This window comes from Natator depressus, chromosome 14, assembly GCF_965152275.1.
Source record: "Natator depressus isolate rNatDep1 chromosome 14, rNatDep2.hap1, whole genome shotgun sequence".
Classification (NCBI taxonomy): domain Eukaryota; kingdom Metazoa; phylum Chordata; order Testudines; family Cheloniidae; genus Natator; species Natator depressus.
Genome location: NC_134247.1, coordinates 35027300 through 35283914, shown reverse-complemented (window position 1 = coordinate 35283914; position 256615 = coordinate 35027300). Strand labels below are relative to the sequence as shown.

General features: G+C 49.3%; 2 protein-coding genes across 2 annotated transcripts; one reads left to right on the top strand and one right to left on the bottom strand.

Annotated features, from left to right (window-relative positions):
• Positions 1 to 113864: 113864 nt before the first annotated feature.
• LOC141998760 (butyrophilin subfamily 1 member A1-like) lies at positions 113865 to 204432 on the bottom strand. The gene is made up of 12 exons (XM_074971760.1): positions 204408 to 204432; positions 173440 to 173523; positions 172063 to 172305; positions 166466 to 166580; positions 161991 to 162107; positions 158965 to 159312; positions 139949 to 140230; positions 137282 to 137398; positions 135250 to 135282; positions 134329 to 134361; positions 134204 to 134240; positions 113865 to 115996 (listed from the first exon to the last, which is right to left on the bottom strand). The coding sequence occupies exons 3-12, from the start codon at positions 172186 to 172188 to the stop codon at positions 115399 to 115401; spliced, it is 1806 nt and encodes a 601-aa protein (XP_074827861.1). The 5' UTR covers positions 172189 to 172305; positions 173440 to 173523; positions 204408 to 204432; the 3' UTR covers positions 113865 to 115398.
• LOC141998730 (butyrophilin subfamily 1 member A1-like) lies at positions 193035 to 254416 on the top strand. The gene is made up of 8 exons (XM_074971708.1): positions 193035 to 193140; positions 201467 to 201814; positions 217658 to 217939; positions 222770 to 222886; positions 227070 to 227102; positions 227408 to 227440; positions 227529 to 227565; positions 252136 to 254416. Exons 1-8 carry the CDS (start codon positions 193035 to 193037, stop codon positions 252713 to 252715), a joined length of 1536 nt encoding a protein of 511 aa, XP_074827809.1. The 3' UTR covers positions 252716 to 254416.
• The last annotated feature ends 2199 nt before the right edge of the window (positions 254417 to 256615 follow it).

Here is a 256615-nt window from a genome sequence, read left to right as displayed (position 1 = left end):
GTATCTTCTTTCCTTATTGGTCCTTTTGGTCAGGTGCCAACCAGGTTATCTGAGCTTCTTAACCCCTTACAGGTAAAGGAGGGATTTTATGCTACCCTTAGCTGTATGTTTATGACAGGGACAGAGGCAGGAGATCAGCTTCCTGTCCCACAGTACAAGAAGTGGGGGCATTTGATTCATGTGAAAGGAGGCAAATTCCAAACTGATCAAAGGAAATACTTTTCCACACATGGTACAAGTAGGGGGGCTGGAGTTTCTCATGTGAGCATGTGGCTCAGAGACACAGACCCTCGTTATGTGTGGGGTTCTGCTTTGAGCAGGGGGAGGGGGCGGGTGACGCTGCGATGACATGGAATGATGTAAGAAGGACTCGCTGGAGAGACATGGTGGGCAGGGCTCTGAGATGCTGACAAGCCTCAGGCTCACTGGCTGTCTGTGATTGGCCAGGTGTCAAGGTTCCTCCCCCACTCTGAACTCTAGGGTACAGATGTGGGGACCTGCATGAAAAACCTCCTAAGCTTATCTTTACCAGCTTAGGTCAAAACTTCCCCAAGGTACAAAATATTCCACCCTTTGTCCTTGGATTGGCCGCTACCACCACCAGACAAATACTGGTTACTGGGGAAGAGCTGTTTGGACACGTCTTTCCCCCCAAAATACTTCCCAAAACCTTGCACCCCACTTTCTGGACAAGGTTTGGTAAAAAGCCTCACCAATTTGCATAGGTGACCACAGACCCAAACCCTTGGATCTGAGAACAATGAAAAAGCATTCAGTTTTCTTACAAGAAGACTTTTAATAAAAATAGAAGTAAATAGAAATGAAGAAATCCCCCCTGTAAAATCAGGATGGTAGATACCTTACAGGGTAATTAGATTCAAAACATAGAGAACCCCTCTAGGCAAAACCTTAAGTTACAAAAAAGATAGACAGAAATAGTTATTCTATTCAGCACAATTCTTTTCTCAGCCATTTAAAGAAATCATAATCTAACACGTACCTAGGTAGATTACTTACTAAAAGTTCTAAGACTCCATTCCTGGTCTATCCCCGGCAAAGACAGAATATAGACAGACACACAGACCCTTTGTTTCTCTCCCTCCTCCCAGCTTTTGAAAGTATCTTGTCTCCTCATTGGTCATTTTGGTCAGGTGCCAGCGAGGTTACCTTTAGCTTCTTAACCCTTTACAGGTGAGAGGATTTTTCCTCTGGCCAGGAGGGATTTTAAAGGGGTTTACCCTTCCCTTTATATTTATGACACCAGGTGAGTGCGGGTCCCAGGAATTTCATTGTTCTCAAAGATCTGTAACTCTTGAGGGCTTTAACAGTGGCTGATAACTAATAATTGATAAATAATAAATTGTCAATAATTAACTTAGCACCAAGGTAGATTAAACATTTATTGTGGTTATTGTTTAGTGAGAAGGGTTCTCTCGAGTCCTATTTAGTTTAATAATAAACAATTCTCAGATTTCAGCTTTGTTTGGATTGTTGATCAGCAGTTAGTAAAGAGGCATACTTCCACAGAGAGGCATACAGTTACCCACCGCTCTGGAAGACCTGCCCTGTAGTTGTCTGACAGTCTGTGTCCAGTCTGTAGATAGTTTTAATTCCTTATAATGTCTGTGGGTAATTATACTCTTTGTTGCCTTTGTTTATTATTTTATTTTGTATCTTTTCTTCCCCTTTCACACTTCTCCCTATTTTAGGTTATTTCCTAACACAGTTTGCAGTGAAGTTTGCCAATCTCTCCATAACAACACTTTTAAAAAATACGCTGAAGGTCATTGCTTGGTAAAATTCCATTCCTAAAGCAATCGTTGTCTTAACCGCAAAGCATCATGGGACTCTTGCTCCCAGCCAAGCCTTACAATATTTCTTAGGCTACATCTACACATAGGCCAGGTCTACTCTACAGATTAATTTTGGTATAACTACGTCACTCAGAGGTATGAACCGCCCCCGACCCCGAGCGACGCAGTTATACCAAACTAACCGCCAGTGTAGACAGCACTGTATCGACAGGAAGACTTCTCCTGTCAGCATAGCTACCGTCTCTTGTGAGGGTGGATTAACTGCACCGATGGGAGAAGCTCTCCCGTTGGCATAGTAGCATCTTCACTAAAGCCCTACAGTAGTGCTGCTGGGCCAATGCAGCATTTTAAGTGTAGACTTGCCCATTAACTGCTACAGTGGCGCAGCCGCACTGCTGCGGCTGTAGCGCTTCGGTGTAGACACTACCGACACCGACGGGAGAGCTTCTCCCATCAGCGTAGGAGCTCCAGCTCCCCGAGAGGGGGTAACTAGGTTGACAGGACAAGTCTCCTGTCGACCTAGCACAGTCTATACCATGGGGTAGGTCAGTTTAACTGCTTCGCTCAGGGGTGTGGATTTCTCACAGCCCTGAGAGACGTAGCTACACCGAAGTAAATTCCTAGTGTAGCCCAGGCCTAAGAAATTCCTTGGCACAGCCTGTGTGCCCTGCTGTCCTGCCATGTTGTCCTTGAAGGTGTTAAAACAGAAGTCAGGTGATCCCCTACTGCACCTTCCTCTGGAGCAGCTGGTGCTGGCTACAATGAAAGACAGGAGATGGGGCTGGGGTAGCCCTGGTCTGGTCGGATTGGACAATTCCTGAGTAACTGTGTTCCAGATCCCAAAGGGCAGCAGGGCCTCCTGGGGCCATGAGCTATGTGGGTGGGTGTCCCTCTAAAAGGCCAAGTTCCCAGAACATCATTCTCATGCCACATGTATGGAACTGGGCTGGCTAGGATGGTGCTGCCCACTAGGAACTGTGGCATAGGTAGGGGGTTGCCTGTGTGTTATGGTCTCTGTTGATGGGGTGTGTGGTTTTCACAGTGAGTAGCTTAGGACAGTTTGGGAGTCTCTTGTTCGGGTGACCATGTGTTCATTCTCGGGCTGTATTCTCAGGGTACGTTTATACAGCAAAAAGCAAAAAACCCGCGGCTTTGAGTCTCAGAGCCTGGGTCAACTGCCTTGGGCTCCCGAGACTAAAAATAGCCATGTAGACATTTAGGATCAGGCTGGAACCCAGGCTCTGCAACCTGGTGAGGGGGGAAGGCTCAAAGCCTGGGCTCCAGCCAAAACCCCAACATCTACACGGCTATTTCTAGCCCTGCAGCCAAAGCCCACAGCCAGAGTCAGTTGACCAAGGCTCTGAGACTCGGACTAAGTCTACACTACAAACCTCAAAGCGCTGCTGCAGGAGTGCTCTGGCGGCAGCGCTTTGATCTGCCTGTGTGGTCACCCGCGAGCTCTTGGGAGAGAGCTCTCCCAGCACTCTGCGTAATCCACCTCCACGAGGGGATTAGCTCCAGCACGGCTCCCAGCGCTCTGAGCCTGTCTTCACTGGCGCTTTACAGTGCTCAAACTTGCTGCGCTCAAGGGGGTGTGTGTGATTTTTCAACCCCTGAGCGAGCAAGTTACTGTGCTGCGACTTGCCAGTGTAGACAAGCCCTCAGTACCACAGTGGTTTTATTGCTGTGCTGATGTCCCCGCAGGGTGTTTGTCTGGCTGGGCCGAGTATGTCTGTGTGGATGTATATAGCACTCCCTGCTGGGTGATCGGTGTAGGGCAGTGGTGGTGGTAGCGAATGATTACTCCTGAAATGGCTGTGGGGAACTGTCTGGGCACAGGACTCTGGTTTGTTGCAGCTGTCATGGTTTTGCACAGACACTGTAACATTTGGCCCAGGAGTGGGTGGGGGCATTATACAGGGGGGACCTGGGCTCCACTGAACACACATCTAACCAAACGAGTCAGCCATTGCAGAGAACCTGCAGCTGGAGAGAGGGAATGAGCTGCTTGCTCCCTGCACTGCCTTCAGCTCCTCAAAGGTTTGTGCTGGGAAAATTGTAATGTAAAAACTTTTTTCCTTGAAAAATGCAGATCCAGGTCAACGAAAACAATTTGTGACCCTGAGCTGCTTTTGTCTAATTGTTTCATGTAGGGAGGCGGTGTGGTTCCCCACTGCCCCGGAGAGGGACGAGCTCGCCGGACACCAGAGTGGGTGGAGCCAGAGCACTCCAAGCCCACCCCCCAGAGGGTCAGAGGCCGGACAGGAAGTATAAGAGCCCAGCCTCAGAGCTCGGGAGGCAGCTGCTGGAGAAGCCAGATGCCTCTGGCCCAGCTCCCGCTGGGGAGACTCCAGCAACCAGCGGCAGACCTGGAGACTGGCCTGACCGGCCGATACTGTACATGGATCAGCGTGTGGGAGAGTTGCCAAGCCTACCCATCGCCAGCTACCCCGAGGATCCAGTGGTGATCGACCCCCCCGAGGACACCACCTTGAGCCAGGTACCTCCAGAGGGGGAGTTGGGAAGTAGCCCGGGGGCAGCCGACCCGAGTCTGGCTGCAACACTGCCAGAACCCATGTCAGTGTGTTGTGGCCAGGATCCCCACTGACACAGCAGGATCCCCACTGACACAGTGGGCCTTTGGCCACTGCTAGGGCCCCGGGCTGGGACGCAGTGGAGTGGGAGGGCCTGCATCCCCTCTGCCACCCAACGCGTGGGTGGCAGTCTCCCCCTCTCCCAGGCTGCTCGGAGCCTGAAGCCTGGGTGTGCCATTTACCTGTGTCTGCTCAGCCCCTGCCTGAGGACCTGAGCCTTGAACTCCTTGCTGCCCTGCCCTGACCCAGGACCTGGGCTTATTAACTGCTAACGGGTACCTGTGTTTGCTCAGCTCCTGCCCAAGGGCCTGAGCTGTGACTCTTCACTGCCCCGCCCTGACCCAGGGCCTGGTCTGGTTATCCGCTAATTGTTACCTGCGTGTGCTCAGCCCCCTGCAGGATGGCTTGAGCCAGGACTCCTGTGGCCTGACTGATTCCCCAGGGGCCTGTGCAAGGACTAAGGGAGGCAGTGTGGATCCCTGCTGCCCCGGAGAGGGACGAACCCCGACAAACCCTCTCTACACGTGGTGGAGAATGTGGGCAGCAGTTCCCTGATCCCTGTGAGAAGAGATCTGAGGAGGAGCGTGCCTGGGCGACCATGGATATGGACAAGCTTGTTAAGTTCTTCGCCGAAAGCCAACAAGAGCAGCAGTCAGCCCAGCTCCAGCAGCAGCAGCAGCTGGTCCAGCAGCTCGGGACACAACAGCAACAGCTGATTTTGGAGCTGGGATGCCAGAATCAGGACCACCAGCAACAATGCCTGCGGCAACTGATGACGCTGCTGCCCCGTCCTGCGGAGCCCCAGTCTGGGGGCACCACCAGACCACCCAGCAAAGCCCCTCCAATCCGGTTGACCAAGATGGGCCCCAATGACATAGTTAGTCACATAGTGGGCCCGAGACCAGTGGGCTACCCTCTTGGCCCCGTACCTCACCGGGGCTTCCCAAACCATGTATCGGGGCCTGTCTATGGAGGAGCCATGGGACTACACGCGGGTAAAGGCACCGATCTTAGATGCCTTGGATGTTAGCCCGGAGACCTTCCGGCAGCAGTTCTGGAGTCCGGTCTACCCTACGGGTGCCCGACCCAGATGGTAGCCCAGGAGCTGAGGGAAGCATGCAAGCGGTGGCCGCAGCCCGAAAGGTGAACCCCAGATGAGCTCACTGAACAAATTATTCTGGAGCAATTCCTCCACATGCTCCCATCATGAGGGAGGGCCTGGGTCCTCCCCCACTGGCCTGCGACACTAGCCGCTGCCGTCACCCTGATGGAGGATTTCCTAGCCGCTGACGCACCGGTGGGACTCACTATCCGAACTGCTCCACCAGGACCAGAGCACCCCAGCCTAGAGAAGAAGGGGGGCACCCAGACCAAATTGTGAAATCCTTCCCGGGGCCAGGAGCCCCGACCCAGACCTGCCGAGGTCCCAGTTCAACAAGCCTCAGCCAGGTATTAGAGGGACCAACCATAGCCCCCACAGAGGCTTGGTGGGAGCACCCGCCCAGCCTGGAAGCTCAGAGCTCAGACCCTTTTTTTCCTGAGGGAAATATGGACGTTTACAGCGGGACTGCACCGAGATGGATTGCAGCTTCTGCCAGGTCTGCACAGGAGAAGCCCGCGCCTGACAGCCACAGGCCAGCAAGGTTACGATGCCAGTCGTTGTCGGGGATTGCCCAGCCTTGGACCTAATTGATTCAGGCTGCAGCTAGATGCTGATTCATCAAAGCCTAGGCCTCCAGGCCAACCCACGTCTGGGGACAATCCGGTTACAGTGCATTCACGGTGACATACGACCTAACCCCAGTGCCCAAGTCCGACTGACCATAGATGGGGTCACGCAACCGATGGTGGTCGGTCTGGTTTCTCAACTAGCCTACCCAGTGATCCTGGGGCGGGACTGGCCAGCCTTCCCATAAGTTCTCCGGTCAAATGCCGAGGAGAGTCCCACGGTCGCCCCAGTACTGGAAGGGGGCCTCCCTAAGGCCCAGTCAGGGGGGAGGAGGCAACAGATCACAGTGGACAGGGAGAAGAACCTGAGGACTCCCTGCCAGGAGCTGCGGCTGAACCCCTGCTTCACACCAACTTTTGCCGCGACCAAAGGGCAGATCCCACGCTCAGTCGCACTTACAAGCAACTAGCCGCTGTCGATGGGGCCGTAGTTGACCCGCACCGGGTGAAACAGTGGCCACACTTTGAACTGCGTCAGGATCAGCTCTATCAGGTAGAATGGGACCTGCACAGCGGAGAACCCCAGACCCAACTACTCATGCCTCAATGTCACCGGCGAGCGGCAATGAAACTCGCCCACGACATCCCTGCTGCTGGACACTTGGGCCAAGAGAAGACTCTAGCCCGGATACTGATGCGGTTCTTCTCGCCCGGCGTACATCAGGAAGTGAGGAACTATTGTAGCTCCTGTCATAAATATAAAGGGAAGGGTAACCACCTTTCTGTATACAGAGCTATAAAATTCCTCCTGGCCAGAGGCAAAACCCTTTCACCTGTAAAGGGTTAAGAAGCTAAGATAACCTCGCTAGCACCTGACCAAAATGACCAATGAGGAGACAAGATACTTTCAAAGCTGTAGTGGGGGGGGAGGGGGGACAAAGGGTCTGTCTGTCTGTGTGATGCTTTTTCCGGGAACAGATCAGGAATGCTCTTCAGAACTCCTGTAAAAAGTTAGTAAGGAATCTAGCTAGAAATGCATTAGATTTTCATTTGTTTAATGGCTGGTAAAATAGCTGTGCTGAATGGAATGTATATTCCTGTTTTTGTGTCTTTTTGTAACTTAAGGTTTTGCCTAGAGGGATGCTCTATGTTGTGAATCTGATTTGTGAATCTGATTACCCTGTGAGGTATTTACCATCCTGATTTTACAGCGGTGATTCTTTTACCTTTTCTTTCATTAAAATTCTTCTTTTAAGAACCTGATTGCTTTTTCCTTGTTCTTAAGATCCAAGGGTTTGGGTCTGTGTTCACCTATGCAAATTGGTGAGGATTTTTATCAAGCCTTCCCCAGGAAAGGGGGTGTAGGGCTTGGGGGGATATTTTTGGGGAAAGACGTCTCCAAGTGGGCTCTTTCCCTGTTCTTTGTTTAACACGCTTGGTGGTGGCAGCATAGGGTTCAAGGACAAGGCAAAGTTTGTACCTTGAGGAAGTTTTTAACCTAAGCTGGTAAGAATAAGCTTAGGGGGTCTTTCATGCAGGTCCCTACATCTGTACCCTAGATTTCAGAGTGGGGAAGGAACCTTGACAGCTCCTGTCCAGAGTGTCAGCTAGCCGCACCCCCACGGACACCCAAGGCCCCGTTGGTCCCCATGCCCATAGTTGAAACGCCGTTTGAGTGCGTGGCCATGGACCTGGTGGGGCCTCTCCCAAAAAGCATTGCCAAGCAGATTTCAGTATGTGTTGGTCCTGGTGGATTATGCTACCTGTTTCCTGGAGGCAGTACCACTACGGAGCATCACTGCCTGAACCATCACGGGCGAGCTCGTGAAGGTCTTCGCTCGTGTAAGCCTGCCCTGGGAGATTCTCACTGACCAGAACACCAACTTTACCTCCCAACTTCTGCAACAGGTGTGTGGGATCCTGGGGATCAAGCAGTTGCACACCTCTATCTACCATCCACAAACCGACAGCTTGGTCGAACGGTTTAACCGTACTCTGAAGAATATGTTGCGCAAATTCCCTCCTCAAGAACTACACCAGTGGGACCAGCTGCTCCCACCCTTGCTTCTGGCGATCCGGGAGGTGCCCCAGTCCTCTACAAAGTTTTCCCCCTTTGAGTTGCTGTGTGGCCACCGCCCGCGAGGGCTGCTGGACCTAATTTGCAAAACCTGAGAGCAAGCTCCATCACCAACCCAGGGCCTCTTGAAATATATCCTCCAGCTCCAGGAATGCCTCACGCAGGCTGGAACTCTTGCTCGGGAAAACTTAAGGGTCACACAGGAGGCTCAAGCACGAACCTATAACCGAGACACGCGGAGCCACGACTTTAAACCTGGTGACCGGGTCCTGCTTCTCCGCCCTCAAGCGAGTCAAAGCTACTGGCCTGCTGGCAGGGGCCCTACAAGGTGGTCCAAAAGTTGGGCGCGTCGCCTATGAGGTCAACCAGCCGGACCGACGTAAGAAAACCCAGCGGTACCATGTCAACCTCCTGAAGCTCTGGCAGGAGTGAGAGGGCTTATTAATTAACCCCTACCCGCCAGAGCCAGAACTGGGCCCCTACACCCCCCTGACCCAGGACCCTGAGGGGCCCCAGCTTGGGGAGACTCTCACTGACGAGCAACATAAGCACCCGATGCCTCCTGCAAGCGTTCCCCCAAACCTTCACCGTCCAGCCGAGCTACACAACCCTGGTTTATGATACCATTCAGACAGAACCTGGGGTAGTAATCCGAGAGACAACCAGGCCCTTGCCACACAGAATGCGGCAGGTCATTGAGGAGGAGGTACAGGCCATGATAGAGCTGGGTGTAATTGAACCCTCACAGAGTGAATGGCGCAGTCCGGTAGTGCTGGTACCCAAGCCCGATGGGACGTGGCGTTTCTGCATCGATTTCCGACACGTCAATGCTATTTCCAAGTTCAACACGTATCCGATGCCTCGCGTAGATGAGCTGCTTGGCCAGTTAGGGGAGGCTCGCTTCCTCACCACACGTGATCTCAGCAAGGGGTATTGGCAGATCCCCCTTGACCCCAATTCCAGAGAGAAGACCGCATTTGCCACCCCAACGGGACTGTACCAATTCACCCGGATGCCCTTCGGCCTCCATGGGGCCCCAGCCATATTTCAGCGGCTGATGGACCGTGTCCTCCAACCCCATCGAGACTATGTGGCAGCCTACCTGGATGATGTGGTCATCTACAGCCGCCACTGGGAGGATCATTTGGTACGGGTATCTGCAGTCCAGAGATCCCTGCAGGCAGCTAGGTTGACAGCCCACCCAAAAAAATGCCGCATTGGATGGCAAGAGACGACTTATCTGGGGTACACCATAGGGAACGGACAAGTGAAGCCCCTCATAGGAAAGGTCCAGGCCCTGGCGGCTTGCCCTCCACAAAGCATCAGGTGCGACAGTTCTTGGGGCTCGCTGGCTACTATCAGTGCTTTATTCCCCAATTTGCCTCCATTGCCGCCCTTTGACCAGACTTTTAACCAAGGACAGCCCTTGATGTGTGGTTTGGACCCAGGAGTCCGAAGACACCTTTCAGGAACTGAAAACAAGTCTCTGCCATGAACCGGTCATCTAACCCAGATTTCCACTGGGACTTCATCCTCCAAACGGATGCCTCGGAGGTAGGACTGGGCACCATCCTGTTCCAAGAGATCGATGGAATAGACCATCCAGTCTTATATATCAGCCGGAAATTGTTTCTGCCGGAGAAGAACTACACAGTGGTGGAGAAGAAGGCCCTCGCAGTGAAATGGTCTTGTGATGCCCTATGTTACTACCTTCTTGGGGCCCCAGTCATCTTAATAACTGACCATGCCCTGCTCCAGTAGCTAAACAAAATGAAAGATAATAATGCAAGAATACTGCGTTGGTACCTGGCATTACAGCCCTATGCCTTTATGGTTTGCCATAGGGCAGGCAAGGACCACACTAATGCTGACTTCGTGTCCTGCCTGGGAGGTATGGAAGAGTCTGCCCCTGACGAGCAGGAGCCAGACTTAAGAGGGGGTGTGTGTAGGGAGGCGGTGTGGTTCCCCTTTGTCCAGGAGAAGGACGAGGTCCGCCGGACACCAGAATGGGCGGAGCCAGAGCACTCCAAGCCCACCCCCTCATAGGGTCAGAGATCAGACAGGAAGTATAAGAGCCCAACCCCAGAGCTCACTCAGGAGGCAGCCGCTGGAGAGGCCAGACACCTCTGGCCCAGCTCCCGTTGGGGAGACTCCAGCAACCAGCAGTGGACCTGGAGACTGGCCTGACCAGCTGATACTCTACGTGGATCAGCATGTGGGAGAGTTGCCAAGCCTACCCCTCGCCAGCTACCCCGAGGATCCAGCGGTGATCAACCCACCCCCCGAGGACATCACCTTGAGCCAGGTACCTCCAGAGTGGGAGTTGGGAAGTAGTCCAGGGGCAGCCGACCCGAGTCTGGCTGCAACACAGCCCATGTCAGTGTTGCAGCCAGAATCCCCACTGACACAGCAGTAGACCTTTGGCAGCTGCTAGGGCCCCGGGCTGGGATGCAGTGGAGTGGGAAGGCCTGCATCCCCCCCTGCCACCCAACGCGTGGGTGGCAGTCTCCCCTTCTCCGAGGCCACTCGGAGCCTGAAGCCTGTGTGTGCCATTTACCTGTGTCTGCTCAGCCACTGCCTGAGGGCCTTGAACTCCTTGCTGTCCTGCCCTGACCCAGGGCCTGGGCCTGCTGACTGCTAACTGCTACCTGTGTTTGCTCAGCCCCTGCCCAAGGGCCTGAGCTGTGACTCTCTTTACTGCCCCGCCCTGACCCAGGGCCCGGGCTTGTTACCACTAATTGTTACCTGTGTGTACTCAGCCCCCTGCCGGACAGCTTGAGCCAGGACTCCTGTGGCCCGACCGATTCCCCAGGGGGCCGTGCAAGGACTAAGGGAGGCGGTGTGGTTCCCCGCTGCCCCAGAGAGGGACTAACCCCGACGAACCATTTCTACATTTCAGTAAAAAAAAAAAAAAAAAGGAAAAAAAAGAAAACAATTGTGGGGAAATGTCAGAACAGTTCCTTTTGGAACTTTTATGCAATCAATTGTTTCGACTTTTTGTTTTGTAAAGACATTTAGTTTCAGATTTCCCTTAAATGTTCTTTTTTTAAACAACCATTTAAATATATTTTAAAAACCATGAAATTGAAATGAAACATTTTGTTAAATATGAAATAAAAAACATTTTGCAACATTTAGTTTCACCAAAAAATTTGAAACATTTTAATTTCGGCTTGACCCAAAATCAGTCTTTTTCCCCAGTTTTCTGAATATCACCTGAACCGAATACTTGCACAGCCCTTGTGGAGCCCTGCATTGCCCCGGCTCAGGGCCGTGGGTGCATGGCCCAGCCCAGCCCTTGGGAAGGCCCTGGCAGGAAGCCCACAGATTACTCAGCCCGAGATGGGTAGTGGAGGTGGCTCTCCGAGGAATGGTATAAGTAGCAGCTGCAAAGGGACTGGCTCTGACACTGTGAGCCATGAGGCCCCTTGCACTGCTGGGCTTTGCCTCACTCTGGGCTGGGCTGGTGCTGGCTGAAGTGGTCCCCACTTTCAGTAAATGTACATGCTATTTCTACAGAGCAATTGAGCCCCAAGGGTTTGACACTACAAACAGAGTTAACATTTGCCAGAAATATGGAGAAACATATCATTTCGCAACCTTTTACAACGAGAGCAGCCGAATCCCGGTCTGGTTAGCTTACACTATAGATGAAGGAAATTGCACTGATCCCTCAGAAACATGGAAGATGGAGCTGCAGGTCAGTCTTTCTCCTGTCTGAATCTCTCTGGGTCTCATCTAGGCACCACAACATGGAGCTCTTGATGGCTCTGCCCCCTGGAGTGCAGGTGGCACAGAGACCCATCCCTTAGGTATCGGGCCCTGGGGCTCCCTTCTTCCCTCCCTGAGCAGCAGGAGGACCCCTCTCAGGAGAAGCAGGGTCCCCTTTTGAACTCAGAGAGGTTGGGGTGGTGGCTGAGTGCCCCAAGTACTTTCCCGGCAGCCAGCGTGTCTCTGCTTTGGTGGGGGGCCAGGCCCACTGTGCTCTGCCCTCTTGGCACAACAGAACCCCCTGCTGAGAGGGGTTGGCAGGGACCCCAGAGCAGAGGAGCTGGGACTTAACTCCCCTTGCATTGTATGGGACAGCTGCCCTGCTCATAGCTATACTCTCAGGCTCTCTGCAGACTCAGGCAGGCGTCACTGTGTCAGTCACATTCGAGTCACATTTTCAAGCTTTTCTGTGCAACCGCAAGAGCTAGAGACTTATTCTTTTTTTAAATGCAAGCTGAGATTCTGCCATGGTCCCAAGGAACCAGAGCCCGCACATGGGCATAGAGCTCCTCTGCCTGAATCCAGCCCGGAGCGAGGCCTTCCCCAGAGTCCAGGAGGGGGACAAAAGAGACTTGGACTCAGCATGCCATAGGTGCCGCATCCTGTGGCTTAAAATGGTTTCCATCATATACAGGGTTTGCAGTTTGGTTCAATGGCTCTCAGCACCTCTCCTATACAAATTTTTCTAGCTCCCCTGCAGCTGGCAGAAGGGATTTGAACTCAAGTCTCTCATATCCCAGGTGAGTCTTTAACCACTGGGATAAAAGATCTTGTGGGGGAGGGCAACTCCTATTGCAGTGGCATGGTTTTGTGCAGGGCCCAATCCAGTAGGTTGCTTCTGCGCATGCCCACTGGTCCCACACGTCCCACAGGCAGGATAGATGGGGATGCCTAGTGTGAGAATCCCACTAGGGCATAGGCAGGAGATAGGTGCCTCGGAGACTGGACTGAAGCAGCAGTGCACCTGCTTACAGGCAAATATTTATGTACATCAGGGAGTTCTGTGCCTATGGGTGAGGTCTCAGAGGACTGGAGAAGAGGAAACATAGTAGCTATCTTTTAAAAGGGGAACAAAGAGAACCAGGGAAATCAGGGCTGGCCTTACCATGAGGCGAACTGAGGCGGCCACCTCAAGTGCCAGACTGTGCGGGGGGTGCCACTAGGACCCAGAGTGTAGAAAATTGTGTCTGCTGCTGGTGCATATGTATTCTCTCTGCTCTAGATTCACAGAGATGGTGGAGTGCTGTGCTGGAGGAAAGAGGGCAAAAGACACATAACAGGCAGGCAGGAGAAAAGCTGAGAGGGAATAACAGAAAGCAGCAGGAGCTGCAGGGAGGGAGAGGAGGAGGAGCCGCTTATGTACCTCTCTAGCACCCCCAGGAGCCTGGACTGTTTTAACACCAGCTTCTCAGGGAGCTTCCTGTTTCCTGCTGCTTCCCTGAACCCACTTGAGAACAGGCAGTCAGCTGAAGTAGTAGAAGCCAGTTAGGCCCTTAAGATGCTGATATCTTCCCTCACTCAGGCCCTGCTACCAGCCTGCTTATTTGCCCCCTTCAACTGAGTGTTGAGAGCCACTATAGCTGGCACAGAACAGCAGTCATCAGTGAAAGAAGAAAACACCCCTCTGGGGCAGCATTCAGAAAAAGAAAGAAAGCAAAGGAAGCTTGTCTATCTAAGCAGGAAGGAGCTCTCCCGAGATACATAGCACAAATGTTCATGGTGAGCCTTCCGGCCCCAGTGAGGATGTGAGTGGTGAGGAGATGCCTGATCTTCCAGTTAGTCAGAGTGCAGGTGACCTGGCAGCAACTGCAGCATCCATATCTCCATCTCAAATGGATGGAACCATGCACATTCCTGAAAAAGAGTGTAGATCAGAGAAGAGTGTGGTAGAGGCACAAGAAACAGCTGCTGCTGAGTTTAGTTCCTTAAGTCTAGATGATCCAGGACTGTGGACCCACTTGAGCAGTAGCCTGAGGGACTTCCTTGTACTGCATGGGCCACAGCAAGTGGAAAAACTTCATGTTCCCCAAAGACAATGAAAATAGAAGTTTCCATCCAACACATTACTGGCGTGAAATCCCCAGTGGTGACAAAGTGGAGAGGCCATGGCTTATGTACTCAAAACCCCAGAATGCTGCACACTGTTTTTGTTGCAAACTCTTCCAGTCTAATGTTCCAGCCACATTGGGTTCTACAGGAACAAAGGACTGGAAAAATCTGGCTAGAAATCTGGCATGCCATGAGAAGGCAGCAAATCACCAGAGAGCATTCCATAGGTGGAAAGAGCTTGAGATGAGACGAAGGTTAAAGGCCACCATAGATGATCAGCATCAAGAGAAGATTGCATCAGAGTCTCTTTACTGGCAAAATGTTCTGAAAAGGCTCATTGCCATTGTGAGAATGCTTGCTACCCAAAACCGAGCACTGCGTGGCACTTCAGATCAACTGTATGTGCCAAACAATGGAAACTTCCTTAAAATTGTAGAGCTGATGGCTGAGTTTGAAGCTGTACTCCAGGAGCATCTAAGAAGAGTCACCACCCAAGAAATGTACACACACCACTACCTTGGAAAAACAATTCAAAATGAGCTCATACAGTTACTTGCGACAAAAGTCAAAGAGAAGATTGTGGCAGATCTGAAGTCAGCAAGATATTACTTTGTTATTCTGGACTGCACACCTGACATCAGTCATACAAAACAAATGACTTTAATGGTGCATTTTGTAACAACAACAGAACCTAGTGAAAATGTCCCTGCAATGGTGACTGTCAGAGAGCATTTTCTAGAATTTAGTGACATTGATGGTACTACAGGAGCTGGTATGACAAATGTGCTTCTTAAAAAGCTGGAAGATACAGGAATTGCGATAGCTGACATGAGAGGTCAGGGCTACGATAATGGTGCCAACATGAGAGGAAAGAACAGAGGATTGCAGACACGGATCTGAGAGTTAAACCCTCGAGCTTTTTTTGTCCCATGCAGTTCTCATTCATTGAACTTGGTGGTAAGTGATGCAGCATCAGCTTCTAGTGAGGCTGCTGAATTTTTTAATGTAATTCAAAGCATCTATGTATTTTTCTCTGCATCAACTCATTGATGGAAAATTTTGAAGCAACATCTGGGAACATCCTCTCTGACACTGAAACCACTGAGTGCCACATGATGGGAAAGTTGAGTGGACGCGATAAAGCCTATCAAACACCAAATTGGGAAGATAGATGATGCCATAGTTGCCATTATGGAGGATAATGCTATGACAGTGACTGTTCGTGGGAGAACAGTGGCAGAGGGAAATGGAATCACCAGAAACATACATCAATTCACATTTCTGTGTGGCTTAGTGTTGTGGCGTGACATACTGTTTGAAATAAATGTTGTAAGCAAGAGACTCCAAGGTGTTGACCTTGATATATCTGGAGCAATGGAACAACTGGACAAAGCAAAGTCATACCTACAGTCTTACCGGTCAGATGAGGGATTTCAAAACGTTCTGAAGAGTGCACAGAAGTTGGCAGAGGAACTTCACGCTGAAGCTCTTTTCCCATCCATTCAAGAAAACAAGAGTCACCGAAGAAGAAGACATTTTGATGACGAGGCACGGGATAATCCCATAAGAGTCCCCAACCAACAATTCAAAATTGAATTCTTTAACTAGGTGCTAGAGATTGTGCAATACAGTCAGTTGAAGAACGTTTCATGCAGCTCAAGGAACACAGCAGTGTATCTGGGATGTTGTATGATATTCCCAAACTCCTCACTATACCTGAAGAAGACCTACACCAGCAATGCAGGGCACTAGAGACAGTGTTGACACGTGATGACATGCACGATATTGATGCGAGTGATTTAGGTGATGAACTGAAAGCCCTTTCAAGATACATTTCAGCAGGATCAACTCCAAAGGCTGTTCTGGACTATATGTGCAGAAATAAGATGACCACCCTCTTTCCAAATGCTTTTGTTGCTCCGTGCATACTTCTAACACTTCCTGTAGCAGTTGCCAGTGGAGAACGCAGCTTCTCCAAGCTGAACTTAATAAAAACACATCTACGCTCCACAATGACACAGGAGAGGCTGGTCGGCCTTGCAACCATCTCAATAGAGCATGAGCTGGCCCAGACTGTGGACCTTCAGCAGGAAGCAGTTCAAATCTTTGCAACCAAGAAGGCACGGAAAGCATCACTTTGATTATTCAAATAGATAAAAATGCCAGTGTTTACTATGCAGATAAGAAAAGTTACATTTGCTGTTCAGGCATTTGAAAGTTAAGTGTTACTTAAAATTTTTGAACAAGGCTGTCAGGGTTCTTTCCCCACTCTGAACTCGAGGGTACAGACGTGGGGACCCACATGAAAGACCCCCTAAGCTTATTCTTACCATCTTAGGTTAAAAACTTCCCCAAGGTACAAACTTTGCCTTGTCCTTGAACAGTATGCTGCCACCATCAAGCGTTTTAAACAAAGAACAGGGAAAGAGACCACTTGGAGCCGTCTTCCCCCAAAATATCCCCCCCCGCCCCCAAGCCCTACACACCCTTTCCTGGGGAGGCTTGAGAATAATATCCTAACCAATTTGTTACAAAATCATCAAAGACCCAAACCTGTGGATCTTGGAACAATGGAAAAGTCAGTCAGGTTCTTAAAAGAAGGATTTTATTTAAAAAAAAAAAAAAAAAAGGTAAAAATCATCTCTGTAAAATCAGGGTGGAAAATACTTTACAGGGTATTCAGATTCAAAACACAGAGGATCCCCCTCCTCCTTCAATCACCGCTTGCGGAGGCAATAAAGTCATTGTTGCTTCACATTCATGCATTCTTTATTAATTCATCACACAAATAGGGGGATAACTATCAAGGTAGCCCAGGAGGGGTGGTGGGGGAGAGAAGCACCAGGAGGGGTGGTGGAGGAGGGAAGGACAAGGCCACACAACACTTTAAAAGTTTAAAACTTATTGAATGCCAGCCTTCTGTTGCTTGGGCAATCCTCTGGGATGGAGTGGCTGGGTGGCCGGAGGCCCCCCCACCGCGTTCTTGGGCATCTGGGTGAGAAGGCTATGGAACTTGGGGAGGAGGGCGGTCGGTTACACAGGGGCTGTAGCGGCAGTCTGTGCTCCTGCTGCCTTTCCTGCAGCTCAGCCATACGCTGGAGCATATGAGTTTGATCCTCCAGCAGCCTCAGCATTGAATCCCGCCTCCTCTCATCACGCTGCCACCACCTTTCAGCTTCAGCCCTCTCTTCAGCCTGCCACTTACTCTCTTCAGCCCACCACCTCTCCTCCCGGTCATTTTGTGCTTTGCTGCACTCTGACATTGTCTGCCTCCATGCATTCATCTGTGCTCTGTCAGTGTGGGAGGACAGCATGAGCTCAGAGAACATTTCATCGCGAGTGCGTTTTTTTCACCTTCTAATCTTTGCTAGCCTCTGGGAAGGAGAAGATCCTGTGATCCTTGAAACACATGCAGCTGGTGGAGGGAAAAAAAGGGACAGTGGTATTTAAAAAGACACATTTTATAGAACAATGGGTACACTCTTTCACAGTAAACCTTGCTGTTAACATTACATACATAGCACATGTGCTTTCGTTCCAAGGTCGCATTTTGCCTCCCCCCCAGCGCATGGCTAGCCCCTCCACCCTCCCCCCTCCCCGTGGCTAACAGTGGGGAACATTTCTGTTCAGCCACAGGCAAACAGCCCAGCAGGAATGGGCACCTCTGAATGTCCCCTTAAGAAAAGCACCCTATTTCAACCAGGTGACCATGAATGATATCACTCTTCTGAGGATAACACAGAGAGATAAAGAACGGATCTTGTTTGAACGCCAGCAAATATACACTGCATTGCTTTGTTCTACAATGATTCCCGAGTATGTGCTACTGGCCTGGAGTGGTAAAGTGTCCTACCATGGTGGATGGAATAAGGCTGCCCTCCCCAGAAACCTTTTGCAAAGGCTTTGGGAGTATATCTAGGAGAGCCACAAATGCCAGGGCAAATTAATCATTAAACATGCTTGCTTTTAAACCATGTATGGTATTTTAAAAGGTACACTCACCAGAGGTCCCTTCTCCACCTGGCGGGTCCGGGAGGCAGCCTTGGGTGGGTTCGGGGGGTACTGGCTCCAGGTCCAGGGTGAGAAACAGTTCCTGGCTGTCGGGAAAACCGGTTTCTCCGCTTGCTTGCTGTGAGCTATCTACAACCTCATCATCATCATCATCTTCTTCGTCCCCAAAACCTGCTTCCATGTTGCCTCCATCTCCATTGAAGGAGTCAAACAACACGGCTGGGGTAGTGGTGGCTGAACCCCCTAAAATGGCATGCAGCTCATCATAGAAGCGGCATGTTTGGGGCTCTGACCCGGAGCGGCCGTTCGCCTCTCTGGTTTTCTGGTAGGCTTGCCTCAGCTCCTTCAGTTTCACGCGGCACTGCTTCGGGTCCCTGTTATGGCCTCTGTCCTTCATGCCCTGGGAGATTTTGACAAAGGTTTTGGCATTTCGAAAACTGGAACGGAGTTCTGATAGCACGGATTCCTCTCCCCATACAGCGATCAGATCCCGTACCTCCCGTTCGGTCCATGCTGGAGCTCTTTTGCGATTCTGGGACTCCATCATGGTCACCTCTACTGATGAGCTCTGCATGGTCACCTCTGCTGATGAGCTCTGCATGGTCACCTGCAGCTTGCCTCTCTGGCCAAACAGGAAATTGAAATTCAAAAGTTTGCGGGCCTTTTCCTGTCTACCTGGCCAGTGCATCTGAGTTGAGAGTGCTGTCCAGAGCGGTCACAATGGAGCACTCTGGGATAGCTCCCGGATGCCAATACCGTCTAATTGCGTCCACAGTACCCCAAATTCGACCCAACAAGGCCGATTTCAGTGCTAATCCCCTTGTCGGGGGTGGAGTAAGGAAATCGATTTTAAGAGCCCTTTAAGTCGAAAAAAAGGGCTTCGTCATGTGGACGGGTGCAGGGTTAAATTGATTTAACGCTGCTAAATTCGACCTCAACTCCTAGTGTAGACCAGAGCTTGGAGACGTCTTCCCCCAAAATATCCGCCCTTCCCCCCCCCAAGCCCTACACACCGTCTTTTCTGGGGAGGCTTAAGAATAATATCCTAACCAATTTGTTACAAAATCATCAAAGACCCAAACCCCTCGATCTTGGAACAATGGAAAAGTCAGTCAGGTTCTTAAAAGAAGGATTTTATTTTTTTTTTAAAAAAAAAAGGTAAAAATCATCTCTGTAAAATCAGGATGGAAAATACTTTACAGGGTATTCAGATTCAAAACACAGAGGATCCCCCTCTGGGCAAAACCTTATAGTTACAGAAAACAGGAATAAACCTCCCTCTTAACACAAGGAAAATTCACATAAAACAAAAGATAAACTAATCCGCCTTGCCTGGCTTACCTATACTGGTTGCAATACTGGAGACTTGGATTAGGATGGGTTGGAGAAGATGGATTTCTGTCTGGCCTCTCTCAGTCCCAAGAGAGATCAAAATGTAAACAAAGAGTACAAAACAAAAGCCTTCCTTCTCCCAAGATTTGAAAGTATCTTATCCCCTCATTGGTCCTTTGGGTCAGGTGCCAGCCAGGTTAGCTGAGCTTCTTAACCCTTCACAGGTAACAGGATGTTGCCTCTGGCCAGGCGGGATTTTATAGCACTGTATACAGAAAGCTGGTTACCCTTCCCTTTATATTTATGACAAAGGCATTTTAAGTTGTTAGTTCTCCTTTATTGGGGTAGGTAGCAGAGCAGTACCATGAGAGGAGTAGAACAGGAAGAAGGCAGAATTGCCTTTCAAAGTTTTGGTCCAAGCGATGGGGCCCCCATGATGCCCCCATGGCTCTCCGATCAGCATAATTTCTCTTCCTATCTGAGCAGTGGTAGCTATGTCAGTGGGAGAAGTGCTACAGTAGATCAGTGTAACTTAGGTTGCTCAGGGGAGTGGCTTTTTCACACACCTGAGCAACTTAAGTTATACTGACAAAAGCACTATTGTGTACAAGCCCGATGTGCTGAGGCAGGGAGGTTGGAATTCTTTGGGTATGTAGCACTTCTACTGATGGGCAAATAGTACGTTTACAAATGCAGGAGAATTCTCTGGCTAGAGATTGCTAAGTGGAGACATAAGCAAGGTCAGCAATTTACCCCTGCATGGGGCTGTCCTGGTCCAGTTAACCTCACAGTAAAACTAAAGTGACTTGTCTCCACTATGTTTATAAGTGAAATATCCTAAGTGACACTCTACTGAGAGGTGCCCCTAGGGGCTAGTGCCCCAGACACACTCTGGGGACATGGAATTTCTTCTGCTCCCCTCTGCATTTGTCCTGCCAGCACACTGCATATGGCAGGAGCTCTCACCCTCCTGTGAATTTCCTTAGCATGTCCAGCATCCCAGGGAGGCTGTAACACTGCTGCAGATGGGTACTGATGACTTCTGGTTCCTGGACTCCCACATGGTCACCCCTAAGAAGGACACAGTCCCCGCTATCACTGAGCTGCTGAGCAGCAATCTTTCTGCAAAGCTGCTCAGAAGTGTGAGATGGAGACATACCTGGCCATGGCGCTCAGCATGTCCTTAGGGAGAAGAGGTGGGGAAAAATGAATGATCTACATCACAGTAACCCCATGGGCCTCATCAAGGGCATCAGAGCCTTCCCAAAAGTGGCAGGCCAGGGGCCCCTTCCCCTCCTCTTCCCCCCAAGGCCCCACCCCTGTCCAAGCCAGAAGCCAGAGAAAGGCCGCGGAGTCTGCATCCCCCCTGCTCGGGGTGCTGAAAGCATCCCCTTGCCATGTGTCTGCCCCCCGGACCTCCCCGCCCAGGACAGGTGGAGAGACCCATTCCGCACAACTGCCCGCGTGGCTCTTACCATGGCCAGGCTGCAGCTCCAAGGCCCCTCTCCGGCTGGAGCCTCGTTGGGGAGAGCCATGCGAGCAGATGTGGGGAGCCGGCGTGGAGTCACGAACCCTCTACCTCCAAATGCCCTGGGGTGGACGGTGAGCCCGGGGAGCAGGGATACAGGCTGGGGGCTGCTCTCCCCCACACCTCCCCAGACCACAAACAGGTGGAGCTCCCACTCCGTGCGGCTCCCACAACTGCCCCCCCTGGTTCTGGCACCACTGGGCCTCACCGTATTCACTCTGCAAGCATCCTGAGCTAAGCTTTAACCAGCCAGATGTCACCTCCCTGCAGCACGAGGGCATCTTACATTGAGGAGGGCACAGAGGCAGATTTACAATAAAACACAGGGTGCCCTGGCATGAGGCCCGCCAACGACGGGGCCCCAGGGCCAGGAAGCTGTGGGGGCAGAAGCTTGGTCCTGCCTGCTCCTGGGGCTCCTGCTGCAGGCTCCGCACCCACTGGCAGCCAAGCTCCCGCCTCCCCTGCCCCCTTCCCTGAGCGCGCCGCTCCCCTCCCTCCCCCTCCCTCTCCCTCTCTGCCCCCGCCCCCGAACAGCTGTTTGCTCGTGCTCAGGTTGTTCCGGAGGGAGGGGGAGGAGCAGGGCCACAGCGCGCTCGCGGGAGAAGGCGGAGAAGAGTCAGGGGTGGGGCCTTGGGGAAGGGGGTGGAATCGGGGCAGGGCAAAGCAAAGGCGGGGCCCCTGCACTCCCCGTACACATACCCCCCAGCCCCCTGCTGTGAGCTGCTCAGGGCGGGGGGCTGGGGTGGGTCAGGGGCCTGGGAACACCCCCATGACCCCAGCCCACACCCCCAGTCCCCTGTCCTGACTCCTGAACCCCCCCCACATCCCTACCCTGAGCACCAAATGGGAGCTCCTGCACCCCCCCATTCCCACCTGCACCCCTCACATCAAACGGGAGCTGCCCCAGGTAAGTGCTCCACACCCCAACCTCCTGCCCCAACCCTGAGCCCGCTCCTGCATCCTAACTCCTGGCCGGACCCTGCACCACAACCCCCAGCCCGCTCCTGCACCCTAACTCCCTGCCAAACCCTGCACCTCCCTCACACACTCCCAGCCCTGACTCCTGCACCCCTCTCACACCCACCCTGCCCTCCCTGACTCCTGCACCCCCCACACCCTCAGCCCACCCTGACTCCTGCACACACCCCCACATCCCCACCTGCACCCCTTGCACCAAACGGGAGCTGCCCCCAGTAAGTGCTCCACACCCCAACCCTCTGACCCAGCCCTGAGCCCCATCCCACACCGTAACTCCTGGCCAGACCCTGCACCCCAACCCCCAGCCTGCTCCTGCACCCTAACTCCCTGCCAGACCCTGCACCCTAAGTCCTGGCCAGACCCCACACCTCAACGCTTTTTTACATTTTTTTAAATAAAGCGCTCTTATCCCAAGCGCTTTACAATCGTTAGCTAACGGTACAAACAATATTTGGGAAGATCATTAAGTGTCCGCCGAGACCCTCAGCGATTTTCAAGTGGTCTGTGGAAAAATAAGTTAGACTACAAGAACAATCAAGGTACTGCACTTTATTGTCATTTACTTGCTATTAGTTATAGGAGGAGGATGAAGAAAAAAAGAATGAAAAACGGGGGCAGGGGGAGATCAGAGAGAATGTTCTTTTCTTGGCTGGGTCCCAAGGAGGGGCCCCAAAAATGAAGCTGAGCACAGGGCCCCACTGACTCTAAATCTGCCACTGGGAGGGAGAATTCATTTTAATCCAGTACATGCTAGGGGGGTGGATTTCTGATGTCATCTCACCTTCAGCAGTTCAGCTGACACTCCTCTGTCCCTGTGATCGGCTGCTGCAGAGAGGAGCTTTACTGGGGGAGTTTGGTTATGTTTCCCGTTTCCCATAGTCATAGGCACCGACTTCCACTGTTCCTGGTGGGTGCTCGACTCCGCCTCTGCCCCTGGCCCCACCCCTGCACCGCCCTCGCCCTGCCCCCATTCCACCCCTTCCTCCAAGTCCCCGCCCCTGCCCCGCCTCCTCCCCTGAGCGTGCCGCATCTCTGCTCCTCCCCCCTCCCTCCTGGAAAGTCCTAAGCGCCGCCAAACACTGGGAGGTAGGCGGAGGAGTGGGGACACGGCGCGCTCTGGGGTGGGGAGGAGGTGAAGTGGGGTGGGGAGTGAAGGGAACTTGGCTGCTGGTGGGTGCAGAGCACCCACTAATTTTTCCCCGTGGGTGCTCCAGCCCTGGAGCACCCATGGAGTCAGCACCTATGCCCATAGTCTCTCCAGAGTCTCCCTCTCCTCCTCCTCCTCCTCTCTGCAGAAGCAGCTGCTCCTCCTCTCTCAGAAGCCTCGTGCACTTTTTGAAACTCACACTCCGACATCTGTCTGTCTATCTCCATCTCTCTTTGTCCTTTTGGGAACAGAAACAAGAAGGATGAGAGAGAATCCCAGTGGGATGGTCCCATCCCCATTCCAGTCTCATTTCAGGGCAGGAGATTTGTGTATCTAACCGGTGTAGACAGAGCGTCACATGCTACAGGCCAGATTCTGCCCTCCATTACCGATGTGCTGCCCCTTGCAGCCAACAGAGCAAGTTCCTGCGGGGTCACTGCCTGTAATCCCTGCTTTGTTCCCCAGCCTGCAGGCAGAGGCCAGGCCTTTAGCCTTTGCCATGTAAGCGCTGCAGAGGGGATTTCCTGGGCCTGCAGACACAGGAACGTGAAAGCCTGGAGCTGCGCTGAGGCAGAGTGGGGTCATTTGCATGGGTTTGGCATCCCCAGGTGAGCCAAGAGAGTGAACAATCTGTGGCTGGGGGACTAAACTCAGCTCGGGGGTGGGGGTACAGCTCCCCCTGAATCCTAGGGCTAACGGGGGTCCCCATTCCAAGAGGCAATATGGCCCTGTGCTGAGGATAGTGTAGGCAGAAGGATGAGGGGCTTCTTATTCCATCCCTGCCTATTCACAGCCTCTCCCTCCACTCCCTGCAGCCCCTTGCCGAGCGACTCACCCTGGTCCTGCCTATTCGCTGAGTGCGAAAGCAGTGCAAGTTACACAGTTTTGTCACTTACTGGGCCATGCACTTTACACCCCCCTCATAGCCCAGCTGCATTTGGCCCAGAGGGTGTCACAGATGCTTGTGCCAGGTTCATTTGGCCACATATATTTTGAAAGGCTAACCAATGCAATGTAGGCAGCGTGGCCAAGCCCAAGTGCTCACCATCAGCAGCCAGGCCCCTGAAATCATGACAATGGCTCACAGGTCATGAGATTTGGAAAAAATCTAAATCACAGTAATTTTGAGGTGCCTGGTATTTGCCGTCTAGGGCCTTGTCTACTCTGGCAGATTTACATTGCCGGCAGTTACAATGCCGCTCAGAGAGTGCTGCAGAGAAACCGCTGTTGTGTGTTCACACTGTCAGCTGCCTGCGCAATAATGTGAACACACTTGCGGCACTTGCTCGGCATTTGGAGCGGTGCACTCTGGGCAGCTAAACCACAGAGCATCTCTTCCTCTTCTGCCGCTAAGTGTTGTGGGAAGGTGGAGGGGGTCCTGTCCCATTGCCCCATGAGGCATTGCTTCACATCCCGGCAATCTCTGTGCTTCCGTCCGCATTTGGCTCCATCTTTCAACGGTTTGTGTACTGCATGCTCTGCCTCTTTGGTCTGCAGGAATGGATCCCAAACTGTTGAAGAATATGCTGATAGCTCTCACTAACACGTCACAAGTTGCAGTCGAGTTATTCCTTACACTACAGAGTCAAGAGGAGATTGACATTGATCTCGCCACGTGTAGTAGCTACAACACGAGATTGCTTGTGGCATTCACGGAGGTGCTGACCACAGTGGAACACCACTTTTGGGCTCAGGAAACAAGCACTGAGTGTGGGATCACATTGTGATGCACGTCTGGGATGACGAGCAGTGGCTGCAGAACTTTTGGATGAGGAAAGCCACTTTCATGGGCCTGTGTGATGAGCTCGCCCCAGCCCTGCGGAGCAAGGACACGAGAATGAGAGCTGCCCTGCCATTGGAGAAGTGTGTGGCGATTGCACTGTGGAAGCTGGCTACTCCAGACTGCTACCGATCAGTCACTAACCAGTTCGGAGTGGGAAAGTCGACCGTTGGAGTTGGGTTGATGCAAGTGTGCAGGGCCATTAATTGCATCCTACTCCGAAAGACGGTGACTCCGGGCAACGTGCGTGAGATTATCGTGATCATTGTGGTGATCATCAGTTTCCAAATTATTCTAGCAATTGGTCTGGTTCTACTGGTTTGCTAGATCCAGCGCCTGGTGTGGCGGCTGCAATGCACTGAAGATCAGACCCAGTACCATGGAGTAAGGAAGTGATGGGGATACTCGCTCAGCGCAAGCACCCCATCAATGGGGGGACTTATTACCTAGCAGCTCTGTGTTCTTGGGGAACCAGGGCACCTTACCCAGCCTGTCTGACCCCCAAAAGACCTTCCCCTGCCCCCCAGCCTCTGCTTGAACCAAATCTGCATCAGAAGAAAGTCTTAAAAAAAGCAATGAAAAGGCAGTGGGAGACACACCTAAACCCCTGGGACAAGGGTGAGAGGATTAAGGAAACTCCCCTAGCCTCATTTGCAGCAAAGATGGGACAAGGAGGCATCTCCATTAGCATACAGAATGGAGAACAGAGATTCCAAGGCAAGAACCGCACGAAACTCTGGGACCAGAAAAGCAGGGAAGCACTGCATGATGGGGGATCTCTGCTCCAGATGTTAATGAACGCACACCTGCACACACCCAGCTCAGTAGTTATCAGACCAATTCTAGTAATAAATCCTTTATTGGTATCCAAAATAGTGAAGCTCCCTAATTGCACTGTGAGCTCCCTCCAAGGAACACCACCCATAGCCAGGAATGATCAGTTGCCATTGTCTAGCCTGAACAAAACAACTTTGGTATACTCCCTGGAGCCATCAGTTAACACATAAACAAATCTAGTGTTCTCCCTTGAACCATTGTTGTTTCTGTACAAAAACCCTTACCTATGATCAAGTAAGTGTTCTGATGCCTGGATCCAAAATCTGAAGCGGTTCCATTGGGACTTCATCTTTTTCTGACTGACTGTGCTGGGGGCTCTGCCTGTCCCCAGCATTCCGGACCCGCAGCTACCACCAGCACCTGGGACCCCCGATCAGTTCAAGCTTCACGAATGGTGAGAACCCAGCTCACTCGCTCTCTCTCAAGGTATAGCCTTCTGACCCTTACTTGTGTGATCAATTATAGTTTTCTAAACCTGACTTTTATAATCAAATTTAAATTAGACTTAATATTATAGCTGTTTTGTTTGTTTGGCTCCCCTATGGTTATTACCTGGCAATAAATAACTTTCATGGTTAAACTGGTTGCTTCTCTCCCTCTCCCCCTCATGGGTGTTTTTTGGCTTCCTCATTCGCTCTGCAGCAACGCTCCTCGTACCTAAGCTAAAGATCCCTGCAGCGCCCAAAAATCCTGTGGAGTTTGCTCATCAAGTGGGTTACTACCAGAACAATTGTAACGTGAAAGTGGGGATAGGAACATGCTGCACCTGGGACATATGAGGGTGGCAGCTTGCAAGTGCTGTTCGACCCAGCCTGCTGAGTCCAAGGGCATATGAGGGTGGCAGATTGAAAGTGCTGCTTGACCCAGCCTGCTCAGGCATGCTCTGTTCTGGTGCAGTGAATGTGGTATATGAGGGTGACAGCTTGGAAATGCTGCTTGACCCAGCCTACTGAGTCCAGGGATATATAAGGGGTCAGCTTGGGAGTGCTGATTAACCCGGTCCTCTCAGATGTGTTCTGTTAATGTATGCGTGTGTGTGTGTTCGTCTGATTCTGGGGCTGGAAGAACCTAGCCCTAGGGAACCTAGGTCCTGCAGGATAACTCCATTGGCAGGGAACTTGCAGCAGGGAGAAGTAGAGTGCATATGAGAACACAAGTCACACAAGCAGTACATTGACAGAAGTACAGAAACCCCCACCCCTGAAGAGTAACCCTAATAAATGAGCGTACCCCAGAGTAATGGGCAAAGCTGGTAACACTGGATTGGAGCTGTGACTGCACAGCCTCCTCTTCCCACAGACCCAGCAGATCCACCACCTCCAGTGTACTCCAGGCAGGAGTGCGTTTGCTGCAGGGAGTCGGTGTGGTCAGCTGGGAAGATGCCATGTGAACGCTCCATGCTGAACAAACAGGAAGAGCAATTTCAAAAATTCCTGGGGCTTTAAAAGTGGAGGGGTGCATAGCTGTGTACCTGGCTGCAGGGCAGAGGAGTTCAACCTGTTGACCAGAGTGGTCATGATGGGCATTGTGGGACATCTGGAGGCCACTTAGGGTGACATAACCAGGCAGTCCCTATGTAAAAGAATAAATGGATTTGGACATCAGGAATGGTAACATACAAAAGCCAGTGGGAGAACACTTCAATCTTTCTGGACATTCTATAACAGATTTGAAAGTAGCTATACTTGAACAAAAAAACTTCAGAAACAGACTTCAAAGAGAAACAGCAGAACTAACATTCATTTGCAAATTTAACACCATTAATTTGGGCTTGAGTAGGGACTGGGAGCGGCTGGCTCATTCGAGAAACAGCTTTGCCTCTCCTGGAATTGACACCTCCTCATCTATTGTTGGGAGTGGACTACATCCACCCTGATAGAATTGGCCCTGTCAGCACTGGTTCTCCACTTGTGAGGTACATAACAAGAAGGGTTTCTTCAGGTATGTTGGCAATAAGAAGAAAGTCAAGGAAAGTGTGGGCCCCTTACTGAATGAGGGAGGCAACCTAGTGACAGAGGATGTGGAAAAAGCTAATGTACTCAATGCTTTTTTTGCCTCTGTCTTCACGAACAAGGTCAGCTCCCAGACTACTGCACTGGGCAGCACAGCATGGGGAGGAGGTGACCAGCCCTCTGTGGAGAAAGAAGTGGTTTGGGACTATTTAGAAAAGCTGGACGAGCACAAGTCCATGGGGCCGGATGCGCTGCATCCAAGAGTGCTAAAGCAGTTGGCAGATGTGATTGCAGAGCCATTGGCCATTATCTTTGAAAACTCATGGCGATCGGGGGAAATCCTGGACGACTGGGAAAAGGCTAATGTAGTGCCCATCTTTAAAAAAGGGAAAAAGGAGGATCCTGGGAACTACAGGCCAGTCAGCCTCACCTCAGTCCCTGGAAAAATCATGGAGCAGGTCCTCAAGGAATCAATTCTGAAGCACTTAGAGGAGAGGAAAGTGATCAGGAACAGTCAGCATGGATTCACCAAGGGCAAGTCATGCTTGACTAATCTAATTGCCTTCTATGATGAGATAACTGGCTCTGTGGATGAGGGGAAAGCAGTGTTGACTTTAGCAAAATTTTTGACACGGTCTCCCACAGTATTCTTGCCAGCAAGTTAAAGAAGTATGGGCTGGATGAATGGACTATAAGGTGGATAGAAAATTGGCTAGATTGTCAGGCTCAACGGGTAGTGATCAATGGCTCCATGTCTAGTTGGCAGCTGGTATCAAGTGGAGTGCCCCCAAGGGTCGGTCCTCGGGCTGGTTTTGTTCAATATCTTCATAAATGATCTGGAGGATGGTGTGGATTGCACCCTCAGCAAGTTTGCAGATGACACTAAACTGGGAGGAGAGGTAGATACACTGGAGGGTAGGGATAGGATACAGAGGGCCCTAGACAAATTGGAGGATTGGGCCAAAAGAAATCTGATGAAGTTCAACAAGGACAAGTGCAGAGTCCTGCACTTAGGATGGAAGAATCCCATGCACCGCTACAGACTAGGGACCAAATGGCTAGGCAGCAGTTCTGCAGAAAAGGACCTAGGGGTTACAGTGGACGAGAAGCTGGATATGAGTCAACAGGGTGCCCTTGTTGCCAAGAAGGCCAATGGCATTTTGGGATGTATACGTAGGGGCATTGCCAGCAGATCGAGGGACGTGATCGTTCCCCTCTATTTGACATTGGTGAGGCCTCATCTGGAGTACTGTGTCCAGTTTTGGGCCCCACACTACAAGAAGGATGTGGAAAAATTGGAAAGAGTCCAGCGGAGGGCAACAAAAATGGTTAGGGGACTGGAACATATGACTTATGAGGAGAGGCTGAGGGAACTGGGATTGTTTAGTCTGCGGAAGAGAAGAATGAGGGGGGATTTGATAGCTGCTTTCAACTACCTGAAAGGGGGTTCCAAAGAGGATGGCTCTAGACTGTTCTCAGTGGTAGCTGATGACAGAACGAGGAGTAATGGTCTCAAATTGCAGTGGGGGAGATTTAGGTTGGATATTCGGAAAAACTTTTTCACTAGGAGGGTGGTGAAACACTGGAATGCGTTACCTAGGGAGATGGTGGAATCTCCTTCCTGAGAAGTTTTTAAGGTCAGGCTTGACAAAGCCCTGGCTGGGATGATTTAGTTGGGGATTGGTCCTGCTTTGAGCAGGGGGTTGGACTAGATGACCTTCTAAGGTCCCTTCCAACCCTGATATTCTATGATTCTATGATTCTTCATGTGTCAGTATATTTATGTCTGCATCTGTAATTTTCACTACATGCATCTGAAGAAGTGGGGTTTTCACCCATGAAAGCTTATGCTCAAATAAATCTGTTAGTCTTTAAGGTGCCACAGGACTCCTTGTTGTTTTTATAAGCAACACAGTGTCTTCTCTGACAATTGTGTCTCTCTAATTACGTTGACCTAGGCGCTATGCCTCTCGTCAAGGTGGTTTTATTATCTTGGTGTAACAGGAGAGTTAAATCAGTGGGAGGAGCATTGCAGTGTGAACACCTCCATAGTTAGGTCAACATAAGCTGCCTTATGTCGACTGAACTTTGTAGTATAGGCAAGGCCTTAGTCCTGCCTCAGAACAGGGGACTGGACTAGATGACCTCTCAAGGTTAAGTGGCCTGTTAACACTTCACCAGTCACATGGTCATTAGTGAGTTACAGACTGTTGTCTCTTACAACTCTGGGTAAAGGAAGTGGGACCAAGGACTCTGGTCCTTTCGCTATCTGATTCCACCGGGGTACTGCAGAAGCCAGGAAAGTTCCCCACAATAGCGGGACCATTCCCCCATTTACATAATTGACATCGCAAACAGGATCCTATCCATAGGATCCACCCCATTGGTTTACTGGTTGAATTCTCGTACTACTGTCCAGGTCTGGTCGAGAAACCTTCAATGGCTGGAATTGAAGAACTATGCACTGAGTTTTCTGAACTTCAGCACAAATTATTGGACCAGGCTGAGGCATTACGACAAGCTAGATCTGAGCAGAGAAAAGATTAAATGATGCCCCCATGGGCGCGTTTTAAGGCATAGTTTTAAGTGTAGAGAAAAAACAACTGTATAATGCTGTCAGTTATTTTGGCTAGGAGATGTTCATCTAGGACAAAAACCATGAGGAGTCCTGTGGCACCTTAAAGACTAACAAGTTTATTTGGGCATAAGCTTTCGTGGGCTGGAACCCACTTCATGCACCTATGAAAGCTTATGCCCAAATAAATTTGTTAGTCTTTAAGGTGCCACAGGACTCCTCGTTGTTTTTGCTGAAACAGACTAACATGGCTACCCCTCTGAAATTTGTCACCTAGGACAGTTGTGGCCTTTTCCAACGTGTGACAGAATGTACCCCTGTGTTCACACCCTACACACTATTATAAAGATCTTTGTACAAAAGACGTGTTTTGTAAGGTATCATTTGAAAACTCGTAAGTTGCTGGTCAATATTGTCCTGATAAAATATGCATGGCAATATTGTGTGAGAAGTTATAAGATTCCCCTGTATAGTGTTATTAATACATGTTCCAAACCACAGCCATGCCCAAAGAGAAGCTGGCAAACAGGACTATTCTAAACAAAGTAACTACACATAGACACCCTGTCTCCTGAATCTCAGCTGGAAATGCTTCTCAAAGGGGGGAAAGGACTATAAAAAGAAGGAAACACCCCAAGACACCCCCCTCTCTCTCTGCCCATCATAATCACGGCACATGAAGGATGATAGAAGCAGCATTGAGCTGGTGGAGGGATCCTGACCTAGAGAGTGTGCTCGGTAAAACTGCTGAAGCATGTGGTGAGAAATCTTTCCTTTGAATCTAATGTAGTTTGTTAAGATAGGCATTAGTAAACATTCTGCCTTTATTTTTCTTGTAATCACATCTGACTTTTGTGCCTCATTGCTTGTATTCACTTAAAATCTCTTAGTAGTTAATAAACTACAGTAGTTTTATTGTTTTTTCTAATCCAGGATGTTTAAATTGACATGTCTGGGAAACTCCGTTTGGGGTGGCTAGTTATTTGCATATTATTTTTATTCAATAAATAACAGACTTTATATAACTTGTATTGAACAAGAGGGGCCTGGGCAGTACAGGAGACACATTTCTAGGAGAAAATCTAGGACTGGGGGTGTTTGGGGGTCACTGTGCAGTATAACCAAGGCTTGTAAGAGCCCAGCTGTAGCTGGCTGGCTGCAGCACACACAGACGTAGCTGGGAGTGAATTGCATGCTGGAGGCTGTTTGTGAGCAGTCCAGGCTGGAGGCTACAGCAGCGAGAAATTGTAAAAGGCACCCCAGGTCAGAGGGCAGGAGTGACACAGTGTTAGGATATAGATATTCAGGCCTGTCTGTAAAGGCCTATACTCTAAGAATTTAGGTGTATTCTTATCACTTGGCTAGTTATAGAGGTATAAAAGAAAGAATCAAAATCACTGTCTGCCAGTGTAAGGGCCTTCTCTTACTGTGACAGTCTGAGGCCCTGTTCTTAGGCTCAGGCCTTTGGCTAAGCAGCAGAGGCAGCCATAAGCTGGGAAGCGAATGGTCACATCCTCACATTCCAAACTAGTCACATTGAAAGAAGGTGCTATTGGGTTGTTAGGAATACAATCCTGTCCTGATAGTGCCTATCACCTCCAGAGAAAGGGAAGTGCCTAGAAAATGTAAAAGGAAACTTAGTTTGATAGCATCCTGTCTGGCAAGAACTCACTTATCAATAGCTGGGATGTGAAATCCTCACTTCTGTATTGTTTTGTCATTATAGTTCCCACTTTGCTATTGTTTGTCTGTATAATCTCTGTCTGGTTCTGTGATTGTTTAATTAATTTTGCTGGGTGTAAACTAATTAAGGTGGTGGGATATAATTGGTTAAATAATCATGTTACAATATGTTAGGATTGGTTAGTTAAATTTCAGGAAAATGATTGGTTAAGGTATAGCTAAGCAGAGCTCAAGTTTTACTATATAGTCTGCAGTCAATCAGGAAGTGAGTGGGTGTGTGTGTGTGGGGAAAATGGGAACAGGCAATGGGGGTAAGGAAATTGGAATCATGTTTGGCTAAGGGCAGGAACGGGAACAGGGATACAGGTGTAAGGCTCTGTGGTGTCAGAGCTGGGAAGGGGGACACTAAGGAAGGAAACTGGAATCATGCTTGCTGGAAGTTCACCCCAATAAACATTGAATTGTTTGCACCTTTGGACTTTGGGTATTGTTGCTCTCTGTTCATGCGAGAAGGACCAGGGAAGTAAGTGGGTGAAGGAATAAGCCCCCTAACACACAGCTACTCCTTAGTTTGGATTCTACCCAGGTAGGTCACACAGCCATCAGCCTTTAAGTACAGGAATACTGGCACTAGTCCAGCTTGTCAAGATTCTCTGGCAATGAAAAATGTTGCACTGATTATAACAGAAGGACTGGGAGGAGGGAGCAGTCAAGAGACATTGGCTGGATTGGCACATTCAGAAGCTAAAAGACCAGATTTGCTTTAGAGGAAGAATTTCAATAGCAACACATGGTGTGAAAAAGCTGTTGCTGTCCACTTGGAAAAGAACCGGGGGCTAGATACACCCAGCTGCCACTTTAAGCACTTACATCAAAAATTTAGATCCTCAAAACCTGTGCTTAGCTGGCCCTGTCGGTCCCAAAGTCCCTGGGTGCCTAAGTTGCCACTGGTAAAATCATAGAATCATAGACATGTTGGGCTGGAAGGGACCTTGAGAAGTCAAGTCCAGCCCCACGTGCTGAGGCAGGACCAAGTAAACTAGACCATTCCTGGCCGATGTTTGTCCAGCCTGTTCTTAAAAATCTCCAGTGATGGGATTCCACAACCTCCCTTGGAAATCTATTCCAGAGCGTAACTCCCTTGACAGTCAGAAAGTTTTTCCTAATATCTAACGTATATGTCCCTTGCTGCAGAATAAGACCATTAATTCTTGTCCTCCCTTCAGTGGACACGGAGTACAGTTGATCACAGCCCTCTTTCTAACAGCCCTGAACATGTCTGAAGACTGTCAGAGGCCCCGTCAGTTTTCTCTTCTCAAGACTAAACATGCCCAGCTTTTTTAACCTTTCCCCACAGGTCCGGTTTTCTAAACCTTTGATCGTTTTTATTCTTCTCCTCTGGACTCTCTCGAATTTATCCAAATCTTTCCTTAAGTGTGGTGTCCAGAACTAGACACAGTACTCCAGCTGAGGCCTCACCAATGCCAAGTAAAGTAGGACAATTACCTGCCCTGTCTTACACAGGACACTCCTGTTAATACACCCCAGAATGATATGAGCTTTTTTTGCATCTGAATCACATTGTTGACTCATATTCATTTTGTGATCCACTATAACCCCCAGATCTTTTTCATCAGTACTGTCACCAAGCTGGTTATTCCCCATTTTGTAGTTGTGCATTTGATTTTTCCTTCCTAAGTGTAGTACTTTGCACTTGTCTTTATGGAATTTCATCTGATTGATTTCAGACCAATTCTCCAGTTTCTCAAGGTCATTTTGAATTCTAATCCTGTCCTTCAAAGTGTTGCAGCCCCTCCCAGCTTGGTGTCATCTGCAAATGTTATAAGCATACTCTCTGCTCTATTATCCAAGTCATCAATGAAAATACAGGTTGTACCTCCTTTATCCGGACTTCCCTCGTCCAGCGACATCCCTGGTCTGGCAGCGTCGGTGACCCCGTGAGTGCTCCAGGACTGGAGCACTCACGGGGAAAAGCCAGTGGCCCTGGGCTTAGAAACTCCTTCCCCACTCTTCCAGAGCTTCTGAAGCATGGAGTTAAAGCTCAGGGAAGGAGGGGGAGGAGCAAGGATGGGGTGGAGGGACGCTGGGGGGAAGAGGAAAGGCGGCTGCAGAGCGTCGCACCAGAGCGGCATTGACTGAGAAGGGATGGGGGGGCACTGCTGGGGGGGCTCCGCAGCCACCCTGCCTCTTTCCCCAAGTGCCCCCCCCATCCCCTGTCAGTCAATGCCGTCCCGGCCGCAGGGCTTTGCAACCGCCCTGTCTCTTCCCCCCCAGCGCCCCCACCCCCAACCCCGCTCCATCAATGCCGGCCGGAGTGGAGTTCCGTGGCCAGCAGCAGGGGGGCCGGCATTGACCTCCCCTGGTCCGGCAAATTCCCTGGTTCAGGATCTGTCAGGTCCCGAGGGTGCCGGACCAGAGAGGTACAACCTGTATTGAATAGTACTGGAAGCAGAACTAACCCCATCATGGCCACACTAGGTATGTCCTCCCAGTTTGACAGTGTCAAAGTTTGACTCAGACTCACAATTTATCAGACCACTCTGTTTTATTAGCAAAGCTGCTCTGCTAATACATTTAGAAGTGAGCCCCCCGAGTGGGGCTTGTGTCTCTTAATTTATACAGTTTTTTTGGAGAACAAGTTACAGAGAAGTTACAGACAAAAGAAGAAAAAGATTTTAGTCACCACCCTTCGAGATCCCTGAGACCAGTCACGTATCTCAATTACCTGCCACCCTTAACAATCTCCTTTAACAGCTTCCAGTTAACTTAACTAATTGCCCTTCACACCTTCCATTCTGATGCCTGCTTCTTAGACGTGCTGGCTCTATCTTAATTGCTTCTCCATTCAAAAGCTAACTGTCCCTATGTGTGCTCTCTCAGATACTTTGTAACATGTTTTGGCATCCCCTCTCATATACAATGTATCCAGCATGTCCCCTTATACAACGTCATACTTATACAATGTTATACTTCCACAACAGCAAACCATTGATAACTACACTTCTAGTACTGTCTTTCAACCAGTTGTGTACCCACCTTGCAGTAGTTTCATGTAGACCACATTTCCCTAGTTTGTTTATGAGAATGTCATGTAGGACTTTGTCAAAGGCCTTCCTAAAATCCAGAGAAATCATTTTCAGTGCTTCCCCCATCCAATAAGCTAGTAACCGTGTCAAGGAAGGAAATTATGTTGGTGTGACATTCTGTAGCTCGAAATAGTACTCTGTAATCCCCATATTCATCATTCCTATATTGTTGTGATATTTCACATAAAGCATGCCATGTGAAATATCATTTGAAACCCAGTGTTCTGTCAAAATATGTATAACCTTAGTGTGTATGAAGTTATGAGATTTTGCTGTATGGTTGTTACTGACATATGTTGTAAATTTGACAGTCTCCACTACAAAGGTGGGGAGGGGACCTCTGCCCAGGAAGGTGTTCACTGACCATTAATCACCAAGGAAGTTGTAATCAAAGGATTTACAATTCAATGACAGTTGCAAAAGCATCACACAATGGGGACTGCTCAACTCTATGACTCAGTTGCCCAAGACCACCGGGGGATTGCTCAACCCTGGGACTCAGCAAAGCCCACCAGGGCATGTCTGGGATGGACTAAGGATATAAAATAGGGGATAGTGGCTTGGCCTTTCTCCTCTCCCACCTATGCTGGAACCAACAAGAATACTGAGAAGACAGAAAACTTCAACAGAGGAGACTGGTCCAGGCTTAAGGGAGAAGCCTGTGTATTATGAACTGTAACATCCAGAGGGGTAAGAAAGCTGCTTGATCTAAATACTCAGGGGCAGTGAGTTATATGGGCCTGTGGTGCCCGGGCTTCAGCAAATTCAGGGCCTGGGGGGCCCGGCTCCACCAATGTTCGGGGCTGGGTCTCTCCCCCAGTCCTGCCTGCTGCCCCCGTGTGCCTCCCCTGAGTGTCCCTGACTGCCCTGAGCAGCAGGCAGCTGCCCTGCCGCTCCACGCTGCGCTCCCTCACCAGCCACTGCGGCTGCTCGTGACAAGGGAGCGGTGCCAGAGGCAGGCTGAGGCAGCTGCTGCATCTGTGGATGGGGGAGGGGGGACTTATCCTAGCTGGACCTCCTGAGCAGCAGTCTGGGGGGGCTTGGGTGAGTGTCGTGCTGGGGGGGAGGGAGAGGAGAGGGGGAGCCCTTCCCCAGAGCTCACTGCTGCTGGTGAGGAGAGGGCTGGGGGGAGTCCTCCTTTCTGGCCCCCTGCCCCAGCTCTGGGGCAGCCTGCTTGCTGAACCCCAAACTCCTCATCCCCAGCCCAGCCCCATGCCCCAAACTCCCCTGCACCCCAACCCCCTCCCCCACCCAGAGCCCCTGCAACCAAACCCCCTCGTGCACCCAAACTCCCTCCCAGAGCCTGCACCCCCTCCCACACCAAAACTCCCTCCCAGAGCCGTAGGCAGGTGGGTGGGTGGGAGCGGGACTTGGACCCATTCTGGGCATCACCAAAAATTATACAAACCTGCTGCCCCTGTAAATACTGCCTGGAGTAATAAGGTTTAAGATATAGATTGTGTGCTTATTTTTGTTTTCTTTCATAACTATCTCTGACCTTTTAGGACTACCACTTACCATCACTTAACATCTATCTTTCTGCAGTTAGTAAACCTGTTGTGTAGTTTACCTGAAACAGTGTATTCTGCTTGAAGTGCTTGGGAATTCTCAGCTCAGTTACAAAGGCTGGTGCATGGCCTCTCCACTCTGAGGGATGGGCGGACTTGGTAGTAAACTTACACTGGCCAGGCTTCTGACCAGGACAAGACGGTACAGCTCTGGGGTGTAAGGTTGGGGAGCTGGGGGAAATTGGCTGGAGGCAGAGCCTCTCTATTGTTGGTTCATGAGTAGAATTCATGTAACTCAGTTGGGGGTGTCCCTGCCTGTGGATGTCTGTGTGAGTGTAATACTTGCCAGAGGTTTATAGTTTGTCACAGCATCACAGTGTGAGAGGGAGCCCAGACTGGTGGGATAGAGGGTTCACCGGTACCCCAGTTCCAGGTTGTACCCCGGGGATCCCATCAGAGTTGGTTTGGCATGATTTGTTCTTGGCAAATCCATGCTAGCTATTCCTTATAACCCAATTAACCTCTAGGTGCTTACCACTGATTGTTTAAGATTTTCTTCCAGTATCTTTCCAAGTGTTGAAGTTAGGCTTGTGTAATGATGCTGGTTCTGGTGGGAACCAACTGAGAGTGCCAATTCAGGACAAATTGCTTCAAGCAGGGCAGTTACAGCCCAAGGCTGGGGTTTCTATGCACACCAAGGCAAACCAAACCAGCCAGACAGAGAAGACTTTGGTTTTACCCCACTAGCTAACCACAAGTCATACAAGCAATTCCCTTAGACACCCCAGTTTCCCAGTATCACCACCAGGGCCACTCGTTATGGGGACAGATGGTTATGAAAACCAATACCCCAGTAAAAGAAAAAAAGGTTCGCTCGATCCCAAAGGACCAAGCCCCAGACCCAGGTCAATATACAAATCAGATCTTACCCACAAATCATGCTGTTGCCAGTCCTTTAGAATCTAAAATCTAAAGGTTTATTCATAAAAGGAAAAAGATATAGACGAGAGCTAGAATTGGTTAAATGGAATCAATTACATACAGTGATGGCAAAGTTCTTGGTTCAGGCTTGCAGAAGTGATAGAATAAACTGCAGGTTCAAATCAAGTCTCTGAAGGACATCCACAGCGGGGATGGGTCTTTCAGTCCTTGGTTCAAAGCTTCAGTGTAGCAAAGTCCCTCCAGTGGTAAGAAGCAGGATTGAAGACAAGATGGAGGAGCTGCAGCAGCTTTTTATAGTCTCTTGCCAGGTGGTCTGTCTTTCTTTGTTTCAAAGACAAGCTGTTCATCACATGGCATGGAAAAACCTCAGAGTTCTGTCCATAGGCATGTCCCTGCATACCTTGCTGAGTCATAAGCAAGTCTGCCTTCTCTCAATGGGTCACTTGTATAGCTGATGGTCCTTAATGGGCCATCAAGCAGGCTAAGCAGAGCTGACACCAACTTGTCTGGGGTGTCACCCAGAAGCATAGTATAAGTTTGCAACACAGACAGTATAGAGCCAATATTCATAACTTTAACTACAAAAATGATACACACATATAGACAGCATAATCATAACCAGCAAACCATAACCTTGTCTTAGACACCTCATTTGACCCCCTTTATATAAGATTTGGTGCCACTACAGGACCTTGATTGCAACAATGATCTATACAGTCCCAGATTATGTCAATATCATCACAGCTTGTTAGTCTATAATTTCCCTCAGGGCCGGCCGACAACATTTTGGCACCTGAGGTGGGGAGCCGAGTCCGGGGTCACTCTGCCTGTGTGAGTCTCCCTGCTGAACTCCCCCCTCCCCACACGGGTGAGCCAGGTTATTCGATCTGCTACTCCAAGGGCGATGCCTCCTGGGAGCTAATGGGGGACCTATCCCCACACGGATACTGTGCTCACTGCAGAGATAAGTGCCCAATTCTCAAACTGCCCAACAGCCCCAATGAACTGCACATAAACCACAGAAATAACAGACACACCAAGTGCACAGAACAAGTGACACTAAATAAACACACACGAGAGTGGCTAGAGTTTGAAACATCTCTATGCGGCCTCCCACCAAGGATGCCGTAAACCTCTTTGGTTTCTTTTTGGTCACCAACACGCCCATGTAAAGTCTCCCTGCCCCCAGCTGCTGAGCCAGCCCTCTAACACATCACGCTCCAGGCCAGGTCCCTTTGGGTGGGGTGCTTGTGCCTGGTGCAGGTGCTGTGCTCTGGTGTCTCTCTTATCTCAGGGAGCCGGTGACCCACGAGTTGGCTGGGTCTCAGATATGGCCTTTCCGCTCCAAGGGCTGGTCTGAATCCTCACGTGGGGCCCCAAGCTTAGCTCTCGGCTTTCCGCTCGTCCTGCAGCTGATGGGAGTGTTGCTGTAGCCATGTTGGTCCCAGGATATAGGGGAGACGAGGTGGGTGAGGTAATATCTTTTATTGGACCAACTTCTGTTGGTGAGAGAGACAAGTTTTCGAGTGTACACAGAGTTGTTGTTCAGATCTTCTTCATACCTGAAGCAGAACACTACATAGGTTGAAAGCTTGTCTCTTTCACTAGCACAGGATGGTCCAGTAAAAGCTATTACCTCATGCACCTTGTCTCAGCATTATACAATGTCAGAGCTCATTAACTTTATAAAGCAGGTAGTGAAGATTTATATCCCATTGGGAGATATTTTAATAAATGTAAATTGCAAAAATAAGGTCAAGGAGTGGAGGAATGCTGTAGTTTTGCTTATTGGTTGGACGTTGTGGTATATTTGGGGTTTGTAACGCTCTTCTCTTTCTACTGTTCTTCTCCGTCAAACAATCAAACAAACCCCACAAGTCATAGGTGCAGACTCCCTGGGTGTTCCAGGGCTGGAGCACCCATGGAAAAAAATTAGTGAGTGCTGAGCACCCACCGGGGATCAGCTATTGGCAACTGCCATTCAGCTATTTAGCATGTGTGGCAGCCCTCATGAGCTCTTTGGCTGGCTGCGGCCTATCAGCTGTTTGGCGGGAAGTCCCCACCTATCAGCGGTTTCCCCTGCAGCTGCTGAAGCCTCCGGGGGCTCCCACCTCCCACTGCAGGCAGGTGTGAGTCCTTTTAATTTTCAGGGCCGAGGGAGCTGGGCCGGGGGGACAAGCAGCCAGGGCATGGCCGCTTCTGGGCTAGCTGCGGAGGGGTGCGGGAGATGGGGCGGGCAGCCTCTCAGCAGGGGGCTGGGTGGGCAGCTTCTTGGCTGGCCCCAGGGGGCTGCTGGGGGGAGTACGGGCCGGTGGGTTTCTCAAGGACTGAGCCAGCCATTCTCAGCCCACCCTGGTGTCTCCCCCAGGACCTGTGCTCCCCCTCTAGCCAGGAGAAACCAGCTGCGGACCCCGTTAGTGCTGGGCAGGGGGACACACAAAAGGAAATGGCTCCTTTAAGAAAAGGTTGCCCTTGTGTCTGAGGAGTGAACTTGGGCTGGGGCCAGCAGCTCGCCCCCTCCCCATGCTCCATCCAGCCAGTCGGCTGCGCCCAGAGGAGGCCAAAGGTGAGAGGGGCTTCACTGCAGCCCCAGCTCCAAGTGCAGATGAGCAGCCTCCGCCAGTACGGACCCTGCCTGTGCCCGGACCCCTCCCACGCGGGCTCTGAGAGCTCCCAACTCCTACGGTTCTGACCCAGGTCCCAGGGCTCCGCATCCCTTCCCCCGTGCGTGGGGGGACAGGAGGGGGCAACCCACCACCAGTACTTCTAGCTGCATCCTCCCCGCGGGCTCTTCTCCATGGCCGGCTCTCATGTCTGGAAAAGTAACGCTTGCCCAGCCCAAAGCTGCCTCCCCGTCCCCCACGCCCAGATCAAGCCTGCCTGAGGGGCTTTTCCTCCCAGAGAGAAGGTTTATCCCTCCTCTCCCCCCCCCCCCCCCCGGCCTGATCACTGTCCCCTTCTCCCAGCATCAGGAAGGATTGATTTCCTTCCCCTGGATTCCAGCCCCGCCCCCCACCAGGTCCCAGGGAATTCCTTCCCTTGCATCCACCCCCCTGTGTCAGCTTCAAGTCAGGAGACGCTGCCTTGCTTCACCTTGAGACACCTGAGCCCGTCGTGCTTCAGGGTGCTGGGCTGCTGCAGCCCGGTGGAGGAAACAACCTTCCTTCCCCCCGCCCCCCCCGACCCCACTTGGCCATGGTCCCACCAGGGGCTCCCCGTCCACAAAAGCTGCAGAGTGTGTGAGGGAGTCAGTGAGCGAGCGTCAAAGCGGGGGTGGGCTGCAGCCCTGGGGACTGGGAGGAGCTGGAGTGACACAGCAGGATGCATCCGCTGAAGTGAGTTATAGCTCACGAAAGCTTATGCTCAAATAAATTGGTTAGTCTCTAAGGTGCCACAAGTCCTCCTTTTCTTTTTGCGAATACAGACTAACACGGCTGCTACTCTGAAACAGCAGGATGAATGAATGGGCCATTTCTATGCTGGGCTGTTGAACTCAATTTCTCTCTGCCTCAGGGCAGGCAGTTTCTGGGCTGGCCGCAGGGGGTGGGCCTGGGGGGAGACAGAGCTGCTTTGAGTGCGTGGGAGCGGGCGCTAAACAGAGCCACCAGGAGGTGGGGAGCAGAGAGAGAGAGATGGGAAAAGGGACACAGGTGGAGAGCAAGAACTGGGAAACATCAGCAAGGGGCGATACCAATGATAGACATGAATGATAGATAGAATGAAAGTGTATAAATACTTTGAAAATAGCCTCCCCTCAAAACTGGCAGAGCATCCCTCCAGCATACGCACGTCGCCCTTAAAGCAGGAGGGGGCAGAAAGGAGTGAGCAGCAGGTGGGAGGCATTTAGGGGAGGAGGTTGGCAAGAAGGAGGTGTTCAGGGGGTCTAGGGGGATGGGGCAGGAAGAGGTAGCGTGGGGGAGGGGCCTTGGAGAAGGGGGCGGAGCCAGGATGGGGCATCCACCGGCAAAACCAAAAGTCAGCACCTATGCCACAAGTTCATGAAGGGGAAGTTGAGATCAAATGAGTAACTAAAGGGTAAAAATCCTTATGAGAATGTTTTAGCTAGTAAAAAAAACCCAACCATTACAAAGCCAAGAAATTCAGAGTTAAGGTTAAACTTGCTGCACAAGAAACTCAGACATTCAAAACTCTGGAAATCCATAGTTCAGGCACCCAAACAACTGTAACTCTGCCCATAGAGACCCCAGCAACCCTTTCCCCCTCTTTATGGATGCAGTATCAATAGTGTGCACCACAGGGCACTGCATTTATAGGTCACCTCTCTCATACTGAGTGCACGGCTTTAGTTTTATGTTAGTCTTGTTCGTGCAAGTGCCATAATGCCGTGATCTGGGCCAGGAGACAGACAAGCCATGATCTGGGCCAGGAGACACACAAAGAGTGGAGGTAAGAATGCTCCTCCTGCTGGGAGAACTGGCCCGTGCATTAAATCATTTGCTGGGCACTGTAAATCAAACAGATAAAGCAGGAAAAGATGGGGAATCAGAGAAGGGTGATGAAAATACATAGAGTCAAGAGACAGAGATTGGTTCTGCCCTTGATTCCCTGCTGCTTTGTGTGTCATGGATATTTTGATGCAAGTTGAATGTAAGGACTCTGGCCTTCTCTATTTCCAGCTGGCTGGTTTATCAAAGGCAAACATGGAGATGGAAGGAAAACTGCTTCGAGACCTGAAAGGAAAAAAAAACACAAAAAGAAAACAATCTATCAAAGAAAAACTGAAAGAAAAGCAAGTGATCAATGAAGATTATGAGAGAACACACTATGACTGGGGACACCTGAACCCAAACTCCTTCCAGTGTGGTCAAGGCCAAATAGTCACCTTCACACTCACCAGTGCAGTCCCCATGGACCCCTGCTTCAATAGGGTCAATTGGTATGAGCTGGAACGAAATCTCAAGATGCAGTTAACAAACAGCTGCCCTAATGAGAAAAATCAGAAAGAGAAACCCTTTCTAGTGACCTGAGCAGTGCCCAATGACAAATATAAAATCCCCATTAAAAAGGATGAAAAACAAAGGAACATCAATGGAGATGCAGAGAGGGTGGTGGTGCCCAGCCACATCTGGACAGCCGTTTGCTGAGAGCACTCAGACAATAACAAGAAATTCTCCTTCGCCTTCCTGGGGATGAACAGACCAGACAGCATCTTGGAGCCCATGAAAGTGACACAGCTGAACAAAGAGCGAACGGGGCTGTATGGGAATCCGTCAGGGGGGCCAATCAAGATTTTTAATGATGACTGTAATGAAGACAGCAGAAAGGCAAAGGACGTTTTACTGGAAATAACCAAACAGTTGCGTGACACCTTTCCAAACTGGGGAAACCATCTATCAGGAAACAAAAGGCCTCAAAATAACCCCTGCCCCCACTGAGTCTAGTGAGAAAAAGCCAAAGCCTTAGCAGAAGCTGAAGTAGTGGGCGGGGGAGGAGGGAAGGAATGCAGCATAGACAGAAATTCCAATAGACCTTTTCATTGAAAGCTCCTGTGTCCTGTGTAACTGCATGAGCTTGTCAATGTCGATCTGCCCCTAACTCTTCCTTCTTCTCCCACCTGGTGCTTGGCAAACCCACTTGTCAAATCTTGTCTTAAATTAGCACTTGATCCTGCCCCCCTTTTGATGCAGCTGGAGCCCCATTGATGCAGAGCTCTACCCATTTACACAAGCTGAGTGTCAGCCCTGGCTGTCTGCAGGCCCAGCCCGGCTGTCGGTCACACTCAGAACAGGAGCTTCTCGCCCAGAAAGGCTGGGAGCTCAGTCTGCCTATAGTGAAACCTCAGTTTTGCAGAAGCCAAAGGGACCAACGGGGCTGTGCTGGTGTGACACACGCCACGCAGAGCTCCAGGTCGCCATGCATCGCTGTGTGCAGTACCACAGTCCATGCCATGGGGATACAGCTCCATCTGGGCCTTGCATCTCTGTGCCAGTATCTTTGACCCAGGGCTATTTACCCACTTTCAGGAAGTGTTTAGGGATGAAATGGCGGGCGCTAGAGAAATGCAATGATGGTGATTTACATAACCCTGGCAAATATTGTGTTGGTTGTGATTATTAAAATCAGCTTTATAAAACTTTACACTCCACATCTCCAGATCCCACAATGGAAAATTCTGCTTTGTTGAGCTTGGCAAATAAACAGAATGAAAAATAAAAAGGTTCTGATTGCAAATAGCACTCTGGGCATTGCAGCGCTGCCTTGGCTTCGACCATTTGAATGTGAGAGGGCAGCTGGAGAGCCACGACACCATCACGATGCCCTAGGTCAGCTAGACTCCGGGTTTCCCCTCTCACCCATTTCCAGAATCATGGCCCAGTTTCAGGTACTTTCAGGTGTTCTGACAAGGGGAGATAGGCAAAGGCATGATAATACATGTTTATTAACTACAGAAAGAGAGATTTTAAGAGATTACAAGTATGAGGCATAAAAGCCAGAATAGTTTACAAAGAAATAAAAGGTAAAGTGCAAACTAAGTGAACTTGATGGTTCTCATCACGTGCTCACAGCAGTCTGGCTGGACCTTCAGCCAGGACCACTCCCCCAGTTCAGTGATGCTTCGTTTGTCTTTCAGACATTGTTGATGCTGCGAGTAGAGATGTGGGGACAGAGGTGATTTGTGTCCGCTGTTGCTCATTTTTTTACCTTTTCCTCCTCTTTGAGAATCATCCCCAGCTGGGATTCAGGTGACAGCCAGTCTGTTTGCACAGGAACCTCCAGCTAATGTGTAAATTTCTCGCTCACACCCTTCTTCTTGCCAAAGAATGGCCGCTTCACCAGGTAATAGTCCATCTGATTTTGTTGACATCTGGCTGAGGCATCAGTTTGCGTTTGTCTCTGAGGAACTGGTTTGAACTGCTTCCCCAGATTTGGAATATACCTTAGTAACAGCATACAGGGAAATTGTATAACTTTACATACAATGCTGCCACACATATTTTACTGGGACAATAATAATCAGTGAAATATGAGTTTTCAAATGGTACCTCACAAGACATGTACAAAATGTATCATAATCTTGTAAAAGTGGTGAACATACTGTCACAGATATCTGCCAAGGCACGAAGGGCAAGCTGGATGTTAAGGTATCGATCCTCATTCTGATTTTGGCCTCAGGCACACAAAACAGTCAGTGACAGGAATGAAAAGACAGGCCCCTTCTCCACAGATCCCAGTGCCGGGTCGCCGCACACAATGCAGAACGATGCTCCAATAACGCAGTGCGAGGGTGGGAGCAGATCACAGAGTGACTGGTGCTGCCTGTCTGCACGTGGCCCATTGGGGTTCCTCACGTTACCCATCTGCAGCCTGAGCCTGCTGCATGGAATGAGCAGCTGTGCTCTGACTGACTCCCATGGCACAAAAACTACATCCCCCAAAATCCCCTGCGCCAGGCACGCGGGGCATCCACCTGCGACTGACCCAGAGCTCTGGAGTGTGGGTCGGCTCGGCTCGTCGGCCAATGGCAGGGCGGGGCGGGTGCGCCGCGCTGGGGAGCCAATGGGAGGGCAGGGCGGATTTGAAGGACTGCGGGGCGAGCAGCACGACAAAGCGCGGCCCAGCTGAGCTGAGGCCGGGCGGGGGTGACGGTTCCGGGTGGGGCGGGTCTGGGGTGACGGGGAACCCCGCGCGGTACCGGCGCCCATCCAATTTTGCTACCAGTAGCAGCTTCCGCCGCGCAAATCTGGCCCTTTTGGCTACCTGTCAGAAATTGCTACCACCGGGTCAGGGTGGGGAATTCGGGGGGCGGGGGGTTGCCTTGACAAACCGGCTGAATTTGCTTCCTCCTTGCTAATTTGCAATTGGTTTATTTGATTATTGGGGTGTGCCGTCTCATTTTGTGTGCCAGGACCTGTAAAGGGAGGTGAGACTTGGGGGTACGGAGCAGAGACCAGACCCCGTCAAAGGGCTACTTCCAAGGGTAGCAAATTGTGCCAAAGTGGGCCCCATCCATCAGACTTTGATACCCAGGCGCCTGTCACCGGTCCAGGGGTGCCTTTCACATCCTCTGGTCCAGGGGTAGCGAATTTGGAGGGATGGGTGCTTGTATAATTTGCAATGTTTGAGGAGAAAAAAAATCCAGAGACTTAAGTGCCACATCCTTCCCTCACTTACACGCGACTTCTGACTCATTGAAGCCAATAGATGTGTACTGGTATAAATGAAAGCATACGTTTGTCTACAGATTTGTAAAGCTTCAGTAGCAATTACTGGTCTCCTCTCCTCAATTTAAGATGCTTGTTAAGTACTGTAAACACATCCATCCACATATCAAATGCTTCCACCACCCACTACAAAAATAGCCCAACATTTTAAAATTGGCAAGAAAAAACAAAGTTATGAAAAGCATAATGCATTTCAGGGTCCGTGTGTTATACTCCATTAACAACTCTTCACAGGTGTTGAAAACACTCTACATTAGCCTTGTGCCTTATATCACACCTAAGGCAAAGGGTGCAGCACATGCCCTATCATGTGCTGTTGCTTATTTAGCTATGATAAGTAGACTAGTGTTTTTGGTAAATGTAACATAGATGTTTCTCACAGACTATACATACTACTAAAGAGAGCTAACAGGGAAAAGGGGAAAAGTACTTGGATAAGAACACCTAGATGGGGGACGGGGGGGGGGTGTGTGTCTGGGACCATCCCAGGAGAATCAGATATTTTAAAGCAAGCTAGAGCCTAATGAAAACAGCAGATAAGTCCTGGATCTCTTCAGGAATAAAATATGATGAAAACAGTGTTCAGAATTTAAATGGATGATGAAAATCAAAAGGACCCAACCCTGCAAATACATATTGCCACGAGTTGTCCCACAGCAGCAACAGCAAAAGGTGAGGTGAAACTTCAGGTTTACATCTACTAGCTGGAAGTCAATACACAAGAAGAACCTCCCATGAATTGTGTTTGAGTGGCTAATAGGCTGGTGGTGTCAGGGAGCTGACACCCAGTTAAGCTCAAAACAAGATTCCCTCATGCTGGAGGCAGGGAGTAGCAAGGTGATTCTCAGGGCACATCTACACTGGCAAAGTTACAGTGCCGGCAGTTACAGCGCTGCTCAGAGACCACCAAAGGAAAACCTCTGTTGTGTGTTCACACTGACAGCTAACTGCGCAATAGCGTGTTCACACTTGCGGTGCTATTTGGAGCGGTGCACTCTGGGCAGCTATCCCACAGAGCACCTCTTTCTCTTTTGCCGCTAAGACTTGTGGGAAGGTGGAAGTGGTAGCGGGGCATCCTGGGTCCCAGCAATCCCTGTGCTTCCGTCTGCATTTGGCACCATCTTTCAACGGTTTGTGTACTGCGTGCCCTGCCTCTTTCAGGCTGCAGGAATGGATCCCGAACTGCTGACCAGTATGCTGCTTGCTCTGACCAACACCTCACGAGTGGCAGCAGAGTTATTCCTTAAACTACAAAGGCAAGAGGAATGCGACATTGATCTCGCTACACGTAGTAGCTATGACATGAGAATGCTTGTGGCATTCACGGAGGTGCTGACCATAGTGGTGTCAGGGTTCCCCTCCCCACTCTGAACTCTCAGGTACAGATGTGGGGACCCGCATGAAAGGCCCCCTAAGCTTATTTCTACCAGCTTAGGTTAAAACTTCCCCAAGGCACAAATCCCTTCTTGTCCTTGGACGGTATTCATTGCCACCACCAAGTGAGTTAGACAAAGATTTAAGGAAAAGAACCACTTGGAGTTTCTATTCCCCAAAATATTCCCCCCAAGCACCTTCATCCCCTTTCCTGGGGAGGCTTGAGAATAGTATCGTTACCAATTGGTACAGGTGATCACAGACTAAATTTCTGGGTTTTTAGGACACTAAAACCAATTAGATTCTTTAAAAAAAAAACAGAACTTTATTATAAAGAAAAAAAAGTAAAAGAAGCACCTCTGTAAAATCAGGATGGAAGGTAATTTTACAGGGTAATCAGATTCAAAACACAAAGGATTTCCCTTTAGGCAAAACTTTAAAGTTACAAAAAACAGGGATAAACCTCCCTCTAAGCATAGGGAAAATTCACAAGCTAAAACAAAAGATAATCTAACGCATTCCTTGCTATTACTTACTATTTTTGTAACATTATCTGTGTCCTTCCAGTAGGAGCTGGATTACTTGCTTGGTCTCTGTCTTTGTCTCAGAGAGAAAAAACCAGCAAAAGCCCAAAACAAAGCCAACTCCCTCCCCGCCCCCTCCCCCCCCCCCGATTTGAAAGTATCTTCTTTTCCCATTGGTCCTTTTGGTCAGGTGCCAACCAGGTTATTTGAGCTTCTTAAGCCCTTACAGGTAAAGGAGGGATTTTATGCTACACTTTAGCTGTATGGTTATGACACGCCCCCGCAAATCACAGACGGTGCTGGACAGCCTGCTCCACACTGTCTGTAATTTCTTCCTGGGGTTCTAGGAGAAAACAGAAATAATAAGACACATGCACCTCTAAATATACTACTGATTATATAAAAACTAACAATATTTTCCACATTTTAAGGACGACCAATTGATTTTGGGAAACTTTCACGGGAGAGTGCATCAGCCACTTTGTTAGAAGCTTCTGAAAAGTGTTTCAGAGTAACAGCCGTGTTAGTCTGTATTCGCAAAAAGAAAAGGAGTACTTGTGGCACCTTAGAGACTAACCAATTTATTTGAGCATAAGCTTTCGTGAGCTACAGCTCACTTCATCAGATGCATACTGTGGAAAGTATCGAAGATCTTTTTATACACACAAAGCATGAAAAAATGGGCATTTACCACTACAAAAGGTTTTCTCTCCCCCCACCCCACTCTCCTGCTGGTAATAGCTTATCTAAAGTGACCACTCTCCTTACAATGTGTATGATAATCAAGTTGGGCCATTTCCAGCACAAATCCAGGTTTTCTCACCCCTCTGTTGTACCAATAAATTAAAAACCAGCAGGATCTTATTAAAGGGAAAAAGGCAAAATACCACATTTATTGTGAATACAGAAAGAATCATAGTCTACAGCTGTAACATTCCATTCAATCTCATCTTTATTCACTCATTCATTCATACACACACACACAGGTTCTGCAAGGTTGTTATCATAGTAAGCAGTTAGTTATAGCTATAACATTCCATTCAATCTCATATTTCTTCACACATTCATTCATATACACACACACACACACACACACAGGTTCTGCAAGGTTGTTATCATAGTTACCAGCCTTAGAGTTGCTCATGCCAAGCCACTGGCCAGGTGGCCTGGACATGAGGAGGGAGCAGGGCCTTGTCAGATGCTCATCTGATGCTCCTGGAAGTTGGTTTGCAGAATCAGACCCCAAAGTTCTCACTTTTTAGAGTCTCTTTTTATAGGAATTTCTTCCTAGGCCAGTCTGTGGGAATTGCTTCATCATGCTGTTGCTGAATCAATCAGCAGATGGCACATTCCTGACGGCTCCGTGCTGCTAGATGTTATCTTGTTCTTTGGTTCTCCCATTCTTGAGGCTGTTGGGTGGATTCCAGTCTGCCCTCCGGGGGTCCTCTAGTTATTTCCACTTGACGCCTTCTTCAGCCGATGGACACTGGATTCTTAGGCTGGCACCTCCCTGATCATTCAGTTATTATCCACACCAAGCATCCATCCACATACATCCTCTATCTCTATTTTAATCACAATTGTTAATACAACAAAAGGGCGGGGAGTCTCTGGGTGCTGTTTCTGTTGTTAGAGTATTGCTTTGAGTCTCTGTGAATTGCTTTGAGAACAGACTCTGTCTTAGAATGTACTAACGCAATTAGCAGCTTGCAAGTTTCACATACAGAGGGAGAGAAACAGTACCAAAAACCAAGAGACCTCTTAATTAGTAATACCCTGGAATTTAAACTATGGGGAATCAAACTCATTTGTGATTTTAATACAGAACTTCTTTAATATGATCCAACATAATCCCCCTTTTGACACTAAGATTTATAATCGTCAGTGTCACTTTCTATGTAGCCTATTCAAGAGAAGGTACCGTGAGGCAATTTGAGTTTGTGATTCCAATTCATCCACATACATGATCCTAGTGATGTATCTTTACTACAAGGTTCTGGGGCAACAGGCAAGGTGAGGCACACCCACTTTTGAGGAGTCCATTCGGTACAACTTCTAGTGTCCAATAGCTTCCCTCCCTCCCCAGCCCACTGGCTCGAGGTCCAGGGTAGCCAGAAGGATCCCATGTGTAATATGGGGAGTGGGCTAACCTTCAATACCTTTGCCTCCAGGGACTGTTGGTGTGCAATTTTGACAACAATTTCTCCCATTAACAAGTCTGGTTTCACAATACTGGAAACATATTGCATCCATTCATATTAATAAGTGTCAAACAATGATCTCTTTCTTTTTTAACAAATGCATCAAACCCTTAATATTTCCCAATATGACCCAGAACATTTGTGTTCCAAAGTAGCTAGTGCAAGTATCTGCATTTCAGTGCATCCCATAGCTATGGCTGTGTAGTTTCCTATTTCTAATTTTTTTTTTTTCTTATGCATAAGCCATGTGGTAGTATTAAGCCATTGCCAAAGATTCCATCGGGCTTTTAGGTTACCCAGACCAATTTGGACCAAGTCTACATTGGCATGTACTTGTTTTTGTGTCAGGCTGTCCTGTAGCTGGGACAGAGAGCTTAATTTATTTTTAATTACCTGCAGGTCTTTAGTTTTTTTTTGTTTTTTTTTAAAAACACACAACGGTGCTAGCAACAAGACAAAACACAAGACAACACATAGAACACAAAACACAGTTTCTAGTAGATTCATAGTATTGGGTTGCTCTTCAGCTGGCATCAGCTTTTCCTGATTTTCTGAAAGACAAAAAGAACATGTTTCTACCCCTTTTGGGGTGGCAGATTATTGCTTAAAATATTTCTTTTACAAATACCCTTGCTGATTGCAGGCAAAACAGAGGAATTGCCCCCACATTTTCCTGTTTTTGTTCTATAGGCAGGCCAGGTTTCAATGGCTTTTATCTTTTAAGGGTTATGGGGAAATTATTCCACTATTTAGTCATTAAATCCCTGAGGTGGGGTACCTCAGTTTCCCTTCTTATACAGCAGACCAAGTTTATAATGTTTTTCCTGCTGTGTTAAGCTTTAAGTTTATTTACAGGTAATAGCTGAGAAGCATCATTACCATACAACCTTAAAGGGTTTTTCCAAAAATCATACAGACTATATGTTGTTACAGGGATACTTATTATCATTAAATTTATTAAAATTATCTTGTTATCCCATGTCTTTTATTTAGACAATTTGTTTGCTGACCAGGTGTGTCCTTTATCTGCAGCTCCTTTGTGCTGCTAGTTCTTTCCTTCCTTTATCATTTAGGTAATTTGCATTTTCACAGACACTTCCTGCTTTTGGATTTAAAGCCATCAGCAGCTCAGAGACTCTATCTTAAAAGGGACACAATCAACTTTCACCAGAGTTTTGATTACTTTTAACTTCTGCTTCCAAAACACACAGCAATCTGAAAAAGAAAACCCAACCTATTGTGGCTCCCTTTGGAGCCCTAATGGCATTTTAATTAAGTAGCATGGTACGTTTGCATTTCTTTTGCCCCTTCTACAATATACCCTGCGCATGTTCTGGGGCAAATGCACATTCCTTCCATAGTTTAACTTCTATAACATTATCCATATCAATTTTTACATAAGGTGTAACTATTTCTTTTTTTTGCTTACAGAGTTTTCATGTACCTTTATCAAAGTGACAGTCTGATTACTCAGAGCCATTTTAAGACTCAGTGTTTCTAACATTGCTTCTTTTTGTTTTGTGCACCTCACCCCTGCTGTTGCTTCAGATAGGCACTGTCTTTTTTTTAATTTTTTTTTTTTTTACTACAACTCTCATCTGCTATTTTGTTACAAAAACAAACAAACAAAAAGAATCCAGATTTTTTTTTTTTATATTCTCCTGATTTTGACTGCCCTGCTGCAGCCACAACTTAAAAACATTTTAAATTTTGTAAAGCATTGAGTTACCTTTTAAGGGTTAAATGCCAAATCCAAAAGCCAAGCAACACTAATTACCTGTGTCTAGCAAAAAGGTCTGTCAGTTTTGCAACTTTGAATTAAAGAGTCAAATGGATTTTTAGTGGCATTATTTAAAACAAAAACAAAACCAACTGGTCCTTAGAACTTTACATATTTACACACACAGAGATAGATACATACACATTTTCTTTAACATCCCTTCCACACTGCTCTGGTTTTTTTTACATCTTACATTCCCTTTATACATTTGAGGCAGTTAAGTTCCAATAGAACCCCCTTATGTTCTTTTAGCAAATTTGACTAAATTGTCCAGTCAAATGATTTTAATCAGTTTCTTTTGCCTGGCTAATTTACAGACATTCCTTTGGAAAAGGGCCCATTTTTCTTTCAGAATGGCTGCAAAGAAACCAAGAATGCTCTTTCTCTAACACTTTTCCTTTTTAACATTTTCACAAAGTTTAGCTGCTTAATTCCCTCCAGCCTCTGCAGAGTTAACTTTTTTTTTTTTTACTCTTTCTCTTTGTAATTATGCCTGGGGGTGCCATACATAGGACCTTCTCCCCCTTTACCTGCCTCCCTCCAGCCTCTGCAGAGTTAACTTTTTCACTCTTTTTGTATTCCTGGAGTGCCTCTTTCACTATTTTCAGCTGGCTTTGGGTATTTGTAGCCAGCACCTTCCAATTGTCTGCTCCCTTTTCCGTTTGTGCCTTTTCCTCTTTACATGAAGACAAGCGGAGGGAAGAATCCTTACATGCCTCCCACAACAACCAAATTGCTGCTGCATCTCTTTTGGCAGCACTAGAAGGTTTGTATATGAGGATATACTGAGCCAATCTATCCTCTAGGTCCGAAATAGTGCAGAGATCAGCTAGGGCTTGTTTAGTCCAAGGACTGTGCCCAAATTTTTGAAGGTTTTGTTTAAAAGGTGTAATTTCTTTAACAAAAGGTGAGGTTGGAGTTCCTTCTGACTCCATTCCTCCCTCTGGTACTGGCTTACCCTGTTTTCTTTTAAACATCTTAACATGGATATTTCAATCTCTTTGTCACTGCTGGTATTACTTAGCAAGTGACATAGCCTAGATTCTGAAATCATAGCTTAATCTATGCGTTTTTCCCCTGCTACCTTCCCGGAGGCCAGCAGGTCCCCTGCTACCTTCCCGGAGGCCAGCAGGTCTGGTTAACCTATTTCTCCCTGCTACCTTCTCGGAGGCCAGCAGGTCCGGTTAACCTGTTCTCCCCTGCTACCTTCTCGGAGGCCAGCAGGTCCCCTGCTACCTTCTCGGAGGCCAGCAGGTCTGGTTTAGTCTGTTTTCCCTGCTACCGTCTCGGAGGCCAGCAGGTCTAGTTTAATCTGTTCTTCCCTGCTACCTTCTCGGAGGCCAGCAGGTCCCCTGCTACCTTCTCGGAGGCCAGCAGGTCTGGTTTAATCTGTTTTTCCTGCTACCTTCTCGGAGGCCAGCAGGTCCCCTGCTACCTTCTCGGAGGCCAGCAGGTCTGGTTTAATCTGTTTTTCCTGCTACCTTCTCGGAGGCCAGCAGGTCCCCTGCTACCTTCTCGGAGGCCAGCAGGTCTGGTTTAATCTGTTTTTCCTGCTACCTTCTCGGAGGCCAGCAGGTCCCCTGCTACCTTCTCGGAGGCCAGCAGGTCTGGTTAACCTAATAGAAATGCCTAGCTCACTAGAGCTGGCAGTGTGCACACCAATATTTACAATAACTGAGGTTTTTTACCAATATTCCCCCTTTCGCAATTCTCCACCAAAATGTTGTACCAATAAATTAAAAACCAGCAGGATCTTATTAAAGGGAAAAAGGCAAAATACCACATTTATTGTGAATACAGAAAGAATCATAGTCTACAGCTGTAACATTCCATTCAATCTCATATTTCTTCACACATTCATTCATATACACACACACACACACACACACAGGTTCTGCAAGGTTGTTATCATAGTTACCAGCCTTAGAGTTGCTCATGCCAAGCCACTGGCCAGGTGGCCTGGACATGAGGAGGGAGCAGGGCCTTGTCAGATGCTCATCTGATGCTCCTGGAAGTTGGTTTGCAGAATCAGACCCCAAAGTTCTCACTTTTTAGAGTCTCTTTTTATAGGAATTTCTTCCTAGGCCAGTCTGTGGGAATTGCTTCATCATGCTGTTGCTGAATCAATCAGCAGATGGCACATTCCTGACGGCTCCGTGCTGCTAGATGTTATCTTGTTCTTTGGTTCTCCCATTCTTGAGGCTGTTGGGTGGATTCCAGTCTGCCCTCCGGGGGTCCTCTAGTTATTTCCACTTGACGCCTTCTTCAGCCGATGGACACTGGATTCTTAGGCTGGCACCTCCCTGATCATTCAGTTATTATCCACACCAAGCATCCATCCACATACATCCTCTATCTCTATTTTAATCACAATTGTTAATACAACAAAAGGGCGGGGAGTCTCTGGGTGCTGTTTCTGTTGTTAGAGTATTGCTTTGAGTCTCTGTGAATTGCTTTGAGAACAGACTCTGTCTTAGAATGTACTAACGCAATTAGCAGCTTGCAAGTTTCACATACAGAGGGAGAGAAACAGTACCAAAAACCAAGAGACCTCTTAATTAGTAATACCCTGGAATTTAAACTATGGGGAATCAAACTCATTTGTGATTTTAATACAGAACTTCTTTAATATGATCCAACATAATCCCCCTTTTGACACTAAGATTTATAATCGTCAGTGTCACTTTCTATGTAGCCTATTCAAGAGAAGGTACCGTGAGGCAATTTGAGTTTGTGATTCCAATTCATCCACATACATGATCCTAGTGATGTATCTTTACTACAAGGTTCTGGGGCAACAGGCAAGGTGAGGCACACCCACTTTTGAGGAGTCCATTCGGTACAACTTCTAGTGTCCAATAGCTTCCCTCCCTCCCCAGCCCACTGGCTCGAGGTCCAGGGTAGCCAGAAGGATCCCATGTGTAATATGGGGAGTGGGCTAACCTTCAATACCTTTGCCTCCAGGGACTGTTGGTGTGCAATTTTGACAACAATTTCTCCCATTAACAAGTCTGGTTTCACAATACTGGAAACATATTGCATCCATTCATATTAATAAGTGTCAAACAATGATCTCTTTCTTTTTTAACAAATGCATCAAACCCTTAATATTTCCCAATATGACCCAGAACATTTGTGTTCCAAAGTAGCTAGTGCAAGTATCTGCATTTCAGTGCATCCCATAGCTATGGCTGTGTAGTTTCCTATTTCTAATTTTTTTTTTTTTCTTATGCATAAGCCATGTGGTAGTATTAAGCCATTGCCAAAGATTCCATCGGGCTTTTAGGTTACCCAGACCAATTTGGACCAAGTCTACATTGGCATGTACTTGTTTTTGTGTCAGGCTGTCCTGTAGCTGGGACAGAGAGCTTAATTTATTTTTAATTACCTGCAGGTCTTTAGTTTTTTTTTGTTTTTTTTTAAAAACACACAACGGTGCTAGCAACAAGACAAAACACAAGACAACACATAGAACACAAAACACAGTTTCTAGTAGATTCATAGTATTGGGTTGCTCTTCAGCTGGCATCAGCTTTTCCTGATTTTCTGAAAGACAAAAAGAACATGTTTCTACCCCTTTTGGGGTGGCAGATTATTGCTTAAAATATTTCTTTTACAAATACCCTTGCTGATTGCAGGCAAAACAGAGGAATTGCCCCCACATTTTCCTGTTTTTGTTCTATAGGCAGGCCAGGTTTCAATGGCTTTTATCTTTTAAGGGTTATGGGGAAATTATTCCACTATTTAGTCATTAAATCCCTGAGGTGGGGTACCTCAGTTTCCCTTCTTATACAGCAGACCAAGTTTATAATGTTTTTCCTGCTGTGTTAAGCTTTAAGTTTATTTACAGGTAATAGCTGAGAAGCATCATTACCATACAACCTTAAAGGGTTTTTCCAAAAATCATACAGACTATATGTTGTTACAGGGATACTTATTATCATTAAATTTATTAAAATTATCTTGTTATCCCATGTCTTTTATTTAGACAATTTGTTTGCTGACCAGGTGTGTCCTTTATCTGCAGCTCCTTTGTGCTGCTAGTTCTTTCCTTCCTTTATCATTTAGGTAATTTGCATTTTCACAGACACTTCCTGCTTTTGGATTTAAAGCCATCAGCAGCTCAGAGACTCTATCTTAAAAGGGACACAATCAACTTTCACCAGAGTTTTGATTACTTTTAACTTCTGCTTCCAAAACACACAGCAATCTGAAAAAGAAAACCCAACCTATTGTGGCTCCCTTTGGAGCCCTAATGGCATTTTAATTAAGTAGCATGGTACGTTTGCATTTCTTTTGCCCCTTCTACAATATACCCTGCGCATGTTCTGGGGCAAATGCACATTCCTTCCATAGTTTAACTTCTATAACATTATCCATATCAATTTTTACATAAGGTGTAACTATTTCTTTTTTTTGCTTACAGAGTTTTCATGTACCTTTATCAAAGTGACAGTCTGATTACTCAGAGCCATTTTAAGACTCAGTGTTTCTAACATTGCTTCTTTTTGTTTTGTGCACCTCACCCCTGCTGTTGCTTCAGATAGGCACTGTCTTTTTTTTAATTTTTTTTTTTTTTACTACAACTCTCATCTGCTATTTTGTTACAAAAACAAACAAACAAAAAGAATCCAGATTTTTTTTTTTTATATTCTCCTGATTTTGACTGCCCTGCTGCAGCCACAACTTAAAAACATTTTAAATTTTGTAAAGCATTGAGTTACCTTTTAAGGGTTAAATGCCAAATCCAAAAGCCAAGCAACACTAATTACCTGTGTCTAGCAAAAAGGTCTGTCAGTTTTGCAACTTTGAATTAAAGAGTCAAATGGATTTTTAGTGGCATTATTTAAAACAAAAACAAAACCAACTGGTCCTTAGAACTTTACATATTTACACACACAGAGATAGATACATACACATTTTCTTTAACATCCCTTCCACACTGCTCTGGTTTTTTTTACATCTTACATTCCCTTTATACATTTGAGGCAGTTAAGTTCCAATAGAACCCCCTTATGTTCTTTTAGCAAATTTGACTAAATTGTCCAGTCAAATGATTTTAATCAGTTTCTTTTGCCTGGCTAATTTACAGACATTCCTTTGGAAAAGGGCCCATTTTTCTTTCAGAATGGCTGCAAAGAAACCAAGAATGCTCTTTCTCTAACACTTTTCCTTTTTAACATTTTCACAAAGTTTAGCTGCTTAATTCCCTCCAGCCTCTGCAGAGTTAACTTTTTTTTTTTTTACTCTTTCTCTTTGTAATTATGCCTGGGGGTGCCATACATAGGACCTTCTCCCCCTTTACCTGCCTCCCTCCAGCCTCTGCAGAGTTAACTTTTTCACTCTTTTTGTATTCCTGGAGTGCCTCTTTCACTATTTTCAGCTGGCTTTGGGTATTTGTAGCCAGCACCTTCCAATTGTCTGCTCCCTTTTCCGTTTGTGCCTTTTCCTCTTTACATGAAGACAAGCGGAGGGAAGAATCCTTACATGCCTCCCACAACAACCAAATTGCTGCTGCATCTCTTTTGGCAGCACTAGAAGGTTTGTATATGAGGATATACTGAGCCAATCTATCCTCTAGGTCCGAAATAGTGCAGAGATCAGCTAGGGCTTGTTTAGTCCAAGGACTGTGCCCAAATTTTTGAAGGTTTTGTTTAAAAGGTGTAATTTCTTTAACAAAAGGTGAGGTTGGAGTTCCTTCTGACTCCATTCCTCCCTCTGGTACTGGCTTACCCTGTTTTCTTTTAAACATCTTAACATGGATATTTCAATCTCTTTGTCACTGCTGGTATTACTTAGCAAGTGACATAGCCTAGATTCTGAAATCATAGCTTAATCTATGCGTTTTTCCCCTGCTACCTTCCCGGAGGCCAGCAGGTCCCCTGCTACCTTCCCGGAGGCCAGCAGGTCTGGTTAACCTATTTCTCCCTGCTACCTTCTCGGAGGCCAGCAGGTCCGGTTAACCTGTTCTCCCCTGCTACCTTCTCGGAGGCCAGCAGGTCCCCTGCTACCTTCTCGGAGGCCAGCAGGTCTGGTTTAGTCTGTTTTCCCTGCTACCGTCTCGGAGGCCAGCAGGTCTAGTTTAATCTGTTCTTCCCTGCTACCTTCTCGGAGGCCAGCAGGTCCCCTGCTACCTTCTCGGAGGCCAGCAGGTCTGGTTTAATCTGTTTTTCCTGCTACCTTCTCGGAGGCCAGCAGGTCCCCTGCTACCTTCTCGGAGGCCAGCAGGTCTGGTTTAATCTGTTTTTCCTGCTACCTTCTCGGAGGCCAGCAGGTCCCCTGCTACCTTCTCGGAGGCCAGCAGGTCTGGTTTAATCTGTTTTTCCTGCTACCTTCTCGGAGGCCAGCAGGTCCCCTGCTACCTTCTCGGAGGCCAGCAGGTCTGGTTAACCTAATAGAAATGCCTAGCTCACTAGAGCTGGCAGTGTGCACACCAATATTTACAATAACTGAGGTTTTTTACCAATATTCCCCCTTTCGCAATTCTCCACCAAAATGTTGTACCAATAAATTAAAAACCAGCAGGATCTTATTAAAGGGAAAAAGGCAAAATACCACATTTATTGTGAATACAGAAAGAATCATAGTCTACAGCTGTAACATTCCATTCAATCTCATATTTCTTCACACATTCATTCATATACACACACACACACACACACACAGGTTCTGCAAGGTTGTTATCATAGTTACCAGCCTTAGAGTTGCTCATGCCAAGCCACTGGCCAGGTGGCCTGGACATGAGGAGGGAGCAGGGCCTTGTCAGATGCTCATCTGATGCTCCTGGAAGTTGGTTTGCAGAATCAGACCCCAAAGTTCTCACTTTTTAGAGTCTCTTTTTATAGGAATTTCTTCCTAGGCCAGTCTGTGGGAATTGCTTCATCATGCTGTTGCTGAATCAATCAGCAGATGGCACATTCCTGACGGCTCCGTGCTGCTAGATGTTATCTTGTTCTTTGGTTCTCCCATTCTTGAGGCTGTTGGGTGGATTCCAGTCTGCCCTCCGGGGGTCCTCTAGTTATTTCCACTTGACGCCTTCTTCAGCCGATGGACACTGGATTCTTAGGCTGGCACCTCCCTGATCATTCAGTTATTATCCACACCAAGCATCCATCCACATACATCCTCTATCTCTATTTTAATCACAATTGTTAATACAACAAAAGGGCGGGGAGTCTCTGGGTGCTGTTTCTGTTGTTAGAGTATTGCTTTGAGTCTCTGTGAATTGCTTTGAGAACAGACTCTGTCTTAGAATGTACTAACGCAATTAGCAGCTTGCAAGTTTCACATACAGAGGGAGAGAAACAGTACCAAAAACCAAGAGACCTCTTAATTAGTAATACCCTGGAATTTAAACTATGGGGAATCAAACTCATTTGTGATTTTAATACAGAACTTCTTTAATATGATCCAACACCTCCACCCCACACACACAAACCCACTCTCCTGTTGGTAGTAGCTTATCTAAAGTGATCACTCTCCTTACAATGTGCACAATAATCAAGGTGGGCCATTTCCAGCACAAATCCAGGGTTTAACAAGAACGTCTGAGGGGCGGTGGTGGGGGGGTAGGAAAAAACAAGGGGAAATAGGTTACCTTGCATAATGACTTAGCCACTCCCAGTCTCTATTCAAGCCTAAGTTAATTGTATCCAATTTGCAAATGAATTCCAATTCAGCAGTCTCTCGCTGGAGTCTGGATTTGAAGTTTTTTTGTTGTAATATCGCAACTTTCATGTTTGTAATTGCGTGACCAGAGAGATTGAAGTGTTCTCCGACTGGTTTATGAATGTTATAATTCTTGACATCTGATTTGTGTCCATTTATTCTTTTCCGTAGAGACTGTCCAGTTTGACCAATGTACATGGCAGAGGGGCATTGCTGGCACATGATGGCATATATCACATTGGTGGATGTGCAGGTGAACGAGCCTCTGATAGTGTGGCTGATGTTATTAGGCCCTGTGATGGTGTCCCCTGAATAGATATGTGGGCACAGTTGGCAACGGGCTTTGTTGCAAGGATAGGTTCCTGGGTTAGTGGTTCTGTTGTTTGATATGTGGTTGCTGGTGAGTATTCGCTTCAGGTTGCGGGGCTGTCTGTAGGCAAGGACGGCCTGTCTCCCAAGATTTGTGAGAGTGTTGGGTCATCCTTCAGGATAGGTTGTAGATCCTTAATAATACGTTGGAGGGGTTTTAGTTGGGGGCTGAAGGTGACGGCTAGTGGCGTTCTGTTGTTTTCTTTGTAAGGCCTGTCCTGTAGTAGGTGACTTCTGGGAACTCTTCTGGCTCTATCAATCTGTTTCTTCACTTCTGCAGGTGGGTACTGTAGTTGTAAGAATGCTTGATAGAGATCTTGTAGGTGTTTGTCTCTGTTGAGGGGTTGGAGCAAATGCAGCTGAATCGCAGAGCTTGGCTGTAGACAATGGATCGTGTGGTGTGGTCAGGGTGAAAGCTGGAGGCATGTAGGTAGGAATAGCGGTCAGTAGGTTTCCAGTATAGGGTGGTGTTTATGTGACCATCGTTTATTAGCACTGTAGTGTCCAGGAAGTGGATCTCTTGTGTGGACTGGACCAGGCTGAGGTTGATGGTGGGATGGAAATTGTTGAAATCATGGTGGAATTCCTCAAGGGCTTCTTTTCCATGGGTCCAGATGATGAAGATGTCATCAATATAGCGCAAGTAGAGTAGGGGCATTAGGGGACGAGAGCTGAGGAAACGTTGTTCTATGTCAGCCATAAAAATGTTGGCATACTGTGGGGCCATGCGGGTACCCACCCAGCAATATTGTCAATCTATCCAACTATACTCTTAGCCCAGCAGAAGCAGCTGTCCTATCTCGGGGCCTCTCCTTTTGCCCCTCCACCTCCACGAACATGATACAGTTCTGTGGTGACCTAGAATCCTATTTTCGATGTCTCCGACTCAAGGAATATTTCCAACACACCTCTGAACAACATACTAATCCACAGAGACCTCCCTACCAACACTACAAAAAGAAGGATTCTAGGTGGACTCCTCCTGAAGGTCGAGACAGCAGACTGGACTTCTACATAGAGTGCTTCCGCCGACGTGCACGGGCTGAAATTGTGGAAAAGCAGCATCACTTGCCCCACAACCTCAGCCGTGCAGAACACAATGCCATTCACAGCCTCAGAAACAACTCTGACATCATAATCAAAAAGGCTGACAAAGGAGGTGCTGTTGTCATCATGAATAGGTCGGAATATGAACAAGAGGCTGCTCGGCAGCTCTCCAACACCACTTTCTACAAGCCATTACCCTCTGATCCCACTGAGAGTTACCAAAAGAAACTACAGCATTTGCTCAAGAAACTCCCTGAAAAAGCACAAGATCAAATCCGCACAGACACACCCCTAGAACCCCGACCTGGGATATTTTATCTACTACCCAAGATCCATAAAACTGGAAATCCTGGGCGCCCCATCATCTCAGGCATTGGCACCCTGACAGCAGGATTGTCTGGCTATGTAGACTCCCTCCTCAGGCCCTATGCTACCAGCACTCCCAGCTACCTTCGAGACACCACTGACTTCCTGAGGAAACTACAATCCATCGGTGATCTTCCTGATAACACCATCCTGGCCACTATGGATGTAGAAGCCCTCTACACCAACATTCCACACAAAGATGGACTACAAGCCGTCAAGAACACTATCCCCGATAATGTCACGGCTAACCTGGTGGCTGAACTTTGTGACTTTGTCCTTACCCATAACTATTCCACATTTGGGGACAATGTAACCCTTCAAATCAGCGGCACCGCTATGGGTAACCCGCGTGGCCCCACAGTATGCCAACATTTTTATGGCTGATTTAGAACAACGTTCCCTCAGCTCTCGTCCCCTAATGCCCCTACTCTACTTGCGTTATATTGATGACATCTTCATCATCTGGACCCATGGAAAAGAAGCCCTTGAGGAATTCCACCATGATTTCAACAATTTCCATCCCACCATCAACCTCAGCCTGGTCCAGTCCACACAAGAGATCCACTTCCTGGACACTACAGTGCTAATAAACGATGGTCACATAAACACCATCCTATACCGGAAACCTACTGACCGCTATTCCTACCTACATGCCTCCAGCTTTCACCCTGACCACACCACACGATCCATTGTCTACAGCCAAGCTCTGCGATACAGCCGCATTTGCTCCAACCCCTCAGACAGAGACAAACACCTACAAGATCTCTATCAAGCATTCTTACAACTACAGTACCCACCTGCAGAAGTGAAGAAACAGATTGACAGAGCCAGAAGAGTTCCCAGAAGTCACCTACTACAGGACAGGCCTAACAAAGAAAATAACAGAACGCCACTAGCCGTCACCTTCAGCCCCCAACTAAAACCCCTCCAACGCATTATTAAGGATCTACAACCTATCCTGAAGGATGACCCAACACTCTCACAAATCTTGGGAGACAGGCCGTCCTTGCCTACAGACAGCCCCCCAACCTGAAGCAAATACTCACCAGAAACCACATATCACACAACAGAACCACTAACCCAGGAACCTATCCTTGCAACAAAGCCTGTTGCCAACTGTGTCCCCATATCTATTCAGGGGACACCATCATAGGGCCTAATCACATCAGCCACACTATCAGAGGCTCGTTCACCTGCACATCTACCAATGTGTGATATATGCCATCATGTGCCAGCAATGCCCCTCTGCCATGTACATTGGTCAAACTGGACAGTCTCTACGGAAAAGAATAAATGGACACAAATCAGATGTCAAGAATTATAACATTCATAAACCAGTCGGAGAACACTTCAATCTCTCTGGTCACGCGATTACAGACATGAAAGTTGCGATATTACAACAAAAAAACTTCAAATCCAGACTCCAGCGAGAGACTGCTGAATTGGAATTCATTTGCAAATTGGATACAATTAACTTAGGCTTAAATAGAGACTGGGAGTGGCTAAGTCATTATGCAAGGTAACCTATTTCCCCTTGTTTTTTCCTACCCCCCCCCCGCCCCTCCGACATTCTTGTTAAACCCTGGATTTGTGCTGGAAATGGCCCACCTTGATTATCATGCACATTGTAAGGAGAGTGGTCACTTTAGATAAGCTATTACCAGCAGGAGAGTGGGGTGGGGGAGAGAAAACCTTTTGTAGTGGTAAATGCCCATTTTTTCATGCTTTGTGTGTATAAAAAGATCTTCGATACTTTCCACAGTATGCATCCGATGAAGTGAGCTGTAGCTCACGAAAGCTTATGCTCAAATAAATTGGTTAGTCTCTAAGGTGCCACAAATACTCCTTTTCTTTTTGAAAAGTGTTGTATTTCAAAATTAAAATTTTGGAGGGCTAAACTCCACGAAAGAAGTTTTTTATTATTGTCCTTGACGGTATGAAGCCACTTCAGCACAGCACGGTTGGTTTGCAGGTGGAAATGCCATCCCCAAACATATGGCATAGCTTTTTCAGAGCGTATACAATGGTGTAACATTCCTTTTCGTTGATTGACCAGTGGCTTTCCCTCTCAGACAGTTTTTTGCTGAGAAACACGACAGGATGGAATTCTTGATCCGGTCCTTTCTGCATTAAAACTGCTCCCGCACCACGCTCGGACGCATCTGTAGTTACTAGGAAAGGTTTGTCAAAGTTTGGGGCCCTTAGCACAGGGTCAGACATGAGTGTGTTGCTTTAAGCTGGTTAAAGGCCTTCTTCCACTTTTCAGTCCACTGAACTGCATTTGGCTGGGGGTTTTTTTGGTTAGGTATGTCAGTGGGGCGGTGATTTGGCTGTAGTGTGGTACAAATCGCCTGTAATATCCAGCCAAGCCTAAGAAGGATTGGACCTGTTTTTTTTTTACTTTGGGACAGGCCACTTTTGGATTATTTGAGCTTCTTAACCCCTTACAGGCAAAGGAGGGATTTTATGCTACCCTTAGCTATATGGTTATGACAAGTGGAATGCCGCTTTTGGACTTGGGAAAAAAGCACTAAGTGGTGGGATCACATTGTGATGCACGTCTGGGATGACGAGCAGTGGCTGCAGAACTTTTGCATGAGGAAAGCCACATTCATGGGACTGTGTGATGAGCTCGCCCGAGCCCTGTGGCGCAAAGGCACAAGAATGAGAGCTGTCCTGTCGCTGGAGAAGTGCGTGGCGATTGCACTGTGGAAGCTGGCTACTCCAGACTGCTACCGATCGGTAGCTAACTAGTTCAGAGTGGGAAAGTCGACCGTTGGAGTTGTGTTGATGCAAGTGTGCAGGGCCATTAATCGCATCCTGCTCTGAAAGACGGTGACTCCGGGCAACGTGCATAAGATTGTGGATGGCTTTGCACAAATGGGCTTCCCTAACTGCAGAGGGGCGATAGATGGCACACACATTCCAATTCTGGCACCAGACCACCTAGCCACTGAGTACATTATCACAAGGGGTATTTCTCAGTGGTTCTCCAGGCACTTGTGGATCACCGTGGGCTTTTCACAGACATTAACGCAGGCTGGTCCGGAAAGGTGCATGATGCACGCATCTTTCAGAACACTGGCCTGTTCAAGAAGGTGCAAGCAGGGACTTTCTTCCCAGACCAGAAAATCACCGTAGGGGAAGTCAAAATGCCCATTGTGATCCTGGGAGACCCCGCCTACCCCTTAATGCCATGGCTCATGAAGCCATACAGAGGGCAACTTGACAGCAACAAGGAGCGGTTGAACAACAGGCTGAGCACGTGCAGAATGACTGTGGAGTGTGCATTCAGCCGTTTAAAAGCCCGCTGTTGATGCCTGTATGAGAAGCTGGACATGGCTGATGACAATATTCCGATGCTTATAGCTGCATGCTGTACGGTCCATAATATTTGTGAAGGGAAGGGTGAAAGATTCACTCAGGGCTGGACCGCAGAGGCTCAGTGCCTGGAGGCTCAGTTTGAACAGCCGGAGACCTGGGCTATTGGAGGGACACAGTGTGGGGCAATAAGGCTCAGGGATTCTTTGAGGTAGCAATTTAAAGCTGAAATATTTGTTGCTATGCTCGGAATTGCTTGTAATGCTAGGAGGTGATTGGTGCACATGATGCAAGAAGGGGCCTTAACATAATTGTATATTGCTTTGCAACGCTCTTTTTGCTTTCACTTAATAGAATAAAGATTGCTTTCAAACAAACACCATTCTTTTATTGAAAGACAACAACCAGAGGAGAAAGTCAAATGAAAAAATTCATCAGCAGGGATGGGGAAATGGAAGGTCTCAAGAGGAGGAGGGGTCCCAGGATGGCTACAGATTTGTGTCTGTTCAGGGATCATACCCAACCTTCTCCTTTGGAGTACGATGCAGTGGGTGCTGTCCTTCAGCAGGGCCAAACTGCAGAGGGATGGGTGTTGAGTGCAGTGGGTGTTGGGAGTCCACACTGCTGGACTGTGAGGAGGGAGGAGTGGAATGCTGCGGGTAGAGAGTTGAGCCAGGAGGTTGATAAGAGTGTGTTGGCAGTGTGTGTGGGGGGAGGGCATGCATGGGAAAGAGTTTTGCGACAGTGGCTGCAGGGGAGGGCGGGCGCGGAGCTGCTCAGTTTGAAGACCTCGTGTCACCTGGAGTGTGTCCACTTGGCGCTCTATAACTGTTAAGAGCCTCTCCGTGGCTTCTTTCTGGTGTGCTGCATTCTCCTTTCGGTCCTTCTTCTCGCTGTCCTGCCACTCCTTCAATTCCTGTTTCTCGGTGGCCAAGTGCATCATAACCTCACGCATAAAGTCGTCCTTAGTTCTTGGACGCTTTTTAATTCTTTGCAACCATTCTGCTGCCGATAACAAAGAGGGAGGCTGTGCTCCCAAGCTGTTTAATTGGACATTGGACAAGCTGTGACGTTTAAATGGAACATTTTACAGAAGCAGTACTGCTTGCAACACAGACAACACTGTTTCAGTGCTTTAAAACACAGCCAGTACTCACACACCTGTCACTAACTGGCTTACCCCAGGCAAGCACACATAAGCCACAAGACCCTCAAAATGGCGAGTAGACGCAGAGGCAGGGTAAATCACTGTTCCCGGACCCTGCTGTACACTGGGCACGTGGCTCTTGGGCACTTGGGGAGAGCCAGCACTGTAGGTGGGGCCTGATAATCATTCCTGTCCCCACACTTTCCACAGGAGGTGATCATTATGGAAGATATCTCGCTGCTGAGGGTGAGCAGGGAATCAAGGGAGGGTCTTCTCCAAGCCTGCGGGCTTCCACCCTGGCCCCTATGCAGCTAGCCTGTGTGCAGCTATGGTCTCCACTGTGATGGCACAGTGGTGCGGGAAAGTTACCGTTAATGGGTCAAGAAACAAAGTGGCTCTGCCGAGGAACCTGCGGCAGCGAATTGCTCAGTATTTCCACAAGAGTTTCCTGGAGATCTCTGAAGGAGATTCCCGTGAAGAGAGGGAGTGTATCAACAGCCTGTTCTGCTGCTCAAACTAGGCATGAGGTGGGAGACAAGCCTGCTTTCTGCAACCCTCCTGCCCCCAACAACTCGCTTCAGCAATTCCCAAAATCAGATCCACTTACCAGGGGCCTCCTCTCCTGTTTGCGCTTCACCAATATCCGACTGCTGTGACTGGCTGGGCTCCTCCGGGGTAGAAAAGAGCTCCTGACTGCATGCATCTCTGGCCTCCGAGTCATCCTCTGCCTCTGGGTCCCCCTCCCCCTCTTCATCCAAGATTGCCTCCTCCTGGCTCGCTCCACTCTCGACTGGCACATGAGCCAATGAAGTATCCATAGGGGCCTTCGCAGTGGAGGTGGGGTCACCACCGAGTATCCTGTCCAGCTCTTTGTAGAACCAGCAGCTCGTGGGCACAGCACCAGAGCAGCAGTTTGCCTCCCACGCCTTGTGGTGGGTGTTCCGCAGCTCCTTCACTTTTACCCTGCACTGCAATATGTCCTGGTCATGGCCCTTTTCGATCATGCATCTAGAAATCTGTCCATAGGTATCATAATTCCGACGGCTGGAGCGCAGCTGTGACTACACTGCCTCCCCTCCCCAAACACCGATGAGGTCCAGCAGCTCGACATTGCTCCAAGCAGGGGATCGCATGGTGCATGGAGCAGGCATGGCCACCTGGAAAGATGCGCTGAGACCACTGCACGCGTCACCGAGCAAACAGGAAGGGGACTTTCAAATTTGCAAAGGAATGTACGGGGTGGGGCTGACGGTTGGTCACCTGAGGGCAGGGCGGTAGAGTTCAAACCGAGGGCCAGAGAGGTGAGAACAGGTGTTGTGGGACACCTCCCGGAGGCCAATCGCAGCGCTGTAATCACCACGGTGTCTACACTGGCACCGCAGTGCTGTAGCCACGGCGCAGAAAGCTCTACGCCTCTCGTCGGGGTGGTTTTTTTAGAGCGCTGCATCTGAGCAGTTTCTGCGCACTAAGTGGCTTGGCTGTGTATGCACCTCGGGAGTTAGGGCGCTCAAAGCTGCTTTACTGCGCACAAACTTGCCAGTGTAGACGGGGCCTGGCTATCCTGAGAACTATCACACCACCTCCTTCCCCACTGGTCAGGGCCCAGAGACAACACCTTGATAGAAATCCCGACATCCAGCTGGGAAAGGCAGGGGGCTGGGCTTATCACCAGAGCATTTCTGCTGGACCTCTCGGTGAGGCTATTGACCTCTCTGGGTATGTCTACACTGCAGTTAAAAACCGGGAGCTGGCCCATGCCACCTGACTCGGGTTAAGGGCTGTTTAACTGTGGTGCGGGCATTTGGGCTTGGGCAGGAGCCTGGGCTCTAGACACTGCAAGGTGAAAGGGTCCCAGAGCTCGGGCTGCAGCCTGAGCCCAAACATCTACACCACAATTAAACAGCCTCTTAGCTCAAGCCCAAGTCAGCTGGCACAGGCCAGCCATGGATGTCTAATTGCAGTGTAAACATACCCTCTCTCTCCTGGATAGTAGGTTTCTGAAAAGTTTTCAAGACCTGCTGTGACGTTCTGCACCTCGTGGGAGCACCCTACAACCCCATGTTCATCCTTATAACATGATTGTGTGGTATCCGATGCAAAGTTTGTCATGTCAGGTGTCTTCAGAAGGCTCATGATGCATTAAGCATTGTTGTTATAGTGATGTTATATTAATTATTGTTATAGTAATGTTATAGGTTATAATTTTCATGTATATAGTTATGAGGCTGGAAATGTATCCTCATGGCTTAAAGCAAGTTGAGGCAAAAACTCTCCACCTGCATGTAGATCCTTGCTCAGCTCACAATTCTGAAATGCTCACTCATGCTGAGGATTATTTATTCGTGTAAGTAGTCTTGCTGAACCCTGTCAGTCATTAGGAGCGTGTTTTTCAGAGGTTTTGTGCATCCACCATTCCCTTTGCTCAGCATCTCTAAAAAACAGGCCTACAGCACTAGAAATATTACCTTATAGGACAGAAATGCAAGGAAAATCATAGCTTACAGGCCAAATACTTAGGAACCATATTGATATTTTGCATTGTCAGCGTCTGCTGGACTCTAGGTTTGATCTTAACAACCATGCTGAAGAAGCACAAGAGACAACCAATAATGGTCTCAAATGGTTGCAAGGACAAGTCTTAACAGGATGAAAGACTTCCAGATCAACCCACACACCCTAAGTTCACAATAAAACTGGAGGAGGGGGTGCAGGGAGATAAATTCTTATATCACTTATCCAGGGAGTCAACATTTCTTTAAAAAGTTTCACTTTCATGAACCAAACTGTCAAGCTATTAGCACAAATCTTATCTTATTATCAAAAACGAAACTTTAAAGCAAAGGAACTTGAGTTAAAGCAGAAGAACAGAAAGAAGATCTGTGGATATGTATAAGGCCATCAGAGCTGTTATAATGGATCTTAGGCCCCATTCTTTGAATTTCTTCAGGACTTTGAGGACAGTATAATCTAATAAGTGGTTTGGCCTTGTAAGAAAATATGCCAATGCCCTTTCTTTGGCTATCTAAAAAAAAAAGTATTCTTTGTTGAACTCCCAGATTGTGAACCTGCTCAGCAGGCTGGCTTGAGAATGGAGGACACTGTCAGAAGATGATCCTGCTGGAAAAGGGTTAAGTGAGCTCAGTTTCCTCACTGAGGCAAGTGGCTTATTACTGAATTAAATGTAAGGAAGAGGAGAGTGGCTATCAGAAAGAGGATCTTTTCCTGGGCTGAGCATTCCTGATGTAGGCACTCCAGGAATAGCCAAGCCTGGGGAGAATTCTTGAACTGAATTTTATTAACAAAGAAATTCACTAAAACATACAGCCCAGTCAGAGGAAATGGGTAAGCTTTTTATACTATGCAATATGCAGAACAAGGAGTAATGGTCTCAAGTTGCAGTGGGGGAGGTTTAGGTTGGATATTAGGAAAAACTTTTTCACTAGGAGGGTGGTGAAACACTGCAATGCGTTACCTAGGGAGGTGGTGGAATCTCCTTCCTTAGAAGTTTTTAAGGTCAGGCTTGACAAAGCCCTGGCTGGGATGATTTAATTGGGGATCAGTCCTGCTTTGAGCAGGGGGTTGGACTAGATGACCTCCTGAGGTCCCTTCCAACCCTGATATTCTATGATTCTATGATTCATTGTAAGAATTTTGTTTTATAGTAGGTTGAGAAAGGCACCTGCTCGCAGATGTCCACTGCTAGATGCATCGGTTACATATTACACACCCCCTATTTCTTCAATTAGAAGAAAACTGCTGCACTGGTTTTATGAATGAGCTTGAAAACATTTCAGAGGATCACAAACAATAAAAACTTAATTAACACACAACTAAGATTGAAAGCATGTTTGAATGGAGCCCAATTAACAACCCAAACCAGTTATACTGTCTTTACAAAAATGCCACTTTTTTACTGCAGGGTGAATTACAATGTGTAGCTTTGAATTCCTGTAAAACAGACAATCTTTTTCTATACTACAAGTGGAATTTTAGAACTGAAGACCTGTAGACAAGTTCTTTAACTTTCATTCATCTCTCTGAACGGGTGGAATGGCAATATTATTGCTGGATATTAGTGAGAGAAATTCATGTAATTTTTAAAACTTTCATATAAATAGTGAAAATATAGATAAATCCTTCCATTTCTTTAAGCAGTTAAGATATACGATTTCCAACTGTATAATACAAAACAAAAAACAAGTACCAGCAGGCAAAGTCATGATGGCTCCCTTAGCATCAAGTAAAATTTCCTACTAAATATTCAATCATAATTTTGTGGTCTATATATGAAACCCACAGCTAAAGTTACAGATGAAAAAACAGTGAATGTTTACCAGGAATATTTTACCCACACCAACTTTTTTTGGAATGTGAAATAGATACTTTCAAAATATGAACAGAATTACAATTTTTTCCTAATATTTAGTAACCTTCAGCTACTGTAATTCCACTTAAAATCCTGGAAAACAGTCTAGAGACAAATATTAGCCTAGCATAGGATAGCAAAGAGGAGGAACAAAATTACATTTCAAGGCGACACTGTATTTTAATTAGTGTTACCGAGTACACCCACACAGCAGTCACCTTCAGTGCAATGAGGGAAAAACTGTTACACTCCACAAATGTCTTTGGCTGCCCCTGCAAAGCACAGAAGTTGGAGCCCCAGCAAAAAGGGGGCAGGAAGGTAAAATTGGCTTCAAGTCACTTTAGTGCCACCCTAGTTCTAGGACAGCAAACAAACTTACAAGACCTTTATATGGCTGCCCGTAGGCTGCTCTGCAGCCCAGAAAAAACAGAGTGCTCTCCACTCCCTTCTTCATCCCAATCAAGCCCCATGGCAACCCCTGCACTGGGAGAAATCTCCAGGGGGCTATTACATCCCCCTTTTTTCTGCCAGAGTGGCATCAAGAGGCTGGTGCAGTGGATAAAGTCCGTCCCAGGGTGGCCTTAAAGCAACTGTATTCCATCATAGAAACTCTCTTTTGAGATCCTGATGATGAAGGAAATGCCACTATACCCTGGAGGTGTGGTGCTGAGCCAGTAACCACAGACAGGTTTCAGAGTAACAGCCGTGTTAGTCTGTATTTGCAAAGAGAAAAGGAGGACTTGTGGCACCTTAGAGACTAACCAATTTATTTGAGCATAAGCTTTCGTGAGCTACAGCTCACTTCATCGGATGCATACTGTGGAAAGTACAGAAGATGTTTTTATACACACAAACCATGAAAAAATGGGTGATTATCACTACAAAAGGTTTTCTCTCCCCTCACCCCACTCTCCTGCTGGTAATAGCTTATGTAAAGTGATCACTCTCCTTACAATATGTATGATAATCAAGGTGGGCCATTTCCAGCACAAATCATGGGGGGGGGGGGAAGAAAACCTGGATTTGTGCTGGAAGTGGCCCACCTTGATTATCATACACATTGTAAGGAGAGTGATCACTTTAGATAAGCTATTACCAACAGGAGAGTGTTTGTTGGGGGGGGGGGGGAGATAACCTGGATTTGTGCTGGAAATGGCCCACCTTGATTATCATACACATTGTAAGGAGAGTGATCACTTTACATAAGCTATTACCAGCAGGAGAGTGTGGTGGGGGGAGAGAAAACCTTTTGTAGTGATAATCACCCATTTTTTCATGGTTTGTGTGTATAAAAAGATCTTCTACACTTTCCACAGTATGCATCCGATGAAGTGAGCTGTAGCTCACGAAAGCTTATGCTCAAATAAATTGGTTAGTCTCTAAGGTGCCACAAGTACTCCTTTTCTCTAACCACAGACAGAACTGAATTTGCCCAACAATCCAGCAAGGTGATGAGGTTGCTGGCTCAGCAACACTGTCAAAGTCTGTGCATTTGTGTCATCTAAGCAAGCAAGACTTTTTGAGCCACAGACATCACAGAGGCCTGAACTGTAACATCAGCCCAGAGTGCTAAAACTCCTGAGCTAGTGATCTCACAGAGGCCCATGTATTGACATCACACCACTATCTACAGCTGTTGAGCTGACTCAGACACCTGAAAGAAACCCGAACCTTGACATTGACCCAGCAAATTAGAGTCCCTCAGCCCAAGAGCTCACAGAACCCTGTTTCCTGATGTCAGACAAACAAACTACAGGTCCCAAGTCAGCAAGACTCCTCCTGCCTTGACATCAGACCAGCTACGTAAAAGAGCTGAACCAGTGGACCGTCACCAAGGCCTGTATCTTTAACCTAGTGCAGCAAGCTGTGGCCTCTCTGCCCTTAAACTTCACAGAGGTCTGCATGTTGACATCAGATTTGCATGATAGAGTTGCTGAGCCACAGGTCTCACAGTCACCATCTGACATCAGCCAAGCAAGCTAGATGTGGCAAGTCAGTGACCTCACAGAAGCTCATACCTTCACATCAGTCCAGAAAACAAGAGAGGCTCTGAGCCAGTAATTATCATAGAGGGCTGTGCCTTGTCATCAGCCCAGCAAGCTAGAAGTGTGGAACCAGAGAGCTTACAAAGACATGAACCAGACAACTCAGTCAAGTACCCTGGACTAGAACTGGTTGGAGCTGGGGCATGGATGAGGGTAAACTGGCCAAAGCTCTACCCGGACAAAACTGAGCAAAGATGGTAGGTTGGGGGTTAGAGTTAGGGCTAACAAAATAAACTTATGCTATAAAAAGAAAAGAAGGTAGAATTAAAAACTCCAAATTACAAACCAAAGTACAAAAACCATAGCAAGTGCTATAATAGAAACACAGATGGAATTGCTAAAACCAATAACAACTACTTACTTAAAATTTTTTTGATGAGCATTAGCTATTAAAATACAAAATAAACAGCACAATGACATGCATTGCACAATGATAATACAGATAAATGACGAAGTGTTCAGAGTAATAAGATAAGATAAGCTATTACCAGCAGGAGAGTGGGGTGGGAGGAGGTATTGTTTCATGGTGTCTGTGTATATAATAATGTCTTCTGCAATTTCCACAGTATGCATCCGATGAAGTGAGCTGTAGCTCACGAAAGCTCATGCTCAAATAAATTGGTTAGTCTCTAAGGTGCCACAAGTACTCCTTTTCTTTTTGAGAGTAATAAGAGTAATAGAAATAACATTTTTAAAGGAGCAAAACTATAATTAAAATGGATTACAATGAAGAGAGCGCAATTCAGGGAATCACAGCAGCAGATAAGACAAATTTGTGAACTGCTATGAGACTTCACGTAGACATATAGTGATAAAAGACTCTTTTAAATACTCAAAATGTGTGACACAGAGTTTGAAGGAATGTAGGTAAATTATTTCACTGCATCAAGTCTCCTGTAGCAGTAAAGTAGCACCAGGGGCAGCAAGCAGGTTTTTATATTTTTTGGTGGCGTCCAGAACAGGTCCAAGGGAGTTTTGCTGTGGGAGGGGGTTTGGGGTCAGTACCGGGTTTACAATGGTGCCAATCGCGCCATGGCACTAGGCCCACACTGGGAAGGGGCCCATTATGGACCCTTCTAACCCATCCACACAGCTGGGTATGGCCCCTCGCCCAGGGCAGTCCAGCACCCAGGCCTTGCTGTGTGAGCAGCTCTCAGCCAGCAAGTTCCACTCGCCTGTAGGGGGCTCATCACCCAGCAGCTGGGGTCCACCATGCAGGCTGGGCAGGGCTGCTGGCCATGGGACCAATGGGTGTGGCTGGGCCTGGTGGGATCTCGGGAGTCACGTCCCAGGGATCTGCCTCACTCCCCAGCACTGCTCCAGCTCTGAGCTGTCTCTGCTGCCTGGGACCTGTGGGGCCCCACTTGCCTCCCCAGGGGCAGAGCCACCTGGAACTGGTGCAGAGGCCAGGCCAGTCTCAGCCAATCACAGGGGACAGTGCGGGGGGGCTCAGCTGGGTCCTGCCAGGCATGTGGGTCCTGAGGGAGCCTGGCCTGGGCAGGCCCTGCTCCTGCTCCGGCCTGGCTGATTGCACCACTCCCAAGGGGCCGGAGTTATCCGGCCCCAGGACCAGCCCTGGCTGCGCTGCTGGCTCAGCCTGGCAGACACAGTCACCTCCCATCAGGGCTGGCTATTGTGGCCGGGGGTCAGGGCGTGGGAGAGTAGGTCTCTAGGGAGTCTGGGGGGGTGCTGAGCATTGAGGGGGTGGGAGGTGCTCGCCAGTGAGGAAGGTTTGCGTGTTTTGGGGTGCTGGGGAGTGGAGGGCTTTGGGGGATGTGTGTTGGGGGGCTGTGCAGTAGGGGAGATCTGTGTGTGTTGGGGTACTGGGAAGTGGGGGGGTTCTGTGCAGGGCACTGTGCAGTTGTGGCGGTGGGGCTGTGGGGGGTGTTCAGCTAGGGGGGCACTGAGCAGTGAAAGGATCTGGGGGGGTTTTGGGTGGGTGGGGGTGCTGGGCACAATGGTCTGTGGGAGGGCACTGGGCATAGTGGTTTGTGGGGGTCTCTGAGTGGTGTGGCACAGGGCGTAGCAGGTCAGCATGATACAGCGTTGGCCTGCCCCCAAGGGGAAGAAGCACGATGGCAGCGCAGGACCAGGCAGGCCAGTGTGCGTCTGGTGGCTGCCGGTTTCGTCTGGCAGCTGCCGGTTTGTAAACAGTGCCCTTGTACTGGGCTGGGTGGAGCGGGGCTGTTCCTGCCCTGCCATGACCCATCTCCCATTGCCCCTGGCCAGCCCCTTGCTCTGAGGATTCTGCCCCTCCGCCCCATGTCCACCAATTGCCCCCACTCCACCCAAATCCGGCCCTGTTTGGGGTGCAGGCTATAAGAGGGAGTTTGGGTGCAGGAAGGGTGCAGGCTGTGACCTGGAGCAGGAGGGGGTGTGGACGTGTGGGCTCTGGGAGGGAGTTTAGCACCTCAGCACCTTATATAAGAGAAAGGAGCTGCAGTGACTTCATACAGACATAGAAACTGAGAGAAGACTCTTTTAAATACTCAAAATGTGTGAGGCAGAGTTTGAGAGAGGGACTGTCTGTACAATATTTCACAGCATTCAGTCTCCTGGCTGGAGCAGTAACGTAGCACCTCAGCACTTATATAAGATAGAGAGGAGCTGCAGCATCTGAGCACTGACAGTCTATGAATTGGGAGGCCTGGGCCTTTAAGAACCCGGCCCCAGGAACCCACCCCCATCTCTGGGGCTGACATGCAGCGTCCTGTGAGGAGAACTAAAAAAGCTTCTCCCCCCCAACCCCCGCACTCCTATATGTGCAAGCACAACTGGTGGCTCATCCCATGGGGGTCACTGTTACCCCCTCTGCCCCTCCCTAAATGGGGGTTTTGTCCCCCCACAAGGTCTGGCAGCGTCTCCCCCCGGGCTTAACCCAGGCTCCCACCCCCGATTTTTCCCGTCCAGCCCCTCTCCTGCGGCTACCTACACTAGCCCCTCAACCAGTAAATTTCTGACCCCTGCTCAGATCCTGACCCCCCTCCCCCCGCTGCGATTTGCCCCTTTTTAACTCCTGCAAAGAGCAGGCAGCAAAGTCTGACTAGAGGAAGGGCAGAGTGAGGGCAGCGGCAACAGCCGGCTCAGCTCGGGTGAGCCTGCTCCGTGCACCCACAGTGGGGAATTCCGAGCACGGGCGGAGAACTCAAGGGCAGCTGCGCAGCAGGAGGCTGGAGAGAAGCGGCGTTTTCCCCTGCAAAGTGTCGCTTCTCTCCAGGCGGCTGCGCGGCCACCCCCTGCTCCTCCGCCCGCCGGCTCCCCTGAGGCTGCCAGTGAGCCAGCCTCCCTCCCTCCCTGCTCCCCAGCCCCGCCCCACGGAGCGCCCCCCGCAGGGGGGTGCTCGGGCTGCGCTGCCCCAGTGATCTTTCCTGGGGCCCCCTGTTTTTGGGGGGACCCTGCCAGGGCCCCACCCGCCCCTGGTTTCAGAGCCTCCTGGTGCCTCACACACACTCGCTGCCCCTCCGGCTCTGGCCCCGCCTGCAGCCTCAGGCGTTTCACCAGCTCCACCAGGTTCCCCAGCTGCCGGTTGGGCCGCAGGTTTCTCTGCAGCGGGGGCAGGAGACGTTTGGCTCCGGCTCCCCCCAGCACTGGCTGAGGCAGGCCCGGCAGGAGTTGTGCACGCACTCAATAGACACCGGGTCTGTGAAATACTCCAGGCAGATGCATCCAGTCACTTCGTCCTGGAAGTTCCCGGCCAGGTCCCTGGCAGCCCTGGCCCCCCCGGCACCGGGAACCAGCCGCTGCGGGTTAGTTTCACTTTCCTGAGCTCAGAGGAGCCTGTTCGGCTGGAGCTGGGGCGTTTCCTTCCTGCTGTTCCCAGCAGCCCCTGTGCTGAGCTGCAGTGAGCCACCCCCAGTGCCACAGCCCGGGGGCCAGGGGAGACAGAGCCACGGCTAGCGAAGGGTTAACACCAGCTCCTCCCCCAGACAATCTGTGCAGAGTAGGGGGATGGCTGGGGGCTGGTTCCGGAAGTCCCTGTCCCAGTGAGGGTGGCAGCTGAGGTTGGGATGAAGCAGCTGAGAGCTGTTGCGGCTGGAACAGGAACTAGAAACCCTGGAGCCCCTGGGTCTGAGTAAAGCCTGTTACAAGATGCTGCCGCCTCCATTGTGATTGGGATCCTAGGCTGAGCAGCTCCCGCTGCTCGCCGGTGGGGTCTGTGCCAAGGAGGGACCTTCATTAAAGTCCCTTCTGTGCCCGGGGTGTCCTGTCCCTAGGGTACCTCTAGGCTCTGCTGACACCAACTCCTGAGCTGGAGGCTCTAGATGATGAGAGAGACCTGGGGGGGAAAGGCCAGGGCCAGGCAGGAAAGTGACTCTGCAGAAAGGGCCCCGGGAGCCTTAGATCTCGCTGCCCCTGGGAATCTGCCCCCTTGTTGTCAGTGTGCCAGCAGCAGAAGGGATCTGAGCTGTGTGAACATCATGAAGCCCCTGCCCTCACCCAGGTCTCAGCTCTGCTCAGGATCTGCCCCAGGGGAGCTACAGGGAGACCCAGGGAAGGGGAGGGCTGGAGGGAGCTGCCCACAGAAAGCAGTTCTCTGCCAGAAGGGATCAGAGAAGTTTACCAGGCCCTGAGACAGGAGGTGATTTAAACACAGTCCCTGACTGCATCACTCAGGCTCCCTGAGCTAGGACCCACAGGAGAGGGTGGGTCTGGGTCCCCCTACCACCAAGGGATGGACGGGGCCAGGGGTAGAGACTGCTGAGATCCCTGAACAGGGATGGCAAGAGGAACAGGAATACTGGACTTTGTGTTCCTGCTGTAACGTACTTTATTTCTGCCCTGTTGAAGAAAGAAGGGAAGAAACCTGTAAAGGGGAAACAGTGGAAAAGGGGTCAGGAGAGGCCCTGAGACAAAGGTCAACCCCTGGGACAAAGGTCCCACTAAAGGGGCTGGCGGCACTTTGGGTGGGGCCAGAGTCCTTTCAGACCTGAAAGCGAAGAGACACAAGTAAATCAGCTGGAGGACTGGAGTTACAGACAAAGACTGAACCAACTAAGGGAAACTGAGGCAGGGACTATCACAATTCTGCTGCAGACTGCCAGGGTTTCTACAGCACTAAGGTCCCTCAGTTATAGGTGCATGCCTGTTGATACAGATGAAATTAATGGGAGTTAGGCACCCAGACACTTTTGAAAATCCCACAAGGCATCTATGTGCATCCTTAGGTGCCTATGTACTTTTAAATGAGAGGGGGAGTTAGTTTCATTCTGTCAGTTTAAACAGATTTTTTTTATTTGTTTGTTTTTGTGACACTTATTCTACTGCAATACACCTGGGGGAAAAGATCTGCTTGTTCCAGATTCAGCCTCTCCATCTCCAATTATAGTCTGATAAAACTCCTGATGCACAGGACGATCCCCAACCAGCCCCAGAAGCAGCAGGGAAGACCAGGCTCTGCTGCCTGGATGATGCTGAAGGGAAACAGACTAATGACAGAATTGTACTTTTTCCAGGATGGAAAAGCTCTGGGATCTTGTCAGGCCTCCCCCGTGCACCGACAGACACACACAGGGGCTCAGCCACCCCACCTCCAGTTATTCTCCCCGATTCAGCTCCAGAGTTTCCCAGCTGAGGCCTGGGAACAGTGAGAAAACAACCACTCGGTGAGGGGAGCTGGAGGGTCCCTGCTCTCTGGCTCGCGCTGCCCTCTCTATTCCCTGGCAGCTGTCATCCGAGGGAGGGGATGGCTCCTCTCTGGCACCTGGGCTCTGGGGTCAGGAACCCCTCAGTGCTCAGCAGGGCTGCTGCTTCAGCTCCCTCCTTCCAGCCTCCTCCCTGCTTCAGGGAGGGTCACCTGGCAGGGGGGCAGCAACAGCCTGGGATGCAAACTTCAGCCCTGGCCAGGCCCCAGTTAGTGTCACAGCCCCCTTTATGGTAAGGGGGTTACAGCCCCCCCTGCCCTGGTATTGCGGCGTCACCCAGGGTTCCCTGCTGCCCGTGTCAATGGCAGGGCCTGGGGACCCAGCAGGTCCCAGTTAGTGACTGAGTGTGGATGAAAAGTTCCAGTGGATTTTGCCCTTTTCTTTTTGATAACCCAATATTGATCAAACCCCCACAGACTTCCCCCATTTCCCATTGAATTCCCAAATTAGATGTAAAATCCCCTTCGACTCGGTCCCGTCTCTCTCATTATTGGTGACTGATGTAAAATCTCCTCAGATTGTGTCACTTTCTGTCGAATTCTCAAATACTGATGTAAAATCCTACTCTGGCTCTGGGCTCCCCAGTCCCTGTCTGCCGCCACTTCCTGTTTCCAGGGAAACTGTTGCCCCAAGTCATTACCCCAGTGGTGGTGTTGGGGGGGGGCTAAACCCCCAAAGGACCACCTTTCCACTTATGTCTGAGCATCAGGTTGTTTCCCCCTTTACATCAATTAGCCCCCCACCCTTTCCTCTTTAATAATTGAATGTTGATATAAAATCTGCTCCTGGTTGCTCTTTCCCATGTAATTACCAGTTACTGACAGAAAATTCTCTCCGATTGGGATTTTCCCCTGTCCTGTTTTAAGTGCAGCATCATCTCCTTTTTTGGAGGGAAACTGTTGCCCTGAGTCATTCTGCATGTTAGGGGGCTGCAGGGAAAGGGGGTCAAACCCCCCAGTGACCAACTTTCCGCCTCACGTCTCAGAATCAAATTGTTTCCCCCTCTACACACTTTAAAATTGACCTGTTGGTGGTGACTATCGGAGCCAGGAGCCTCCCCCGTTTGGGAAACGGGGTCTTCCAGCTGCTAGTGGGACACTTGGCCAGACCTGATCTGGTTTTAGCCTCAGATGCAGCAGGATGAGGGGTCACTCCTCACCCAAGGGGGGCTGCTCTGTGTGTGGCTGGGTCCCTGCTCCACACAGGCAGCGCCCAAAGTGGCTGAAAATCTGCACTTAACCCCCCGCCTTGCCCTGCCATTGACATGGGAGGCAGGGAGCAGAGGGCGATGCTGGGGCAGGGAGCGGGATGGAACAGGAAGCTCCTTTGGTGAGTTGGAGAAGGCGGCAGCTGGGAAGGGCAGCTGGGAGGCTGGATTGGGTTAATTATTCAATCATTTGGAGAAATGGATCACAGGCTGCAGGGTATTTTATATCAGAATTTAATATTATTATTTAATGAGTCATTGGGAGTTTAACCCAGTCACTCAAGGTCCGGCCAACTGCCCTGGTAGCAGCTGGGCACCGCCGTTCCCCCATGTTCTGTTCTGTTCTATTCAGTCCTTACAACCCCTCATCCCCCCAGGGTCCCATTACCCTGTAGCCGGGCACCAGCCACACGACTCGCATTCGTCCCCCGGGGATTCTCTCCTGCTCCCTTCTCTCCCCCGGGGCAGGGATTTTAAATCTGTTTATTCGTTGGTGGATGTGGTGCCTGCCGCGCTCTGTGCGCTGGTGACATGAGGCAGGTCTAAGACATCCCCTGGGGCTGGGAACCCAATGTGGGGATGTTTGGGGCTGTTCCCGGCTCCTGCAGGAGTTTGTCCCACAGCCTGGGAGCGGCTCCTCTGCGGCCTCGCAGATCTCGATCAGCAGCTCTGTGAGTGCAGGGACTCCGCTCCCTCCACGGCTCTGACTCCATCCTGGGCTTCCCCTCCACAGCACCTTCCCAGCCCATGTCCCTGGTCTGCACTGGCCTTTCTGCTGCTGGCTTCCCACTGGGGCCATGGGAAATGTCAGGGGAGGGGCCAGCCCAACCAGCTGTGTCCCTGCATGGTCCCGATTCCCAATTCTGCTCATTGTCAGACAGCCAGGCCAGGAATTAAAGTCAGGAAAACAGGAATAACGTGGATCTGAATGACATCTTTATTGGGTCTGTGAGATGACAGGGGTTAATGTCCCACACTCAGCATCAGCATCTCAGCACACAGGGGAGCCGTGCTGGTGCCTGGTTGTGTTACAGCAGGGAGATACAGAGAGAGAAACACAAAGGTAAGTGAATGTCTGTGAGGCTCTCATGACTCCCATAGTGTGTGTGGGGCTGGTAAACCATTTGCACCCTCTGCTAAATCAGCTGCATCACTAGGAGTGTGTACGATGAAACCCTTTTAACTCTGCAAAGCCAACCTGCTTCCAGCCTCCCCTGTCTGACCTCAGCACGACACTCTCCCAGCTCAGGGTCACCAGCTCCCGCCCCAGAGACAGCACCAAGGGGGAGAGCTGCTGGATCCAGAGCAGGGCAAGGAGGGGGCAGGTGTGTGGTTGTACAGGAAGGTGCCCAGGCAATGGACGTGGAAGTGGGGAGGAGCCATGTGGTCGGGTGAACATGTGGCGAGAACAGGAGACAAACTGCCTGGGCTCCTTCCCATGAGTTGGTGCCATTCACCCAGCCTGGGCCCCTCGCTCACACAGCCCTGGGGCTGGGCTCTCACTCCACTTCCCTGGGTCAGCTATCAAATTCCTTTCCCCAGCTCTCCCCACAACCCATCCCTCCATCACGCTGGGACCAGATCCACCAGACAACTGAGTCTGCAGCACAGGGCAGCCCCGACAGCAGGGACCCAGCGCTCACTGCTGCCCCCTGTGGCTGTTTCACTCCCCTCCATGGGCAGAGACTCCCCCAAAGGCTGGAAATGCAGAGATGTTCCCATCTCAGAGTCAGATAACAGTTAATGTCCCTGAGGGGACCTAGGAATCCCCCAAACTGACTCCCCCTGCTCAGATACAGCCCCACCGGTGGGTAACGCTGAGTGGGGGGCTATCAGGGCAGATAAAGGTCTCTCTCGTGCTGGTCACTGTGTGTAAAAGGGATGTAAATTCCTTTATAAGGCACTGGCCAGCATCCCAGTCATGGCCCCTCAGGGGCATCAGCTTAGCAACTTCCACAGACAGATCTCTAGTTCAGTGACTGGCTACAAGAGCTTCCTGAACCAATGATCCTTCCCCAATGGTGATGATATCCACGTCTCAGCACAGCTTCCTGAGCCTGCTCAAGGGCTGTCATAGGACTTCTGGGGTAATATTGCAGCAGCAGTGATATACTCAAACCCAGGAGCAAATAGGCAAAACTTGGCCCCATCCCAACTTTTAAACAGAGGTTGGGTATCTGGGGAACTAGACACCAGAGCAGGGGAGGGCACGCAGGTAAACAGGTCAGTAACAGTTGCCTGGAAAGCAGTGTGGGATAGCGATTGGAGGACTGTCAAAGTGATGCACAGCAGGATTGTTTGCACACAGACAACAGATGGATAGAACTATCTGAAGCATAGGTAGCCCACTTTGCAAGAGGACTCCAGAGTTCACAATAAACACAGAATCAGTGTGCTGTGAAGGGTTGCAGTGTGTGTGCGCATACATTTTAAAATCAGATTACTTCAAATTAATCCAGTTTAACCCCCCTGTGTAGACAAGTAGGGTGGCCACTGACCATCCCTGGAACACTGGACATTCCAGAACTTCAGGAATGGAATGAACCTGTCTTCACTGGTGCGACCCTGGCCCCGCCGTCATGACTTTGCCGGCACTGTTCATGTGAAGTCAAGCTGTATGGAGGACACCATTTTGCAGAGTGTGCCTCCCTGCCCCCACCAGTGTGTCCAAGGTCATGCTGGCAGAAGCAGCGTGGCAAGCTCTGCAAAATGGTGTCCTCCATAATGATACCAGACAAAAACATTATGGTACTAGACAGGGACAAACCTTTCCAAAACCAGCACTGTCCGACTTATCCCAGACAAACGGCCTGCCTAGAGATGAGCCTTAAATACGTTTTTTAATCGATTTAGTTAAACCTGTGTGAAAGGCTGTGTGGACACTCTTATTTCAGTTTGAACAAGGCTGATTTCCGTTCACCTCAAGTCAATTAGGAATCATGTTAATGTAAACCTCCATTAGACGTATTTAAAATGAAATAAGAGGAGCATCCACACAGGGGTTTGCTCTGGTTTAACTGAAGGCTTGGCTACACTTGCGAGTTAGAGCACATTAAAGCAGCCCTGGGTGCCCTAACTCATGACGCATTCACACTGGCAAGGCACATAGAGTGCCCGGAGTCTGCGGCTGGAGCACTCCTGGTAATACACCTCCACGAGAGGCATAACGCTTGCTGCGCCCCCGCTGGAGAGCCACGGTGCCAGTGTGGACGCCCTGGTTTATTAATGCGTTCTGATCGGCCTCCAGAAGTGTCCCACAATGACTGCTCTAGCCTCTCTGGTCATCACTTTTGTCATAAATATAAAGGGAAGGGAAAACACCTTTAAAATCCCTCCTGGCCAGAGGAAAAACCCTTTCACCTGTAAAGGGTTAAGAAGCTAGGATAACCTCGCTGGCACCTGACCAAAATGACCAATGAGGAGACAAGATACTTTCAAAAGCTGGAGAGGGGGAGAAACAAAGGCTCTCTCTGCCTATGTGATGCTTTTGCTGGGTACAGAACAGGAATGGAGTCTTAGAACTTAGTAAGTAATCTAACTAGATATGCGTTAGATTCTGTTTTCTTTGAATGGCTGAGAAAATAAGCTGTGCTGAATGGAATGGAGATTCCTGTTTTTGTGTCTGTTTGTAACTTAAGGTTTTGCCGAGGGGGATTCTCTATGTTTTGAATCTGATTACCCTGTAAGGTATTTACCATCCTGATTTTACAGAGGTGATTCTTTTACTTTTTCTTCTATTAAAATTCTTCTTTTAAGAATCTGAATACTTTTTCATTGTTCTTAAGATCCAAGGGTTTGGGTCTGTGTTCACCTGTGCAAATTGGTGAGGATTTTTATCAAACCTTCCCCAGGAAAGGTTAGGGAGGATTTTGAGGGGAAAGACGTTTCCAAACGGGCTCTTTCCCAGTTACATACCTGTTAGACGTTTGGTGGTGGCAGCGATAAAGTACAAGGGCAAAAGGTAAAATAGTTTGTACCTTGGGGAAGTTTTAACCTAAGCTGGTAAAAGTAAGCTTAGGAGGTTTTCATGCAGGTCCCCACATCTGTACCCTAGAGTTCAGAGTGGGGAAGGAACCTTGACAACTTTGAACTCTACTGCCCTGCCTTCAGGTGACCAACTGTCAGACCCGCCCTTCAAATTCTCTGGGAATTTTGAAAATCCCCTTCCTGTTTGCTCAGCCAGGCGTGGAGTGCTCTCAGTGAATCTTTCCAGGTGACCATGCCTCCATGCGCCAGGCGATCCCCAGTATGGAGCAATGGTGAGGTGCTGGACCTCAGCAGTGTTTGCGGGGAGGAAGCTGTCCAGTCCCAGCTGTGCTCCAGCCACAGGAATTATGATACCTTTGGGCAGATATCAAGGGACATGATGGAAAGGGGCCATGAACAGGACGCACTGCAGTGCAGGGTTAAAGTGAAGGAGCTGCAGAACGCGTACTGCAACTTGCAGGAGGCAAACCGCTGCTCTGGTGCTGCCCCCATGACCTGCCATTTCTACAAAGAGCTGGATGCAATACTTGGGGGCAACCCCACCTCCACTCCGAAGACCACCATGGACACTTCAGAGCCCAGTTCAACAAGGCAGGAGGAGGAGGACAGCAGGTGCAAGGGTGCTGAGGGGGAGGGAGACAGCCCGGCATCCCTCGAGGCATGCAGCCAGGAGCTGTTTTCAAGCCAGGAGGAAGGTAGCCAGTCGCAGCGGACGGTGCTTGGGGAAGAACAAAAGCCAGAGGAGGTGCCCAGTAAGCGGCTTTTAATTTTGGGAAGGAAGTTGTTCGGTGCGGGCTCTTGGGGCGAGGCGGGTTAGGGTTGCATGCATGCCTAGATGCGGAATAGGGTGTTGATGTGCTCTCTCACATCGCAGTAATTGGCCTGTGATCTCTTCAGAGGTCTCATGCAGAAGCTGGACAATCCGCTTGCGCAGGTTCCTTGGCAGACCTACTGTGCTCCTTGTCCCAGTAAGGCTAACATGTCCGCACCCACTGTGCCGTGAGGGGTGGGGGGACCATTGCTACACACAGGCAAACTGCATATGGGCCAGGGCAGAAGCTGCATTGTAGTAGAAGACCCTCCCTTGCTTCCCAGGTCACCCTCAGCAGCGAGATATCTTCCAGGATGAACTCATCCTGTGGAAAATGTTGGGAACAGTGTTGAGTATAGGGGCCCCCTGCAGCTGTTGGCTCTCCCCAAGGCACAGAACCCTAGAGGACAGTATGGCTGTGAAACAATCAGTCCAACTTGCCCCTATGCTTACTCACCATTTTGGGGCTTCTGTGGATTATGTGCGCTCGCTTTGGGATGGGCAAGTTCTGCTATTGTGTACACTGTGCTTGTCTTTAAGTACAGCTGAATCATTGCTCTGTCTGGTGTGAACAATGCTGCCTCTGTTAAGTGTTGCATTTCAGCTTTACAGATGCAACCTTGAGATCCCAGCTGTCCTTGTTATCAATGACCGAAAGACTCCAAAGAATCAGGAAGTGTCCATGAAGAAGCAAAGAGGACCTGCTGCATGAAGTCATTCAGCAGTCCCTTAATGAAAATCAAAAAGTGCAGGAGTGGCGGGAGAGTGAAGGGAGGCTCCAGCAGAATGCGGATCACCGGCATCAAAGCACGGAGCGGCTGCTAAGCATCATGGAGCGCCAAGCGGACTTAATAGAGGCATTTGTAGCAATGCAGGTGGAGCACATCCGCTCCCGCCCCCCCTGCAGCCCTTGTCCCAAAACTCTCCCTTGTGCCCCCATGTCACCGCCAACCCACTTTCCCCAACGTCCGGGTTCTTATCGCCACCAGCTGCCTCCAACACCTGTAGCTTCACCACCCAGCCCTGCAAACTACGCCCTTACCCACTGCACTCAACCCCCATCACCAGGCATTTTAGCCAGCCTGAAGTGCACCACTCATTGCACAGCACTCCAGACAGGGAGGCTGAGTATGATAACAGGACATACGCAAATCTGTGATTGTCCCGTTTCCCACCCCACCCCCTTCCCTGGTCTCACACAACACAGATGTGTCATGCCCTTTCACTCTCCCACCACTCCTGCACTTTTTGACAAGCACAGTGTACACAATAGCAGAAATTGCCCATCCCAAAGCGAGCGCACATAATCCACAGAAGCCCCAAAATGGTGAGTAAGCATAGGGGCAAGGGGGACTGATTGTTTCATGGCCATACTGTCCTCTGGGGTTCTGTGCCTTGGAGAGAGCCAACAGCTGCAGGGGGGGCCCTATACTCAACACTGTCCCCACATTTTCCACAGGATGAGTTCATCCTGGAAGATATCTCGCTGCTGAGGGTGACCTGGGAAGCAAGGGAGGCTCTTCTACTACAATGCAGCTTCTGCTCTGGCCCATATGCAGCTTGCCTGTGTGCAGCAATGGTCCCCCTGCCCGTCACAGCACAGTGGGCGCGGACATGTTAGCCATACTGGGACAAGGAGCACAGTAGGTCTGCCAAGGAACCTGCACAAGCGGATTGCCCAGCTTCTGCATGAGACCTTTGAAGAGATCACTGAGGCTTTCAAGGTTCCTCCCCCACTCTGAACTCTAGGGCACAGATGTGGGGACCTGCATGAAAACCTCCTAAGCTTACTTTCACCAGCTTAGGTTAAAACTTCCCCAAGGTACAAATTAATTTTATCCTTTGACCCTGGATCTCCACTGCCACCACCAAACTTTAACTGGGTTTACTGGGAAACGTAGTTTGGACACATCTTTCCCCCCAAAATCCTCCCAACCCTTGCACCCCACTTCCTGGGGAAGGTTTGGTAAAAATCCTCACCAATTTGCATATGTGACCACAGACCCAAACCCTTGGATCTTAGAACAATGAAAAAACATTCAGTTTTCTTACAAGAAGGACTTTTAACAGAAGTAAAGGAATCACCTCTGTAAAATCAGGATGGTAGATACCTTACAGGGTAATTAGATTCAAAACATAGAGAATCCCTCTAGGCAAAACCTTAAGTTACAAAAAAGACACACAGACAGGAATAGTCATTCTATTCAGCACAGTTCTTTTCTCAGCCATTTAAAGAAATCATAATCTAACACATACCTAGCTAGATTACTTACTAAAGTTCTAAGACTCCATTCCTGTTCTATCCCCGGCAAAAGCAGCATACAGACAGACACAGACCCTTTGTTTCTCTCCCTCCTCCCAGCTTTTGAAAGTATCTTGTCTCCTCATTGGTCATTTTGGTCAGGTGCCAGTGAGGTTACCTTTAGCTTCTTAACCCTTTACAGGTGAGAGGATTTTTCCTCTGGCCAGGAGGGATTTTAAAGGGGTTTACCCTTCCCTTTATATTTATGACAGAGGCCGATTACCACGATGTGAGAAAGCACATCAACGCTCTGTTCCGCATCTAGGCATGCATGCAGCCCTAACCTGCCTCGTCCCAAGAGCCCGCACCGAACAACTTCCTTCCCAAAATAAAAGCTGCTTACCGGGCACCTCCTCTGGTGTTTGTTCTTCCCCAAGCACCAGCCTCTGCAACTGGCTACCTTCCTGCTGGCTTGAAATCAGCCCCTGGCTGAATGCATCTAGGGATGCTGGGCTGTCTCCCTCCTCCTAAGCACCCTTGCTCCTGCTGTCCTCCTCCTCCTGCCTTGTTGAACTGGGTTCTGAAGTATCCATGGTGGTCTTCGGAGTGGAGGTGGGGTTGCCCTCAAGTATCACGTCCAGCTCTTTGTAGAAACGGCTGGTCATGGGGGCAGCACCGGAGTGGTGGTTTGCCTCCCACGCTTTGTGGTAGGCATTCCACAGCTCCTCCACTTTAACCCTGCACTGCAGTGCATCCCGGTCATGGCCCCTTTCCATCATGTTCCTTGATATCTGCCCAAAGGTATTGTAATTCCTACTGCTGGAGCGCAGCTGGGGCTGGACAGCTTCCTCCCCGCAAACACTGCTGAGGTCCAGCACCTCACCATTGCTCCATACTGGGGATCGCCTGGCGGGTGGAGGCATGGTCACATGGAAAGATGTGCTGAGAGCACTCCACACCTTGCTGAGCAAACAGGAAGGGAAATTTCAAAATTCCCAGAGAATTTAAAGGGCGGGTCTGATGGTTGGGCACCTGAGGCCAGGGCAGTAGAGTTCGAACTGATGACCAGAGTGGCTAGAACAGGCATTGTGGGACACTACTGGAGGCCGATCAGAGCGCATTAATAGACCAGGGCGTCCACACTGGCACAGCGGCACTCCAGCAGGGGCGCAGCAAGCGTTATGCTTCTCATGGAGGTGGATTACCAGGGGAGCTCCTGCCACAGAGTCCGAGCGCTCTTCGTGCATTGCCAGTGTGGACATGTCAGGAGTTAGGGCACCCGGGGCTGCTTTTTATGCGCTCTAACTCGCAAGTGTAGCCAAGCCCTTATAGCCTCACTGGCTTAAGCTACAACAAAATAAACCACGATAAGCGCTTTGATGTGCGAGTGTGGTCGCTCTCGAGCGCGGGGAGAGAGCTCTCCCGGTGCTCCAGGTAATCCACCTCCATGAGGGGAGTCGCTCGGAGCCTGTCCACACTAGCACTTTAAAGCCCTCAAACTTGCTGCTCTTGGGGGGGTTGATTTTTCACACCCCTAAGCCAGCAAGTTAGAGTGTTTTAACTTGCCCGTATAGACATGGCTTGAAATTGTTGTTTAAACCAATTTAGGGCTTGGCTACACTTTCAGATGTAGAGCACTGTGAGTTAAACCAGCCCTTGGAGACCACAGCAGGGAAAGCGCTGCAGTGTGTTCACAATGTCAGCTGCAAGTGCACTGGTGTGGCCACATTTATGACACTTGCAGCGGCATTGGGAGTGGTGCACTCTGGGCAGCTATCCCACAGATCACCTCTTCCCCTTCTGCTGCTCAAGTTTGTGGGAAGGCGGAGGGGGGGATCTCGGGGCATCCTGGGTCCTGCCCCAATGCCCCGTCATGCAACTCTTTGCATCCCAGCAGCCCCTTTGCTTCCATCGGCGTTTGGCACCATCTTTCAATGGTTTTTGTACTGTGCGCTCTGTCTGCCTCTTCAGTCTGCAGGAATGGATCCCCTGTGATGACCATTGTGATCCTGGGAGATCCCGCCTACCCCTTGATGCCGTGGCTCATGAAGCCTTGACAGCAGCGAGGAGCGGTTCAACAACAGTTTGAGCAGCTGCAGAATGACTGTCGAGTGTGCCTTTGGGCATTTAAAGGCCTGCTGGCGATGTCTGTATGGGAAGCTGGACCTGGCTGATGACCACATCCCTATGGTTATAGCCGCGTGAAGTACCCTGCATAATATTTGTGAAGGGAAGGGTGAAAGTTTCACTCTGACCTGGAGCACTGAGTCTCAGTGGCTGGAGGCTGAATTTGAGCAGCCAGAGATCAGGGCCATTGGGGAGCACAATGCAGGGCCATGAGGATTTGGGATGCTCTGAGGCAGCAATTCGATGCTGAAAGCCAGTAATGTTTGGTGCCATGCACAGGAGTGCAGTGGTTGTAATGCTAGTAGGTACCTAGTGCTCCATAGGATGCACTGACTAGCAGAGCTTGTTGCTTTCCTGGGCTAAGCTTGCTTTCACTTAATGCAATTGTGACGTTGCACTCCATATACTTTATGAAAATATGCTTATGAACATGAATATAACATAACTGAAATATGCTTTATTCTAAATGCCCCATGGAACATACCGTTAGAAAGATTATGATCTACTGTGTTGGCGGTGACTTAGGGGCGCAAGAGAAAGAGATTTGGGACACAGGCTGCAGGGGAGGGCAGGCGCAAAGCTGCTCCATATGCAGTTCTACGAGTGCCTGCATCGAGTCCGCTTGCCACTCCACGGTGTTTAGGAGCCGCTCTGTGTTCTCCTTCCATTCCCTCATCTTGCTGTCGCACCACTCCTGCATTTTTCTATTCTCAGCAACGGCCCACTGCATAACTTCACAATAGGTTGGCTCACCCTCCCTTATGTGTTTCCCACAGCAGATACTTAACATATTAGAAAAGAGCCAAAGCTTATAGGTTTAGGTATGAAAATGATACCTGCATACAAATAGAATGAATATATTCAGTAGATCATAACCTTTGCCGAGATATGTTACATGGCAGATTTAGCATAAAACACATTCCAGTTATGTCATAGTCACATTCATAAGCATATTTCCATAAAACATATGGAGTGCAATGTCACAGTGGGGTCGCCCCCAAGTATCGCGTCCAGCTCTTCGTAGAACCGGCAGGTCATGGGGGCAGGTCCAGAGCGGCGGTTTGCCTCCCGCACCTTGTGATATGCATTCCGCAGCTCCTTCGCTTTCACCCTGCACTGCACTGCGTCCCGGTCATGGCCCCTTTTGGTCATGGCCCTTGATATCTGCCATAAGTATTGTAATTCCTATGGCTGGAGCGCAGCTGGGACTGGACAGCCTCCTCTCCCCAAATGCTGATGAGGTCTAGCACCTCAGCATTGCTCCATGCTGGGGATCGCCTGGAGCTTGGAGGCATGGTCACCTGGAAAGATTCACTGAGAGCACTCCATGCCTTGCTGAGCAAAGAGGAAGGGGACTTAAATTCCCAGAGAATTTAAAGGGCGGGTCTGACGGTTGGTCACCTGAGGGCAGGGCAGTAGAGTTCAAAGTGATGACCAGAGTGGCTAGAACAGGCATTGTGGGACATGTCCCAGAGGCCGATGAGAGTGCAGCAATAGAGCAGGGCGTCCACACTGGCACCGTGGTGCTTTAGCCCCGGCACAGAAAGCTCTACACCTCTCGTCGAGGTGGATTACCAGTAGTGCTCCAGCCGTGGAGTTGGAGCGCTCGACGTGCCTTGCCAGTGTGGACACCTTGAGAGTTATAGTGCCTGGGACTAATTTAATGTGCTCCAACTTGACAGCACATAAAGTGGAAAGAGGACATGTAAAATTATATATCAACATGGCTGTCCAGAGCAGATACTGGCAGATCTGGGTTCTGAATTGAATAAAGAGGTAACAGTTTACTTTTGGTGTTATTTTCACTACATGGTCACCTACATAATCGTGGCCGTGTGACAGGGGGCTGTTATCAGCTACAAACCGAGCCCTTTGGAAGCCAGCACCCTGGTCACTGAGCACATCCAGAGCACCGGGTGCAGTTAGAGTAGGAGGCACTGAGTAGTTTGGGTTTGGAAGGGTAAAGGGGATCACTTGCACCTGTAGGGAGCCTGATGAGGTCATTAGCTCAGCGCTGAGAAGAGAGCAGCAGTATAAAAGGCTGAATCAGGGAGCAGGAAGGGGCCTCCACGTAACTGCTGCAATCTTGTCATGCTATCCTGATGCAAAGGAAAGATAGGAAGAATAGTAAGAGGTCAATATGGCTCCATCAGGAGCTTTTTAATGACCTGAAAATCAAAAGGGAATCCTAGAAAAAATGGAAATATGGACAAGTTGCTAAGAATGAGTACAGGAGACTAGCACAAGCACATAGAGGTGAAATGAAAACGGCCAAATCAGAAATTTAGATGCACCAAGCTAGGGACAAAAAAAGGCAATAAGAAGAAGTTCTATAAATATGTTAGGACTCGGAGCAAGAAAAGAGGTGAAGGAAAGTGTGGGCCCTCTACTTAGCAAAGAAGGAGGAGAGCTAATAACTGACAACCTCAAGAAGGCTGAGTGTCAGGAATCAGGGCCTGCAGCAGAGCCAGTCTCTGGGCAACCTAATGAGCACAACTGGCCTGTATTAGGCTGCTTGACTGGTGACACCACCTGATTGGTTGGAAGAGTCAGCAGAGCAGCTCTTAAGCCCAGCAGCAGCTTAGTGGCTGTTCAAAGCATCACCCATGGCTATGATAGTGCCTGCATCTGCTTGTCCCAGCCCTGCTCCTATCGTGGCCCCAGCGTTGCCTCTGTTTTGCCTCATTCCAGCTAACCCAGTTCTGACCCCTTGACTCAGATTCCTGATCTGTGACATTAGCTCTGACCCCTGGCTCTGGGATCAACTCTCTGACTCCTGGGTACTGACTCCTGCTCTGACCACTAGGCATGATTGCCCATGTCCCAGTCACTGACACTGAGGTGTTTAATGCCTATTTTGCTTCAATCTTCACTAAAAAGGTTTGTTGTGACCAGATATTCAACACAATTAATATTAACAGCAAGGGGGAAGGAGCACCAGCCAAAATAGGGAAAGAACAGGTTAAAGAATGTTTAGATAAGTTAGATATATTCAAGTTGGTGGAGCCTGATGAAATTCACCTGAGGGCACTTAATGAACTGGCTGAAGCAATCTCAGAACTGTTAATGATTATCTTTGAGAACTCATGGAGGAGGGATGAGGACCCCAGGACTGGAGAAGGACAAACATTGAACCTATCTTTAGAAAGGGGAACAAAGAGGAAGCCGGGAATTATAGACCAGCCAGCCTAACTTCAGTACCCGGAAAGATGCTGGAACAAATTATTAGAGAGCTCTCCTAAGAGGTGTGGGAGACCCCAGTTCAAGCCCTTTCTCTCCTGCACACAGAGGGGACATGAACCTGGGTCTCTCTTTGTATTGCAGGTGAGTGCTCTAATCACTGGGCTGGCATCTCCGCCTCTGGCCAGATTTTGAACGGGACCTGATCTGCTGGTCCGCTTCTGAGCAGACCTGCTGAATTGGGCCCTGAAGGCAAGATAAACGGAGGAGCACCTATTTTCCCTAGATTCAGGGTCAGGCTAGGGATCGGGCAGGAGATAGGTGTGTGGGTGCCTAGCGGGGGGCAGCAGTGCACATGTCTAGAGGCAGAAACACAGGCACTTAGGGGACTGCTACTGCAAAAATTTAGGTGCCAAGTGAATACAGATTTTTGCTACTGGTAGCAAATTCAGATGGGAAGCAGTTCCTGACATACTGACCAGCTTCAACTGCCTGGATCTCAGCCCCTTCCCCACCTGGGCTCCAATGATGGAGTCTCCCCTCCCTTGCTCAGACCCCCTTCCTGAATCCCACCTCCTGCTGTAAGAAATGTGGAGCAAAAATATATGAGAGAGCCAACAAGGGTCTCATCCTGCAAACCCTCCCATTTGAATCATCACGTTCGTGTCCAGGGATGCTGCTGTGACTAAGAGCTGCTGGGGAAGTGGCAGGGGGTGCTCGGTGTTGACAACAGGGGGTGCTACTACCCCAGAATTGGATCTTTACTGGCTCCCAGTGGAGCAGATCACTGTCATACCAGTGCAAAAGGTCCACAGCAATTATTTTCAATGCACAATAATTTCTTGAGAGGGAATTACACGAGCGGTAAAGGGTTACATTAAGCACATAACTTCTATGTTAGACATTAAGAGCAATACATTAAGAGCTATAAATTCCTCTTAACAAGTCTCTCTTTTACAAACATACACAAGCAGGCCCTGTGCTAACCTCCCGCAGTTCCGGCTTGGCAAACAGAGAAGGTGGTTACCAATTTTATGGACGGCTTCTTCTCTCCAGGTCTGTTCTTCTCAGCCCTCTGGTCTGTCTCGGATTCCCTCGAGGCAAGGCCTTGGCTGTCTTGAGACACCTCTGGTTCACAGTCCTACTCGAGCCCACGGAGCAGAGTTTTGGCTACTCTGTCTGGCAACGTTGCTTCTTTAAGCGTCAATTAAGGAATCTCAACCAACAGTAATTTACTTTGCTTGATTCTTATACTCTTTTTCCTCAAAGGAGTCACATGTCTTAAAAGCATGCCCAGTGGGCATGGCTGGTCTATAATTTTATTTAATTAGTATTTTAAAAGGTGCTGGGGAGGTACTGAAGTTAGGCTGGCTGGTCTATAATTTTATTTAATTAGTATTTTAAAAGGTGCTGGGGAGGTACTGTTGCGAATTATACCTGATAGGTCACGTGCAGTTCAAGTCTAGGCTGAGGCACACAAACAAAGTCCACAACTGCAGAGTTTCCAAGGATATTAAATTTATTACGCTCGAGCATGGTGCCCCCCTGCTAGTCAGAAGGGGACCCCGAATGCAGGTTACACAAAGCTTATATACCTTTTAGCACAGCATGTTGCCCTCGTGCATCGGAAACCTTAGCCAATAGACAAACCCTTCCCTTATCTACCACCTAACCCTTCTAGGTACATTCCCCGTGCTAAACTATTACTCCAGCCACACAACATGGCCCTGAAGCAATGCATCAGTAACCTTTTTTATCAGGATGGGAGGCCCACAGCAAAAGGCCAGGAGGCAGGGAGTTAGGAACAGACAAAGAACAGAAACCGGGAGTTGAGACAGGCTGGAGACAAGGGCGGGGGGTATTTTTCACAGGAATGCAGTATCTAAGGAACACTCCTCCTGGTGCAGGATGTGCTTGCTTTTAGACAATGGTGGGCCCCAAACCAAAATGGAGTCACATATGCTAACTTTTTCCTTAACAGTACCGAATGAAAATCACTCCACACCACTCCACGTTTACTCACTCATCAATCATTCACTCTGGCTCTCTGCGTGGTGTCCTTGCTGCAAGGTCAATACAACCAGGTCGACCTGTGCTCCATGCTGGAACTTTATACATGTGATATTTACTTTTGCATGGGCCCATATTTTCTGACCAATAAGTTAAATATCGATCACACATGCAGGCTTTGCCAGTCCTTTATCAAATCTGCTTCTGCTTAAACGGACCCTGCTCCCAGGATCCTCTGCAGCCCTTCAGCCATGTTTAAGTCATGTCAAGTTATGCTCACACCATTCATTCAGTATGGCCACACCATACCTGCAATTTGTATGCTAACTATTAGATTATGTGTTAGTTTTTTTGTTTTTATAAAACTTAAAGCGTTATTTTACCATTATTAGTTGCATAATTTAACAACTTAATTTTATAAGTTTTTTTGCAAAGCTTGTTTTTTTTTTATATTGCTTACACATCTGATATTTACAACAGAAACATATAAGGAATAATACAGAAATTTCAGAAATACAAAATAACATTACCCAATTAACTTTATTTCATGTTGTTACTTGACATACAACATCATACAACATACAACATCATACCAAGCACACATTTGAGATTTTATTTTTTTTACAGCTTTTTAAACAATTTTATACTTTTGAGCAAGCATATCTTTTACAGATATTATTAGTTTAGTTGACGGTTCTATTTGGTCCAGTGTGCCTTGATTAGTTTGTATTTTTATATTCCAATTTGTAATATTTTACTTGATTTTTTTTAAACTTGGCAATGTTAATTTAGGGTGAGTCATAAAAATTTTACAAAAAGAAAAGGAGTACTTGTGGCGCCTTAGAGACTAACCAATTTATTTGAGCATAAGCTTTCGTGAGCTACAGCTCACTTCATCGGATGCATACTGTGGAAAATACAGAAGATGTTTTTATACACACAGACCATGAAAAAATGGGTGTTTACCACTACAAAAGGTTTTCTCTCCCCCACCCCACTCTCCTGCTGGTAATAGCTTATCTAAAGTGATCACTCTCCTTACAATGACAGGTTTCAGAGTAACAGCCATGTTAGTCTTTATTCGCAAAAAGAAAAGGAGTACTTGTGGCACCTTAGAGACTAACCAATTTATTTAAATTGGTTAGTCTCTAAGGTGCCACAGGTACTCCTTTTCTCCTCACAATGTGTATGATAATCAAGGTGAGCCATTTCCAGCACAAATCCAGGTTTTCTCCCCCCCCCCACCTCCACCCCACTCTCCTGTTGGTAATAGCTTATCTAAAGTGATCACTCTCCTTACAATGTGTATGATGATCAAGGTGGGCCATTTCCAGCACAAATCCAGGGTTTAACAAGAACGTCTGAGGAACGGGGGCGGGGGGGGGGGGAAGGAATAAACAAGGGGAAATAGGTTACTTTTTATAATGAATCAACCATTCCCAGTCTCTATTCAAGCCTAAGTTAATTGTATCCAATTTGCAAATTAATTCCAATTCAGCAATCTCTCTTTGGAGTCTGTTTCTGAAGTTTTTCTGTTGTAATATCGCAACTTTCATGTCTGTAATGGCGTGACCAGGGAGATTGAAGTGTTCTCCGACTGGTTTATGAATGTTATAATTCTTGACATCTGATTTGTGTCCATTTATTCTTTTCCGTAGAGACTGTCCAGTTTGACCAATATACATGGCAAAGGGGCATTGCTGGCACATGATGGCATATATCACATTGGCAGATGTGCAGGTGAATGAGCCTCTGATAGTGTGGCTGATGTTATTAGGCCCTGTGATGGTGTCCCCTGAATAGATATGTGGGCACAGTTGGCAACGGGCTTTGTTGCAAGGATAGGTTCCTGGGTTAGTGGTTCTGTTGTGTGGTATGTGGTTGCTGGTGAGTATTCGCTTCAGGTTGGGGGGCTGTCTGTAGGCAAGGACTGGCCTGTCTCCCAGGATTTGTGAGAGTGTTGGGTCGTCCTTCAGGATAGGTTGTAGATCCTTGATAATGCGTTGGAGGGGTTTTAGTTGGGGGCTGAAGGTGACGGCTAGTAGTGTTCTGTTATTTTCTTTGTTAGGCCTGTCCTGTAGTAGGTGACTTCTGGGAACTCTTCTGGCTCTATCAATCTGTTTCTTCAATTCAGCAGGTGGGTATTGTAGTTGTAAGAATGCTTGATAGAGATCTTGTAGGTGTTTGTCTCTGTCTGAGGGGTTGGAGCAAATGCGGTTGTATCGCAGAGCTTGGCTTGTTATTACCAGCAGGAGAGTGGGGTGGGGGGAGAGAAAACCTTTTGTAGTGATAAACACCCATTTTTTCATGGTCTGTGTATATAAAAACATCTTCCGTATTTTCCACAGGATGCATCCGATGAAGTGAGCTGTAGCTCATGAAAGCTTATGCTCAAATAAATTGGTTAGTCTCTAAGGTGCCACAAGTACTCCTTTTCTTTTTGCGAATACAGACTAACACGGCTGTTACTCTGAAACCTATAAAAATTTTAGTTATTTGGGGGTGCCATTGATATTGTTCATACTGGAAATGAGTTATATTTTCATGAGTACACCACATTTCTTGGTCCATAAACCAGGTTTGGTTGTTTATTGTTACCTAACCCCTTTTTTTTTATGCCAACAAATATTTTGGTTTATTTTATATAATTTCCACCAACCATTTTTTTACTATAAATTTATGGTGAGATTACCTTCTTTTTATTTTAAATTTCAATTTTTTTTAACCAAGGTACCCCATTTCCATTGGGCTTCCAGTATTTGCTTTTATTTTAATTCAGGTATTTACCATAATTCATTTTCTTCTGCTACTATTTTATAGTATTTTGTTTTATTTTTCCAGCTGCTGGCATATATTACCGGATGCACTTCTTGTGCCTTTCCATTGGCTATACCGGAAAGGATGAGAGTGCACTGGCGTATGGGACATGTATGCACTTGCACCTTTCAGGTATCTTGGAATGATTGATTAATATAAGAGTAGTAACTCAGTGCCCAGTTAAGAGTCTGAGGCCAAGTTTCTTTTTGGCTCTGTTTTAAGATTTTTTTTATTGTTCTTTTAAGATTTCCTGGTCTTTTATACAAACTTTTTTCCAGGATAATCCTAGGCGAATATTCCTTATTTCTTTAACAATATTTAAAACACTTTTTCCCAACAATTTACTTAATTTCATTACAGAATATCCCATCTTTTGATTCATTGTTTTTCCTTGTTTTTCAGTGTGTGCTGACTGCATTAGTTGCTTTAAAGTTTTTTTTATTTTTTCCCTTAGGGTAGAGAGGCTCCATATGTTTCCTAATAAACACATGCTCTATTTGTTACATGAAAGGTTCATATTCCTTGAGTGGGGTTTTTTTGGCCCCAAAGGGATTAACAGATTTTGTTACCATACAGTGCCAAACTTTTCCATTTTCCACATTTAGTTTTTTTTCCTCGTCACGACCTTTAACCAGGTTTGACCCCTTTTTTCAGTCTTTGAACTGAGGAATCGGCTGCTTGGATAAAAAGTTTGTTTTCTTATTTTTTTCCGGCTTCCTTTTTTTTAATTCTGGGGAGATAAGCGTTGTTGAAACATGACCTTTGGACAAAACTACAGAGGATGGCTCTGAACTGTTATTCATAGTAAGGTTCATGCCAGTTGGAACTGTGCCTAAATTTATAGTATTTTCAGCAGTTAGGGACCGTTTTTGAGTTTTCATTCCTGCTTTTTCAGTTGGCGGAGGTGCGGTTATAGGTCTGCGTTCTATAAAAGGTGGAAATAAGGTGAATGGACGCTCATATCGGAATCCCCATTTTATTCTTTTATACAGATACTTCCCTGGTTTTACAAATACTGCTTCAAATTTTTTCATGCATTTTTAATTAAGTTGAAGACCATTTTTGCAAGAACTTTTTCCTGGTCAGGGGTAGGCTCACCATACAGGACCTTTACTTCATAGTTTTGTGACATTCTAGTTCCAAGTCATGCATTTTTTGTTTGCTTAGTTACCTTTCCACGAAGGGTGACTATAACACTCAGTCCTATTTCTTACTCCCTTACCCATTCAAGATTAGTACTGCCAATTCGGAGGAGAAAATCCGTGCGTATCCTTGGTATAAGCCCCCATTGCTGTTGGAATTGCTTGATTTTACAATCTCTGGTTGCCTCTCCCATGGGACAGATGGATGGTGATTCAGTAGCCACATGGCAGATGAGCCCATAGATGACCAAACGAAACAGGTTCCCCAGAATATTTTTTGCTTCCATGGATTAGTTTGTGAAAAAAAATAAACAAACAAAACACAGGCCTCTAACTGGGCCTTATAGGTTAGTACATTTTACATGACTATATACTATTTTATATTTACCTTACATATTCATGAACTATTATACTAACTTTTTTGATGGGTACAGTTTGACTTGATCAGAATGTTTTCATACATTCCCATTTGGAGTGGCCATCAGAACCACAATAGGGCTGGCCACATATTTTACAGGGAATGGTCCCTTTCATGTGGGTTTTAGGTTTTTTATTACTTACCAATTTTTGAGCATTGCTTTGTCTTCTATTTTCCATTGGTACCCAGATGCTTCCTTTTGTTCTTCCCTTTGTCTTCACTGATTTTTTGGTGCCCCATTTTTTTTAATTGTTGTACTAAATCTGCTATTCAGACTTCCTTCTGCACCCATTTCTCAGATGGGAGTAGGAATTTAGGAGTTCTCATAGCTCGACCTGTCATTAACTTAAAAGGTGAGTACTTATGTCAGCTTGTTCCAAGGCTTTTCTGGTCATCGGGATTGCAGGTGAAGCAGTTTTCCAGTTTTAGCCTTGTGTTCGAATTTGCTTGGTCACAGCTGTATTTTTTGTTGTTGTTTTTACTTTCCTGCACTCGGTGGGTGGTAGACCATATGCCATTTTGGTTTGATTTTCATTATTAATAATAATGCTTTTACCACTGCTTCCACGAAGTGAGGTCCTTGGTTACTGTTTATGATCAAGGGTATACTGCATTTGCTTAGTATTTGGGTCCATAAAGCCTGACCTGTAGTTTGAGCTGTTATTTGTTGTGGGGATTACTTTTACCCATCCTGAAAATTTATGACAATCAAGCAAAAGGTTTTTCTTGTAGGAGTTTTTTTTAAAGGTCCAATGTAATCCATTTGTAATTTTTGCGACGTGTTAGGTTGGTGTTTTAGTATCCCCCCCTCCCAGCCCGCTTTTAGGGTTAACTTGGGCACACACCAAGTACTGTTGACAAAATTTGTTAATATGCATGTTCATTTCTGGCCACCACATTACTTTTTTTACTTGTGCTAATGTTTTTTTAGTTCCAAAATGTCCTTCTTCATGTAGAAATCAGATTATTATTTTTTAAATTGTTCTGGAGGTACCCATTTTTTTATCTCCTTGTTTTGCTCTGATTACATTTTGTTTTTCTGTTATTTTTCATTTTCCTTCTACTTCTGTTATTCTTTGTCCCACTTGTTTTCATTTCTGTTCTTCATGCTGTATGAATGCTTTGTGTTGTTTCAGAAGTTTTTGATCAGCTGTATCAGTGTTTGTTTGCAGTTTTCCTGGATTTGCTTATTTTTTCATTTGAGATTGAGTTACGACTTCGATGTTACTGTGACCCACAGAAGATGCTGTAGCTGCTGCTTCCTTAGCCATTTCATCCACTTTCGCATTGTAGTATCCTTCCCGAGTATGTTGTTTAGCATGAGCCTTAACAGGCTTGATTTCTGTGGAACCAACCCTTTTCCGAATACTATCAATAATAGCTTTCCAGTAATCCCAGCATGCAACTTCTTTGCCTTCCTGCTGTTCCCATAGGGGTGCCCAGGTACTTACTCCTTGCACAGTCCATTGAGAGTGAGCGCATGTGACCACGTCACAGTCCAAGGGAGTTGCTTCGAATGTTAGCTTGACTGCTGCCACTTTGCATTCCTGGGCTGACATTTTTTCACATGGGATCCCCAGTTCTTGTTCTGGAAACAAACAAACAGCTGCTGCTGCACCAACAAGTTGACTTTCCTTGTAATAAGTAGATCCATTTGTAAACCATACCCACTTGTGAGTCGAAATTGCTAGATCCCCAGCTTCTTGCACAGGCCACTTGTACTGTGTCTGTATGGGTACAGGACATTCATGTTGTTTCCTTTCTGTTATTAGAGCATATGGAAGTAGTGGGGGTTCCTTTACTTTATTTACCACAAGCCTGAGGTTCTGTAGAGTCAGGGCCCACTTAGCCAGACGATGATCACTTACTTTAATCTTGACAGGTTTCAGAGTAGCAGCCGTGTTCGTCTGTATTCACAAAAAGAAAAGGAGGACTTGTGGCACCTTAGAGACTAACCAATTTATTTGAGCATAAGCTTTCGAGAGCTACAACATCCGATGAAGTGAGCTGTAGCTCACGAAAGCTTATGCTCAAATAAATTGGTTAGTCTCTAAGGTGCCACAAGTCCTCCTTTTCTTTTTACTTTACCTTAGAAGTCTTTTCTTGTAGAATCAGCTGTACAGGGGTGAGCTGTGGTTACAATACTAGGAGCGTGTCCTGTTATGTATTCCCATTTCTGTAAGGCCCATATAACAGCCAAGCATTTGCGTTCACATGGAGAAAACGTGGACCCATGGGGTGTTAATTCACAGCTTCCATAAGCGACAGGGCATTGCTTTCCACACGTCTCCTGCAGCAGTACTGCACCTCTAGCTCCCAAGCTGTGTGAGACCATGAAGTAAAAAGATTTGGTTGGATCTGGCTCTGCTAATGCTGGTGCAGTTGTAACTGCTTCTTTTACCTTTCCGCATGCCTCATCGTGTTCTGGGCCCCAGTCCCATTGGCAATTTTTTAAATTGGGGACCACAGGGGTCTACAAATTTCAGCAAAATTTGGTATAAAATCCTGACCAAATTCCATAGCTCCTAACAATACCCTAACTGAATGCCCATCCGCTGGCTTAGGGAGGGTGCGTAAGATTTTCACTTTTAGTTTACTGATAGTACGACCCTCCTGTCCCAAGATAGTCCCTAAGTGTTTAACTTTTTGCTGTGCCTTGTCCCATGATAATTTTAAGCCTGTTTTTTTCACTATTCCCAGGACCAGCTTAGTTCGATGTTTACACTCCTTCTGGGAAACAGCTGTTGTCAGTATGTTATTCACACAAGAAGTAACCCACGGCTCGTTCCAATCAGGGAGTTGATCCCACGTCCTGGTCACATGTGCATGTGCTCTAGCTGGAGCACCATGGTAACCCATGGGGACACGTTAAAATGTGAACTGTTTGTTCTGGAACGTAAAAGCAAATCGAGACGGACTCTCAGGGGTTAATGGAATAGCAGGGAAACAGCTAGCAATATCCAATACAGAGACCCATTTAGCAGGTGAAGCTATTCCAGCCAATACAGCTGGAAGATTAGCGACTATTGGTGCCATCGGGACTGTAGCCACATTGATTTTCCTATAATTGATCGTGAGGCGCCACCTTCCGTCCGCTTTCCGCACAGGCTGGATCGGAGAATTGTTCGGACTTTGGCACTTCACCACCACTTTTTGTTGTTGTTTTTTTTTAAATCCTGTAGCGATTTTTTTCTACACAGAACAGCTTCTGCAGGGTAGGAATATTGAGGAACTGGTTTTTACAAATTTTCCTACTATTTTCACTGCTGCTTGTATGCCCCCACATTCGGATTATTTTTTGGCCCACACCATAGGGAACTCCTGGGTCCATTTATTATCTGGTAGCACCACAGCTGCTATGGCTTTACAAGCTTCTTTCCTCAGTGCTCCTGGAATTACCTGCTTACTTACAATCCCTGCCCCCTTTTCCACAGCCGACTTTCTGCCAGATCAATTATCCATTTTTTCTGCTGTACCACATCTGCACCTAAAAGACAGCATTTTCAGTCATGCTGTTCCAGACCACTGTGTCTGTCCAAAACTTACTGCGTCCTGTCACCCATGACAGATTTTTTTAAATAAAATTCCTTTTATTCCTTTGTTTTGAAAGCCAAATAAAGGAATAATTTGTCCTTTTTGCATGTCCTCCTGCACCAATTTAATCAGAGTTGCCTCTGCTCCTGTATCAATTAATGCTAGCAACCACTGTATGTTTCCTTTCACCCCCACCTGCCCCACTTCCCCGTAAGGTCTACCAGTTATGTGGGGCTGCAATTTAGCCACTAACATTCAGTCTTGGGGGCAGGGGTTGCTAAGGGCAAGGCAACCCTGCTGAGATGTGGAGCTACTCTGACGGGAATCTGCCACGTCCATCTGAGCCAATTCCTGGGACAACAAGCCATAGGGGCCTACCAGATCTCCCAGGCCTGTTCCCACAATCTCAACAGGTTGTGGCGTAGGCTGTGACTTGTTCCCTGCCAAATCACTCACAGCATTTAACAAAACCGCTGAAGTCTGTCCATGTAAACGAACCATATCTGCTCCTTTCTCCTGGAGTAAAGCCCATATTTGTGCTCACACTGATCATCCACTGGACCCTCCGCATCCTCTGTTGGTTCGTCCCACTTCACGTCCCATACCGGCGTGATTAGGACCCTTGTAGGTAGCTCGGTTGCTGTAAGAAACCTCGCTGACTGCCTTCCGGGAGGAGCCACGTCTTCTGCTTACTACCTTTTTTGCCTCTCGGGCCATCTTAATTAATTTAGCCTGATCCAACTCCTTTTGAGATTCTATAAACACCTTAATAGGTTTCCTTAAACCATTATATAAGAAATTTGTTACCTGCCCTTCCTTGATATCAGCTAGAGAACCTGCCGACAACAGTCCAGCACAATAAGCCGTAACTGACTCTCCCTCCTCCTGATGCATCAGCAAAACTGCCTTTAACTCAGGGCAGTATTTCTTAACCCCTTCCATCATAAGTACCACAGCCTCTCTGTCCTCTCGATTTGACTCCGTCTCAAGCTCTGCTAACCCCGCCACCCCTTCCGAAAGGCCAGCACAAGTTATTACTGTTACCTCAATTTCCCTAGAAACCAACCCAGGGTTACACTTATATTGGTTTTATGAAATGCCGCTATTGGTTCAAACAGAAAAAGGATGGCGCTTATTCATGCACGCACACATTCCCTGCGTTCGTACCCTCATGCACCCACACACTCACGCAGGCGGAGAGTTACTGGAGACAGCATAGGAAGCTGGGAAGTCGAAGCCTCGTAGGTCTTGTGTGTCTGCCTGCGGTCACGGATCCGGGCTGGCGAGCAGGTCAAGAAGCAGAGGCTTGTGTGCGTGCCTGCTTCCTTTTATTGGAACTGGGCGGCTCCTGTAATGTACACTGAGTTTTCCTTCTGTGTCCCTCACTGAGAAGCATTCCCAGACCTCGTTCCTTTCATGCGTACCAGGTTCTTCTTTTCTTTACAGCACTCCGTGATCGCCTTCTCAGGGCAGATTACATCAGACACATCTGGCGGCTGTCTCCAGGCTCTTTTCTCCTGGCAGTTCCTCTCCACCCAGCCGCACAGACACTCCCTTGTTCACACTCTCCCTGATCACGTGATGGAATATTGCAAAGCTTGGAGGTTTATACAAGTGGTAACTGAAAAGGTTACAAAGCTTGCAAAAGTTACAAAACTTAAAAGGCTATGTTAACAATAATTAAAGAAACAAAGTTTGCGAAAGGTTACAGAACTTAATGATCATACAAGCAATGACTGAAAAGTTACAAATCTTACAATAGCATTCTACTGGATTGAGCGGAGGCTTTACAAAACATTTCCTGCCCCTTGGTCACCTAAATTGTGGTGACCATCCAAAAGGGGGACGGCGTGCCTCTGCTCATCCATGCCAGTGCTTTGATTGCTGGAGCAATTCCGGATTTTCATTACACGTAGCATGTCCACAGTAACAAAAATACATATCAAAATATTGACCAGAGGATGTAACAATGAGTGTCAAAGAGCCATTCTCATGTACTACGTTGAGATGAAAATCAGAGCATTCGGTGGGGAGATAAACAATCGATAAAGAGGCAGTTACAATCTTGATGTATCACAGGCTTTTGGACGGAGGTGGCCACCACGGGGATAGGTGTGTGACTGACAATGTGGCAGGAGGCGGAGGGGTAGGGAGAGGGAGGGGTCCGGTTAGAGTTACAAAGGGCTGTGAGTATGGTTTGTTGCTATTCCCTGCCTAATGCGATATCCTCCCTTTTCCCAGACACCGTAATGCTCGCAATGAGACAAGCGCTCCAAGACAAAAAGGAGACATGAGGCACAAAACTTAAAACATGAAACACAGAACATAAGACAATGTAGAAGTTTGTTGCGATGATGCACCATGGTATGTTTCAATTGTTCTTCAGCTGGTACCAGCTCTCTCTGGTGCTCTGAAAAACAGAAGCTGCGAAAAAGACTTAAACATTGTAAACCGTAGGCTATCGTAGAGAGGAACGTGGGGTCTGGGTGGTTCCCCTACATGCTTGAGCTGTCCCCGATGGACCCACTTCCATGGGGGCCTCGGTCAATTTGGAACACTGTGTCACTTCTCTTATTACAAATAGTAAACAGCCCCTCCCACCTTGCCTGGAGGGGCTGAGTGTTCCATTTCATCTACATTACCTGAGCACCCACCTGCCAGGCGGGTGGTTTCTGTTGCCCCTTGTCCATTTTTCCCTGGGCCTGTCCCATTGTTTGCTGTATGAGTTGAACAGCTTGAGAAAGTTCCTCCCGTAGAAGTTTATACCATTGGATCAGTTCCGGACTGGTGGGGTTGGAGGGGGAGGGGACCGATTATGTGATCGCATAAGACACATTAGTCGTCCAAACATTAATTTGAAAAGGCATCACTGAACTACTGTACTGGGATCTACTCCTTATTACAGCTAACACTAAAGGCAAATGTTTAGTCCAGGCCCCCCCTTCTCTGACAAAACTTTAGACAAAGCTGCTTTGATGGTACGATTCATACGCTCCACCTGCCCAGAGCTATGAGGGTGCCTAGGAATATGCAGCTTCCGCTGTATTCCCAAAGTATCCAACAATGCTTTCCAGCCTGCCGACACAAACTGAGGTCCCCTGGCCAAATCAATCACCTCTGGAGATCCATATCTACAAATGATCTCCTTAAACAAAACCTTAGCTGTTTTCTCGGCGCTGTGGGTTTTCATGGGGAACGCTTCTACCCATCCCGAAAATGCGTCTACTATCACCAAAAGCGAGGTACATCCTCCTTCCCCGGGCAGTAACCCTTCAATAAAGTCTACCTGTGGGTGAGCCCACGGACCTCCTGGCTCTCGCTGGTGACCTAAAGGCAGCTGATCATCAGCTTCCCTTGGTGGGCGTGGGTTAAAAGCAGCACACACAAGACAATTCTGTACTCAGTTGGTCAAGTCCTGTCGCTGTCCTGGCCAGCGGGTTATGTCTCCAGCTCATTGCAGAGTCCCTTCCATGCCTTCATGGGCAAGTGCATGGGACCAGCATATCATTTCCTGTCGATCCCACCGTGCCGGTACTACTACCGGGTGGTCCTCCGGATGTCCATCTTGCTTCAGCTGCCAATGCAGGGCCCCATGCATGGTGACCACGGCCACCACAGGGGTCCTTGCTAAACCATCCACTTTGTTGTTAAAAATGGCTTCCACTGACAAGTCTGCACTTTGATGACCTTTAACATATCCTACTAACAATTGATTAGGATTAGTGGTGACCCACTGATGCACTCCCTCCCAGTCCTTATGATGGACCAACTCCTTCCTGTCAGCACTTCTCCAGCCCATTGTGGCATCCATTTAGTCAACCCTCCTAATACATACTGAGAATCTGAAAAGACCACCGAGGGTCCCAGTCACGACTCCCAAAGCATTAAATATTCCACCAGTGCCTTTAATTCAGCCAGCTGTGCCGACCCTTGGGGCCAGACTCGCACTACTGGCTTATTTTACAAATTTATTATTGTGCTTTGTATGTGGTTTCTTCCCTCTTGTACCCAAAGTGCCCCATCTGAAAAATAAATGTTGGCCGGTGCTGTTAGGCTCTGTGCTTGGTCTATTGAAGTTACCCAACCCACCGGCACTGACTTGGTCTCTGGCACAGGGCACTCATGTTTTGCCCCTTTGGTCTGAAGCAAGACCCCTGGTAGTTGCCCAGCACCTGGGCTTTTTGGCATTGGACCCCTTGATTTACCAAGGCCAGAGTCCACTGAGCCATCCTTGGGTTACTTACTCCTACTTGGGTGGGTTTTCCTGACAATATATATTTTAAGGGGGTGTGGGTGCTCTGAATAATAACTTGATTATCTCTCACCACCACCACCCCTACTTCCAGCACCTGTATTACTGTTAGACATTCCCTTTCACATGGGCCAAACTTTTGCTCCACTGGTGTTAAAAGGCTTGAATAGAATGTTATCAGGACTGTTTTCTGCAATGTGTCCGCTTGTAACAACACCACAGCCAACGCCTCAGGACTGGTGGCGACCCGCACGTATACGGACTCTCCAACCGTACGGGTCGCAACGTCGCTGCTTGCAAGAAAGATTGCTTCAGCTCACTGAAAGCTGCTTCCTGCTCTGGGCCCCATTGGAACTGGGCCTCCTTCCTCAATAAGCTATAAAGGGGTTTGGTGAGATGCGCATAGTCCCATATGTGGGCTCTTGCAAAATTAAAACCCCCTAATATGGCCCATAGGCCTCTCAAATCTTGGGGGGCTGGTAGATTCTGCAACGCTGACAATCTTTGTTCACTAATAGACCTTCCCATTTCTGACAGGGTAACGCCCAGGTATTCCACCTGTGGTTGTATTAATTGTTCCTTTTCCAGGGACGCCTTCATACCATGCTGTTGAATCAAATCCAGTAATCGTTCAGTCCTCCCTCGGGCATCCGTATTGTCCATTCCCATTATCTGGATATCGTCCACATATAAGACCACCCATCCCTTATCCCCTGGAGGGAGATGCTCTAACATCTGGGTCACTACTTTCTGCGCAATAGCGGGGGTGCTGTGAAATCCCTGGGGTACACGGGTAAAGCAATACTGTACCCCGTCCACGTGGAATGCTGATCAGTCCTGCGATCCTTCCTCGAGTGGGATGGCAAAGAAACAGTTAGACGAATCCAATACAGAAAATCTTTTAGCTTCTCTTGGTATGTCTTGCAAAACCTGGGTCATGTCTGCGACTACTGGTGCCCACTGGGGGGTCATTGCATTGACTCTCCGATAGTCGACAGTCAGGCTCCATGAGACACCATCAGCTTTCCTCACAGGCCATATCGGGGAGTTAAAGGGGGAAGTCGTTCTTTTCATGACTCCCTGCCCTTCCAGCTCTCTAACTATCTCTGCTACAGCCCAGCCTGCCCCAGTGGGGATACGATATTGTTTCTGTGGGGGGACCGTTGGTCCTTCTATTTTCACTGGTTCCCCAGTCCATTTACCACAGTCCAGCTTGTGGGCTGCTCATGCCTGGGGAAAATGCTTCCTCCATTCCTCCTTGCTATCCCTGGTCACTGCCGCCACTCCCAACATACTACAATCAGCAATCCGGTATCTCCCTTCCCTACTTCAGGGGTCCAGTCTTTCTTTGGGGTCCTCCACAAACCTTTGTTAGCACAATCAACCACTAGTCCTCCCTCCCGCAAGCGATCTATGCCCAAAACTGGTTCTGTAGTTGCGGGGCTATAAATCCAGGGCCATCTTCGGGTAAGATTCCCCACCCGGGTGACCAACCATCCCAACACTTGTCCCTGTGCCAAGGTGCCATCAAATCCCTGGATCTCAATGGTTCCCTGGATTGGCACAGGGCAGGGAAGCAGTGAGACAGCCGCACCGGTGTCCACCAGCACCACAAAATCTAGTTCAGATGTCTCAGGGCGCTCATATGGCCCCCCCACCCAAAGGCGCACCCGCAACCTTCCTCCCGAATCCACCTGGAGACGTCCCACCAAGATCCATCCCTGGGTGCTTTCCTCTCCCAGTGGACTCAGGGAGTTGGGGCCCCCCAATCTGAGGTTGCTTTTTTGACCCCAGTATTGCCCTCCGGCTCCGGGAGCTTCAACCCCAGCTGAATACAGCAGAGTGCTAGGGACTCCGTGGGTTTCCCATCCCATTGGCCCATAGGTTCCCCCTGGTTCTTTAAGGCCATCCACAACTGTATGCGGAGCCAACTGGTGTCCCATTGGGAGCACCTGCGTCAAGGCGCTGGGGCTGCGGCCACAGCGATGGGAGCAGGAGCCCCAGCTCCAGGCTGACCAACCACTCTGGTGGCTTGGCGCACCGCTTCCTTAAGGTGTGATATGTCTAGGGGCTCTCCCTGCCTCCACACTCCCATAGCCATCTGAACATCTTTGGGCAACATTGCTGCACTAAGCCTTAATTTGGCTGTTGAAACCACAATCTCGGACAGGGTCCTGGGGATCGCTCTCCCCTAGGCATGGGCCTGATACCGCCCAGTTAACAATCCCGCTAATACCATTCTCTCCACAAAGACATCGGGGCCTCCCCCAGAGCGGGGGAGCCTGCTGCATACTGGCAGCTGACCTCCTGCAGTGCCTCTCCTTGAGCCAAGTTGCAAACCAGCGCGAACAGGGACTGCCACTGTCCAGCTGCCTGCGTCCACAGTGCGATTCCCATATCGCAACCCGGTATGGTGGATGCCGTCCTCAACAGCTTCCTAACCTCCTCTGGCTTTAACCCCTGATCCTCTATAGCCATCAGAAACTGAGACGCCCATTCCGAGAATGTGCTCGACTTGGCTGGCCCTAACCCCTGAGCCAGAGAAGTTGTCTCCACAGGGGTCAAGGCTATTTCCTGCATAATTACTCCAGTTATGGGTCTGGGGCTCCCTCCCTGGGCCGGGGGGCTGTGCTGGAAAGTTAACCATTGCACAGCTGCCACAAGGGCTGGCTGAGCTCCTGGCCCATCTGGTGGCCATCCTGGGTCGGGGTCATACCATATGTCCCCATCCCAGTCTCCGGGGTCATATAAGAGCGGCGCCTTTGTCCCTGATCCCAGGGGTCCTGCTGCTCTCCCACCCAGATGGGTCCCCTGCCCTAACGCCAATCCCCACAAACACTCCACCTGGACGTCCAGCTCCTTAGATTGTTCCCTCTCTTCCTCGGCCTGTTCAGCTCTCTCCGTCACCCTGACGGCGGAGATTGCTAGCTGCTGACAACTTGCCCCTGCTGCTTGTGCCTTCCACATGCCCCTTTCCGCTCTTACTCGCCAACTCCTGCTTCACTTGCACCATTTCAGAATTATAATCAGCTCTCGCAGTTTGCCAAGCACAACAAGTCTGCCACAACAGCCATGCTGCCGCCCGATCCTTAGTCTTTGAATCCGGATGATAAAACTCACAGTATTTCTGGTACGTATTTTCAACGTCTACCATGGTGGCCCCTGATGAAACCACCTCTGGGACCCAGGGGTCAACACCCTTGGAGCGGGCCCAGAGGAGGAGGAGGAGGGGGAATTTTGCCACCTTCCCCTCCATTGTGGATTCGGGGGGGGGGGTGCTTTCCCTTTCTAAACAGTGGCATCGTGCCCAAAATCAGGAAGCAGGAGCAGGCACACCAGGATTCATAGGCTACCCATATGTGCTCTCTACTCCGTGTCGCCCCTTTCCTCGAGTGTACCTGGAAGGGGGAGCAGGCGCCTCACATGCTCTCTACTCTGTGTTGCCCCTTTCCACTAGTTTACCCTATTGGTGGTTGCCTGCATTCTCCACCACTAATGTGACCTCAATTTCCCTGGAAACCAACCCAGGGTTACACTTATATTGGTTTTATTAAATGCTGCTATTGGATCAAACAGAAAAGGGATGGCTCTTATTCATGCACGCACACATTCCCTGCGTTCATACCCTCATGCACCCACACACTCACGCAGGCAGAGAGTTACTGGAGACAGCATAGGAAGCTGGGAAGCCAAAGCCTCGTAGATCTTGTGTGTCTGCCTGCGGTCACGGATCTGGGCCGGCGAGCAGGTCAAGAAGTAGGGACTTGTGTGCGTGCCTGCTTCCTTTTATTGGAACTAGGTGGCTCCTGTAATGTACACTGAGTTTTCCTTCTGTGTCCGTCACTGAGAAGCATTCCCAGACCTCGTTCCTTTCATGCACACCAGGTTCTTCTTTTCTTTACAGCACTCCGTGATTGCCTTCTCAGGGCAGATTACATCAGACACACCTGGCTCCTGACTCTGGGCTTTTTTCTCCTTGCAGTTCCTCTCCACCCACATACACTCCCTTGTTCACACTCTCCCTGATCACGTGATGGAATATTGCAAAGCTTGGAGGTTTATACAAGTGGTAACTGAAAAGGTTACAAAGCTTGCAAAAGTGACAAAACTTAAAAGTCTATGTTAACAATAATTAAAGTTACAAAGTTTGCAAAAGGTTACAGAACTTAATGATCATACAAGCAATGACTGAAAAGTTACAGATCTTACAATCACATTCTACTGGATTGAGCGGAGGCTTTACATAACAATGACCAGCTCCCTTAGTTCTCCTGAATCCAAATGTTTTCTAACAGTGTATCCCATTAACCAAGTCAGACACGTTTTTTGAGTCAAGGGGCCTAATTCATAGAATCATAGAATATCAGGGTTGGAGTAGGTCATCTAGTCCAACCCCCTACTCAAAGCAGGACCAATCCCCAACTAAATTATCCCAGCCAGGGCTTCGTCAAGCCTGACCTTAAAAACCTCTAAGGAAGGAGATTCCACCACCTCCCTAGGTAACCCATTCCAGTGCTTCACCACCCTCTTAGTGAAAAAGTTTTTCCTAACATCCAACGTAAACCTCCCCCACTGCAACTTGAGACCATTACTCCTTGTTCTGTCATCTGCTACCACTGAGAACAGTCTAGATCCATCCTCTTTGGAACCCCCTTTCAGGTAGTTGAAAGCAGCTATCAAATCCCCCCTTATTCTTCTCTTTTGCTAACTAAACAATCCCAGTTCCCTCAGCCTCTCTTCATAAGCCATGTGCTCCAGTCCCCTAATCATTTTTGTTGCCCTCCGCTGGACTCTTTCCAATTTTTCCACATCCTTCTTGTAGTGTGGGGCCCAAAACTGGACACAGTACTGCAGATGAGGCCTCACCAATGCCGAATAGAGGGGAATGATCACATCCCTCGATCTCCTGGCAACGCTCCTACTTATACATCCCAAAATGCCATTAGCCTTCTTGGCAACAAGGGCACGCTGTTGACTCATATCCAGCTTCTTGTCCACTGTAACCCCAAAGTCCTTTTCTGCAGAACTGCTGCTTAGCCAGTCGGTCCCTAGTCTGTAGCAGTGTGTGGGATTCTTCCATCCTAAGTGCAGGACTCTGCATTTGTCCTTGTTGAACCTCATCAGATTTCTTTTGGCCCAATCCTCTAATTTGTCTAGGTCCCTCTGTATCCTATCCCTACCCTCCAGTGTATCTACCACTCCTCCCAGTTTAGTGTCATCTGCAAACTTGCTGAGGATGCAGTCCACACCATCCTCCAGATCATTAATGAAGATATTGAAGAAAATTGGCCCCAGGAGTGACCCTTGGGGCACTCCACTTGATACCGGCTGCCAACTAGATATGGAACCATTGATCGCTTCCCATTGAGCCCAATGACCTAGCTAGCTTTCTATCCACCTTATAGTCCATGTGGCACTCCTACTCCTAAAAAGAAACATATGACAAATGCTGCTGTGTGGATTATGTATCAGGCTGTGAATAGGTTTGCAGAGGAGGATGACATTTGGAAACAGGAGAAGGAAAGTTTGCAAGAGGAGATGGAGAAGCTGGACTCATGTTGATGGCAGTGTGCAGGGCCATTAACCACATCCTGCTCAGAAAAAACATTGCTCTGGACAACATGCGTGACATTGTGGATGGCTTTGCACAAATGGGCTTCCCTAACTGCGAACAGGTGATAGATGGCATGCATATTCCAAATCTGGCACCAGACCACCTAGCCTCCAAGTACATTAATCGGAAGGGGTATTTCTCAATGGTTCTCCAGGCCCTCGTGGATCACCGTGGACATTTCACAGCTTGATGCAGGCTGGTCCGGAAAGGTGCATGGTGCACGTATCTTTCGGAACTCAGGCCTGTTCAGGAAGCTGCAAGTGGGAACATTCTTCCCAGACCAGAAGATCATCGTAGGGGAAGAAGAAATGACCACTGTGATCCTGGGGGATCCCGCCTACCCCTTGATGCCATGGCTTATGAAGCCTTGACAGCAGTGAGGAGCGGTTCAAGAACAGTTTGAGCAGGTGCAGAATGACTGTCGAGTGTGCCTTTGGCTGTTTAAAGGCCTGCTGGTGATGTCTGTATGGGAAGCTGGACCTGGCCAATGACCACATCCCTATGGTTATAGCCGCGTGAAGTACCCTGCATAATATTTGTGAAGGGAAGGGTGAAAGTTTCACTCCGACCTGGAGCACTGAGTCTCAGTGGCTGGAGGCTGAATTTGAGCAGCCAGAGACCAGGGCCATTAGGGGGGCACAACACAGGCCTGTGAGGATTCGGGATTCTCTGAGGCAGCAATTCGATGCTGAAAGCCAGTAATGTTTGGTGCCATGCACAGGAGTGCAGTGGTTGTAATGCTAGTAGGTACCTAGTGCTCCATAGGATGCACTGACTAGCAGAGCTTGTTGCTTTCCTGGGCTAAGCTTGCTTTCACTTAATGCAATTGTGACGTTGCACTCCATATACTTTTTGAAAATATGCTTATGAACATGAATATAACATAACTGAAATATGCTTTATTCTAAATGCCCCATGGAACATACCGTTAGAAAGATTATGATCTACTGTGTTGGCGGTGACTTAGGGGCGCAAGAGAAAGAGATTTGGGACACAGGCTGCAGGGGAGGGCAGGCGCAAAGCTGCTCCATATGCAGTTCTACGAGTGCCTGCATCGAGTCCGCTTGCCACTCCACGGTGTTTAGGAGCCGCTCTGTGTTCTCCTTCCATTCCCTCATCTTGCTGTCGCACCACTCCTGCATTTTTCTATTCTCAGCAACGGCCCACTGCATAACTTCACAATAGGTTGGCTCACCCTCCCTTATGTGTTTCCCACAGCAGATACTTAACATATTAGAAAAGAGCCAAAGCTTATAGGTTTAGGTATGAAAATGATACCTGCATACAAATAGAATGAATATATTCAGTAGATCATAACCTTTGCCGAGATATGTTACATGGCAGATTTAGCATAAAACACATTCCAGTTATGTCATAGTCACATTCATAAGCATATTTCCATAAAACATATGGAGTGCAATGTCACAGTGGGGTCGCCCCCAAGTATCGCGTCCAGCTCTTCGTAGAACCGGCAGGTCATGGGGGCAGGTCCAGAGCGGCGGTTTGCCTCCCGCACCTTGTGATATGCATTCCGCAGCTCCTTCGCTTTCACCCTGCACTGCACTGCGTCCCGGTCATGGCCCCTTTTGGTCATGGCCCTTGATATCTGCCATAAGTATTGTAATTCCTATGGCTGGAGCGCAGCTGGGACTGGACAGCCTCCTCTCCCCAAATGCTGATGAGGTCTAGCACCTCAGCATTGCTCCATGCTGGGGATCGCCTGGAGCTTGGAGGCATGGTCACCTGGAAAGATTCACTGAGAGCACTCCATGCCTTGCTGAGCAAAGAGGAAGGGGACTTAAATTCCCAGAGAATTTAAAGGGCGGGTCTGACGGTTGGTCACCTGAGGGCAGGGCAGTAGAGTTCAAAGTGATGACCAGAGTGGCTAGAACAGGCATTGTGGGACATGTCCCAGAGGCCGATGAGAGTGCAGCAATAGAGCAGAGCGTCCACACTGGCACCGCGTCGCTTTAGCCTGGGCGCAGAAAGCTCTACGCCTCTCGTCACGGTGCATTTTCAGGGGTGCTCCAGCGGCGGACTCGGGGCGCTCTACGTGCCTTGCCAGTGTGGACACCTCGAGAGTTATAGTGCCCAGGACTGATTTAATGAGCTCCAACTTGACAGCACGTGAGGTGGAGAAGAAGACATGTAAAATTATGTATCAACATGGATGTCCAGAGCAGGTAGTGGCAGATCTGGGTTCTGAATATAATAATGAGGTAACAGTTTACATTTGGTGTTATTTTCACTACATGGTCACTTACACAATCATGGCCGTGTGACGGGGGGCTGTTAGCAGCTACAAACTGAGCCCTTTGGAAGCCAGCACCCTGGTCACTGAGCACATCCAGGGCACTGGGTGCAGTTAGAGTAGTTTTAGTTCGGAAGGGTAGAGGGGATCACCTGCACCTGTAGGGAGCCCTGGTGAGGTCATTAGCTCAAAGCTGAGAAGAAAGCAGCAGGATAAAAGGCTGAACCAGGGAGTAGGAAGGGGCCTCCACGTAACTGCTGCTATCTTGTCATGCACGATAAATGGTAATAAAGACACTTGGTGGAGGTTCCCCAGCAGACTGCCTGCTGCTTAATTCACACAGAGGTCTGCCATCCGGGGTTGCAGGAACTGATGCAGGAGCATTCATAGTTAGAAATTTTAAAATGAACATTGCCTGCAATCTCTTCATGACATTTCATGCTGTAAATTGTTAGTGACAACACACTTTTATGTCTTGTCAGATATGTTAATATACAACATAGTTTTTACTATTTGTGGACATATTTTCCCATGTAATAACACAATAAGATTGGATAAGAAACCACAGTAATTACACATAATTCAACGGGAAATAGGGAAAGGAATGCAGATATTTCTGAAGGAAATTTTAGGGAAAATTCTCTATTTTTAGATTAACATTTCCCCGTGTTAAAAACTAGGAAAAACACATAGCTTCAGCAGCCCATGCCACCTAGACACCAGCAGACTGGATAAAAACACAAATGAATCCATCACAAGATAATTTTAGGGTATTTATTTTCAAATAATCAAGGTACGTTTAGGGCACGAATACATTTTCAAAACTGAATTATTACATTGAAAATGTTCATAACACATCACATTTAAAACAAGAAGTAGTCCTAGCAATGCCATGCGATGTGCCTCCCCTCATACGCTGCTCAGCTACCTCTTCAGGAAATGACGTTCAATTTCTAATGTCAAGGAATTAGACCAATCAGTCACTATTTGTACACATCATTCAAGAAGGTGGTGGACAGAGAACCCAGAAGAACTGCGATGAATTTCCTGGAGCAACTTTGTTTTCTTTGTACTCTGAACTTCACATGACAACAAAAATATCACCCTTTCAAGTGATTTATGGCCGAGAAGAAAGGTTTCCTAATAAAGCTTCACCAAATTTCATATTATGGGCCATTAAGTGCCAGTGTCTTTAATACAATTATGTTAATTTGTGATGATTCAGTAAAGGAATACAACCCCTTCTCTATTTTTTTACCAAAATACATTTGTTGCGTCCTCAGAACCAAGAACATGAAGAGCCCGACAGTACACTGAAATCAACAGTGGACACTGACAGTACATTGGCTGCAAATAATATTTCTAAAGAAAAATAAACTAAAAAAATGGATATTGTAGAAGTGATTTCTAACTATAGGAAGATAGCATTTGAGGTTGGGGACCGTGTTCTGTTAATTGATGTGAGAACAAGAAAGGAAGGGTCATGTCTTGATTACCGATTATATGTAGCTAAGTTAAAAATCACATGAATTAATGCTGACAGAAGTTCAAAGACTATTTTATAATCTTGTGTGAGTTAACTTATATATATTGCTTAATTAATTCTATCATTTTTTCACCTATTAATTTTCAAAGGTGTAGTGCAGGAGGTGGGTGTATGTGCCCTGCCTTGCAGAGAGAACCAGTCAAGACAATAAAGAGAGAGAGCGAGAGCAATTGCACATGTGTGCAGTTGTGATATTTATGACACACGTACATTGTAACTGAACAGCCCAGTCTGATGGTTTTTAATAATTATTTTGATAAGATACATATTTTGGATTTCCTGAAATGACACAGCTGAAATACAAATGATGCCATGTAGAGAAGTTAACCCTCAATATAGATTTGAGGGAAGAATCAAAAAATAAATGTAAATAATTCCATTTCTAAAAATATGTTCAGATGCATGTGTCAGAAGTACTGTTGAAATGTCCAGGAAAATGCTTTGGTTTTACAATAACATTTTCTAATTTAGAATCATCTTTTTTTCATATTTTGCATTGAGATTTTACGGGGGTAGAAAATTGTGAGAGGAGTGAATGATCCCCGTCCGTCACCATCTGCTACCCCTGGGCAGGGGACGGGGAAAGGTGAGGGCAGCAAAAACCCCTCGCTGTCTGGCCGTATTTCTTACCAGCATCGCCCTGTGCCAGGGGTGGAGCAAACACAGGGAGGTGGGGGGGGAATCTGTCTGGCTCCTTCCAGCAGGTGGGTCCCACTCAGCAGCCTGGGCGGGGGTTGCCAGGTGTCCGGTTTTCTACTCCAGTTGAAAAGGGAAACTGGCAGCCTCCGGTCAGCACAAAAAAATCCAGCAGCTGCAGTAACCGGCCTCCGCCACAGGGGGGCGGGAGGAGCCGGTCTGAGCCGCGCGGTCGCTGTCAGGGCCCGAGATTCCCCCCGGCCGGAGCCGGGACCGGGCAGAGGATCAGGGGAGCCGCGTTGGTACCCCCCGCGTTGTACCAGGGACAGAAATAAGGGCGGAGCGTCCCGGAGAAGGTGCCAGTGAAGGTGAAGAGATGGGACCCGTCAGTCACATTGTAAAACGAGACCTCGCCCGCCTCGTAGTCCAGGAAAATCCCCACCCGGCCGGGCCGGACGCTGACGGGGAGGGGGGTCAGGGGGGAGGTGAGGGCCTGGTATCCCCCATACTCCAGCCGCACGGCCCAGTATCCAGCCTCAGGTGTGGGTGTGACCCACCCCTTCCTGCGCACAGATTCCCGACAAACCCCCAGGTCCCACTCAGTCTTGTCTCCCACCCCCACCTCCCAGTAACGCCGCCCGCCCGCGAACCCCTCAGCGCCCAGGACACAGGGATAAGTATCGAATCTCTCAGGCTTGTCGGGCAGATCCTGCCATGTGTCTCCGTCTCTCACATGTTTCCGATCCTCAGACAGGACGAGTCTGGGATGAGCCGTGTCTGGATCCAGAGTCACGTCCACTGGGGAGAGAGTCACAGAGTCAGGGCCGGGGCAGGGGCTGGTCACTGGGATCGAAGGGAAATTAACCTGCGTCCCCGTTAATCGCTGGGGGGGGGCGCGTGGGGGGGTTGTTGCCTGAGGGGAGTCAGGGCCCGTCTGCCTGTGAGGAAATGGCAGACGCCGGGGGAGGGGGTGGGAAGGTGTCTGTGGGGGAGGGGAGGGGAGGGCAGCAGAGGGATGGGGGAGGGGACAGCTTGATGCTGGGAGAGGAAAGGGGAGGGGCAGGTGAGGGAACACGGGGGGAGGGGCAGAGGGGGGCAGGCACAAGGGCAATGGGGGGGGGAAGAGGAGCTGGCACCAGGAGGGCAGGGGGGGAAAGGGGGGACAGGTTTGAAGGGGCTGCAGGGGGTGAGGGGGGGCAAAGGGAGGGGAGGGGCAGACACAAGTGCAAGAGGGGGCAAGGGAAGGGGTGGGCACCAGGAGGACGGGTCGGGGGAAGGGAAGAGCAGGTTCCAGGGGGGTGAGGGGAGGGGCGGGTGCCAGGGCAGAAGAAGGGGACAGACCCCAGGGGCACAGGGAAGCAAGGGAAGGGGCGGGCACCAGGGGCACAGGGCTGTGAGGGAATGGGGGGAGCTCCAATGGGGTGGGGAGGGGGGAGGAGGAGTGGGGCAGGCACTGGGAAGGCAGAGGGGAGGTAGAAGGAGAGGTTGGCACCAGGGGAAAAGGAGGGGGAGGGAGAAGGCGCAGGTGACAAGGGGAGGAAGAGGGGTGAGGGGTAGGGCAGGTGCCAGAGGACCATGGGGGGGCAAGGGGTGGGACAGACCCCAGGGGGAAACGGGACCGAGAGAAGGGGCAGTCATCAAGGGGGAGAGGGGCATGATGGTAGGGGTGGGTGCTGGTGGGGCCGGAGTGGGGAGGCGAGGGAAGGGCTATTCTCCAGGAGGGATGCGGGGGCTGATCAGAGGGGCAGATGTAAGGAGAGGAGACAGGAGAGGGGTGGGCACCAGGGGGCAGAGTGGGGGAAGGGAACAGGTGCACACAGGGGGTAGAAAGTGGGGTGTGGAGAAGGGCAGGCCCTAGGGGGGCACAGGGGTGTGGAGATGTGGGCACCAGGGAGACAGAGGGCGGATGAGGGGAGGGGTGGGACCCAGAGGTTAGGAAAGGGTGTGGGGAGGGGTGGGCACCAGGGGGGCAGAGATGGGGGGAAAGGAAGGTCTGACACCAGGGGATCCAAAGTGGGTCAAGGGAAGGGGTTTTCACCAGGTAGGCAGAGGGGGCAGAGGAAGGGGCAGGCACCATGGAGGCAGATGGTGGCGAGGGTAGAGATGGGCCTCAGGGGGGCAGAGGAGTGAACAGAGGCGCTGGTACCAGGGCACTAGAGGGGGGTAAGGGGTGCAGGTGTCAGGGAGGCAGAGGGGGCAACAGGAGGGGTGGGGGGAGAACTAAGGGGAAGGTGGCAGGGGGAGGGAGTAAAAGGGAAGGGGCAGACACCGGGGGGGGGCAAGGGAAGGGGCTTTTGCCAGAGGGTGAGGGGAGGGACGGGGTCAGGGATAGGCATTGGCAGGACAGAGTGGGGGAGAGGTGGGCACTGGGGGGCAGTGGTGTGGCATGGGATGGGACAGGCACTGGGGCAAATGAAGGGTGAGGGAAGGGTGGTCATCACGGGGTGGGAGAGCAAGGGAAGGGGTGGGTGCCAGGGGGCTAGAGGGGCACAAGGGGAGGGGTGAAAGTCAGGGGGTTGAGGGGACAAGCAGATGGGCAGGCAGCAATGGGGCAGAGGGAGGGGCAGGCACCAGGGGGACAGTGGTGCGGCATGGAAAGGGGCAGGCACTGTGGCCAACAAGGGGCAAGAGGAGGTATTGGGGGGTAGAGGGGGCAAGGGAAGAGGTGGGTTCCTAAGGGGCAGGGGGAGGGGCAGGTGGTGGGGGACAGAAGTGGGGAAGGACGGGGCAGGCAAAAGGAGGGAAGGGAGAGGGGAGCAGTGGGTGCTAGGAGCAGGATGGTGTGAAAGCAGGGGTAGGCACCAGGAAGGCAGGGAATGGGGGAAGTCATGGGTGATGGAGACAGAGAATGGTGTGTGTGGTGGGGCACCAGGGAGGAAGGGGGCAAAGGGAGGGGCAGGTGACAGGGGGACTGAGGGGGGTGAGCAGAGGGGCAGACACAAGGAGGGCTGAGGGGGGAGGGGTGGGCACCAGGGGGCAGAGAGGGGGGAGGGGAGAGGCAGGGCAGGTGGGGAGAGGGTGTTAGGAGAGGGGGTTGGGAAGGGGCAGGAGCCAGAGGGTCAGAGTGGGGCTAGAGGAGGGGTGGGCACAGGGGGGCGAGGGAAGGGGCGGGTGTCAGGGGGGCAGAGAGGATGCGGAGAGGTGCCAGTGCCAGGAGCACTGAGGGGAGTGAGAAGAGCAGGAGCCAGGATAACAGAGGAGGGTGAAAGATGGGGTGGGCACTAGGGGCAGATGGGGGTGAGGGGAGAGCTGGGATTCGTGAGCAGGGGGGAAAGGGAAGAGCAGAGGCCAGGGAGTAGGGGAGTGAAGTGATGGGTGGGCACCAGGTGCAAAGTGTTTGGAAGAGGGGGCAGCTGCCAGCCCAGGAGGGCAGGGTGAGAAGGGGGGTGGGTTCCAGGGGGGCAGGGGTAGGTGTACAGCTGGGGCATGTGACAGGGCAGGGGGCATGTGACAAAGTGGGTGGAGTGGGGATCATGGGAGCAGAAAGGGGGTGAAGGCAAGGAGTGGGGCAAAGTGGAGCCATGGAGGATAGAATTAGGGGCCAGGTGGGCACAGAGGTTGAGGGAAGGGGAAGTGAGGGGCAGGAGCTAGGGTCCGGAAGGCAATGAGGAGATTGGCAGGTGCCAGGGGGCAGAGAGGGGCAAAGGGGGCAGGCCTGCATCTCTGTTGCTTTGGGGCCATGTGTGGTTGGTTTGTTACTAAGAGCAGGTTGGCGCCATCCCCACATACACTGGCCAGGCAGCCCTGCCCCAGGGGTGGAGCTGGGACTCTCCATGCCAGCCGGCCCCACGGGTACCACCTTCCAGCCAGGCAAACCCCACAGCCGGCCCCTCCCCTTGCCAAGCCCAGCCCCTCCCCCAGGCCATGGGAAGTGGATCTGGGCTTGGCTCCTGGGTGGGGGCAGGACAGTGGGGGGATGGGCAGTGCGGGGATGCTTGGAGGTGTAACTGGTTAATGGGGGGAACAGGGGCCATTACTAATGAGGCCGGGGCAGTGAGGAGGGAGGGGGCATTTCCTCACTTCCTGCCCCTTCCATCTGGGAGAAGCTGCACCAAGGGCCAGTCCCGGCTCACACCCACGCAGCGCGTCTGCACTAGGGTTTTGCATGGGGGCACCCACATGCCTGAGACAATGGTGTGCCAGGGGCTGTAACCCTTTCTCTCACTGGGGTTATGGATCAATAATTACAGGGTCAATGGAGCAGGGAAGCTTACTCTGGGCTCCCAGGTGGGGCCTGACCCACTGGGCTGCAGGGTCATTCTCACTCCCACGCTCTGGCCCAGTGCCTGTGGCAGTGTTTAGACACAGGGGTGTCTTCAGCAGGAGAGACTGAGGGAGCCCCACGTCAGACACCTGGAGCCCAGCGGTTCCAGCCCTCAGCTGAGGGGGGGAGACCCCCATTCCAATTCCTTCCCCTATATCACACGGGGGGATTGAACCTGGGGCTCCCAGCTGAGGGCCCAGCCACTGGGCTAAAGGCTAGAAGGGAAGCGGTGGCACCTTCTTCTGTTCATTCAAACTGTTCAGCAAACTCAACATGGATTTGCAAAGTTTCAGTTGATCAAAAATAATATTTTGCAGCAAATAAACTATTTGTCCAAAACATTTCACCCAGCTCCACTTCAAACCTGTCTGAGCAACTTAGGAGCCTAAACCCCAGTGACTTGCAATGAGTGACTGTCAACATCCCCAGCAACGCAAAGTTACGGGCTCAGGACATCAGCTATGAAACACCCCAGAGCTGCCGTTAAATTTGCCCTGGGTAGGAAAATTCCCCACCCCCCTGCTCCTGATCTCACCTCAAAAATCAGGCTGAAAATGGAGTCTCGGCTCCAGCCTGAACTCTCTGCTCAGAGCGATGTGTCCCCTGGACTCTGCGAGTGGCACAGATCCTCTGCAGCTGCACCTCGGCATCTCCCAGAGCGGATAATCATAGAATCATAGAATATCAGGGTTGGAAGGGACCTCAGGAGGTCAACTAGTCCAACCCCCTGCTCAATTATGGTCCCAGAGACCGTCTCAGAGCCCCAGGGGCTCAGGTGTCTCCACCTAATGACTGCGCCAGCCACCCCCCTCACTCTAATTAACTGGCCCTGGGTCAGACACGCTGGGAACTTTCACACCCAAACTCTGGAGATACTTTGGGTTCATCTACACAGCCCGCGGCAGCAAGTCTCAGAGCCAGGATAACAGACTGAGGTTTGTGGGGCTCCTGCTATGGAGCTAAAAATAGCCCTACAGACCTTCTGGGGCAGGCTGGAGCTGGGGCTCTGAAGCCTAGGGAGTAAGTGCGGGGTTCAGACCCAGGCTCCAGCCCCAGACATAACATCTACACAGCTGTGTTTAATGCTGTAGCACAAACCCCAGAAGCCGATGTCTGTCATCCCGGCTCTGAGACTCGCCCAGGAGGGCTGACAGAGCAGCACGGCACAGACACCTTCCATGCTGGAGGGACATTCACTCTGCCAAGCTGATGTCTGGAGGGCCAGCAACAGCCATGGGTCTTCCAGCTCCCATTGCTGGAAGTGCCCAGGCACCCACAGCGACGCACTGAGGAGGGCCAGTGACTGGAAAGAGTCACCCTGACCCACTGAAGACAGGGCTGGTCCAATGCTGTGCACAGACTGTGGGCAGGATGGGCATAAAAGATGGGGCTGCCTCAAGGAGCAAGGATGGGCAGACTGGCCTGGTTTCCCAGAATGCTCGGGGAACAGGGGAGTCCCAGGTTATTAGAGACACCCTGCCATGGGGAGGTCAGGCCCAGGACTGTGGGAACCCCATTTTGGGCTGGGAAGAGTTCCCCCTCCAGGGTCAATTTGTTTTGACTACACGGAAAAGGGACACATAAAAAGATGCTCCTCTACAGGAACTTTGGATTTTGGACAGAGGGGATCGGGGATGTTGCTATGGGGCAGTGAAAGTTTCTAGCACTGAGCAAAATGGGTAGCTAAGAAAGCAGGCCCTGGGGTATAAGCTTCAGAGGGAGAGGCCAGCCATGGGTTTCAGACGTCCCTCTGCTTACTAGGGATACCTTAGCCTCGCTTCCAGATTCAAAGCTTGGGAATTGGGGGCATTTGAGCAGCTTCCCCCAAGAACCCGAAAGGACTCCCTTGGAAAATGATCCAACCAGCAGCTTAGTGGACAGCAGGCTCTCTGGGCCAGGGGAGCTGAGGCAGAAGCTAGATGTGATTCAGCATTTCTGGTGGTCCCAAGAGAGTGGTGTTACTAGAGCTCTGAGAGGGCTATTGAACAGCTCTGTAATTTGCAGGCCCAGGTGCGGGTTTTCTTACTGAAACTGGCCAAGCAACAGGAGCAAGCCCACTGACCAGAAGACAGGCAGAAGGAGCTACTTGCAGAGCAGGAGAGAAGCCACCAGGTTGTGGCTGTGGAGAGCAAACAGGTCAAGGCACTGAAAAAGAAACAGGGCATTCGGCAGAAGAAATTCTGCTCTACCTCCCAAGAAGCCCAGCTGTTGAAGATTAAGCTCCAGCACTGACATGAGCCAAGGACTGATGAGATTATTCAAATGCAGGAGAAACTCAAAGCTGCTGAATGTACCAAGCGCCAGGCACCATCCCACAGGGAGGAAGTGGCAGTTGGAATTGCCAGTACATATGGTCAAGGAGCCCGGGCCCTAGAGGAGAAGCAGCACCTGGAGACGGGAATCATTCAGCCAAGGGAGGAGTAAAGCAACAGGGAGATGGGGAACAACAGTCTCAAGGCAGCCAAGCCGCAGGCAGCCAAGGTAGAAAATGAGCCATGCAAGAGTAAAGTTACCCAGGAGCCAAAACGGGAAGGGCTTGAAAAAGCCCTAGGCCTTGGAAGGCGGGGACCAGAAAGGGCTGCAGGATGCGATGCTGTGGCTGGGAAACTAGAGCAGGGTTTGCTGGGACACAGGAGCCTGCCACACTGGTTAGAAGGAAGAAACCTGGAGAATTTGAAACAGAGGGTGTCTGCAACTGAGCTGGGAGGTGAGATTCTCAGCTCATGTAAACGTACCTGCACTAACTCTGCTCAGGCTAGTACACTAAAGGTAGCAGTGTAGCCCGGCTAGGAAGGGCAGCTTGGGCCAGCTGCCTGAGTACGTACCAAGGGGGGCTGGGCGGGTTTCTACTCAGATGGTTAGCTGAAGCTGCCACCTGTGCTACCCTGGCCACATGGCTATTTTTAGGTGCTAGCTCAGCTACGTCTACATGAGCTGGGAATCGCACCTCTTAGATCAAATGTAGACATTTGCTAATAGAGGAGAAGGAACAGCTCCCGGAATAAGTTAAAGAACTAGACAGACTAAAGCTGAGGGTTCAGGAGAGAGCAGAGGTGCAGCCTGAGGGCTCTGGTGTGTGTGATAAGAGAGCCCAGCAATAAATCACCAGGAGGCTGCATTTACACAGGGGAGTGCAGTGATGCTGCGGGTGTCCTGGGAGACTTTTTAGGGGAACAAGTGGATCAGTCACTGAAGGGCTGGATGTCGACGGGCACAGATACAGAGGTGCTGGCTACAAAGGAAGCTGCACTAGTGGCCGTGTCCTCTACAGCGACCCAGCAACCCCACCCACAATGGACTGGGCAGAGCTAGAAGAAAAGGTTGCTGCAGCTGAGGGGAGCAGGGCAGAAGGCCTTGCACAGCTGAGCACTCTCAAGGCCCAAAGGCTGAGGCCCTGCAGGAGCTAGAGGAGATGCGCTGACAAGGGACTGGATCTCAGCCCAAGCCATCCAGTGGGAACGGGAGCAGGAGCAGTGGAAGGAGCCCATCTCAGCACTGGAAGGCGACCAGGTAACAGCAGCGTTTGTTGTTGCAGAAGGAGCTGACTAAGCTCCAGAACCAGCTTAAGATTGAGTGTGGAACGAAGCCCGGCTCTGGGACGCATACGGAACAGGAGAGCCCAGAGGCCTTGTGGAAAGAGATGAAATTATGTCAGAGAGAGAAGGCGCAGCTTCTCCAGAAAACAGAGCAGCTGGGCAGTGAGCTATGCCAGCCGGCTGGAGACAAGAACAGCGCTGTGGTGGGTGCAGAGGTACAGGCCAATCGTGTGGAAGATGGACTGTCTGAGGTGGAGATTCCACCTGCTGGAGGGAAAAGCCACCATAAAAACACACGTCCAAGAGGAAGTTGCAATAGAAAATGAAGAGACTGGGGACCTCTCCCCCCAGAGACCTGAAAGAGCAGCACAAAGCCCGAACCAGAGCTGGGCTAAACTGAAGTCCATCCTACAGGAAAGGGGGAGGAGCAGAAAGGCACTTTCCCAGCTGCGAATATTACACCCAGCCATGTGGACAGAGGAGGATCTGAAATGTGCTCCCAGCTGTGCTCAGTAATAATGAGAGATGCTAATAAGGAGCTGTCTGAATGAAAGACAAACTGAACTCCAAATGGTGTGTGTGTGAGTGTGTCCTGGGAGGCAGCTGTTGGAAGGACCTTGTAGCGAGGTGGGTCTGTGTGTAACAGACCTTATTTAAGGTAACCTCAGCCATACCTGGCAGAGCATTAAAGGGACTTGTGATGAGCACATCTGGTGTGTATCTGGCTCTGGGGGAAGCTCTGTAGCCAGCCCGTATCTGTTACAGCATCATGACGGCAATGGTGAAAGCCTGGTCCTATTGACGAGCGCTGCTATGGCCAGAGGGCCTGACTCACAGAGTACAAGTTGTTCTGAACTACGCCATGCTGAAGACTATGAGGGATTTTGCTCATCACATGAGCTACACAGGACTGTGGGGAACACAACTCCTGGTCTCTTCATTTTTTCACAATTCAGTGATGAGAATAAAAATATGGCCAAGGGCCTTGTAGGTTTCCTTGTGGCAGAAGGGGAGGAAGTGCCCCCTGGCTGCAGAATGTTAGCCACGGTCAAGCCTGCCTTTAGGTAGACCAGGGGAAGGGAGGTCATGGGGCCGGCCCTTTACGGGGAGTCAGGGACCAGCCTACCTGTGACAAGCTCCCATAAGGCAGAACCAGCCAACCTAGCCCCACCTGGAAGTAATGAAATCCCTAGGTGGCTGGTTGGCAGCTAAACAGCTAATGAGCCTGATAAAGGGTTGTCAGGGCTCAGCTGAAGGGATCCCAGAAAGAGGAAGCTGCTGAGGAGAGGGGATCCCAGGAGAGCTCACAGAGCAAGAAGCCTGGAAGGGGTGCACCAAGAGAGAGGAGCTCCTCTAAGGGGGAGGAGCTGCCAGAGAGGACATTGATAGAAACAGCAGCTGTATGAGGACAGAGGCCTGCAGGTAACAAAGGTACAGTCTGAACTGAACCCAGCTCCAGGAAGGAGGGCTGGGAGCTCCTTACTCAAGGAGAGTGAGGACCTTAAATTAGAGCCAGAGGCTGGAGCAGAGTGAAGGAAAAGATTTTATTTTGCAGTTTACTGGGACTCAGAGTGGACCCCAGCAGGGTACTTTTGTCTCAGCCCTTTTGGACTGTGGGGAGCAGTTTAAGGAGTGCTGAAGAGAGTAAACTGAGGCACGGCAGTTGCAGGGCTACCCATAGCCAGTTGAGGGGGAACTTGGTGGTGCCACCCCATGATGAGTCTGCACAGCTGGCCCCCATTTAACACAACTGCTGCCCATTCCCCAGGCAGACGGAGTCTCGCTCTCTCCAGTCTGTCTGCTTGGGCCCAAGCAATGGACCCTGCGTCCCTGAGTGAGAACCTGGAGCAACTGAGCACAGGGTGGTGCCTCCCACCTGACTCCTGGCCTCCCCATCCCAGCTCCCAGGATGTTCCCTCTTCCCTGCAGCCTGTGGCTGTGTCTGAGCCTGCTGCCCCGCTCTCTGGCTTCCCCTGCCCTGGGGGTACTGAGTCCCCTCACGGCTGGATATTGAACTGGGAGTGATCCAGGGCCCAGCATGGAGCCAGCAGGGTCACTACAATACTCTGTCAGACCCAGACAGGCCCAAGGATGCACTGGGATCCTTGCACCATCTCAGCATTTGCTGCTCCCCTTGCGGGGCCTTGTCCGCACTCAGACCGGGAGCCCTTTGGGGCTGGCAGCCCCTTGTTCTGTCTCTGCAGTGCCCGGCTCACGCATGGGCACTATATCAATAATAACTCTCACTGCCCAGCCCCTAAGGGCTGTGTGACAGTGCGGGGCCTTCCCCATTGCACATGGGGACCCTGGGGTGCAGGAAGCCCTGGTTACTCTACCCCACACATTCACCCAGCGACTCCCCTGAGCTGCTGGACCCGGGTCCCTGGGGTCAGAGCGCAGGCAGTCGAGTGGCACTGACCAGTCAGGGGCTGCTGGGGTGGGTGAAAGGAAAGGGTTAATCCCAGCACGGTGGCACTTTGCTGCCCAGCCATGGCTGGTCTCTGCCCTCCGGGTGCAGCACAGGGGGTGTGTCTCTGAGCAGGTCCCTGCCCACTCACCCGGCCATTTGCCCCAGACGCAGAGAATCCAGGTGCCGAGGGAAGGAGCAGCCCCAGCAGAGCCGCATTGGCCCTGGCACGGGTGGAGCCTGCGAGCGCGGCAGCAGCAGAGAGGGGGCTCAGCTGTTCAGAGCAGCAGGGTCCCCACCTGCAGGGGAGGGATCAGCGCTGGGACAACAGGCCGGGCTGGGTCAGGGGCTGGGAACTTTGGCAGCGAGAGCGCGGTACCAGCACCCATGGCCCTGGCCAGCCGGGAACAGTCAGCGAGTCTCTCAGGACCTGGGACCCTGCCCAAGACAGGGCAGCTGGGGTTGGGGGGGCGCAGGAGGCTCCCCAGGGGCTGGAGATTCCCTCGAATGAGGCATCAAGGAGACGGGCTCAGGAGCCCGACAGGCTCAGGGGCCAGGGGTGTGGAATGGCCCAGAGACCCCAGCCATGCCCAGGGCCCCGTGGCCATAGACTGCGCTGGGCTGGGGGCAGCAAGGGCGGGGAGGGAAGCAGGGCTGGCAGTGCCAGGGGTCTGAAATAACCCAGAAGGAGCATTTGGCCTTGCTGACTCTAGCCTTGCCCTGCCATTCTGTCCTGATCGCTGCCACCGACTCCACCTCCTCCTCATCACTCTGGCCCAGCACATAAAAAACAACGGCTCACGTTTTAGGTTCTTTTGCAAAAAATTATCTAAGTATATGAATGTGCCGATGGAGGTTCTACAGCATCTCTGTCTACCTTCCTGAGCTGGGGTGTCTGTGACTTTGCTAAATGTGTTAATAAACTATTTGTAAATCTAAAAGGGTTCCTATAGTGTGAGTGTTGCAGCTGTGCACAGTGGGGTTCCCAACCATGTAACGATTTAAATAATACTGGGCCTGATCTTGGGACAAAAACCAGTCAACCCTCAAAGTGACAACTACAAATTTGTAAGTAATCAGTATAATCGATATAGAATCTCTAGATTGGGCTACAGGCCTCCTCACACCCACTGCCGTCCCCTTCACTGGCTCCACTCCTTGTCCCCACCCCCAAGGCTCTGCCCTGCCCACCCCTCACTTGACACCTCCTGCTGCTCCCTGACTACCAGCCCCACTCACCCTCCTTCTCCCTTTGTTCCCTTCTCCCAGCAGCTCCCCCTACACCCTGAACAAACTCTCTGCTGCTGAGCATCATCCAACCACCTCCTCCTCCTTCCTGCCTCAGAACCCCTTGCTCTCACCCGGCTTCCCAGCTCCCACTGCCCCCCACACTCCTGTGCTGCTTTAATTCACATACCCAGGCACGGGGCACTAGGACCTTGCACATATGCACTGTGCATGTCCTATGGTGGAACATGAGACCCAAGCTCTGTGACAGTCCCCTGGCCTTATGGGGCTCTGCTCCCCAAGCTGTCCTCTGTCACTGCCCCTCCCTGGCCTGTCCAGTGTCCTGTCTATTACTGGAGTAGTGAATGGATACTCTTGTGATTAAAGGGCTGACCTGACCTAGGAACCAGCAGATCTAGGCCCAATTTTGCCACAGCAGGGGGTAGTCAGGGCTTGTGGCCTCTGGGAGGGGACCTGATGGGAGGCTTCTCCTCTTTCCCTTGGAAGCAGGTGTGAAAATAACTTAAATTTCTTACAGGTACTGTCCTATGGCAAGCACCCCTTGGGGAGGGGGCTCAGGGCAGGGGGTTGGGGCAGCACCACCTAGGGACTGTGTGTGCTGGCTTGGGCCCACCAGGGCTGGGGCCTCACCCCCAGCTGTCTGTCATTGGGGTCAGGAGTGGTGGTGGTTTGGGCTCCTGTGGGGGAGGAGGGTAGAAGGGGTGGGATGGGCCACCCATGCCCAGCACCGCCCAGTGATACCCTGCTGGCAGCATCCAGAGCCCCGCCTCCAGCGAGCCAATCGTGGCTCTAATTCACACACCGGCTTGCTTTCACCTCTACTTGGAAGTAAATTTAAGGACTTGTATACATTGCGGGGGGGAGCCCTGAGTAGCTAGTGCAGAACAGCTAATCAGTGCTAGCTGCCTGTGCGGACACTCTTATTCCATGCTAAGAGTGCCCTTGTCTGTTTTGGGTTAATCCACATTGGAAGAATATAAGTGCAGAATACTCCACACTAGCTACTCTGGGCTCTTCCCCATGAATTCCCCATGCTGAGAAGCCCTAAGTGGGGGGAAAGGAGGTTTAAATTCCTTGTTCCTCACCCCAGCGACCCTTCTAGAGTCACCAGCTGCCCCCCTGCCCTCCACCCACTCTCTGCCACTGCATCCTGCAGGGTTGGATAAGCTCATCGACTGGATGTTTCTGCCAAACAATGGTCAGTATTGAAATAAACAATGTATTAACTGGAAGCTATAAAATAGCAACAGAGAGCAGTTAAACAATTATCTGTTTGCACCAGCTCCCCCTGCCCCCAGCAGGTACCCTAGGGGGTGTGTGAATAACCAAGCTCCTCAAAGTTTCACACAGACAATCACATTTTGCCCGACCCCTTAGCTATTGTGAGAGCTGTAAGAGGACTGAGCAGTGACCGAGTACCCCAGAGAAATGGGTCGGAGAGCGACTGCGGCAGGATCAGCGTTCGTTACCTGTGTATCCTTGGGCTCTGGTGAGTCCTGAAATAATCAGAAACAAGAATTTACACCAACAAAATGCAGACTCAGCAAGTCACATACTGTGGAAAAATAAACCACACAACCAGAAACAGCTTACCTAGTTCTGCCAGAGGGTCCATGGGAATGGGAGGAGAGAAAAGGGGAAAAAAAGAACATAAATGAATGAATAGGAGAGATTCTCAGTAACAGAAGTGCCCAGTTCTAACCCCACATTACATTGGCTTCAGTGGGAATTTTGCCTGAGTAAGGACAGCAGGATTGGGCTCCTAACCACTAATTATGACTTCTCCTTTATTCCATCTGATTCTGCAAACCCTCCCTGCAGAAATCAATGGGGCTGCACCTGTGGGGATCACTCATGTGAGTTGGGGGGCAGAATGGGGCCATTAGTGATAAGGGGCCCAGTTCTTTCCCCTGCTCTGGTCACTGTGTGCAGGGATGGTGCAGACTGGCTGGAGCCAGGCCCTGGACATCAGAGAATTCCTCTGGTGTAGGGAGAGCCCAGCCAGGGTAAAGCAGCATAGCTGGCTCCTGTGTCAACTTGCCTGCCCCCCGCCCCCGCCCCCCCCGGCCATCCTGGTGTAGGGGGAGTGTCAGGGCTGGGAGGAGGTATGCTGGGGCAGAGCAGAGCACATCACCAATTCTCAGGGACCACAGCCAGCTGGAGCAAATTAGAGCAACCCCTGGGGCAGCCTGAGAACCAGGGAGCCAGAACCAGCTCCCTCACTGCCCCCACCCCAAGCAGGCACTGGCCCAACAGAGAACCTGGGCCTGCAGCTCAAAGAATTCTTCCTTCATAAGTGTCTCCATCATCTGGGTGATGCTGGTGACCCCAAGGGGTGATGAGCACCTGCAACTCCTGCCACCTTCAGTGGGATCAGACCCATGTGCCTGATCCTACAGCTGCTGTGTGTGTAAGCCAACAGGGCCCAATCCTGCTCCAAGAAGACCTAGGGATGCAGGAGAACATCCATGGAGAGCTCAGCAGGCTGGGCCCTCTTGGTATAAAAGAATCATTGTTCTCGTTACAGGGTCTCTCAGGTGTCAGGAAGTGACGTTTGTTTACTTTTTAAGGGTATTTCCAAGGGTTAATGTTGTGAAATATAAAACTGTTAATATTCATATTTCAATACCAAAAATTTCCCATCCATTATGTCTGGCTAATATCTGGATTTCCCCTTGTCGTGTACGTTACCTATCTCAGTAACACATTAATGTTTTACACTAACACGTCTTTGCACACACAGCTCTGAGTGTTCCTTTTCCAATTTAAAGCATAATCAAAACTAGTACAAATGCCCTTACCTTTCGCTGCCTCGTATTCCGCTGGAAAGTCAAAAACATCGGGAGTTAATGTTGAGTCTCAAAACTTAATGGGCAACAGTCAAGCTAAAAGCGACGTCTCCCTCACTGGTGATACGAGTGTATTGAAAGATTTGTCCATAAGACACTAAGCAGAGCACAGCCCAGGAGCCGGCTTCTTATGGGCGAATGGATTTAAGCTGTCCTGCCCCATCTGTTATATCTACTACGTTCTAAACCTCGAATACTGGAAGGTAAACCTGGCCCAGAGAGCAGAGCTGCCTTGGTCCACGTCATTACTCGTCTCTTGCCGTGCCACATTGTTCCCTGCAACCCCCCCACCCACCTTCACCTCTTCATCCCCCATCCTCTGAACAGACGCACACACTTTTAAGCCCCACCCCAGGCCATATCTCCATATCCCACGGCCAGTCTCCTGCCCCACTGCACATTGTTATTCGCATTCCAGTTGCATCTAGACGTCGCACTCTGAACTGGGCCCCACTGAGCTAGGTCCTGTACACCCACACTCAGCACTAGATCCTGTACACACACACTCAGAGCCAGCCCCCACTGTGGTAGGTCCTGTACGCACACACTCAGGGCTGGGACCCACTGGGCTACATCCTGTATGATACACAGTGCCAGGCCCCATGGTGCTAGGACCTGTACACACACACTCAGGGCCAGGCCCGACCGTGCTAGATCCTGTACACACACACTCAGGGCTAGGTGCTGTGCACACATTCATGGGCGGGCCCCACTGTGCTAGGTCCTGTACACACACACACACACTCAGGGCCGGGCTTCTCTGAGCTAGGTCCTGTACACACACAGAGTGCCAGGCCCCATGGTGCTAGGTCCTGTACACACACACTCAGGGCTAGGCCCACCACGTGCCCAGCCAGTAGAGATTCCAGGGGCCATAGCACAGCTGGGTTTGGGGGAGGGATTGAAGAGAGGAGAAGGGGGCAGCTTTACTAATACTGAGGGGATGTTTTTCCCTGCATGGAGTGGGAGGGGGAGAAAACACGGAGGTGTTTTAGGGAGAAGTAGACAGGCGGGTCACCCAGGCTGCGGGTGACCAGACATCCCAATATTAGGGGCTTTGTCTTATAAATGCAACTATTCCCCCACCCCCGCACAAAAAAAAGTGTCCAGATTTTTCACACTATCTGGTCACCCTACCTACGCTGCAAGGAGAAAAAAAAAAATAGAAAGCCCAGCGGCAGTACAGCTCCCCCTGGAAGTGGTGCCGAGGATGATGGCCCTGCTGGCCCACCCCTGGAACCGGCCCTGCGCGCCCACCCCTGGAACCGGCCATCGCTGGCAGAGGGAAGGCAGCATCAATCGCTCAGACAGGGTGGGACTAAATGTTGAGTTGAGGGGCCTAAAGGCGAAGACAAGGAGCTTGTGCTGGAGCGGTGCTGGAGGGGGCCTCAGTGGAGCTAAGTGGAGGATGTGGCAGGAGAGACGAGCATGAGGGCTGAGCCTAGCAGCCGTGCTTTGGATGGAGCTGAGGGGACAAAGTGGCTGGCATCAAGGCTGGACAGGAGGAGATCACAGCAGTGGAGGTGTGAGACGATGGGGTGAACAAGAGCCTGGGCTGTCGGGACAGACACAAGAGGCTGTATCTGTGACGTGTTATACACGCAGGAGCAGGGAGACTGGGGTGAGGTCAGGACATGGGGGCCTAGAGAGAGGCTGAGTCAGAGACAATGTCTAGATTGATGGGGCTGATGGAGATGTTGTTGGGGTGGCCAACACTGTATTTCAAAAATACAGGACAGTTTTTTTCTCCCTCCCACAACCCCAACCCCAACCCCTGACCTGGGCCTACATCATGAAGCGGTTCTCCCAGCCAGGGCAGGGGAAATACCCCCTGGCCCCTCCCATAAGGAGATACCTCGAGTAGGGCTCAGACCCCAGGCCCCCCACTCTGCTCTGGGCTCCCTGCAGCCAGCTCAGGCCTCACACCCCACCTCAGGACCACAATCCCTGGCCCACAGAAGGGGCAGAGATCCTGGTACCTAGCTTGGGGCAGCCCAGTGTGCGGGATGGGAGGCAGGGAGGGAGGGAGAGCTGTCACAGCCCCCTGCCTCGGGGAGGGCTCATGACGTTATCCAAAGAGATGAAGAAACTAGGAAGTGGGGTGGGCTGTGAGGGGGCCGGAAGAGCTTTGAGCTTAAGCTGCCCTCTGGCCATCCACGAGGAGGAGCTGTCAGACAGGCTGAGATGTGGGATGGGAGCCCCGGGAACAGTCTTTAGCAGAGCAAGAGTTTGAGAGTCACTGGCATAGAGGTGGTATCTGATGCTGTGAGTGTCCATAAGAACCACTAGGGACAAGCACTGAGCTTTGGGGGATGTGCTGTGAAAGAGGGAGACAGGAAGAGACCGACCCAACAGAACAGACACCGAGAGCGATTAGCGAGGCAGGAGGAGAACTGGGAGAGGGGGGAGCTATGAAAGGCGAGGATTGAATGGAGATAGGAGTGGTCAGGCCCGCCGACAGCAATTTCGGGCCCCAGGGCAGAACAGTTATTGGGCCCCCACGCACACACAAGCTGCACCCGTGCAGACACGGTCCACCTGACATTTGGGCAGTGCTGCCGGCTGCGCTGTTGGGTGCGCTCTTCCAGCATGGCCAGGGCTTCCACATGCCCATCTGGTAGCGTTGCCAATTGTCTAATGGCACAAACCCAAAGACCCTTTTCCATGCCCCCTGCCCAGCCCCTTCTCTGACGCCCTGCTCCCTACTCACTCCATCCCTACTCACTCCATCCCCACTCCCTCTGTCACTCACTCTCCTCCACCCTCACTCACTTTCACCAGGCAGGGGCAGAGGGTTGGGGTCCGGGAGGAGGTGTGGGGTGCAGGCTCTGGGAGGGAGTTTGGGTGCAGGAGGGGGGCAGGGTGTGGGCTCTGGGAGGGAGTTTGGGTGCAGGGTGCTGGCTCTGGGCTGGGGGGGGGTTGGGGTGCAGGGAGTCAGGGGGTCAGCTTTCCTGGGGCAGCTCCCAAAATTGACTGGCACACCCCTCTGGCAGAGGCTGCTAGGGACGGGGGCTGGGGGCACTGCGGGGGGCCAGCAGCCTTGATGGGGAGCTCAGAGCTTGGGCAAGGGCTCTGGAAGAGGGGCAGGGGGCAGAGGGGTGGTTCACACACTGCCCATGAGGAAGGTTCTTCTCCTCCCTGTCTCTCACATGAGTTCTGGGTGGCCTCTGTGCATGAGTACTGGATCAGGCCCCACGGGTGAGCTAGATGCTCCTCCCCCCAGTTTATGTGTCACCGGGGGCACAGGTGGGAGATAGGTACCCAAACATCTAGAGTGAGGCAGCAATGCACTCTTCGTGCCCAGAGGCAGAAGCTTAGATAGTGTGAGAACTCACACAGAGATTTATGTCCTGAGTGAATGTTGGTGCCTACAGGGGTAGGTGTCAGCCAAGTGTGGGGTTCTGGATCATGGTGTCTAAAACGGGAATGGAGTCTGGAGTTTAGGTACCTAAGGCTCTTTGTAGATCGGGGCCATAATGTGATTCTGAGATAAAAGCTGAGGGAGGTTGTGGAATCTCCATCATGAGAGCAGGTTAGATGAACACCCACCAGAGATGGTGTAGATAATACTTAGTCCCGCCATGAGTGCAGGAGACTGGCCTAGCTGACCTCTAGAGGTCACTTCCAGTCCTATGATTCTATGATTAGTGTGGGGTTAAGGTGGAGAGGACGTACTTGTAATTTAAGGGTAAAGCACATTACAGGGATCTTGTAATTATCCCCAAACCAAGTGTTATAAACTCAGGAAATACAGAACTAAGGTTAAAGTTAAAAAAAAACCAAACATGCCATGGTGTAGAAATGCAACTAAGGCAGCTAAGCAACCTTAACTCTGCTCTGCAGTAACTTTATGAGGGGAAAATTGAAAAAAAAACAAAAAAAAACAACCCAGCGTGCCTTTAAAAATCAGTTTCATTTAATGTAGAACCACACACACACTGCTCTGCATTGAGCAGACCTGTATGGTTATTGTGTGGAGTCGCTGCAGGCTGGAGCTGAGGTTGTGGGTGTGCGTGGTCACTGAGGATGAAATCCTGCCCCCTCCCACATTACATGGGCATGGAAGGGCCAGAACACCTGGGGTTCCCAGGTGAGGGATCCTGTTAAATACTGGACAAGTCTCTGTGGGTTTGCCCCCCCCCCAAAAAAGCTCTGTGGCAGCTGGTCTCAGAGCCAGGCTTGTGGGGCTCACGCAGTACAGACGTTCCCACTCAGGCTGGAACCTGAGCTCTGAGACCCAGTGAGGAGGGAAGGGGGATGTCTCAGAGTAGGAATGGCTACTCTGCTAGATTTAGCCCTGCAGCATGAGCTCCAGGCAGCTGACCCAGACTCTGAGACTTGTGGGCATGGGTGGTTTTTTGGCACGTACCCACAGTCTCCAACAATGAGACTGACCGAGCTGGGTTGTATATTCAGGCCCCTGGGCTCAAGGTGCCATTTCTGTAATTCCCATGGGGTTTATTAGATCAGATGATCCCTTCTCCTTCAGAGCCTCTTTGTGCCAGTGCGAGCAGCCCCTGAGCTCACTGCTTGGGCTCCGGTGTGGAGATGGAGATGTTCCCCATCACTCATTCAAACAGGCTGGAACTCCACCTGCTAAAATTGAGCTCAAGGTGTTAAACTGTGACTCCACCGGCATTAAATGGGACTTTCAATTGAGTTAAATTGATTCGACTGAGCTAACTCGACTGACATGACATGAAATCTTCAACCCATCGGATCCCATTGATCCCAGACACTGACCTTTCTGTCTCTCCATCTCAGATCGCAGAGCCTCTATAGGGAGAAAAGAGGGAGAGATGAGACTTCCCCCTGTTGTGTTTATGGGGATAGAGTTAATATTGTAACTGGCCCAGACACTGACCTTTCTCTCCCTCCCATTCAGACAGCAGGGTCTCTGGAGAGAGAACAGGGTGAGAGGTGATTCATCAATTCACAGATTCCCAGGCCAGAAGGGACCATTGTGATCACCTAGTCTGACCCCTGCATAACACAAGCCAGTGGGTTTCCCCACAATAATTCCTACAGCAGATCGTTTAGAAAAACATCCAATCTGGATTAAAAACTGCCAGTGCTAGAGCATCCACCATGACCCTTGCCATGGGCGGTGGGTACAATAGACTAGGAGAGGCTCAGCCTCCCCTGCCACTGCCACAGCCACCAGACCCCTATTTGTGGGGTTTTGGGGGGACGTTTTTGATTTATTACGTCCCATGTAGGTTCAGGGCTGCTGAGGAGGCGGTATGTGCTATTCAGCTTCCTGGGTTCATCAGTAATTTCCCTGGACTGGAGAATACTGATGGACCCAGGAAGCTGAGTAGCACATACCGCCTCCTCAGCCGCCCCGGAACCAGCATGGGGCATAGCAAAAGCGTCTTCCAGACCTGGGAGATGTTTTTCCCCAGGCAGCTTGGGGTCTGGGAAGGGGAGGCACAGCACAGCTGCAGCTGACCCGGGGCAGCTCCAGGCAGGTGGGAGGGGAGGGCTCGGGGCTTCAGCCGGCCTGGGGCTCCTCCAGCCGAGGAAGGGGGCGCTTGGGGCTCCTCCAGGTGTGGGGGAGGGACAGGGGGTCTCAGGGCTCTGGCTGCAGGGGGAGGGGAGCATGGGTGAAAGAGGCGGAGCTGGGGCGAGCTTACCCAAAGGGGGGCTCTACCCGCAGCCCATGACCCTCAGTAAATTGTTCCAATGATTAATTAATAATTAATAATGGCTGCCAAGATTTCACCCTGTTGTGTTTATGGGGATAACTCTACTGCCAGCTAATGTGATGGGCCCAGACACTGACCTTTCTCGCTCTCCTTATCCAATCGCAGCGTCTCTAGAGGGAGAAAAGAGTGAGAGGTGAGATTTCACCATCATGTTTAAGGCGCAGTTCCTGCTATTAGCGTAATTGTGCTGTAACTATGAAAAGTAAGGCAAACAGACTGACAAACAGGACACACAGACAGATCTGTCTCAATATCCCTGCAGCCAGCATCCCGGCTGCCTGGGCCCTGTCACACTCCTGTCTAATCTGGCTATTGAGGGGGATGGTGGGGGGGAGAAGGTCTCTTTTTTTGTCCAGTTCCTTGCCTGCTCCCCTCTGGCCCATCCCCTGAACAGCCCCAGCTCTCCTACCCTCCCTCCCCCTGCTCCAGCTCCTGACTGTGGGGATGGAGGATGGAAGTGAGCGATGGGAATGGGGCACTGACCCAGACTGGGAAAGGGGACAGGGTCTGATTGGCTCCATTCTAGGCCAACTCCTGACCCTGTGGCAGGTGCCTGTCCCCTGGTCTTAGTGATACATGGGAACAGCTCCCCCTAGGGCCTGGGTAGATGAGGGTGCCCCAGGTAAGAACAGGGTGGAGAGATCTTTCTTTATCTGGGTGCTCAGGTCAGCAGAAGCCAGGGAAGGGTGTGTGGATGGGCCCCTACAGGCATCGCCTCTAAGATCAACTGTTTCCCACTGGGAGCTCGTCCCCTTGATGTGTCAGCCCTGAGGTACCAACACTGCAGGACATGGAGGTAGCGTCATGTCTGCCAGTCACTGCTGAGTGCAGCCTGAGCGAGATCATCTTGTGCCCAGTGTGAGCAGCATCTCAGAACAGCCGTGCAAGTCCTGAGTGTGTTTGTGTTACTACAGCATCCTAGCCACAGCTCACCAGGGCAGCTGGTGCAGAGAATTCTCTGAAAGGCCAGGGAACAAGACAGTGACAGTTAATTGTTCTGATTGTTTAATGCTTCAAAATGAGCCCAACAGAGTTCTCTCTCTCTCTGGGCATATACATGACTTTTACGTACAACTCAAAATGAGTGTATCCCTGTCACCTAAACGTGTACTCAACCCACATAATGTATCTGTTAACTAAAGCCACTAACTAAACCAGTTCACACCTGGTGCTGACAGAGTGTGAAGGTGACAGTTCTAAAGGTGCAGCATCCAGTTCCAGCTTTCACAAGTACAAAGCTCCTTTCTGCTTCTCTCAATTACCTGCTTCCATCCCCACTGGGAAATCATTGGAACAGACATTTCCCCTTCCCAATTCTTCCAACACTGGTATATTTCTACATAATTTTCACAGCCCTTCAGGTGATAAAACCCTCTGGGTGGGATTTTCACAACTGCCTTGGGAGTTTGCACACTCAGTAGTCATTAATTTAAACAAAAATTGGGCATTCAGACCCCTTAGGCAACTGTGAAAATTCCAGCATCTCTATAAGTACGTAGATCACTGAAGGGCAGTTCTGCGCTTTGCAACTGGAGAAAAAACTACAGCTGAGCACTTATACTGCAATGGAGAGTTCATTGCCCTATTTCTGTAGCGTAGCAGGATCTCAGGCAGAGCAAATCTGAGTGTAGATAAGTGCTAACCTTTCCATTTGCACAGCCACTGCTTTGCCCATCCACAGCTCCTACTAACAAGCACAGACTGGGGGGCAGAATTGGGCCCTAACAAACCCCTCTCTTCTAGTTTGCGTTCTGTTTTTCTTGCAAGCAGCCAAGTTCCGTATGTCGGTGCTCTCAGCCCAGCTCACTGAGCCCCATACGGGTGTTTCAAACTGAGCCATGTGGATCCCCAGGGAACAGTTCAGACTCACACATGCGATTGGGATCCTCGTGTGAGATCTGAAGGGCTGAAACCACTTGACAATTCTTGGTTCAAACATGATCATAATTTCTTCAGCTCCCTCTTCACCCTCAGCCCAGATCCCACTGCCTGAAACACCTCCAAACACTGAATCAAAGCCCCTTAATCCCTGTCTCTTTACTTTTGGTTTGGTTTTTAAATCTTAGTCTGTCTCTCACCAGGTTCCCCCCACCCCTCTCATTACATCACCTTTTGCTCTGCGTTGCCTCCAGAAGCAGTAACTGGCCAGGGCAGTGAGACCAGCCAGGAGAGGCAGGATCACCCCCAGAGCCACCGTCCAGGGATTGACTCGTGGGAAAAACGGCTCTGCAAGAGAAAGTGCCATTGACTTGGGAGCAAACACGCGCAGAATGAAGGCAGGACACTGCGACAATGGTGACACTGTGACTACTTACAAGACTCTCACAGGGAAATACACAGGGAGATGTGGCTGCTTTGTGTTTTATTATTAAGCCAATGGAAGCCCAAGCTTTAGCCTGGTTACTTAACTTGGTTAATTAATGGGAGGGGGCATGTTGGGGATAGGGAGGGGTTAGGGTGCAGCTCCATTATGCTACACCTATCCCCCACTGGCATAAGCTCAAGAAGTCCCTAGGTTGCTCTCAGTGATCCCAAGGCTACAGATTGGGGTTCAGCTTCACGGGAAAGTCTGGCCCAAAATATATTAATGCAGGATTTTAATAAAAACAAAACTTGAGCCTATAGATTCAGAGTAAAAATTCCTCCAGAGTCCTCTTCCCTGGGCCTTGGAGCAATGGCTGACTAGAGGGCCCTTTGCTAAGTGATTAGTGGTGTATATTGAAAACTGTGTAAAAATTACAAGCTGACTCCTGAAATCCTGAGGCGATTCCTGGTCCTGCTTGCAGGCTAAAGGGCTCTTTTGGGAGCATGCATCTGGATCCTCTGCAGTCAGTCTGCAAAGAGCCAGCCTAGAGCAGAGTGGGTTTGGTTCTGCCCCACTGCCTTAGGGAGCAGCCTGCTTTGTCTCTCTCTGTATTTGGCTGTGGCATGTTAGAGTTCTGGATTCTTAGAAATAAGCAGTGCTACATTGCAGCCTTTCGGGAAGAGTGTTTATGTGTTGTTTCAACTCTCTCTGTGTGTACTGCGAACATAACAATTAGGTAATACTAATTGCATATCATAAACTAACCAGCAGTGCAGCACTATGAGACCTCAGATGAATAGTGCTTTACAAATACAACTTTCTTACTATTTCAGTGATGAAATATTCATTCAGTATTAACCAAGTTATTTGGTAGATAATAATACATAAAATGGCAACCTTTTATTCTAAAAATTAAGATGCTCCTAGGTAAGAATTTGTTTCAGCCAATTTTGGGCCTCAACTTTTATTGCTGGTATTTTCAGATGTATTCTAAGTAGCAATACTCAGACCATATCCAGGGCTCTCTTCTGCTGTTCAGGAAAAATGACTTCATTAGCCAGATTTTCATAAATACTCAGCACCCAGCAACTCTCATTGAGAACAGAGAATTCCCTCCCCGACCCCCACTGAGAACTGTGATGGTCACAGCACACAGAGAGCAGTTAGACACAAACATAGATACTCCTGCTGGAAGGTTGCAGCATAACACAACTTTATGTCTTAGAGTCCAGAACCTTAACACACAAGAAAACTTAAAACAGGAGAGGGGGGCTGTTGTATCCTTGGGGTAACAGTTTTAGGAAGAAACCACTGGAGACACAGAGAGCTGTAACCCTTAAGAGCAACCATTTATTGCCACACACTGAACTAACCAAAAACCAGCCAAAACTGGCTGGGCTATCCCCTAATAATCTAACTCAGTTGCCATAGCAACAACAAGGTTCTATTACAAGGACAGCTCCCTAAGGCAGTGGGCACAACTCACCCCACTTTGCTTTATGTCTTCTCATCTATAGGCACAGAGAGGGCACGGCAGGCTGGGGTGTAAATCCACCTCGCACTAGCCTGTTGTGCCCTAACTGTCTGTGTGCACCTGGCTGCACTGCACTAAAAGTTCCCTGGTGCACTTTGATCTGTTCCTGTTTCCAAGTGGGGCAGATCAAAGCGCACTATGGAATCACTAGTGCATGTAGCAGGGTCCCCATGGACAGTTAGTGTGCGGCAGGCTAGTGTGAGACAGATTTACACCCCAGTTTGCCACAAACTAACTGTTCCTGTAGCAAGCCCTGATTCTGCTCACACGCTTTGCTACAGAGCCCTCTAGCCTGCAAAGAGGACCTGGAAACCCCCAACTCTTAAAGTGACAGCTTGCAATTCTAACACAGTTCTCACTACAGCACAAGAACAAAGGAGAATTCCCTCCCCCTCCCACACTGAGAAGAAGGATGATTGCTGGGTACTGAGCTGTTATGAAAATCTGCCTAATGGTGTCCCAGCCTTCAAGGTGCTAAACACCTTCAGCTCCTACTGGAGTCAAAGGGTATGTCTACACTGCAATTAGCACCCACGCTGGCCCATGCCAATTGACAAAGGCTCAGGGGGCTCGGGCAAAGGGGCTGTTTAATTGCAGTGTAAACCTTCAGGCTCAGACTGAAGCCTGAGCTCTGGGAACCTCCCACCCCACAGGGTCCTAGAGCCCGGTCGGCAGCCCAAGCCTGAATGTCTACACTGCCATTTAACAGCCCCTTAGCCCAAGCCCCTTAGCCTGAACCAGCTGGCACAGGGCACCAGCTGGTGTCTAATTTCAGTGTAGACATCTCCAAAGAGAATTGAGGTTGCTCAGGACTTTACAAGATGTGCTCAGCACCTTGAAGGTTCAGGCCAGTAAATAGGAGGCACAATGATAAATACTCTCCGCCCATGTCTGCAGTGACTCAGTCTATCTATGTGAGGCACGGATGGGCACTGACCTGCTATGGAAATCGCTGACTCTCTCTCCTGGGTGAGTCGGGGGTTCCTGACACAGCAGGACACTTTCTGGTTGGACTCTTCTGTTAGAACAATGGCAATCTCTGTTCGAAACAGGCCATTGGCCTCTGGGGATATTTCTTCAGAGGCTGATGGTAAGAGCTGCCCCTGGAGATCTCTCCACAGCACCTCGGGCTGTGGGTACCATCCGGATGATCGACATATAACCCGGATCCCTCCGTCCTGATGTCCCTCCACAGAGATGACAGGAGCAGAGCCCAAATCTACAGAAGAAATAAATGAACTTGTGGTAATCCTACAGTGCCCAGTAATGAGCAAAAAGTTTTATTACACAGTTATCGAAAGCCATTTCCTATTAAACTAATAATCGAGTGTGATTCCACGAATGTGGTTGGTCAGTTAATCTGGCCAGATTCATATTTGATACACAGTAAAATTAATATTAATATCAGGGATTTTCTATGCACAAATTTGCTCCAGTTTAGTTAAACTGGTTAATTAATCAAGTGCAAATTCCTCTGTGGACACTCTTATATCAAGAAGGAATTAACTCAAGCTAAATCAATATAAGCCATTTCCAAACCCATTTAAGTGTCCCTAGAGAGGTTTCCATTCGTTCATCGAAAGCAGTACACATGAATGTGTAAGCAGAGTCAGAATGAGCTCTCCCCTGACATCCGGTGGTGAGCTGTGGAAAAGGACTTCAGGGACTGATCTCATTTGCATGGGCACACCCACCCTGCCTAGGATGATGCTTGCCCAAATGATCACTTTGGCTGCTGTGGGATCCCCAGTCTCTTTATTATTGGGGCAGAAGTAATAAAGGGTTGTTATCCTGGTTGAGTGAATCAAGGACAGCAGAACTGTACTTGGCATTGTCTGACTGAGAGGCTCACCCTCAACGAAAACAGGATTCGCTAGGCAAGGGACATGGTTTCCAAAGCCCAGTGAGTTGAGAGAGGTTGGGACAGATATTTGTATTGGGTGGTCTAGCCCCAAATGTGATGTTCTCCTGTTCTGTCTCTATTGTGTAACAGAGCTAATTTAGACTTAGTTAAGAGTCTAGTTATATGCTGTAGAGCTGAAATCACTAACACCTAGGTCTAAGCGTTAGACCTACTTTGGGCTAGGGGTTCTGATACAAGAAGACTACCCAGTGCGTACTAGCAGTGAGGTTCCCCTACTAACACCTGAAATCACTGAGAGCTGTGTTGGAGAGGGGGGTGAAGATATCTTGTTGAATGGCTAGTGGAGAGGTGTGGCTAACAGAGTGGTTGGTAGAGAGGTGTGGCAATTGGCCATGGAGTTGGGGGGGCAGTGAGGGCCTGAGCAGTGGAGCATGTAAGTTGCCTCCATACCTTCCCCCCCTTCCACCCAGGCTGGGAGGTGAACTCTGCAGATGAACTTCTGAACTCTGGGGCTGCACTGACCAAGGACAGCAACTGTGAGTGGGGTGACTTTTGGGTTGCTGGACTTAAGAACCCAAAGGGAAAGGACACGGCCCAACCTACCTGAGGGTGGGTCTTCTGGCTCATGGTTATGAACCTTGTTTGTGGTGTTTCCCCAACATAATGCCGCATTGTTTCCCTCCTTCATTAAAAGGTTTTTGCTACACTCAGACTCTGTGCTTGTGAAAGGGGAAGTATTGCCTCTTAGAGGCGCCCACGGGGGTGGTGTGTAATTGTCTCAGGTCACTGGGTGGGGCCTCAAACTGCTTTTGCATTGTGTTATTGAAAAGGAACCCCTAGATACTGAACCCGGCCCTTGTTGCTGCCAACTCTGATGGGCAGGGGTTACATATGTGTAGACAAGCCTTAAATTAATTCACAAATAAAAACCCTTGCAATAGGGGAGTTTGGGTTTTCTTGGCAGAGCCTTGTACCCTTCCAGAATGCAGAAATGGGTAGCAGAAAACTGGTACCTCTGAAAGCCAGGAAATACACTTAGCAAAAGAGAAACACAAACACTAGATAGAATCATAGAAGATTAGGGTTGGAAGAGACCTCAGGAGGTCATCTAGTTCAACCCCCTGCTCAAAGCAGGACCAACACCAACTAAATCATCCCAGCCAGGGCTTTGTCAAGCCGGGCCTTAAAAACCTCTAAGGATGGAGATTCCACCACCTCCCTAGGTAACCCATTCCAGTGCTTCACCCCACTCCTAGTGAAATAGTGTTTCCTAATATCCAACCTAGACCTCCCCCACTGCAACTTGAGACCATTACTCCTTGTTCTGTCATCTGCCACCACTGAGAACAGTCTAGATCCATCCTCTTTGGAACCAAGGGCACCATTTGGGGGGGGGGCAAAGGGGTGGTGTAGCCCCCACCCCCAAGTTTTGTACCAGGATGCTGTCTCCTGCCTCTCCCCTCACTAGCCAAGAGCAAGAGGAACGCAGGCAGCTTGTGTCTTTGCTTTACTCCCCCACCACAAGCCCAAAGTGAGGGATGCCCGCCCATCAGGCAGAACAATTAAAGGCTCAGCCCATGCAAACTCCTGTCAGGCTGAGAGTAAACATCACCTCCAGGACATTCACTGATCCTACTCAGGGCTGGGAGCTCCTGCAGCACTTTTTTCAAACTCAAACCAAGCAAGCTCAGGGAGTGAGTGTGCTCAGGCCAGAAGAGCAAGCGCCCTCCTTGTGACACCAGCAGACAGGGCTGCTCAGGCGGGGGACGCTGGCTGCTGCACAGTGGGTTAGAAGCCCAGCTTTGGATGTCAGTGCTTCACTGCGAGAGCAGCAGAGCTAACGAACGAGCACCTGGGATCTCCCCCTGCTGGCAAGAAACAAACATGAGCTGCCACCACCACAAATGTTGCTTAAATTACACTAAAACTTTCCAATTTTTTCCAACTCTCTAATTTTGTAGTGAAATGGTCACACTGGGGAACTGCCATTATTCTACCATTTGGTCACCCTTGTCTGTGGGAGTCTTTCCTTTGCCAACAATGGGCTTTGGGTCAGGTCATCAAGTCCAGTCCCCTGCACTCATGGCAGGACCAGCACCATCTAGAACACCCCAGACAGGTGTTTGTCTAACCTGCTCTTAAAAATTTCCAGTGATGGAGATTCCACAACCTCCCGAGGCAATTTATTCCAGTGCCTGACCACTCTGACAGTTAGGAAGTTTTTCCTAATGTCCAACCTAAACCTCCCTTGCTCCCATTGCTTCTTGTCCTATCATCAGAGATTAAGGAGAATAAGTTTTCTCCCTCATCTATTCTTCCATTTAGCCCCACTTGTCTGAGGCCTTGGCTACACTTGCGAGTTACAGCGCAATAGAGCCGCCCAGAGCACTGCATCTCACTCCCCGTGCACGCTGGCAAGGCACGTGCAGCGCTGGGTCTCCGCGGCGACCGCGCTGCTGGTCCTCCACCTCCCCCAGAGGAACAACGTTTGCTGCGCTGCCGCTGGTGCGCTGCAGCGCCAGTGTGGCTGCCCAATGCGCTCTGATTGGCCTCCAGAAGTCTTCCTGAGTATCCCACAATGCCTGTTCTAGCCACTCTGGTCATCAGTTCGAACTCTACTGCCCTGGCCTCAGGTGACCAACCGTCGGACCCGCCCTTTAAATTCTCTGGGAATTTTGTAACATCCCCTTCCTGTTTGCTCAGCCAGGCGTGGAGTGCTCTCAGCGCATCTTTCCAGGTGACCATGTCTCCACGCGCCAGGCGATCCCCAGAATGGAGCAGTGGAGAGTTGTTGGACCTCATCAGTGTTTGGGGGGAGGAAGCTGTCCATTCCCAGCTGCGCTCCAGCCGTAGGAATTACGATACCTTCGGGCAGATATCAAGGGGCATGAGGGAAAAGGACCATGACCGGGACACACTGCAGTGAAGGATTAAAGTGAAGGAGCTGCGGAGTGCCTACCGCAAAGCCCGCGAGGCAAACGGCCACTCGGGTGCTCCCCCCGTGACCTGCTGATTCTACAAAGAGCTGGACGCAATACTTGGGGGCGACCCCACCTCCACTCCGAGCACCACCATGGACACTTCAGAGTGGGGGGAGGAGGAGGAGGAGGAAAGCGGAAGCGAGGGTGCTGGGGCGGAGGGAGGCACCCCGGAATCCCTGGAGGCAGGCAGCCAGGAGCTCTTCTCGAGCTAGGAGGAAGTTAGCCAGTCGCAGAGGCCGGTACTTGGTGGAGGACAAACAGAAGAGCAGGTTCCCTGTAAGTGGCTTTTTTTTCGATGCGGGCTCTTTGGACGAGGAGGGTTAGGGCTGCATGCATGCCTAGATGCAGAATAGCACATTGATGCAGTCTATCACATCACGGTAATTGGCCTCGGTAATCTCTTCAAAAGTCTCATCCAGAACCTGGGCAATGCGCTTGCGCAGGTTTATTGGGAGAGCCACCGTGGTCCTTGTCCCAGTACGGCTAATGTGTCCGCGCCACTGTGCCGCAAGGGGCGGGGGGACCATTGCTGCACACAGGCAAGCTGCATGTGGGCCAGGGCGGAAGCCGCATTGCAGTAGAAGACCCTCCCTTGCTTCCCAGGTCACCCTCAGCAGCGAGATATCTTCCAGGACGGACTCCTGTGGAAAATGTTGGGACAGTGTTCATTGTAGGTGCCCCCTGCAGCTGTTGGCTCTCCCCAAGGCACAGAAACCCAGAGGACAGTACAGCCATGAAACAATCAGTCCCCCTTGACCCTGTGCTTACTCACCATTTTGGGGCTCCCATGGGTTATGTGCGCTCGCTTTGGGACAGGAAAATTATGTTATTGTGTAGATTGTGTGCGCCCTCCTTAAGTTTGGGGGAATCATTGCTCTGTCTGGTATAAACAATGCTGCCTCTGTTAAGTGTTGCATTTTGCCTTTACAGATGCAACCTTGAGATCTCCGCAGTCCATGTTATCACCGGCCGAGAGGTGACATGGGGCACAAGGGAAAGAGTTTTGGGACAATGGCTGTGGGGGGGTGGGTGGGGCACAGTAGTGCTCCAGCTGCATGGCTACGAGTGCCTGGATAGAGTCCGCTTGGCGCTCCATGATGCTTATCAGCCGATCTGTGCTTTGCTGCTGGAGCTCCGTGCTTTGCCACCGGTGTACTGCGTTTTTCTGGGGGATCCTGCTTTCGCTCTCCCTCCACTCCTGCACTTTTTTATTCTCTTTAAGAGATTGCTGCATCACTTCTTGCAGCATGTCTTCTTTGCTTTTTCGTGGCCTCTTCCTGAGTCTTTGCAGTCTCTCGGCCGGTGATAACATGGACTGCGGAGATCTCAAGGTTGCATCTGTAAAGGCAAAATGCAACACTTAACAGAGGCAGCATTGTTAACGTACTTGGAGGCTAGGTGGGGTGGTGCCAGAATAGGAATATGCGTCCCGTCTATCGCCCCTCCAGTTAGGGAAATCAATTTGTTCAAAGCCATCCACAATGTCCTGCACGTTACCCAGAGTCACGGTTCTTCTGAGCAGGATGCAATTAATGGCCCTGCAAATTTGCATCAACACGAGTCCAGCGGTCGACTTTCCCACTCCAAACTGGTTCGCGACCGATCGGTAGCTGACTGGAGTTGCGAGCTTCCAGATTGCAATAGCCACCTGCCTTCTTCATCAAGGCAACTCTCAATCTCGTGTCCTTGCGCCACAGGGTGGGGACAAGCTCCTCACACAGTCCCATGAAAGTGGCTTTTCTCATCCGAAAGTTCTGCAGCCACTGCTCATCATCCCAGACTTGCATGACGATGTGATCCCACCACTCAGTGCTTGTTTCCCGAGCCCAAAAGCGGCGTTCCATGGTGCTGAGCATGTCCGTGAATGCCACAAGCAATCTCGTGTCGTACGCGTAACGCGACTTGATATCATCGTCGGACTCCTCACTGTCACTTTGGATCTTAAGGAATAGCTCGACTGCCAAACGTGATGTGCTGCCGAGACTCGTCAGCATACTCCTCAGCAGTTCAGGCTCCATTTCCCGCAGACCGAAACGGAACACAGATCGCGCTGCACAGAAACCGTTGAAAGATGGTGCCAAATGTGGACGGAAACGCAGGGATTGCTGGGATGCGAAGCGATGCATCATGGGGCGTTGGGACAGGACCCAGAATGCCCCGCATCCCCACACCCCCTTCACGCAACCCATGATGCCAGACTGGGAAGCGGTGCTCTGTGGGATACCTGTCCATAATGCACCGCTCCCAATGCCGCTGCAAGTGCCGCAAATGTGGCTACGACAGTGCGCTGGCAGCTGCCAATGTGGACAGACTGCAGCACTTTCCCTACTCAGCTGTACGAAGGCGGGTTTAACTCACAGCGCTGTACATCTGCAAGTGTAGCCAAGGCCTGAGAGTCATTCCTTTAACTACACTGGGCTTTGGGTCAGGTTACCAGGTAAGGCCATATAGGCTGTTACACACAAATTCTGATTCCTCTGTGAATGCCTTAATCTTAGCAAATCTCCCCAGGACTGCACTTTTCTCCTTTACATGTGCAGATACAAGCAACGGCTGCCCTTAAGCAGTCATTTTATAGCCTGTGTCTGCTGTGCTGTGTGTCCTTCTCTTCCAACTGGTAAGTAATCTTTGCTCCTGTTTACTTACTGTTTAATATTTTTGAGGGTGCCAGAATTTCACTAACTTGAGTACAATCTGTGAATTTCATTGACATGATGTTTACTCTCAAAGCCTTCCAATGTAGTCCTTTGTATTTATCATTTTGTACAAACCCTTCAGTGCACATAAACCAAAACCAATCTGAACAATTTGTAAGATTTGGCTGCCAAAATTTATTGTAGTCTAGATCCATGCTGCTAACATCCATCATTTAATTATATAGTGACATTTTAAGATTATTTTTTTTAAGTTTGGTACCTCAGCTACCTTTGAGCCATCATTAATTTCATCCCCTCCCTTTCATTTCTTAATTAATGCACATACTTTCTCTTTAATGCTACTTTCCCCCTTGACAAACTTTTAAATTTTCATCTTATCCCCTGTAGCTCAGCATCAGCTCATTTATGTTAAGGGTGAAAGATCCATTTACAACACATAATCTTAAAATTTATTTCATGACAAAATAGAAAGATCTCCAAAAATATCGTGTCCAAGAATAATCTAGAGATCATGCAGCCACTGGTCTGGCCTTGTATATGATGGAAACCATTTCAAACCAGGGGGTGCTGCACCCTCAGTACCCCTAGTTCCAACACTTAAAACTTATTTTTAAAGGCTACGTATCTGACTGAAAATAGTTCTTAGACCAAGAGTCCTGGGCAGTGTTTGAAACCCAAACATTGGAGCATTAGGACATTGAAAGTGAAATGAATTAAAGTTGTAAAACTGATTTTTTTTTCAGTGTCTACACTTAGATAAATGGAGAAAGTAAAGCACAGTCAGGCTGCAAAACCCATGCTGCAGAATAGAAAACCTGGAATAGTTCCCTGCTATGAAGAAACAAGCATGAGCTGCAACCACCACCAATATTGCTTAAATTACACTAAAACTTTCCAGTGTTTTCCAACTCTTTAATTTTGTAGTGAAATGGCCACACTGGGCACTGCCATTATTCTATCATTTGGTCCCCTTGTCTGTGGGAGTCTTTCCTTTGCCAACAATGGGCTTTGGGTCAGGTCCATCGGCTGTGACACAGAAACACCAATTCCCCTGGGAATGTCTGGATTTTACCAAATCTCTCCAAAGTGGGGTTGCACTTTTCTATTCTAGGACCTTTTCCCCAGATACTTTTTGAGGAGCTGCTACCCTCAAGTAGCCATTTTGCAGCTTTCTGCTGTATCTTCTCTTCCAGCTGGTAAATATTCGTATCTCCTGTTGTACTTACTGTTTAAGATTTGTGAGGGTGGCAGAGTCTCACAAACTTGAGTACAATTGGTAAATTTCATGGGGGTGATGTTTACTCTCTCAAATCCTTACAGCAACACTCCAGAAACCTCCTTCTAACTTAACCCTTTGGATTTATTATAACTATTTGTATAAACCCTTCAGTGAACATAAACCTAAGCCAATCTGAACAATTTCTATGATTTGACTGCCAAAATTTTGTTATAGATCTATATGCTGCTAACATCCATTATTTAATTATATTCTAGACAGTGATTCTTTTTAAAGGTATAGACCATAGTGTTAATAAAAATAATGTTTAAATAAATATATTGGGCTACTTTTGAAGTGACTGTGGACTATTGATGCAGTAAAAAATAGCTTTGGGAATCATGGTTAAAGCCGCCCCCGCTCCCTACCAAAATCGGAAATGGTGCCCCTGTTTGGAACCCCCCTTCAGGTAGTTGAAGGCTGCTATCAAATCCTCCCTCACTCTTCTCTTCTGCAGACTAAATAAGCTCAGTTCTCTCAGCCTCTCCTCATAAGTCATGTGCCCCAGCCCCCTAATCATTTTCGTTGCCCTCTGCTGGACTCCCTCCAATTTGTCCACATCCCTTATGTAGTGGGGGGACCAAAACTGGACACAATACTCCAGATATGGCCTCACCAGTGCTGAATACAGGGGAATAATCACTTCCCTCGATCTGCTGGCAATGCTCCTACTAATACCAATATGCTGTTAGCCTTCTTGGCAACAAGGGCACACTGCTGACTCATATCGAGCTTCTCATCCACTGTAATCCCAACGTCCTTTTCTGCAGAACTACTGCTTAGCCCGTCGGTCCCCAGCCTGTAGCTGTGCTTGGGATTCTTCCGTCCTACGTGCAGGACTCTGCACTTGTCTTTGTTGAACCTCATCAGATTTTTTTTGGTCCAATCCTCCAATTTGTCTAGGTCACTCTGGACCCTATCCCTACCCTCCAGCGTATCTACCTCTCCTCCCAGCTAAGTGTCATCTGCGAACTTGCTGAGGGTGCAATCCATCCCATCATCCAGATCATTAATGAAGATGTTGAACAAGACCGGCCCCAGGACCAATCCCTGTGGTACTCCGCTTGATACCGGCTGCCAACTAGACATCAAGCCATTGATCACTACCTGTTGAGCCCGACAATCTAGCAGCTTTCTATCCACCTTATAGTCCATTTCATCCAAGCCAACTTGCTGGCAAGAATTCTGTGGGAGACTGTATCTAAAGCTTTGCTAAAGTCAAGAAATATCACATTCAACGCTTTCCCCATACCCACAATGCCAGTTATCTCATCATAGAAGGCAATCAGGTTGGTCAGGCGTGACATGTCCTTGGTGAATCCATGCTGACTGTTCCTGATCACCTTCCTCCCCTCCAAGTGCTTCAAAATGGATTCCTTGAGGACCTGCTCCATGATTTTGCCAGGGACTGAAGTGAGGCTGACTGGTCTGTAGTTCCCTGGGTTCTCTTTCTTCCCTTTTTAAAAGATGGGCACTATATTTGCCTTTTTCCAATTGTTTGGGACCTTCCCCAGTCACCATGCATTTTCAAAGATAGTGGCCAATGGCTCTGCAATCCCATCAGCCAACTCCCTCAGCACCCTTGGATGCATTAGATCCTCCCCCATGGACTTGTGCATGTCCAGCTTTTCTCAATAGCCCTTAACCTGTTCTTTCACCACTGAGGGCTGCTCATCTCCTCCCCATACTGTGTTGCCCATGACAGCAGTCTGAAGGAAACGCTTGGTTAAAGTCATGCCTCCCACACCAGATCACACTTGGACTTTTTTAGTATTGACAAGATAAACTGAAAGAAAATTAACTGAATCTGAAGCAAGAGTCTTGTACCTTAACCAGGTGTGAATTCAAACTGATTTCATAATTGTGGTGTCAGTGTGTATGCAGAGAGGCCCTCAGGGAGTTTGGAAATTTCACACAGACCAGCCTAGAGAGGGAAACAACCTCCCAGGAGAGACAGAGAAGGGATGGCTGTCTGGAGCCTTCCCAGTGAGATTCTGGACCAGAAGAGCACAGGCTACTGAGTCCTCTCCCAGCAGGGGTGCGACTCACAAGGCTTTGGTCCAACAGACTCATGGGAAATGCCTAAGAGCCACAGACAAGAACTGAGGTTAAAGGACCTATGGGGGAAATTATATGTACCCATCCCATCCCCCGTGCTTCTGTGGCTGTTCCTTTTAAACAGTCTATCAATTCCAGCTAGTCAGGGACTAGCAGGTTTAAGGTCTGAGGCCTAGAAAGTCCCATCCTCACATTCCATCTAAATTACAACAAAACAATGTAATATCGGGCTGTTAAGGAGGTGATCCTGTCCTAATAGTACCCACCATCACCAGATAAGCAAGGAATCTCTTAAGATGTTCAAAGAAAACTTTGCTTAATGCCATTCTGTCTGGAAAGGAATCACTTATCAATAGTTGTGGGTGTGAAACCTCTACTTCTTTATTATTTTGCCTTTATTGTCCCCACTTCTCTATTGTTTATCTGTCTGGTTTCTGTCTGGTTTTTTGATTGTTTCTGTCTGTTGCATAACTAATATTGCAAGATTTAAGTCAACTAAGGTGGTGGGGTATGACTGGGTAAAGAATTGTTTCACAGTATGTTAAGATTGGTCAAAGAATTATTTTGTAATATTTTAGTAAAATGATTGGTTAAGGTACAGCTAAGCTTTGACTCAGGTTTCACTATGTAACCTGGGGTCCAAGAAGGAACAGCAGAAGGAACAGAAGAATAAGAATAAGAACAGACCTGGAAGAAGAAGAAAGAACTCGCCTGTAAGACACAGCCCAAGATCAGAGCTGCTACAAATCCTCTGCATGACTGTGATGGGCAGCAACCAGAATCCAGACAAGACTGACCTTGCCTGGCCAACAGGGAAAGTCCACCTGCCTGATCAGGATTGGTGAGCATAGCATTGTATGCTTAGCATATGTATTCTGCTTGGTAATTGTTAATAAATAGAGGGTGAGGATATTACTGTGTAAGGCTCTTTCACTGGTAAAAGACCTCGCAAACCCACAGAAGAGTATGCCCTCAGCCCTAGGAACTGGGTAAGGGTGGGGTATTGTAGAGCGTGCGGGTAACACGGGTGAACAAAGGAAAAAGTTTATGAACCCTTTCAGTATGCTCAGTAGGGCATCTCCAAGGGTGGGGGCCAATTCCACTCCCAATATAAAGAAAAAAGGTACCAAAGTCTTCAGTTAGTTCAGCCAGACCCCGAGGGCGACAGCCACACCAGAGGGGAGGTGAAGATCTCTGCCCTGAGCGCTGATACTCACAGGTCTGCTTTTAAAGAGACAGATACCTATTAGAAGAACTGGGTGCTTGCTGCTGGTTCAGCTCATGGTGGTGTGGTGACATTAATACCAAATCAGCAGTGTAAGTTTTAAATGCAGGATTTGTGGCCTATGAACCATTTGGTACTGAAGAAATCTGTATGTTTGATGCTAATTTTGTTGGTGCTGTTTGTAAAGTATTTGCTGTATGGATGTAATGATAAGATTGGGTCTAGATTTGTGAGGAGTCTCAGTTAACCCTCAGATTGTCCCTTTATGAACCTAATGATTGTTTCAGTTTGGGGCAGCTTTACTCCATTGTGGTATCTTTATTCCAAACTGGAGCAACTCCAGGTATGAGCATCCATGACTGTCCAAATGTGCATATTTATCTCGTGTGTTGTTATCCACAGGTGGGAGTTCTGTAGTCAAACCAGACTGAACATGCCCACTCTCCCTGCAGTAACACGGAATTATAGCGGGTGCTTGTGTAACGAAAGTTTGGTGGGTTACGTGTACATTACACAAGGGAATGACCTTGTTGTGGTTATAAAATGAACTCTGTGTAATACCCAGTTGTGACAGCTCAGGTTACCCACATTTAACAGTTCTGGTGCTGTGGATGGGAGTGAGTGGCTGGAAGGGTTTTAAGTAAAAGTTTATCAGAATTATTGGCTATGCTTGTTTGTCTTACAGTAGTGATTAGGGGCCTCAGCTGAGTCTGGGGCCCAGGTGTGTTGGGTGCTGGGGGTCCCACGGCAGCCAAGCCCCCCGCACTGTAGGAGCAGCTCCCCGTGTGAGTGTCATGCGGCCCCAGCCTCCCCAGTCCCAGAATATGGGAAGGACAGGCGGCCACAGCCTCCCGTGGCCCCAGCCTCACGAGACTGGAGGGAGCTGCGCTGAAGCCGTGGGAGGGGGGGAGGGAGGGAGAGGGCTGGGGACAGAGTGTGGGTGGGGCCACGTCTGGCATTGCCTTCCCCTGTCTCTTATACCCGCTGCCCATGGCTGTACACACATTGAGGAGACAGTCTGTGCCCTGCAGAGTTTACAGTCTAAACAGGCAACACAGACAAAGGGTGAGAGAGGAAACAGAGACACAGAGACTTGCTGAAGTTCACAAACAGCTCAATAACAAAGGCAGGACTAGAACCCCGTCCCTTGACACTCAGTCCACTGCGCTATCCAGCAGGCAACCCGACCTCTCATTTATTACTGTTCTAGCATATGTGCATGTTCTTCATATTCTCTACCAATCGTGGGGAGCCGCTACATAATCCTGCAGTTTCCTGAGCAGGAATAAGGGACTGGTTCTCCCTTTGATGAACACAGACAACGCCTCTGTCATAAATATGAAGGGAAGGGTAACCATCTTTCTGTATACAGTGCTATAAAATCCCTCCTGGCCAGAGGCAAAATCCTTTCACCTGTAAAGGGTTAAGAAGCTAAGGTAACCTCGCTGGCACCTGACCCAAAATGACCAATGAGGGGACAAGAGACTTTCAAATCTGGAGGGGGGGAAAAAGGCTTTTGTCTGTCTGTGTGTATACTTTTGCCGGAACAGATCCAGAATGCAAGCCCTCCAACTCCTGTAAAGTTTGTAAGTAATCTAGCTAGAAAATGCTTTAGGATTTCTTTGTTTAGGCTTGTAAATTCGCTGTGCAGGTGGGAATGCGTATTCCTGTTTTTGTGTCTTTTTGTAACTTAAGGTTTTGGCTAGAGGAATTCTCTATGTTTTGAATCTGACCGCCTGTGAGATTATCTTCCATTCTAATCCTACAGAGTGTATCTTTTATCTTTGTTTTGTTCTTCTAATAAAGTTCTGTTTTTTTAAGAATCTGATTGGGTTTTTAGGGTCTTAAGAAACCCCAGCTGATCTGTACTCAACTTGTTTATTCTCAAGCCTCCCCAGGAAAGGGGGTGTAAGGGCTTGGGGGAATAGCTGGGGGAAGAGGAACTCCAAGTGGTCCTTTTCCCTGGTTCTTTGTTAAAGCACTTGGTGGTGGCAGCATACTGTTCAAGAACAAGGCAAAGTTTGTGCCTTGGGAAAGTTTTTAACCTAAGCTGATAAAAATAAGCTTCGGGGGTCTTTCATGAGGGTCCCCACATCTGTACACTAGAGTTCAGAGTCGGGAGGGAACCTTGACAGCCTTTCACCACACACACTGCACAGCAGGGACAAAGGGTTGAATCAGAAGAACCATTGGAAGGAGATGAGCACTGCTCAATTGATGGGCAGGGAGGCCAAACTCTTGCACTACTTTCACTTACAAAACTAATTAGAAACATATTTGTTTCAGAGTAGCAGCCGTGTTAGTCTGTATCCGCAAAAAGAAAAGGAGTACTTGTGGCACCTTAGAGACTAACAAATTTATTTGAACATAAGCTTTCGTGAGCTACAGCTCATTTCATCGGATGCATGCAGTGGAAAATACAGTAGGGGAATTTTATATACACAGAGAACATGAAACAATGGGTGTTACCATACACACTGTAACGAGAGTGGTCAGGTAAGGTGAGCTATTACCAGCAGGAGAGAAAAAAACAAACGAACACCTTTTGTAGTGATAAACAAGGTGGGCCATTTCCAGCAGTTGACAAGAATGTGTGAAGAACAGTAGGGGGGAAAAATAAACATGGGGACATAGTTTTACTTTGTGTAATGACCCATCCACTCCCAGTCTTTATTCAAGCCTAATTTAATGGTGTCCAGTTTGCAAATTAATTCCAGTTCAGCAGTCTCTCCTTGGAGTCTGTTTTTGAAGTTTTTTTTTGCTGTAATATTGCCACTTTTAGGTCTGTAATCGAGTGACCAGAGAGATTGAAGTGTTCTCCAACTGGTTTTTGAATGTTATAATTCTTGACGTCTGATTTGTGTCCATTTATTCTTTTACGTAGAGACTGTCCGGTTTGGCCAATGTACATGGCAGAGGAGCATTGCTGGCACATGATGGCATAGATCACATTGGTAGATGGGCAGGTGAACGAGCCTCTGATAGTGTGGCTGATGTGATTAGGCCCTATGATGGTGTCCCCTGAATAGATATGTGGACACAGTTGGCAACGGGCTTTGTTGCAAGGATAGGTTCCTGGGTTAGTGTTTTTGTTGTGTGGTGTGTGGTTGCTGGTGAGTATTTGCTTCAGGTTGGGGGGCTGTCTGTAAGCAAGGACTGGCCTGTCTCCCAAGATCTGTAAGAGTGATGGGTCGCCCTTCAGGATAGGTTGTAAATCCTTGATGGTGCCCTGGAGAGGTTTTAGGTGGGGGCTGAAGGTGACGGCTAGTGGCGTTCTGTTATTTTCTTTGTTGGGCCTGTCCTGTAGTAGGTAACTTCTGGGTACTCTTCTGGCTCTGTCAGTCTCTTTCTTCACTTCAGCAGGTGGGTATTGTTGTAAGAATGCTTGATAGAGATCTTGTAGGTGTTTGTCTGTGTCTGAGGGGTTGGAGCAAATGCGGTTGTATCATGGAGCTTGGCTGTAGACAATGGATCATGTGGTGTGGTCTGGATGAAAGCTGGAGGCAAGTAGATAAGTATAGCGGTCAGTAGGTTTCCGGTATAGGGTGGTGTTTTTGTGACCACCGCTTATTAGCACTGTAGTGTCCAGGAAGTGGATCTCTTGTGTGGACGGGTCCAGGCTGAGGTTGATGGTGGGATGGAAATTGTTGAAATCATGGTGGAATTCCTCAAGGGCTTCTTTTCCATGGGTCCAGATGATGAAGATGTCATCAGTGTAGCGCAAGTAGAGTAGGGGCATTAGGGGACGAGAGCTGAGGACGCGTTGTTCTAAGTCAGCTATAAAAATGTTGGCATACTGTGGGGCCATGCGGGTACCCATAGCAGTGCTGCTGATTTGAAGGTATACATTGTCCCCAAATGTGAAATAGTTATGGGTGAGGACAAAGTCACAAAGTTCAGCCACCAGGTTTGCCGTGACATTATCGGGGATACTGTTCCTGCCTGAGATGATGGGGCACCCAGGATTTCCAGGTTTATGGATCTTGGGCAGCAGATAGAGTACCCCTGGTCGGGGTTCTAGGGGTGTGTCTGTGCAGATTTGCTCTTGTGCTTTTTCAGGGAATTTCATGAGCAGATGGTGTAGTTTCTTTTGGTAACCCTCAGTGGGATCAGAGGGTAATGGCTTGTAGAAAGTGGTGTTGGAGAGCTGCCTAGCAGCCTCTTGTTCATATTCTGACCTATTCATGATGACAACAGCACCTCCTTTGTCAGCCTTTTTGATTATGATGTCAGAGTTGTTCCTGAGGCTGTGGATGGCATTGTGTTCTGCATGGCTGAGGTTATGGGGCAAGTGATGCTGCTTTTCCACAATTTCAGCCCGTGCACGTCAGTGGAAGCACTCTATGGAGAAGTCCAGTCTGTTGTTTCGACCTTCAGGAGGAGTCCACCCAGAATCCTTCTTTTTGTAGTGTTGGTAGGAAGGTCTCTGTGGATTAGTATGCTGTTCAGAGGTGTGTTAGAAATATTCCTTGAGTCGGAGACGTCGAAAATAGGATTCTAGGTCACCACAGAACGGTATCATGTTCGTGGGGGTGGAGGGGCAGAAGGAGAGGCCCCGAGATAGGACAGATTCTTCTGCTGGGCTAAGAGTATAGTTGGATAGATTAACAATATTGCTGGGTGGGTTAAGGGAACCACTGTTGTGGCCCCTTGTGGCATGTAGTAGTTTAGATAGTTTAGTGTCCTTTTTCTTTTGTAGAGAAGCAAAGTGTGTGTTGTAAATGGCTTGTCTAGTTTTTGTAAAGTCCAGCCACGAGGAAGTTTGTGTGGAAGGTTGGTTTTTTATGAGAGTATCCAGCTTTGAGAGCTCATTCTTAATCTTTCCCTGTTTGCTGTAGAGGATGTTGATCAGGTGGTTCTGCAGTTTCTTTGAGAGTGTGTGGCACAGGCTGTCAGCATAGTCTGTGTGGTATGTAGATTGTAATGGATTTTTTACCTTCAGTCCTCTTGGTACGATGTCCATCTGTTTGCATTTGGAAAGGAAGATGATGTCTGACTGTATCTGTATGAATTTTTTCATGAAGTTGATGGATTTCCACTCCATACAGATAAATTCAGTGCCTTGCATAATGACAAGTTTCAGAGTAGCAGCCTTGTTAGTCTGTATCCGCAAAAAGAAAAGGAGTACTTGTGGCACCTTAGAGACTAACAAATTTATGGCTGACTTAGAACAACGCGTCCTCAGCTCTCGTCCCCTAATGCCCCTACTCTACTTGCGCTACACTGATGACATCTTCATCATCTGGACCCATGGAAAAGAAGCTCTTGAGGAATTCCACCATGATTTCAACAATTTCCATCCCACCATCAACCTCAGCCTGGACCCGTCCACACAAGAGATCCACTTCCTGGACACTACAGTGCTAATAAGCAGTGGTCACATAAACACCACCCTACTGACCGCTATAGTTACCTACATGCCTCCAGCTTTCATCCAGACCACACCACATGATCCATTGTCTACAGCCAAGCTCCAAGATACAACTGTATTTGCTCCAACCCCTCAGGCAGAGACAAACACCAACAAGATCTCTATCAAGCATTCTTACAACAATACCCACCTGCTGAAGTGAAGAAACAGATTGACAGAGCCAGAAGAGTACCCAGAAGTTACCTACTACAGGACAGGCCCAACAAAGAAAATAACAGAACGCCACTAGCCATCATCTTCAGCCCCCCAACTAAAACCTCTCCAGGGCACCATCAAGGATCTACAACCTATCCTGAAGGACGACCCATCACTCTTACAGATCTTGGGAGACAGGCCAGTCCTTGCTTACAGACAGCCCCCCAACCTGAAGCAAATACTCACCAGCAACCACACACCACACAACAAAAACACTAACCCAGGAACCTATCCTTGCAACAAAGCCCGTTGCCAACTGTGTCCACATATCTATTCAGGGGACACCATCATAGGGCCTAATCACATCAGCCACACTATCAGAGGCTCGTTCACCTGCCCATCTACCAATGTGATCTATGCCATCATGTGCCAGCAATGCTCTTCTGCCATGTACATTGGCCAAACCGGACAGTCTCTACGTAAAAGAATAAATGGACACAAATCAGACGTCAAGAATTATAACATTCAAAAACCCGTTGGAGAACACTTCAATCTCTCTGGTCACTCGATTACAGACCTAAAAGTGGCAATATTACAGCAAAAAAAACCTTCAAAAACAGACTCCAAGGAGAGACCGCTGAACTGGAATTAATTTGCAAACTGGACACCATTAAATTAGGCTTGAATAAAGACTGGGAGTGGATGGGTCATTACACAAAGTAAAACTATGTCCCCATGTTTATTTTTCCCCCCTACTGTTCCTCACACATTCTTGTCAACTGCTGGAAATGGCCCACCTTGTTTATCACTACAAAAGGTGTTCGTGTTTTTTTTTTCTCTCCTGCTGGTAATAGCTCACCTTACCTGACCACTCTCGTTACAGTGTGTATGGTAACACCCATTGTTTCATGTTCTCTGTGTATATAAAATTCCCCTACTGTATTTTCCACTGCATGCATCCGATGAAATGAGCTGTAGCTCATGAAAGCTTATGCTCAAATAAACATATTTGTGACCCCCTTGGGGTTTAGAGAGGAAGGCCCCTTCAAACCTGTCCTGGGGCAGAGGAAGTGCTGGGTGTTCCAGGGGAGGAGAGTGGAGAGAGGGAGGGACAGGGGGTGTGTGTCTGTAGATCTGGACAAGAGGGTTACAGCGAGAGGCCCTCACGCAATGACAGTAGCCGAAAACTTGAAAAAAGCCCAGGAAGGACAGAGCAGCCAACTGGGAACGTCACAAGATGGGAGCCAGGAGGAGCACTGTGCCAGGTAGGACTCCCCTGAGAAGGACAAACCGGGCCTGGTGAGAAGGGCCTAGTGCCTTTCCAAAAGCGGCTAACCTTAAACTCCTGAAACCCAAGAGATACAAAGCAACACCACACACCTCCCCAGCCCTGCCACCTGGAGTCTGCCTCCTGGGGCTGGCACTAAGCTCTGGGAACGGTTCAGTGAGGGTGGTGCCACAACACACAGGCATGATAGAGACTGTGTTTGGAGTCGCTGTAGTGACTGGGAGAGGGATTAATTCAAGCCCGCTGGCAGAGCTGTCAGAGCTGCGATATGAGGAGAGGTGCATGTACCTTGAGTGATCACGTATGTGTCTCATTTCAGTGCTGAGTTCTGTAGGCTGTGTCAATAGAAGTGCACAGAGATGTCTTCTTGCCACGCCATTGGCATTGTCAGCAGTCTAGTGTTCGCTGCACCTGACCTAAACCTCATGTCCTAGATACAGACCTAGCTACACATGTGCCTTGCTGGTCACTCTGGCAGCATCTTCAGGGGTCAGGCCTCCTGCTTTACCTGTCCTGGGGAGTGGGGAGAATTCCTCAATTCTCCCACTCTTATACCAGGTTCTGGGCTACAGGACTCTGTGTATCAACCACTGTTACCCTGTGGGTGCCAGACACAAGCCGAGATCAATCCCAGCTGGTGACCACACCTGGGGCTAGACAATAGCTGATCCTCCCCATGCTGATGTCACCAGCTGGGATACAAAAAAGTTGTAATAACCACAACATGCCGATATCACGTGACTTTTTAGGGGTGTTTGTGTATCTCATAAATTCCTTGCTCTAATGAACTCAATTTAGCTCACTAACCCTGTCCCAGACTCCAATGTGTCACAGAAAATTTCAAAACAATCTGAGTACGTTTCTGGATTTTAGAGCCCTTAGAAAAAACAGCTGTTAAACAGTGAGCTAGAATAAACCTTAACCAGAGCAGAGCTAATGACCCACTACAATGAGACACATCAGGTGGCATCTCACAATGACCCCTCTGACTCCATTTATTACCATGTTGAAGATGTCAAAGTACCACAAGTCACTGACCTGCCACCTGCAGTTCCAATAAAGCTTCTTCATAAAAGACACTGGACTGAAAAAAACACGTGTACTGCCCATCATCGGAGGGTCGGACATCACGTATTCTCAGGGAAACTCTCCCACTGGTGATGTCATCTTTCAAGAGCTCAGTTCTACCTTGATATTCCAGCATCTGCTCTCCGTACTGATCCTGCCCATCACGGTACAGGTGCACGACTTCAGAATCCTGAGATCTGAACCATCCCACCTCCATGTTCTCAGCGCTCATGCTGGGGGAGAGGTGGCAGGGCAGGATGGCCAGCCCACCTAGGGACGCGGTGACTGAATGGTCAGGTCCAGTCACTGTGAACTGTGCTGTGAAATGAGTCAGAGGGAAAAGAAAATTAAATTGGAGAGGAACCAAGACAGACAGGAATGTAAGTGCAGCAGGATGCGTATTGCCAACTTTGAAGTGTTCAAAAATCAGGAGACAGCCCCGCCCCCTCCCTGCCCAAATTATGAGATTGGCTTAAAAATAAAGAGATTTTTTAAAAATCATAAAATTGGTCTCTGCGTTCTGATTTCTGAACCTTTAAAGATGACTTGGGTCACATTTCCAAGTATTTATCTGCACCAAGATGGACACAAACGTACTTTAAACAAAATGAAAGCTAAGATTCTCAGCTAATCACAGGCCTCCGGGAGCTGTGGCTTTAAGAAACCCATCAAATAGCATGAGACTTGTGATAAAGTTCTGTGAGTTGGTAACACTGAGGGGACATCTACATTTTGAGCCTGAGGTGTAATTTCCAGTGTGGGGAGACATGCACCCACTAGCTTTGACTGAGCTAGCGTGAGAAAGTGTAGCCGTGGTGGTGAGACCGGGGGGATGAGCTAGCTCCCCAGGTATGATCCTGCCCAGGACCCTAGGTACATATTCAGGGAGGCTTCTCGTGCTACTGTGTCTACTCTGCCATTTATAGCATGACAACTTGATCAGAGCTAGTGCAGGTATGTCTACCCCATCTGGAGACATCAAGGAACAACATCTTACATATTAAAGGCTTCGACAGAGCTAACTAATGGCTTCGTGGTGAGGGAAGGGGAGGGAGAGCTGGAATGTTGGAGGGGGAAGGGAGGCTACACGCTGTGAGGGATGGTGGGGCAGGGGGTGGAGAAGGAGTCAGACTCAGCAACTTTCTCTCACACTTACAGTCACTGTAAGCACCAGGGAACTGTCGAGATGCTGGGACATGGACTGTGTCTCAAATTTCTTGCACCAGCCTTGTTAGCAACTACACACTATAAACCCTTCAAAACACAACCATTACCCCCATTGCACTGTAACAAAATGTACAGGCAGGGGGAGGCGTGCTGAGGAATGACATAGCAACTGTTTGGCCTAGTGGAGAGACCACTGGACTGGGACTATTCCTGGCTCTTCCACTGGCTTGCTCGGTGATCTTGGGCAAGACTCTTCACTGCTCTGTGCCTCAGTTTCCCCATCTGTAAAATGGGGATAATGAATAAAGTTCCTTGAGCTCTACTGATGAAAAGTACTTTCTAAAAGCTAGTGCTTTGTGTTATTATCTAGCCACACTCATGTATCAACTGCAAATCTAAGTGAGGACTACAACTTCCTAAATGACCATTAATGTCGACTACAAGGAGTCCTCTTTCTGTTCAAGAAACTAGGAAAGACACTGACAAAAATCGTTGCTAATGCAGAGTTAAGGTTCCCAGAGATATCTCAGGTCCTTCCAGAAAACAGTTCAGCAAAACTCAGGGCTCTGAACACCAACAAATGCAAAATTATGGTACAGGCCAAAGCAACCTTCACTCTGCCCTCTCTGGGAGATGATCCAATATACCCACCGAACACAGACCCGCACGCTGCCTGCGCAGATAAGGCACATCTCTCAGGGATCAGGGCATATGACAACTGTAGCACAGAGTCAAATGCCTTCTCCTTGCTAAACCCTGGTCTACACTGGGGGGGGTGGAGTCGATGTAAGTTACACAACTTCAGCTACGAGAATAGCATAGCTGAAGTTGACGTACCTAGATCGACTTTCTGCGGCATCTTCACGGCGGTGAGTCGACTGCTGCTGCTCCCCCATCGACTCTGCTTGTGCCTCTCGCAGCGCTGGAGTTCCAGAGTCGATGGGAGAGCGCTCGGGGATTGATTTATCACGTCTAGACTAGATGACTAGATAAATCGACCCCCGATATATCGATCGCTACCTGCCGATCCGGCATGTAGTGTAGGGCCTGGTCTACACTGGGCGGGGGGATCAATCTAAGATACGCAACTTCAGCTACGAGAATAGCGTAGATGAAATCGACGTATCTTAGATCGACTTAGAATCACTTACTTCGCGTCCTCACGGCTCCCCTGTCGACTCTGCTTCCGCCTCTCGCCATGGTGGAGTTCCGGAGTCGACGGCAGAGCGATCTACATTAGACGCGATAAATCGATCCCCGATAGATCGATCACTACCCGCCGATCCGGCAGGTAGTGTAGGCATGGCCTAGAAAACTTGTTTTTAGGGGAGCTGCTCTGAACAGGAGCTACCAACTCTGTTCTACTGCCCAGAAACAACCCCACACTTGCCACATTTTACAAGCCCTTCATCCCTTTTAACAGCCCCTTCACCCTCACTCTGCATCAGTGAAGGGTTTTGTCAGTGAATGTGCCAGGAGGAGCACAGGGGGGACACTCTCACGCTAGCAGGAAGGGGCAGAGAGGCGGCTGGTGCTAGATTAAAGCAAGGACTATAAGGGAAGTGGAGACACCAAATCCAGGGGAGAAATCCAGGCCCCACTGAAGTCAATGGGAGTTTTCAGCCAGGGGTTTGGCTGGCAGGAGTCCACCGGACAGCTTTAGGAGGAGGGATATTCTGGGTGTGCCCTGAGCTGCGGGGGTGTCCAGTGGGGGTGACCCTGGAAGGGGTGACATGGTCACTTCTCTCTGTGTGTGCGAGGAGCTGCAGGGCAGCAGAGCTCTGTGTGAGAACAGGCAGCAAACCCAGCGAGGAAGCTGGAGCTCCTACCTGACGCCAGCCTGTGAACCTGTAGAGTGAGGCAGAGAGCGACGTAGCCGGGCAGAGCGGAGCTCACTGTGGAGCTGGGGGAGAACGAGGGAACCTTCCCCGTCATCATAGCTGGGTCTGGGAACAGAAGAAACAAACAAAGTCAGATGTGCAGTGACTGGCACAAGGGTTAGCCCACCCTGGTATGCAGTGCATGACATTGGGAAGGGATTCTCCCCATAGCTCTAGTTTGCACTAGCTCTAAGCAGGGTCAAACACCATTGGGGTTAAAATGCCAGCAGTAGCTGGCAGCCCGTCTGCACTAGCGCTTGCTCCCTGGAGCTGCACCTGTGCTAAGGTTAATGATTATTCCAGAATAAATCCATATGTGGACACTCTAATTTCGGAGGAAGAATGCCTTGTTTGTGTGTTAGCCCACTTCTGCAGTGCATTGGGTAAACAGGAACAATGCAATTGTCTTCTGGAATAAGAGTGTTGTATAAATTTGGCTGTAATATAGGGTATGTCTACACTTTCAGTTGACCCAGACTCTGAGACTTACTGCTGCGAGTCTTTTATTGCTGTGTGGACGTACCCATAGGGGCCCAAAGAGTCAAAGGTGTTAACATGACCCAGTCACTGTTCAATATTAAACAGTTAAAATGGGCTTGGATTTGGTATACAGAGGCCTCAGCCTGCTTAACACCATGGCAAATGCACCATAACAAATGTTTTCAATCTTTTATTAAAGATATCGAAAAAGAAGGAAAAATAGTGAATGCATTTGAAGTATAAAATACTAAATTAGACTTTCATTTAACAACATCTCTGGTTTTCTTTCCCTTTAGCTGGAGAGAGTTTTTAAAAGGAAAAAGCTTCTTAGCCCTGGTCTACACTACGAGTTTAGGTCGAATTTAGCAGCGTTAGATTGATTTAACCCTGCACCCGTCCACACGATGAAGCCATTTACTTCGACTTAAAGGGCTCTTAAAATCAATTTCTGTACTCCTCCCCCGACGAGGGGATTAGCACTGAAATCGACCTTGCCGGGTCGAATTTGGGGTAGTGTGGTCACAATTTGATGGTATTGGCCTCCGGGAGCTATCCCAGAGTGCTCCATTGTGACCGCTCTGGACAGCGCTCTCAACTCAGATGCACTGGCCAGGTAGACAGGAAAAGGCCCGCGAACTTTTGAATCTCATTTCCTGTTTGGCCAGCATGGCAAGCTGCAGGTGAGTGCAGATCTCATCAGCAGAGGTGACCATGATGGAGTCCCAGAATTGCAAAAGAGCTCCAAGCATGGACCGAACGGGAGGTATGGGATCTGATCGCTGTATGGGGAGATGAATCCGTGCTATCAGAACTCCGTTCCAAAAGACGAAATGCCCAAACATTTGAAAAAATCTCCAAGAGCATGAAGGACAGAGGCTATAACAGGGACCTGCAGCAGTGCCGCGTGAAACTTAAGGAGCTCAGCCAAGTCTACCAAAAAACCAGAGAGGCAAATGGCCACTTGGGGTCAGAGCCCCAGACATGCCTCTTCTATGATGAGCTGCATGCCATTCTAGGGGGTGCAGCCACCACTACCCCACCCCTGTGCTTTGACTCCATCAATGGATTATCACACAACAGGGATGCGCATTTTGGGGACGAGGAAGATGACAAGGAGGAGGAGGTTGAAGATAACGCACAGCAAGCAAGCGGAGAAACCGTTTTCCCCGAGAGCCAGGAACTGTTTCTCACCCTGGACCTGGAGCCAGTACCCCCCCCGAACCCACCCAAGGCGGGCTCCTGGACCCGCCAGGTGGAGAAGGGACCTCTGGTGAGTGTACCTTTGTAAATATAATACATGGTTTAAAAGCAAGCGTGTTTAATGATTAATTTGCGGCCAGTACAGCTACTGGAAAAGTCTGTTAACGTGTCTGGGCATGGAGCGGAAATCCTCCAGGGACATCTCCATAAAGCTCTCCTGGATGTACTCCCAAAGCCTTTGCAAAAGGTTTCTGGGGAGGGCAGCCTTATTCCGTCCTCCATGGTAGGACACTTTACCACGCCAGGCCAGTAGCACGTAGTCTGGAGTCATTGCATAACAAAGCATGGCAGCGTATGGTCCCGGTCTTTGCTGGCATTCAAGCAACATCCGTTCTTAATCTCTCTGTGTTATCCTCAGGAGAGAGATATCATTCATGGTCATCTGGTTGAAATAGGGTAATTTTATTAAGGGGACATGCAGAGGTGGCCGTTTCTGCTGGGCTGTTTGCCTGTGGCTGAACAGAAATCTTCCCTGCTGTTAGCCACGCGGTGGGGGGAGCGATCATCCCAGAAAATTGGGGGTGTGCGTGGGGGGGGTTAGTTGGGTTTGTGCTGTACGTTAACCCGAAAACTGCAGCCCCTCCTTTTAAAGGGCCAACCCAATGGCTGTTTGGTATGGGAAATGAGGGCACTGCTGTTTGAAACCATTCCCACATGTTATGAAGGTTAAAGAAGCCAAAAGACTGTAGCTTGCCATGGCTGCCTGCAAGCCGAATTCTGTTGCCCGCCAGCCCTGCATGTGTGATCTCTCACACCAAACCGGCAGACCCTCAATATAAGAGGCAAAATGCGACCTTGTACCAAATGCACATGTGCTATGTAATGTTAACAGCAAGGTTCACCCTGAAAGAGTCGACCCATTGTTCTCTAAAATGTGTCTTTTTAACTACCACTCTCCCTTTTTTTCCTCCCGCAGCTGCAAATGTTTCAACGCTCACACTATCATCTCCTTCCCAGAGGCTAGCGAAGATTAGAAGGCCAAAAAAAAGCACTCACGATGAAATGTTCTCTGAGCTCATTCAGTCCTCTCACACTGAAAGAGCCCAGCAGAATGCATGCAGGCAAGCAATGTCAGAGTCCAGGAAAGCACAATATGAACACGAGGACAGGTGGTGGGTTGAAGATGATAGGTGGCGAGTTGAAGATGATAGGTGGCGACAGCTTGCTGACAGAAGGCAGGAGTCAATGCTGAGGCTACTGGAGGATCAAACTCATATGCTCCGGCGTATGGTTGAGGTGCAGGAAAGGCAGCAGGAGCACAGACCGCCGCTACAGCCCCTGTGTAACCAACCGCCCTCCTCCCCAAGTTCCATAGCCTCCTCACCCAGACGCCCAAGAACGCGGTGGGGGGGCCTCCTGGCACCTGACCACTCCACCCCAGAGGACTGCCCAAGTAACAGAAAACTGGCATTCAATAAGTTTTAAAGTGCAGTGTGGCCTTGTCCTTCCCTCCTCCCCCACCCCTCCCAGGCTACCTTGGCAGTTATCCCCCTATTTGTATGATGAATTAATAAAGAATGCATGAATTTGAAGCAACAATGACTTTATTGCCTCTGCAAGCAATGATCAAAGGGAGGAGGGGAGGGTGGTTAGCTTACAGGGAAGTAGAGTGAACCAAGGGGGCGGGTTTTCATCAAGGAGAAACAAACAGAACTGTCACACCGTAGCCTGGCCAGTCATGAAACTGGTTTTCAAAGCTTCTCTGATGCGCAGCGCGCCCTCCTGTGCTCTTCTAACTGTCCTGGTGTCTGGCTGTGTGTAATCAGTGGCCAGGAGATTTGCCTCAACCTCCCACCCCGCCATAAACGTCTCCCCCTTACTCTCACAGATATTGTGGAGCTCACTGCAAGCAGTAATAACAATGGGAATATTAGTTTCACTGAGGTCTAACCGAGTCAGTAAACTGCGCCAGCGTGCCTTTAAACGTCCAAATGCATATTCTACCACCATTCTGCACTTGCTCAGCCTGTAGTTGAACAGCTCCTGACTACTGTCCAGGCTGCCTGTGTACGGCTTCATGAGCCATGGCATTAAGGGATAGGCTGGGTCCCCAAGGATAACTATAGGCATTTCAACATCCCCAACGGTTATCTTCTGCTCTGGGAAGAAAGTCCCTTGCTGCAGCTGTTGAAACAGACCAGAGTTCCTGAAGATGCGAGCATCATATACCTTTCCCAGCCATCCCACGTTGATGTTGGTGAAACATCCCTTGTGATCCACCAGCGCTTGCAGCACCACTGAAAAGTACCCCTTGCGGTTTATGTACTCGCTGCCTTGGTCTCCGGTGCCAAGATAGGGATATGGGTTCTGTCTATGGCCCCACCACAGTTAGGGAATCCCATTGCCGCAAAGCCATCCACTATGACCTGCACATTTCCCAGAGTCACTGCCCTTAATAGCAGCAGCTCAGTGCGCTTCAGGGCAGTGGAAAGCAAGCCACAAAGTTCCATGAAAGTGCCCTTATGCATGCGAAAGTTTCGCATCCATTGGGAATCGTCCCAGACCTGCAACACTATGCGGTCCCACCAGTCTGTGCTTGTTTCCCGGGCCCAGAATTGGCGTTCCACCGCATGAACCTGCCCCATTAGCACCATGATGGCCACATTGCTGGGGCCCGTACTTTGAGAGACGTCTGTGTCCATGTCCTCATCACTCTCCTCACCGCACTGCAGTTGCCTACTCACCTGCTTTTGCAGGTTCTGGTTCTGCATATACTGCTGGATAATGCGCGTGGTGTTTAGAACGGTCATAACGGCCGCAGTGATCTGAGCGGGCTCCATGCTTGCTGTGGTACGGCGTCTGCAGGAGAGCGGGAGAGCAGAGTGGTAGCGGCGGGTGGATGACGATGCTGACAGCAATATGGCGCCCACACGGAAAAAGGCACAAAACAATTGTCAGCCATTGCTTTCACGGAGGGAGGGGGGAGCAAGGGGTAGTCTAGCAGCAGATGTTGCAGTACGACTGCTAGCTGTCGTCATCTCCTGGGTGCTTGCGGTACTGCTGGCTGGGAGAGCAGCCTGAGGCAGAATGGCCCCCTCAAAGATTGAGCTCACAACCCTGGGTTTAGTAGGCCAATACTCAAACCACTGAACTATCCCTCTACGAATATTCCAGGCCGGACTGAATCTCCATTAGACAAAACTTAAAGAAGAGAATGACCTGAGTCACTCCCATTTAGTCCAGGCACCCCTGACAGACCTCACTGAAGTCCGCCAGGAGCACCCATGTCTGCCCAGGCGCCCCTGACAGACCTCACCGAGATCTGCCAGGAGCACCCATGTCTGCCCAGGCGCCCCGATAGACCTCACCGAGGTTGGCCAAGAGCACCCAGGAGACGACGAGGACGGCTACCAGTCGTAATGCACCATCTGCTGCCACAAGGCAATGAGCTGCTGCTGTGTAGCAATGCAGTCCCGTGTCTGCCAGCACCCAGGAGACATACGGTGATGGTGAGCTGAGCGGGCTCCATGCTTGCTGTGGTATGGCGTCTGCACGGGTAACCCAGAAAAAAGGCGCGAAACAATTGTCTGCCGTTGCTTTCACGGAGGGAGGGAGGGAAGGGGGGCCTGACGATATGTACCCAGAACCACCCGCAACAATGTTTTTTGCCCCATCAGGCATTGGGATCTCAACCCAGAATTCCAATGGGTGGCAGAGACTGCAGGAACTGTGGAATAGCCACCCACAGTGCAACGCTCCAGAAGTCGACGCTTGCCTCGGTACTGTGGACGCACTCCGCCGACTTAATGGTCTTAAGTGCGGACACATACAATCCACTGTATAAGATCGATTTCTAAAAAATTGACTTCTATAAATTCGACCTAATTTCGTAGTGTAGACATAGCCTTAGGGCTGGTCTACACTACAAGCTTAGGTCGACGTATTCAGCATAAGGTCAAATTTATAATGTGTGTGTTTACACTGCCGAGTCCCTCCCCTCGACCTAAAGGCTTTTAAAATCGACTCCTGTACTCCACATGAATGAGTGGAATAAAGCCAGAGGCAACATTCATGCCTCGAATTAAGGGGAGTGTAAACACTGTGTATTGTAATTCGGAGTTACTGGCCTCCAGGTGATGACCCAGAGCCCTCCAGTGAGCACTTTGAATGTGGGGAGGGATAGCTCAGTGGTTTCAGCATTGGCCTGCTAAACCCAGGGTTGTGAGTTCAATCCTTGAGGGGGTCATTTAGGGATCTGGGGCAAAAATTGGGGATTGGTCCTGCTTTGAGCAGGGAGTTGGACTAGATGACCTCCTGAGGTCCCTTCCAACCCTGATATTCTATGAACTCCAATGCTTTTCAGCCAGGCAAGCAGGAAAAGCCCTGGGGAACTTTAGAATGTTCATTCCCTGGTGGAGCAGCATGGAGAGCTCACCAGCACAGCTCAACATGCCTGCCCAGATGCACAAATTCACTCCAGCATGGATCGTTCAGGAGATGCTGAATCTGATTGCTGCGGGGGTGGAGGGAAGCGTTTGTCCAGGCAGAGTCTGAACCAGCAAAAGAAACACTGATATCTATGCCAAAATTGCACAGGGCATGATGGATAAGGGCTACACCAGGGACACACAGCAGTGCCACGTGGAAATAAAGGCGCTTAGACAAGCGTTCCACAGGAGAAGGCTGGCGAACAGCCACTCTGGTTCTGAGCCACAGACATGGGAGACTGACAACATGCACCCATAACCACCCGCAACAATGTTTTCATCCCATGAGGCATTGGGACCCTAGCCCAGAATTCCAATCTGCTGCAGGGACTGTGCGATAGCTACCCACAGTGCATCACTCCTTGAGTTGATGCAACCCCTGGCAGTGAGGATGTGCTCCATCGACCACAGCCACCTAGTGGGGACATGCAAAATCACATTTATTAAATTGGATGCTCAAAGTCGAATTAAATAAAATCGACCTAATTTTGTAGTGTAGACATGTCAATCTCTTAGATGGTAATAAATTATGGGAATAAAGATGGTGAGCTGAAGAACAGCTCTGTGTGTCTCGAAAGCCTGTCTCTCTAATAACCTGGGACCGACATGGCATACATGTTAATAACTGCTTTGTGAGGAAAAGAGAAGACGTTACTGACATGGGCTGACTCTGTTGTTGTTGTTGCTGTTGTTGATAAAGTCCAGTCATGTTTGCTAAGAAGACAAAACAAGACAAACGCACACAGAAGGGGAGAGACAACCGGAGTGTCTCTAGAGAGCTTCTATCTCGGGCGCTGCCCCTCACTTGCAATTTCCCTGCTGGAGAAACACACGCCCAGCACATGGTGGGACCTGGGCTCTGAGACCTGGTAACTTGTCCCAGCAGCAAGCTGTTTAGGACATTGCTTTTAGCTGCCTCTCTCATAACCAGGGCTGTCCTTAGGATTTACGGGGCCCTTTGCAGGATTATAAAATGGTGCCCCAGTGTGTCGAGGGGGCACAACCCCTGCACAAAACCTGCTCAGGGGCCAGGCTGTGCCAAGCCAGCCCACCCGCTCGCCCACCCCACAGGCAGAGCCCCTTGGCTGCTGGCCAGAGCTGGTCCCCTGCAGCCTGTGCGGAGAGAGAGAGAGGCCAGGTGAGTGGAGTGAACCCGCCATGACTCTCGACTATGCTCCCCTCTCTCTTGTCTCAGCCTGGCTCCTCCACCCATTGCCACATACCTGCTACCAGCTGATTTTTGCAGGGCCAGCACTGCTGACACCCAGCTCGGGCCAGTAGGGAGCAGGGAGGGGACAGACGGCTGGCAGCACACTCACAGACAGGCCTGCTCCCGCTCCTGCACCCCTAATCCCTGCACCCCTTTACTGCTAACCCCTGCATCCCCCTCCTGCACCTATGTGGGGAAAGTGACCTGGATGCACAAAGCAGCTGGCATTGCTGCTCACTCCCCCCCAGGACTGCTGCTCCTCTGCCCCGTGCACCCCTGGGGGGCTGTGATAGGAGAGGCGAGGAGCAACATCAGGGCTCCCTGCATCCAGGTCACTTTCCCCGCCTGGGCTGCGTAAGTGGAGAGCAGAGAGCAGCAGCTCCTGATGCCTCCTAGCACAGCCCAGGTGCGGAAAGTGACCTGGATGCACGGGGCCCTGGTTTGTGTGTGTGTGTGTAAAACCAGCTAACAAAGCTGGCCAACACACCAGCCATGTGCTGCCCCCACTAAGAGGGAACCATCCCATTATCTCATCCGTCACATTTCTCATAGGAAAGACCAGGGTTTGAATTATATTTTTGCATGAAACTGGGGCAAATTTAAAAACTGCTTAAAACATTTAAAAAAATAAAAAATATGAAAAACTCTATTACATTGTATTTACAGTATCATTATTCATACCAGATTTGCTAGTCCTCCCCTCCCCCCTACCCCCTCAGGCAGAGAGGCACAGAGATTAGGATCAGGACCAGCTGTGCCCCCAAAAGACCAGGCCAACCCTCCAAACTGGACCCGACCCACATCCCTCCCCAGACCAAACTGGACCTGACCCTCCCTAAACCAGGGATGCTGGTGGGGGAACTGGGTCTCCACAGGGGTGCTGGTGGAGGGGATGTGGCAGCGTGAACTAGGGGAGGTCCAGTCTCCCCCATGGGTGCTGGTGGGGGAGCATGGGGCAGAGGGAATTGGGTCTCCACCAGGAGTGCTGGGGGGGATGGGTCAGGGGGAACTGGGTTTCCCCCAGGGGCGCTGGTGGGGGTAGTTGGTAGTTGGGGGTGCTGGTTCCTCTAGGTGAAAGCCAGGCTGTCACCAGGCCAATCCTCACCTGCCCTGTCTTCTTTGTCTCTCCATTCCAGCAGAGCTCTGTGTCTGTGTACCCTGCTCTTCCTAACCTAACCCTGACACCTCCCCTCTTTGCTCTCCAGACACAGCCATGTTGTGCTCCCATGTTCAGCTTCCCTTGCAGCTAGGTGTTAATATTTAGTTATTGTGGTTTCTGTTGTCTCTATAGGGTAGGCCATTCAAGCGTGTTGATTCTAGCCCAGAAAGTCCTAGCAGCTCTATGTCTGAGATACCTACCTTCATCCCCCATGTCCCAGGGAGAAAATCAATTCTTTCCCTCAATGGATAGCGCTGCCAAGGTGATAGGTACAGAGTCATACAGATAGTTCATAAAAATATTACAGACAATTCCCACTTTGTCACATCTCTTTCCCCTTTGACATTAAACTGAGCGAGATCTCTTCAACCAGTGACTTGGGAATGTTCATATCTCCTGCTACCTTGGGATTCAGATGCCTTCCAAGTCCAGGTAAAACCACAGATGTTTTCCATAGATGCCAAAACCAATTTCCCATCTATATGGTAACTTTTCTACCAGGCAATTTCAAGAGTCTTACAGCACAGACTTTCATTACTCAAACAGACCGTTTTCATAACACAGTTCAGAGCAGTTTCACACCCTTCCTTGGGTCTTATCTTTTGGATGACACTAGCAGGGTGCACATGGGGAGTTTTCATGGGCCTCCTGCCACCCCAATGCCTTGAGGGTTGAAACCGAGACAGGAACCTGCCACTACCCCCTTCCAGTCATCTTCCAGGGAGTGAGGAGGGCCGTGAACCCACCTTCCTCCATATGTCAGCCAACTTGGCTGCAGCCTTGGGGTGTCTTTACCCCTTGGTTGGGGTAGGGAGTGACCCTCTGAGTATTTGGGAGGATCGGAGTAGGGAAAATGCTCAGAGGCAGAAAAATATGTACCTGTAAACTGTTACTGCAAAAATTTAGGTACCAAGTGATTGTAGGCACTGCAGGGTTTGGCCGCAGTTGAGCAGGGTTTTGTGAATCCCAATGTGTCCTGATTCTGGGATTTTTTTCTCGGCACTTAAAGTGACAGGCACCTAAATCCTCTTATGAATCCATCCAGTGGTAAGGAAGGGGAGCCACACACGGCCAATAACATCACTTAAGGAAGCGATTCACTAACTACAGCTCACATCAGGCAGCAAAATAGCAAGAGCAAATGAGCCCTACTGCAGGGCCCCAGGCTCTGCTAAAGCACAATGAACCAGCAAAGAGAAAAACCTTCTCTCAATCTTCAGGCTAGAAGCTCTGTGGGGCAGAAACTCTGCCTCATTGTACAACTGGAATGGACTAAGCACACTGTGGTGTTACCAAAACCAAACACTTACTGATCATCATGTGTGTGCGTTTCTGCAGCCAAATTTACACTCGAAGTGTGGGAGCAGCAGTTTACCCCTGACAAACCTGGGAGAGGGGTCCTGGGACACTGACAGCTCATCTCTCTGTGTGTGTGGTTGAGGAAATACCAAAGGAGTCTAGTTCCAGCACTGGAAGATCCCTTACCTGCTGAGTCCTGCAGGGACACTTCCTCCAAGCGGCTTCAGGGTCCTTCAAAGCTCTCAGTTTTTCTAGCATCCATGAGTTCATGTTTCCTGTGAAACCTCCCTTTGCTGAGGCGGTTTCATCCATTCAGCACTGGAGTCACAACCAGGGAGTTTCGCTCTGTCCTGTTCATTTGTGTCTTTTGTTAATTTACTGCATTTGTAACTGAATGGAATCTCTGCCCGTTTCTGCTGCTCCCACCAGCTGCAGAAATGAAAGTAACAAGATAGCTGGGAAGTTATTGTAACAGGAATCCTTGTCACATGCTGCGTAAACTACAAGGATCAAAGTCCTCTTAAAGAAACATCCCCAGCAGTGCCAGTGAGTGAGAGATTTGGAGCCGACCCACTCACTTTGGCAGGTGACAATCAGATCTGTCCTGTTTTTTCCTGCTCTCTGAGAATCAGTAACATAAAAAGAAATTGCATGTAAAGCCACCATACTCCAAGGCTTCCGTCTCCTGGGGGTGAGGGAAAGAAAGCCTCACATTTTCCTGATTGTGAGGGGTGTGGCGGGGCAGGCGCTGCACAGACTCTCAGCTAGAGACCTGGGGTAATTGATGAGTTTTCTTGTGCAACCAAAATACAACAGATTGTTCGAGCCCCAGGCCATTGTTCCTTCATGCACCTGCACAGTCTGGGACATTGCTGGCCTGGAAGGGCCTCTGGAGGTGAGAGTTCTCTCACATTCCATATCCAGGGGATGCCTGGCCTGTCTGCTGAGACTTCCAGACAGCACCTGCACCAGCACTAGTCATGATGGTGGACTTTGTGCTGTGGACACCAGTTCCCTAGGTAGACTAAGCTCCATTGAACTGTGCTGAGTCACTGACCATTTATAATGAAGGGCTGTGTTATCGCAGGCCAGGGCAACTGAACCCATTCAAACTTTCCCAAAGCAAAGGAAAGACAGGAAGACTAGTAAGAAGGTACTCTGCAATCCTCTGCCAAAGGTTTCTTGGGAGGGCTGCTCTGTTTCTTCCCCCATGACAGGAAACTTTGCCACACCAATTGGCAAATACTTCTGCAGGCACCATAGCAGCACATAGGCAAGCAGCATATGGATCCGGCCTGCAGCTGCATGCACAGAGGAGCTTCACCCTTGCATCCTCAGTTACTCTCATGAGTGAAATAAGCTACTGGAAAACAATGCCAGTATTCAGAACAGTGTCTTGTAGTGATACCTCTCTGAAACACCCCACCCTTTGTCTTATATTGCCCTTCCCCCTGGGGCCAAACTCATCATGGCTGGGGCTCCCACCGTGCTGTGTGCCAGCCAAGGGAAAGTGATAAAATTGTGTTTTTAACTCATTTGGATCAAGGGTGAGAATGCACTCACAATAATGCCTCTGTGTCTTGTTTCTTTAGCATCTGCAGATGTGTCCTTGAGGTCTCCTCCTGCACACCAGTGGAGCGGCTCCATCTGATAAGGATACAAAAGAAGAGAAGTAAGGAAAAGATGTTCCAGGAGGTGCTGCAATTCTCAGGTGCTTTGGAATGTAAGCAGAGAGCATAGGGAGAAGCTATCAATGAAAAACTGTGAACGGATAGTCAGGATAGGAAACAGGCAGGAGCACAGGAGGAAACGTCTCCCTCTTAGCATCACAAATGTTATGCAGGGCACACAGGTGCTATGACAATGGGAATATTTTTCTCACTGAAGTCTAACCTGCCAAAAGGCAGTGCCAGTGCCTCTTTAAGCGACCAAAGACACATTCAACAGTCATTCTGCACCTGCTGTGCCTGTTGTTGAAGCACTTATTGCTGCAGACTTCAAAGTTGCCAGTGTAAGGCTTCATGAGCCAGAGGAGCAAGGAATAGGCTGGGTCTCCAAGGCTCACAATTGGCATTTCCATATCGCCAATGGGAATCTTCTGGTCTGGAAAGAAAGTCCCTGTTTGCAGCTTTCTGTACTGGCCAGTGTTCCTGACAATGCATGTTTCATTCACCTTCCCAGACCAGCCTGCATTGATGTTGGTGAAACAACCCTGGTATTCCACCAGTGCTTGCAGTACTATAGAGAAGTACCCCTTTGTGTTGATGTACTCCATCACAAGGTGGTCTGGGGCCAAAATGGGGATATGTGTTCAATCTATCGCCCACCACAATCAGGGAATCCCATTGCTGCAAAACCACCCACTATTTCACATAAATTACCCAGAGTCACAGTCCTTTGTAGCAGGAGGTGATTAATATTTGGGGGAGGTGATTAACAAGCAGACAAGCAGGAGGTGATTAACTTGCCTCATTGCAACCCCCACAGTGGACTTCCCAACTCCAAACTGATTTGTGACTGATCGGTAGCAGCCTGGAGTAGCCATCTTCCACACAGTGATCGTCATTCCCTTCTCCACTATTAGGGCATCACCCATTTTGGTGTCCTGTCTCTGGAGGGCAGGGGCAAGCAGAGGTGCTGGACAATTTGTATAATGGGGGTGCTGAGAGTCATTGAACCAAACTGTAAACCCTCTATATGATGGAAGCCACTTCAAGCCGGGGGGCTCCTGCCGCACCCCCAGTATCCCTGGTAGCAGCATCTTTCCAGACATCAGCTCCAGTCACTGGAATTCACTGAGATTCATCAGACCCCTGCTCTCAGAAATCTCCTTCCTTGTAGGTCCCAACAGCCCACAACTTTGAAAACTGCCACTGAGCACTCCCTGGCCATCCACCCTTTGTTTTCTCCTCAACAATGGAAAATTAACATTACTAAAACATCAGAGTCACCTAAGTGAACAAGTAGCAGGCACGTGGGCTTGCATGTTCCAGGCTCTGTGCATGAAGTGCATTTGGGTTGTACAGCTAGAGTAACATGCATGCCCTCATTCCCGTCATGCAGGTCCTGAATACGCAGGAGCGCCAGGCAGGCGGAGCAGGGCAATAGAGCTCAAGGGACAGAATAAAAGGTCTGACAGGCTGGATGTAGCCTGCGGGCCATAGTTTGCCCACTCCTGGTCTACACTGACAACTGCGTCATTCTAACTAGGTCGCCCTAAGCGCTACGCCTCTTGTCAAGGTGGTTTTATTATGCTGGGGTTGCAGGAGAACATAAGAACATAAGAACGGCCATACTGGGTCAGACCAAAGGCCCATCTAGCCCAGTAGCCTGTCTTATGACAGTGCCCAATGCTGGTGCTCCAGAGGGAATGAACAGAATGGTAATCATCAAGTGATCCATCTCCTGTTACTCATTCCCAGCTTCTGGCAAACAGAGGCTAAGGACACCATCCCTGCCCATCCTGGCTAATAGCCATTGATGGACCTATCCTCCATGCATTTATCTAGTTCTTTTTTGAATCCTGTTATGGTCTTGGCCTTCACAACATCCTCTGGCAAGGAGATCCACAGGTTGACTATGCATTGTGTGAAGAAATACTTCCTTTTATTTGTTTTAAACCTGCTGCCTATTAATTTCATTTGGTGACCCTAGTTCTTCTGTTATGAGAAGTAGTAAATGACACTTCCTTATCTACTTTCTCTACACCAGTCATAATTTTATAGACCTCAATCATATCTCCCCTTAGCCATCTCTTTTCCAAGCTGAAAAGTCCCAGTCTTATTCATCTCTCCTCATAAGGAAACTGTTCCATACCCCTAATAATTTTTGTTGCCCTTTTCTGAACCTTTTCCAATTCCAATATATCTTTTTTGAGATGGTGCGACCACATCTGCACACAGTATTCAAGATGTGGGTATACCATGGATTTATATAGAGGCAACATGATATTTTCTGTCGTATTATCTATCACTTTCTTAATTATTCCCAGCATTCTGTTCACTTTTCTTACTGCCGCTGCACATTGAGTGGATGTTTTCAGAGAACTATCCACAATGATGCCGAGATCTCTTTCTTGAGTGGTGACAGCTAATTTAGACTCCATCATTTTATATGTATAGTTGGGATTATGCTTTCCAATATACATTACTTTGTATTTATCAACATTAAATTTCATCTGCCATTTTGTTGCCCAGTCGCCCAGTTTTGAGAGATCCTTTTGTAACTTATCACAGTCTGCCTGGGTCTTAACTATCTTTAGTAATTTTGTATCATCTGCAAATTTTGCCACCTCACTGTTTACCCCATTTTCCAGATCATTTATGAATGTGTTGAATAGGACTGGTCCCAGAACTGACCCCTGGCAGACACCACTATTTACCTCTTTCAATTCTGAAAACTGACCCTTTATACCTACCCTTTGTTTCCTATCTTTAACCAGTTACCAATCCATGAGAGCACCTTCCCTCTTATGCTGAGGCAGCTTACCTTGCTTAAGAGCCTTTGGAGAGGGACCTTGTCAAAGGCTTTCTGAAAATCTAAGTACACTATATACACTGGATCACCTTTGTCCACATGCTTGTTGACCCCATCAAAGAATTCTAGCAGATTGGTGAGGCATGATTTTCCTTTACTATAACCATGTTGACTCTTACTCAATAAATTAAATTAATCTATATGTCTGACAATATTGTTCTTTATTATAGTTTCAACCAGTTTGCCCAGTACTGAAGTCAGGCTTACAGGCCTGTAATTGCCGGGATCACCTCTGGAGCTCTTTTTAAAAATTTGCATCGCATTAGCTATCCTCCAGTAATCTGGTACATAAAATGATTTAAATGATAAGTTACAGACTACAGTTAGTAGTTCTGCAATTTCACTTTTGAGTTTCTTCAGAACTCTTGGGTGAATACCATCTGGTCCTGGTGACTTATTACTGTTTAATTTATCTATTTGTTCCAAAACCTCCTCTAATGATACCTCAATCTGGGACAGTTCCTCAGATTTGTCACCTAAAAAGAATGGCTTGGGCTTGGGAATCTCCCTCACATCCTCAGCCATGAAGACCAATGCAAAGAATTCATTTAGTTTCTCTGCAATGACCTTCAATGAGAGTTAAATGAGTGGGAGTAGCATTGCAGTGTGTACACCTTCGTAGTTAGGTCGACATAAGATGCCTCATTTTGACCGAACTTTGTAGTATAGACAAGGCCTTAGACCTGCCTCAGAAAAGGGGAGTGGACTAGATGACTGATCAAGGTTAAGTGGCCTGTTAGCACTTTGCCAGTCAAACGGGCATTAGTGGGTTACAGACTGTTGCCTCTTATAACTCCAGGTAAAGGGAGTGGGAGTGAGGACTCAGATCCTCTCGCTATCCAATTCCACTGGGGTAGTGCAGAAGCCAGGAAAGTTCCCCACGATAGTGGGACCATTCCCCCATTAACATAATTGACATGGGAAACAGGATCCTATCTGTAGGATTTGCCCCATTGGTTTGCTGGTTGAATTCTGGTAGTACTGTCCAGGTCTGGGTCAGAAATCTATAAAGGCTGGAATTGAAGAACTACACATGCAGTTTTCTGAACTTCAGCACACATTACTGGGCAGGCTGAGGCATTACAACAAGCTAGATCTGAGCAGCGAGAAGTTTTATCATTAGCTAAGGTGGTGAAAGACCAGCATGCTGATGCAGCTAAGAAGCCTCCTACCATTTATGTTCCATGAGACCTGAAGATATCTGAGTTCAATAGCTTGCCAACAAAGCCAGGGGACATCACGATAGAAGACTGAATTAAGTCAGTGAAAGCAGATCTACAGGTGATGAGAATTGAAGATCACATGGATTTTGTGGAAGAGGACAGCAAAAGCCAGACCAGATCCGTAGTGAAGTTCAGGGCAACAGCTGACAAGACAGATGTAGAGAAGACATTTCAGCTTCTCTTAGAAGAGTATGGAAACTGTGACGGGTTGGGTCACAGAGATCCCCTTGGGACTGTCACCTGATGTGCTGAAATCACCTCTGAGCCAGTTTTCCCTGCCAGCCCAGGCCCCCCAGAACCCCGCCTTGATGGGCCAGACACACTAGCCCGCCCAACATAGACCCAGGGTCTGGGTTAAACCCCAAAGCTGCAGACTTTAACTGAAAACAGCTCAGCAAGTTACCTATCTCTAGCATCCAGACACCCAGCTCCCAATGAGATCCAAACCCCAAATAAATCTGTTTTACTCTGTATAAAGCTTATACAGGGCAAACTGATAAATTGTCCACTCTCTATAACACAGATCGAGAGATATGCACAGCTGTTTGCTCCCCAGATATTAATCACTTACTCTGGTTTTATTAATAAACAAAAGTGATTTTATTAAGTCTAAAAAGTAGGATTTAAGTGGTTTCAAGTAGTAACAGACAGATCAAAGTAAGTTACTGAGTAAAATAAAACAAAACACGCCAGGCCAACTTAATACACAGAGGATCTAGTTACAGGTAATATCTCACCCTCAAAGATGTTCCAATAAGCATACTTCACAGACTGGATTCTTTCCTAGCCTGGCCCCAATCCTTTCCCCTGGTACAGTCCTTGTTAGTTCCAGCTTACATCTCAGGTGGTAAACAGGGGTATTCTCCTGACTGGCAACCTCTTGAGCCAGGTGAAGACAAAATGGAGGGGTTTCCAGGGCCTTTTATATTCTCTGCCTTGTGGGAGGAAACGCCTTTATTCCTTTGCAAAAAGATGGAGTTTGGAGCCACATGGGCAAGTCACATGTCCATGAATGATTCAGATTTCTGCAGGCCAACGCCATTGTTTACATGTTAGCTTAGCTCATGTGGATTGGTGTCTCCCACAGTCCATTGTTAGTCAAGTACTTCCAATTTACCTGAATAGTCTCTTCACAATAGGTTGGCTCACCCTCCCTTATGTATTTCCCACAGCAAACACTTAACATATAAGAATAGAGCCAACGCTAATAACTTTAAATATAAAAATGATACATGCATACAAATAGGATGAATATATTCAATAGATCATAATCTTTTCAGAGATATGTTACATGGCATACTTAGCATAAAACATTATCCAGTTATGTCATATTACACTATCCGGCCTGGAGGAGGAGGTCCCGAGAGAGTAGTGCCTAGGGACCAACTAAAACATTGCACTCTTAGTCCGATTAGGGACCATAGGAGGCACAGATCAGCATGCCCCGAGGAGACTGATACCAGTGTGAGTGTGGTTCTAGTCACATAAACTGAATCCCGAGGGGAACAGAGTAGAGCAAACCCAAACCCTGATGAAAATGGCCAGATCCCTCAGATTGACCCAGTGTTACTTGGGAACGGGGAATAGAAAATATGGGTAACAAACCACTAGTGTGAAGATGGTACCAGGGAACTAAGAAAGGTGAACCACCCATTAAACTTACAGATGATTATGTTATTGGTTTTGTGCATTGTATTAGTGAATGTTATCATTTATAAGATAAAGAAGTGGACATAGAATGTTAAATATGTTCAATGTTTATATATATAAAATGCTTGTAAATGTTGTTAATGTGGGACCTGGATGTGCTGGTGTGGACTTTCTGGATGTGGCAGAATTTTAGAAAGGGGGAATGTAGGGGCTGTTGACTGAAACTTAGTGGAGGTTTGGCACTCTCCCGAAAGAAAGGGGAAAGGCTGAAGAGAAATTAAGATCCGAAGACTGGCAGTCCCCAGGGCCAATGGGGAGAGGCCAAGGCTCCAGGTCAATCTGATTGACTGGGCAGGCCGGCCAATGAAGGAGTCAGGAGCCCAGAGGACCATCCTCCATGTGAGCTGGAGCTGCCTGACCTAGTCCATCACAATTAGCTACCCTGGACGAGAGGACGATAGAGGTGAGAGGTAGAAAATTGTGATGGATGATTGATACCCTGTCACAATTGGCTACTCCTGGACCAGAGGATGGGAAAGGTAAAAAATTGTGAGGTGTACCTCATCTGTCATAATTTAGTACCCTGAGACCAAGGAGAAAGGAGGGGTAGCAAACTGGGACAGGACACCATGGGTGTCAGTAACTGCTACAGGTAGCAAACTCTGCTTGACTTTGACAACATGGAATTTAGTATTAGTTGTGCAAGTCTGTCTGTATTGCTGGTCTGCAGAGTCCCTTCACTGTATGCAAGGATACTTCAGGGACTAAATGTTCTCCACTTTACATTATCTAAAGGCCAGGAGAATGTGGCCAATGCTTGCCCTAGAAAGCAAAGGGAGGTTCAAAATGGGAGGGGGGTTTGAATACTTAGTGTTCTGTAGCATTTATATTTGCAGAAAATTCCAAAACTTCCATAACCCTGACTTTCTATGTGAGCTTTGTGATATTCCCGCCTCTCCTGAAATCTTCTCAGTGCACTTTTAACTCACTGGTGAATGGGAGCTATGCATCCACCTCTGGTCCCGAGCCACAGAGTATATTTATCTTTTACACCTCTCTACTCATTGTCGGCCCTCCTTCCTTCACCACCTGCTCCCTTTTCCTGCTGTTAAACAGGGTCATGCAGATTGTAATCAGGTCACAAATGACACAGGATGACGGGAAAGTTCAGTTACAGTGTTTCTTTGAACTGGGTGGGGAGACTTGGGTGGGGTCAGATCAGTCAGGTAAATTATTTACCAGGCACTGGGAGAAATAGCAGCGGATGAAGATCTCATGTCCTCCTGCTTGGCAATCAGGGTATTTCCACACTGGGGAGTAACCTGCATGTCACTGAGCTGCTAACATGGTGTAAACACAGTGTGGAGTGGACATCCCCATTTAATCACCAAGTTTAAAAGCCTGATTCTGCCCTTGTAGAGGGAGGAGATTTTGGGGGCAAACAGGCTAAAGTGACTGGATTTTGCCCTGACATCTCTCTGCTGCCATGTGTGATACTGAGCCACTGGCCCAGCTACAGCCCCCATTGACATCAGTAGGGATTTTAACCATTCACCCAATGGGAGCAGGACTGGGGCTCACAGGTTTGAAGCATCGAGCTGAGGAGTGTTGATTCCCCCTCCCAGCCTCAGGAACAGACAGACCACGGGGGCGGGGGATCCTGAGGCTGGATCTGCCAAGGACAGAAGGGAACAGGCTAAGATAAGAGAAGGGTGGGACACTGGGAGAGGGCAGAAGGGGTGGGTGGGTGGCAGCAGGAGAGGGGGCGATTAGGGCAGGGTGAGAGCTTGCCCCATGAGGGGTTCTGTATCTTTATCCTGTCCCCTGTGTGAGCCAGGATCTGCCACTATTGTTCCATTTTTCAATGTTAGATGAAATTTTCTAACTTTTCTTCCTTCTCTTCTTAAGAATGAAACTTCCCAAGAGCCAGACAGTTAATGTCTCCCTGGCCATCAAGCAACCGTTGACCTGATAAGGGAATGTTTTATGGTGCTACCCGTATTATTCATTGCTGTGTAAAGTCTGAAGGTTACAACAATTCCTGCCTCCAGAGACAAGGAGCCTTTCAGCACAAACTGGTGTGAAGAAAAGTTACCAAATACGGAGGTGACTCATGTTCCCCTGCCCAGATCCGCTCTCACAGGAAACCTCTACGCCAGGATCCCCTGCTCCCATGTGAATGGGGCTCAGAGTTCTCTGTGACACTGCCCACCATGCAGAGTGTGCTCCATGGATCCGACAGCAGATGGTGAAGGGAATGGATGGGACAGAGCTGGGGACACCCATCATCCCTCCCTCATCCTAGTGGAGATTCATTGGAAAAGGCAATATCACCTGGGGCTGTATGATATTTTCTGCACTTTCTCATTCATAGTGGGGATCCCCCTTTATGGGGTTCCCCAGGGGCAGCTGTGATCACAGGGGACTTCCTGCTAGTGCTGCTCCCTACGCTGTGTTTCCCAGGGATGGCCATGGGGACTGCCTGGGGCTTGGGGCCTCCTGACTTCCTGCTGGTCCTGTCACCGGCCAGTTTGGGGGCAAGTCTCTCGCTCAGTCTGTGGGAGAGCAGCCCCCACCCACTGACAGAGCTGTGTGAAGGGTATTCCTGTATGGGAGCCCCATGGAGACTTCCTCCAGCTGCAACCCCTCCGGCAGGTGTTACCACAGCAGGGGTGTGATCCCTCCTGCTCTAGTCAGGTTCTTATACTGCACCCATCCCTGTGCGCTCTGCAACCTTGTAATTTATATATTTAGTCTTTCATTAATTTTGGAAGTGTTTAAAAAAAGAAAAGGAAATCAACCTTACGGAAAAGTAGAGTACAAATGTTCCCAGCAATAACTTGTACAAACGATTCTGGGGAAATACAGGGGAGATATTGAGGTATCAAACCCAGAAATCAAAGCAGCTAGAAGGACAAATATAATCCAATGATCCTTCAAAAAGGTTTCTGTTACAGAGAAGTGGCTGGGCATTGGCCCACACCGGGCTTTCACCACTAGGGCACTGGTACAGTCGGTCAGTAATAGCACAGGACAATACGTGGACGATGTCTGGAGACCTGTGTGAAGTGAGCTGTTGGGTTTTCGTCTATTTCATAGGGAACTGGCCCCACATCGCCTCATCCACCCTCACAATTGGCACCGACACAGATGCTGTTTGGAGTCTCAGCAGAGAGGTGAAACAACCACTGGACAGGGAGAGTGACTGACTCTGACCCCTAGAGAGGGCCCTGCCCATGGGGTCTCAGCCTGTGCAGCTGCATGAAGGGGACATGGCCACAGACTCTGCTAAATTGTTTTATTTAATTCCACCAGGAAACCTATGAATGAAACTGACACTGAGGAGAGGGTTTTGTCTGATTATCTTGGGCCGCTGCTGAGCTCCTGACAGGCTGCCGGCCCTTGTCACACTCCTCACAACCAGACCTGTGTCGGGGTTTCTCTCTAGTGCGGCAGGAAGGCTGGGCAGGTGGGTGTTACATAAACATTATTTCCTTAATTACACCAGGGCCCAGTGAATTCCTCAATTCTCAGGCTGCTGAATTCACCTCTTGCTGCAGAACTGGGCTCCAGAGTCTCCATCTGCATCTTCAATAATCACAGGTGGGATTTTCAAAGCCCCACAGAAGATTTGGAGGCCCAGCTCCCATTTGAAATTAATGGGGATTGGGCACCCAATTCCTTTACTCATCGACTTCAAGGGCAGAAGGGACCATTGTGATCGTCTAGTCTGACCTCCTGCACAGCACAGGCTACAGAACCTCTCCCACCCCCTCCTGTAATAGACCCATAGCTGCTGCCTGAGTTACTGAAGTTCTCAAGTCATGATTTAAAGACTTTTAAGCAATAACCTTGAAAATGTGAACAGGCAATGACTGCCTGAGTCTGCAGACAGCCTGAAACAGTAGCTCTGAGAGGAGTGAACTGCCCCAGACATCTGAGCTAAGGTCCCATGGAGGGGAGAGAAAAGAACAGCAGAGAGAGAAAATGCAGCTTCTGTCTGTGGGTCTGACTCTGACTCACAGCCTCGCTGCTGGACAATCACAGCACACGGTCTGATCAGCCACTGCGAAGACAGAGCAAACTTGTACCAGCATCCGGCTGTTTAGGTCATTGCTTCTAGTGCCTCCCCTGCAAAATATACAGCAGGCAAAAGGAAAGGGACTGGACAGAATAAAAATAAGGTAGGGAAGGAAAAGGACAGAGAGAGAGAGAGAGAGAGAGAGAGAGAGAGAGAGTATGTGTGTGTGTGTGTGTGTAAGTCTCTTATCCCAGGGATGTAGCCAGAGTCACTGGCGATGTCACCTGGGACCCTCCCTGGCTTGGTCTGGTCAGCACATCTCTCTGGATCAGGGCTATGAAGGCCCAACTGCATAATGGTGGATTCTGAGGTCCTAACACATGGTGGGGGTGGCAGCCATGATGGTGAAGCTCGCTCTTTCCGGCCCACCTGGCTCCCAGTCAGCCAGCATCGGCTAATTTCCCCCCCCAGGTTCTCTTTTAGAAGTCCCCAAGGGGATCAGTGGGTGGAACAGCCCATCCCCTCATTATTTTGCTCACCAGCTAGGCCTAATTTCAGACACACGCATTGTGTTCCACTGATTTCCCACACCACCCTCCTCATGTTTACTAGGCACGATCTGAACATAGTCCTGGAGTTAAACCAGGAGCCCGTCTGTTGGGACTGATTCAGTCTGTCTGTCTCCCACCAAAGCCAGCGCTCGGCATAAGCTGACTAAGCAATTGCTTAGAGGCCAGGACAGCTCAGGGGGCCCTGATTTTTGGAAATAATGCAGTTAGTATTCTCAGGGGTGGGTAAAGGCCACCCCTCCCCCCCGCACCGCCACACACACATTGTTCTCTCTTAGGGCACCCAACGGGGTAGCACCGGCTTGGTTTGCAGCTTTTCCTATCAGCATTTATTGCTATCGGCTATTGTGATATTTTATCAACTTTTTCTCACTTCTCACCGCTCAGCTCACAATTCGCGTAGATGTGTAGCCCAATTATCACAACATTCCACAGTGAGGGAATTCAGCATTTTCCATGATCCCACAGAATTCAGGAGGTTTGTTGCACTCAAGGTTTGTATTTTAAAGAATCCTTATTGAGGTTGCAGGAACAAACCATCCCAATGGGTAGAAAGAATAGTAAATATGGCAGGCGACCAGCTTGGCTTAACAGTGAAATCCTTGCTGCTCTTAAATACAAAAAAGAAGCTTACAAGAAGTGGAAGATTGGACAAATGACCAGGGAAGAGTATAAAAATATTGCTCAGGCATGTAGGAGTGAAATCAGGAAGGCCAAATCACACTTTGATTTACAGCTAGCGAGAGATGTTAAGAGTAACAAGAAGAGGTTCTTCAGGTATGTTATCAACAAGAAGGTGAAGGAAAGTGTGGGCCCCTTACTGAATGGGGGAGGCAACCTAGTGACAGAGGATGTGGAAAAAGCTAATGTACTCAATGCTTTTTTTGCCTCTGTCTTCACAAACAAGGTCAGCTCCCAGACTACTGCACTGGGCAGCACAGTATGGGGAGGAGGTGACCAGCCCTCTGTGGAGAAAGAAGTGGTTCAGAACTATTTAGAAAAGCTGGACGAGCACAAGTCCATGGGGCCGGTTGCACTGCATCAGAAGGTGCTAAAGGAGCCGGCGGATGTGATTGCAGAGCCATTGGCCATTCTCTTTGAAAACTGTTGGCGCTTGGGAGAGGTCCCGGATGATTGGAAAAAGGCTAATTTAGTGCCCATCTTTAAAAAAGGGAAGAAGAAGGATCCAGGGAACTACAGCCTCACCTCAGTCCCTGGAAAAATCATGGAGCAGGTCGTTAAGGAATCAATTTTGAAGCACTCAGAGGAGAGGAAAGTGATCAGGAACAGTCAGCATGGATTCACCAAGGGAAAGTCATGCCTGACTAATCTAATTGCCTTCTATGATGAGATAACTGGTTCTGTGGATGAAGGGAAAGCAGTGGACGTGTTGTTCCTTGACTTTAACAAAGCTTTTGACACTGTCTCCCACAGTATTCTTGCCAGCAAGTTAAAGAAGTATGGGCTGGATGAATGGACTATAAGGTGGATAGTAAGCTGGCTAGATCATCGGGCTCAACGGGTAGTGATCAATGGCTCCATGTCTAGTTGGCAGCTGGTATCAAGTGGAGTGCCCCAAGGGTCAGTCCTGGGGCCAGTTTTGTTCAATATCTTCATAAATGATCTGGAGGATGGTGTGGATTGCACCCTCAGCAAGTTTGCGGATGACACTAACCTGGGAGGAGAGGTAGATACGCTGGAGGGTAGGGATAGGATACAGAGGGACCTAGACAAATTAGAGGATTGGGCCAAAAGAAATCTGATGAGGTTCAACAAGGACAAGTGCAGAGTCCTGCACTTAGGACAGAAGAATCCCATGCAAAGCTACAGACTAGGGACCGAATGGCTCGGCAGCAGTTCTGCAGAAAAGGACCTAGGGGTTACAGTGGACAAGAAACTGGATATGAGTCAACAGTGTGCCCTTGTTGCCAAGAAGGCTAACTGCATTTTGGGCTGTATAAGTAGGAGCATTGCCAGCAGATCGAGGGATGTGATCATTCCCCTCTATTTGGCATTGGTGAGGCCTCATCTGGAGTACTGTGTCCAGTTTTGGGCCCCACACTACAAGAAGGATGTGGAAAAATTGGAAAGAGTCCAGCGGAGGGCAACAAAAATGATAAGGCGGCTGGAGTACATGACTTATGAGGAGAGGCTGAGGAAACTGGAATTATTTAGTCAGCAGAAGAGGAGAATGAGGGGAGATTTGATAGCTGCTTTCAACTACCTGAAAGGGGGATCCAAAGAGGATGGAGCTAAACTGTTCTCAGTGGTATCAGATGACAGAACAAGGAGTAATGGTCTCAAGTTGCAGTAGGGGAGGTTTACGCTGGATATTAGGAAAAACTTTTTCACGAGGAGGGTGGTGAAGCACTGGAATGGGTTACCTAGGGAGGTGGTGGAATCTCCTTCCTTAAAGGTTTTTAAGGTCAGGCTTGAAAAAGCCCTGGCTGGGATGATTTAATTGGGGATTAGGTCCTGTTTTGCGCAGGGGTTTGGACTAGATGACCTCCTGAGGTCCCTTCCAACCCTGATATTCTATGATTCTATGAATCAGCCAGGCACCATTTTATATTATGTCTCCCTGCCCTTCTGGGACCTGTTTCTAGGGGAAGAGCAGAGCAGCCAGGGCCCAGGAAAGAGGATCTGGGCCAGACTGTCTGAATAACAGCAGGAGTGGAGGCCCAGGGAGTAGGGCTGGCCCACTGGAGAGCATAGAGCAAAACTCTGTCCCCCAAATAATCACTGGCTAATGTTACATCAGGGAACTGGAATGAATTAACATGGCCACTGAGTCCAAGGGCTGCTGCAGCAGGATTTGGTCCCACCCTTTACACAGAGCTGAAGTAATTACAGAGATTCACAGAGCACAGGACAAACAGCCTGCAGAACTGGCCATCACCAGGCAACCTGTAGAGCTGAGGCTGCTGGCACCGAAGCTGCCCTCTCACTAGCCCTGTGGGTGTGGCAGAGGAATTTGATCTTTGTGCCATAACCATCCTGTGGGGCGGATCCAGTCACAGTCATGTTCCAGCCTCAATCCTTCTTTCACTTTTGAAGCTGGTGGCTGTGCCAAGAGAGGACGGGGCTTCCATTCAATATAAAATGCATTAACTGAATGAAAAGCTGAGGGACAGGCTGGAGTTAACCCCTGAGGCTCCCTGACCCCTCTGGCAGGATGGGTGTCACAGCCTGGGAAAGGGAACCAGTCACTGGGAGCAGGAGCTCTGCCTAGGGAGAATGGCTCTGGGTGGTAGCGAAGCAGTGAGCCCCCTGGAGAGTCTGGAACGGCTCAGAAACGACTCCACAGGACACTGCAGGTAGGGGGTCACTCACTGCAACCCCAGTTGAATTGCTCCCCTGGATAGTTCCAGGCTGATTAGTCAGACGAGCTGCTGCTATCAACAGGCCTCGTTCCCGGGATTTGGGGGATAAACTGTCACTTTCCTACTGGCTGTGGCTGTAGAAATGCCCACGCAGATTCAGAGACCTGCCCAGTCCCTTCTCCACTGCCAGGTTTGCGTTTGTTTGCTGTTCTGCTCCATTTACTGACAGCTGGGGTAGGCACCGATCGCCGGCTGTAATGTTCCTGTGGGGCACTGTTGGGAGTGTGCGGGTGTTTTCTTCTTCAGCTCACTAACGGGACACTCCAGAGCAAGAGGGTGAAAGATGGAAGGGAAACACCTGGGGCCAGATTGGGTGCAACTGATGCAGGGAGGGGGAGATTTTCTAAAGCTCCTAAGGGATTTAGGAGCATAATCCCTGTTGACCCTAACTCCTCTGTGTTTGTAAAAATCTCCCCCTCTGAGTGTAAATTGCAGCTGTCTGTGCCCATGAGGCCCTTTGTATTCCAGGGGGTCCTCACCCCAAGGGAGGCAGGGGAGGCTGCTGCTGTCCTCAGGGGGTTTCTGGCAGGGCAGGGGAGCTTTACCTCTCACTGGCGCTCTATCAGCAGGTGCTCAGTGAGTGACTCCCTGGCCAGCCCTGCTCTCACCAACTTCTTCCCTGGTGTGGCTGCTCATTGGGCCGTGCCAGACCCTGCAGCCATCCTGGCCTGAGGCAGGTTACAGCCATTTCCCCATGTCACAGTCCAGACCCAGCCAGAGCTTCCATCAATGCAATGTGGTGTGAGCCGGAGTGAAGTCAGCCCTTGTCGGAAGCCCACTGCCTTTTACAGCAACGCAGCCTCTTGTAGGCGCCGGGGGCCATAGAGGCCTAGGGCCAAGTTTCCAAAAGAGCTCAGCTCTGAACTTGCTCCCTGTTTGACAGGGCATTTTTGCAGCTCTGAGCAGTCGCAGTTGGGAGGGCAGGGCAAGCAGTGACACAACCCCTTACTGGTCTGGATCGCACCCCAAAATATCACAGACACTGCAGAAACGGTTCACAGAAAAATGATTCACAGTAGGAGACTGAAGGAGATCAATCTGTTCACTTTAGCAAAGAGAAGATTGAGAGGTGACTTTCTGTCATGGATTCACAAGGTCTGATCTATGCCCTGGCCTTCAGCCAGTTCCTTGGGAGTGACCTTCTATTGTGGTGGACCCCACAATCCACACAATTCCACATTACTATGCGGAGGACCAGTGCAAATGAGAGCAATTCGATCAGGGTGGACGTGATCCACTCCCAACAGTTGATGAAAAGGTGAGAATACCAAAAGAGGGAAAATTACTTCTTGTAGTGAGCTAGCCACTCCCAGTCTCTATTCAGACCCAGTCTGATAGTTCATATGAATTCCAGCTCTGCAGTTTCACGCTGAAGTCTGGTTTTGAAGTTTTTTTGCTGAAGTATGGCAACTTTCAAGTCTGTTACTGAGTGTCCAGGGAGATTGAAGTACTCTCCAACAGGTTTTTGAATGTTACCATTCTTGATGTCTGATTTGTGTCCATTTATTCTTTTGCGTAGAGACTGTCTGGTTTGGCCAATGTACATGGCAGAGGGGCATTGCTGGCACATGATGGCATATATCACATTAGTAGATAGGCAGGTAAATGAGCTCCTGATGGTGTGGCTGATGTGGTTATGTCCTATGATGGTGTCACTTGGGTATATATGCAGACAGAGTTGGCAATGGGATTTGCTGCAGGGATTGGTTCCTGAGTTAGTGTTTCTGTTGTGTGGTGTGTAGTTGCTTGTGAGTATTTGCTTCAGGTTGGGGGGCTGTCTGTAAGCGAGGACTGGCTTGCCACCCAAGGTCTGTGAGAGTGAGGGATTATCTTCCAGGATAGGTTGAGTATCCTTGATGATGTGCTGGAGAGGCTTTAGCTGGGGGCTTTAGGTGATGGCCAGTGGTGCTCTGTTACTTTCCTTGTTGGGCCTGTCCTGTAGTAGGTGACTTCTGGATACCCGTCTGGCTCTGTCAATCTGTTTCTTCACTTCCTCTGGTGGGTATTGTAGTTTTAAGAACGCTTGATAGAGATCCTGTAGGTGTTTGTCTCTGTTTGAGGGATTGGAGCAAATGCGGTTGTATCTTAGGGCTTGGCTGTAGACAATGGATCATGTGATGTGTTCTGGATGAAAGCTGGAAGCATGTAGGTAAGTATAGCAGTCAGTAGGTTTCTGGTATAGGGTGGTGTTTTCCTGGACACTACAGTGCAAATGGATCTCTTGTGTGGACTGGTCCAGGCTGAGGTTGATGGTGAGGTGGAAACTGTTGAAGTCCCAGTGGAATTCTTCAAGGGCCTCCTTCCCATGGTCCAGATGATGAAGATGTCATCATCGTAGCGCAAGTAGAGGAGGGGCACTTGGGGATGAGAGCTGAGGAAGCGTTGTTCTAAGTCAGCCATAAAAATGTTAGCATACTGTGGGGCCATGCGGGTACCCATTGCAGTGCCGCTGACTTGAAGGTATAAATCGTCTCCAAATCTGAAATGGTTGTGGGTGAGGACACAGTCACAAAGCTCAGCCACCACGTTTGCCGTGACATCATTGGGGATACTGTTCCTGATGGCTTGTAGTCCATCTTTGTGCGGAATGTTCGTGTAGAGAGCTTCTACAGCCATAGTGGCTAGGATGGTGTTTTCTGGAAGATCACCAATGGATTGTAGTTTCCTCAGGAAGTCAGTGATGTCTCGAAGATAGCTAGGAGTGCCGGTAGCATAGGACCTGAGGAGAGAGTCCACATAGCCAGACAATCCTGCTGTCAGGGTGCCGATGCCTGAGATGATGGGATGTCCAGGATTCCCAGGTTTATGGATCTTGGGTAGCAGATAGAATACCCCTGGTCGGGGCTCTAGGGGTGTGTCTGTGTAGATTTGTTCCTGTGCTTATTCAGGGAGTTTCTTGAGCAGATGGTGTAGTTTCCTTTGGTACTCCTCAGTGGGATCAGAGGATAGTGGCCTGTAGAATGTGGTGTTGGAGAGTTGCCTGGCAGCCTCCCGTTCGTAATCCGACCTATTCATGATGACTACAGCACCTCCTTTGTCAGCCTCCTTGATTATAATGTGTTCTCAACTTCTCATCAGCTGTTGGGAGTGGACCACATCTGCCCTGATTGAATTGACCTCATTAGCACTGGTCCTCCACATAGTAATGTAACACACCCATTTCTGCATGTGTATATATATCTGCCCACTGAAGTTTCCACTTCACGCATCTGACGAAGTGGGTTCCAGCCCACAAAAGCTTATGCACAAATAAATTTGTTAGTCTTTAATCATGGAGCAGGTCCTCAAGGAATCAATTCTGAAGCACTTAGAGGAGAGGAAAGTGATCAGGAACAGTCAGCATGGATTCACCAAGGGAAAGTCATGCCTGACTAATCTAATTGCCTTCTATGACGAGATAACTGGTTCTGTGGATGAAGGGAAAGCAGTGGACATGTTGTTCCTTGACTTTAGCAAAGCTTTTGACACTGTCTCCCACAGTATTCTTGCCATCAAGTTAAAGAACTATGGGCTGGATGAATGGACTATAAGGTGGATAGTAAGCTGGCTAGATCATCGGGCTCAACAGGTAGTGATCAATGGCTCCATGTCTAGTTGGCAGCTGGTGTCAAGTGGAGTGCCCCAAGGGTCGGTCCTGGGGCCAGTTTTGTTCAATATCTTCATAAGTGATCTGGAGGATGGTGTGGATTGCACCCTCTGCAAGTTTGCAGATGACACTAAACTGGGAGGAGAGGTAGATACGCTGGAGGGTAGGGATAGGATACAGAGGGACCTAGAAAAATTGGAGGATTGGGCCAAAAGAAATCTGATGAGGTTCAACAAGGACAAGTGCAGAGTCCTGCACTTAGGATGGAAGAATCCCATGCACCGCTACAGACTAGGGACCGAATGGCTCGGCAGCAGTTCTGCAGAAAAGGACCTAGGGGTTACAGTGGACGAGAAGCTGGATATGAGTCAACAGTGTACCCTTGTTGCCAAGAAGGCCAATGGCATTTTGGGATGTATAAGTAGGGGCATTGCCAGCAGATCCAGGGACATGATCGTTCCCCTCTATTCAACATTGGTGAGGCCTCATCTGGAGTACTGTGTCCAGTTTTGGGCCCCACACTACAAGAAGGATGTGGAAAAATTGGAAAGAGTCCAGAGGAGGGCAACAAAAATGATTAGGGGACTGGAACACATGACTTATGAGGAGAGGCTGAGGGAACTGGGATTGTTTAGTTTGCAGAAGAGAAGAATGAGGGGGGATTTGATAGCTGCTTTCAACTACCTGAAAGGGGGTTCCAAAGAGGATGGCTCTAGACTGTTCTCAGTGGTAGCAGATGACAGAACAAGGAGTAATGGTCTCAAGTTGCAGTGGGGGAGATTTAGGTTGGATATTAGGAAAATCTTTTTCACTAGGAGGGTGGTGAAACACTGGAATGCGTTACCTAGGGAGGTGGTGGAATCTCCTTCCTTAGAAGATTTTAAGGTCAGGCTTGACAAAGCCCTGGCTGGGATGATTTAATTGGGGATCAGTCCTGCTTTGGGCAGGGGTTGGACTAGATGACTTCCTGAGGTCCCTTCCAACCCTGATATTCTATGATTCTAAGGTGCCACAGGACTCCTCGTTTCCATTGATATGTGTTGATTCCAGCCCAGACACTCTGAGTGGCTCTACATCTCAGATATCTGGCCTTTTCAGCCTAGTCCCAGCGAGAGAAGCAGTTCTTTCCCCCAAAGAAGTAGTGATGCCAAGGGGATAGGTAGAGAGTCCTACTGATAGTTCATTAAAATATTTCAGTAAAGTTCCCCATCTGTCACATCTTCTGTGACAGAGCAGGGAGTGGGGAGTATTGACCTGGGAATGTTGTGTGGGAGTTGTACTGGTACTGTCTGCATTGATACTGGATGGTGGTGGGATATCAGGGTGTGACTTCACTTGGGGGATGATACGTGAGCATGTAACCTGAGCCCTGGAGGGGGTTGGGGCCAGGTGACACCTTCTGCCTGGGAAACTGGACAAAGGCTGGAGGAGGAGCCAGGGTGGGGGGATGGCTGGGTGAGATGGCTGGAGGAGGGTCTCAGTTTGGAGCTGGCTGGGGAAATGGAGGGAGACCCAGGACCAGGGTCTGGGCTCCCTGGCTCTCAAGATGGACGTGACTGAGGGGGTCCTGTTGTCTGTATCTACAAGCCCTGTTTTGGACTGTGTTCCTGTCGTCTAATAAACCTTCTGTTTTACTGGCTGGCTGAGAGTCACGGTGAATCACAGGAAGTGGGGGGTGCAGGGCCTGGACTCCCCCACACTCCATGACACCTTCATGGAGAAAATACAGGGTACTAAAGTTCTCTTTAATATAGCACAGAAAGGCATAACAAGAACCAATGGCTGGCAGTTAAAACTGGACAAATTCAAATTAGAAATAAGGCACAGGATTGTAACACTGAGGGTGATTAATCATTGGAACAAACTACCCAGGGAAGTAGTGAATTGTCCATCTCTTGCTGTCTTCAGATCAAGGGTTGGTGACTTCCTGGAAGATGCTTTAGTCAAACACAAGTTTGGGCTGAGTACAGGGGTAAATGGGTGAGAGTGTTTGGCCCATGGCACAGCTCAGATTAAATGATCTAATGGTCCCCTCTGACCTTAGTCTATGAATATTGGGAAGTGTGCTGATGTAAATGTAACTGATCCATGGACCAGAGCTGTGAAAGTCAGACAACCTGGCACTGTCACTGCATCCCACTCACTCACCATCTGGTTTGTTATTTCTCCTGTTCCCCAGACCAAGCTACGATGACGGGGAAGGTTCCCTCGTTCTCTCCCGGCTCCACAGTGAGCTCCGCTCTGCCTGGCTACATCGCTCTCTGCCTCACTCTACAAGTTCACAGGCTGGTGTCAGGTAGGAGCTCCGGCCTCCTCGCTGGGAGGCTGCTGTTGGTATTGCTGGTCACCAGCGTCCATCTCACATCACTGACGTCTCTTACAAACCACGTCTGCTCAGCCTGCCCACAACCAGCAACATGGAGAAAACACAGGGCACAGCTGGGTCCCCAGTAACCATGGTTACTATCTATACACCATCATGTCAGGCCTTGACACTACTTTCAGTGGTTCTCAAAGTTTTGAACTGGTGACCCCTTTCACATAGGAAACCTCTGAGTGTGACCCCCCTAATAAATTAAAACCACTTTTTTATATATTTAACACCATTATAAATGCTGGAGGCAAAGCAGGGTTTGGGGTGGAGGCTGACAGCTCGCGACCCCCCACATAATAACCTTAAGACCTCATGACCCCCAGTTTGAGAACCCCTGCGCTACATCCATCCTACAGCTCCGGCTGATTTCTGGCAGCTTCAAAAACATAACACAGTGAGCACCACTACAGGGCTCACAAACTATTAAAAAGGAAAGGAGGACTTGTGGCACCTTAGAGACTAACCAATTTATTTTAGTCTCTAAGGTGCCACAAGTACTCCTTTTCTTTTTGTGAATACAGACTAACATGGCTGCTACTCTGAAACCTATTAAAAAAGGCACTACCAATTACTAGACACTGCACTGCCAGACCATATATGTCACAAATCAGACTCTTCAGCCAGGAAGAAGTCCTGAATCCTAGACTCTCCAGTTTAGAAGTAACAACCCACATGTCATTCATGATGCACTAAGCACATCTGACTGGGGCTCAGAGCTAGACCTTCTCTCACAGTGAGGATGTTTGCTGGCTTTTTCATTCTGTGTCTTCTGTGAAGTCCGTGTAGTGACCCACTCCACTCCCGGGGCTGCCTCCACAGCCACTCCGTCATTTAGGTTCCCTCCTCCTGTGGTTTCCATCCTGCTAATTTAACAGGCTCTCTCTGAATGCTGAGTCTCTGCACCAAGGCACCCCCTCCCACCCCACATCCTGTGCAGTTCCACAGTGACCGGTTCTCTGTTTCCTTCACTTTTTTATCTGCCTCCTTCTCCCCTCCATTATCTGACCTCTGACTTTACCTTTAAGGCCATCGCCTGTGTAGTGATGATCTGTTTTCACCTCTTTACACCTTGTCTGAGAGTGACCAGATAGCAAATGTGAAAAATCAGGACAGGAGGTGGGGATAACAAGCGCCCATATAAGAAAAAGCCCTGAATATCGGGACTGTCTCTATAAAATTGGCACATTTGGTCACCGTACCTTGCCTGCTTTTACACCACCCCTCCTGCAGATGAAGAGGCCCCAGTGCTGGAGCAGCACGATTGGGGCACCATTTCAGATTGGGGGGGGGGGTAGCTTTAACCACGATTCCCAGGGGTATTTTTTACTGCAGCAATAGACCACAGTCACTTCAAAAGTAGCCCAATATATTTATTTAAATATTATTTTTATTAACACTACGGTCTATACCTTTAAAAAGAATTACTATCTAGAGTATAATTAAACGATGGATGTTAGCAGCATATAGATCTATAACACATTTTGGCAGTCAAATCATAGAAATTGTTCAGATTGGCTTAGGTTTATGTTCACTGAAGGGTTTATACAAAGAGTTACAATAACTACAAAGGGTTAAGTTGGAAGGAGGTTTCTGGTGTGTTGCTGTAAGGATTTGAGAGAGTAAACATCACCTCCATGAAATTCACTGATTATACTCAAGTTTGTGAGACTCTGCCATCCTCACAAATGTTAAACAGTAAGTACAACAGGAGATACGAATATTTACCAGCTGGAAGAGAAGATACAGCAGAAAGCTGCAAAATGGCTACTTGAGGGTAGCTGCTCCTCAAAAGGTATCTGGGGAAAAGGTCCTAGAATAGAAAAGTGCAGCCCCACTTTGGGGAGATTTGGTAAAAGCCAGGCACTCTCAAAGGAATCGGTGTTTCTGTGTCACAGCTGATGGACCTGACCCAAAGCCCATTGTTGGCAAAGGAAAGACTCCCACAGACAAGGGGGACCAAATGGTAGAATAATGGCAGTGCCCCAGTGTGGCCATTTCATTACAAAATTAGAGAGTTGGAAAAAATTGGGAAGTTGTAAGTGCAATTTAAGCAATGACAGGTTTCAGAGTAACAGCCGTGTTAGTCTGTATTCGCAAAAAGAAAAGGAGGACTTGTGGCACCTTAGAGACTAACCAATTTATTTGAGCATAAGCTTTCGTGAGCTACAGCTCACTTCATCGGATGTTTGTGGTGTGACACCTCATGTTTGTTTCTTGCCAGCAGGGGGAGATCCCAGGTGCTAGTTCTTTAGCTCTGCTGCTCTCGCAGTGAAGCACTGACATCCAAAGCTGGGCTTCTAACCCCACTGTGCAGCAGCCAGCGTCCCCCGCCTGAGCAGCCCTGTCTGCTGGTGTCACAAGGAGGGCGCTTGCTCTTCTGACCTAAGCACACTCACTCCCTGAGCTTGCTTGGTTTGAATTTGAAAAAAGTGCTGCAGAAGCTCCCAGCCCTGAGCAGGATCAGTGAATGTCCTGGAGGTGATGTTTACTCTCAGCCTGACAGGAGTTTGCATGGGCTGAGCCTTTAATTGTTCTGCCTGATGAGCCGGCATCCCTCACTCGGGGCTGGGGAGGGGAGTAAAGCAAAGACACAAGCTGCCTGCGTTCCTCTCGCTCTTGGCTAGTGAGGGGAGAGGCAGGAGACAGCGTCCTGGTACAAAACTTGGGGTGGCGGGGGGGGGCTCCAGCCTCCCCTTGCCCTTCCTAAATGGTGCCCTTGAGCACGAAAAGGCCTGGGTGTATCAGAGACTCAGGCCCCCAGCACCATTATCCCCAGGGCGCCCATGAGAAGTGTAGAGCCCCATTCAGAGATAACAGGGACAGTGTCTAGCACACACGTGAACTCTGCGTGGCAGATATTGCAGCCACACGTGACATTTTGGGGACTGTCGAATTCATTTTATGAATGTTCTGTGTATTTTTGTGTCCCTTTTATCCATGGCCTCTATCCATGTTAAATGTACCTGTGTGGGCTGGGGATTGTAATCTACGCCATGGGGGAGGGTTACCCCACCTCCTTCAGGAACTACAAACCCTGGGGGGCAATTACTTGTGGGACAGGGAGCAGCTCCAGAGAAGTAGCACCCTAGGGAGAGTTGCATAAACTGGGTTAGACAAGGCAGGGCTGGCCTTAGGGGTGGGCGAGCTGGGTGACCACCCAAGGCGTCTGGAGCAGGGGTGTCCTGTCTCTCCTCCCCCCGCTGCTCCGCCTCCATCTGCAGCCGCTGCTGCTCCTGGTTGCAGGTGCCCCTGGCCGAGCTGCTCCTGGGAGCCTCGTGTCTGCTGTGCAGAGTGGGGTGGGGGGGGGGGCTGATGTTGGGGCGTCCCCACCCCCCTGACCTTGTAACCAGTCTCACTGAGCTGGGGCAGGGGGGCAAGAGTCTGTGCTGCTGCCGCTGGGTCACAAGTGGGAGCTGCTGGCCGCTGCTGCTGCCTGAACAAGCCTTCAGCCTAATGAGTGCTGTGCTTAAAGAGACAGTGCGCTATTTCTCACACTCCCCCAACATACACTCTGTCTCTCTCTCTCTCACATACACACACACTGTTCCTCACACTCTCTCAGCACACACAAACTCTCCCCCCAACACCCACTTGTACTACTGTTGTTATTAATTCTTGGTAGTTCTTGTCAAAATGCACAATGCAGCTATGTTCCCTGTAATTTTATACTTTCAAAGTTTGTTAAGAATTACAGCGCTGTATTTTTATTTTTTTGACTTGTCTGTGCATTTCATAATCTTATTTCTCTCTTATGCTTAAATTTAATTATTTGAGTAGTGAGTTCTAAAATGCCTAACCCATCCTGGCTGGAGTAATTATCATTAATACTTTTATTACCATATTGTGCTTTGCCATTCATTATTTAAAGTGGTACAATCAAATAATAGTATCCTTCTAGAATGTAAATTTAGCTTGTAGTCACCTTAGCAGTGCCAGTTTAACAACAACATATGCTAAACATGTAACTTTAGCCATTGTGCAGATGAAGGTCGCTTATTTTCAAATGGCATTTTTAGTTATGGCTGTAAAAACTTAAAATTCATATGAAAATAAATGTGGTTCCAAGTCTGATGCTAATAGCAATGATGGGGTCAAATGTTAGTGAGTCACGTACATGATTGTGATGGGTAAACACAAATGCCAAAGTAATTAGAAAAATAAAATCCCATTTGTAATAAAAGAAAAAAAAATCTTTTTAAAATTAAGTAAATACATTTTTAATGGAGTGAAAAACAATTGACTAGAATAGAGTAGATAATGGCAGTAAAAGAGAGTGTGTCTGTTAGCGAAAGTAAGCAGATTTTATTTATTTATGTCTACTACAGAATAGTTCAAAGTATCACACTTGTGTTTCATATATCTGTGTTCAAACTCCAGAACTGATAGCTCAAGGTTTGGGATTGGGAATATCTTGCTGTCTTATCTCCTGATTGTTCTAAATTTACATATAAATGTAGAATGTGGCTTTAATTGGAGTTTGTATATATTTTTTCCTTTCTTTTTATATGTAACCTTTCTGCCAGGTGGAGTCGGCAGCAACCAGGGCCAGGTTCAATATCTAGGGTGTAACAGGATGCAGACTTACCGGCACAGCACCTCCTGCTGGTCACCTGGGGATTAGCTCTCCAGCCTCTGAGCGTCCCCCCAGCCCGGTGTCCCGCCTGCCTCAGGCCTCCCATGTCCCTCCTCGACCCAGTGCCCCTTACCTTGGGGGTCTGCCCCACAGCAGTGTCCCCACACTCTGGGTCCCCCCTCCCAGGGGAACCCCACCCCCTATACCCACCTTGCCTCAGTGGCTGCCAGTCATCATCTAGCCCCCTCTCACTGGGGCAAACTACAGTCTGTAATAGCCACTCAACATTGGCAAGGGGGCTGGACCTGCTGCCTTTCTAGCCCCTAGCACCTCCTTGGCCTTTAGCAAGGCCTCAGCATGGGGCTTTGTCTGGCCAGAGCACCTCAGCACTGCTCTGTTTAAGGTACCCTCTGCTCCCAGGCAGCTAGGCCCTTCTCACTCCAGCCTTGGAGTAAGACTCTTCTGCCTGCCTAGCTCTCAGCCCTTATATCAGGGCCAGCGGTGGCCTGATTGGGTGTGGCCACAGCTGTGGCTGCCTCCCCGATAAGCCTACCTCAGCTGCTTTTCACCTTCTAATCCCAGGAGCAGGGTAACTGCCCTGCTACATAGGGGTTCCTCTTCAACAACCCAGAACTGGCTCGAGTCCCCACTCAGTAACCTGGGCAAATTACACACCACTCCTGGGGCCTCTGAGAGATGACACTTCCCCACTCACAAGCACAGTGTCTGAGTGTAGAAAATAAACTTAATGAAAGGAGGGGGGAAGTCAGCCAACATTAATTAGGAAAAATGCCACAAGCAGGCTTCATAATCATAAAACTGTGAGTAGGACACCCATCCCAGAGTGTGTAGGGCAGTGTCTTCTGCCTTGTGTTCTTGAGTTCTACAACCAGAAGTTCCTTTTCTGTGCCCCACTCTGCTCCCTCACCCCACCGCACTCCACGCACAGTGGTTGTCCTTGGTCAGTGAGGACCCAGGGAATCAGAGGTGCATCTGTGTGAGTTCACCTCCCTCCCAGGGAAGAAGGCACCTGACTTGATCTATCCTCTGAGTACTTGCTCTGGCTAGTTACCCCACCAGCCCCTGTTCCTCTTGCTGATTACCTTCTGCCACCTGAGTCTGCTGTGACCTCGGCAGGTCAGTCTCTTGAGGTTCTATCCAGCTCTTAGTGACTGTCAGCTCTGAGGCTGGGCAGAGAACTGTCCCACCAGAATTGATTGTCAGCTCTTTTAAGCACTTAAAATAACAAAAGGCTCCTAATGGAGACTATTTAGCTCTACCTTTGAACCATGGGGAGGAACAAGTTAAACCAGCCCAGGCACCCTTAGGGAGCATCCACACCTCCTCACTAAAACACTTGTTCCCACCCTGTCTCTGCTTTCTCAGGGGGGTCTAGCATTTAAGCCCCTGGCTTAGCGAGGTGACCTTTTATTTGGGACAGGTTAAGCACAGTTCTGCTCCCTTCTACTCAGACAATAAAGACAACAACACTGATAACAGCATTTCACTACCCCTGCATTCAGTACTAAAGTGATTTGTAACCCAGCACCAGCCAAAGTAGATCACTTGGAGCTACACAGCTCCTTTCTGCTAGATATTTACACAGAGTAGGTGTGTTCATGTAAATACAGTTTGCTCCTGAAGTCTCTCCCCTCTCAACTAGATGTCAGGGGAGAGCTCATTCAGACCCTGCTTAAATCTAGTGCTCCTGTCAGCTAATTACTAAGTTATATATAAAAAAACCACTCTAGAGTTTTCAGGTACCTAAATAGCCCCTGGAATCACAGTTAAAGTTGCCCCCACTCCCCAAAATCAGAAATGGCACCCTGGTGAGCCAGGAGTGGCCCAAAGGGCTATGGGCTCTGGCAAGATGCAGCCCCTGTGTGATAGTGTAAAGCCTGCCTTGAGCTGCAGGCCGAGTGCCAGGCACCACGAGTCACAGCAGCAGCAGCAGCAGCAGCAGCAGCAGTAAGGGTAGCATTATACCATATATCACGCCACACTTACTTCTGCGCTGCTGCTGGTGGCGGTGTTGCCTTCAGAGCTGGGTGCCCGACCAGCAGCCACCACTGTCAGACCACCCAGCCAGTGCTTAATTTGTGCCGGGATTGAGCTCTAACACCTCTTTCAATATAAATTGAGCACTGGGGGGAGGCAGTGGGGCAAGGAGGTGATGGGGGAGTAGGAAGACTGTGAGTGCCAAGGGTGATAGGGGGAGGCACCAAAATAAAAGCTTGCCCAGGGCACCAGTTTCCCTAAGGCCAGCCCTGAGATCAGGTTCAGAAGTCTAAGGGAACAAAGATTTTTGGTTTAAAAGCTGGATTTGAACTGACCAGAGGCCCAAGATCTTTGTGACAGGACCTGTTAACCAAGGGGGTAACCTTTAGAGAAAGGTTTGAAAGACTCTGAACCCTACCAGCGAGTCCCATGTGCCAGATGAGAATCCTTTGGGACAAGTGTAACATGTGTTCAGACCTTTGATGGGTTTATGGTAACTTTTCTCTCTCAGGCTTTTGTCCTTAAATGTTCTCTGCTTTGCAAGAGCTCATAGAATCGTAGAAGATTAGGGTTGGAAGAGACCTCATGAGGTCATCTAGTCCAATCCCCCGCTCAAAGCAGGACCAACACGAACTAAACCATCCCAGCCAGGGCTTTGTCAAGCCAGGCCTTAAAAACCTCTAAGGATGGAGATTCCACCACCTCCCTAGGTAACCCATTCCAGTGTTTCACCACCCTCCTAGTGAAATAGTGGTTCCTAATATCCAACCTCGAGCTCCCCCACTGCAACTTGAGACCATTGCTCCTGGTTCTGTCATCTGCCATCACTGAGAACAGCCTAGCTCCATCCTCTTTGGAACCCCACTTCAGGTAGTTGAAGGTTGCTATCAAATCCCCTCTCACTCTTCTCTTTTGCAGACTAAATAAGCTCAGTTTCCTCAGCCTCTCCTCATAAGTCATGTGCCCCTACCCCCTAATCATTTTAGTTGCCCTCTGCTGGACTCTCTCCAATTTGTCCACATCCTTTCTGTAGTGGGGGAAGCAAAACTGGACGCAGTACTCCAGGTGTGGCCTCACCAGTGCTGAATAGAGGGGAATAATCACTTCCCTCGATCTGCTGGCAATGCTCCTACTAATACAGCCCAATATGTTGTTAGCCTTCTTGGCAACAAGAGCATACTGTTGACTCATATCCAGCTTCTCATCCACTGTAATCCCCAGGTCCTTTTCTGCAGAACTGCTGCTTAGCCGGTCGGTCCCCAGCCTGTAGTGGTGCATGGGATTCTTCTCTGCTAAGTGCAGGAGCTGTTTGGTTACTGGCACATGCTGTTCATAGCCCTGGGACAGGAAGCAAAGCACAGGTCTTTGGTCAGGCCTGCTGGGAAAACCACAGTGAATTGCGGGACCTGAAACCCCAGTGTGAGGGAGAGGGACGGTGAGAGGTGACGGCTGGAGGCCCGAGACCTAAGGAGACATGCCTTGAGCAGACCACAGAGGGGTCAGAGGTGCAGTTACCCCAAGCTTGTGACTCTCTGCATTCATAGACGTGTCTAGAGCACTGCATGGGGACATGATTTTCACTTCTAATGCAGGGCACGCTCTCACTGTGGGTCTTACTGCTGAATTAATGCTCCCTCTCGCCAATTTAATTTCCATTTTTCATTGTACATTTCACAGCACAGTTCACAGTGACTGGACCTGACCATCCAGTCACTGCCTCCCTAGGTGGGGAGGCCGTCCTGCCCTGCCACCTCTCCCCCAGGATGAGCGCTGAGAACATGGAGGTGGGATGGTTACGATCCCAGGACTCTGCAGTCGTTCACCTGTACCGTGATGGGCAGGATCAGTACGGAGAGGAGAGGCTGGAATATCGGAGAAGAACTGCGCTCTTGAAAGACGACATCACCAGTGGGAGAGTTCTCCTGAGAATACGGGATGTCCGACCCTCCGATGATGGGCAGTACACGTGTTTTTTTCAGTCCAGTGTCTCTTATGAAGAAGCTTTATTGGAACTGCAGGTGGCAGGTCAGTGACTTCTGGTACTTTGATGTCTTCAACAGGGTAATAAGTGGAGTCGGGGGGTCATTGTGAGATGACAGGTGATTTTTCTCATTATAGTGGGGCAGTAGCTCTGCTCTGGTTAAGGTTTGTTCTAGTTCACTGTTTAACAACAATTTTTCCCCCTAAGGGCTCTAAAATCCACACGCATACTCAGATTGTCTTGAAAATTGTTGTGGCTCATTGGAGTCTGGGGTAGGGTTAGTGGGCTAAATCTGAGGTCATTAGAGCAACGGTCCTCAACCAGGGTACATGTATCCCCGGGGTAGGCAGAGAGCTCCCAGGGGGTACATCAGCTCATCTAGATATTTGCCGAGTTTTACAACAAGCTACATAGAAAGCACCAGCAAAGTGAGTACAAACTAAAATTTCATATAGACAATGACTTGTTTATACTGCTTTATACGCTGTACACTAAAATGTAAGTTCAATATTTATATTCCAATTGATTTATTTTATAATTATGTGGTAAAAATGAGAAGTCAGCAATTCTTCAGGAATAGTGTGGCTGTGACACTTTTGTATTTTTATGCCTGATTTTGTAAGCAAGTAGTTTTTAAGGGAGGTGAAACTTTGGGGGTATGCAAGACAAATCAGATTCCTGAAAGGGGTACAGTAGTCTGGAAAGGTTAAGAGACACTGCATTAGAGCCAGGGTTTAAGAAGATACACAAACACCAATAAAAAGTCAGGTGATATTAGCATGTTGTGGTTATTACAACTTTTTTGTGCACAGCTGGGGCAAACAATGGCTGATCCTCCCCAGACTGATGTCACCAGTTGGGATTGGTTCTCGGCTTGTGACTGGCGCCCACAGGGTAACAATGGTTGATACATAGGAACCCATAACCCAGAGTCTGGTGTAAGCATGGGAGAACTGAGGAATTCCCCCTACCGCAGGACAGGTGAAGGCAGGAGGCCTGACAGCTGAAGGTGCTGCCAGACAGACCAGCCAGGGCACAGGTGTAGCTAGTTCTGTAACCATGACATGAGGCTTAGGGTAGGTGCAGCAAACACCACACTGCTGACAATCCCCATGGCTGGAAGACACCTCTGTGCACTTCCATTGACACAGCCTACAGACCTAGGGTGACTAGATGTCCCAATTTTATAGGGACAGTCCTGATATTTGGGGATTTTTCTTATATAGGTGCCTATTACCCCCCACACTCTGTCCCAATTTTTCGTATTTGCTGTCTGGTCACCCTATACAGACCTCAGCACCGAAATGAGACATACATGATCATATGACAGCGACAGCTCTGCCAGCCTGCTGTAATGAATCCCTTCACCAGTCACTACAGAAACTCCAGACACGGGGAAGGCAGTGGGAGTGCAGGCAGATCGATGCTGGAATCCAAATCCGAGAAATACAACACAAACAATGGCACCTTCCTCATGCCTGTTTATTATGGCACCACCCTCACTGAACCACTCCCCGCGCCTATTGCCAGCCCCAGGAGGCAGAGTTAAGGTTGCATGGCTGGGGCGCTGTGTGCTGTTACTTTGTATCTCTTGGGTCTCAGAAATGTAAGTTTAACCGCTCTCTGCATTTGGAAAGGCACAAGGCCCTACTGGGAAACTGTAATTCTGCACTGGGAAGTACTTTGTGGGAATTAATATGTAACTAGAGAGCCCTCATGGCCAAGATGGAGTCTGCTCTGCAAAGCAGCTCTGGCCAAGAACAGGCACGCACTGGAGCATAGTGCGGTAACTCCCTTCCACTCCAGGGGCACTTGTTCCAAACCCCACTGGTGTAAATACACACACACACCAGAATAGATCAGTGAATATAGGAAAGGGAACTATCTACAGAGGGATGAAGATAGAAAAACAATAGGGGGGAAATATGGGAACGCCGGTAAAACAGGTTACGGCCCAGTGATACCACAATTAAAAATGGGAGACACCAAGCACGGCGTCTACACTCACAGTTCAGGAGTCCTGGGTCGAGTTCTCATGCAGCAGTGAGTCTTGGGTGCTCCTGGTCATCTTTGACACCAATGAATTTTCCACAGCAAACCCCTCCAGTGCCCTCTTCTGCCGCTCTCTGCAAACCCACACAGAGCGACAACCTTCCCACTTACCTGGCTAACAGCCTCGCTCCTTATTCCGAATGCAGAGTCACAAACCCAAGTACTCACAGCCCCATACAGCTCGGGGTGACAGCGAAACTGGGTCTGGCTCTGGTTTGTCCTTCTCAGGTGATTCCTCCCTGGCACAGTGCTCTTCCTGGCTCCCATCCTGGGGTGTCCTCAGCCAGCCGCTCTGTCACTCCTGGGCTTTGGGCAGGTTCTTGGCTGCTGTCACTGTGTGAGGGCCTCTCACTGTAGCCCTCTTGTTGGGAGCTACAGACACACTCACCCTGTCTCTCTCCCTGTCTCCACCCTCCTCCCCCTGGAAGACCCAGCACTTCCTTTGCCCCAGGACAGGTTTGAAGGGGCCGTGCTCTCTAAGCCCCAAGGGGGTCACAAATGTTTGCAAAATTATCTTTGTAACTAAGTGAAAGTAGTGGAAGACTTTAGCCTCCCTGCCCATCAGTTAAGCCAGGGGTGGCCAACCTGTGTCTCCGGAGCGACATGCGGCTCTTCAGAAGTTAATATGCGGCTCCATGTACAGGCACCGACTCCGGGGCTGGAGCTACAGGCCAACTTTCCAATGTGCCGTGGGGTGCTCACTGCTCAATCCCTGGCTCTGCCACAGGCTCTGCCCCCCTCCCCCCTTTCTGCCCCCTCCCTTCTCCCTGCAGTGCCCTCACTCCTTCCCCTCCCCCCAGATCCTCCTGCACGCCATGAAACAGATGATCAGGAGGTGTGAGGAGGGAGGGGGAGGTGCTGATCAGCGGGGCTGCCTGTGGGTGGGAGGTGTTGGGAGCGGGGTGGGGGAGCTGATGGGGGGCTGCTGACATATTACTGTGACTCTTTGGCAGTGTACATTGGTAAATTCTGGCTGCTTCTCAGGCTCAGGCTGGCCACCCCTGAGTTAGGCAGTGCACAGGTCCTTCCAATGGTTCTTCTGATTCAACCCTTTGTCCCTGCTGAGAGGCATTGTCTGTGTTCATAAAAGGGAGAGTCAGTCTCTTGTTCCTGCTCAGGAAACTGCAGGGTTATGTAGCAGCACCAGCTCCCCACTACTGGTGGAGAATATGTGCACGTAAGGTAGAACAGCACTAAATGAGAGACACGATTGCCTGGTGGATAGCAGGGATTTCCCTACACCCCCCCCCTGAATTTTCCCAACACTCCCCCCACCAGTTCTGTGAACTAGTTACATGCAGTGTTGCAAATTTAGTGATTGTTTGGAAATTTGAATTGAAATTGAAACATTAATACACACTTTAAAAGCATGTAAAGTGTATGATAAAATATGTGTATCTGAAAAAGTATAATAGATTTGAAAAGTATGAACATAGACTAGCTTCCTTATACAGCTGTTGTTTTTCATGACAATGTCAGTGCATTCATTTCGGTGATGTTGGCCAACCTAATAATTTCAAATTATGATTTGTAAGCAAAGTCTAAATGAGCTCTCCCTGACAGCTAGTGATGAGCTGGGGGCTGTGGGAGAAAGGCTTCAGAACCAGATTGCGTTTACATTCACACCTAATCTACCTAGGTATCCAGCAAACGGATCTGTGTTGCCCAAGTGATAGATTTTGGCTGGGGTTGGGTTACAAATCACTTGAATGGAGAGGGTAATGAAATGTTGTTATTCTTATTGTATGAGTAAAGGGCAGTAGAACTGTACTTAGCCTGTGCTGATTGAGGGCATCAAGAGAGAGGGTGGGGACAGGTGTTTTGCTTGATGGTCTGCCTGAGTCACAAGTACTATTTGACCTACCCCCTCTACTGTTTAAAGACAGAGCTGATTAGGCTCCATAGATAGTCTTTTGTTTTGTTAAGTGACCACTACAGCTGAAATCACTGATAATCAGGTCTAAGTGCTTAGTCCTGCTGTGGGGACAGTGTTTCTGTGGAAGAGATGGCCCAGTCTGCACTAGCAGCGAGGTTCCCCCACTGAGATCTCAGCTGAAATCACTGAGAGCTGGGTGGAACCTCAAGAGACCAACTCACAGAGGTCATGATGGCAGCAGAAGGTGACAGGGCAGGGCCATTGGCAACAGAGCGATGGAGTGAACGGTGGCACAACAAACAACAGTGGCCAGAGCGAACAGTGAGCAGCTGGAGGAATGAGCAAGGTGCCTTCTTGCCCCCCACCTAGGAGGTCAACTCATGTGAAAGCACCTCTGAACTCTGAGTCTCCACTGACCAAGGACAACACCGGTGAGTGTTAATGCGGCTGTTAAGAATGCTGGAGACACAACACAGTTCATGTGAACAAACATGGCTGTGGCATCATACTTTCTATTTAAGCAAGAGATACCACACACTACAAACTGGAGGCCAATGTTAAGTGCATTGTCACTTGTTCATCCTGAATTTGAACACTGGTTTCGAACAAGACCAGCAAATGATCACTATCTTTCTGCAAGAAACTCAACTGACTGGCTAGAAGCATGTGGTGCGACAGTGAAAGACTCAACAGTTGAAAAAGTGAAGAACTCTCTCGCCACATTCAAAAAATTTTCATACATGGCTGATGAATGCACCAATGCAAATGGGAATCAAGTATTAAGTCACTGTGTATGTTATCTTGATGTCAGTGGTAGGCCAGTAGATGCATTTCTAGATGTTCAAGTTATAAAAGACACATCAGCTCCATCTGTGACAACCCACACCTTAGAAGAGTTAAATGCTTGTCAATTGGACCCCAAACAAATGGCTGCTTGTGCATTTGATGGAGCTGCAAACTTCTCTGGAAGACATGGTGGAGTACAAGCTTTGCTCAGAGAAAAGTGTAACCCTAATCTCTCCTATACACACTGCAGAGGCTATCTACTCTAACTAGTGCTAGTACGAGCTGCAGACTCTTCAAAAGATATTTAAAAGGTATAAATTTAATGTCTTCATTATATTTTTCAGCAAGAGTCCAAAAAGACTGAATATCTTGGAAAATATAGAAGATATACTGGTACTGAAGTTCAAATTAGTCCAACCTGGGAAAACTCTCTGGCTTTCTCATGAGCAATCCTTGACTGTTGTCTTAAAATTACTCCAGCCATTATTACTGGCTTTGGAAAGTATCTACCAAGATGGGATGGATCTAAGTAGTGAGGCTGGTGGATTACTTTTGCTACTACCTTCAGAGAAGACTATGGCCATTCTCTCTCTTGTAAGTCTACTGTTGAAACCACTTGGGTCATTAAACAATGCCATCCAGGCATCTGCTACAATAGTAGCAGATCTTTGTCCAGCAATAGAAGCTACATTTGGATCAATCAGAGAGCTATCCATTGAAAAAGTACTGGAAGAAGCAAAGACTTCAGTCCAGAAGTTGAGTAATGAAGGCATTTATATTGAATCCTTAAGTGAAGAGGACAAGAAGTGTTTGTTAAGACAACTGAAAAAGTACACAGACTTGATTCTTAAAAATCTACAACAGCGACTCCTAGATTCTACTCAACCTCTACGTAGCTTTTACAGATCCCTGTCTTATAAAACACCGACAGTTGAGTGGAGTGAGGCACTATCAGCAATGGGGCTGCCGTGGGATCAGGACAGAATAGAGAATTTGAACACACAGTGGAATATCATACGACGAATGAATGAAGATTTGATTTCAACTTCTTTTTTATCATCGCTAGTGGCTCGACCCGATCTTTGTGCTATGTTTCTTGGGCTGAAAGAAGTAGGAATTCATCTCTTGCTATTCCCAGTCACAACAGCTACAGTTGAGCGTTCTTTTTCATCATTGAATAGAATTTTGTGTTCTGAAAGAAGTCACCTTCTGCCTGATCACGTGAATGAACTAATGAGCATATCAACTGAAGGAATGGAAGTACCAGACACACGAGAAGCCACCGAAGATGAACGCATTGCATTCAAGAAGTTCATTAACAGAGTTGTGCAAAATTATAACAAGGAACCAAGAAAGATGTAGATATAGTGCTTCATAGAAGGCTTGAGTAGCCAACTTTAATTTGTGTGATGATTTTAAAACATGAGTTAAATCTAATAAAATAGTCTTGAAACATTTTTCAGTTTTTACTATGGTGCCATACAGCCCACCTTCACCCTCACGGTCTCACCCCTCATCGGCCCTGACCCCGCTCCCCTGTAAATTCAAACACCACCCCTAATTTCAATTCCTGGGGAAAACACTGGATAACGCAGCGCACTGAGTGTCAAGGGACAGGGCTTTTAGTCCTGCCTTTACCACTGAGCTGTGCATGAACTTGAGCAAGTCTCTGTGCCTCTGTTTCCTCTCTCACCCTTTGTCCATCTTGCCTGTTTAGACTGTAAACTCTTCAGGGCACAGGCTGTCTCCTGTGATGTGTGTATAGTTCCCAACACACCAGGGCTCTAGTGTCAGCTGGGGGCCTTTAATCGCTGCTCTAAGACAGACAATCATAGCCAATAATTCCAATACACTTGTAATTTGTGTATCTCATCATTTTAATTTTAATGCACTGACAATGTTACATTCTATTTAAAACCCTTCCAGCCACTCACTGCCATCCACAGCACAATAACTGTCAACTGTGGGTAACCTGAGCTGTCAATCATAGCCAGGGGTGAAAGTAGAGGCCGGTGTCCGTAACAGGAGGGCAGATTTGGCCCCTGGAAGGGGTGGGGCCTCGGGCAGAAGGGGCAGGGCTGGGAAGCCCCTGCCCTGCTCCTATGTGCCCACAGTCCACCCAAGCCCTGTCCCCCGAGCGACGCAGCCCGGGGGATTAGCAGGGGGCCTGAAGCCGGCAGCAGGGGTTGGGCCCACGCCCCCCCCCGCCCCCACTCATGGTGCAGCAGCACTACCGGACCCTACCAGCAGGCCCGCCGACAGCGGGGAGCAAAAAGTCGGCCGTGTGCGGGCCGGAGCGGCAGCCGGCTCTTGCTGGAGTGCTGCTCCAGCACGCACCAGTCCACTTTCACCTCTGATCATAGCCACGATTGTGTATTACACAGAGTTCACTTTATAACCACAACAAGGTAATTCCCTTCTGTACTGTACACGTAACTCACCAAACTTTGGTTACACAAGCACCCACTATAATTCCGTGTTACTGCAGGGAGAATGAGTGGGTTCAGTCTGGTTGGACAGCAGAACTCCCACCTGTAAATAACAACATGGGATAAATATGCACATTTGGACAGTCGTGGATGCTCATAGCCTGAATTTATTCCAAACTGGAGCAAGGGCTTGTCTATATTACCACGCTGGATCGATCTCAGTTTTGCAACTTCGGCTACATGAATAGCATAGCTGAAGTCGACGTACTTAGTGTCTTCACAGCGGTTATTCGACAGCTGACGCTCTCCCGTCAACTCTGCCTGCACTTCTCGTTCTGGTGGAGTACCGGAGTCGATGGGAGAGTGCTCAGCGGTCAATTTATCTCGTCTACACTATCGCACCAGTTTCATGACTGGCCAGGCTTCGGTGTGACAGATCTGTGTATTTCTCCTTGATGCAAACCCGCCCCCTTTGTTGATTTTAATTCCCTGTAAGCCAACCACCCTCCCCCCTCCAAAATAAAGTAACTATTGTTTTGAAACCATGCATTCTTTCTTTATTAATTAAAAAAAAAAGGGAGATAACTGATAAGGTAGCCTGGTGGGGTGGGGTAGGGTGGGGGAGGAGGGAAGGACAAGGCCACATTGCTTATTGTAGCCACACTACAAATCAAACTGTTTCAATGACAGCCTTCTGTTGCTTGGACCATCCTCTGGAGTGGAGTGGCTGGGTGCCTGGAACCTCCACCCCCCGCATTCTTGGGCGTCTGGGCGAGGAGGATATGGAACTTGGGGAGGAGGGCAGGCGGTTGTACAATGGATGCAGCGGGGGTCTGTACTCTTGTTGGCTTTCCTGCAGCTGCACCAGATGCTTCATCATGTCCGTTTGCTCCCCCATTAGCCTTAGCATCACCTCCTGCCTCCGCTCTTCATGCTGCTGCCTCTGCTTTTTGCGCTCACTTAATGCTTTCCTAGCCTCTCACACTGAATGCCTCCATGGATTCAGGTGTGCCCTATCAGTGTGGGAGGACTGCATGAGCTCGGAAACCATGTCATCGCAAGTGCGTTTTTTTCGCCTTCTAATCTGTGATAACCTCAGGGATGGAGATGATAGGGGGAGCCTAGAAACATCTGCACCTTGGGGGAGATAAAAAGGGAGAGTAAAATTTAAGAGGATAAATTTTTGAGAACAAAAGGGAGACTCTTTCACAGTGAATCAAGCAATTCACAGCAGACAGCACACGTGCTTTAGGTACAAGGTCGCATTTTGCCTTTTATATTGAGCACCTACCGGTATGGTGACACATCACACACGGCTCGGCAACAGAATTCGGTTTCCAGGCAGCCATGGTAAGGCACAGGGTATGCAGGGTTGGCTTCTTACACATAACATATGGGAATGGTTTCAAACTGCAGCGCCATCCTTTCCCATAGCAAGCAATGGGTTGCGTTTCACATTTAAAAGGAGGGACTGTTGTTTTCAGGAAAGTGAATGTGAATGTGAATGTGCAGCACACACGTCCCCCCACACCCCCCCGGCGAGGCTATTCTCCGGGATGATCTCTTTTAGCCAAGAGCAAACAGCCCAGCATGTTCCCTTTACTGTTCCCTTACAAAAATTCCCCTATTTCAACCAGGCGACCATGAATGATATCACTCTCCTGAGGCTAACACAGAAAGATATAGACCGAATGTTGCTTGAATGCGACCAAAACCCAGGACCATTCGCTGCCGTGCTTTGTGCTGCAATGATTCCAGAATACTTTCAGAGTACCTCCAGGACAGCTTCATGGAGACGTCCCTGGAGGATTCCCGCTACATCCCCAGACATGTGAACAGACTTTTCCAGTAGCTGTACTGGCCGCGAATGCATCCCAATTCTTCAGGGCAAATCAAACATTAAACACTATTGCTTTTAAACCCTGTACTGTAGTTACAAATGTGCACTCACCAGAGGTGCCTTCTCTGGCTTCAGGGTCGGGGATCCCGCCTTCGGAGGGTATTGGCTCCAGGGTGATGAAAAGGTCCTGGCTGTCGGGGAGAACAGATTCACTGCTTGCCCGCTGCGCATTCTTCTCCTCCTCCTCCTCCTCTTCCTCATCCACAAAATCCTCCTCCCTGTTGCGTGAGACTCCCCCCTTGCAGGTGTCCACGGACAGTGGTGGGGTAGTGGTAGGGTCCCCTCCTAGAATGCCATGCAGCTGATCATAGAAGCGGCACGTATGGGGCTCTGATCCGGAGCGACCGTTTGCCTCCTTTGTCTTTTGGTAGGCTTGTCTCAGCTCCTTAACTTTCACGCGGCACTGCTGTGTGTCCCTGTTGTAGCCTCTCTCCAACATGCCCTGTGAGATTTTGGCAAATATATTGGCATTTCTTCTTTTTGATCGGAGTTCTGCCTGCACAGATTCTTCTCTCCATACAGCAATCAGATCCAATGTCTCCCTTTCGGTCCATGCTGGAGCTCGTTTGCGATTCTGGGGGGACTGCATGGTCACCTGTGCTGCTGAGTTCGCCACGCTGACCAAACAGGAAATGAAATTCAAAAGCTCGCGGGGCTTTTCCTGTGCACCTGGCTAGTGCATTGGAGTTCAAAGTGCTGTCCAGAGCGGTCACAATGGAGCACTCTGGGATAGCTCCCGGAGGCCAATACCATCGACTTGTGTCTGCACTACCCCAAATTCAACCCAGCAAGGTCGATTTTAGTGCTACTCCCCTCATAGGGGAGGAGTATAGAAGGCGATTTTAAGAGCCCTTTAAGTCAACGGAACGGGGTTGGTTGTGTGGACGCATTCATTTTAAAATCGACCTAATGAGGCTAAAGTCGACCTAACCCCGTAGTGTAGACCAGGACTTTGTCTCTCTTTGTAGGTCGTTTCCCTCTCTAGGATGGTCTGTGTGAAATTTCCAAACAACCTAAGGGCATCTCTGCACACACACACACTGACACCACAATAATGAAATCAGTTTGAATTCACACCTTTGATTAAGGTACAAGACTCTTGTTTCAGATTAAGATAATTTTATTTCAGTTTAGCTCATCAATAATAAAAAAAACTCCAAGTGTGATCAGGTGTGGGAGGTGTTACCTTAAATCCTACATTTCCTTGTTGAGTGTTTGTCTTTCTGTTTTACTGAGGCTGTGTCTGCGCTGAGGCTGTGTCTGCACTGAGGCTGTGTCTACACTGAGTCTGTGTCTGCACTGAGGCTGTGTCTACACGTATAAGTTCAAAGTGCTCCCGCAGCAGTGCTTTGATGTGCGAGTGCGGACGTGCTGTGAGGGCTGGGAGAGAGCTCTTCCAGCGCTCCTGGTAATCCACCTCCACAAGGGGATTAGCTCTGAGCACTAGGAGTGCTTTAAAGCGCTCAAACTTGCTGCACTCGGTGGGGTGATTTTTCACCCCCCTGAGCCAGCAAGTTGGAGCGCTTTAATTTGCCAGTGTGGACATGGGGTAAAAACCTCAAAGCGCTGCTGTGGCAGCACTGTCGCGGCAGCGCTTTGTTCGGACAGTGTGGTCACCCGCGAGCGCTCGGGAGAGAGCTCTCCCGGCGCTCTGTGTCATCCACCCCAATGAGGGGAATAGCTCCAGATGCCTCCCAATGCTCGGAGCCTGTCTTCACTGGTGCTTTACAGCGCCCAAACTTGCTGCGCTTGGTGGGGTTTGATTTTTCACACCCTTGAGCGAGCAAGTTACTGTGCTGTAACTTGCAGTGTAGACATGGCCTGAGTGTATTTCCTGGCGTTCAGTTGTACCAGTTTTCTGCTATTCACATCTTTATTCTGGAAGGGTACAAGGCACTGCCAAGCAACCTGAAATCCTGTATAACAAGGTTTGTTATCTGTGAATTAATTTAATGCTTGTCTACACATACATGTGCACTGGTTTTGATGAACTAGTGCAAAGCTCTGCGTGGACAGTCCTAAATAAGAACATAAGAACAGCCATACTGGGTCAGACCAAAGGTCCATCAAGCCCAGTATCCTGTCCTCTGACAGTGGCCAATGGCAGGTGCCCCAAAGGGAATGAACAGAACAGGTTATCATCAAGTGATCCATGCCCTGTCACCCAATCCCAGCTTCTGGCAAACAGAGGTTAGGGACACCATTCCTGTCCATCCTGACTAATAGCCATTGATGGACCTATCTTCCATGAATCTTCTAGCTCCCTTTTGAACCCCATTATGGTATTGGCCTTCACAACACCCTCTGGCAAGGAGTTCCAGAGGTTGACAGTGCGTTTCGTGAAAAAATACTTTCTTGTGTTTGTTTTAAACCTGCTACCTATTAATTTAATTTGTGGTCCCTTGTTCTTGTATTATGAGAAGGAGTAAATAACACTTCCTTATTTACTTTCTCTATACCACTCATGATTTTATAGACCTCTATCATATCCCCCCTTAGTCGCCTCTTTTCCAAACTGAAAAGTCCCAGTCTTATTAATCTCTCCTCATACGGAAGCCGTTCTATACCCCTAATCATTTTTGTTGTCCTTTTCTGAACCTTTTCCAATTCCAATATATCTTTTTTGAGATGGGGCGACCACATCTCCACGTAGTATTCAAGGTGTGGGCATACCATGGATTTAAATAGAGGCAATATGATATTTTCTGTCGTATTATCTATCCCTTTCTTGATGATTCCCAACATTCTGTTCCCTTTTTTGACTGCCGCTGCACATTGTGTAGATGATTTCAGAGAACTATCCACAATGACTCCAAGATCTCTTTCTTGAGTGGTGACAGCTAATTTAGACCCCATCATTGTATATGTATAGTTAGGATTATGTTTTCCAATGTGCATTAGTTTGTACTTATTAACATTAAATTTCATCTGCCATTTTGTTGCCCAGTCACCCAGTTTTGTGAGATCCTTTTGTAGCTCTTCGCAGTCTGCCTGGGACTTAACTATCTGGAGTAGTTTTGTATCATCTGCAAATGTTGCCACCTCACTGTTTACCCCTTTTTCCAGATCATTTATGAATATGTTGAATAGGACTGGTCCCAGAACTGACCCCTGGCGGACACCACTATTTACCTCTTTCAATTCTGAAAACTGACCCTTTATACCTACCCTTTGTTTCCTATCTTTAACCAGTTACCAATCCATGAGAGAACCTTCCCTCTTATCCCATGACTGCTTATTTTGCTTAAGAGCCTTTGGTGAGGGACCCTGTCAAAGGTTTTCTGAAAATCTAAATACACTATATCCACTGGATCTCCTTTGTCCGCATGCTTGTTGACCCCCTCAAAGAATTCTAGCAGATTGGTGAGGCATGATTTCCCTTTACAAAAACCATGTTGACGATGAAATTATGAAACCATGAAATTATGTTCATCTATGTGTCTGACAATTTTGTTCTTTACGATAGTTTCAGCCAATTTGACCTGTACTAAAGTGAGGTTTACTGGCCTGTAGTTGCCAGGGTCACCTCTGTAGCCCTTTTTAAAAATTGTCTATCCACCAGTCATTTGGTACAGAAGCTGATTTAAATGATAGGTTACAGAAGACAATTAGTAGTTCTGCAATTTCACATTTGAATTTCTTCAGAACTCTTGGGTGAATACCATCAGGTCCTGGATACTTATTACTGTTTAGTTTATCAATTTGTTCCAAAACCTCCTCTAATGACACCTCAATTTGGGACAGTTCCTCAGATCTGTCACCCAAAAAGAATGGCTCAGGTTTGGGAATCTCCCTCACATCCTCAACAGTGAAGACCGATGCAAAGAATTCATTTAGTTTCTCTGCAATGGCCTTATTGTCTTTGAGTGCTCCTTTAGCATCTCGATCGTCCAGTGGCCACACTGGTTGTTTAGCAGGCTTTCTGCTTCTGATGTATTTGAAAAATATTTTGCTATTACTTTTGGAGTCTTTGGCTAGCTGTTCTTCAAATTCTTTTTTGGTCTTTCTAATTATATTTTTACACTTCATTTGCCAGAGTTTATGCTCTTTTCTATTTTCCTCATTAGGATTTATCTTCCACTTTTTAAAGGATGCCTTTTTGCCTCTCACTGCTTCTTTTACTTTGTTGTTTAACCACAGTGGCGCTTTTTTGGTTCTCTTATTATGTTTTTTAAATTGGGGTATACATTTAAGTTGAGCCTCTATTATGATGTCTTTAAAAAGTTTCCATGCAGCTTGCAGGGATTTTACTTTTGGTACTGTACCTTTTCATTTCTGTTTCACTAACCTCATTTTTGTGTAGTTCCCCTTTCTGAAATTAAATGCTACAGTGTTGGGCCGCTGTGGAGTTTTCCCTGCCACAGGGATGTTAAATTTGATTACAATATGGTCACTATTATCAAGCGGTCCAGCTATATTCACCTCTTGGACCTGATCCTGTGCTCCACTTAGGACTAAATCAAGGATTGCCTCTCCTCTTGTGGGTTCCAGGAATAGCTGCTCCAAGAAGCATTCATTTAAGGTGTCAAGAAACTTTATCTCAGCATCCCTTCCTGAGGTGATATGTACCCAGTCAATATGGGGATAGTTGAAATCCCCCATTATTGTTGAATTTTTTATTTTAATAGCCTCTCTAATCTCCTTGAGCATTTCAGAGTCACTAACACCATCCTGGTCAGGTGGTCTGTAATATAGCCCTACTGCTATATTCTGATTTTTCAAGCATGGAATTACTATCCATAGAGAGTCTGTAGTACAACTTAGTTAATTTAAGATTTTTACTTCATTTGATTCTATGCTTTCTTTCACATATAGTGCCACTCCCCCACCAGCATGACCTGTTCTGTCCTTCCGATATATTTCGTACCCTGGTATTACTGTGTCCCATTGATTATCCTCATTCCACCAGGTTTCTGTGATGCCGATTATATCAATATCCTCATTTAATACTAGGCACTCTAGTTTACCCATCTTATTATTTAGACTTCTAGCATTGGTATATAAGCGTTTTAAAAACTTGTCATTTTTTGGCTGTCCCCTATTGCATGACATAATTGAATGGGACTTTTTTTCATTTGACTGTTTCTCATCAGATCCTCCCTGTATTTTATCATTTTCCAGTCTCTCCTCCTTATTAGGACATAGGGAATCTCCACTTATAGATCCTTCCCTAAGGGATGTCCGAACCAGATGCTCCTCCGCACCCGTCGGCTTTCCCCCAGCCCTTAGTTTAAAAAATGTTCTACGACCTTTTTAATTTTAAGCGCCAGCAATCTGGTTCTGTTTTGGTTTAGGTGGAGCCCATCCTTCCTGTATAGGGTCCCCCTCTCCCAAAAGCTTTCCCAGTTCCTAATAAATCTAAACCCCTCCTCCCTACACCATCGTCTCATCCACACATTGAGACCCTGCAGTTCTGCCTGTCTAACTGGCCCTGCGCGTGGAAATGGAAGCATTTAAGAGAATGCTACCATGGAGGTCCTGGACTTCAATCTCTTACCTAGCAGCCTAAATTTGGCCTCCAGGACCTCTCTCCTATCCTTCCCCATGTCGTCGGTATTTACATGTACCATGACCACCGGCTCCTCCCCAGCACTACACATAAGCCTATCTAGATGTCTTGAGAGATCCGCAACCTTCGCACCAGGCAGGCAAGTCACCGTGCGGTTCACCCGATCATCACAAACCCAGCTATCTGTGTTTCTAATGATCGAATAGCCCATTACTAATACCTGTCTCTTCCTAATAACTGAAGTTCCCTCCCCTGGAGAAGTGTCCTCAATGTGAGAGGATACCACAACATCATCTGGGAGGAGGGTCCCAACTATGGGATTGTTTCCTTCTGCTCCAGTTGGATGTGCTGCTTCCCTGAGGCTTTCATCCTCCTCAACAGCACAAAGGCTGTCAGACTGGGGGTGGGACCGTTCTACTGTGTCCCAGAAAGTCTCATCTATGTACCTCTCTGTCTCCTGTAGCTCCTCCAGCGCAGCCACCCTGGTCTCCAAAGTCCATACACGGTCTCTGAGGGCCAGGAGCTCCTTGCACCGAGTGCACACATACGCCACCTGCCCATAGGGCAGGTAATCATACATGCCACATTGGGTGCAATAAACTGGGTAGCTCCCAATCTGTTGCTGGACTTCTGCCTGCATTCTCTTTTTACTCCCGAAGCTTGTTCCCTTGTTGGTGCTTTGTTTTTATCAAGCGATGTTTTGACCTTTAAGTGCAAAGAATGTTAGGTGTATCTAGCCCCTGCTCACACTCCCCCTGTAAACTCCCTCGCCAAACTCCCCTGTTCGCTAGCTCCTCTGGTTGCTTACTTTTTAAAGCCCTGCTCTGCCTGAGTAGCGCCGCCCCCTGGTTGAGGGTTGATTGGATGCCTCGTCAAGAAGCTCCTAGCTCTCAGCCTTGCCTAGCAGGCTGCTAGGCTCAGCACACACACGGTCAGCACACGGTCCCCCAAACAAACAGACCACACGGTATATTTCAGTCAAGCAGCAAACACACCACAAACACTACAGACAACAAACTTACCCCAAGGAATATTGATTTATCTTGAGTCAATTCCTTCTTGATTTAAGAGTGTCCACACAGGAATGTGCACTTGATGAACTAAACCAGTTTAACTAAACTGGAGCAAATTTGTGCATAGAAAAGCCCTATTATAATATTAATTTTACTGTATATCAAATATTAATCTGGCCAGATTAACTGACCAACCACACTTGTGAACTCACATCTGATTATTAGTTTAATAGGAAATGGCTTTTGATAACAGTGTAATGAAGCTTTTGGCTCATTACTGGGCACTGTAGGATTATCACAAGTTCATTTATTTCTTCTGTAGATATGGGCTCTGCTCCTGTCATCTCTGTGGAGGGACACCAGGACGGAGGGATCCGGGTGGTGTGTCGATCATCCGGATGGTACCCACAGCCCAAGGCTCAGTGGAGAGATCTCCAGGGGAAGCTCTTAGCATCGGCCTCTGAAGAAATAACCCCAGAGGCCAATGGCCTGTTTCAAACAGAGATTGTCATTGTTCTAACAGAAGAGTCCAACCAGAAAATGTCCTGCTGTGTCAGGAACCCCCGACTCAACCAGGAGAGAGAGTCAGTGATTTCCATAGCAGGTCAGTGCCCGTCTGTGCCGCACATGGACAGACCGAGATGCTGGAGACATGAGCGGAGAGTATTTATCATTGTGTCTCCTATTTATTGGCCTGAACCTTCAAGGTGCTGAGCATGTCTTGTAAAGTCCTGAACAACCTCCATTCTCTTTGGAGATGTCTACACTGCAGTTAGACACCTGCTGGTGGCCTGTGCCAGCTGGCTCAGGCTAAGGGGCTCGGGCTAAGGGGCTGTTAAATGGCAGTGTAGATATTCAGGCTTGGGCTGGAGACCAGGCTCTAGGACCCCATGAGGGTCCCAGAGCTCAAGCTTCAGTTTAAGTCCATCTACACTGCCATTAAACAGCCCCTTAGCCTGAGCCCAGTGCACCTGAGTTAGTTGGCAGGGGCCAGCCGCAGGTGTCTAATTGCAATATAGACTTACCCTTTGACTCACAGGGGCCGTCCTGCATAAAGTACATCTCAGTTATGTCATATCCATATCATAAGCATATTTTCATAAAGATTATGGAGTGTAACGTCACAACAGCAATCATTCTTCTCAGTAGGGGTGGGGGAGGGAATTCTCCTTTGTTCTTGTGGTGTGGAGAGGACTGTGTTGGAATTTCAAGCTATCACTTTAAGAGGGGGTGTTTGCCAGGTCCTGTTCACAGACCAGAGGGCTCTGTAGAAAATCCTGCGAGTTTACAGAAACAGTTTGTGGCAAGCTGGGGTGTAAATCTGCCTCTCACTAGCCTGCCACATACTAACTGTCCATGTGGACCCTGCTACGTACACTAGTAATTCCGTAGTGTGCTTTGTTCTACCCTGTTTTGAAAACAGAACAGATCAAAATGCACCAGGGAACTTGTAGTTCACAGTCACAGGGTGCACACAGCCAGTTAGTGCACGGCAGGCTAGTGCAAGGTGGATTTACATCCCAGGCTGCCACACACTAACTGTTCCTATAGACAAGCCAACGTAAAGCAAGGTGCCCACTGCCTTAGGGAGCAGCCTCCTCTCTGTGGTTTTGGTTCTTGTGTGTTATGGTTCTGGATTCTAAGAAGTAAAGTCCTGTTGGTGACATCCCCTAGGGTACAGTCTGGACTGTTGAACTGCTGTGTCCCTTTAACTGTCCAGCCCAGGGTGCCTTTTACACGGCTTTGCTAGTGAAATGCAGCCTCTCTGGGCTCTGCTCACACACAGCCATTAGCATGTAAAGTCACTCCCAGCAAAGTTACATGAATGCTTTCCCAGCCACTTATGAACTACATAGGGTGACACTCGCAAATTCCCCAGCCTTGCACCCAGAAATGTGCACCCTGTAGTGTCCAGCACACTACTGAACAATCTTTAATAGTCAGTCATTTCATCAACGGAAATGATTCTGCTGGGGTGTTTGTTAACCTGAGTAGAGATTTCCCAAACACTTCAACCAAAACACACTGGTTTAGGTAAAACAATAAAACAAGTTTATTAACTAGAGAATGGTAGATTTTAAGTGATAATAAATGATAAGGCATAAAGGTCAGAATTGGTTACAAAAGAAATAAAAAATGAAACCAAAAACTAATTCCTAAACTTTACCAAGCTAAACAACATTTGAAAGCAAAAAGGTTTCTCACACCCAAATACTTACTGCAGTCCAAACTAACTGGCAAGCCTTCCAGCTAGGACCAACTCTCTCCCTCGCCCCCGTTCAATGCTGCTTCTACTGACTTTCAAGCAACCTTATTGCTGTGAGTAGAGATGGGGGAGGAGAGGCAAGGTGAAGATCACTGTCTATTATTTTATACCCTCCTCCTCTCTTTGAGGATTACTCCCCACTGGGGTGTAGACAAAACGGTCCCCTGTGTATGTGAGATTCAAAGAGTCTATCAGGCGAACTGTAAATTTCTTGTTCGCACCATCTGTGTACGTGACGTGTGAGATGTCACTGGGGATGATATGCAAATCTTTTTACAGTCCCCCTGATGGCGAATGGTTGCCTCAGCAGTTAATAGCTTCCCATCACCTGTCATCAGTTCTTTGTTGTCTCTGAGGAGCTAGTCTGTGGGCATTCCCCAGCATTATAACATATTTCATTAACAAACATAGTAAAATCTCATAGCTCCACATACAATGTTATCGTACACATTTAAACAGAAAAATGATATTCAGTAAATTATGAATTTCAAATGATACTTCACAAGGCACACTTTGTACAAAATATATCATAACCATATAGCAGTGGTGAACATGGGCTTTCAGGGTTTTATATGGGGTGCAGTGTGTCACAGTGCTATGTAAAGCAAGGTGGGATGAATTGTGTCCGCTGCCTTAGAGACTCCATTGTGGGGTTCTTGTGGGTTAAGGTTCTGGATTCTAAGGAATAAAGTCACATTATGCTTCAACTTTCCAGCAAGAGTATTGATATCTGTGTCTAACTTCTCTATGTGCTGTGACCATCGCAGTTCTTGGGGGAGGGAATTCTCCGTTCTTCTCACTGAGAGCTGCTGGGTGCTGACAGTTTATGAAAATCTGGCTAATGAAGTCATTTTTCCTGACTAGCACAAGAGAGCCCTGGATATGATCTGAGCATTGCTACTTAGATGACATCTGAAACTCCCACATCAATGGGAGAGCTGTGCTATGGGCCTCCTCCTGCAGTTCAGACTCTGGCAAAATCCCATCACCTTAAATGAGAGTTTTGCCCAAGTCATAACTGAGGATCAGGTCGTAACTTGTACTTAATTGCTCAGAAGGCAGTAATCACGGAGCTCCACAGCCAGCATCGGCCATGAATGTACATTGTGGTTTTTTATTTCACAGCACACAATGGAACGGATCCTACCTTCCCTGAATAACCAGGTTGATGAGAGTTTTGGCAGTGCTAACAATAAAGGATCAGGCCCAAAACATGCAGAAACAAACTTTTAGCTAAAAAGTATCTTGATTTTTAGAAAAAAGGTTCATATTTTTCTGTATTATTATCTACCAAATAACTTTGTTAATACAGAATGTGTAGTTCATCACTATTGTCATAAACATACAGCTAAGGGTAGCCTAGAATTCCTTCTTAACCCCTTACAGGTAACAAGGAATTCTAGGCTACCTGTAGCTGTATGTTTATGACATGTCAAGGTTCCCTCCCCTCTCTGAACTCTAGGGTACAGATGTGGGGACCCGCATGAAAGACCCCCTAAGCTTATTTCTACCAGCTTAGGTTAAAAACTTCCCCAAGGCACAAATCCTTCCTTGTCCTTGGATGGGTACTGCTGCCACCACCAAGTGAGTTAGACAAAGATTCAGGAAAAGGACCACTTGGAGTTCCTGTTCCCTAAAATATCCCCCCAATCCCCTTCACCCCCTTTCCTGGGGAGGCTTGAGAATAATATACCAACCAAATAGGTAAATCAGATTCTTAAAAAACAGAACTTTATTATAAAGAAAAAAAAGTAAAAGAAGCACCTCTGTAAAATCAGGATGGAAGGTAACTTTACAGGGTAATCAGATTCAAAACACAGAGGATTCCCCTCTAGACAAAACTTTAAAGTTACAAAAAACAGGGATAAACCTCCCTCTAAGCATACGGAAAATTCACAAGCTAAAAGCAAAAGATAATCTAACGTGCCTTGCCTTATTTACTTACTCTTTTTGCAATATTGAGACTCATTTTAGGATGATTTTAGGAGAAGGAATTTTCTGACCTGATGCTTCTCTGTTTCCCCAGAGAACACACAACACAGAGCACAAACAAAGACTCCCTCCCCCACCCCCAATTTGAAATTATCTTCTTTCCCCATTGGTCCTTTTGGTCAGGTGCCAACCAGGTTATTTGAGCTTCTTAACCCCTTACAGGTAAGGAGGAATTCTAGACTACCCTTAGCTGTATGTTTATGACAACTATAATAATAACAATGTTGCATATGTTAATCACTATTCATCTGAGATCTCATAGTGCTGCACTGCTGATAAGCTTATGGTATGCCCGGTATCACATGATTGTTGTGTTCACAGCATACCCACAGAGAGTTAGAAACAAAACAAATACTCTTCCTGGAAGGTTGCAATGTAATGCTGCTTTATTCCCCAAAATCCAGAACTCTAACACACAATAGGCAAATACAGAGAGAGACAAAGCAGGCTGCTCCCTGAGGCAGGGAGGCAGAACATAGCCCATCTGGCTCTGTGCAGAGTGACTGCAGAGGCCCCACACTGCATGCTCCTTACAGAGCCCCCTAGCCTGCAAGCAGCATCAGAAAACCCCTCAGGATTCAGAGTGACAATTTGTGATTTCTACACAGTTTTCAATACACCACACTAATCACATAGCAAGGACCCTGTCGTCAGCATTGTCCCAGGGCCCAGGGAAGAGGAATCTGGAGGAATTTTTAATCTGACTCTCCAGGCTCAAGTTTTGTTTGTATTAAAATCCTGCAATAACATCTTTTGGGCCAGACTCTCTCATGTGGCTGAGCCCCTCTGAACACAGGGGAGTTGGGGGTGTCAGGAAGCTAGTCACAACTCTCTGATTCTGAGGGCCAGTCTGCACTGGCTGCAGCTTGGGGATCAGTTAGAGCAGCCTAGGAAATACCTGAATTTATGCAGGTGGGGGATAGATGTAACACAGCAGAGCTCCACCCTACCCCCTCCCTACCTCCAACACGCCCCCTCCCTTTAACGAACCATGATCAGTAAGAAGAATAAAGCTTGGACTTTCATTGACTTAATAATAAAGCACAAAGGAGCCACATCTCACGATGTATTTCCCTGTGAGATTCTTTTAACTAACCACGGTGTCACCACTGTCACAGTGTCCTGCCTTCATTCTGCGCGTGTTTGCTCCCAAGTCAATGGCACTTTCTCTTGCAGAGCCATTTTTCCCAAGGGTCAATCCCTCGAAAGTGGCTCTCTGGGTGATCCTGACTCTCCTGGCTGTTCTCATGGCCCTGGCCGGTTACTGCTTCTGGAGGCGACACAGAGCAATAGGTGAAGTAACGGGAGAGGGGGCTTTGGGGTGAGGGGAGAGAAAAATGAAAAACAAAAGTAAAGATACAGGGATTAAGGGGCTTTGATTCCATGTTCAGAAGAGTTTCAGGCAATGGGCGGCGGGAGAAGGGTGAACGATGACTTCACAGTTGAGCTGAGAAGTGTCAAATGGCTTCACCCCTTCAACACCCACTAAAGGATCCCAATCAAATGGGATTCTGAACTATTCCACGGGGATCAGCACCACTTACATTGAAACACCCATGTGGGGCTCAGTGAGCTGGGCTTGGAGCGCTGACATTTGTAACTTGGCAAGAAAAAACTAACAGAAAGTAGGAGGAGAGAGGGGATTTCTTCGGTTCCAGTTCTGCCCCCGCCCCAGTCTGTGCATGCCCCTTCCCCTCCCCTTCTAGAGGAGTAGGAGCTGTGAATGGGAAAGTAGTGATAATGGAGAGGTTAGCAATTACCTTATCTACTGTGTGGTCATGCACCAGCACTCAGAGAGAGCTCTCCCTGCGTTCCGGGAAAACCACTCCACGAGGGGCGGGGCGTAGCTCCCAGTGCTGGGAGCCTGTCTACACTGGCAAGTTATTGCGCTGAAACTTGCTGTGCTCAGACTGAGGGTGGATCTACACTGCACACTTCTATCGGTATAACTACATCCCACGCTTGGGGGTGTGGGAAATCCTGACCCGTGAGCAACTCAGTGATACCGACCTAGCTCTCGGGGAGGTGGAGTACCTACCCCAATGGGAGAGGCTCTCCTGTCAGTGTAGGTAGCATCTCCACTAAGCGCTCCAGCGGCACATCTGCACTGGTGCAGCTGCAGTGCTGTAGGTGTAGACAAGCCCTGAGATCCTGCTACAGGGACAGGGCAATAAACTCTCTATTGTAGTACAAGTGCTCAGCTGTAGGTTTTCCTCTGATCACAAGGGGTAGAAATTGGCCTTCAGTGATCTGGGCATCTCTAGCAATGCTGGGGTTTTCAAAGCTGCCTAAGGGATCTGAATACTCAATTTTTGTTTAAATTAATGGGCACTGAGTGTGCAAACCTCCAAGGCATCTGTGAAAGTCCCAGCCAGGGTTTTCTCGCCTGAAGTGCTGTGTGGGAATTTACAAGTATCTGAAGAATTGGGAAGGGGAAATGTCTGTTACAACAATTTCACAGTGAGGACGGAAGCAGATAATTCAGAGAAGCAGAAAGGAGCTGTGCTTTGTACTTGTGAAAGCTGGAACTGGGTGTTGTACCTTTAGAACTGTCACCGGTAAGCCTTCTGCCTGCTGGAACTGGCAGCAACAAGGGCCGAGTTCAATATCTAGGGGTTTCTCTTCAACAAGACAACACAAAACGAGCTTGAGCCCCCACCCAGTAACCTGGGACAATTATATACCACGCTCTGGGTGTCTCTAAGAGGCAATACTTTCTCTCTTGCAAGCACAAAGTCTCAGTGTAGAAAGAAACTTAATAAAAGGTTGGAAATAACCCAGCATTAATTTGGGAATACACCACAAACAGAGTTCATAAACATAAACAATGAGCCAAAGACTCAAGCAGTGTCCTTTTCCCCTCAGGTTCTTCAGTCCAGCAACCAAATGTCCCTTTAACATGCCCATCCCTTCTCTGCACCCCACTCACAGTTGTTGTTCTGGGTCAGTGCAGACCCAGAGGTGCATCTGCAGAGTTCACCTCCCACCCTGGGTGGAGAGGGGATAAGCAGGCACATTAGTAGCTCTGCTGCCCAGGCAATTGCTTGTCACTCCTCGTCGCCAGCCACCATGCTGGCTGACCACTGTGCCTCTTCACCAGCTACCCTGCCAGACAATTGGCCCTCTGCTTCTCTTCCCCAGCCACCCTGCTGGCCAATTGCTATACCAATCCACCAGGATGTTTTCAGGTCCCCTGCACTGAGCACAGCTCTCATGATTTCAGCTGTTAGAGTGTGGGAGCCTCACTGGCTGGTGCACGCTAAGCAAACTCTTACATCAGAGACGCTGTCCCAAACAAGGTCTAACAGTTAGACCTAAATATCAGTGATTTCAGCTCTGGGGTGTATAACAAAACTCTCAATTGAGTCCAAATTAACTTTGTTATTACACAGCAGACATAAAGGATCAAATAGCTGGCTGGCCAGCCTCACTAGGCTTTGGAGCCCATGTCCACTGCCTAGCGAGTGCCATTTAGTTGAGGGTGAGTCCTTCAATCAGTTATGCCACGTACAGTTCTGCTGCTCTTGATTCACACACCAAGGATAACAACCCTTTATTACTCCTGCCCCAATAACAAGGAGATGGGGGATCCCACATAGAATCATAGAATCTCAGGGTTGGAAGGGACCTCAGAAGGTCATCTAGTCCAACCCTCTGTTCAAAGCAGGACCAATCCCCAACTAAATCAGTCAGCCAAAAGTGATCATTTGGGCAAGCAATCCCATCATGTTGAGCACCTAGGCAGGGTGGGTGTGGAGGGCAGAGAGGCCCTGTGACCAGAATATATGGCGCTGCCCTTGCCCTCGCCCTCAAGGCAGTGAGGCCCCATGGCCAGAGTCAATACGGCTGCCCCTATCCTCAGGACAGCGAGGCCTAGCAGCGAAAGTCAATCAATCTGGGGCTTTAACACCCAGTGGCTCTAGCCTCCAGTAGCAGTGCCCAATAGTCACCATCTCAGGCAGTAGCACCCAATCCCTGGGGTGGCACCTGCACCCAGTGGTAGGCGCGGGAAGGGGTAGGGGGACCCAGATCCACCCTGCTCCACTGGGTCCCAACCCAGGGCCCTATGAAACCAGTAGCCCTGGTTTCAGATTCAGGTTCCAACCTCAACAAATAATCTTCCTGGGCTGCTTCCCACCCATGATTCCAGTGATGGCATTTCCTCCACCAGCAGCAGCCATCTGTCTTCCTCTGTCTCCGCAGTCAACCGGGGTTCTGCCGTGGGCTCGGTGTGTTCAGCTGCCACAGTCTGCAGCTCTAGCAGCTTCCTGGCAGGAGCTCAGAGCATGCGTACGCTCTCTTCCGCTGTTAGCCCAGGCTGGGCTGAACTGCTCCCTTGTATATCCAGCGTCCAGTTGGAGCGTGTCCAGGAGGGGCGAGGAAGCATGGCCTCTTGCACCCATAGGCTGTGTTCAACCCTTGTTGGACCAGTGCATGGTTGATAGGCCCCATCACACAGGGATTCACTCATTTTCAGTCATATGTAAAATTTGTCTGTGTCCAGAGAGAGCTATGTTGGGCTCATTTCCAAGCACTAAAAAAATCAGAAAAATTAACTGTCACTGTCTTGTTGGGCCTTTCAGAGAATTCTCTGCACTAGCTGCCCTGGTGAGCTGTGGCTAGGATGCTGTAATAACACAAACACACTCAGGACTTGCACAGCTGGTCTGAGACGCTGCTCACACTGGGTCACAAGATGGTCTCGCTCAGGCTGTTCTCAGCAGTGACTGGCAGACATGATGCTACCTCAATTTCCAGCAGTGTTGGCACCTCAGGGCTGATGCACCAAGTGGATGAGCTCCAAGTAGGAAAGAGCTGATCTTAGAGGTGATGCCTGTAGGGGCCCATCCACACACCCCTCCCTAGCTCATGCTGACCCAAGCATCCAGCTAAAGAAAGACCCCTCCACCCGATTCTTAGCTGGGGCACCCCATCTACCCAGGCCCTAGAAGGAGCTTTTCCCAGATATCACTAGGATCAGGGAATAGGCATGACCCTAGTGATACATGGCCAGCAGTTGACCTATGATGGAGCCAACCAGACCCTGTCCCTTATCCAGCTCAGGTCAATGCCCCATTCCCATCTTTCACTTTCCTCCCCATCCCCACAGTCAGGAGCTGGGGAGAGCTGGGGCCGCCCAGGGGATGGGCACAGAGGGGAGCAGACAGGGAACTGGATAAAAAAAGAGACCTTCTCTCCTCTCCCCCACAACAGTCAGATCAGACAGGAGTGTGACGAGGCCCAGGAAGCGGAGATGGCTCCTGGGGGAGACACTTACAGCAGCTCCTAGAGGTGATGGTCAGTGGGGGAGGGAAGTGAGGGATGGTCAGTGCAGGAATGTTGAGACAGATCTGTCTTTGTGTCCTGTCAGTCTGTCTGCCTCACTTTCATAGTTACAGCACAATTATACTAATATCTGGAACTGCACCATAAACATGATGGTGAAATCTCACCTCTCGCCCTTTTCTCCCTCTAGAGATTCTGCGATCTGATATGGAGAGCGAGAAAGGTCAGTGTTTGGATCCCATTACACTAGCTGACACTAGAGTTATCCCCATAAATAAAATAGGGTGAAATCTTGCCATTATTAATTAATGATTGGAACAATTTCCCAAGGGCTGTGGTGGATTCTCCAGCACTGGCAGTTTGTAAATCAAGATTGGATGTTTTTCTAAACAATCTGCTGTAGGAATTATTGTGGGGAAGCCCCCTGGCTTGTGTTATGCAGAGGTCAGACTAGGTGATCACAATGGTCCCTCCTGGCCTTGGAATCTATGAACTGATGCATCACCTCTCACCCTGTTCTCTCTCTAGAGACCTTGCTGTCTGAACGGGAAGGAGAGAAAGGTCAGTGTCTGGGCCAGTTACAAAATTAACATTATCCCCATTAAGACTACAGGGGGAAGTCTCACCTCTCCCTCTTTTCTCCCTCTAGAGGCTCTGCAATCTGAGATGAAGAGGCAGAAAGGTCAGTGTCTGGGACCAATGGGATGTGTTGAAGATTTCATGTCAAGTCAGCTCAGTTGAGCCAACTTAACTCAATTGAAAGCCACATTTACTGCCAGTGGAGTCACAGTTTAACACCTTTAGCTCAATTTTAGCAAGTGGAGTTACAGCCTGTTTGAATGAGTGACAAGGAATGTCTCCATATTGGCACCAGAGCCCCAAGCAGGGAGCTCAGGGCTGCTCACACTGACACAAAGAGGCTCTGAAGGGTGAAGGGCCCATTTGTCCTAATAAACCCCATGGAAATTACAGAAATGGCACCTTGAGCCCAGGGCACTGAATACACCAGCCCAACTTGGTCAGTCTCATTGCTGGAGACTGTGGGTACGTGTACAGTGCAAAAACCCACCCTGGCTGCGAGTCTCAGAGCCTGGGTCAACTGACTGGGGCTTGTACTGCAGGGCTAAATCTAGCAGTGTAGCCATTCCCACTGGAACTGGAGCCCAGACTCTGAGACCCTCCCCCATCGCTGGGTTTCAGAGCCCAGGTGCCAGCCCAAGCAGAAACTTCTACACTGATATTTTCAGCCCTGTAGTGCAAGCGCTGCAAGCCCGAGTCAGTTGCCCCAGGCTCACACCCACTGACACAAGGTTTTCTGCAATGTAGATGAACCAGGAGAGACTTGTCCAGTGTTTGACAAGATCCCACACCCGGGAACCCCCTGTGTTCTGACCCTTCTGTGCCCATGTAATATGGGGGGGAGGGGGAAGGGATTTTACCCTCAGTGACCATGCACACCCACAACCTCAGCTCCACCCTGCAGTGACTCCATACAATAACCATACAGGTCTGATCAGTGCAGAGCAGTGTGTGTGGTTCTACATTAAATGAAAATGATTTTTAAAGGCACACAATGTTTTTCAGTTTCCCCCTCATGATCTTACTGCAGGGCAGAGTTAAGGTTGTTTAGATGCCTTAGCTGCATTTCTAGACCATAGATTTCTTTTATAATTTAACCATAATTTGTATTTCCTGGGTGTATAACACTTGGTTTGGGAATAATTAAAAGATTCCTCCTGTAATGTGTTTTACCCTAAGTTACAAGTATGTTCTCTCAGCCTTAGCTCCACATTAATGTAGTTTTTATCTGGGAATTGCACTGTGCATTACGGCCCGGATCTACAAAGAAACCCCAGACATAAGCCTCTCAATCCTAGTTTTAGGCACCATGGTCCACAAAACCCCACTTGGTTGAAACCCAACCTTGTAGGCACCTAAACTCACTCGGGGCATTAATCTCTGGTGTAAAAGTTCTCTCAGTGTCTAAGTTTCTGCCTCTGGGCACATGAAGCACACAGGTGCCCAGATGTCTATAGCAAGGCAACCATCTCCCACCTGTGCCCCTGGAGACACATAAACTGAGGGGAGGAGCATTTAGCTCACTTGTGGGGCCTGATCCAGTAGATGTGCTCAGAGGCTACCCACCAGCACACAGAACGAGGTGGGAAAGGGAGAGGTTGTGAGCCTCCTTTGTAACATTTAGCCCAGGGGTTAGGGTACCCACCTGGGCTGTGGGAGACTCTGGTTCAAGTCCCACATATCTGCCAGATAAGGAGAAGGCATTTAAACAAGTATCTTCTACCTCTCAGGAGAATGCTCTAATCACTGGGCTATGGGACATTCTGATGTGAAGCTCCCTTTGTCTCTTTTCAGAGTAACAGCCGTGTTAGTCTGTATTCGCAAAAAGAAAAGGAGTACTTGTGGCACCTTAGAGATGCATCCGATGAAGTGAGCTGTAGCTCACGAAAGCTTATGCTCAAATAAATTGGTTAGTCTCTAAGGTGCCACAAGTACTCCTTTTCTTTTTGTCTCTTTTGTTACACTTTAATTAAACATTAACTCAGAATCACTCTATAACACCTCTCTACCCTTCGGCCATCTTGCGTGGCACGTGGCCCGTGCCTTCCTCTGTCTCTCAGACACAAAGAGATGCCTAATCTGCCTGGCTCCAGAAGAGGGGCTCCTGGCTGTGGATCACTAGCAGAGAAAGGCACCAAATTCAGGAGAGGGGTGGGGCTTAGAACATACCCCTCTTGTCGGCCTCTCCCATTGACTGGCTTACATGGCTTCTAACACACTGGGTTCTGTGGATCCCATTCTAAGTCGCCTGCTTCTCCCCATTCAGTGTATCGGGAGCTCTGAGATGCCTTTGGGGTTACACGAGTTCTAAATCGCTGCAGCCTGCTCACAGTGTGAGAACCTTGTCTGTGCCCACCCGGGGAAACTCTGCCAAAGCTACTGGCTACAGGCAACACGAGGTGCTGTGCTCCGGGCTCCATGAGCCCCACTGTGTCTCTCTGCAGGCTAGCAATTCACACCCCGGCTTTGTTACACCCCTGTGCCCAGTCCCCTGTCTCCTCCTGGACACCAGCAATGCACCCCCGCTTACCGGCTTCACCTTGGTTCAATACACTCCTTTGCACCAGGCACTTAGACACGTCTACAGTGAAACAAAACTGAAGTTTAATTAATAGAGCCTAAGACAGAGACTCAACTAAAAGCAAGTGTAGATTTGGAAACATAAAGTTACAGGTATAAGAAATACAATCTATAGCCTATACTTGTTTGCAGGTTATCCTGTCTAACAGGGTATTTCTCACCCACTGGATAGTTCTATTCACAGTGGCTGTGAGAAGGCTGGTGCAGGGAATGGAGTTACAAATTTCTAGCCTTTCACACAATGAGGCTGAGGTTTTCGAAGCTGCCTCAGAGATCTGGATGCCCATCCAAATTCCTGTTTAAAACCTTGTTAAAACTTTGTTTTCATGTTTTTGTTACAATCAGACATGAACAGGGCTTTTTTCCCTGTCCTAGGATGTCCTGCAGGTGTCTTCCTGCTCCCTGAAGCTCTCCTTAGCTGAGGGACTTGCTGGCCAGGCTTTTATGAGGACAAGGCGATCTTTAAGCCGTCACCTGATCCCTGGTCTCAACATCAGCTGATTAGTCACAGGGTGGGGCTGGGCCCAACTCCCCTTAAAAGACCAGACACCCTGTGACACTTAGTCTCGCCCATCTTTACACTTTCCATCCCCAACCCCAGTTCCCTGTCTACTTATTGTCCCTTCTGCCTTCCATCTCTAAACTCAGTGAACACTCTGTCTACAATCGCTGTCTGGAGTTCCTCTCCTCCAATTCCATCCTAGACGTGCTCCAATCCAGCCTCTGTCCCCTGCACTCCCCTGAAACCGCTCTCGCCAAAGTTTCTAATGACCTTCCTCGCCAGCTCCTATGGCTTCTATGTGATCCTCATTCTCCTTGCGCTAGCTTTATGCTCCTCCTTCTGACACCACTGACCAGACCACTCGTCTCCATTAAATCCTTGGCTTTCACAGCTCCCTCCTCTACTAGTTCTCTTCCTGCCTTTCTAATCACTTCTTCGGTGTCTGTTTTGTTGGGTTGGTCTCTTCCTGTCTCCCTCTTTCAGAGAACATCCCTCCCCCAGAGCCCAGTGCTTGGCCCCCTGCTCTCCTCTCTCCACACCCTGCCTCTAGTAGCTCCTATCTACACACATGACTTCAGATACCACCTCTGTGCCAATGTCTCTCAAACTGTTTCTCCACTAAAGACTGTTCCCACATCTCAACCTATCTGACATCTCCTCATCAATGTCTAGAGGGCAACTTAGGTTCAACAGCTGAGTGTTTAATCTCTTCTGCACCCCTCATAGCCCTCCTCACTTCCTAGTTTCTTCATCTCTTTGGATAACACCATGAGCCCTCCCAGAGGCAGGGGGCTGGGGCTGCCCTCCCTCCCTCCCTGCCTCCCATCCTGCCCACTGGTCTGCCCCGAGCTAGGTACCAGGATCTCTCCCCCTCCTGTGGTCCAGAGATTGTAGCCCTGAGGTGGGGTGTGAGGCTTGAGCTGACTGGAAGGAGCCCAGAGTGGAGTGGGAGGTCTGGAGTCTGAGCCCTGCTCGAGGTGGCTCCTTATGGGAGGGGACCGGGGCTATTTCCCCAGCCCTGGCTGGGAGAACCACTCCATGATGTTGGCCTGAGTTGGGAGTTGAGTGGGAGGGGCAGAAAAAAGCTGTCCTGTATTTTTGAAATACAGTGTTGGCCACCCTAACAACACCTCCATCTGCCCAGTCACTCAGGCCAGAAATCTGGGCATCATCTCTGACTCAGCCTCTCGCTGGGCCCGCACGTCCTGACCTCACCCCAGTCTCCCTGCTCCTGCCTGTATAACACGTCACAGATACAGCCTCTTGTGTCCGTCTCAACAGCCCAGACTCTTGTTCATCTCACACCTCCACTGCTGTGATCGCCTCCTGTCCGGCCTTCATGCCAGCCGCTTTGTCCCCTCAGCTGCATCCAAAGCACGGCTGCTAGGCTCAGCCCTCAGGCTCGTCTCTCCTACCACATCCTCCACTTAGTTCCACTGAGGCCCCCTCCAGCACAAGCTCCTTGTCTTTGCCTTTAGGTCCCTCACCAGTTAGTCCCACCCTGTCTGAGCAATTGGCGCCACCTTCCCTCTGCCAGCGATGGCAGCCTGCAGGGCCGGTTCTAGGGGCAGGCGCATGGGGCCGGGTCACCCTCGTCACCACTTCCAGGGGGAGCTGTACTGCTGCTGGGCTTTTTTTTTTTTTCTCCTGGCAGCCTAGGTATGGTGACCAGGTAGCAAGCGTGAAAAATAAGGACTTTTTTTTTGCGGTAGGGTGTATAGTTGCATATATAAAACAAAGCCCCTCATATTGGGACGGTCCTGATAATATTGGGGTGTCTGGTCACCCTCAGCCTGGGTCACCCTCCTGTCTGCTTCTCCCTTAAAAAGCACAGTGTTTTCTCCCCCTCCCTTTCCATGTACAGAAAAACACCCCCTCAGTATTAGTAAAGCTGCCCCCTTCTCCTCTCTTTAATCCCTCCTCCAAACCCAGCTGTGCTGTGGCCCCTGGAATCTCTCCTGGCTGGCATTGGACACCTGGTGAGCTGGGCTTTGGTTTGTTTTTATCGTTATCTCCCCCTCCGAACCCCTTCACCCCACTTGTCTATTTCATCCCCCTGTTGTACCCTGTCTGCCATGCAGAGGGTGAGCTCCCTGGGCCAGGGACTGTCGCTTTGTTAGATGCAGTTTGTGTGGACAGAAGGGGGATAGTGGGTGCGTATGGGAGTCATAGAAGAGGCTGTGGTTTTAGTTGTGGCAGGATATAATGAGGGCCTGAGAGAGAGATTGTGCTGCAAGGATGGAGAGAAAAGGGCAGATACTGGAGATAACACCCAAGAAGCAGCAGCAGCGTTTGGAAATGGCCTGGGAGTGCAGAGGGAGGAACCAAAAATAACCACAAGGTTGTGGGCACTGAGATTTGGCCAGGGTGATCACTAGGGACCCCAGTGAGAGTGGAGCGGGAAAAGTCAGACTGGAAGGGATCTAGGACAGCTGGAGACACAAGCATTGTTTGCAGACTGGGTTCACTGAGTTCAGAGACAAAAGGGAGGAGGGAGATGGGGCAGCAGTTAAGAGGGGTGGGTGGGGAAGAGGAGGAGGTTTGTGGGTAAAGTTAGACCGGGGCATAAATATTTGCAGGGTCAGGCCCCAAGACTGTAAACTCTTTGGAGTAGGGATTATGTCTCTTATAGTCTGGAGTGTGTGCACAGGTCTAGTGCTGTGGGCAGGGCCGGATTAAGAAAGGGCCTTTAAGCGTCTGTAGCCCAGGGCCCCGGGCTAAGCGCGGGGGCCGGGCTGCAGCCACTAAAGCTCCTCCGTGTTGCATTCTTGGCCGACTCTGCCTGGCGGGGGGTGGGGGGAAGCGGCTCCGTGCACTGCTGACCCTTTCCTCCCCCACCCGCCCTGGGTTGGAGCCCTGTCCTAGTGCTTCGTTCGCTCCGCCCCCGTCGCTCCCATTGGCTGGGATCCATTGACAGGTGTCCCCCCCGTCTCCCCCCCCCCCCCGAACCAAGCGGGAGCGCCAAGTAAGCGCCCCGCATGTCAGCCCCCTCCTACACCCTACCGCCCTCCCAGGCCCCGCACTCCCACCCCCCCAGCCCGCTCCTGCACCCTAACGCCCTCCCGGACCCTGCACTCCCACCCTCTGCCTGCTCCAGCACCCTACATCCCTTCCTCCCTCCCAGACCCCGCACCCCCACCCGGCTCCTACACCCTCCCTCCCAGACCCCACACTCCCACCCCTCAGCCTGCTTCTGCACCCTCCCTCCCTCCCTCCCATCCCACTCCTGCATGCTGCCTCCCTCCCAGAGCCCCCAGCCCCAGCCTTCTCCTGCACCTTACCTCCCACCCAGACCGCTCCCCTGCAGCTGCATCCCACACACTGAACCCTGCATTTTTGGCCCAACCCCAGAGCCTAGGGGGCCCCACAAAATCAACTAGCCCCAGGCCCCCAGAAGAGTTAATCCAGCCCTGGCTGTGGGGCGTGGCCCTGAGTGTGTGTGTGTACAGGACCTAGCGCAGTGGGGCCCAGCCTGGAGTGTGTGCGTACAGGACCTAGCACAGTGGGGCCTGGTGCTGAGTGTGTGTGTACAGGACCTAGCGCAGTGGGGCCCAGATCTGAGTGTGACTTCTAGGTGCAACTGGAGTGCAAATAACAATGTGGAGTGGGGCAGAAGCCTGGCCATGGGATATGCAGGTATGGCATCAGGTGGGGCTTAAAGGTAGGGTTGCTGACCCTCCAGGATTGGCCTGGAATCTCCAGGAATTAAAGATCAATCTTTAATTAAAGATTGTCATGTGATGATATCTCCAGGAATACATCCAACCAAAACTGGCAACCCCACTTAAAGGTGTGTGTGTCTGTGCAGAGGACCGGGGATGAAGAGAGGCAGGTGGGGAGGGTTTCGGGGATGCATATGGGAGGGACAGGGAGTAGTGATGTGGAGCCAGGAAGCTCTGCTCTCTGGTCCAGGTTTACCTGTGCAGTGTTTGAGGTGTATAACATGGTACATGTAACAGCTGCAGTAGGACAGGTTGGGCCCCTGCCTCCCTAAGAAGCCGGCTCCTGGGCTGTGCTCTGCTTAGCATCTTATGGACAAATCTTGCAAAACATTCGTATCAGTGAGGGAGATGTTGGTTTTCGCTTGACTATTTCCCATTAAGTTTTGAGACTCAACGTTAACTCAGGATGTCTTTGACTTTCCAGGGGAATACGAGGCAGTGAAAGGTATGTGTGTTTTTACTAGTTTTGGTTATGCTTTAAATTGGAAAAGGAACATTCAGAGCTGTGTGTGCAAAGACGTGTTAGTGTAAAAAATTAATGTGTTACAGGTAAGGTACACGACAAGGGGATATCCAGATATTATCCAGACATAATGGATGGAAAATTTGTGGTATTGAAATATGAATATTAACTACAGTTGCCAATGGCACAATACCATACACCCTTGCCCCGCCTCTGCCCCTTGGCCCTGCGCCTTCTCTGAGGCCCCACCCCCACTCACTCCATCCCTCCTCCCTCTGTCGCTCACTTTCCCCTACCCTCACTCATTTTCACTGGGCTGGGGCAAGGGTTTGGGGTGCAGTAGGGGGTGATGGCTCTGGCTGGGGGTGCGGGCTTTGGGGTGGGAGCAGAAATGAGGGGTTCAGGGTGTGGGAAGGGGCTCTGGGCTGGGGCAGGGGTGCAGAAGGGGGTGAAGGCTCCAGCTGGGGGTGCAGGTTCTGGGGTGGGGCCAGGGATGAGAGGTTTGGGGTGCAGGAGGGGGTCCGGGCTGGAGCCAAGGGGTTTGAAGTGTGGAAGTGGGCTCAAGGCTGGAGCAGGGATTTGGGATGCAGGAGGGGGTGTAGGCTCCAGGAGGGAGTTTGGGTGCCGGTGGGAGCTCAGGTCTGGGGCAGGGGTTTGGGCTCTGAGAGGGAGTTAGGGTGCAGGAGAGGGTTCCGGCCGGGGGTTGGGGTGCTGGAGAGGGTTTGGACTCCGACCTGATGGCACTTACCTCAGGTGGCTCCCAGTCAGCGGGGCTGCCTGCCTGCCCGCCCTGGCTCTGCATAGCTCCTGGAAGCAGCCAGCATGTCCGGCTTCTAGGCACAGGGTCAGCCAGGTGCCTCAGTGCCCGCAGGCACTGCCCCCACAGCTCAAATTGGCCCTGGTTCCCAGACAGGGAGCCTGCCTTAGCCCCGCTGCACTGCCGACTGGACTTTTAACGGCCCAGTCAGCAGTGCCACCAGGGTCCCTATTCGACCAGGTGTTCCAGTCAAAAACCGGACACCTGGCAACCCTAATATTAACAGTTTTATTTTTCACATTAACCCTTGGAAATAGAGTCTTAAACACAAACAAACAAACTTCACTTACTGACACCAGAGACACCCTGTAACAAGAACAATAATTATTTTACATGAATAGGGCCCACCCTGTGAACTCTCCATTGATGTACTCCCGCACACAGAGGTTTCCTTGGAGCAGGATCATCCCTATTGGTTCCACACAAAGCAGCTGTAGGATCAGTCACATGGGTCTGATCACACTGAAGCCGGCAGGAGTAGTAGGAGCTCAGCACCCCTTGGGGTCACCAGCATCACCCAGGGGATGGAGACACTTACGAAGGAAGAGTTCTTTGAGCTGCAGGCCCAGGTTCTCTGCTGTGCCAGGACTTGCTCGAGGTGGGGGGTGGGGGCAGGGCAGGAGCTGGTTATGGCTCCCTGGTTCTCAGGCTGCCCCAGGGGCTGTTCTGATTCACTCCAGCTGGCTGTGGTCCCTGAGAATTGGTGATGTGCCCTGCCCTGCCCCAGCACACACACCCGAGCCCCTCATTCCCAGCCCTGACATGCCCCCTACACCAGGGTGAGGGGGGCAATTGGCACAGGACCCAGTTACACTGTTTTACCCCAGCTGGGCTCTCCCTATGCCAGGGGAATTCTCTGATGTCCAGGACCAGGTCCCAGCCAGTCTGCACCATCCCAGCACACAGTGACCGGAGCAGGGAGAGAACCAGGCCCTTTATCTGCCCCCGTGACTCACATGAGTGATCCCCACAGGTGCAGCCCCATTGATTTCTGGGGGGAGGTTTTGCAGGAGCAGGTGCGATAAAGGAGAAGCCCTAACTACTGATTAGGAGCCCAATCCAGCTGTCCTTACTCAGGCAAAATTCCCACTGAGGCCAATGTAATGTGGGTTTAGAACTGGGCACTTTTGTTACTGAGAATCTCTCCTATTGATTCATTTATGTTCTTTTTTCCCTTTTCTCCCCTCTCATTCCCATGGACCCTCCGGCAGAACTGGGTAAGCTCCATGTCGTTTATTTTTCACAGCGTGTGACTTGTTGAGTCTGTGACTTGCTGAGTCTGCATTTCGTTGGTGTAAATTCTCATGTCTGATTATTTCAGGACTCGCCAGAGCCCGAGGATACGCAGGTAACTAACGCTGACACTGCCGCAGTCCCTCGCAGTCCCATTCCCCTGGGATACTCGGTCCCTGCTCAGTCCTCTTACAGCTCTCACAGTAACTAAGGGGTGGGGCAAATGTCATTGTCCATGTGAAAGTTAGAGAGCGAGCGAGAATACCCAGCCCCTCCCCCCCCCCCCCCCCGCCACACACACCCCCTGCTGTGAGGGGGAAGCTGGTGCCACAGGCAATTGTTTAACTCCTCTCTATAGCTATGTTATAGCCTCTAGTCAATTAATTATTTATTTCATTGCTCCCCATTTTTTGGCAGAAACATCCAGCCAATGAGCTTATCCAACCCTGCTGGATGCAGTGGCAGAGCGTGGGTGGAGGGGCAGCTGGTGGCTCTAGAAGGGTTTCTGGGGTGAGGAACAAGGCATTCAAACCTCCTCTCCCCACACTGAGGGCTTGTCGGCTTAGGGAATTCACAGAGAAGAGCCCAGCATGCAGGGGTGAAAGTAATTTAAAGGACTTACCGGTACACTGGAGTCCTCAGCGGGGGCGTGGCCTCAACTGGAAAAGGCGTGGCCTCAACCAAAAGAGGCGTGGCCTTTAAAGAGGCCAAGGCGGCTGGGAGCTCAGGGGCAATGTAAAGGGCCCGGGGCTCCAGCCACCGCTACCACAGCGGAGCCCCAGGCCCTTTAAATCACCACCGGAGCCCTGCCACCGCTACCCCATTGCTCCGGCAGCAGGAGGCAATTGAAAGGACCCAGGGCTCCGGCCACTGCAGGGAGCCCTGGGCCCTTTAAATTGCCAGCCTGGGGAAGCCGGACCGGAGCGGACCAGCTTACTTTCACTTCTGCCAGCATGGCTAGTGTGGAATCGCTGTTCTGCACCATAATAGTGAGGGTGTGAATTTAAAGCTATTCCGCACTAACTCCCCGTGTGGACACTATTATTCTGCACTCAGTCTGCAGCAGGGATTGAGGGCACTCAGTTCCAATGTGGATTAACCCAAAGCAGACAAGGGCACTCTTAGCATGGAATAAGTGTCTCCACATAGGCAGTCAGTGCTGACTAGCTGTTCTGCAGTAGCTACTCAGGGCTTTTCCCTGTGTAGATAAACCCTTAAAATTACTTCCAAGGGAAAGAGGAGAAGCATCCCCTCCTTTCCCCTAGACCACAAGCCCCGACTGTCCCTTGCTTGGCTCTCCACACTCCAGTTCCCCATGACAACTCCACGCCCCAGGTGCAGGCTTCAACAGGAACATCTGCAGCACCTGGGAAATCTGAGGGCAGCATAAAACAAACAGAATTTCTTATTGAGTTAAAGGCCAGATTCTGCCACCCTGGTGGAATGGGACTCGAGGGGCTGCCCAGCGTGAGTCCGTGTGGCACAATCTGACCCTAAACACACTGATATTATTTGCACTGCAGGACTGCCTGGAGTTTCCAGCCATGCTCAGGGCCCTGGTGCTGGGAGATGTAAACACATAACAGACCATCCCTGCCCCAAAGAGCTTCCAGTCTGAATAGACCAGATAGACACAGGGTGGGGGAAGGATGATTATCATGGGTGGCACGTGAGCCCCCCTTCGGGGAAGCTAGCCATGTGGCCCAGCCCCTTCTGTCCAAGGCCCCGTCCCCCACAACACCCCAAATGTCCACTCCCCCCTGTCAACCAGCTCCCTGAATGCACTCCAGCAGCCAGAGGAGTCCTGGACAAACTGTCCTGAGCCACTGGCCAGCACCAGCACCGTACCGCCCCCAGTGCCAGGTCGCCGGCTGGCCTCAGCACCACCCCCAGCACTGTGCCGTTAGCTCCCGCCGGCTTGGGCAATGGCTTGGGGGAGAGGGCGGAACATGGGCGAGGCCAGAGCCTGGCCTATTTTACCCACCGGCCATGACGATTATCCCCATTTCACAGCTGGGGAATTGAAACACAGAGAGACTCAGTGACTTGCCCAAAGTCACATGGGCAGCCTGTGGCGAAGCTGGGCTTCGATCTGTTGGTTCCTAGGACAGCACTTTAACCATGGAGGGAGTTTGTTCCAGGTATAGGGGGAGCTGGTGGGAGAAGGGAACAAAGTGAGCATGAGGGTGAGTGGGGCTGGTAGTGGGGGAGCAGCAGGGGGTGAGAGGTGAGCAAGGCAGAGCCTGGGAGGGGAGGACAAGGAGTGGAGGGGATGGCAGTGGGTGGGAGGCATCCAGGGTGATGAGGAGCAGGAGCTGGATGGCAACGATCAGAACAGAATTGCTGAACAAGGGGAGAGTCAGGAAGGCCAGATGCTCTTTCCAGGCACCAACCTAGGCTCTGGTTCATTTCATCCCTGCTCCCCTCCCCACCTCTGCTCCCCTCCCCCCCTCGCTGCCCCCAGCCCTGTGCAGTCTGTGTCCATTGGACCTGGTTACAGATGGGTCTGGGCCATTTCATGTCCCTGAGCCTGTAGGGATCCCGAGCCTCCCATCATCACCCCCTTCTCACATCCCCCTCCAACACTCCCTCAGCTGGCTCAGGGTGGCCCTGCAAACACCCCACCTCAGTTTACCCTCTTCACACTCCTTACATTACTCCACACAGCCCAAAAGGTCAGAGACAAAAGTCCCCTGGTGAGGTTGTTAGGGGGCTTATTCCTTCACCCACTTACTTCCCTGGTTCTTCTCGCATGAACAGAGAGCAACAATACCCGAAGTCCAAAGGTGCAAACAATTCGATGTTTATTGGGGTGAACTTCCAGCAAGCATGATTCCAGTTTCCTTCCTTAGTATCCTCCTTCCCAGCTCTGACACCACAGAGCCTTACACCTGTGTCACTGTTCCCATTTCTCCCTTTAGCCAAACAGGATTCCAGTTTCCTTACCCTCATTCCCTGTTCCCATTTCCCCCTTTAGCAAAACATGGTTCCAATTTCTCCACCCCCATACCCTGTTCCCATTTCTTTCTTTCTTTCTTTCTTCCTCCCTCCCTCCCTCCCTCCCACACACACACACACACACACACACACACACACACACACACACACACACACACACACACACACACACACACACACACACCCCCACCCTCCCTCCCATCAAGGCCCACTCACTTCCTCATTGACTACAGATTATATAGTAAAACTTCAGTTCTGCTTAGCTATACCTTAACCAATCATTTTCCTGAAATTTAACTAACCAATCCTAACATATTGTAACATGATTATGTAACCAATTATATCCCACCACCTTAATTAGTTTACACCCAGCAAAATTAATTATACAGCAGACAGGAACAATCACAGAACCAGACAGAGATTATACAGACAAACAATAGCAAAGTAGGAACTATAATGACAAAACAATACAGAAGTGAGGATTTCACATCCCAGTATTGATAAGTGAGTTCTTGCCAGACAGGATGCTGTTTCCTTTTTACATTTTCTAGGCACTTCCCTTTCTCTGGAGGTGATAGGCATTATCAGGACAGGATTGTATTCCTAACAGCCCAATAGCACCTTCTTTCAATGTGACTAGTTTGGAATGTGAGGATGTGACCTGTCGCTTCCTAGCTTATGGCTGCCTCTGCTGCTTAGCCAAAGGCCTTAGCCTAAGCACAGGGCCTCAGACTGTCACAGTAAGAGAAGGCCCTTACACCAGCAGACAGTGATTTTGATTCTTTCTTTTATACTTCTAGAACTAGCCAAGTGATAAGAATACCCCTAAATTCTTAAAGTACAGGCCTTTACAGACAGGCCTGAATATCTATATCCTAACAGAGGTCTGTTTTCAGTCCACATAAACCCCAAAATAAAATCTTTTCCTTTGCTCTGCTCCAGCCCTGACTCTCATTCCAGCTCCTCACTCTCCTCGAGTCAGGAGTCCCTCAGCCCCCCAATTCCCAGAGCTGGGCTTGGTTCTGTCTTCCTCATGGAATCATAGAATCATAGAATATCAGGGTTGGAAGGGACCCCAGAAGGTCATCTAGTCCAACCCCCTGCTCGAAGCAGGACCAATTCCCAGTTAAATCATCCCAGCCAGGGCTTTGTCAAGCCTGACGTTAAAAACCTCTAAGGAAGGAGATTCTACCACCTCCCTAGGTAACGCATTCCAGTGTTTCACCACCCTCTTAGTGAAAAAGTTTTTCCTAATATCCAATCTAAACCTTCCCCATTGCAACTTGAGACCATTACTCCTCGTTCTGTCATCTGCTACCATTGAGAACAGTCTAGAGCCATCCTCTTTGGAACCCCCTTTCAGGTAGTTGAAAGCAGCTATCAAATCCCCCCTCATTCTTCTCTTCTGCAGACTAAACAATCCCAGCTCCCTCAGCCTCTCTTCATAAGTCATGTGCTCTAGACCCCTAATCATTTTTGTTGCCCTTCGCTGGACTGTCTCCAATTTATCCACATCCTTCTTGTAGTGTGGGGCCCAAAACTGGACACAGTACTCCAGATGAGGCCTCACCAGTGTCGAATAGAGGGGAACGATCACGTCCCTCGATCTGCTCGCTATGCCCCTACTTATACATCCCAAAATGCCATTGGCCTTCTTGGCAACAAGGGCACACTGTTGACTCATATCCAGCTTCTCGTCCACTGTCACCCCTAGGTCCTTTTCCGCAGAACTGCTGCCTAGCCATTCGGTCCCTAGTCTGTAGCGGTGCATTGGATTCTTCCATCCTAAGTGCAGGACCCTGCACTTATCCTTATTGAACCTCATCAGATTTCTTTTGGCCCAATCCTCCAATTTGTCTAGGTCCTTCTGTATCCTATCCCTCCCCTCCAGCGTATCTACCACTCCTCCCAGTTTAGTATCATCTGCAAATTTGCTGAGAGTGCAATCCACACCATCCTCCAGATCATTTATGAAGATATTGAACAAAACCGGCCCCAGGACCGACCCCTGGGGCACTCCACTTGACACCGGCTGCCAACTAGACATGGAGCCATTTATCACTACCCGTTGAGCCCGACAATCTAGCCAGCTTTCTACCCACCTTATAGTGCATTCATCTAGCCCATACTTCCTTAACTTGCTGACAAGAATACTGTGGGAGACAGTGTCAAAAGCTTTGCTAAAGTCAAGAAACAATACATCCACTGCTTTCCCTTCATCCACAGAACCAGTAATCTCATCATAAAAGGCGATTAGATTAGTCAGGCATGACCTTCCCTTGGTGAATCCATGCTGACTGTTCCTGATCACTTTCCTCTCATGTAAGTGCTTCAGGATTGATTCTTTGAGGACCTGCTCCATGATTTTTCCAGGGACTGAGGTGAGGCTGACTGGCCTGTAGTTCCCAGGATCCTCCTTCTTCCCTTTTTTAAAGATTGGCACTACATTAGCCTTTTTCCAGTCATCCGGGACTTCCCCCGTTCGCCACGAGTTTTCAAAGATAATGAATCAGGAGCCCCCAGCCCTTCTTCCCATAGCCAGGCTTGGTTCAATCTCCCTCATGGAATCAGGAGCCCCCAGAGCTGGGTTCAGGTCAGGCTGTACCTTGATTCCCTGCAGCTCTCAGCCTTAGGGCTCTGTCCTGCTGTAGGCTGTCATTGTCACCTCTGGGGAGCCCCTCTCTCTGGGGGCATCCCCTCCAGGCTCCTTGCTCTGTGAGCTCTCCTGGGATCCCTTCTCCTCCGCAGCTTCCTGTCTCTAAGACCCTTCAGCTGAGCCCTGGTAACCCTTTATCAAGCTCATTAGCTGTTTGGCTGCCAACGAGCCACCTAGAGATTTAATTACTTCCAGGTGGAGCTGGGTTGGCTGCTTCTCGCTTACAGGAGCCTGTCATAGGTAGGCTGGTCCCTAACTCCCCTTAAAGGGCCAGCCCCCCGTGACATCCCTTCCCCCCACAAAGCCAACCTGTACCCAAAGGAAGGCTTGACCATGCCTCACACTTGGTTATTGTCTGCACCCAGAGGGGTACTTCCTGCCCTGCTGCCACAAGGAAATCTACAAGGCCCTTGGCCACTGAAGTGTAAAGAGACTACGAGTTGTCCCCCCAATGTTCTGTGTAGCTCATGTGACAGGCAAAATCCTCCAGAGTCTACAGCGTAGTTCAGAACTTGTACCCCCTGTAAAGGCATGTCTACACTGCAAACTTATGTTAACCTATGTTAGGTCGCCTTACAGCCACAACAGTCATTACTGGGGTAGCTGTTGTCCACACTGCCCTCCTTTTCTCAGCTGTGCCCAGCTCCCCGCCAGGAGCCCAGCTGCCCCATGGGGATCTTGGGCAGCCACCCACATTTCTCACTTCCCTTAGCAGGGAGCTAGGATTGAGGGCAGATGGGCTTCAGCTGAAGCCCACCATGGGTCCGGGCTTTCTTGATAATTTCACTGCATCACCCTAACTATATCAACATTAGTCCTATGCCTCCTGTGCAGGTGGAGTTTTTATGTCCGTGTAGTGCAGCACTTACATCAGTGGGAGCAAGGCTGTCGTGTGTACACTGACATAATTAGGTCAACGTAAGCTGCCTTATGTCAGACTGACTCTGTAGTGTAGACCAGACCTAAGTCAGGCCCTCTGGCCATCACAGAGGTAGTCAATAGCACTGACCTTTCACCACTGGTGTCATGCTCCTGTGCCAGATACGGACTGGCCACAGCGCTTCCCTCCGAGCCAGATACACACCAGCTGTGTTCAATGTAAGATCAATTAATGCTCTGCCAGGTCTGACTTGAGGATTGTTTAAAAAAGGTATTTAGCACACAGCAGCACCTAGTGGCTGAACAGTATAATACAGTTTAGCATTCCATTACATCTCCCCCTTTAAATCCTACATTCCTACCATTGCCAGTATTTACACTATCACACTGTATTTGGAGTGCAGTATGGATCAGTCTGTCAGGTGTCTCTGAATGGTCCTGGTCTTCTAATTACATGACCCGAATATGTAACAGATTGGTCCTCTGAGTGTTCGTTAGTTGCAATGACTGACTATGGTCGGTCTGGAATCCTTGAGTCGTCTTCTTGCTCTGCATCCACCATCTGTAGAGTTTGCTCTGTCGATTGTTCTTTCTGAGGAACCATCTGTACATATTGACAGTTTCTGCTGAGCTCTCCTCTGTCAGTCTCGACCACATACAACCTGGGTGCTGAATTATTTTTCTTTACGACAGCTGGAGTATTCCATTCTTTTTCTCCATCCAGTTTGACACAAACACCGTCACCAGGTTCTAGACCTGGTAGGTCTCTGAGTGATGTCTGTTGTAAAAGTGTTCCTAAGCTCTTTTTATCTGATTTGGCTACTCCCTACATTGGGAGGGCAGTTCTCAGTTGTCTTCCCATCAGGAGTTGTGCTGCACTGTATCCAGGAGCTGCTATTGGTGTTGGTCTGTAACTCAGAAGAGCAAAGAATGGATCTTTCTGCTGTAGGATATTCTTGGCTGTCTGTACATTGGCTTGGCTTCTCCATTCGCTTGTGAGTAATATGGGCTGCTAGTAATATGAGGAAGACCATATTTTATTTGGATAAATTAAATTCTGCTGCAGTGAATTGTGGTCCATGCTCTGTCACAAGTTGTTCTGGAACCCTGTGCACTTCAGTTGCTCTAGAACACTCTGGTGTGTTACGTCTTTCAAGTCCACTATTTCTATATACCTGGAAAAATAATCCACAACTACCAAGTAATGATGTCCCCTGAATTCACATAAATCTGCAGCGAGTCTCTTCCAAGGTCTCTTTCGTTCAGACTAGCTCCTTCTTTGCATCATTAATTACTACTGGCCATATCTTTTTTCCTGCTGCTTTCAGCAAAGGAGCTCTGGGAGCCCATTTTGAATCCTCCTCCACCCACATGACTGTGTGTAATGTTATCAGCTGGAAAAGCACCTTCCTGCTCCTCCCCTGGGGAGACGTCTTTTCCTTTAGGATGGACTTCTTTATAGCCCAGCTCCGGTTCAGGCTTTGTGTTGCTCTTCCAGGCCTCTGCAGAGGAAAGGTCCCTTGTCTCTTACCTTCTTATTTCAGCTTCCTCTTGGATGTAGGGTGACGAGATATCCCGATTTTATAGGGACAGTCCCAATATTTGGGGCTTTTTCTTATATAGATGCCTATTGCCCCCCACCCCCGTCCCAATTTTTTACATTTGCTATCTGGTCACCCTACTTGGATGTGTGTTTTTATGTTATTAACATGGTTGCTTTTCCCTTTAGAAACCGGAATCTCCACCTCAGACAGCCCATCTTCCACCCGATGGTCCTGTACCGCTGGACCCACAACAGTGCTGACCTTGTCTCCAGCTGGCTGGCATAGCTCACTGCCCAGCTGCTCTGTTTTCTGGAGATGACTTGTCTTCTCTCTCTGGCATAATTTTATCTCTTTCCACCAGGCCTCTGGGCTCTCCTGCTTTGTATGTATCTCAGAACCGGGCTTCATTCCACACTCGATCTTACGCTGATTCTGGAGCTTCGTCAGCTCCTTCCACAACAACAAACACTGCTGTTCCCTGGTTACCTTCCAGTGCTGAGACGGGCTAGCTCCTGCTCCCGCTAGATGGCTTGGGCTGAGATCTAGTCCCTTGGGCAGCGCATCTCCTTTAGCTCCTCCCTCAGCCTTGGGCCTGGAGGGTGCTCAGCTGTGCGAGGCCTTCTGCCCTGCTCCCCTCAGCTGCAGCAACCTTTTCTCCTAGCTCTCTCCAGTTCATTAGTGGGTGGGGTTGCGGGGTCGCTATAGAGGACACGGCCACTAGTGCAGCTTCCCTTTTAGCCAGCACCTCTGTATCTGTGCCTGTCGACATCCAGCCCTTCAGTGCGAGATCCACTTGTTCCCCTAAAAACCTCCAAGGACACCCGCAGCATCACTGCACTCCCCTGTGTAAATTCAGCCTTCTGGTGATTTACTGCTGGGCTCTCTCTTATTGCACACACCAGAGCCCTCAGCCTGCACCTCTGCCCTCTCCTGAGCCCTCAGCTTTAGTCTTTCTAGTTCTTTAACTTCTTTCAGAATCTGTTCCTTCTCCTCTATTCGGAAACGTCTACATTGGAGCTAAGAGGTGTGATTCCCAGCTCACATAGACATAGCTGAACTAGCACTTAACAATAGCCATGTGGCCAGGATGGCACAGGTGGCAGCTTCAGCTACTTGCCTGAGTACAAACCCGCCCAGCCCCCTTGGTATGTACTCAGGCAGCTGACCGGAGCTGCCCATCCTTGCCGGGCTACACTGCTACCTTCAGCGTGCTAGCCTGAGCAGAGTTAGTGCAGGTACGTTTACATGAGCTGGGAATCTCACCTCCCAGCTCAGTTGCAGACATACCCTCAGTTTTACCTTCTCCAACTTTCTTCCTTCTGACCGGCGTGGCAGGCTCATGTGTCCCAGAAAACCCTCCTCTAGTTTCCCAGCCACACCACTCATATCCTGCAGCCCTTTCTGGTCCCCTCCTTCCAAGGCCTAGGGCTTGTTCAAGCCCTTCCCATTTTGGCTCCTGAGTAACTTTCCTCTTGCATGGCTCATTTTCTACCTTGGCTGCCTGCAGCTTGGCTGTCTTGAGACTGTTGTTCTCCATCTCCCTGTTGCTTTGCACCTCCCTTGGCTGAAGTATTCTGGTTACCAGGTGCCGCTTCTCCTCTAGGGCCTGGGCTTCTTGACCAGGGGTATTGGCAATTCCAACTGCCACTTCCTCCCTGTGGTCTGCTGTCTGGCGCTTGGTACATTCAGCAGCTATGAGTTTCTCCTGGCTATCAATAATCTCACCAGTCCTTGGCTCACATGGGTGCTGGAGCTTTATCTCCAGTGGCTGGGCTTCTTGGGAGCTAGAGCAGAATTTCTTCTGCCAAACGCCCTGTTCCTTTTTCAGTGCATTGACCCATTTGCTCTCTACAGCCACAATCTGGTGGCTTCTCCCCTGCTCTGCCTCTCCTCTGGTCACTGGGCTTACTCCTGTTGCTTGGCCAGTTTCAGTAAGAAAACCCGCCCCTGGGCCTGCAAATTACAGAGCTGTTCAATAGCCCTCTCAGAGCTCTAGTCACACCCCTCTCCTGGGACCACCAGAAATGCTGAATCATCATTTTCCAAGGGAGTCCTTTCAGTTTCTTGGGGGAAGCTGCTCAAACACCCCCAATTCTCAGGCTTTGAATCTGGGAGTGAGGCTAAGGTATCTCTAGTAAGCAGAGGGACATCTGAAACCCATGGCTGGCCTCTCCTTCTGATGCTTATACCCCAGGGCCTGTTTTCTTAGCTATCCATTTTACCCAGTACTAGAAACTCTTCCTGCCCCATAGCGACATCCCCTCTGCCCAAAATCCAAAGTTCTTGTAGTGCAGCATCTTTTTACGTGTCCCTTTTCCCTGTAGTCAAAACAAATTAACCCTGGGAGAGGATCACTTTTTCTAGCCCAAAATGATGTTCCCACAGTCCTGGGCCTTACCTCTCCATGGCAGGGTGTCTTTAATAACCTGGGACTCCCCTGTTCCCCAAGTGTTCTGGGAAATCAGGTCAGTCTAACCATCCTTGCTCCTGGAGGCAGCTCCATCTTATGTGCCCGTCCTGCCCACAGTCAGTGCACAGTATTGGACCAGCCCTGTCTTCGGTGGGTCAGGGTGACTCTTTCCAGTCACTGGCCCTCTGCAGTACGTCATTGTGGGAGCCTGGAACACCCTTGGCTGTTGCTGGCCCTCCAGACATCAGCTTGGGAGAGTGAATGTCCCACAGTCATGAAAGGTGTCTGTGCCGTGCTGCTCTGTCAGCCCTCCTGGGCGAGTCTCAGAGCCGGGGTGACAGACTTTGGCTCTTGCAGTTTGTACTACAGCAGTAAACACAGCTGTGTAGATGTTGTGTCTGGGGCTGGAGCTTGGGTTTGAAGCCCCCCCTGCTCCCTGGGCTTAAGAGCCCGAAATTCAGACTGAGCCAGAAGGTCTGTACGGCTGTTTTTAGCGCCATAGCAGGAGCCCCAGAAACCTCAGTCTGTGGACCGAGCTCTGGGACTCGCTGCTGCGGGCCGTGTAGACGAACCCAAAGTGTCTCCAGAGTCTGGGTTTGAAAGTTCCCAGTGTGTCTGACACAGGGCCGGTTAATGAGAGTGAGAGGGGTGGCTGGTGCTGTCGTTAGATGGAGACACCTGAGCCTTGGGGCTCTGAGACGGTCTCTGGGACCATTATCCGCTCTGGGAGACACCTAGGTGCATCTACAGAGGGTCTGTGCCACTCGCAGAGTCCATGGGACAAATCTCTCCGGGCAGAGAGTTCAGGCTGGAGCCAAGTCTCCATTTTCAGCCTGATGTGGGGGTGAGATCAGGGTCTGGAGGGGGGCATTTTTCTACCTAGGGTAAATTTAACAGCAGCTCTGGAGTGTTTCATAGCTGGTGCCCTGAGCATGGCCTGCCCATAACTGTGTGTTTCTGGGGATATTGACAGTCACTCACTGCAAGTCTTTGGAGTTTGGACTCCTAAGTTGCTCAGACAGGTTTGAAGTGGGGCTGGGAGAAATGTTTTGGAGAAATAGTTTATATTTTTGGTTCGATTGAAACTCTTCCTGAATCCATGTTGAGTTTGCTGACTAGTTTCAATGAACAGAAAAAGGTGCCCCCTGTGTGATGTGGGGCGGGAATTGGAATGTGGGTCTCCTCCCCTCAGGTGAGGGCTGGAACCACTGGGCTCTGGGTGTCTGACGTGGGGCTCCCTCAATCTCTCCTGCTGAAGACACCCCCCAGTGTCTAAACACTGCCATGGGCCCTGGTCCAGAGCGTGGGAGTGAGAATGACTCTGCAGCTCAGTGGGTCGGACCCTACCTTGGAGGCCAGAGTCCAGCTGCCCTGCTCCAGTGATCCTGTAATTACTAACCCATAACCCCAGTGAGGGGCGGGGTTACGGCCTCTTGCACAGCAGTGTCTCAGGCCATGTCTGCCGGGGTTTCCTTGCACCGGTGTAGCTGCCCCGGTGCAAACCCCTAGTGCAGACGCGCTGCGCAGGTATGGATTGGGACTGGCACCCGATGCACCTTCTCCCAGGTGGAGGGGGCAGAAAGTGAGGAAATCCCCCCTCCAAAGCAACAGAGATTCCCTGGGGTCTGCCCCTTCCCTCATATGCCTCTGCCTCCCAGGTGCCTGTGACTGCACAGTACCACTTGGCCCTTGCCTCTATTCATCCATAACCACAGTGAGGGGAGGGGTTACGGCAGGGGGTGGCCACCGACATAACCCAGCCAGCCTCCTCTGACTTTAGCGCAGGCAGGAAGGGGTTAAGCCCTAAGGATGCATTGTGCACCAGGGCCCAGGGAACTTGATTGCAAGGGCTTCAGCGAATGGGGCCAGAGAGGTGGCTCAGCAGGGGAGGGTGCCTAGGGGATGGAGTCACTCTGCACTCCCTGGGGGCAGGAACCTACCCTGGGTGCTGCTGTGGAGCCTGCAGGTTTGGGGCGTGAACAGGCTGGAAATCACCCCCACCCCCAGAGCTTAGCTGAGGAGAGGCTTCCTTGTGCCAGTGCTGGGGGGGGGGGCGGGGTTTGACACATGCAGAGCTCGGCTCCTCTTGGCCAGTGCCCTGGGCCAGAGGGACTTGGGCATTCCCAGAGTGCTGGCCCAGCCAGAGGCAGTGGGAGAAGGAAAGAGCCTGCTGGCGATGCAGCTGGTGAGCTGCTGAGTGCTCAGATCAGGGGCAGGTTCTTCACACAGTGCTGGGAGCAGGATGTGCCCCACTGGGGGGCAGCAGATATGGAGGAGCAGTGAGGCTGAGGCTGGGGGCGAGGGAAGGGGGAAAGCAGGGAGAGGACAGTGAGAGGGGGAGCACGTAAAGGGCCGAGGGGTGGGAAGCAGGGGCAACATGTAACCGGCTGCCACCTGGTGCCTGCCCGCGCTCACCAGCCACCGCAGCTTGCAGCACGCAGCCAGCACTGGCCGGAAACGGGACAGGGGCAGGGCCCTGTTGGCTGAGAGCTGGCACGCAATGGGGGCTGCGCTGACAGACCAGCAGGGGGAGAGTCCGGCCCTGCGTTCTGCATCTTCGCCCCACCACCAGCCTTGCAAACCCACCCCCATCATCAGCCACTGGCCACCTCCTCCTCACCGCTGGTGGGTGGGCGTCTGGTGAGCAGGGATCTGGCCAGCAGCAGGACCTGTCAGAACTGATGAGGCAGAGACAGAAAATACGGGACAGTTTGCCCATTTTTAAGAAAAAGTCGGGACACCGGCAGGAGGGCTTAAATACAGGACTGTCCCTTTAAAAAAGGGACATCTGGTCACCCTCCCCCTGAGGGGAGTCAGGGCCGTCTGCCTGTGAGGAGACAATGAGCCGGGAAAGGGCAGGGGGAGCAGGGGGGTGGGGGTGGGAAGGTGTCAGTGGCGGGTGCGCGGGAAGGGGACAGGCTGATGCTGGGAGGGGAAAGGGGAGGGGCAGGTGATAGGAGCAGAAGGGGGAGGAGAAGAAGGGAGGGGCAGGCACAAGGGCAATGCGGGGGCAAGAGGAGTGGACAACAGGAGGTGGAAGGGATGAGGAGTGGGGCAGGTGCCAGGACCATGGGTGCGGGGGAGCGAATGGGCAGGCACCAGGAACAAGGACCTGGGGATTACAGTGGATGAGAAGCTGGATATGAGTCAGCAGTGTGCCCTCATTGCCAAGAAGGCCAATGGCATATTGGGCTGTATTAGCAGGAGCATTGCCAGCAGATCGAGGGAAGTGATTATTCCCCTCTATTCGACACTGGTGAGGCTTCATCTAGAGTATTGTGTCCAGTTTTGGTCCCCTGCACTACAGAAGGGATGTGGACAAATTGGAGAGAGTCCAGTGGAGGGCAACGAAAATGATTAGGGGGCTGGGGCACATGACTTACAAGGAGAGGCTGAGGGAACTGCGGTTATTTAGTCTACAGAAGAGTGGGGAGTGGGGGATTTGACAGCAGCCTTCAACTACCTGAAGGGGGTTTCCAAAGAGGATGGAGCTAGGCTGTTCTCAGTGGTGGCAGTTGACAGAACAAGAAGCAATGGTCTCAAGTTGCAGTGGGGGAGGTCTAGGTTGGATATCAGGAAACACTATTTTACTAGGAGGGTGGTGAAGCACTGGAACGGGTTATCTAGGGAGGTGGTGGAATCTCCATCCTTAGAGGTTTTTAAGGCCCGGCTTGACAAAGCCTTGGCTGAGATGATTTAGTTGGTGTTGGTCCTGCTTTGAGCGGGGGGTTGGACTAGATGACCTCCTGAGGTCTCTTCCAACCCTGATATTCTATGATTCTATGGCACGGAGTGAGGCAGGAGCCTGGGGGCAGAGGGGCTGAGGGGCTGGCTGGGGCAGGGGCAGTCACCAGTGGGTGGAGGAAGGTGAGAGGAGGGGCAGGGGGAAGAATGGAATGATGGGAGGGGTGGGCACTGGGGGTGGGGGTTAAGGGGGAATAGGAGGGGCAGGCATCAGGGCCACAGAGTATGCATGAGGGGCAGGACGGGAGATGAGGGGAGGGGTGGGCTCGAGGGGCAAAAGGGGGGCAGGAGAAGGGACGGGAACTGGGGCTCAGCGGAGGGGGAGAAGGAAGGGGCTCGCACCAGGGGACACAAGGGGTGAACAGAGGGGCAGGCACTGGGAAGGCAGAGGGTGGGTAGAAGGAGGGGCTGTCACCAGAGAAAAGGAGGGTGTGGGGGAAGGCGCAGGTGACAAGGGGAGAAAGTGGGATGAGGTGCAGGGCGGGTGCCAGAGGGCCGAGAGGGGTGGGGCAGACCCCAGGGGGCAACAGGGGAGCAAAGGAAAGGGACAGTCATAAAAGTGGAGAAGGGCATGAGGGGAGGGTGCCAGGAAGACAGAGGGGGGCGAGGGAAGGGGCAGGCACCAGGAGGGATGTGGGGACTGAGCAGAGGGGCAGATGCAGGGAGAGGAGAGTGGATGGGCACCAGGAGGCAGATTGGGGGCAAGGGAACAGGTGAGCACAGGGGGGCAGAAAGAGGGGTGTGGAGATGTGGGCACCAGGGGGGCAGAAGGAGGATGGGGGAGGGGTGAGCACCAGTAGGGCAGAGATGGAGTGATGAAAAGGGCTTACACCAGGGGTTCAAAGGGGGGAAGGGAAGGGGACTTGCACCAGGCAGGCAGGCAGAGGGGGCAAAGGAAGGGGCAGGCACCATGGAGGCAGATGGGGGCAATGGTAGAGATGCGACTCAGGGGGGCAGAGGAAGAGTGAAGGGCAGGGCTGGCACCAGGGCACTAGAAGGGGGTGAGGGATGCGGGTGTCAGGGGGGCAGAGGGTGAGGGAAGGGGCGGGGGGAGAACTAAGGGGAAGGTGCCGGGGGAGGGGGTGCGAGGGAAGGGGCAGGCACCATGGGGAGCGACGGGAATGCAGGTTAATTTCCCTTTGATCCCAGTGACCAGCCCCTGCCCCCAGCCCTGACTCTATGACTCTCTCCCCAGTGGACGTGACTCTGGATCCAGACACGGCAAATCCCAACCTCGTCCTGTCTGAGGATCGGAAACATGTGAGACACGGAAACTGGGATCCGCCCAACAAGTCTGAGGGATTCGATCATTATATCTGTGTCCTGGGCGCTGAGGGGTTCACGGGCGGGAGGCGTTACTGGGAAGTGGAGGTGGGAGGCAAGACAGGCTGGTACCTGGGGGTTTGTAGGGAATCTGTGAGCAGGAAGGGGAAGGTCACACTCACACCTGAGGATGGATACTGGGTCATGTGGCTGAGGGGTGGGGTATACCAGGCCCTCACCTCCCCCTCGACCTCCCTCCCCGTGAGCATCAGGCCCAGCCGGGTGGGGATTTTCCTGGACTATGAGGCGGGCGAGGTCTCGTTTTACAATGTGACTGACAGGTCCCGTCTCTTCAGTTTCACTGACACCTTCTCCGGGACGCTCCGCCCTTATTTCAGTCCTGGTTACTATGTTTCGGGTACAAATGCGGCTCCCCTGAAAATCTGCCCGGTCCCAGCTCAGGCCGGAGGGAATCTCGGTCCCTGACAGTGACCCCCACGGCACAGACTGGCCCCTCCCAGCGCTGCTGCTCCTCCAGCTCCCAGTGGTGGGGCCAGTCACTGCAGGCAACTGGACTTTTTGTGCTGACCGGACGCTGCCAGTTTCCCTTTTCAACTGGAGGTTCCAATCGAGAACCGGACCCCTGGCAACCCCCGCCCAGGCTGGGTGAATGGGTCCCACTTGCTGGAAGGAGCCAGACAGATTCCCCCCCTCCTCGTGTTTGCTCCATCCCTGGCACAGGGCAATGCTGGTAAGAAATACTGCCAGACAGCTAGTGGTTTTTGCTGCCCTCATCTTTCCCTGTCCTCTGTCCCAGGGGTAGGAGATGGAGACAGATGGGGATTATTCACTCCTGTCAGAATATTCTACCCCTGTGAAATCTCAATGTAAAATATGAAAGATTATTCTAATTTAGAAAATGTTTTTATTGTCACAAGGTGTAAATGCAAGAACATTTTCATTGACATTTCAACAGCATTTCAAAAACAAGCATCTAAACATATTTTTAGAAATGGAATTATTTACATTAATTTTTTAAATTCTTCCCTCAAATCTATATTGAAGTTTAACTTCTCTAAATAGTATAATTTGTATTTCAGCTGTGGAATTTCAAGAAATCCAAAATATTTATCTTAACAAAAAAAATTATTAAATTGTCAGACTGGGTTGTTCAGTTACAATGTACATGTGTTGTAAACATCACAAGTACACACATGTGCAGCTGCTCTCGCTCTCTTTCCCTCTCTTTATTGTCTTGACTGGTTCTCTCTGGAAGGCAGAGCACATACACCCACCCCCTGCACTACACCTTTGACAATTAATTGGTGAAAAAATGATAGAATTAATTAAGCAATATATTTAAGTTAACTCACACAAGATTATAAAATAGTCTTTGAACTTCTGTTAGTACTCATGTGATTTTTAACTTTCTAGCTTCATATAATCGGTAATCAAGATATGACATTTCTTTTCTTGTTCTCACATCAATTAAGAAAACACGGTCCCGAACCTCAAATGCTATCTTCCTGTATATAGAAATCTCTTCTACAATATCCTTTTCTAAGTTTATTTTTCTTTCGAAATATTATTTGCAGGCAATGTACTGTCAGTGTCCACTGTTGATTTCAATGTACTGATGGGCTCTTCATGTTCTTGGTTCTAAGGATGAAACAAATGTCGTTTGGTAAAGAAACAGACAGGGTTGTATTCCTTTATTGAATCATCATAAATTAAGTTAATTGTATTAAAGACACTGGCACTTGATGACATATAACTTGAAATTTGGTGATGCTTTATTAGGAAACCTTTCTTCTCGGCCATAATACAGTTGAAAGGGTGATATTTTTATTGTCATGTGAGGTTTAGAGTACAAAGAAATAAAGTTGCTCCAGGAAATTCATCACAGTTCCTCTGGGTTCTGTCTACCACCTTCAGGAATGCTCTGTAAAAATAGTGACTGATTGGCCTAATTCCTTCAAATTAGCCATTGAACCTAATTTCTTCAAGAGCTAGCTGAGCAGAGTATGACGGAAGGCACATCATATGGCATTGCTTGGACTACTTTTTGTTTTAAACATGATGCGTTATGAACATTTTCAATGTAATAATTCAGTTTTGAAAATTTATTCATAATATGCCATTCATGTCAGAGTGCCCTAAACTTACCTTGATTATTTGAAAATAAATACCCTAAAGTTATCTTTTGATGGATTCACTTGTGTTTTTATCCAGTCTGCTAGTGTCTAGGTGGCATGGACTGCTGAAGTTATGTGTTTTTCCTAGTTTTTAACACAGGGAAATGTTAATCTAAAAATAGATAATTTTTCCTTAAGATTTCCTTCAGAAATATCTGCGTTCCTTTCCCTATTTCTTACTGAATTATGTGTAATTACTATGGCTTCTTATCCAATCTCATTGTGTTATTACGTGGGAAAATATGTTGGCAAACAGGTTAATATACAACATGGTTTTTACTATCTGACAAGACATAAAAATGTGTTGTCACTAACAATTTACAGCATGAAATGTCATGAAGAGATTGCAGGCAATGTTCATTTTTAAATGTCTAACTATGAATGGGTTCCCCCATCAGTTCCTGCAACCCCCGGCTGGCAGACCTCTGTGTGAATTAAGCAGCCTCCAGTCTGCCAGGGAACCTCCACCAAGTGTCTTTATTACCTTTTATGGTGCATCACAGCATAGCAGCAGTTACAAGGAGCCCCCTTCCTGCTTCCTGGTTCAGCCTTTTATACTGCAGCATTCTTCTCAGCGCTGAGCTAGTGACCTCATCAGGCTCCCTACAGGTGCAAGTGAGCCCCTCTACCCTTCTGTAACAAGGGGTGCTCTCATGGGACACTACTGAGAGTACCAATTCAGGGCAATTTGCTGAGAAATAGGGCAGTCACAGCCTCAGGCTGGTGGTTCTCCACCTCTAAGGCACATCAAACCAGCCAAACAGAGAGGACTTCGGTTTCACCCCACTGGCTAACCAGAAGTCATACAAGCAATTCCCTCAGGTACCCCAGTTCCCTTGTACCACCAGTAGCACTCCTTATAGGCATGACTGATTATGAAAACCAGTTTCCCCAATTAAAGGTTCTCCTGATCCCAAAGGACCCGCCACAAAACGCAGGTCAATATACAAATCAGATCTTACCCCAAAATAACAATTTCACCAAAGATTTAGGATCTAAAATCTAACAGTTTATTCGTAAAAAGAAAGAAATATAGATGAGAGTTAAAATTAGTTAAAGGAATCAAATACATACAACAATTGAAAAGTTCCTGGTTCAGGCTTATAGCAGTGATGGAATAAACTGCTGGCTCAAATCAAGTTTCTGGAGTGCATCCACAGATTTGGATGGGTCCTTCAGTCCTTTTTTTAGAGCTTTAGTTTATAGCAAAGTTCCTCCAGAGATCAGAAGCCAGTTTGAAGACAAAATGGAGGGGCTTCCAGGGCCTTTTTATATCCTCTACCATGTGGAAGATCCCCATTGTACTTACTGTGGAAAATCACAGCAGAAGATGGAGTTTGGAGTCACATGGGCAAGTTCACATCTCCACGCATGATTCAGTTCTTTGGAGGTGGCAGCCATTGCTCACATGGTACTTTGAACATTCCCAGGAAGGCTCATCTGATGTGGATTGGAGTCTCACAGGGTCCATTGTCAGTTAAGTGTTTCTTGATGGGGCACTTAATCTGAATAGTCCCTTCTCAATGAGCTGGCCAAATGCTTCACTGGTGCTGCTTAGAATCAAACACATTGAAATACAAATTCATAGCCAATGCTCATAACTTCAAATACATAAATGCTACACCCGTACAAGTAGTTTAATCACAATCAGCAAACTACACCCTTTTCATAGATATCTTACTTGACCATCTTTGTACAAGATTTGTTGCAACTATATGACAGTGGTTGCAATAATGATGTATACAGTCACAGTTCATTTAGATACCGTCACAGCTTCCAGACCCAAACTACTCAGTGCCTTCTCCTCTAACTGCACCCGGTGTCCTGGGTGTGGTCAGTGACCAGGGTGCTGGCTTCCAAAGGGCTCTCTTTGTAGCTTCTAACAGCACCTTGTCACATGGCCATGATTGTGTAATTGACCGTCCGGAGAAAATAACACCAAATGTAAACTTTTACCTCATTATTCAATTCAGAACCCTTTCCACACCACTATCTCCTGTCTTGATGTCTCTGTGTACTTATCATATGTGACAGTGTTCTTGGGCAAGTAGGCTGTCACTGCCATTGCTATGCCCCTAGGCACACAGGTGGCTGACTCCTGGCATGCACTGTATTCATAGCTGCAGGATCATTGCATGGGAAGTGGAGAGGACATGGGCAGACAAATAACTGCTCTGAAGCTGCCTGGTGG

Coding starts and splice junctions, on each gene's coding strand:
- LOC141998730 (XM_074971708.1), top strand. CDS start 193,035: ATGACGGGGAAGGTTCCCTCGTTCTCTCCCGGCTCCACAGTGAGCTCC. Junction 217,940..222,769: donor GTCAGTGATTTCCATAGCAG/GTCAGTGCCCGT, acceptor TTTCTCTTGCAG/AGCCATTTTTCCCAAGGGTC. Junction 227,441..227,528: donor TGAACGGGAAGGAGAGAAAG/GTCAGTGTCTGG, acceptor TTCTCCCTCTAG/AGGCTCTGCAATCTGAGATG.
- LOC141998760 (XM_074971760.1), bottom strand. CDS start 172,188: ATGGATGAAACCGCCTCAGCAAAGGGAGGTTTCACAGGAAACATGAAC. Junction 137,399..139,948: donor GTCAGCGATTTCCATAGCAG/GTCAGTGCCCAT, acceptor TTTCTCTTGCAG/AGCCGTTTTTCCCACGAGTC. Junction 134,362..135,249: donor GGATAAGGAGAGCGAGAAAG/GTCAGTGTCTGG, acceptor TTCTCTCTCCAG/AGACCCTGCTGTCTGAATGG.